This window comes from Solanum verrucosum, unplaced genomic scaffold, assembly GCF_900185275.1.
Source record: "Solanum verrucosum unplaced genomic scaffold, falcon-dt-bn FXZP01000060.1, whole genome shotgun sequence".
Lineage (NCBI taxonomy): Eukaryota > Viridiplantae > Streptophyta > Magnoliopsida > Solanales > Solanaceae > Solanum > Solanum verrucosum.
The window spans coordinates 5,378,957-5,623,322 of NW_026020129.1; the positions used below are offsets into that span (position 1 = coordinate 5,378,957).

The 244,366-nt window shown below is 33.0% G+C and overlaps 20 protein-coding genes and 1 long non-coding RNA gene across 27 annotated transcripts; 8 read left to right on the top strand and 13 right to left on the bottom strand.

Annotated features, from left to right (window-relative positions):
* The first annotated feature begins 5,004 nt into the window (after window positions 1-5,004).
* LOC125826908 (pentatricopeptide repeat-containing protein At5g46580, chloroplastic) lies at window positions 5,005-7,360 on the top strand. The gene has a single exon (XM_049506258.1). The coding sequence runs from the start codon at window positions 5,112-5,114 to the stop codon at window positions 7,245-7,247; it is 2,136 nt and encodes a 711-aa protein (XP_049362215.1). The 5' UTR covers window positions 5,005-5,111; the 3' UTR covers window positions 7,248-7,360.
* Window positions 7,361-7,408: 48 nt separating this feature from the next.
* Window positions 7,409-14,078, bottom strand: LOC125826906 (protein phosphatase 2C 29-like). The gene is made up of 4 exons (XM_049506256.1): window positions 11,953-14,078; window positions 9,823-9,936; window positions 9,225-9,489; window positions 7,409-8,071 (listed from the first exon to the last, which is right to left on the bottom strand). The coding sequence occupies exons 1-4, from the start codon at window positions 13,840-13,842 to the stop codon at window positions 7,947-7,949; spliced, it is 2,394 nt and encodes a 797-aa protein (XP_049362213.1). The 5' UTR covers window positions 13,843-14,078; the 3' UTR covers window positions 7,409-7,946.
* A 27,257-nt stretch (window positions 14,079-41,335) lies between these two features.
* Window positions 41,336-47,868, top strand: LOC125826913 (protein NRT1/ PTR FAMILY 7.3). The gene is made up of 5 exons (XM_049506264.1): window positions 41,336-41,362; window positions 41,667-41,781; window positions 45,856-46,073; window positions 46,236-46,783; window positions 46,868-47,868. The coding sequence occupies exons 1-5, from the start codon at window positions 41,336-41,338 to the stop codon at window positions 47,745-47,747; spliced, it is 1,788 nt and encodes a 595-aa protein (XP_049362221.1). The 3' UTR covers window positions 47,748-47,868.
* Window positions 47,869-48,262: 394 nt separating this feature from the next.
* On the bottom strand, window positions 48,263-56,318 carry LOC125826914 (pyruvate kinase isozyme G, chloroplastic). 3 transcript variants are annotated; one of them, XM_049506265.1, is made up of 12 exons: window positions 55,882-56,318; window positions 54,495-54,746; window positions 53,033-53,198; window positions 52,466-52,600; window positions 52,246-52,356; window positions 52,017-52,105; window positions 51,256-51,318; window positions 50,012-50,187; window positions 49,767-49,869; window positions 49,441-49,589; window positions 48,676-48,784; window positions 48,263-48,563 (listed from the first exon to the last, which is right to left on the bottom strand). In XM_049506265.1, exons 1-12 carry the CDS (start codon window positions 56,152-56,154, stop codon window positions 48,450-48,452), a joined length of 1,740 nt encoding a protein of 579 aa, XP_049362222.1. In that variant the 5' UTR covers window positions 56,155-56,318; the 3' UTR covers window positions 48,263-48,449. The 3 variants fall into 3 exon arrangements, with proteins under 3 accessions (XP_049362222.1, XP_049362224.1, XP_049362223.1); XM_049506267.1 differs by having other exon boundaries at window positions 55,894-56,161; XM_049506266.1 differs by having other exon boundaries at window positions 54,495-54,741; window positions 55,889-56,161.
* Window positions 56,319-65,148: 8,830 nt separating this feature from the next.
* LOC125826959 (ribose-phosphate pyrophosphokinase 1) lies at window positions 65,149-71,527 on the top strand. The gene is made up of 8 exons (XM_049506313.1): window positions 65,149-65,351; window positions 67,228-67,392; window positions 68,168-68,416; window positions 68,858-69,001; window positions 69,087-69,254; window positions 70,317-70,386; window positions 70,738-70,819; window positions 70,971-71,527. Exons 1-8 carry the CDS (start codon window positions 65,217-65,219, stop codon window positions 71,149-71,151), a joined length of 1,194 nt encoding a protein of 397 aa, XP_049362270.1. The 5' UTR covers window positions 65,149-65,216; the 3' UTR covers window positions 71,152-71,527.
* A 1,009-nt stretch (window positions 71,528-72,536) lies between these two features.
* LOC125826911 (type I inositol polyphosphate 5-phosphatase 2-like) lies at window positions 72,537-76,086 on the bottom strand. The gene is made up of 10 exons (XM_049506262.1): window positions 75,927-76,086; window positions 75,734-75,839; window positions 75,571-75,657; window positions 75,335-75,422; window positions 75,125-75,229; window positions 73,814-74,627; window positions 73,462-73,652; window positions 73,246-73,354; window positions 73,006-73,154; window positions 72,537-72,923 (listed from the first exon to the last, which is right to left on the bottom strand). The coding sequence occupies exons 1-10, from the start codon at window positions 75,963-75,965 to the stop codon at window positions 72,719-72,721; spliced, it is 1,893 nt and encodes a 630-aa protein (XP_049362219.1). The 5' UTR covers window positions 75,966-76,086; the 3' UTR covers window positions 72,537-72,718.
* An 18,289-nt stretch (window positions 76,087-94,375) lies between these two features.
* Window positions 94,376-100,804, bottom strand: LOC125826935 (tobamovirus multiplication protein 2A). Its single transcript, XM_049506287.1, has 6 exons — window positions 99,978-100,804; window positions 96,928-97,027; window positions 96,166-96,246; window positions 95,984-96,088; window positions 95,129-95,347; window positions 94,376-94,631 (listed from the first exon to the last, which is right to left on the bottom strand). Exons 1-6 carry the CDS (start codon window positions 100,217-100,219, stop codon window positions 94,524-94,526), a joined length of 855 nt encoding a protein of 284 aa, XP_049362244.1. The 5' UTR covers window positions 100,220-100,804; the 3' UTR covers window positions 94,376-94,523.
* A 7,477-nt stretch (window positions 100,805-108,281) lies between these two features.
* On the bottom strand, window positions 108,282-117,536 carry LOC125826916 (two-component response regulator-like APRR2). The gene is made up of 12 exons (XM_049506268.1): window positions 117,416-117,536; window positions 116,617-116,828; window positions 115,711-115,790; window positions 115,513-115,579; window positions 115,164-115,210; window positions 115,012-115,089; window positions 114,359-114,910; window positions 113,602-113,742; window positions 113,142-113,417; window positions 112,932-113,000; window positions 112,733-112,807; window positions 108,282-108,815 (listed from the first exon to the last, which is right to left on the bottom strand). Exons 2-12 carry the CDS (start codon window positions 116,744-116,746, stop codon window positions 108,648-108,650), a joined length of 1,683 nt encoding a protein of 560 aa, XP_049362225.1. The 5' UTR covers window positions 116,747-116,828; window positions 117,416-117,536; the 3' UTR covers window positions 108,282-108,647.
* Window positions 117,537-143,016: 25,480 nt separating this feature from the next.
* Window positions 143,017-151,150, bottom strand: LOC125826912 (probable methyltransferase PMT14). The gene is made up of 7 exons (XM_049506263.1): window positions 150,864-151,150; window positions 149,079-149,758; window positions 147,978-148,188; window positions 146,081-146,363; window positions 144,150-144,536; window positions 143,743-143,820; window positions 143,017-143,590 (listed from the first exon to the last, which is right to left on the bottom strand). The coding sequence occupies exons 2-7, from the start codon at window positions 149,727-149,729 to the stop codon at window positions 143,350-143,352; spliced, it is 1,851 nt and encodes a 616-aa protein (XP_049362220.1). The 5' UTR covers window positions 149,730-149,758; window positions 150,864-151,150; the 3' UTR covers window positions 143,017-143,349.
* A 2,439-nt stretch (window positions 151,151-153,589) lies between these two features.
* On the bottom strand, window positions 153,590-158,374 carry LOC125826925 (uncharacterized). The gene is made up of 9 exons (XM_049506278.1): window positions 158,059-158,374; window positions 157,063-157,190; window positions 156,894-156,965; window positions 156,578-156,723; window positions 156,368-156,482; window positions 156,209-156,289; window positions 154,778-154,915; window positions 154,505-154,592; window positions 153,590-153,953 (listed from the first exon to the last, which is right to left on the bottom strand). The coding sequence occupies exons 1-9, from the start codon at window positions 158,348-158,350 to the stop codon at window positions 153,820-153,822; spliced, it is 1,194 nt and encodes a 397-aa protein (XP_049362235.1). The 5' UTR covers window positions 158,351-158,374; the 3' UTR covers window positions 153,590-153,819.
* Window positions 158,375-162,351: 3,977 nt separating this feature from the next.
* On the top strand, window positions 162,352-165,320 carry LOC125826954 (vacuolar protein sorting-associated protein 55 homolog). Its single transcript, XM_049506308.1, has 5 exons — window positions 162,352-162,488; window positions 164,124-164,251; window positions 164,355-164,394; window positions 164,791-164,875; window positions 164,966-165,320. Exons 2-5 carry the CDS (start codon window positions 164,153-164,155, stop codon window positions 165,156-165,158), a joined length of 417 nt encoding a protein of 138 aa, XP_049362265.1. The 5' UTR covers window positions 162,352-162,488; window positions 164,124-164,152; the 3' UTR covers window positions 165,159-165,320.
* A 1,064-nt stretch (window positions 165,321-166,384) lies between these two features.
* Window positions 166,385-172,982, top strand: LOC125826917 (phosphoacetylglucosamine mutase). The gene is made up of 9 exons (XM_049506269.1): window positions 166,385-166,521; window positions 167,355-167,617; window positions 168,837-168,956; window positions 169,340-169,482; window positions 169,564-169,806; window positions 170,492-170,910; window positions 170,992-171,167; window positions 172,060-172,156; window positions 172,549-172,982. Exons 1-9 carry the CDS (start codon window positions 166,461-166,463, stop codon window positions 172,701-172,703), a joined length of 1,677 nt encoding a protein of 558 aa, XP_049362226.1. The 5' UTR covers window positions 166,385-166,460; the 3' UTR covers window positions 172,704-172,982.
* A 2,202-nt stretch (window positions 172,983-175,184) lies between these two features.
* On the bottom strand, window positions 175,185-175,704 carry LOC125826956 (uncharacterized). Its single transcript, XM_049506310.1, has one exon. It carries the CDS (start codon window positions 175,639-175,641, stop codon window positions 175,333-175,335), a length of 309 nt encoding a protein of 102 aa, XP_049362267.1. The 5' UTR covers window positions 175,642-175,704; the 3' UTR covers window positions 175,185-175,332.
* Window positions 175,705-179,339: 3,635 nt separating this feature from the next.
* On the bottom strand, window positions 179,340-180,592 carry LOC125826932 (transcription factor MAMYB). Its single transcript, XM_049506284.1, has one exon. It carries the CDS (start codon window positions 180,559-180,561, stop codon window positions 179,602-179,604), a length of 960 nt encoding a protein of 319 aa, XP_049362241.1. The 5' UTR covers window positions 180,562-180,592; the 3' UTR covers window positions 179,340-179,601.
* A 2,258-nt stretch (window positions 180,593-182,850) lies between these two features.
* On the bottom strand, window positions 182,851-183,486 carry LOC125826673 (uncharacterized). The gene has a single exon (XM_049506029.1). The coding sequence runs from the start codon at window positions 183,484-183,486 to the stop codon at window positions 182,851-182,853; it is 636 nt and encodes a 211-aa protein (XP_049361986.1).
* A 173-nt stretch (window positions 183,487-183,659) lies between these two features.
* Window positions 183,660-185,264, bottom strand: LOC125826674 (uncharacterized). The gene has a single exon (XM_049506030.1). The coding sequence runs from the start codon at window positions 185,262-185,264 to the stop codon at window positions 183,660-183,662; it is 1,605 nt and encodes a 534-aa protein (XP_049361987.1).
* A 924-nt stretch (window positions 185,265-186,188) lies between these two features.
* On the bottom strand, window positions 186,189-190,374 carry LOC125826950 (UMP-CMP kinase 3-like). The gene is made up of 8 exons (XM_049506300.1): window positions 190,282-190,374; window positions 190,107-190,175; window positions 188,867-188,921; window positions 187,595-187,712; window positions 187,200-187,356; window positions 187,019-187,099; window positions 186,711-186,818; window positions 186,189-186,373 (listed from the first exon to the last, which is right to left on the bottom strand). Exons 2-8 carry the CDS (start codon window positions 190,119-190,121, stop codon window positions 186,254-186,256), a joined length of 654 nt encoding a protein of 217 aa, XP_049362257.1. The 5' UTR covers window positions 190,122-190,175; window positions 190,282-190,374; the 3' UTR covers window positions 186,189-186,253.
* A 24,505-nt stretch (window positions 190,375-214,879) lies between these two features.
* Window positions 214,880-229,171, top strand: LOC125826904 (SUPPRESSOR OF ABI3-5). Of its 5 annotated transcripts, none has more exons than XM_049506253.1 (17): window positions 214,880-215,062; window positions 216,696-216,830; window positions 217,030-217,070; window positions 217,306-217,515; window positions 217,627-218,047; window positions 218,130-218,201; window positions 218,320-218,412; window positions 218,493-218,572; window positions 219,289-219,433; window positions 221,816-221,900; window positions 222,462-222,553; window positions 222,637-222,705; window positions 224,773-224,943; window positions 225,684-225,867; window positions 226,569-227,516; window positions 227,814-227,995; window positions 228,685-229,171. In XM_049506253.1, exons 2-17 carry the CDS (start codon window positions 216,783-216,785, stop codon window positions 228,862-228,864), a joined length of 3,021 nt encoding a protein of 1,006 aa, XP_049362210.1. In that variant the 5' UTR covers window positions 214,880-215,062; window positions 216,696-216,782; the 3' UTR covers window positions 228,865-229,171. The 5 variants fall into 5 exon arrangements, with proteins under 5 accessions (XP_049362210.1, XP_049362208.1, XP_049362209.1 ...); XM_049506254.1 differs by having other exon boundaries at window positions 214,969-215,062; window positions 217,330-217,515; XM_049506251.1 differs by having other exon boundaries at window positions 217,306-218,047.
* A 6,356-nt stretch (window positions 229,172-235,527) lies between these two features.
* Window positions 235,528-237,519, top strand: LOC125826910 (pentatricopeptide repeat-containing protein At3g29230-like). The gene has a single exon (XM_049506261.1). The coding sequence runs from the start codon at window positions 235,550-235,552 to the stop codon at window positions 237,467-237,469; it is 1,920 nt and encodes a 639-aa protein (XP_049362218.1). The 5' UTR covers window positions 235,528-235,549; the 3' UTR covers window positions 237,470-237,519.
* A 1,396-nt stretch (window positions 237,520-238,915) lies between these two features.
* LOC125826943 (expansin-like B1) lies at window positions 238,916-240,412 on the bottom strand. Its single transcript, XM_049506294.1, has 5 exons — window positions 240,151-240,412; window positions 239,934-240,040; window positions 239,646-239,827; window positions 239,325-239,457; window positions 238,916-239,152 (listed from the first exon to the last, which is right to left on the bottom strand). The coding sequence occupies exons 1-5, from the start codon at window positions 240,290-240,292 to the stop codon at window positions 238,949-238,951; spliced, it is 768 nt and encodes a 255-aa protein (XP_049362251.1). The 5' UTR covers window positions 240,293-240,412; the 3' UTR covers window positions 238,916-238,948.
* LOC125826960 (uncharacterized) lies at window positions 239,865-240,583 on the top strand. The gene is made up of 2 exons (XR_007442958.1): window positions 239,865-240,063; window positions 240,183-240,583. It is a non-coding gene; the product is annotated as an uncharacterized LOC125826960 (long non-coding RNA).
* Window positions 240,584-244,366: the final 3,783 nt, after the last annotated feature.

Consider the following 244,366-nt stretch of genomic DNA (forward strand, 5'->3'; position numbering starts at 1 on the left):
CAATAATTATGTAACCGACTAGTCTGTTAGTGATATTGTCCACTTTGGGCTTAAGCTCGCACGGCTTTAAAACGTGTCACTAATGGGTAAGACTTGCTTACTCCTGTTGGATATATAAGTAAGCAGGTCTTATCCACTAGTGACGAGTTTTAAAGTCGTGTGGATCTATACCCAAAGCAGATAATATCACTAGCAGATTGGATGATTTTATTCACATGCCTATCAATTTCCTTGTCGATGTTTGTCTCAATTCTCTTATAAGTCTACACCTTCTTTCGGCCATTTTGGATTTTTGTCTCATTTTCATGGTGGCAAATGGGAATTATTGTCTACAACCAACGGCTACTATTTCATTATTGGAAAAAATAAATTCCGCTGTCATTTTTGTGCTTAGCTAAAAGAAATTGGGTTGTTGGAATATTTTAAATTCCAATATGTGACACTATATTACTCTTTGATGATGTAGTGAATCCATATTATTAGTTGGTAAATTGGTAAATGCATATGATTAATTTAAAAGAGTCAAGCTAATAGATAATTAGGGTGTGTTTGATACGACGGAAAATGTTTTTCACGAAAAATAAGTGATTTTCTTATTATTAGTTTTTTATAAACAAGATATTATATTAATAACTAATATGCATCATTATATGGTAGAGGCATATCAGCTTGTCCGATGTTACAGTTTAGGGGAGGGGCGTTACTAGTATTATTATACTTATACAATATAGATTAGATACTGGCTGTTTTAGCCTAACAAAGCAAGAGTTTAATAATTGATTTTCTTACTCTTTTTTTTTCTTATTTTCACTAGCTAGAAATGTCATTTTTCGCATTTTAAAGAACTTATTTTTCTTGAAAATCATTTTCCACACAGTCTTAATAATAATAATAATAATAATAAAAAGTCATTTATATTATTGCTAAGTGATGAATAGAATGTCCCACATTGGTGAATGAATTGAAGTATGACGTCTTATAAGGCTCGGACAATTTTTCTATTTTTGAACTTTTTTTAGGATGTGACTTAGATTCAAGACGTAATTTCACATGGTATTAGAGTCGGACTTTCAAGATATCTGTAAGGTGGAAATAATATGTTTAATCCATGAATGTGCACGTACCAAGAAATCGGACAATTGCAAGGTGGAAATATGTCTGATCCGAAAATATGTCTGATCCATGAATGAAATATCCCACATTGATGAATGAATGAAATCCTGATCTTTTTACGAGGCTTGGTAATGTTTTTGGAGTCCGAAGCCAAAAGGGAAAAAAAATTGTCAAAAATTTCGAAAGGGCACATCAATTTATTTTTTTAACCAAAAGGGTAAAATCGCTCCTAAGGGAGCAATATCCTTCGGAGAAAATTAACTCCGTCTACTCCGTTAAAATAAACAAAAATCGCTGCCCCAACAGTGATTTTGTCGATTTTTATTTTTCTTTTTCTTTTAAAATTGATGCCTTTGCAACGAATTTGTCAAATTTGTTTATTTTTAAAAAAATCGCTGCCGGTGCAGCGATTTTGTCAAATTTTAATTATTTTTTTGAAATGGCTGCTTCAACAGCCTTTTTTAAAAAAAAATTAATATCGCTGCAATAGCAGCGATTCTCTTTTATTTTTTTATTTTTCGTTTTAATTTTTTTCCTAAACTTCTTTTTTTAAAGAAAGTTTAAAGACAAAACGCTTTGGAAAAATAAAAAATTTGGAAAAACTTTGGAATAAAACGAAGCTCAGCAGCTACTTAAAAAAAATATTGAAAAATTTAAAGAATTTTAAAGAAAATCGCTGCAATTGCAGCGACTTTAATTTAATTTTTTTATGTAAAAAAAAGAAAAAACGCGGCTCAAACAGCGATTTATTTTTTTTAAAAAAAAATTGACAAAATCGTTGCCGGTGCAGCTATGTCTTATTTTTTTTTAAAAATAATTGGCAAATTTGCTGCTATGGCAGCAATTTTATGAATTTTATTTTTTTTGACAAAATCGCTGTTATGGCAGCGATTTTAATATATTTTAACGTAATGAAGTAGACGGAGTTAATTTTCTCCGAAGGATATCGCTTCCTCAGGAGCGATTTTATCCTTTTGGTTAAAACAAACATTGATGTTCCCTTTTGGAATTTTTGACAAATATTTTTGCCCTTTTGGCTTCGGACTCAATGTTTTTGGATGTGAGTTATTCATAGTTATGAACATATACAAGTAATGTTCAAAAACTTTACCAAGTGGGTGGAGTGGTAATTATTCTTTTATTCTTAATTAGAAATCTCGAATTTGAGTCCCCATGGTCGAGAGTCGCTTTTGTAAGAGAGGGTTTTACCCATCAATATAGAACTTCTCAGCGCGAATTCAAATTTAATCGAACTCCAATACAAACATCGAACACCGAAATAAAAAAAAAATGTTTTAAAAGTTTACAAGTTAAATTGAAAGTTGTATTTCTGTTTCTAATCTAAAAGATCAACGTTCATTGAAAAATCATACCAACAATTAGTTTCTCTTTTTATCCCTATGATTTCAACTTGTGAAATTAGAGTTAGTCTAACTTTAATTATTAATGCCAAAGACTTAATTAGACCACTAATCTCCTACACGTCATCCTCCATGTAGGCCACCTATGTTTGCCTCCTGTCGCCAAGTCAGTCATCATTATACTATATTAAATTAATTAATGTGATTAGTCATAAGCACAATTTTGAGGTTGTGTCATGGAATTTTGAGAAAAATCAGAAAATACTAGAATTAATTAAGTAGATATGTCTAATGACAATTTGGTTTGTCCTTATATAGCCATCAGAATCAATAATCATGCTTATGCAAATCTTGACTAAAATGCCACCTTCTTTCGTTATATATTTAAGTAATTATTTAGTTTCTTTGAATTTGTATTTAGACGTGAGATTTTATTAATACTTACTACATATGTTTATGACTATAATGTTGGACTCTAAGCTCTTAGCTTTTTGCAAAATAACGACAAAGGCCATTTAAAATTTAAAAATAACTTGTTTTGTCAAACATTTTGAAAATAGAACTTAGTTACTACTATTATTTTCACTAAACCATTTCAAATTTTTTTTTCTAAAAAAAAATCTTTTGGTATTCGGAATCATATTGGAATTTTGATTAAATTTAGATCGTACACTGTAGCGCTCATTCGGAGGTAACGCTCCCAACAAGATTTTCTTCATACCCAAAGCTCAAACTCAAGACCGCTAATTAAGGGTAAGACAGTTTCACCACTACACCACAACCCATATCGGTACAAAACCATTTCAATTCAATGATTCTTGTTTCCATTTGATTTTCATTGTAATCATTCTGGATATATACTTCAAGTTTGACTAAAAAGTTATATAGATTCCAATCATCTGTCTAGGAAACTATGATCCAAGTCATAATACTAATGACAGAGTCATAATTTTCATCAAAGATACTCAAGAAAAATCATTATTACATATATAATTTTAGTTATATATGTACTATATAATTGTTTTTTGGAGAGAGGAGAATTTAAATGAACCTCTTGTGCCGCGCCTTCTGATATATTCACCCTGTGTAATAGATGATGTGGTTGTTAATTAAGTGTTAACTTTGAATGTAATTAGGGTTGTCAAATCAAGAGATCTCTAGCTCCCACCAATAATCGTAATATCATTTGAATTGACAACATTCTACCACATTCATTTAACTTTTTGTAGTTGCTTCCAATTAATACGATGACCTTTTTTTTTAGTGATCATGACTGATTAACTTTTTGTCCTTTATTAAGAAAATTTTACCATTGTTGACTCTTGATATCTGAATATTCATAATTTATATTAATTTAAAAATTAATAAATATAAAATTAATTAAATATCATTTTCACAAAATATATTAGAGAAAACTGTGACCGTAGAGATGGTTGGTAGCGGTGATTGTTTGATAAAAGTTGACTTTTGATACATTAGTTTCAAAAGTATTTCTTTCTTAAATTGAATGTTGAATCAAATACATCATATAAATTGAAACGGATGAAGTAATAAGTGGTCCGAAAACCGACCAACTACGCTACTTTTTACCAAAACAATAGGTCCTCAAAAGTAAAGCCCAATAAAAAAAACTACTGGCCCATTTACAAATTCACCTAACAGCCCATTTAGTATAAGAAATCCAATGTAGTAGTTCCAATTTTTATTCTTTATTTAAAAGATCCAATAGGGAAAAAACTTGCCCGCACCTGGTGTATACACCAAACTAATGCAATTTTCATTATTACATGATTTAATGAAGTAAAACACATATTAATTAATTATGGTTAAGTAAAATGAACTATAAATTTAAACGCATGCCATGCATGTACTGACTTGATGTATACACCCGGTGCAGGTAAGTTTTACCCATCCAATAGGGTTTTAGCCTTTTTAGAGATTTTACCAAGAATGAGAAAATAGTCTTTTAACTATATATTTATCGAATTTAGTCTTTTAACTATTCAAAATGTTATCAAGTTTGGTCCCTTAACTAAACATTTACCGTTTTTAGTTTCTTAACTGTACACTTACCGATTTTAGTTCTTTGAGCATTCAAAAACTTATCATGTTTGATTTTTGTCTATTTTTCATACAAATAGCTTAGGTTAATATTAATGGAACTCATGTCTCCGTAAAATTATATATTTAACCTATTTTTCTAATTGTTTCTCTCTTCTCTATTTTTTCTTCAAATTACTTTTATTAAAGAACCCTATCCTGATTTTATTCAATGGAGAATAAAATTAAGCATATTATTATCGCTAATGACATGAATATGGTATGTTCCCTTCTTTAGCGGTTAACGGTTCATAATCAATGTGGATTTTTTAGATTTTTCTTTATTTTTCATAGAAAAGAAAGTAAAGCCCAATAGAAAAACTACTTGGTCCATTTGCAAAATCACCTATCAGCCCATTTAGTATTAGAAATCCAAATTTTAATTTTCTTGAAAAGATCTAAGTAGGGTTTTAGCCCTTTTTAGGGGTTTTACCAAGACTCAACGAATCACTGAAAATCCAGATAAGGTGTCAAAACATCCACAAAATTTCTTATAGATGTATTTTCATTGAAGTTCCAAATCCAAACTCTTTGGCCATGGCTGCAAAATTCTCTACTGGTTTAGACATCCATTGCAGCATACCTTACACTTCAGACACAAAGCTTCTTTATGGTTCATCTTCTTCTTCCACCAAATCATCAAGATTGTCCCTGAAAAGATTCACTATTCTTTGCAATTCCACTTCAAAATCTCCAAAACCAAATCTTGATTTAGATTCTTCAAGAAAAAAACCCTCTCTTTCTGAACAACTAAAGCCACTTTCCAACACCATTCTTGATGACCCACCAAACCAAGCAAGAATTCTTTCTAAGCCAAAGTCAACTTGGGTAAACCCCACAAGGCCTAAACCTTCTGTTTTGTCTTTACAGAGGCAGAAAAGGTCTTCTTACTCTTACAATCCTCAAATTAGAGACCTTAAGAATTTTGCTAGGAGGTTAAGTGAGTCTCATTTCTCTGATGATGCTTTCTTGGCTGTTCTTGAAGATATCCCACATCCACCCACTAGAGATAATGCTTTGTTGGTGCTTAATAGTTTGAGGCCATGGCAAAAGACTATTTTTTTCTTCAATTGGATCAAGACTAGGAATTTGTTTCCTCTTGAAACTATCTTTTATAATGTTGCTATGAAGTCTTTGAGGTTTGGGAGGCAGTTTCAGCAGATTGAGGAATTAGCTTTTGAGATGATTGAAAGTGGGATTGAGCTGGATAACATTACTTATTCGACTATTATTACTTGTGCTAAAAGGTGTAATCTTTTTGATAAGGCAGTTGAGTGGTTTGAGAGGATGTATAAGACTGGTTTGATGCCTGATGAAGTTACTTATTCTGCTGTTTTGGATGTGTATGCTCAGTTGGGGAAGGTTGAGGAGGTGATGAGCTTGTATGAGAGAGGGAGGGCTAGTGGATGGACTCCAGACCCCGTTGCATTTGCTGTGTTGGCTAAAGTGTTTGGTGCAGCTGGGGATTATGATGGTATTAGGTTTGTGTTGCAAGAAATGAAGGCACTTGAAGTGCAGCCTAATTTGGTTGTGTATAATACATTGTTAGAGGCAATGGGTAAGGCTGGGAAGCCTGGTTTGGCAAGGAGTCTGTTTGAGGAAATGGTGGATTCAGGGCTTACCCCGGATGCGAAGACGTTAACAGCATTGATCAAGATTTATGGGAAGGCAAGGTGGGCTAGAGATGCTTTGGATCTTTGGGAAAGAATGAAGTCTAATGGATGGCCTATGGACTTCATTTTGTACAATACATTGTTGAGTATGTGTGCAGATCTTGGGTTGGAGGAAGAGGCCGAGACGTTGTTTCATGATATGAGGAAGTCGGATAATTGTAGACTTGATAGCTGGAGCTATACAGCAATGCTGAACATATATGGAAGCGTAGGAAATGCAGAGAAAGCTATGGCTTTGTTTGAGGAAATGTCTAGAGTAGGTATCGAGCTTAACGTTATGGGATGCACTTGTTTGGTTCAGTGCTTTGGTAGAGCACAGAGGATAGATGATTTGGTTAAGGTGTTTGAAGTCTCAGTACAAAGAGGAGTCAAGCCAGATGACAGACTTTGTGGATGCTTACTCTCAGTTGTGTCCTATTGCAAGGGCGACGATGCAGATAAGGTCCTTGCTTGTCTACAACAAGCTAACCCAAGATTGGTAACCTTTGTCAAGATGTTAGAAGATGAGAGCACTAGCTATGACATTGTGAAAGAAGAGTTCAGGTCCATACTGACTAATACATCAGATGATGCTAGAAGGCCCTTCTGTAATTGTCTAATTGATATATGCAGAAAGAGAAATCTCGCAGAGAGGGCTCACGAGCTTCTGTACTTGGGAACTGTATATGGACTATACCCAGGTTTACATACTAAGACACCAGAAGAATGGCGATTGAACGTACGAGCACTATCTGTTGGTGCAGCTCAAACTGCATTTGAAGAATGGATGAGAACACTAGCTAAGATTGTGCAGAGTGAAGAGCCCTTGCCTGAAGTGTTATCAGCAAACACAGGAGCTGGTACTCACAAGTTCTCACAGGGTTTGGCAAATGCCTTTGCTTCTCATGTGGAGAAGCTTGCTGCTCCTTTCAAACAGAGTGAGGAGAAGGCTGGTTTCTTCATCGCGACTCGTGAAGATGTAGTGTCATGGGTCCAATCAAAGGCAGCTGCAACTGCATAAATCATATTTTTTTTACTTAGGATTGTGCCTTTAATTAAACTTGATTGATCATTGATGTACTTTGGGTAAACTGAATAATTATGATAAAGTACTGAAGTTATATGCATAAAGATTTTCTTTTGCCAATGCCCCATTTGTAAGATGAACTTTTACACAAGGAGGATATAAACAACATTTCTCTCTTCTGTAAGTGGAAATCCACCTCCAAAATACATAGATTCTCTCGCCTAAAGCTCTGTAACTAAACCACCAACCTGATTACAAACATTTCTTTGGGCTCTAAAAAAGTAGAGATGAAGGGGGACAAAAAAAGAAGAAAAAAGAAAATGAACTTGAATGAATGAAAGTATCCTCTATGCAAAATCTAGAAAAGAAAATGAATAAAAAGATCCTGTTTCTTTCTTCTACATAAGTTCTCTACTTTCAGTGTAGCGAATGCGTTACACTGAGCCTTCCCCGATATGTAGCACTAGTTTAGGCTGTTTGTCAAGAGGATAAGCAGACCACTGTGCATATGTTGACTTCAAATGATCCTCAAAACTCCAATCCTGGTGATCCGGGGGAACCACCATGGCTCCTCAAGAAACTGGGAGATTACCCAGCTTCCCCACTTATCCCAAGATCTCAACTCGGGATCAAAACGGCAGCAGCATTACACATGGATATCATTGCTGCACAGATGCCACCAGTTGTAAAAACTCAGAGGTATTTCCCTGACGACTTCCAAATTCTTCCTTCAAGAGATATCACCATAACAGTAACATCATCATGGTACTTCCTGCGGTCTCCTTGAGGGATATCCAGCAATTCATGCAATTCCATTCCTGCAGACGAAATTAAATCTGCTTGAGAACAGGTATCTGGCATGTCATAACCAGAAAAAAAAAATCATATAGAAGGTCCACCATAAGATAACCATGAAACCAAGGTTCTCCGTATTTAAAATAGACTTTTTTTTATTGGTTATAAAATCCTACAAGTAGAATGAAGCTGCCAAGAATACTATTGTGAAAAACGGAGCCTAAGAAAAATATTAGTCTTCATATTCTAGTCATACACTCATACAAAGCTTAGATAAGCATGTCATTGATCGTGTCCCAGAAACCCAAGAGTGCACACAGTTGATATGTGAAAGATGACTAAGATCACAACCATAGCATGCCCATGAAAATAACTGCACTTAACCTACAACAATGCAACATATTCAAAACATGCATTTTTTTTAAAAAGACAAGGATGAAGGAAATTTCTAACAGAATGCTCCGTGAGCAGGGAGCATGCATTCTTTTTTATCCAAAAAAAAATGCAGAGGAGAAGAGAATTCTAAACAACTGCATAGCAAACACAGTCACAAAAGCCAATATAATACTCAAGCTTCTTAAATTTCCAAAAACAGCTAGACCATTCGCAGCAGAAGGAAAGGAAGGATAAAATCAATTAGTGTACTAATAACACAAAATCAAGAATATAGTTTACTTGATCCCTTGTAATCACTAACAATCAGTTTTAAAGAAGAAAAAATCAAACTCTTTTTTATAGCAAAAAAAGGCCCAACAACGCTTCCTTAAAACTCAAGAACTGAGTTGCAAACTTATCATTTTGAACACTTCAGAAAACGCAACCTAAAAGACCAGTACACAACTGCAAAAGTTGCAGAATGCAAGTGCAAAGGAAAAGGATAGAACTTCCCAGGCCTGAAATTGATTTATTTCTAACTATGCCTGGACTATTTAGCAGAAGTTATGAGTTTTGGCTTTTCTCCATGGGGTAAGGAGCAAAAATTGATGCAGCGAGTTGTCTATGAGAACCAAAAATTATGAGACTGCATTGGCAGATAAAATTCTCATAGCAAAAACTCCAGTGGCTCAGAAATATATAAACATCACGACCTCCAATGCATAGCAAGGTCGGAAAATTACCAAAACGAAAGGCTAGTTTACCTCTACCCCCAACAGGAAGACTAGACAGAAAACTTACCAGCTTTCCTGGCTGCACGGAACAAAAGCTCCTCAATCAGGTGTTGAGCAGGATCCCCATCTGGAAATTTCTCCATGAAATTCTCAACATGAGAGACCACCTCCTCATTGCTCAAGTCTTGGTATAAGCCATCAGAGGAGAGCACCAAAAACTGATCCCCTGGACAGAGTCTATGGTGGCGCAACGAAGGTGTACAAGAAACATAAGGAGCATTGCCAATGTACACATTCCGAAACATTTCTAGCAATACATCGTTGAATTTAGGCTGCACGAACATATATTCAAAATGTTAGGGGGACTAGCAACAAAAATGTTTTAAAATGTATGTAGCTCTTCAATTGTGCATCCAAAGAAGTACATCAAATATGCAACAAATCATTCAAGTCTCCACATTAAAATGCAGTCAAAAAATAGAAAGATATGTATCATACAGAACACAGGACAAATGAATGTAGTTGCACAAGATGGCAATATGTCAAAGAGGGAATTCTGTATCCAAGTTTAAGCAAAAATGAGACTTCAAACTGTGAAATTTGATGCAAAGGAGAAGATTTTGGGATTAGGTGCCAGAATGAAGAATGAGAAGTGAAAGACCAACCTGTTTGAGGAAGCCTGCACCAAAGGCACGAGTGACCTTCAAACGACCTTTTACCCGACCATTGACAATGCAATTGCTGTCATCTGGGTGCTCACTCTTAATTCTAATAACTTCCTGAAATTATCAGAGAAAGATATCAATTTAAGAACCAGTTCTTGTAAAAATATAAGAAGAACAACATATGCTATAAGCAATAGCAAGTAATATTATAGTAAACAGCATAAGAAGACTAGTTTCATCATTAATGTCTTGTAACCGTAAAATATACATAGCACAACAAAGTCGAACAAAAAACATACACATCATAGCAGGCAGGTAAAGGGAGAAGTCACCATACTCACTTTTAAATATATGTGAAGAATACTAGGAAAGATAGCCTGAAGAACCAGACTCTATAAAAGCAAACCATCTTGCTCCCTATCTGCAAACCTTGTATGCTGTATTAATAACTTAGCAGGATCAGCATGCAAGCCAACTTTCACGTGATTGCATCAACAGGTCTATTCATTTGTGTACACTGTACAACAGATGAGGACTTCCCAGGGGGTAACCCAGGGGGTAACCCATTCTAGTACTAATCTCGCTCAAGCACAACTATTGTACAACAGATGCTCTCTAATTAAGTCGCACAAACACATGCTGGTTTTCTTGAACAGGAGTTCTCCTTTTAGTCCTTTAGACTCTTTTTTAGTAGCTTTTAAGTTTTCATATTAGTTAATTTGTATTGTTCCACAAGTAGATCAGTAGAGATTCACCATAAAATTGTTCGTAAAACTTGAAGGTACATTCTGCAAACTGCTTCAATTCCAGATAAAGGAGTAATTTCTATAATGTAACAGTAAACCCTGAAGCAGAGCCCTTGTAGTTCACTATGGCCGTCCCTTAAGAGCTGCAGACACTAAAGCTAATTTACGCTGCTTTCAAGCCATCACAAATAATTCATTAAATTTGAAATAGTGGTTTATCTTCAGACTCGAAGGATAAAAAGTTGATTAAAAACCTAAATCCTAAACTATGCTCTCAATGTTATTGCTTAAATCAGCAGAAAGACATAGCCATACTGCTTTGAAGTAAATTGCCGGTAGTAGAGATTATATCAGTAAACGCACAAATGAAACTTGACCCAATTTGGAATTCGCAAGAGGGTATCTAGACTTCTTGTTCAGCATTTAACATGGTCAATGTACACATACTGGTTAATTTTCCAGCATCCCTAATCCTTTGTCTTCTTCCTAGTATGACAACTAGGCATTAGCTGGTCTCAAAATGCAAAGTACTGGCTTCTTTAACATCAATTTATTATCATTAGAATGACAAAAATAAAAAAGCAGCACATGAAAAGAAACCACCCTAGTTATGCAGGCAATTTAGACCAACTATAAGCATCAGATTAAAAAAGTTCCCCTACATTGACACCAAGCAAGTTGTTCTAGCCATATAAAACTGGACACTCATATTCACATAATCTAAGATCGCAGAAATAGTAGCTAGTAATGGTCATCTCAGAGTCAAGGTGATCTAAACTCCGATTGATGGTCACTGGATGTAATCTATAACAAGTGGTACAGCCAATATCTTTGAGATAAGTGACTGTAAATGTGGTTTATGATAACTAGTTCATTAAACAATCTGCTGAGTTGGTATGCTACAACTTCAAATTGATCATCACTTGATTCAGTTTATAACAAGTGGTATGGCTAATATCTTAGAGGCAAGTGGGATAGATGTGGTTTACAATAACTAATTCATTAAACAATCTGTTGAGGTGGTTAGCAGAAACTTTAATTGTACCTAATTGGAAAAGAAAAGTGAATAGCACTTGAAGAAGAAGTCAACAGAAGTCTTCATCAAATGGGTATACCAGCAAACCTTCCTAACATTTAAGAGTTGAATACACTTAGATCAAGAATTAGTGACCAACAAGATAACAATAAGGCAGACAGATGCATAATATATCTCTACAGTTGCAACAAACCAGCCTTCAAAGTTCCTATTTGGAAACATATCCAAGTGAAATTGTATCGCCACTACATTAAATCAACCAACTTTCTTCAAAAGACAACTGCACATTAAATCTCAGACATTTAATCAAGCATCATAAGTAACTGACAAGGGACCAAGGAACCTTACTTCTTCAATATTAGTGCTGTGATCAGTGGATAATTGCAATGCAGTCAGCTTCATACCCTGAACAGGTACCTCATTTGTCACCTTATTCTCCTCATTGCAGGCACTTGTTGTTTCTTCAACAATGCCCTCAACAGTCAACCCGCCATTACGTGGACCTTTGGATTCTGAAGTAGAACTAACCTCCTCAGGCTCATATTTTGCCACAATAGCACGACTATCTCCTACGTTCATTACATACACATCTTCATCTCTCATTAAAGCAACCAACAAACAAGACCCCATAAGTGCTAGCTCCGGATATCGATCAAGAACTCTATCAGTCATATCCAAGTACGCTAACTCAGTAACTTCAAGAGCCCTGGACATTGCCCTCAAAACCAACTCATGATCAACTGGACCCGTCTTTCGCCTCTTCTCATTTCTACTAGTCCTTTCCTCCTCAACTCTATTCTCCTCCTCAACTTTCTCCTTAGTTTCCAATCCAAATTTCCATGGGAATAATTTCTTACTCTCTTTGTGCTTACTTAACAATCCATGTTTCAATTTCGACAACAGCAACGACCTCCTATTCACTGCTGAACCAGCATTATTTACACTTAATGCATCGTCTACTGAAAATGCAAATCTATCTGAACCCGAAAGATCAAGCCCATCTTCTGGATCCTCTTCTGCTAAAAATTCCCACAATCTCCTCCTCCTAACTTCTATCTCCCCTGACTCAAAAGTCACCTTCTTTGACGGCCTTCTATCCACCTGCTGCAAATTCACCTCACTTTCACCTTCTTCTACTCCATCAACCCTGCTATTAGTTGCCCCCGGTACTATATTAGAATCAGGTATGCTAGAATTCGCAGCAATCACTTCGCTTTCTGAACTTGGATTTGCCCCTTCTGGATTACTAGTATCTTCACTATCCCAAAATAAACCCTCCAATTCTTTATACATAGCTTTGTATAGATTACTCATCAAAAACTCCGGGGCATCAGGGCCATTAAAACCATCATAAATTCCAACAAATAGCCATCCATGCTCTTCCGATACAACCACATGCACACGATCCTCCCCGGCTTTACCCAATGCCCATTGAACATTGGATTCGCTGCCCATATCCGAATCATGTGTACAGTCCCCGGCGGCCGGAATGTCCTTTCTGCCGCTGACAAAGTTTCTCACCGGTACTACCCACGGCCGTTTCTTCCCGGAGAAATTCCTGTAGAAGGCTTTTTTAATTCCCGAAATGCCCTTTTTCCTCCTCTTTTTAACATAAACTCCACCCAGTGGAGCAGAGAACGGAACCCGGTTACCTCCGCCGCCGCCGTCTGAACCGGCGGTAGCATCAAGCGGTCCAGATAGTGCCCCACGTTCGATCGGACCAGACATGAAAAAGGCCCTCTCCATTGGACCGGACGGTTCACCGCTAACTCCGCCTCGAGGTACCGGCTGAAGCGGCAAAGCACTAAACGACGACGTACTCTCGAAACCATTTACAACACTGCCCCTAACATTATTACCGCCATTAAAACCCACAAGACCACCACCAGCATCATTTCCAGTGGCATCATCGTAAAAATTGTCAAGTTGAAGGACAGTTCTGGGAGTAGAAGTGTTAGCACTGACAGAAGCTCCAGAAATGGCACGAAACCCAGTTTCCGATGGACCAAGCTGCCTCGACCTCAGAGGAGCTGGTTCATCAAACCGTAACGACTGAGAAGGTGAAACAAATCGATCTGAGTGAGTGGGAGATACAAACCTCGCAGATGACCTCACATAACAGAAGGAATGGCCGAGGGTTTCATCAAGCGGTTCACCGGCGGTGAAGATCACCTCCGTTTCACCCCGGTTCACCGCCGGGTTAAAACACGGAAACAGCTGCGAAAACCCTCCTCCCATCACATTCGATTCATTTCCCCTCCCCCCACCCCCGAAACTCTATACACACAAATTTATCAATATCTGTCAAGTGTTTCAAACTTTCACAACCGATATTCCAACCCCAGAAACCAAAAAGAAAAAATAAATCTAACCAGAAAAAAAAAAACCTGGGTTTTGTAGAACTAGCTAAAGGGTACAAGAATTGTTTAAGTTCTTCGGTTTTGGTTTTTGAAAGAGAGAGATATATAGTGAGAGAAAATGAGGTTTAGAGAGAGAAAGAAAGAGTAGAGTAGTTTTTTTTTTGTACTACTGTTTTTGCGGGCTGATGAAGTTAAAAAGGAATATAATTTGAAAAAAAAAGACCAAAAAAAGAAAAGAAGATGAAGACACCTATGTTTTGTTCACGGCCGAATCAGAATTTTCGTAACACTTTTATAGAAAAATATTGAACATGAACTTGACATAAATTATTAATTTCATCTTTGAATTATTGACATCCTTAAAAATAACTTTCTAGTTGATGAACTAAACTTAGATATATCTCACAAATTTTTGCAGGAGCATAAAAAATTTCATAAAAAATCGAGAAATTTTTTGAAAATTCTCCTAAATTTGGTGAGAATTTAGAAGTGATAAGGTTATCAATAGTTTAAGAATGAAATTAATAATTCATTTGCAAATTTAAAAATGTTTTCAATACTTTTCTCTACTCTATAATTATTTATCACGCTAATTTGAACAAACCTCTCGATCTTACCTAACTCCGCCTCGATGATCCTAGTAGACCAAAAAAATTAGAATAGAGGGCTATATTTTACGTTTTTTATTTTTTATTAGGAAAAAGTTAGAGGTGACCTGGCAAATGGAATCCACGTAGGCAGCCAGGTGGGAAATTTAAGGGGAAATGACGATAAGGGGTATGTGAAAATGGAAGAATAACGGATGTAGACAGGAGAAGGTGTGAGTTTAAAGAAAGGAGGAGTAGGGTCAAGGTGGGGAATTGAGGGACATTTATGGAGTGCTTTTGTCTTTATCGTTGTTTTTTGGGTGACTGAATCTGACTATTGGGTTTTCTTTTGTATTTTTTTGTTTTATAAAAATAATAAAATCCCAAAGGTCAAGTCCAAATTCATACTCTTTTTAGTCGATATCATCTATGTAAAATTAAACAATGAGTTGTACTCATACTCTTAATGACTATTTTACCCTTTTTAGATTTTTATTAATCATTTTTATCGTAGATTTTGGATTAAATTGTAAAAATTTGTCTCGGGATTTTTAAAATTTAATTAGAGAGTTTTTTTATATAAAATATAAATTTATGGTTATAAAAAAAAATGATGATTTATAAATCATTGAAACTAGTACTTTAATTAAAGATTACAAGTAATTCTTCAACTTTTAGAAATACGAGGAATATTACAAAATTAAGATAAAGAGAATTAATTATTCAAATACTACTAAAACAAATGTTTGCTTGGGGGTTTGTATAATATTGGGAAGTCCCACCAAGGACTTTAGGGAATAGTAGTCAAACAAACACACTTTAATTAATAATTTTATAGACCAACATATTTTTTATTTATTTTTATTTAAATAAATGAAAAGAAAAGGCAAAGTTTGCATGTGAAGGCGGGAAAAAAGGGTAATGAATTAGAAGAAATATTTTTTATTTTGTTTTGTTTTGTTTTAATCAAAAAAATAAAATAAAATGTGTGCAGAGAAAGTCAAATGAGTTTGTTGGTAGCAAGGAATTTCTTTAAGAGGGAAAAAGGACAAGGCAGCATCTTATTGTCACAAGCTCTGTGTGAACCAAAATTTTGTTAAATTTGGAAGCTAGTTACCCCTTTTATAAATTCATAAAAAAATTTTAAAAAAAAAAACTTTAGAAGACACAATTTTCGGACCTGTTTAATAATGAGAATTTTCAAAAAAAAAAATTACTTATTTGAATTTTAATATTTAGTTACAAAATATTCAAATATAATTTAAAGTTGGGTTTGAAATTTGAAAAATACTCAATATTTTGTTATCACTTTTTTTACCACTACCTTGTGGACAGGGGCGGACCCATGTGGCTTTCAAGGGTTCACCCGAACCCCCTCGGCAAAAAATTACATTGTATATATAAGGTAAATTTTTTGTATTTTTGTAGATACATATATATATATATATATATATATATTGAACCCTCTTAATAACAAGAAGAAATTGATGGTGCAGTGGCAAGTCCCTCTGGAATTAAGCTTCACGTCTCTTGTTTGAATCCCTCTGAAAGCGTTTTATTTTTTTTATTTTTTTGTTTCAATTTTTTTATTTATTTTAAATTTTCAGTTCTGTTTTTCAAGTTTTTTTATTTATTTTAAAAAACGTGCTAAAAGTGTGGTTTTAAACCCAAATGAATTTAAGGGTCCCATTTCTAAAGGCTTATTTACACATTTATACTTTTATTTTTCGAACTCCCTGAACGAAAATCCTGAGTCCGCCACTGCTTGTGGAGGTTGAGAGGTGTTTTCGAAAGACGATCAACTCAAGTGTAACAAACTCAAGTAAAAGAAGAAGAGAACAATGGAGAAAACATAAAAAAAAAAAAATAACAACAAAATAGTGTAATGATCGAAATGTAATAATAACATATGAGAAGAACTATAAGAACGCGACTAATTCTATGAAAGGTACTACCTCTACTACTATTTGAATTATTCTTTCAACAAATTATAAGTGTCAACTAATAAGATGGAGATTAAATAATTCATCAAGGATAAGTTAATGATATTTTCATATAAATAATAAAGTAAAATACAAATATTAAAGTATATTTATTGGACCAAAGTACACTAATTGAGTTTTTATGCCTTCCTAATTTTAGTCAATAGCATGCACAATGAAATCTACCTTAGTTAGATATAGACAATTTGGAAACGGCAAGGCCAAATTAATTAAAAAAAAGAAAAATGGAAGACTCTCTAAATTCCAAATTACTACTTGATTATTTCAACACGTCTTGCTTATTTTCAAACCATAAAATTAGGTTCTAATTGTTGATGAAAATTCGTCGAAATGTGTCTACAAGTGAGTAAACCACTTGGAGAAAACAATAAGTTTATACCTATGAAATTTGATATGAAATTTGGGCTAATTTAACCCTAAAAACTGATTTGAAGAAGGAAAGATTGTCCAATTTCATATATGGAAGCTCGTAGGTCCTTTCATCACCTATGTGGATTCATTCATCCCACCCCCACACACCCGACTTTGTCAGGTCCCAGGGTTAGGGTATGCACGTCTGGACAGTATTGTCTGATCCCCTTAAGGCATGGATAATTTACCTGAGGATCCAACATTGAGATGTTTGTGTAACATCTCACACCTAGATACGACTAGAAAGAGTTTAAAATCTGAAAATAATGATTTTTGGAAAGAATAAGGAAATCTGGAAAATTGTCTAAGTTAAGAAAGTGAGTTTTGGCCATTTTCAAACGGCCATAACTCCTAGCTCAGGATGATTTAGGAGCAGTTGTTGATATAGTTGGAAATCCCTTGGAGAGATCTTTCCAACGCCGCCGAGTTTGCGCGATTTCGACATCGTATGAGTGAGATATGCCTTTCAGAAGTTGGGTTGTTGGATTGAGGAAAGTCCCAATCCGGATTTAGGGAAGGGCAAAGTAGTCTTTTCTCTAATTTATTTCCTAATTCATCTTTAGGGATTTATTGGGGTAAAAACAGAACTTAATTCAGTTTTGAAAAATTAGAATACGCTTAGGGCATGGAGAAGAGAGAAAGAAAGAAAGAACGGGAGAAGAAGGCAAGAATTCACCAAGATCATCCAAGCTTGCGAGTGGAATTCGTCGAGGGTGATCCCTATTAAGGTATGTGAGATATTTTCGTGATGGGTTAGTTCACCCACACTTCTAACTTATTTATATTCAGAGAATGGTTGTTGATTGAATGAAAAGTTAGTGAGTTCTTGAAGAACTTTGTTGAAATTCGTTAAGTTCTTGTTGGTTGAGTTGTTGATGCTTGGGGGTAGAGTTGATTCATGTTTCCGGGCTGTTTTTTGAGTTAGATTAGTTGTGTATTAAGGGTACAATTGATCCTAAGTGTTTGGGGAAAGAACTAGGGAAGATTTGAGGATTTAGAGATGAAAACGGAGAAGAAAAATCGAGAAAATCGGGGCTAGGGCGCCGCGCCAGCCAGCGCGCCCAACAGACTTCTCTGAAGTTTGGGGCCTGGCACCCCGCGCCTCTCAGAGCGTCATGGACGCCAGTTCTCCCCATTTGTCCCCCACCTTTTAGTACTTGTTCCTTAACATGTATCTATGTTTCTAAGTTGATTCTAACACTCTAAGGTACATCTAAACATCATGAAATCATCCATAAACATGAGATCATGAGCCTTGAATCCATAATCCAATTCAAGGAAAGTTAAGATCAAAGTCAAAGAAGTTAAAAGTCAAGTCTAAAAGTTAAGAAACAAGTTAAAGCAAAGTTTCTTAAAGTTTTCAAGAGTCTTTATTAAACATTTTAACTTTGTTTTAAGGCTCAAGTTTCAAGTAAAGCAAAGAGTAAGAGTTGAGTTCATTTCTCAAAAGTTATTAGGGAACTATGTATTCCCAAAGAAGTTTATAAATGTTTTCACATTTGAGCAAAGAAAAGGGAACATCGATTCCAAAAGAGCCTTTGGGCTAAGCTTTAAGCAATTATCTCAAACTAAAGAAAGAGGTGTTTAAAACACATATGAGCTAAAGTATATTTTGGGAGTAGTATTGAGCACCGAATTGGGGATGCGAGTTCATATTAACTTAAATCTCCATAAGAACCATGTGGCCAACATGGGATTTAACGGGTCATACTTTTTAGATGATCACGTAAGTTAAGCTAGTAGATCCACTAAGTTAAGTAAGGTCATATATCAAGGCAAGGTATATGATGGTCCTTGGGTAACGTGAGGTAAAACGTTGTATCATCACTAGGGCTCATAGTGGTGGTTGTCGGTTAAAGAATCTCCCACTAAAGTTATATTACTTTTATATATAAGTAAAGTTGAGTTTATTATTACTTATCTTTAACGAACTAAGTTGTTTACACTGTTTTACAAGCTTTATATATATTGCATGTGTCTTATTGCTTTATATTGAGTTCAGTTATTCATGAGTTAAACAGAGCCAATGTAAGTGTTCCTTTGTACTCCTTTCAAGCTCAAGTTGTGGTTTAGCATGCCAACTCGCATACTCGTACATTCAATGTAATTATGCCAGTGGGCCTGCATCTTATTATGATGCAGACGTAGGTAACCAGGATCAGCATCCAACGCGCCGTTGATCCAGTTGAGCACTCCAGAGTCAGTGGTGAGCCTCCTTGCATTCCGGATGACTCTTTTATTTCGCTTTCCTAGTTTTCTTTATTAGGATGTTGTGGGTATGTCCCAACATCCATCTCAGTATTATAGAGGCGTCATGGACAGTCGGACAGATAGTTTTGAGTCTATTATCTATGTATTTGCAGATACTTTGTTTTGAGACGTAAGGTGTCATTTTGGCTAAGATGTTATCATTTAAACTATTACTTGAGTTTATGTTGTTGAGTTAAGTCTTCCGCTGAGTTAAGTAAGCCAGGCCAAGGGTTCGCTTGGGGCCAGCAATGGTCTTCGAGTGCCGGCCACGTCCAAGGTGTAAGCTCGGGGCATAACAGTTTGAATCTGACATCATGGTAAAGAAATGTAGTTTGGACATACTGCAATCCCAAAAGTTAGCGCAAGTAGAAAGAATTGTCAAAATCTTATTTTTTTTAAAACAAACCCAAAACCCCTTCCATCACCCATACACACACACATATATATGGGCCAATATATTTGGTTAGAGTGTCTAGCAATCTTTATTAAAAACAAAAAATTCTCAACAGAGATAAATACAAACAAAGGGTAGATCTTATCTTACCAATAAGGTAACAAACCTCTACTAATTAAGTATTTTATGATTAAGCGAAAAGAATTAGCTCCACGTTATTTTTATTAAGATTTGCTTCCCACACATTAATGTCTCATTAGTTATTTCGTAAAATATTACTCCCTCCGTCCCATTTTATATGTCACTTTTTACTTTGCACTTGCATTAAGAAATTATGTAACTTTACCCATCTACCCTTATTTAATGTTTTCTTAAGTCAACTTTATAATTAATGATGAATACATTTTCAAGATTAATTAACTACTCTATCAAGGGTATAATAGGCAAAATATGGTAATTTATGCATAAATTTTATAAAATGACAAGTATTGTGGTCCAGCTATTTATAGAAAAGGATGACATACAAAATGAGACGGAGGGAGTACTAATTAGCATCCTTTCCGTTTCTATTTATATGTCGTGTTGTCTTTATTAAAAATTGATGTTCCTTTATACTCCTTTCGTTCACTTTTACTTGTCACTTATTCTTAAAATAAATTTTCATTTTTACTTGTCACTTTTGACATATAAAAAAAAGACAATAATATTTTCCATGTTTTACCTCAGCATAAAATACTTATTCTCCAAATCATTTTTCAAGACATAACACTAAACTTCATTTAATAGGAATAGTTTGGTAAAATATTCATATCAATAATTGTTTTCTTAATGGGTGTGCCAAATCAAACAGTGACAAGTAAAAACATACTGAGGGAGTACTTATCATTTTTTTAAAATCAATGCATAAATGACACTATTATTCTTATTTTACCCTTGAAAGTATGTATTTAACCAATATAGAAAAATTAAGTAAATAATTCATGTCCATTAGTCATATTAATTAATCAAAATAAATTAATCTATGCCTATTGATTGAAAACTTGACTTTAAGAGAACAATAAATAAGGGTATAATAGTAACTTACTTAGTTCTTAAAGGACGAAAAATCTAAAATGATATGGCATATAAATATCAACAGAGAAAATATCAATTATTAGAATAATAATAAAATTAAAATGGGTATTCTTCGTTGAAGGGGTCTTATAAATTCTAGTTCTTTGCCATTAATACGCCAACAATTTTCTTCATTCTTTATATTTATATTATAAAAGAAAAGGTCAAAAAAATGATAAAATAATTATCACTTTTCCACAAAAAGGATATAGTCTCGTAGATGAGGTTGTTCTTTAGAGGTCTCGAGTTTGAGCAATATATATGAAAAAGGAAAATTGTGCATCCTTGATTGGAAATACTATCTTCCAAATTATGCATCCTTGAATTTCTATTAGTTCGATTTTAATACAGATATCGAACATCAAATGGAAGTATTATGACTTTTAAAGATTAGTTCATTATATCATGTTGGATAGTGCACGTACATTAGGAATATGAAAGATGATTTAATTGGGGTCCATAATGCATCTGTTGGTCAACGAACTGATGAAAAGAGTCTTAAATTTGTGGGGTCAATTTGACAAATAGTTTATCATTTTTTAATGTTGAATTGGTCCCCTTTTATTTTATTTTTTTAAGTTTGAAATAATCTCATCTTTGTCGGATTCTTTTTTATTTTTTCTTGATAATGTAACGTCACATTGTCAATTCAGAAATTAGACAAAGCTATGTCCTTTTTTTTTTCTCATTTCTTTTTGTCGTTAAATTGTTTTGTCTACCCTTCATTTAAATCAGTGTAGTGGTTTAAAATAAGTTGATACTTTAACGTCTCATATTATTTATCGTTTTTCTCTTTATACGATTTTTAAGAAAATAGTAATTAAAAGAAAAAATCGGTTAAACTACACTTAATTATGTTACAATAAAAAGTAATCTTATTTTAATGAGATGTTTGTAATATTCAAAAACAATTACTACTAAAGATAAAATAAAAAAATAATAATTGATTTTATCTTTAAACTTTTTAAATGATAAATAATTTGAGAAAAATATTTTTTAAAAAAAACATGATAGATAATTGAGTCAAATTGTTTTTAAAAAATTATGAGAGATAATTTAAAATAGCTATTTTTAAAAATTACGATCAATAATTTGTGACGTAGGGAGTATGATCCTCCTGTTATTAGTATATCCTTAATGATATGGAGATTGTTGTGCAATTATCAAGAAAAAGAATCGTTTGGTAATAAAATCCATTAGAATCTTTTGGTAGGTAGCTTATTAATAATTAATAGTTCCTATCCGTATTTATTTAAATCATAATTGTTGGATTTGGCTTTAGTTTAGATTTTATCAAGTCATTTTGGTGAAATTTTTTGTTTTTTTATTTAATTTTAGAATGAGGCTTACTGTTGAGTTGTGTTTGGTTTTCTAAAAATATTCTTGTTTTCTTGTGAACCAAATTCTTAAAACCGTACACACTATATATTAATATGGGTTATGGTGTAGTGATGTGATTATATCACTATAAAAAAGTGTGAATTACATGGGGATTTTCCTGTGAATTAGTATGAAAATCCGCGGGAAAATTATTTTCCTGCAGATTTTCATACTAATCCCCAGGAAAATCCTCATGTAATTCACCTTTTTTTTTATATATAGATATAGTGGATTGTTTTACCCATAATCAGAGATCTCGTCCCTCGAATGAGCCCTGTAATGTTCGATTAGAATTTAATCGGAGCTCCAATGTACTCCGAACACCTAACCTATATTGATTTGTCATTTCCTTTAAAAATAGTCACTAGGAGTTTATTTTACTCAATTCGCTCAATTTTTATCTTTTTAATAATATGTTGACGCATATATATATATATATATATTACTCTTTGAATATAGTAATTTTAATGTTTTGAAATTGCATTGAGAAATTATAGTTAATAATAAAGATAAATTAATTGATTTTATCTTTTGATTTTTTAAACTGGACAAGTAAAAACAAATAATTATTTACGTATAATGGATAAATAAAAGTAAACGAAGATAAAAGAAAATAATAAAGTTATCTTAATTTGCTAAAAAAATAATAATCTATTTTTTCGTATAAACTCAAGTAAAATTAAAATGGAGGAAGTATTTAGCTTTCCCATTTAAGGGATATAAAAAATAAATATAATATATATATTTACATCCACTCCTTTTACTAAGTATCTTAGTTGAACACTTTTACTTGCCATAAAATCACTTTAAAGCCTTAAATGCAAACTTAAGAGTAGGTAGTTTAGATTTGGTAAGTGGACTAAAAATAGAAATATCAAAGGGACAAGTGGCTAAATTAATGGACCTTCCTCACAAATAAAAAATAATCACCCTTAAATGTATACTAATGACATGTTGAAGGTATCACATAGAAAAAAAATTAGAGTTCTAACCATATGACTCAAGTGATGAAGGTCTTTCCTTCACACTTGATAATTACAAATTTCTACTTCTTTTGTCATACAAAATAAGATAATTATTTTTTTTCACGAGAAAAATATTCTTGTAAATGATTTATATTACCAAATTGCCTCTCATAAATTTAACTCATATACCTCTCAAATATTAATACAATTTGTTTATCCTCTTCCTTTTGCATTATATTATATTTTTATTAACTAATAAACTTAATATTTTAAATTTCAATTGAATAAAAATAAAGTTTAATTAAAAAATTCATTAAAAAAGGAGTACTTATTTAAAAAGCTATTTGGCAAAAATATTTTTCAATATTAGCAAATTTGAAAATCCTGACTTTATTCTCTCTTACCAACTATAAACATGTCTCATTTGTTGGCTATAAATGGATTAGGATCTTACAGAACATTTAAACTGTTCCATAAGATGCATTTTTTTGTCAAAAAGAAAAAAACCCAAAAAGCAATTAAGGAAAAATAAAAAGGCATTAAATTATATTCCACTATGTTGAAATAAATAGAGCTGACACCACTATTCACCAACTCATATATAGCACAGTGGCAGACCAAAGAATCTTAGAATCAAAGCTAGTGAGTTGACTTGCTAACTCAACAATAACTAATGAAATTATAAAATGGCAATATGTTTCTAAAAAAAATTATATTATATGATGGTAGTGCATCAATAAATCGTACTAGTATATTATATGATGTATGATGGTATTATATCAAGAACTTACTTTTTCGATATCAATTTAAATTAATCTAAGTTCAAAGTAGATATCAAACATTAATTTAAAAAAATATATCAAAAAATAGATAAATCATATATGACGTAAAGTTCTTGGATTTTGTACATCCAACAGAGTGTAGTATTTGGGGGAGGCATTATCTAATATGTGTATTTGTTTTATAAGTCTCTTTAGTCTTTTTATATTTGTTCTTTTTTATTTGGTGTCTGGTATCAAATTTGGGAGTCTGAATGATATGAATTCATTCAAAGTTATTCTATTCCTGGAGTTCAAACTCGAGTCCTCTTAATAAATATGAATGTGTAACTTATAGGCAACAACAAAAGTGATATTTAATGGCAATATTTTTCTCAATTGTAATATTAATTGTTGCGAAATCATTTAACAATATTGAATTAATTTCTTTGCATTCAGAGTCGTTAAAATATTTAGCGACATTTATATTAAGCACCGATTGACTAATTATAAATAACTATATTTATTATCGCCATTGAATACAACATAACGACAATTATATCATCACCACTAAAGCCTATAGTAATACTCCATCATAATTATATTTGGTGGTCTTATTATTAGGTTAAACACTAAGATGGGTGCTAAAGGCAACATATAAATAAACAAAAGAAACACTATAAACAATTAATTAAAACAAATCCTATTGTGGATCTAAAAGCTAAATTAACAATAGAAGTTGATAATGACTCCCAATTGTAATTTTCTCAAAATTAGAGCATTATGAAAATTTTACTTTCTTTAGACCTTTTTTCCCCTGCTTTTATGGGTAGTTTGACAATCTCTTATTTTAGTGTTTGAATTATTGCAAGTAGTTTTTAGTGTTCTTTTGGTACTAATAAAATAAAAAAATCAATACTATTTTTATATATTAAAATTTATTGGTTATTATATTGATGGACGACTATTTAATGTAGTTTTTCCTAATATTATTTCCTACATTACACTGTTCATCATGGCTACATGTTTGAGAAATGACTATTTCTGTTGCTATATACACATCGATCATTCGTAATTTTGATGATAAAATATCTTTATTTATAAAAAACACAATATTTTGATATACAATTGTTGTTAATAAGACCAAATTTGGCTAAACTTTTGATCTAATATTATCTTGTTGTTAGGAAATCAAATTCATTCTTGCCCTTGACGCTCGATAGAATCAACACCTTGCACATGATAATTATAATATTTATAGAATGAAGTTACAATTATTCAATTTAACTTTAATCCAAAAAATATAAAAGATAATCAACTATGGGATTAATACTAAACACACATTTCAATTTAAAATATTTAGGATAGATATAGTATTTTCTTTCCCCAATTTCAATATTTTTTGAGTTGGGAGACATTGATAGAGAACGTGGTTGACTATGGTTAGTAGTTAATTAAATTACGTGCCGTCAAAGAGTGGCAGTGCAACTACCACTGAAAACCTACACTCAAATTCATTACCTAATTTATTTATTTTAAAAAAACCTGTCATTTCAATTTGTATTTAAATATTCATCTCTGCATTGACATAAGAGAAGATATGAAGTTGTACCAGAGTTCTGATAGATTGGTATACACTCTTCTTTAATTAGATATCTCGAGTTCGAGTCCTTTTGACACGGTATCGGAGACCGAATAGGAAACAAAAAAAATAGATATGAAGTTGTGCCAACAAAACGTATCAAAAGATATGATGCAGTAAATGAGGTTGTGTTTCTTATCCTAAACCAATGTGAAAGATATGAAGTTGTGCTAACTACACGTACCAAAGGATATGATGCAGTAAATGATGTTGTGTATCTTATCTTAATAAGAGGTTTCGATCGATTTGAGTTTTAAATATAGAAAAATTGTTGATAAGGAACGCATTACCTCTCAAACAGGTTTTAGTAAATTCGAATTAATCGAACTCCAATATGATTACCGAATACTGAATAGAAAACTAATAAAAATCTACAAATGGCACAATTTCTATGTTCTTAATAATTTGTTCACGTACTTTGAACATTGCAGCTGTGCCAATTCTTTCTCTACACATTCACATTTCAACTTGGACATTGACTGCATTGCTGGTTCCCAATTTGGACTAACATATGTGAACACATACACATATTTTTTTCAAAATATTATCCAGCAAATAACTTAAATTAAAAATAATCGACAGATATATAATATGTGTATTATTTATGTATAAACTATGTATAATTGTGTTTAATTTGTGTATATCAGCTAGAAAAAATAAACAGTAAATTTGATCGACTATTTATAAATATCTCTTAGTTTAATTATTCAATGTTTCGAGCCCACTAATTTAAAGAAAAAAAGAAATCAAAGGTGAAAAAAATCCTAATGTTAGAAGAAAAAGAGACTAAATGAGAGTAGATTAGTTCAATTTAAGTTGAAAATATGTGTATATATGGTTCCATAAGGTCAACTACCTAATCAATTATCCAATTTGTATAATTTAGGTTTGTCTCAATTAAAGGAAAACTTTTCAACTTCTCCTATGTCCTTTAGAAAATGGGAAGACGAGAAATGGGGTTGTTAATTAATTGTTATATATAGTTTGTTTTGACTTTTGGATTAAATTTTTTTTGGATACAATTTAGTTGTGTTATCAAAGGAAATAATACATAGATTATTATAAAATGAAAATGAATAGGTCATTTTATTCAAAACTGTAATCGTAGCATTCCTTTTTTTTTTTTTTTTTCAGTTTACACATAGAAACACACTTTTTTAGGGATCAACAAAGTATTTTCATTGCTTAGCCTAATAAAGAAAGAGAAGTCTAATCTATAAATGCGAAGTATGTCATATAAGTCTCATCTTTTTAAGCTTTTAAATTAGACAATATATATACATAATCAAATAGTCTACCGAAAAAAAGAGAGCGAAATATATATTACTTATAAAAAGAAGAACGTACAAGATCTACCTTTGTCCTTTCAACTTCATAATTGCATGAAGAAAGAAACTTAAAATCTATATGGATTTTGAATTTGTATATGAAATGAAAGAAAGAGAATTTTAAAAGAATATATTTTTTTTTTTAAAAAAAAAGAATAAAAAAGGACTTTCCTCTTTACTTTTCAACTTCATAATTGCATGAAGAAAGAATCTTGAAATCAATATGGATTTTGAATTTGTCCATGAAGTTTCTTATGTCACTATCACTTTGAAAAACACACAAGTCCTTTCCATATTTAATTTCCTTAGTTTTTGCTATAATTTGAGTTATATATATATATATATATATATAAATATGTCTTACACAATTTTGAAAACTTATTCAAACACGCTCTTACCTCTTTTCTCAATCCTACCAACTTCTACTTTGATTATTGACAAAAATTTCTCACTATTGTTTATTTGGTGAGAATTAATGAACAAGACATATCCTTTGCCTTCCATACATGGGGTGGGAGTGGGGTAAAACGCTCCATAATAAAGACGATTTTGTACTCAGGCGACTGGAACCCAAGCTTTTTTGATTACGCATGAAAGAACATTAATGATTCCATCACAATCATTGTTGGTTCTTGTTGGATATTTTGTAATATATAGAGGTCTTAAATTGAACAAACACAGAACATGACTGTTATGAGAAATCATCTCTTAATTAGTTCTATAAATATAAGGACTTTCTAGAAGTAGCTGAAGAAAAATCTGCAAGTATATATCAGGGCTTTGTTGTATCCCGAAGATGATTGCTTGTATTTTCCCCAATATATAAACGTACAATATATCTTTATAAAAAAAGTGATTCTTCCTCCTCAAAATCATCTTTTCTTCCATTATACTTAATATTTTTTCTAATAGTATTTTGTGGATGTTGGTGGTGGCTTCCATTTGTTTATCTTTCTTTAACAACTGTGTTGTTGTAGTATTTTGATACACACACTAGTTTTGGAGATTTACAAGTTTCTTCGTGGGGACTTAAATTATCAGTAGTAAATTATCACAAAATAATTTATTTATTTTGTTTTTCACATCTTAAACATCCTCTTATAAGATGAAGATAATTTGTTTCTAATAAACCTAGTCATCAATGAAAATAATCATGTTGTTTCTCAAACATCTATATGGTGTGTTTATATTTTAAGTACAAGGTTTTAGAAGGCCAACTAAAGTATTAACGGGCTAATTAGCATTCTTTATGAATGGACCTGATCGAAAATCGAGCTGATATATAAAATACATGTCCCCTATTGTGAATGGGAACTTAGACTTTATAAATATTTGATATAGATTTTATGTATTGATCTAAGAGGAAAAAGATATTTGAGAAATGATGATTTTTTTTTTGACATTATATGTTTGTCTTGTATGTATTATAATATATTTGACTCATAGAAAATCCAACAAGAAAACTCATATATTGCTTTTAGCAAAGGGAAGGCAAAACTTTGACTTTGGAATATTTGTTATTCATGTTGACACAAGAAATATCCAAACATTTGTTACATCACTTTCTTTGAAAATGAAATTACCATATTTTACCCTATGCCCTCTTCCATACACTTGCAGGCCAAATTGCTTGTCTTTTGCTGTCTGTGTGGTCTGTTTCCTTTTGCTTTGCAGTAAGATATGGTCCAACTTAATGTCTAGGGCAGTTGTCCGAGTCAAAAAATTTAATAAGGGGATTGAAATGATTTACTAGAATATTACGCGTTAGATTCAAGAACGTGACATAGAGCAAGTTTTGAACAATCTTTGCTAGTACATTATAAACTTCTCTTATATTATACCAAAAATTTCAATAAGAGGATTGAAAGTATTTACTAGAATATTACGCCTTAGATTCAAGAACGTGACGTAGAGTAGTTTTGAATAATGTTTGCTAGTACATTAAAAACTTCTCTTATATTATACCAATTTTTTTAATAATTAATGGGATTGAAAAAAATTGCTAGAATATTACGCTTTAGATTCAAAAACATGATGTAGAACAAGTTGAATAATCTTTGCTAGTATATTAAAAACTTCTCTTATATTATACTAAAATTTTTAACAAGAGGATTGAAAATATTTACTATTTCCTCTGTCCCTAATTACTTGTCTATTTTTGAATTGACACACCTATTAAGAAAATAATTATTGACATAGTAATTTTACAATTTTACCTCTATTAATTATGAAGTTAAATGAATTAAAAGCTTAAAGATTTTCAAGAAGTTCTATCTTTTTCAAAGTAATTAATTGAGGGTATAATAGGTAAAAAAAATTGTCCTTTCTTGATTTGTCATAATGGACAAGTAATTAGAGACAACTAAAAAAGGAAAAGTGGACAAGTAATTAGGGACAAAATAGAATATTACACCTTTGGAAAAAAAAAAGGTCATAAAATTTGTTAGAAACCTAATATATTTGGTGTTTTGACTCCTCGTTCCAATTTTAACATTTAACTGGATTGGGCCCTTTTGCCACATTACTGCATATTGTGGCCCAGCAGGTAGTGTTTATGGTATGGTGAAACACAATTTAAAATGTGAAAATTTTATAAATGACAATTATTAGACTAATATTTTCAAGTTATAGCAGTAGAATATAGCTTTCAACACTATTGGCAATGGGGTCCGGGAGGCCCTCAAAAAAAGAAATAGAGCAAGAAAGAAAGAAAGGATCAAAACATCATGGGCCGCACACAAAAGAAGAGAGAGGATTGTAACAATAACAAATTTCAGGTTGTAACATTTTATTAAAAAAAAGATTTTTTAAGTAATTGTAAAAAATTGTTTTGAAAAAAATAAAAAAATAAAAAAGGAAAATAAATCGATTTTGAAGAAAAAAAAACGGAAATAGGTGTATTAATTAATTTATAAATAAAAAATGATATGCTATAACTCGCAATTAAAATGTTATAAGTAGTAATATTTAAAAAGTAGGTTTAAAACATGTAATATTGGCTCTTAAATATATATGTTGATTATAATTTCCAAGAAGTGCTACAATCATCTAAAAGAAGAAAAATAAATAAAAAGAATGGAGTCTGGTCAGTACATCAAAAATAATTTTTAGCGGCAATAGATTAATTGTTTTTTAGCGGCATTTAATTAGCACTCTTTGTAAATATCCCTAAAGCCAATAGCGAGTACTGATTCCAATAGCAATTAACTATTGCCGATAAAAACTTTATCACACTTTGTTAATATGTATATTTATTACTGCTAAAAGCTGTTTTTGTTGTAGTGATGGATACTGCATAATAGTCAGGAGACGAGATGAATATACATTTTTCTTTCACAATATGCATAAAAATCCAAAGCTGATTATGACCCCCTTTTTTATCTCAATCCAAATCGCAAGCAAATCTATTGTTGGGCTTTCTAGTTCTTGGGTCTCTTCATGGTTTAGCTATAGGTCCAATATGGACAGGCTCTGGGCTATCTATGTTCACAACATACTGCCCACCTCAACTATGAAGGGATAAAACTAGAGGAAATTATCTAAATACACATCTTATTTTATCATAATCTCTTAAATTTCTTACCATTTAAAAACATTTCAAAAATCTCCTCTCGCTGATACATTCCTATCCCCCTATCGGACACATCCTTCACCTATGTATCCGGATGTCTGCTGATATATTCAGAAGTCCAGTGATGTCTCCGGATATCCTATCCCCTCTCTAATACATTCCTCCCCTCTCAGATACATCCCTCACCTATGTATCTAGATGTCCAGTGATGTATCTAGAAGTCCGGTGATGTATCCGAAATTCATAAATTTTTAAGGGATTTTGTAATTTGAAAAAGAGTAGGGAAATAATGTAATTAACTCTTAACACTATGAGAGTTATGCAAATTATACTATAACTACACAAGCGTAAATAATGGTATCTTGTACATATTTTGACGATACCTTGTACATATTTCGACGATTGACTGCGTAAATAAATCAAACTTGAAAGTAAACTCATTAGTGCGAAGAGTGCGTTATAATTTGTGGCCGACTGCCTAGCTAATAATTGTATAGAGTCTGTTCCTTTGTTGCACCCACAGCCCAATATAATTTGTGTCCTAGTTAGAATTAGGAAGTTTGTGAATTTTCGTCGTAGTTTAGTATTTTATTTTATTTTTGGGTGTGTTTGATGACAGAATTAATATGATTTATAAGTTTGATAGTATATACTAGTTATTGGATAATCTTTTGAATAGATGATATAACTTTTTTCGAAGAAACTTAACAAGGATGATGATTAACAAAATCATTTGATCATAAGTAGGCTGATAAAATTGGTTTTAAAAAGAAAAAGCTACCTAATTAGACATACCATTAATTAAAAGTTTCCTACCATATATTGAGAAAAATAAACTTAGATACATGTATTTTTGCTACCAGATACACTAAAATAGGGAGAGAGGTGAGCAAGATGAGGAGGGAGGCAAGTGAGATTTTTGTTATGTATCACACATACATGTGAATCACACTAGATACACACTAGATACATGTGGTGTGATTCACATGTACGTATTTGGGATACCAGATACATAGGAGAGTGGCGAGTGATATGGGAAAAAGGCGAGGGAGACAAGCGAGATTTGTTATGCATCCCAGATACACGCGAATCCACTTGGATACAATATATCTAGAACAAATTTGACCCATGTATCCTGAGACACATGTATCTGATAAGATACGTAATATTGCAAACTAGAGTGTATCTAAGTAGTTAGCTCCTAAATTAGTAGAATTTATGTACATTTCCCTTTAAAAAATAAATAACCACCAAATTAAATCCGATCCATTAGATTTAGGTCGGATAATTGACTTTTTAAAAATGAATTAAATTTGAATATTATTGTTATTACCCACTAAAGAATGAATATTCAGATGAATAGTATGCATATCTATATTATCACTATCCAGGTGTATGTTATTTTCATGAATTCTTGACTGTAATATACCCATCAATAGACCTACTGCTGTACCGACAAAGTCAACCTAAAATATTTATTCATGTGTTTATAATATAAGTACATCCAGAAATCGGTCAGCCCTCATCCTCTTGGGATGTAACCTTACCTCCTCGTAACTCGTCCTATTGTACTCTAGACCACCTCAAGCCAAAAGAGTGGTCTAACCGCACTGATTGGATTGTTTTCCCCGTCTAAGAATCGGAAGCACACATTCTCTAATCCTACCAAATTCTCACTTTCACTTATTTGTAGTCATCGATCATTGATATATATATTCAATGTATAACAACTGTATATAATCAATATACACACAGATTAAAGCATAAGCGTGGGCAAATAATTCAGCACTCAATCCACTAATATTATGTTTAAGTTTTCTGATTGTACACGTGGAAATATATATATATATTATTGAAAATAATTGTGGTCCAAATCTCCTGAACGAATATGAATTTAAATGGATTATGCTTACTATTTTATAGTGCTTCACACGACTCATCATTTAATTCTTCTCTCTATCCCCAAAGATTGCATGTCAACATCATCTTATAAAAAGAAATATTTTAATATGTATATATATATATATAGTGTAAAATAATTTTATAGTTTGTTGTTATAACAGACTAACAAATGTATTCGTAAATTATACAAACTCACCTGCGCTTAAACTGTAAGTACAATCAGTAAATATGCAAACTATAGCTATGGAGCATAATTAAGTTTATTATAGTGGCTATTTGTGTAAATTTCCCTAAATATTATATCATTAAAAAGCTTATTTATAAATATTATTTGAAGATTTAATAATTTTTAAAAAAATACTTATATTAATAATGTACGAAACTTAAACTCTTTAAAGAAAGTTGAAATGCATAGATCGTTGTGTCATTATTATAAGTTATGTGACATGATCCACCAACAGAGCAAGTAGAAGAAGAAAAGGGAAATATTATGATAGTTAATGATTAATTCAAAGACTTTTTAAACTCTAATAAAATCCCTCCAAAAAAATAATAGAGTAAAGTGAGAAAAAAATAATGAAAATAGCAGTTTTTTTTCATGATAATTGGATCCTAATCAATTGTATTTTAATAGCTAGTGTAGCTTATTGTTGATTCAGACAGGTTCCTAATTTTAAATTCGGAAAATTCTAAAATATTGCTTCCTCATTTTTGAAAATAAATATTATTGTAAATATTCTTTACAAAAAATATATTCAAATACAATAATAAAAATATTTAAAATCTATGATTAAACGTTAGCTAATTATAGGATCATGAAGCAGAGCCAATGAATATAGTTAATACCAATATAAGTTATGGTGCAGTGATTAGACTGTTTCATCCTTAATCAAATGTCTCGAATTCGAGTCGGGCCTCCAACAAATGTGTCAACACAAGGACCATAATAAGGTACCTATGCCAGAAAAGTGAGGCCATATATATATATATATAATATACAAGTTGGTTCTAAGAATCAACAAAATGAGTGGTGAATATCCATCTGGTCCCATTATACACTACTTGTTTAACTTTTTGTATGATTTGGAAAATATTTTGAGAAATGAATAAAGAAAACATTTGTCACTAGAAGTAGGCAAAGGACTTCCCTTAGCACGATCGATCCAAGCTCATGACACGTATTATTTTTTTATTTTTTAGATTCAATATAGATTTTACGAAATTATCTTTTGAACTATGTTATTATCAAGCTCAGAAGCACAATAAACCTCTTTATTATTTTTTCTCATAATTCTGATATGAAATTCGCCTAATATATTAATTGCATTCCTATTTTTTGATAATTATGATAGTATTAAATAGAGCTAAAGTATTAAAATGGATAGATTATTTTCTTTTAGTTAGCCGACTCCCGAATTTGAACTGAAGATTGTCTTGTCACCCAATAATTATTTTCTTTCGTGTCCTAAATTGCTTGCGTATCTTAGTGTTGGAAAAAAAAACATGATGTTAACACACAATATATCGATGTGTCCAAATTTTCTTCTTTTAATTTCCCCCATATATAACATTTCTTGTTTTTTCCTATGTATAGCCCCACATACCAAAATGTTTGTTGATGGAGGTTTTTGTCGCTTAGTCAAATTCTCTAGTAAATTCTATAATAAATAGCTAAAATAATATCATCTCAAGAATTAACATTTATATGTAATTTAAAAAAAAACACATTATTGGGTAGGAAAAAGGACATGGGTGGGTAGTCAATAGTGAGTACTGGGGGTAGGGGTTTGGGGCATTGAGGGCAGGAATAGAGTTAGTAAGGGTTCAAAGATTTATTCGAACACCTTTTGATAAAAAGTTATGCTTGGTGAAAATTTTATTGTATGTATATTTAATAAAATATTGAATTTTCTTCGATTTCTTCATGTGTTTACTTTTTCATATTTTGACCTTCCTAATGAAAATTTTGGTTCCCGCTACTGATTAAGGGGTTGAGAAGAGACGATGAACCTAGAATGCATACTAATGGATCTTGTTTCCCTTACTTTAAGAAAGTCATTTTTCTGTTATTTTAAGATACTTGTGTTTTCTTAGAGAAAATAGTTTCCAAACATTTTAATCAACCAAACGTAAAAACTAAAAACATTTCTCATAACGCATTTTCCTCTTTCTTTTGAGCCAAATGTCTATTAGAAACAGTCTCTTTATCCTACAAATTATGTAGAGATAACGTCTGCATACAATCAACCATGTACCCTCCCTATATCTCATTTATTTAAATTATACTGAATATGTTATTTTTCGTAAAAACATATTCTCCGCCAAAATTGTTTCTTGTTGGGTCATCCTGAAGAGTTTCCTTTGTTTTTAAAAAATGCACTCAAAAAACTATAATAATGTATCCTGATTCACTGCTGTCGTCTAAATGAAAACTACTTGACCATTTAGGTGTGTTCGTTACTAAGGAAAATGTATTTTATGGAAAAGGTTTTTTAGGAAAATAAGTGGATATTTTTTTAATTTTTTTTATATTTGTATATAAACAAAAAATATTATCCTAAGAGAGTATATATAATTTAGACAAATATATGGGGAGGGTAGAGACGTGGGAGGACTGAAGATGGAAACTACAGGGGTAAAGATGAGGTGCATCGAAGGTTGTGAAGGAAAAAATCAATGTGGAATACCTCGTGAAACTTGTTGTGACATTTGAAAATCTAATGTCCCTAAAAGGTTTTAGCACTCTTTATTAATGTACATATTTATTATCGCTAGTTAAAAGTTGTTTTTGTTATAGTTATGTAGCCTTTTTTTTTTAAAAAAAAATTAAAGAAAAACATCAATATATCTGTAGGATTGATTTGTTTGGTAATAGTCATGTAGAGAATATCTATAAACTAGCTAGAACCAAAATATGTGAATTAATGTCAATCACCAAATTTCATATATTTGTACAATATATAGTAGTTTCTATGGCTAAGATAAGAAAGGCATCAATCTATGAGCAATTGGAATATTTAGAAGTAACAAAATGTTTATTGTGTGCATGGATGATGGATCCTAATATATATATATATATATATTCCTCCATGTAAAGGTAGAACAACTACAATCTCCAAACTTATATATGATGTAGATTAATTAATATTTCAAAATTTTGTAGGACCAAAGGACTGTTGGTAATAGATTTACGAGTCTTTCGTGTGAGGTATAAGGTATAAGATATAAAGTATAATAATTTCAGGATAAAATATAAGATTATCTTATCCTACGTTTGGTTGGAAGTATTAATTAGATATATAGTTTTTAAATTATTTATCCCATAATTTATACCACATAGTGAATAACTTATTCTGAAATAACTTGTTTCCGACCAAACGGCTGCTTATACTCATAAAAAAATTGTGTAAATTACTGATTTACCAGCATGGTTGGATAGTTGTTATGAAAAGTAGTATATTGTATGGTATATTGTTTTGAGGGATATATTATTTAGATAGATATCAAATAATTACATATTTTAAAAAAATAGACTCCAGTAAATTAATTTGCTTACATATGGTTCGAATAAAATTAGGTATCTGGACAATCAAAAGTGCAAGAGCTGAGTCAACACCAAATTTGATCTGAATATCATGATCTGATAACGATATTATGTAGTCACTATATATATGCTTACAATATTCCTTGTTTTTTTTCCTTTCGTCTGATATTCAATATTCGTATTAAAATTTAGTTAATTTAAATTTATTCTGCATAAAATTTATTTGAAGCAATCTCTTCTGATCAAAACAATTTCATAACTAAGGGTTGAAAGTCAAAACCAAAACGTTTAATTAAGAAACGAACAACTCTATTTGTGGTAGCACATTCTTTGATGGTTATAACTTATAATATTCCTTGGTCACATTATCGATACTATGGTATAAAATAAACTTTAATTTAAACACTATTTTTTTTGTGTGTAATTTCATTCTTTAAATTTGGCTCACTGCTTTTTTTAATACTTTTTTCATCCAGCTCTCATTTTTGTTCCCTTCACATTGCATGCATCTATGAGCTCTTGTTTGAATCACTTTAGTTTTCTTGTAATTTACATAATTAAACTTTTTTCATTTGATTAACTTTTTTAACACACTTCCTCAAGTATTTATTTATAGTTATATACTAAACGCATGAAAATATTATATACCTATAGTGGGTGACAGTGGAATTTTATTATGTTGATCATTTTTATTTGTTGAGAAATAATTATGTTTTGATAAGTTTTTTTTATAAATCAATTTGGACGATATATGTAGCTTAAACTGACTCAGATTTTTAAAGGGATAATTTGGATTAAGGAAACTTGATCTTGAAAATGATACTCTTGAACTTTTGACCCTCGTGCTTTCAAGGTCATTTACAAAATTTGTTGATTTTGAAATTTTATCCATGAAAAAAGCGAGATCAAAAGTTTAAGACCACCTACATTCAAGATCATTTTTGTAAATCACACTTTTGAATGAATGCCCAAAATAATCCGTCAATTATCTATGCTTAGCCCTTAGGCAAATGTGTCTAAATTTGGACGGACTATATTATATTTTCATCGGTTAATTTTGATGTTTTTATACATATATATCTAATGTATGCTGAACAATCAGAGGTGGAGTTTGTGGGTTCAAATTTTAGGACAAGAGAGAAAAATATTACAAAACATGCTTCCTAAAAAAGAAAAGAGAATTTTTTGTTGATAAAGGGGTTCGAACCAAAACACTAATGTGAAAAGCATTTTCACCAATCTTCCTTACCATTGAGTTATTAATCAATTTTGTTTAGGGTTCACAAGTTAATATACATATATATTTATTTAATTTTCTAATACAAATACATAATTTACGGAAAAGCTAGTGAGTTTGTCTGAATCCACAAACCCCACCTAGCTCCGCGCCTTCGTGGACAATCAACACCTTATATAAGCAAAAGATTCTTTATACGTACGATCGTGTTATGCCTAATTTCTAAGAATTTGGTTGAATTATTCATAAAAAACTATATATGATCGAAAATAAATTGTAACAGAAAAAAGAAGCAAGAAGAATTTCTAATATGCTAATTGATTGGCATCAAATTTTATTCCTTTGCATGGCTGTTGATACGCATAATCCACAAGAAAAGAACATCAAAAAAAATTATAGGAAATTATTCTTTTCATCAAACGCTTATTCATTAATTTAGGCAATTTCTTATTCTTCTTTTCCAATTTATTTACCAACCTAGTGAGATATATAAATTTGGGGATAATATATTATCTCTTCCACACTACAAATAGAGAATATATTGATTCATTGTAAATTTAAAGAATCATTTTGTGTTATGAAAAAAAGAACAATATGCCTTTGCCAAAGACTATTTCTTCTTGTTACGTACTATTTTTATCAGAAAAATCATTTTCCTCATTTTTAAGGAATTATTTTTCTTAGAAAAAAAATATTTTCCAAAATTTTTATTACCAATCAAATTAAAAAAAAATATTTGCAATCCAAGTCAAAAGGCTATATGAAAAATACAAACCAAACCTAAATGAATATTCCTCCTATGAACTAATACCTAACTCTCTTCCACCCTATGTAATTTTTTTAATCTCCTTAAGTGTGTTGAATAAAAGCCCTATAAATAAACTATTCTGCTTCAAAATTAAGAGTTTATTTGGATTGATTTTCCACTTATAACTTATAGAAGTTATAACTTAGAAATTTCAACTTATAACTTCTGAATTATTTATGTAATATTTTAACTTTAAATCATGTGTTTATAATTTTATTTTTTTTAGTTTATCCAAACACTTCAAAAATATTTAGAAATTATTTTAAATTAAAAACACTTAAAATAAGTCAATTCAAATAGTCTCTTAAACAAATATCCGCACACAACTTTAAGAAGAGTGACACCATCTTAAAGTCATCATATAGTGCAAGTAACGTGCAAGAAAAATGCACGTAAAGAGTGAGTTGTAAATTAATTTTGTTTTATTTTACTAACCATATTTCAAATTAACTTGAATTTTTAGATGATTTTTTTACAAATCAGAAAAAGAAAAAAAAAGTAGGGTCAATTTGATGAAAGGATCGACAAAATGAATTAGAGTTCTGTAATGTATGAGTGCCATTAATTTGGATTGTTTTTTTAGTTTCAATAACTAAGTATCAAAGCGAATACTTCAAAGAGATGACATGAGACTTAACTAAATGTTTTTACTTTGTGCATAGCTTTGAAGCACACAAAAAGAAGTCAATAAATTTTAGTGATCATAAATATTTAATTGATATTTGTTACATAAATAATCTTCAGATAAGTCCATGAAATTGTTGGACATGCGAACAAAATCCAACTTAGAAGGTGAAAAGAAAAGAATGTTATAAAGATACTTTTAATGATGCAAGATGTTTTACAAAAAATTATGCGAACTCAAACAATAGCGAACAATATAAACACCATACAATGTATGATCAACATGAAAAATTATCACCATCCAGTCACAAATTAATTGTTACATAAATAAGGATTCATCAATTTTGAAGTTGATTTGGATCAAATTGAAGTAAAAAAAAAAATGTGTTATAGAAATTTCTATACAAGAAATTATGATGATGGCCAGAAATTTTGACCTCAAACCTTAATAAATCACCAGGATTTCAGCTACAAATACTGAAAAGGTTCTAGCGATCACCATAACTTATGTTAAGACATGTCTTATCACTAAAATTATAATGATTAATCAAGATGCGTGATTAAAATTTTGAAGAATATCATAACTTATCGTAAAACCAGGTATTGTTCAATATCAAATAAAAAATCAGGACAATCCAATTAATTTTAGTGAATATCATGTTGTTGTTGTTGTTTTCAAGTGAAATGAAACCATCAGATTTTTAATTGGAATCTTATCCACCTCCAACATAATTGTTTGAAGATGCTGCAAATGTATCTAGAGAACTTAAGTCATTAATAATAGTTTGATTATTCCAAGAAAATATATACTTCAATTATCAATGGCTAGAATCAACTTCTTATTCTCTTTAACAAATTGAAGCTCTTTCAAGAAGATTTTTCGAATAATTTCAAAGAATAAAAATTATGTAGGTGCATAATTAGCTCTATTATATAAAGAATATATAACAACGATGTTATTTCGTATTTTATTTAGTATATGCAAAGATAATATTGTTCTTAAAAAATACCTTTTCATTCATCTAATGAATATTCCTATACTTTTTTAAGAAAAAAATTGTCTAGATAGATAGCTTCTTAGATAATCTAATCTGAAAAATCAAGATATAATTTAGCACTTAGTTCCTAATTTATCATTTATCATTAATTATAGTTATTTCTCCAAATTAAGCATTTCTAAATTGTTATATTTATGATATAATAAAATTATTTTTTATTTATTTTAAAAGTGTGTCAAGTCGATACTGAACAAGTAAAGATGGATGGGAATAAGTTTTATCTCGCGTAATAAGTCTAATTTCGCTCCAAATTACTCATTAGCCCGTTGAGTAATTTGTAAATATAGACCCTAAGCTATTTCACTCATTGCCTTAAAAATTCGATTAGTCTTTAATGAAATGTTCAAATTCTTTCATATAATTAGTGAAATGAAAACCAATTAACTTTTAAGATCTTAGATATAAATATTTAAGATCTTAAATATAATTAGTGAAATGAAAAACCAATAATTCAAAGCGTATAAAAGGAATAAGAAAACACTAATTATGCACATGATGCTTAATTATTTAAAATAAAGAGTCAATATTAAAGAATAGTCCACTTTTAAACTAAGATAGTTAAGTCTTTCAACAAATTAAAACATACTATTTTATTATTATTGAAATGAGTGAATATTTCATGTGTCAAAAAAAAGCAACCATTTGAAAGACAAGAGGGATATATATAGAAGGGGACCTCAAATATTAGGTGGCATGTATAGTATTTTTATTTTTGATATCATAGAGAAATCAAGCTCACTCCCCTCCCCACCCCAACCTCATCAAGTACCTTTCGTCAAAAAATTATACTACAAATAAAAAAATTATCAACTTGATTTCTCCACTATTCCTATCCCCACCTCACCTCTTTAATTAGGTCCTAAACAATTTTTTCGAAATGCGTTTAAATCCTATGCAATATAGGTTAAATATTTATATAATGAGACCACTTATTGATACTCCCTCTGTTTCACAAAGAATGACCTAGTTTGACTTGCCACAAAGTTTAAGAAAATAAATAAGACTTTTGAATCTTGTGGTCTTAAATTAAAGTTATGTCAAATGTATAAAAATGTCTTTTAATCTTATGGCCTTAAACATGCCACATGGAAAGTTGAAATCAAAATGTTACCAAAAAAAAGAAAGAGGTCATTCTTTTAATTTTGAAACAGACTAAAAAGGAAATGAGGTCATTCTTTTTGAAACGGAGAGAGTAGTACATAATTACAATTAATTTTTTTGATAAATAACTATCTAACATGTTAATTATTGCAAGTAAATTAAATTGGCCAGCGTATACATACAACATTGCAACTTAAATTTATAAAAAGAATGAATTACGTTTAACTCAACCTTAAAAGTTAGTTCAAAAGATAAAAGAATCCTAAAAGGGTTGATGCGGGACTCTTTACTTCCCTCAAGCCCAACTTGAGGCTAGACATCTAATGCATAGGCAATTTAATATAAAGAGTCCAACACCGAAAATGAAAATTGAAATAAATCATATTCTGATATCATACTATATCATAGTGAAATGTATGTATATGATCTCATCTAAAAACTTAAATTATAAAAAAATACCGAACACATTTTTTTTAGTTAATTATTAGCTATGTCTCTATGACTTGTTTTTCCACCACAAGTTAATCTCCACCGTTAGAGACAAATAAGTGCCTCAAACCTCTATAAATACAAATGTGTGTCACTCACTTTTATCCATACTCTCAACCAACTTACTTTCTCTCTTCATTTCCACTATCAAACATCTCCTCTTTCAACTTATATTCATTTTATTTATTTTGAGTTATCATCAATCAATGGCTTGCTTAGAACTCTCCAAAGAGGTATATAATATAATTTTTTTTTAAAATTTCTTGTAATGATTATTAATTAATTAGTTATAAAAATCATGAATTTAGCTCACTCTTCTTTAGTCTTAGTGCCAACCATTTACCTATATTGAGTTATAGAGAAAATCACACATCTTTATAATCTTCTCATGCAAAGGGAACACATTTTTTTAATTTTTTTTTCAAGAAAGTGAAAAGAGAATGATCTTTTAGTTATAGTATTTCTTCACTAAAAAAATGTATTTTTTTTATATTTTTATTTTTTTGTTGGAAATGAAATCTTGATGATCATAAATAGGTGAAGGTGAAAGGAGAAGAAGAAGAGTGTACTAATGATGGAACTGTTGATTTTTATGGAATGCCTGCAAACAGAGCAAAAACTGGAAAATGGCTAGCTGGAATTATGCTTCTATGTAAGTTTTTTTTTTAACACACAAAAAAAACATAATTTTTCCTTGAAAAAGGCAAAAAAGAAGAAGAAAAAGAACTGATATTACAATGTACTTATCTTTTCGTTTTTATACAGTATAGTTTTTTCCCCACATTAAAATAAGTGTTAAGATATGTCATAGTCTATATATGGTATTAAATTCTCTGACTTCATGACCGACTCTTTTTTCCCCTTTGGTGTGTGGAAAAGGTGGTTATGACATAAAAAAATATCTCTTTTTTTTAAAAAAAAAAAAATAAAAATAATACATTAGACTAATTTTTTTGGTTAGATTTTGCAGAAGAGTTTTACAAATTTGAACACTTGTTTTCACTAATTTTTACCTATCGAAAATAACTTTTTAAGGTACCATTTGCGTATATTCTATTTTTTTCACACTCCAACAATGAAATCATACCAAACAAAAATGCATGTCTAAACATAACGAATTCCAAGAATTTTTTTTTTCTTTCAAGTTTTCCTTGAATTTCCAACTTCTTTGTTTCTATTTTTTTTTCTTTTTCTATCTTTAGTCTTAAATAAAAGAAAAAGATGATAACTATGGGAAGTGGTGAGAATTGAGTAATAAATGAAGCCAGCTATCATATGAGGAAAATGCCAAAGAGTTATAAGAACAAAGACTAGTTTTACAAGCAAAATACTAAGGACATGTGTCAAAAAATATTTTCTTATATTGACAACTCTAATTATATACGTATATAAAATTTGTATGTATATAAAACTTTTGGGAGGGGGGGAGGTTGAGAGTTCAGAGAAGGTATGTACTTTGTGATAGGGTTTTTTTGGCAGTAATAGCAAAAATTCAGTAGAAAAAAACAAAGAGACAAAAGTGGAAGAGGTGGGGATGGGGTAAGGGGATGGCGGTGGTGACAAATTAAAAGCATGCAGTAATACAAAATACATTTTTGACACTAAAATATATTCATACAAATATGGGTGCCACGTAATATAATGAAAAAAAATGTTCTTGGTGGACCCCATAATTGATCTGGATTTTTGTTTATCCTTATTTTCTTTTTTATTGTGTTTCATTTTATAAGTAATTTTTTTTTCTGAAATATAATTTGTGTTTCATAATTACTAGAAACATGACTATTTAGGGATGGCGTATTAAATATTGAAATGTGTATCAATGAACATGAAGTGTTTTTATACCATTTTCTGATTGGTTGTTGGATTAGTATGTGGAAGGATGAGGTGTTAAAACTAAAATGTGTATCAATAATGAATATCGGTGTTCTTATAACATTTTCTCATTGGTTGTTGGACTAGTACGTAGAAGGATGGCGTGTTAAAAACTGAAAGACGTATTAATGAATATCGGTGTTCATCATTGTAACTTCTTTTGTTTGGTTATTGAACTAGTACATAGAAGGATAGCGTATTAAACATCGAAAAGCATATCAACAAATAGAAGTGTTCTTATAATTGGCGTTTAGTACGTAGAAAGATGACGTATTAGCGGTATAAAGATGTATCAATATTAATAAATATTGTATCATGTTTTGTGATAAATCATTGGTCTTATATAAATTGCCTTTTATTGAGAGTGTAGTGACAAGTTCGGAATGGAGAACTTTTACATGCTCTGATTATTTTTTTGGTACAAAAGGATAGTAATATATTATAACTTAGTATGCATCACTACAAGAGAGTGGCAGGGCATGGCTACTGCTAGTATACGGGAAGGAGGGTAGGGGTTGATTATAATATTTACTAATACTATTGAGCGATATACTTCTAACAAAGAGAGTTCTGACTTTGTCTGCTTCCAGGCAAACGAAGGAGGAATTACCCATAACAAAACGGAGTTTGTCATCCTTTAACTGCCTTGATTGGTCATTCTACTAGTGGGGAATAAGGAAAAAGTTTCGATGAATAGAGTATGGAAAGTGGTTTATATTCAACACTGAAAAGTCACTCGGCATGTCTTAATAATTAGGAGTAGGGGTGTAAAAAATCGAATTGAAAATCAAATCAAACCGCAAACTGAGTCAAACAGAGAAAAAAAACCCAACTAGTGGTTGGTTTGACTTGGTTTGGTATTGGAAATAAAAACCCGACTATATTTGGATTGATTTGGTTTTAATTAAAAAAAAACAACCCGAGACCAAACCAACCCGACATTATATATATAATTTTAAAATTTTATTTTATACATAAAAATATTTACTTTGATATAATTTTTAAATATTTCTTATACTTTTTCATAGTTTTTTTCTTTTTAATATATTATTTCAAGTTTGAAACTTAGAATTCTGAATGGTTAAATAAAGATTATAGTTCACAGATGTTGGCAATTATAATAAAGCTTAAATCAAAATCAGATTAATACTAATGCAAAAAGAAAATCAATTCAACACTAAGAATGACAATAATATTGAATATTTATTCTTTGATTTTACATTGGTTTAGACAATTCAAATACATAATCTAATTTAATTTCCTTTAATATTTAGTCATGTAACTAATACTTATTAAACTTATTTTAGCATGATTTCGTACTTTTAAATTATGATCATTTTCATTATGACTTGTTAATTTGCAATTGTTATTTTACATGATTTTATTATTATTATTTTTTTGTTGATTATTTTAGTATCATTACTCATCATATTTTGTGTTATTTTCTTAAGAAACACCTTAGATAGTTGTATTTTGGTAGGACTAAAGAAATATTTGAAGTACAAGTAAATTATATGTTTGTATGAACATTTTACCAGAAAAACCCGAAAAAATCCAAAAAAAACCCGAGGTTGAAAAATCCGAGTTTAATTGGTTTAGTTTGGTTTATAGATTTAAAAATCCGACACAAATGATTTGGTTTGATATTTGAAAAATCCGAACCAACTCGGCCATGTACACCCCTAATTAGGAGTACTTGAAAATAATTAATGATTAGAGTACTTCGCACGCCCAAAATTCGCAAAAAGGGCATAGTGTTGGCATATTTTGACATTAGGGCATATCATGTTGCCAAGTTGGCATTAGGGCATAGTGTTGGCAAGTATTGACATTTGAGTGCTTGCTTATGTACTTAAATTGATTTAAAAGGGGAAAAATAAAAGAGGAAACAAAATATTACTTCTTCGGTCCACTTTTACTTGTCAAATATACTAAAAATGGATGTCCATTTTTACTTGTTTAGATTGAAATATTATAATTTATCACTTAGTTCCTAAAAATGGATATCCTTGAAAAATCAAGATATAATTTATTTCTTAGCTCCTAATTTAACCCTTGTTACTAAATATAGACATTTCCCAAAAAACATTTGTATTTATTATATTCGAATAGTGATATAGTAAAATTGTCATTCAATTTTATGTTTCTTGAGAAAGGTGTCAAGTCAATACTGGATAAGTAAAATTGGATAGAGGGAGGTAGCCCCTTTTATTTCTTTCCACAAGTGAATGATTTAAATGTGGTAGGAATATCACTACCATATCAATGTCATGGTTAACTACTTTTTTAGGCGTACAATTATCACTAATATTAACTACTAATCTAAGAAAGTAAAGCCTATATATTGACAAGAAATTGATTGGAAGAGAGATAAATGAAATATTTGTTGTTACTTCCTAATTATCAAATTCAAACGTAGTACTATATCAAATAGTTTGCCACAATTTGTGGTTTATCTTACTTGAGAGGGTAAAGTTGAAAGTTCTCCACATTTTTACAAGTGTGTCTCGGTCTTGATCGATCGATTTACCTAGTTAACCATGCTAAATCGTGTGGATGTTACATTCCCCTAATTGTGTCTCAGGCTTGATCGATTGATTTACCTAGTTATAACCATGCTAAATCCCACTATTTTGGGGAACGTAACATCCACATGACAAAATGTACTAATTCAACTATCTCATAGACGACTCTGTCTTAACCTTGATTGATCAACTTAACTAGTTAGCCACTATGTAACACGGATAAAACCAAATCGATTGATTCAACTATCTCATGAACGAACGTTCTTTTCTTAATCGATTGAACAATAAAAGGATCACCTAACTTTCTAAATTCTATTTATATCCAGTGAATCAAGGTTTAGCTACTCTTGCGTTTTTTGGTGTTGGGGTGAATTTGGTGTTGTTCCTAACAAGAGTGCTGCAACAAAACAATGCTGAAGCTGCGAATAATGTGAGCATATGGACGGGCACTGTCTACATTTTCTCTCTTCTTGGCGCGTTTCTTAGTGACTCTTACTGGGGAAGATTCAAAAGTTGTGCCATTTTTCAAGTCATCTATGTAACGGTAAGTATCCAATTACTTGGACCCCACTTGAGGAATTACACTGGATATGTTGTTGTATTAGTAGTTATTATCGTTGCACAACATCATATCCAAATTCAATGATCTTGAATTCTTGGAAGTAATTAACTAGTAATTAATGCAATAATTATAACTTGTTAACAGGGATTGGTACTATTATCACTGACGACACAACGTTACTTACTCAAACCGGAAGGTTGTGGGGAACGAGAAACTCTATGTGGGGTGCATTCAAACATGGAGATCAGTCTATTCTATGTCTCTGTGTACATGATTGCTCTCGGATACGGAGGCTACCAACCTAACATTGCTACCTTTGGAGCTGATCAGTTCGATGCACGTGATCCTAGGGAGAAACAATCAAAACTAGCCTTCTTCAGCTACTTCTACCTATTCTTGAACCTTGGTTCGCTTTTCTCTAACACTGTTTTAGACTACTTTGAGGATGAAGGCAAGTGGGCTCTTGGTTTCTGGGCGTCTGCTGCGTCTGCCTTTGCTGGATTGGTTCTCTTTCTTGGAGGCACCGCGAAGTATAGACATTTCAGGTCTAGTGGCAATCCTATAATCAGGTTTTCTCAGGTTATAGTCGCTGCATCGAAGAAATGGAGTGTAGAGACACCAGAGAATGAAGACGAGTTATATGAAGGCGATGATGAGAGCGGTAGAAAAATGCTACATACTCATGGTTTCAGGTGAGTAACAAAACATTAATGTTCAAAGAACTTGTGTCTGTACTGTATTTAACCCGTTCTAATAAAAAGTTGTTTTAAACGTAGATTCTTGGATAGAGCGGCCCTGATGACATCCAAAGAACAGGACAATGAGAAGCAGAGTAATCGCAACCAATGGCGCCTCTGCCCTGTTTCACAAGTTGAAGAGGTTAAATGCATTTTGAGGCTGTTGCCAATTTGGCTATGTACTATAGTTTACTCGGTAGTGTTTACTCAAATGGCGTCAATCTTTGTTGAGCAAGGAGACGCCATGAAAACTACCATCGGAAACTTCAGGATTCCTGCTGCTAGTATGTCTACCTTTGACATCATGAGTGTAGCAGTTTTCATATTCCTGTATCGTCGAGTCCTTGATCCTATAGTCAAAAACATTAAAAAGATCAAGGGAGAGGGTCAAGGGATAACTCAACTTCAACGAATGGGTATCGGACTAGTCATAGCTGTGATGGCGATGCTTTCAGCAGCAATTGTGGAGTGCTACAGGCTCAAGTACGCGAAAAAAGAGTGTACACATTGTGAAGGCTCAAGCTCTCTGAGTATCTTTTGGCAGGTTCCTCAATACTCTTTGATAGGAGCTTCAGAAGTGTTCATGTACGTAGGACAACTGGAGTTTTTCAACGAGCAAGCACCGGATGGTCTCAAGAGCTTCGGAAGTGCATTGTGTATGACATCGATATCACTAGGAAACTACGTGAGTAGCTTACTCGTGAGCGTTGTGATGAAAATTTCTACAACTGATAACATGTCTGGATGGATCCCAAGTAACCTCAATGAAGGTCACTTAGACAGGTTTTACTTTCTTTTAGCTGGCTTGACAATCTTAGATTTAGTTGCTTTCATAGCCTGTGCCAAGTGGTATAAGGGTATAAAGCATGGTGGTGAAATGATTCAACAAGTAAAGGAAGAAGATAAATGTGAAGTTTAATGCAACTTTCTCATACTTTTTTAGGCATTTTTGCCACAACAAATAAACAAGAGGATGAACTATATCTCCTCAACTTTTGTACAGATTTACTTTTTAAGACAAGTTATCGTTATTCTACTTATGGTTTACAGTGCCTCTATCGAAGAAGAACAAGTCTAATACTCCAACCCTGGTTTTTGGGGATTCTATTTCGATATTCACCTGGAAACTCATATCTTTATATACGAAATCACCTTTTTTCCCCCCCAAAATTCCTTACCTTACCATCAAGAGAATGCAGCTTCTGGAATGGGAATAGACCCATGCACAGAGGAAGCTGTTTCCAAAAACCTTTAAATAGTTCTGTTTTGCTTTGCCTGTCATCAACAACAACACACGGGGTTCTATTTTGGCATTGTTTTGCTTTGCCAGTGATCGTGAGATAGTAATTGTTTTCTGATTTCTAATACACCATGACATATCCAAATGGAATTGTGACAATGATAAATTTTAAAATGATGCTAAATTAAGTTATCAAATCTTAAGCTTCCATTCTCAGATTTGCTAGAAAGTTCATACAAAAATGATACACAGATACATGTGTATCTCAAAATTGTAACTTTTAAGAAGATTTTTCCAATTTCATCAAATGCGGAACTGTATATAAGAAACTGTATCCTAGATGTCTACCACTCAACATGATTCGACCAAAGAATACGCATATTAACTTTGGACCTTACGGACTTGTATGTGGTGAGTAGAATGCCTACGCCAGATAGGTTGTGCTCCACTTTGGACAAGAGTGACATATTGCCCATCCTTCACCGAGCTTTTGTTCTACAGGATACACGAAACAATAGAATTAGCTGTGTTTGCATGGAGCATCCTCAATCTCAAACAAGAAATGCAGAGGGAAAAACACATTAAAAAGACAGGAGACGTCACTAACCACTAAAAGCTTGATAGCTCGGGAAAAGGTCTCCTCTGCATCTTCTGAAAACTCCATATATATAGGGACGACACCATGAAACAGAGCAAGACGCTGCTTCACCCTTTCACTGGCACAAAAGATAAATTCATGTCCTATGTCAATAAATACATACGTAAACACATCTTGATAGATAGATAAATAGAGAGAGATGGAGAGGCCACTTGCTAGAGGTGGCAACATTAGCTCATGAAAACATGACCCTGGCTATTGACCCGTCCATTTATTAGCTCAGCCCGTTTTAGCCAATCAATAAAATTGGATTGATGTGTATAGATCAAACTGACCCATGAGAAATCTTGTCAAAATATTTTCAAAGAGTCATTTTTTTTATTTGATATATTTTATATATAAACATAATAAAGAAAAAAAAATAGTTTTATTAGGTACTAAAAAACTATAAAAGAGAAACCAAAGAAACTAAAACTTAGTAAGAATTGGGGGTTTGGGTTATGATACACTTTCTAATTCAATTTAACCCAACCCATTTCTGTCCATATAACTTTTGGGCGGGTTATTGGCCCACTTATTAACTCAGCCCATTTTGACCTGCTCAAATTCAGTTCAACCTGGCCATTTCTTTATATAGCGTGAAAGAACTCAACACTTCACTTTAAAACACAGAGAAAATAGCTCAGCAGTGGAGCAGGTCAAGCGAAGTCCCTAAAGACTATAATTGTGACTAGAGAAAGACTAAACCATGACCCAATATATTAATTTACTTACTTGTTCGTGAAAGCAAATATTGTTGATGAAGGCCGATTATGACTTAAAATTATCGCCATGGACCCAGTTCTTGTGAAGACAATGATGGGAGTGCTAAGGGTATCAGCCATTGTGGAAGAGTGGAAGGCAAACATTTCACCCATATGGCCCTGCAAAATATATCAAACAGATGAGCATTTTGCGTAACAATAAAAGTTGAACGTGATTTCCTGGTTGGATAATACGGGAAATAAAAACAGATAAAGATCCAATAATATATATAACTCTTTTTGAGAGAAAGGTAAATTGAAACGTGAAGTTACATAGAATCCGTACACCACATATACCTTATGGGCGACAGATTGACTTGGAGAACTGGTACTGTTTTGTAGGCTTGACTCAGTCCTTAATGCAACAACATGCATCACGTGAACTGCCTTCAACGGGTACCTATGCATTTGTGGAAATAGATGGTTCATTATTTACAAATCAACTATTCCAGGTTACTAAATAACACACAATATAACAAACAAAAAACACAAAATAAAAGAGGATTCTAATTGAAATAGTTTGTGTCTAGAACAATACTTACTTCCCATGAGCGGTTTCCCCTGAAAGCATTACAGCATCAGCACCTTCACGTACTGCAATAGAAATGTCTGAGACTTCTGCCCTGGTTGGGGTTGGGTGATCTATCATGCTTTCAAGCATGTTTGTGGCTACTATAACAGGTTTTTGCATGCTCCGACACCTTCTAATAATGTCTTCCTGCAGATACATGTAATAGCAGTTTCTCAGTTCTGACTAAGTTCCTAAAGTAAGATACCAAAGGGTAAGGGGGTGAAGGAATTTCTCCAAGAGAAAAGATCATTGACGCCGGTGGCCAGAATGAATGCAGTTCAGTGGTCAATCCTGTTTCAGTAATTCTAGCACTTACTTTTATAGTGTTAATTAAGAGAATCAAATTGATTATGTTAATAGATAGAAACTTTGGCCTCCTAAACTAGTGAACGTTTCCCTGTTGGTTTATTCCAATTTACATCAGGAATGAGAGCAATCATTTCCTTGCGACAAAAAATCACGATAAGTAACTAATCTTTGACAAGAGTATGATAATACCACACAACATTCAGTTCAGAAAAGAGGTGTAAATGTAGTTTGAAAGTAAACCATGCTGAATGAAAGAAGAGAAAAAGAATATTGAAGAACAATAATTCTCCTATAATTGCAATGGGGTTTTATTGCTGCAGAGGTACCAGGGGGTCAAAAGGCTGAATGAACAGGACAGGTTTGTTTTGATGGGCACCACAGCTGTGTATATAACTGACACGGAGAAATAGTTCAAAGGTAACAGGAAACTCCAAGCTTAGTAGGTCGACTAACATACAGATTTTTCATATGCATCAGTGCTACGTTTCTCCTCCCAAACTACTAGGAGCATTTGATTCCAAATCTATGCAATTGAGTGATATTATAAAACATTCTTGTTCAGACTTCAGTTGCCACGGAAATATTTATAATTGTAAGCCTACTGATATTTTGAACATTCTGGTTAACTTGCGATGGGATTATAACAACAAAAACTTTTGTGAAAAATCAACAGTAATACCACATAAATATATTCAACGATTACTCGCCTCCCTTCTATGATTTTGTTATATTTTGTTCACCATATTGACCAAAGAGCACAGATTTAACCAAGATGATGTGATTCGTGATGGAACATAAGTTTTCTTTAGCAAGAGATGGTATTATAAAGATATAACCATCTCCGCACTTGATAACACCTATTAAAGGCTCATGAAATGAAGCTGTATGCCTAGGCATTGAGATTACCTGCAGCAGTGGGACTTCCTCGATTGGAAGCTCAGCTCCAAGATCACCACGGGCCACCATTGCCTATCAACAGTTGCATAACATAACTTAGAAAGATGTCCAAAAAGATGTTAAAATAATTGTTGTGGTCATTTAGAAGATCAAATCGATGTAGCATGAGTAACTTGGCTTAGATTGGCATTTTGATCTGCTAAATAAAACAACTAACTTCGCCAGTAGAATTGTCAATCAAAAGCTTTGACACACCACCCATTAATACAATCAGAGTTCTGGGAAAGCAACTAGAACTACACAAGAAGATTGACCAGCCCTTCTTCATAAGATACAACTATATTTCTACAGCAAAATTTCCTACTTCTATTAATAATTTCTACTGCAGCCAGAAATACTTCCAACACACATATACCAAGAAATAAGAAACGCAAATTAGAGATCAAATCCATTTTATTTTGCACCAACATTTTCACCTATGTTGCTCGAACTCTTCAAAAATGTTGACGGGTGCGTGTCAGATCCTCCAAAAATAGTGTATTTTTAAAGGATCCGACACGGGTGCGGCAACATTTTTGGAGAGTCCGAGCAACTTAGATTTTCACTGCATCATCCTTCACTCGATAAATAGAAGCAAGACAATAAAAATACTGATATCATTTTCGTTACGGAGCCTTACCCAACACACTCGGTCACACACTGACATAGGAAAAATAGCATGAGTACTGAAGTTAATTAAATAGGCAACATTTTAAACACACTGAACTAACCCCATCAGATGCAGTTAAGATCGAGTGGAGATTTGGGATGGAGTCTGCACTTTCAATCTTTACAATAACATGAATATCTGCATTACAACCTGCAAAGTAGCTCTTCCAAGTTCAGAAAAAAAGAAGAAGGAATGCAACTATGAAAGCCTTTGACAAGGTTACATCCCTACAAATAATAGGTAGGAGATCCTTATCCCAAAAAAAACATAATAGGTAGTAGAAACTTTACTTTTAAGGTAATCTTTCAATTCATGGACCACCTTTGCATCCTTCACAAAGGAAACAGCATAGAAGTCAACTTGATTGTCCACGCCAAACTTAATATCATCCCAGTCTTTCTCTGTATAAGTTACAAAAAAAGATCAAGCTAAAGTGTGGTCTTACCGTCTTAGTAAAAAATTAGTAAGTAAAATATTGTAGGGAGGTGGGGTTCCAGAAATTGAACAAACCTGTTATTGAAGGTAGGGTGGCACTTTTCCCTCTTACGTTTAGATGCCGTCTTGATTTCAGTTCTCCCCCATCAATAACTTCACATTTCACTACATCGCTGGTTTTTGACTTCACAACTAATGACATCATCCCACCTGAATGAACAAGAGTAGGTAATTGAGATTACGGGACAAAAAGGTTTTTTTCCCAAGAGACAAAAATAGAAAATCTGGATCCAAAGAGCACTCTAATTATTGATTTTTTTGCTTGAGATGCAACCCCATTCCAAAATAATCACAAAATGATATTTAATCTTTGCAAGAACAATTCACAATTCCAGTTTTGTGTGCTGCAATTAGTTAATAAACTAAGAAAACTTAATTACATAATACAATTCCAGAATTTCACAGGAACTGTTAGACAAGACAAGTGCCTCTCACGTTCAACCCAAAGGCCTTTTTTAAGTCCTCACGCACCGAAGCAAGTCCCAGATTTGTCTTTTAAAAACATGGTTTGTGCTATAGCAATGTTTCAGCTAAGGAAATAGTGTTTATCAAGAAAAAATGGATTAGTAGAAATTCAATTACCGTCAACGAGTAGCGTGTCACCCGACTCCACATCATTTATGAAATCGTCATAATTTACACTAACAGTGTCTTCTGTGCTGACTCCTCTTTTAATGGTAAAGTTGAATTCTTGACCCTCCTTAAGGAGTATGGGTTGTGGCACATCTCCACTTCTCACCTCAGGTCCCTGCAAGATATATCATAGGCAACATAAGAATATGACAGGAAGGGGCTCGTTAGCATAGTGTATAATTGTCCTATAACTTATATCTCATCTTAAAACACTAAATAAACAAGTTACTTTAACTATCACACTTGGGAAGTGGAAGACTACCGTGACAGGTTTCAGTCTTCATAATAGAACAAAGGTCAAGCATGACAAAGAAGACATGGTTATGCACATTGTAATTGGTAACTGGATAAATATCCAAAATGTATTAACTTGTCTATGGAACAACATGTGACATTAACAATTCTTTACAACTGAAGATGACAATCTAGCAACAGAAGATGGATCTCAATTTTCATTTCTTTTAGTCGATAGCTCAGTTCCAACACGATCTTCATATCAGTTGAAAAAAAAAACTAATTTGCCTCACCCATTTGCGAACTTGTGAATCCAAAACAAAATGAACAGTATAACAGCTTTTAAGTCCCACATACCCAAACTTACAAGTCTATTTCTTGATGATGCTAGTGATAAGTGGTAGCCACAAGAACAGGAACTGGACAGGATTTTCAGTGTTCACTCTGTTTACTTTGGTAAAACACAAAAAGAATACTAAGGAAATCAGTCACCCTGTCCATCAATCCTCGACATGCCAAACTGATCACTTGAAAAGCAGTTTTTACCATCTAGTCACCCTAAAGTTTAGTTTATAAGAGGAAGGAGCACAAGTCTTTGTTTGATAATATGGAAAGGATGGTTTGTCTATTCACCTAGATTACTTTACTACCACCACCACCCCAACCCTTCTCAAGTTGTTTCCAAGGATTAGCAAAATCGAAATAGTGAAATTCTTAGGTCATCTCAATGGGTTCAAAAGCCACCAAAGCTACATGTATTTGCTTATGATATTGACACTCCCAGCTGTGGTAAAAAGCAGGACAACTGAATCCCAAAAAATTTGCTAGACTCAAATAACCCACTCCAATCGAAAAAATATTAAGGCATATGCTATATTGATTTTGTTTTCTTTATAACATTGATGTACGGGCCAACTTGTGTGCACCTCGCTTTTTCCGCCGGGTGCCTGTTACTTCCCACCAACACAGGTATCAGAGTCAACTCTGCCTATCAAAGCTTAAACAGATGAGAAAAATCACCTAGTTTTTTTATGTCTGCTTAGATTTAAACCCTGGTTTTCAAGGCTTACACCCACTTAATTGACCACTAGGTCACACATCAGGTGCATAAAACTATGTGATCATATTTTAGACAAACACTAACATTTGCAACTAGGGAGCTAATAATAAGCATTACCTTAGTGTCCAACATTATTGCTATAACCTTGTTCTCAAATTGAGCATTGTATTCTTTAACAAGGTCAATTGTTTTCTGATGTGATGCATGGTCTCCGTGTGACATATTCATACGTGCCACGTTCATTCCAGCTTCTGCCAATTTCCAGATCATCTCCTTTGAGCTTGTAGAGGGACCAATTGTGCAAACTATCTTGGTTTTTCTTGGAGAGTTCAGATACACACTTTCCTTTCCCAGACTGTAAGGACTGGACTGAACCACAGAAGGGAGAAAATTACCATAAGTTGCTTTTAAGAAAAAGGACTCATTAGAATGTTCAAAATATGTGCTGTTTACAGGAAACAAATGGCTAAAAGGGAGAATTTTGATAATGAAAAATAATACATCAATATAAGTTTCTGTTTGCTCAAAATACATAACATCTATTAAATGTGAAAACTTTTGAATAGGCATGTGCAAAGTGTGCATTCAACTCTTTACTAGAAAGAGGCGGTTAGAATTTGTTTGCTCTTGTTTTCATATGTTCCTCGCCCTTCTCTGGGATATCCCAAGGCTGTTTATGTCTCTAGCATGACCACTTGATGAAATCTGGAGGGAAGTGGGGTAAATGGCCGATACTACTGGAAGGATTCCTCTTTGGATAATAGGTACTGTAACTGGTATTCTTGTAATCGGTTTAATAGGTAAAAATCACAAACATAAGACCACTGATAATGAATGAAAAGCATTTGCAATAGATAGGCTAACAGAGCTTACTAAAATAAGCATCAATTGCCAGAAAATCCAGATGTATTCACATCCTTCCATTTACTAAAACGTTTAGATTGAGTAATATACAGGGGATGCATTTTCTCAAGAATAAATGTCATTCTCGCCAATTAAATTTCATATACTTCCGCATGTAATGCACTTTGTTCAGACGGCAAGCCTTGAATCAAAGGCTCGCAAGATAAATATTGCATAGGAAGCAGAGCCAGGATTTTCACTTGAAAAGTAAACACACAACTAGCCCAAAAGAGTTCGACATCCGCTATATATATAAAAATAATTTTAACCATATATAAATAATATATTTTTTGGCCGATGAACCCCTGATCCTGTCCTGCACTGGCCGGGAAGCGCTTCATGCATAAATAAGGTCTTTTTAATTGCACTTTCTCTATGCAAAACTCAAACTTTAACAAATGAAAACGTAAAAACCACAGGTCATTATTCAATCTTTAATACGGAGCTGAAATAACAGGTAAATCAATAAACAGAAACAGGCAGATACATCAATAAATATATACTCCGTTCCAATTTATATAACAAAGTTGAAATGTCGAGATTCAAACTTTTAAAAAGGTTGAACATCAGTTACTGCGAAAAGGAAAGTGGATTGACTTACAGATGACGTAAGAGGTACATTGAAATTACTGTTATCATCATCATAACTAGCATGAACATTGTTACTAGCACCACGAATATGGTCAGGTGATTTAACAGCCACGGTTTGACTCAAACCGTTCACTCGTTTCCGGTGGAAACGCAAATCGGAGAAGAACAAATCACCGATGTTCTTCGCCGATGAAAGCCGATCCAACGAGGCGGCTGATTTAGCCGCCGCGTCGGATTTCAATGCGGTGTGTAGTCCTCCTGTATGCAAATTCAATGCCGCCATTAAAGTAGTAGTAAAGATGAAGAGTTGATAGCTACGAAGAACGAGAAGAAGAAGAAGAAGAAAAAATGGAGCAAGTGTTTTGTGTTTGTTTGTGGTGAAATGAGGGGAAAGAGACGTGAACACCAAAGAGAAGCGGCTCAGAGTAAATAGAGAGAGTTGTGACTAGGATTCATTTTCTACTTTCTCTGCCCTACTTAAACTGTATTACTCGTCCCCACCCCTTCTTCCATACACACCGCACGTTTGTTTCACACTCCCCCCTCATTATGGGGAAAAATGGTCCAATTTTGTTCATTTTCTTTTTTTTATATTTTCTCCGTTCACTTTTACTTATAAAACTCATATATTACATTAATCTAATTGTGAATCTTCAACAAATGTTTTGATTACTCCCTCCGTCCACAATTGTTTGACAGGTATACTAAAAATAAATGTCCAAGATTAATTGTCAATTTAAACAATCAAGAAATAATTAGTCACTTTTTTCCAATTCTGCCCTTAATGATTGTGTAGTTCAATTGAAAAGTTATGTGGACTTTTGGTATTCTTGATATAGTAGGGTTATATTAGTCAAATTACACCTTGTATTAAATTTTCCTTGAGGGATGTGTATGACCTTACCCTGACAAACAATTGTGGACAGAGGGAGTATTAGTTACGCTCAATTTTAAGAATTAAAAAAAAAATATAATTCTAAAAATAATATTTCCTTCATTTGAAAAAGAATGGTCTAATTTTCTTTTTAGTCCTGTTTTTTTAAAAAAAGATTCATTTTCTTTTTTGGCAACACTTTAACTTCAACTTTTCACGTGGCATGTTTAAGACCGCAAGATTAAAGGGTATTTTGATACATTTGACATAACTTTATTTAGAATAGCAAGATTAAAAAATCTTCTTTTTTTCTTAAATTCCGTTTCAAATTAAATTAGGTCATTTTTTTTAAATAGAGGGAGATATATAATGATTTTAAACATGTATGAGATCGATACAAACATAGTTAGGTCTACTAGATCGATGTAAACGAGATGTGTACTTGAAGAGTGGGTCCCAAATTGATTTTTTTTTTAATAGTACCATATATTATGATATTTAAGATTTTGTGGTTCGATAAAAACTATGTGACAATGACAAGTAGGATAACGACAATGAATGTGGGGGAGCATTGTTCAACAGACTCGCTAGGTTTGGCATGATTCCCATAAAATTTAGGAAAAAATTCAAGTTGGTTGTTGTATGAGATTATGATTTGATATTATTTATAATTTAAATTTTTTAAGTGATAGTTTTTCATATACATGAAAAATTTCAGAATTTTTTATTTTTATATAATTTTATCCAATAAGTAAAGTGTAGCACATAAATAAGATATCGAAATAGTCTAAGGCGTCATATTGACAAATTACACATCTCGATCGCTTTATGTTTGTGAGTACATACTTTAAAAAATAAATATTTTATAAAGATTCATGTCCCCAAATCGTAAGTCCAAACACATGCTAGATTTGGTTGAGAACAAGTTCTCTCGGAACCAGTCGAAATAACTTATTGCTTTCTCAAAAGGCCTGAGATATACACCATTGGACCATTGCACCAAATCAGTTTTTACATTTCAAAATTATCCAAACTGTCGGCCCATTTTTCAGATGCTGATCCAATTCCAAATTAGAATAGGCCCGGTCCATTTATATTTTCATTTCTATTTAAATGTGACTACGCCTAGTGAAATCCTTTACAATACACAGATGTACACACCAATTTATTACACTATGAAATGATAACTTTTCCCCCTTTTTTCTTCTCCCTTTTAGGGTTTTCTCAAATTCATATCGCCGCATGGATCTGCAATTTTGTAGATCTAACAGTTACTTGCTGAGCATAAGAGCTGAGAAAATTGCAGTGAATGTGCTTCAATTCCAAACCGAAGGCAAATATTATGTTAATTTCAGCTATTCTGCACCACCTGTTGGAATTGGAGCTAAAGATGAAGAGGTAATGGAATCTTTGAGAGATGGGAGTTTTAGTATTATTGAGATATGTGGTATGGAGGGAGTAGGAAAGAAAAGCGAGGAAGATTGTTCGATGATGTTGTTGTGTTAACAGTTACATAGAAATCAAATTTGAAAAAAATTCAGAATAAAATTCTGAATGCAACTACCTCAAATATTGATGCAAAGTCACATCGACTACGTGTGTTTGCAATATTTGTGAGTACGTTCAAGTTGAAACATTATCTGAAAAACAAGTTTGGATTCTTTTTTAGCAAAAAATTGATAATTCAATTGATCATCATTCTCTTCCTCGTATAGCAAAAGATGTTGCAGAGTAATGCAACGGTTTGGCTGGTTGCATGAATATTAAATTCATCACAAATTTCATAAGCAAGAAGCTATGAATTTTTGGAAAGTAAGGAAACCAGGTACCTCTTTTTGCTTTGTTCTTTGTTCGAGTAAAATAGTAATATTTGACAAGTTAGGTCATCTATTAGAAATTGAAAGATGGTTTCTTGTTATCGTTGTCGAAGTTTCACCTAACATTATATCATATGGGACAAACATGTTTCTGTGCTAAATCACATTGAGAACTTGAAGAGTTTTCAAAAAGAATTTATTACAACAATACAGTCACATGTCAATTGTTTCAAAAGATTATTGGTGAACTTATCATTTAGAAACTCTCAACATCAAAGATTATGTTGCAGAGAAGATAGGATAATTGACCAATCTAATATGTTGAGAATTTTGGAATGAGGAAAATTGACCAATCTAAGATGTTAGAGTTTTGGAATGAGGCAACAACAATATCAGGAGGGTCTTATCAAGACTAGTTTCATTGAAGGAACTATGTATTATGAAAGTAGAATTGGAATTCTAATCATAATTGACTACACCAACATCAATCAGATGTTTTGGAGATGTGATTCACAGTAACTTGGGCCTTTGTTCCAAGTTAACACGATACGCTTTAAAAGTAAACCAAGGTGTGTTTACCCTATGTCTTTGCCAATGAATACTTATGAAAGGAATATGGATCGCTCGATCATTGAGGCCACCTCATTGGGTGATTGGATCTCCCTCTTGTAGAGAAACCGTGAACGTCTACTTTCAAGTGGAAATGGCTCAAAGAATGTGCCACCTGAGTTGCTACTGGATGGATTTCAGTATTTGAAAGAATTGCATCTAGATGGTTGTGATTCCCTAATACATTTGTTGAAGATCCACTGTCAACAAAATATTATGTTCCCCAAACTCAACGGTTACGTGTAAATCATTGTGATAGTCTACAATATCTTTACTTGCCTGTCTTCAACTAGGAGTTTGTTGAAACTTGAAGACTTGAGAGTAGCTTGCCTTGATGACAAGGAAGATCATTTTTAATAGCTCTTCACTTCATGTTATCTTTGATATAGGATGAGATATTGTCCTGTTTTTTCTATTTGTCCGAGCCTGGAACAGATAGATCTCGTTGGGGCTGATAGCATAACTACTTAATGCTCTCACCAACTTCCGATAGACTACATCAACAAACTTGAAATATTGGAAGTAATCGAGTGTGGTAAACTGAGAAACTACAAAAATGAAGATGTCCGTTGATTGAAGAAGTGATCACGGAAGAGAACAACTAGGAGAAGAAATGACTACCAATCTCTTCTTCCAGGAACAAAAAGTTAGTGATGATGATGAATCTGAAGCTGGTGATGGTGGAAATAAGTAAATGTCTATTGTCTACAAATCCAAAACTAGCGGTTATTCCTCCCATGGTAGCTAGTCTCAGATGTTCTTCGAGTACACGAAATATATGATCCTTTTTCAAGGTATATATACAAATATACATAATTTGTTCCGCCTCTGTAATAATATCTAAGGAGAATAATGCAAATTATCCTTTCATTTTCTCATGTAAATTTTAATTCCTTTTGAAATTAACGTGTTCTACATTTCTATGCATTTTATGTAAAGATCTTAGCCAAAGGTTAAATAAAATAAAAAATATTTATAACGATTGATGATAGGGATGGACATGTGGGCTCCTTCTGTTTTAGTTCATGGGAATTTATTTAACCACGAATAGAGTTGTAAGAAAAATAATAACTTTGGGATTTGTAGTTTTAAATATGTCATAACATTTGTGTAACCATAAGAGTTACAAAATTTGGAGAAATAAAATCTTTTGTCTACTTACCATTTGAATTTGAATATAAGAAAGTGATCTTTCATTTTTCGGGTTTCTAAAAAAAATGAAGATCCCTTGTAAAAATTAGGACAAAAACGAATTTTCTTTGTGAAGGCCTAAAAAACTTTTTCTCTCGAAAATTTCTGAATTTTATATCATAAATATTAGAGAAATTAGAATCTCTCGAAAAGTAAAAAGTAAAAACTATAACGATCACGTTTTTTTAAAAGATATATTCTTTTTGTAAAATTTATGTTCAGTCAAACACCAACATATAAATTAAAAAGTGAGAGTACAAATTTTAGTCGTCTAAACTAGTTTTTTTTTTTTTTTTGGTTTGATAAATTAGACTCTCCAAAACGAACTAGCTTAGAAATAATCAAAGCATATTTCAAACAACTTGCACCTTTTAAATCCTTATAAAATAGTACTAATTAAAGTGTTTGCTCTTTATTATATATTATATATGATGATAAAGATGCAAATTGCAATGCAACTTGTAAGTAAAAAGTTACCCAAGACAAGAATTAGATTCTATTATTATTTTGATATATAAAGATGAATCCTTTACTCTATTTTATTTTATACATAAAAATATTTACATTGATATAATTTTAAAATATTTCTTATACTATTTCATAGTTTTAATCTTTTAATGTATTATTTCAAGTTTAAAACTTAGAATTCGGAATGGTCCAATAAAGATTATAGTTCATAGATGTTGATAATTATAATAAAACTTAAATCAAAATAAAATTAATACTAATGCAAAAAGAAAATCAATTCAACACTAAGAATGACAATAATATTAAATATTTGTTCTTCAGTTTTACATTGGTTTAGACAATTAAAATACATAATCTAATTTTAATTTTCCTTAAATATTTAGGAATGTAACTAATACTTATTAAACTTATTTTAGCATGATTTAGTACTTTTTAAATTATGATCATTTTCATTATGACTTTGCAATATTTATTTTATATGATGATTTCATTATTACTTTTTATTGAATATTTTAGGCGTCATCACACATCTCATATTTTGTGTTATTTTCTTAAGAAATACCTTAGATAATTGTATTTTGGTTGGACTAAAGAAATATTTGGAGCACAAGTTAATTATATGTTTGTACGCAAACTTTACCGAAAAATCCAAAAATCTGAAAAAATCAAAGGTATATTAGTTTGGTTTGATTTATAAATTTAAAAATTCGACACAATAGTTTGGTTTGGTATTTGAAAAACCCGAACCAACCCGAGGTTGAAAAACCCGAAAAAATCCGAATTTTATTAGTTAGGTTTGATTTATAAATTTAAATTTTTTACACATATGATTTGGTTTGATATTTGAAAAACCCAAACCAACCCGGTCATGTACACCCCTACATACAACAATAGATTTTGTATAATGATAGTAAAAATAGTGAAAGGGGAATGAAAAAGGTAAATATATAGAAATAATAATATGGGTTCATATAATTGTAAGAATATAAATAAGAAAACAAAATAGGTGTTCACCAAAAATATATACATGCAAATGCAACTTGTAAGTTAAAAGTTACCCAAGACGAGAATTAGATTCTATTATTATCTATATATAGAGATAAATCCTTTACTCTATTTTATTTTTTTAAAATCAAGAATCCAATATAAAGATAAATCATTCTCTCTATTTTATCATTTAAAAAGAAATCAAAGAATCCAATTCTTGAAAACAACATAATCGACTATTTACGAACATTATTCACCACATTTAGCTCTTTAAAAAAACCCCTTCATTATATTTTAAGACAAACATTTAGCAATCATAATATTAAAATGCGGTGTTTTAGGACCAAAAAACTCAAAAAACCGCAATTCAAGGAGGAGCTAAATTATACATCCAAAAATCTCCAAAAATTGGAATTTGAGAAGGAGAATGTTAAACGTCTTCTAAAGGAGTACGACAAAAATGGTGATAGAAAATTAAGCAAGAGAGAATTGATAGAAATCTTCTCATCATGGTTTAGTGGTTTCAAGCCTGCAATGAATGATCATACTTATATTAACGACGATGAATATTATGGTCTTGATGATGAGATTGATGCACTTGTTAAATATGCTACTAGTTGGGGTTAAACAATTACATAAATGTAAATTTCTCTGTTTAGTTTTTTTTTAGTGTTTATCTTTGGGTTACTTTTGGTGTATGTATAGAAATTTACTGGTTTAATTAGTTTAAATTTGTCTTATGTAGAATCAGTATGGTCTTTTTGCGCGGACCTTTGGTAAGTGGTACCTCTTCGTGAAAGAATTTAATTTGCCTTATGTAATATGATCTTATTAAGTTTTGTGAAATAAATGAAGTACGTACCAAAACTTTGTGTAGTTTAATTTTTTTTGATTTAATTTTTTCATCGTTTATCGATTATTTAATATCAAAAAGTAGAATGTCACATGATAATGATGTTATAACATTCAAATAAACAACTCTACTATATCAAAGACATCAAACAAGTAATTAAATCAAAATAGACTGGAAAATCGAAAATTTGAATTAAAAAATATTTGATACCACATAGTTCGTTGTTTGTCCTAAATGAATTCAACTCCCTCATTGTATTGAGGTGTTAAATTACTCCTTTTTTTCAACATAAAATGGATATACATATTGCAAGAGTAGCAGTACCTTAAATGTTTATGACTTCTTTGGATTTAAAGATAGTCTCAAATCACACAAAGACTCAATTTTTATTTGTAAGAAAATATATAGAAGTAGTTCAAAATAATTCGATGCAGAAACCAATGGTAAGCCTTTTTATTTATAGCCGAATTTTTTAGTTGAAATGGTGCGAAACAAGTGAGGTCTAAAGAAGATAGTATATACACAGATCTTATGAATTATGCTAATTTTGTATAATGCAAAATGTTTGACCATTTGAGAGATTTTATAATATTCAATAAGAGAATAAAAATAGTAAAATGGAAATGAAAATGGTAAATATAAAAATAATTATGTGGGTTCATGTAATTGCCAGAATAATAACGAGGCAACAAAGTAGGTATTCACGCTAAAAAAATGCTACAATTACCTAAAAATGAATCGAATTATCACAACGCTCCTCACATTAAATAAGGTAAAACGTTGTCTTCTTTACCTAAATTTTTTTTTCCGAATATAACCATATAATAGATTTTTTTTTAACTATGCACCAATGCTTTAATGACCTTATGATCGAGCCAGTCCTCCTTATGATCTAAACCATTTAACATTTATATGACTATAGAAAACTTCTCATTAATAATAAAATGAAAATTTTAAACTAAATTATTTTCAAATTTAGAAAGAGTCATTTTTTCTTTAAACGGACTAGAGAGATTTGTATAAATCAAAATAGAGTAGTATTTGATAGGTGTTTTTTCTCTATTTTCATTGTTCCTCACTTTTTAAATAGTTCTTGAAAATGTTACTGTAGTCCGACTTCTTTATAACATTAATCAAAGATAGACTTGAGATTATCTTCACATTGATAAAAGTGATGTCACACAATATCGTCTCGTTTAATTTTCTACTCTATAAATATAAATTAAATGACATAATTGTATAAAGCTCACTATGTGAATGAGTGATTTAGGCACCAATTTACGTATGTTGGGTTCCTAAAAGAACACCCTAACAAAATAATCGAATTCAAAAGAAACGTTTGTTAAATTTGTAATATATGATAGTAATTTTTTCAAGATGTATATAAATATATCAAACTTTTTCAAAATCATTTTTGAAATATTATAATTTTTTTTCATATGACATATACCTTATATCCAATCTAACAATATCATATAAAGCTCAATTAAATTTGAATTGTGTAATACAAAATTTATTTTAATGATAATGTTAAATATTTTGTTTTGACTTACTATAAATAGCAGCCGATCAACGACGAACTCCGTTAATCACAAGTCTCTATTTTAAGTTTTGAAAATAAAAGTTTTCAATTAAAAACATTATCATTAAAATAAATTTTGTATCACACAATTCAAATTTAATTGAGCTTTAATATTATTATTTATAGTCAAATAAAAAAAGAGAAATAGGTAGGAGTTCTAGCCTCTCGGAGCTGTGTAATGTGTACCTAGTTTTATTTTTATTTTGTGAGAATAGAGAAATAATTTCCAAAATACCATGGATTCAAATAAAACATAGTATTAAAATAATATGAAAGAAAATATAGTAAGTATTTTTTTAAAAATAAAATAACAATAACACGATAATCAAAACAAAAAAACCAAGAGCGAAAAAGAAACATAATACTTCCTCGATTTTAGTTATATCATCTGATTTTTTACTTGACACAAAATTTAAGAAAGTAAATAAATATTTTAAATCTTATGCTTTTAAATAAAAGTTACTTAAAATATATCAAAACATCGTTTAATTTTATGATTTAAAATATGTCACGATGAAAATTTGAAATTAAAATAATTAGTAAAATGAAAAAAGAAATATCCATTTTAAAATAAATTAAACAAAAAAGCTAGTAACTTAATTGAAATATTTTTTTTTAACTCTTATCTGAGAGCTCCCACCTTTTTGATTCCGTAGTGACTTAACTCGAAAGTAGATGTGATTACTATCTGAGCAACTTCCACTTGTCAAATAAATTGAAACAAAGGAGTGACTATTTTTTTTAAAAAAAGAAGATATAACAGTTCCTAAAATGGAAAAAAAAATAAAAAATGGAAAAAAATGTTTTCCTATTTTCCAGCTCATATTGAAATTGCTAGTATTTTTTTTTTTACCTAATAAACAAAATCCCAAAAGAGAACACACAAAACCAAAAAACAAAAAACCAAACACAAAATAAAGCAGCGCCATACAAAAAGGTGAAAACCTTCCAAATCCCCTCTTCAATGGCTTCTTCCTTGGTTTTGCCTTCTCCTTCTTCAGCTTCAACTTCTTATTCTACTCATCTATTTTCCTCTTCTCGCTCTTCTCTCACTCATAAAAGCTTCGTTCCCAAACGAATCCATCTTCGGACCTCTGTTGTAAGTCCTTTTACATGAATTGATTTTATTTTTTTTTTGGTTTTTTTTGGATGTAAAACAATGCGTCCTACCTATTTGATGAAAAGGGTCTCTGAAAAATTGATTCTTTATATTGATTGTGTAGTATATTGCTCAAATGGAATTGAATTTACAGAGAATTTATATGCTTTTAGGTTTCAGTTTTATGGTTAAAGGTTCCGTTTTGGTTGCTGAAAAGTGTGTGCTATGTTGCTTATGGACATTTGTTTGTTTTAGGCTTAATACATGGATAACCAATAAATTTCATTTAGACACTCGAGCTCTGCTGTAAGTCCTATTACATGAATTGATTTGGGTTTCATTTCTTTTTTTGTTTGATTTAAAACAATGTCTGCTACCTATTTGATGAAAAGGGTTTCTGAAAAATTGATTATTTATATTGATTTTGCGGTGTATTGTTCATATGGAATTGAATTTACATAGCATTTCTATGCTTTCATGTTTCAGTTTTATCTGTTGAAACTTTGTTAAAGGTGCAATATTGATTGCTGAAAAGTGTATTTTAAAAAAAAAAAAAATTAACTGAAAAGTGTATGCCATGCTGCTTATGGGTATTTGTATGTATTTGATTGTTTTAGGCTTACTTAATACATGTACAACCAATAAATTTCATTTAGATGCTCAAACTATGCTTGTTACAATTGAGCACTTGGACACATGTTCCTATTATGCCTTTGTTTTGTTATGATGCTCAAACTATTCTTTACGTTTCTATGTAGAAGCTTTTATTGAAAGCAAGTCATAAGAATCTAAGTGCTGAAAAACATAGTTAGTGCTAAAGCTGATTTAACTATAAACAGTTATGTGATTGGTTAAAACTTAAAAGTGATACATAAACTATTGATGTGTATGGTCAAAATTATAAATGCTTTTAAAGCTATATACAAATAATATAAATTAAAAAAGTGAATTTACAAGGAGAAAGATGAATGTAGAAGTGGAATGCCAAAGGAGTTAGGATTTGTATTGGGAAGAGTGTTTTGGGTATTTCAAAGTTATTAGGGATAAAATTGTACAAGTCTTGTCAAACCGAAGTGCTTAAAAGCTAAAGACATAAGTTGGGCTGCACATTGTATGGCTTTTTAATTGTTTTGGGTTATAAGCACTTTTGGATTTTCCCGAACATATAGATAAGTCAAAAGATGCTTACTGGGTTACTGGATTAGAAGAGGTGGAAGCTAGAGCCAGAAGAGATGGTAGAAAATCATTCCACATTGCATCTGGTGGACTGTGTGGAGAGAGAGAAATAGCAGATGTTTTGAAGATATATTCAATTCCATTCATAGAGTTAAATGGAATTGTATTGCATCTTTCTATTTTTGGTGTAAAGAAACAAATATAGAGGAATTAGAGCTTGTAGCTCTGTTAGGTTCTCTATAAGTCTTCCTTATTCTCTTCTTTTGTTCCTTTTTTGAAGGTCTCTTGCATATCCTTAATGCTGAGGAATACAACATTAGCAGTTTAAAAAAAAGGTGCTTATAAGTTGGTTTGACCAGCTTATATAAGTTAACCCAAACGCCCTCTCAGATATCTGTCTTAACGGGTCATAGTTATTCTTGTACTGTTAAGTGAAGGATAATTTGAAATAGATAAAAGTGATTAGAAAAATGGACTCATTTCATGAAATTTGCTAATTTAGAACAAATTAGGAAATTTAGTTTGACTTGATTAAAGCAAAGGGACCTGAGTTTGCTCTTCCTTTCTGAATTCACTGATATGAGTTGGAAGTTTGTTCAAGCTCCAACTTTGGTTGGTGAAAAATTTATGGTGCTTGCTTTTATATTATATTAGCTCTACAATTTTTTTCTTTATCTTATATCATTTGCTTGTGTATCAGAATTGTGAAATAAGTGAACCAGTGAATGGGAAGCCTCGCGTGCCAATCATCAATGATGGAACACTTCCAAAGTTCTTGCAAGCAAGTTGCCTGCAGAATTCAGTTAGTAGAAACAATAATAGGCTGAAGATATTCACTGGAACTGCAAATCCTTCGCTTTCTCAGGTACACCAGACGATTGCTAATGGAGTTATGTGTATATGCTGTGTTTTATTCAATGCTTTGTGATTTCAAAATTCAGTTTAGTATATCTTCCAATCATATTTGATTAAATGACAGTCAAGAGCTTCTTATTTGCCTTGAAATTCCCTTCCAGGATGTCATAGTTTTGTGCTTCCTCAATTTCAAAATAATAGTTCAGTGGTTTAAATTTGTTATCAACTAATTACTGAAATTGGACTAGCCTTACTAACAGGAAAAGAAAACAAGTCCTTGGGGGACTGCCTCCACTTGTACATTGTTCTTGACTATTCTAGCCTTCTCAAGGATATAGTTTCGGAACTTGGGATGGAGAATGGTTCGCTTTCAGTTTGAATGTTTAAGCTTTAAATTTCAGTCTCATCAATTATTCAGAATTTCTTCCATTTAAATATTGCATAAGAAGTGGGTATAGAATTTGATACACTTATATTCTTTCCTATGTTTCTGGTCTTACTTTCTAGAATCTAACTGGTTGAATACCTGATGAAGCATAGGAACGGAGAAAGATGGAAGATTTCTTTGTTTTCTCTCTTACTAGGAAAGAGACACAATTACAAATATATCTGAAATTTCCGTTACAAGAGTTCTTCATATTTTTGTTTTAGTAACTATTTACTTTTCTCCGCAATCTTCAAAATATAAGAATCATTGTTAGTTCTAGCCATGAAATCCATCTGACTTCTTTTAAGTTTATGCTATATCTCTCTTTACAACTGACACAGCATCTTTTTTCACTTAGGAAATTGCTTGGTACATGGGCTTTGAGCTGGGAAAGGTCAAGATCAAGCGCTTTGCTGATGGTGAGATTTATGTTCAGTTGCAAGAGAGTGTTCGAGGCTGTGATGTCTACTTGGTTCAATCTACATGTCCTCCGGCCAATGAAAACCTTATGGAGCTTCTGGTAATGATAGATGCATGTCGAAGGGCTTCTGCCAAGACAATTACTGCAGTTATTCCATACTTTGGATATGCCAGAGCTGATAGAAAGGCAAGTTAGATTCCGTTGCAAATTATATGCTTGCAAGCTTCAAGTTTTTGTTTCTTTGCCTCCTTTTGTTTGTTTCTGCTCCACTTTGAGGTGGGAATGGGTGTGGCATTGACCTCTGTATACCTGTATGATAATACTCAAAAAGTGATTTCAAAAGGAGGGTAGAGCCTAACCTGACATTTCTCTCTGCGCTTATGAAGTTATGAGTAGAAGTACTGTCACTATTTTCTTGCATCCTCTTCTGGTTGTTTAATATCTTAGTGTTCTTTACTATTGATTAGTGCAACGATTTGTCAGGAAGTCTCTCTTTGTGTCCTTTTTTACTACTTTCTTTTCATATGCATTGGGATTTTTTCAGTTGGCAATAAGGATTTACAAATGTGAAGACAATTTTTACATCATTTTATTACGTTCTAATAATTTTAAATTTTCTTTTTACAGACACAAGGTCGTGAATCCATTGGCGCCAAATTGGTTGCGAACCTTATAACTGAAGCAGGCGCGGATCGTGTTTTGGCTTGTGATCTGCACTCTGGGCAATCCATGGGTTACTTTGACATTCCAGTGGATCATGTGTACTGTCAGGTAATCTCTTCTGTACTGTTGAAAATGTCAAGTGTTGCCCATTTTGAATTGGAAAATAAGCAGTCTCCATTCTTTGCGTGCACAGCCTGTTGTCCTTGATTACCTTGCTAGCAAGAAAATTTCGTCTGATGATTTGGTAGTGGTCTCTCCTGATGTTGGCGGAGTTGCTAGAGCACGTGCCTTCGCAAAAAAGTTATCTGATGCACCTTTAGCCATTGTGGACAAAAGGCGGCACGGACATAATGTAGCTGAGGTAGATACAAAGCTAAACCTTGTTACTGCAGTTTATTGCATTGATATGCATTTTCGTTTTCTTCTTTTTCTTTTCTTCTCGTGGAAACAATGTCTGAGTTCTGGTCTCGCAATAGATTAGGTGAAGCTCTCCTTAAAAGTTCTATAAACTGTAGCAATGATTTGTCCTTGCAATTGTTTACCATTATTTAATGAGTGTACCCTATGCTTCAATTCCCCCACCCACCAACCCACTCACCCCCACCTCACCCATCCACTCACCCCCACCTCACCCTCTTCCTTTTTTTCCCCTTCTCTTTTGCATTTCCATGTTTTAAGGGGAATGGTGGAAGGTGAAAAGGTCCTTTGAGATCCTCCTGTCTGAAAGTGCTGTATAGGTTCAGGACTGTTTATTATGGCTTGCAACGGACTAGCAGTCTAAAGAAGTTCTTTTCTATAAAGTAGGCGCTATTTCTGTGTTCAATTCTCATAGTTTATAAGCATTCCTCCCCAGTCAAGTAACTTGTTACAAACTCTTTTTTTTGGTACAAGTAAATGTAATTCATAAATGAAGTACCGAGAAGATACTGTAAATGTATGAATTCTATGGACCTAACTCCTTTATGTGATGCTAAATATTGGCTAATACATCAAATAATTATTTTTCGTGGGTCACTGATTGTGTTGTGACATGCATCTATCTGCACTTCTTCTTTAGTCTACCTCAACATGATTTTGGTGCTTTTTGATATAATTTTCTCTATGTAGGGATCATCATCTTAATTATTCCTTTTAAGGGTAAGACTGTACAATAGACCTTTGTAGTCCAGCTTTTCCTCGGACCCTGCGCATAGTGGGAGCCTTAGTGCACCCGGCTGCCCTATAATTTGTTGCTTACATCTCTTGATTGAGCATCCCAAATAACAGAGGGGAAGACCCCTGATATGCTTGAATGCAAATGAAAAGATGTTATTAGCTATTATTATACTACATAAAGCATTAAACTGTGTGTGTGTTTCTTCTTGCAACATTTCTTTCAATGCATCCTATTTTTTCCCCGAGTCATTATTTTGTTGTGTTGCAGGTTATGAACCTGATAGGTGATGTTAAAGGAAAAGTTGCAGTTATGGTGGATGACATGATTGACACAGCAGGTTAGTTGGACGCATTAATCAAATAATAATGTCAATCCAAAACCTGGAAAAAAATGGTTTATTAGTCTTCATTCTTTTTAGCATGAGCACTAACTGAAGCAGTGAACTAAAAAAAAACTGTGGTGATCTGTTGAGTATCCTCTATCTCGAGTCGTTTGCCCGAAAACTTTTGGTTTTTATGTTCATCTTTTTTCCATTTCTGCATCTTCTTCAGATTAATTTTGTCTCAACTAGAACTTCCACTAGGATCACATGTGCAATGTGGAGTTCCTTTCGTTTTTGTTTGGCTTATTCTCTCTTTATGAGGCCTGGTTTGAAATTATGTGTTAACTTTATGCTTATGGGTCTTAGGGACTATTGCCAAAGGCGCAGCGCTATTGCATCAGGAGGGCGCACGTGAAGTTTATGCATGTTGTACTCATGCTGTTTTCAGGTAACATTTCTCATTTATTTGAGACATTATGCTGCATTAAGAAAATGGATCCACTTCAACACAATCTATCTTGTGTGAAATATTTTCTATTAAGCGTGTTGCTTAAATTGCCTTTATATTAACTTACTATTTGATATTCTTGTTTTGACAGCCCTCCTGCGATTGAGAGGTTGTCAAGTGGCCTTTTTCAAGAGGTCATCGTCACAAACACAATTCCTGCAATAGAAAAAAACTGTTTTCCACAGCTTACTGTTCTTTCAGTTGCAAATCTTCTCGGTGAAACAATTTGGCGAGTGCATGATGATTGTTCTGTTAGTAGCATTTTCCAGTAGGTAGGAGAGATACTAGCAACCCCACAGGTTACCGTGAGCACTTGTTTAGCTACTGTTTTTTTTTGTTCTTCAAATCATCTTACCTCATTTTGCTCTTCCATCAGTTGACACCTCCATTGGCATATGCATCTTTCCTTTACCTTAGAGGTGACTGACATGCAGAGTCAATATATTCTTCTCTCTTTTTTTCGCTCGTCTACATTAAGTCCTACATTTTTGTTGTTCTTAAGTTAGATAGTTGGAAGGATAGGACGATGGTAGGCCATGTGCTTATTTTTCAGTTAGGATTGATTCATGCTCTGAAATTTGAATCCTGAAAATGCTGCTGTGACATTATCCCTCATCTTTGCCAAAGATCGATATGAAGCTCCTGTCCGAGCCTCAGGCAGGTTGATATGAAACTCCTGTCCAAGCTTCAGTTCCTGCCTGAATTTTGACTCTTGCCACACCTATGGAGCTTTGTTTTATTATGGCATTTATTTGTTTGAGTAGAAACTGGTCCAGTGAGAACTATTGGAAGGACAGACAAATTGATTGTAATGTCCTGTGCCTGAATGTTTGTTCAGAACTTGTTATTTTGACAATGCATGGACGAGCAAGATAACAACCGTCCTCTATAACAATATTTTTGCTATAACGGCCAAGCTTTTTGGAACCAATTTTTCATGTTATGTCATATCATATGTTCTCCATAGCAACATTTTGCTATAACAATAAAAGAAACAAATATAAGCAAACAATGTTGTTATTAAAAGATGTTTGACTGTATATTTGTGTCGGTGCAATAAAAAGGACTTTAGAGATTGGCATAATACATAAACAAACACTCAACTTGGCCTCAACTGGCAAGTAAATACTCCAATTTTGCATATGCACATATACATTTCAACTTGTCACCATTGTGTCAGTTGAACACTCTAATGTACAAAATGATCATCTAGACATATCTACGGTGTATGTGGTACATCAATGTCGGGTGTCCATGGGACATAGTTGGGACGAGTTGAATGTCTATACGTGTACCTTGAAACTTGGATAACGAATCAGGAGATGACTTCTTGAACACTCGTAAATGGGAAGAGAGTTGTGCTCGCCGCGAGGCCAAGTTTGAGTATATGTTTATGTATTATGTTCCATGAGTTGATGAAGATTGAAAGAAATGCAATTAGTAATTTTATTCAATTGACCTCAAGTTACAAGCATAACACTTACTCTAAATGTAAAAAAACTTTGAAATTTCTACCTAGACATAATTTTACTAAAATATACAGTTGTTCCCTTCTATTCTAATGGGGTAATGTAAACAAACAAAGTAATACAATAAAAAGAGAAATTAGGAAAATCAATGTATGAACTAAATTCACACTAAGGGATACAAGCCTATGAAAAAATACATTATAGGATGTCCCAGATCAAAATCAAATACAAAGGAAAACTCACTTTGTACAAAACATTAGACACATTTTTCTTGTAGCCAGCTCTAGTATATGATATGTTCTTTTTTTGTTGCGAGTTGTATTCTGGCAACTCACCTAATGTTAGTTTTTATCTGCAGAAGTTTCATCTTTTAGTACTCTCCAATCTCTAGCAGAATGTCAGGATGTACTGAAGCACTTTTAACATTGAGAACTCTCTGTAGTTTTCTGTGGTCAAATATTTCCACTTCTACTGAGAACATTGAGCTTACAGGTCTATGATCTGATAGTTTTAACTCTGCGCGCTTGTAAAACAGCTGTTTTATACCTTTTCCTAACCATAGTATACGATCACACCTGCATAAACATGAAGAAAATACAGTTAAAATTTATGTCATGCTTCTCGCGATTCTTCTAGACTATCAAACTTGTTGCTTACCATGCTGGTGATCTCTTCTTTTCCCCTTCTCTCGTAATTTCTCCGTTGTATCTATCACTGTTGAATTCATACTTGTAAGTTGGTGCAAAGTTAACCAATCCTTCCTTCCAACCAGCAAAGACATGCCCATTTTGGAGTTCTTTGTGTAACTGCTCATGAGATGCAACACTAATTCGTTTAGTTTTCGTAGGAATTTATGCATAAAATGGAAACTTGAGACAAAGTTTAGTATTGACTTACTTGATCACTGTTGAGTAGTTCATCCCATTGCTTATTGGCAACAAGCTTCCGTACCTCAGCATCCGCCATACTGATTCGATAATTTAAGTCTCCAAACCAGAATATCTGACTGTAGATGTTGAAGTAAAGTTATATATATTGTTTGTAGTTACTGAATTAACATGTCTTAACGCGAAAAACTGAAATGGTTGTTGAGTTCACTGTAGAGGTACTTACTCATGAGATGGAATTGTTTGTGGTTCATCTGTATCTGTGTCAAATATGGACGTGAAATGAGTACGTCTCATGATTTCATTGACATCAGAGTTACGCCTTTGCTCTGCCCCTTCCTTTTGTCCGGATGACAAATGAGAACAAACAAAGCATAGCCGCGACTGATAAAGAGACATGCTCACAGAAACAGATCCCTGTAATGGCATGTCATCACTTCTAAGTCAGCTATTAGTGCTATAATTGGCTTATGGATCATTTACAAGTGTAGACAGATACATAAGGGGTCGGAGAAAGAGATAGGGGGAATCGAAAGCAGTAAGAGCCTGATTGTCTTAACTGAAAGAAGAAGCATTACCTTATTGCCCATGTATCCCATAAGTCCAATTCCAACAGCAGAGACTTGCAAGTTGTTTATATGCCTCCTCAATCTTCGACGTACCCAAACTGATACATATATACCAACCATCTGCTTGCTGACAATACGTACATACATTGGACGAGACTTCACTGTATGATCTAGAAGTGAATTTTCTTCTTTGACCTCTGGAAATTCATCAAACATGTCATTTTCCTCATCAAAAAATTGATCAGGGCCATCAGAAAGAGCATCAAGAACTACAGGTTCTTCTTTTTGATCCATTGACATCAATCCTAAGTTTCCTGAGCTTTGGTGCACCCTTTTTAACCCTCTACCGTCTAATCCTGTAGTGTCAAAAGCAAGAAGATTGTCTATGGTACCAAAACCAAATCTCGCGGTACTACTGAAGACTCTCCTCAACTTAAAATTAGAAGAAAGAACTTGAGATGTCGCATCCAGTGGACGTTCAGGCCAATCCAATCTACTGTCACAATCAATGCCATATATCCTCTTTAAATAGAGATTCTTTCCTAAGTTGATAGTATTGTTCTGGAAAATCAAAGCTGTATCGAGTGATGCCTCATCTTCCATTCTATCCAGCTCAGGAGCATCAACCGCATCCGCCATTATGTCATCAGCAGAAGAAGTCCTTAAAACTGGAGAAGGCGGAGCACTATAACTCTTGAGCTTAGTTTCAGGTTCCTCCGTCCTGTTTAATGTTCTTCGGATGATCGCCTCCCATTTCGGAACTGGCCTTCTATTTTCTGCTCCCAGTACATTTCCAGCATTCAGAGGGACCACCTCTTGGAATCTGTAAACAGCAGATACAAACTTTTAAGGTTGAACTCATTTATGTGTCTTCTAATTTTCAACAAACAACATGTTGCAGGTCATAAACAACTACATCATATAAACTCAATAGATTCAATAAATGGATCTTCGGCCTAACTCAACCCCAAAAGCTAGCTCGAGAGGTGAGTATTTTCCAGGTCACATATAAAGAGACCATCCACCCCGTAAGAGCCCGATGTTGGACTCTTCAACCCCACACACCCAAGACTAGACATCTGAAGCGTGGACAATTTTTTAATATGGAGGACCTAACATTAGGTAGCAAGAGGTAAGATGAGTTCTGGTCTGATATCATGTTAAAGAAATGAACATCGGGGCTAACTCAACCCCAAAAGCTAGCTCAAAGATGGGACTCTTCAACATGGATTTACTGCACAACGGATTTGACATGAGCTAAAACAAACAGGAAATCTGCTACAGTTCATTGGAAAGTTCCTAAAAGTATTTTATGCATACCCAAGAATATAGATATCTGCTGGTTCTTGCATACAAAGCCACTCATCAATATCTAGATCTTCATCAGGAAGTCTTCCTGCCACATTCCATGTACCAACTGTAACTCTGCAGAAAATCAAGGCTTATATAAATCTTCTAACTCTTCCAACCGGCCTTCAAGTCCGAAAAAAATCAAACCAAACCACCATGTAACTGATTGTAAAGACAAACCTCACTTCTTTCGTGTTAATATACTGAGCTCTCAAAGTTTCTGATTTCCCTCTCCTGTGTCTCGGTGTATACTCAACCGAACGCTTCCCTGATCAATTCAAAGTTCAACTAATCAAACATCATAATAAGAGTACTCAATCAGTATAAACAGGACACAAACTTAATGATCGAACTGATGAGTCTCAGTTTAATATATGAAAAGGAGTTGATGTTTTCATTGGAATTTTCATTAGCACCTGTAGTTTGAGTCTGGCATTCATTAAGCTTCCCCGGTTTTCGATGTCCATGATCTTCAACCATCCTTTCATCTTTGAGTGAGCAAGCTAGAAATTCACAACTAATCAATAACAAATATCATGAATCAATTTTTTTCATATATATATATGAAAATTTACATACCATCATCTTCGCTCTCCGTTTCGGTATCAGCTTCATCTTCACTAAAATCATACACCTTAGGTGGAATATTCAGCCATTTCTTCATCACAATGGATGGCCAAAAGGCCTACAACAAAACAACAGCTTAACGTTTGAAAAACTTATTAATATGAATACAATATATATACATAAAACAGAACATGTAAACACACACCTGAGATGATCTCTTTCCCCTTCTTGTTTTCATTTGCATAACACACAATCAAGAAAACAGAAAACAAAACAGAAACAGAAAAGAAGGGAGTAAATGTTTCAAGTGTTGGTGTGAGTTTAATATGTAATATATTTATGTATATAAGGGGGCAAGAAAAAAGGTTGTCAATTTGGTCAGACTTTTTTTAATACAAAAAAGATTCTAAGTAAGAACAAATGGAAAGGACAGAAGAACTATTGGCCAAAAAAAAACTTAACAGATATATGCTGTCCTCCAACTTGTATATCACAAAAAAAATAAAATTAAAAAAATCTTGAATGGTCCTAAAACTTGTCATTTTATTGAAAAAAAAAGGTTGATATTATTGTTAGACACAAATTAAAAGAAGTATAAAAATTCAATGAAGTCATTATCAATTACAAGAAATCTCAAGCACTAAAAGTTCAGTAATTAATGCTTGCACTCCTCAAAGGAAAACGGAGTCAGAATTTTTATTAAGGGGTTTAAAATATAAAAAAAAAATCTAAGAGGGTCAACATCTACTATATATACATAAAAAAAAATTAATTTTAATTATGTATAAACAGTATAATTTTCTGTTGAAAGAGGTTCGGATGAACTCTTGATCATGGATATAAGCCATTGACACCAAAAGTTAGGACAGATTTTTATGCTAATAAAATATTCCAAAATGCAAATCAGCTGCTTTAATCTTTATTTCATGGTTGTAACTACAAGACAAAATTAATTAAAAAATTCCAGAATGATACAGACCATATTAATGTGGAATATTTAAAAAGGATTAAGATCTAGTTTTTTTTATTTTAAAAAAAGGTAGTTAATCACTTTGTTTAATTAAGGGTTTATTAAAATTTACAGTTGAGTGATCAAGCTACAGGTATTGGCTTCTCATTGCACCTAGAGCCTAAGTTAGCTTGACCAACCAATCACAATTAGGCTGCCTACCCCTTCTTTCTCTCCCTAGGACCGGTTCCGTGGGTTCAATCTGATACGAAAAAATAATTTTAAAAATAGGTGGTCTTGAATTTTGACTCTGTTTATCTCATCGACTAAATGTCAAGTTTAATAAGTTTTGCTCCATAGGCAATACTTTGAACTATTGACATTGATGATTTGACCATAGAGTAAGCGGGATGAATAATTCAAGATCATCCAGTTTCAAGGTCTTCTTTAGGCATAATTTAAAAGGCAAAATAGCAGTAAGCATTCTCCACATTCAATCCTAAGGTTATGAATTTAATTCATCACAAAAATAAAAAAGATGAAAGCTTCTAGCAATGGCGAAATTAATTTTCTTTATTGAAGTGTCGAAATAATAAAAAAAAAGATATACACACCTAAAAAAAAATAAAAAAAATCAACCTATAATAAACATGATACACAAAAGTAAAATTTTAACCTTAGTAAGTAAGTAAACTATATAATTTTTTGACCAATAAATATTCACAAGTCTGTCATTTGACACTCTTTGGCATAAGGTATCTCCACCACTATTCCTAAAGAGTGGTAGAGAAAAGAAACTCAACAAATTGCTTTTTAACTAAAAAAAATGTACACATGCAAAAAAGAAAAAAAGAAAAGCAAAATGTATACATACAATGCAAGTGTTAATTTGGTACCATATTGTGGGATTGTGATTAATTCGCTATCGTATCACATAAGATTTATTAAAGGAAAAACTCAATTTGTTGAGATTCTTTTTCTTACTTTAGGCTCAAAATCGAGACCTTAAAATAATAAGGGAGGACCGACTACAAGAAAAGTAAAGTTTCGTTGACTCATCAATCAAGGTTATTTCCATTTAATCAGTAAAGGAAAAAAAAGAAAGCAAAGCTTAATTAGCGAAATTTATAAGCCCAAACGTTATCACACTCTTAGAATAGAGTCTCAACGTACCAGTGTATACCTAGTTCCATAGCTAGGCTAGTCACTAGCTAGAGAACGACCAACCTACTGAATTGAAGAATTTTTTATTCATTCCATCACAATCCTTGATTATTATTCATTGACTCTAGTTTCTGCAATAACTTTGCCCCAATGTAACCTTAACCACAACATATTATTTTTTAAAAAAATAATCAATTCTTTTTAAGTCAATTTGATTAAGTGAAGATGTGAGTGATAACGAACAAAACCTAAAAACGTGTAATTAAGAAAATGCAACTTGTAAAGAAAAGACACCGCCTGACTTGCACATAATATTAAGATTCCAAAAAACCCCACAACCAAAAAAAATATGTGGTCACCTTCTTATGAAAAATAAAATAAAATAAAAAACCAGATTAACAAAATTATAAGTCAATGCTTCATTACTAATTAAAAAAGTTAGCGTTCACATTGAATTAAACAGTTGTAAAGTTATAGGCCGGATGGTATATATATAAATACAAATAAACATATACAATATACAAGTTACATAAATATAAATATGGATAAAAGATTAGCATATGGTGGATGATAGCTATCTAATCACAACCCATAACCAAAGGGATTAATTAAATTTACAAGAAATGAAACATTAAATTAAGTTGTGGATCAACAAAATTATATAAGTTTAGTGATCATGAAGTGAACAAATTTATTTATTGTTTTAGCAAAAAAAAAAATAATGTTTCACTTATTTCCGGCTCTCTATAGTTTTAACAACCAAAAAAACAAAATAATGTTTGACTTATTTCCGGCTCTCTATAGTTTTAACAACCAAATCGTCTAAAGGAACCTGTTTTAGTGACCGTATGAGGAAGTTTTATTCATTAAAGTCAATTTCAAACTTTCGATAATCGCTTATCCTATGGTATATAGGTGAGCTTCAGATGAACTTCATTCAAAAATACCACCGCCCCAAGAGTCAAAAAGAAAATAAATATGCATAATAAGTCTTAGATCAATGAATAAACTGAAATGAATGAAGAGACATTTCTCACTCAACATGTTAAAATAGAAGACCAAAAAAAGACACTCATGACTACAACATGCTGTGAAAAAAGAATATTAGACGAACATTTTTCATCATATTTTCGAAACACACTTGAATATAGATATTACGAATGTTATCACATATATAACCAAATAATTTGTTATCTCACCAATCAAAACGATTTCTTAGTTACTTGATATCTATGGTGAATAAGAATATAAGAACTATCTAGAATAACACTTAGTTGAGACATGACAAGATATATATAACACAAGTCATAACTCATCATAATGTATAAAATAGTATATATAGAGTGGGACCAAAATAGAAGGCACTAATTACAAGAAACAAATGAAGAAATGATGTAATGGGTTGAAGGATATGGGTAGTGGGACAAAGTAAAGAGCACTAAATGTGGAGGTAATATATGTTGAATAATATCATAAAAAATAACAGTTGTCTTTGAAGGTGACTTTAGATTGAAGCCATGGAAAACTATTAAAAGTGGCTATAAAGGTAATAATAGTAATAGTCGTGGATAAGTAAAGATATTTTTTAATATGGGACCAAATAGGGCAAGTGTACGAAAGGAGTACCTTTCCTTTTAAGAACATGCTAGAAGGAATTGCGGAGCAAAAATTAGTTCATGAAAATTTGATTCGTTCAATTTATTTAAGTTTGATTTAGTCACTGACTTGCTATTTTCAAATTGAAAGTTAATTTCCTCGTCATCTAAACTAGACTCATTTCTTTTCTAGGAAGGTCCTTCTAAAATTATGTTTAGTGCCACTTTACTATTTTCTCGATCGGTAGTTGGGATTTCAAAATATTTTTTTTATTTGATATGTTTTATATATAGTTATAGTAAGAAAAAAAAATCATTTGGTACTGAAATAATTTTTAAAAATAAACAAAAAAAATAAAATCTTAATACCTAAGAATTGGGTGAACTAAGTTATAATTCATTATTAGTCCATTCCAACTCAATCAATTTAATCCAAGTAACTTTTAATGGGGTTAGAAGCGTTTTCAATATAATTCATATTTTGTATTTATTTGATGAGAAATACAAGTCTGTATTGTCCACTTTCTTCATCCCCTTATCAAAATAATTAAAAAGGAAGATGAGATTGTTTCTTATTTTCGCGCTTATATATTAGCGCAATCTATTTTAATCCAATCATTTGACCCCCTTATATTAAAACCCATTTATTTATTTATTACCTTAGATTTTTCTGCATAAAACTTCTGCTCTGAAATCTGAATTTTATCAGAATTGTTTAATGATTAATATGATGTTTTTTAATTAAACAAAAAAATATAGGCGCCGAAATCAGAAACTCATGTGTATTGTATTATTATTATTTTAATATAATTTTTAGAAACTAATGTTTTCTTGTGGTCGGTCTGTCCATTTTTATTTTTATTTTTGCTTTTGTTTTTTTGTTAGCATGATTGTAAATAAATTAGAATAATAATGTAAATCCTTTACTACCCACAATTCAGAAATTTCTTAATACTTCAATCATTAAAAATTCTTAAATTTTTGAAAAATATTATAATTTTAAAAGTAACATCAACTCAGTGATAATTAAGAATATAAAGATTGAATTCATCATGTTAAAATTTTGAAATTACCTCTAAATCATCTTCCATTTAAATTTATTTTAGACCAAGAATGAACAAAATAAAAATAAAAAATATTAGAAACTTTCTGTGTTTTCTGAAAAAAAACTAAAAAACAAATATTGTCCACATTGTTTAAGGGAAACCAATCATTTTTATATGCAATGTGAAGCAAGGATTTGCAATCTATATTCCAGAATATAAATTTAAAACATGGAGAAACAAGAGATTATAATTTATGACTTAATTTTTAATTTAATTATTAATTTTATAATTAATTATTTTTTAAATATGAAATTTATTATATTCAAAAGAGGAAATGATGATATAATACAATTATTATTATTATATTTTTATTTTTAAAAAAACGTATCAAATTAATATTAGACAACTAAAAATGAATGTAGGAATTATTAGTTTAGGCATAGGATACCTTATTAAGTAAAGTCTCTTCTTGAGGAGTTTGACCACAAACTTTTCTAGAAAAGTTTGCAAGCTTTTTGCTTGTTTCTATTTTATTTTTCTTAAAAGTTTCCAAAAAACAAGTTGGAAAAAAGCGTGTGGGAGCATTTATTTTTTGTACAAAGAATGTTCTTAAAAAATAAGAAAAACAAGTTCTATAAATTATATTTTTTATTAATTATTTATATTTCGTCCTTTAATATATATCATCTTCATCCTACCCACGTAGCACTATCCCCATCGTCCCATACACTCTAATACACTTACCCTCATTTCTCATATATTTATTTAAATTATATATAAATAATTTTAAGATAATATTTCTTACTTAACGATTTACATAAAATAAATGAAAATTCACTTTTTTAATAATAAAAAAAATCATAAAAAATATTTTCGTTCCTACCAAACACAAATATATTTAATTTGGTCATTTGTGCAGGATATTGAGGAGTATAGTACTATTGATAGGATGGATTGGAACTTCCTCAAATAGCAAAAATTATAAACAACACGGGAACAAAAAAGAATAGGCAAATGATTCATTCCTTTACAAATCTCCCGTTGGTTTCATTATCAAAAATAAATATTTTATTTTACTTATCCATTTTAGTAAATCAAAAAAATTGTTTTTTCTCAGTACTATTTTTATTATTAAATAACTATATAAAATAATAATAATCAAATTTAGAATCCAAAATATAATTTGGTAAAATACACCTTTAATTAAAAAAAGTTACGACATATGTCAAGTCAATATGAATCAAATAATACGAAACAAAGGGAGTATTAAAAATCTATTACTCATCAAACTTCTTCAAAAGAGAAGAAAAAAAGATCCAAAAAAGGTGTTCAAATGATGGAAAGCATGTAGGTGTTAGTCACAAAAGAGAGAAGTACGTGGACAATTTGATCTCAACATCATAACTTATAAGACCTAACAATGATTATAATTATAGTGGTTAGTGTGGATTAACATATAGCTGTCAGTATTAAGAAATACTACCACTAACACTATTTTTTTGGTTTTTCATTTTGTGTTTGATATCTACATTGGAGTCTGACTATACCCAGATTCACATTGAGAAGTTCCACATTGAAGATAAACACATTCTCTAACAAAGACAACTCTGGACCAAGGAAATTCGACCCCAACATATAAGCAATTAGTAGAAAATATGTGATAAAACTTCTTATTCAAAAGAGGTTCTCCATAAATATTTCCTATAAGGAATTCAAATGGAAATCATGTGTCTATTAATCATGAGGAAGCATAGTATATGAGGACAATTTGATCACAACAATGTAATTGTAATGGATTATGGTCTGGACGAATAAACATATATACCTGTCACTTCTAATAAATAAATAATATATATATAATAATAATTGGTTCTCTTCCGACTCTTGAATCTCTTTGAAATTCGATTAATTCAAATTTACGCTGAAAATTTTCAATTTGGGAGTGTTCTCAGTTCTCAAAGACGTGGCTTCATACACAAGCTTCGAATTCAAAATTTTGATCAAAGATGAAAGAATACAGATTACTATATCACAATTTTTGATAGTCTAACAATACAATAATTCTCTCGCCTACTTCGTCTTACCACCCCTCCCAATCACAAGTAGTTTCTATCACCTACCATTAACTGTTAATAATATAAGAGTATCATTAGCAATAAGGCTACTATTTAATTTTCACGTTTGATCTTAATCTGAGATTTTGGGTTCGAGCCCTGTATATGAAAGAGTTCTTGGTAGATAGCCCTTCCTCCCGAATGGGATCCAAAGCTGTGTGAATTCAAAATAGTCAGAAATTAATGTGGATATGGAATACCAAATGAAATATATATATATATATATATATATATATAGGAAACACTCTATTTCCTTACAGTGGGTAGGGTTGTTCAAAACCAATAATTTTGTTATTGGGTCAATGGTTCGGGTTAATGATTTATCGATTCGGGTCTCGATTTACTATAAACTTCTTATCGACTTATCGATTCGGGTCTCGGTTTGGCCATATTTCTAGCCGGGTGCCCCGATAAGAAGTTTAATAAATTACATTTATATCACTTAAGGCCTTAGGCACTTTTAGCCTTTAGGGTTTACACTTCAATCTTCAGACTCTTTACAGTGACTTTATAGTTGACACTCAAATTTCATAATAATATTCCAAAGTTGCGACATCACTCATTGATTCATTGTCACTGCTCCCACGCCGGCAAGTTATATTGAATATTATTCTCTAAGTGTCTTAATTGAGATTCAAATGGTTGATTCCCTTACTTTAAGTGTTTGTTTTTATCTTCTCATTACAGTGAGTGAGTATTGGACTAGAAAAATTCATCGGTGACTACTGACTACTGCGTACTGTTAATGAGTGATTAGTCCATTAGTAATTCTCAATGAAAATTATGTGAACTGTTAACGATTAACCTAATAACCGAACCGATAAATCGATATCTTAACGGTTCCATAATGATTTAGCATGATCACAAAAAGATAACCGATAAAATTCCAAAACCAAACTGACCGATACACAACCCTAACATAAACAAATATGCTAATTAATTATTATAGGATTCAATTTCTCTTCACCTGCTCCTATTTTTTATTTTATTTTATTTTCATTAGCTTTACAACTAAGATATTTTTCTTATCTTTTTGTTTTCTATTCTTCTTGATGTTTAAGTTAATTTTCTTTTTTCTCTATCCCTTTCAAAAATTTCCCCCACTTTATTTATTTAATACATTCAATTGGTTATTTCTCAGAATCGTAATTGACTTTGCTTGTTATTTTTTGTCATTATCAAAGTTTAAATTCTTTTGTTTTATTTAATTAATTTCATTTCCTTCTATTGATTTGGGGTACACTTGTCAAATCAAGCATCTTATAAGTCACAACTATTTTTCATCTGAGCGATTAAAATAACAAAAGATTCATCCATTAAATTAGTTGTTCTTAAAGTGATTATTAGCATGCTTTAATTCTAGTTAAATAATTTAATTAGAAACTAAAACTCTACTAATACAATTTAGAGGTCGATTTTCAACAACCTTATGTCATCAATCTAAAAGATATTATGTTAATCGATTACCTAATTACGCGTAATAGTAGACATTAAATTTTTAATTAAGACCTTTTCATCAATATCCATTGGTTTTGTAATAATTAATTAACCAAGGTACAGAACTAACAACTAAAGTGACAGGTGGCCTTTATTAATTAAAAAAAAATTGATACAAAGATTTTCACAGTATTCTAGACAAAATATTTAGGGGGAAAGGGGTTGGCCAAAAGGAAAAAGAAGGTACTAACATACGAGACATTCCAAATAGCTAGTAACGTGGCGGAGTCGAAAATTTTATTAAGAGTTCAAAATACGAAGAAGTAAATATACGAAGAATTGAAGGAGCCGAGATTGAACATCTACTATATATAGAGACAAGAGGTATTGCTCAAATGTTAAGCACCCTTCACCTCCCGTCCTGAAAAGGGTGAAGCCAAAATTTTCATTAAGGAGTTCAATATATAAAAAAGTAAACATATGAAGAAGTCGAGAGAATTCAAATATATATATATATATATATATTATTTTTTATTTTTTATTTTTTAAAATTATTTTCTTGCTAAAGGTGGTCGAATTCGGAAGAACCCCAGTACTCATGTAGTGCCCCTCTTATTGAGATTGTAAGTTCAAGTTATCAAGAAATCAAAATGGGTAAAAATTCCTAAAGAGAGATAAAACTAAACATATATGTAAAAAGAAATTGTCAAGGGGGTTCAGATGAATTACCTCAATGCTTAGATTTTTCTTTTTAGAAAGTTAAAAAAATAATAATTTAAATTTGAAGATTAATTTTAAAAAAGATGCTGGTTTATCAAGTTGACCCATTATTTCAAGTTTGAAAAAGAGCTTTTTTTTTTGGAGTTCTCAAATTTTCATTGACAATTTTAATTGTACTTTGTTTTTGTTAATGATTAGTGCAAGGCAGTCAATATTCTGCATAATTATATTTCCTGTGCATGCATGATATTTTAATTAATTAAGAGGTACATGGAATTATTAATTTAAATATTTTTATTTTTCACATTCATGCATCTGTTTACTTTTTGGCAAGGCAAATGACTACATGGAATGTTTACAAATAAAAAATCTATCATACTTTAGTAATCATAACTAAAATTGGAATATATAGTTTGGATTTGGTTTGTTCATTTTTCTGATTTTTATTGCCCAAATCTTCCTAGGGAACAAAGTGAATATATTATATATCACTTTTAGATATAGGTCTTTAATTTATTTGTTTATTTTGGTTCATTATTTAATTAACCATATATATGTTTCATTGTTAAAAGTGGAAAATATGTCTATATATTATACCCATACCGACTTTTCTACTACTAGATCTTCTTTTAGGACCAATCCTAATTGACAATTGGATATGTACATAAGATATTGTTTTATGAAACTCCCAACATATAATTACCTAATTTTGTCCACCACAACCAGCTCCTATTTGTCATGTTCTTGATAAATTGAAATTGCGCAATATATTATTTAATTAACTATCTCTAATACTTCTTCGGTTTGCCTTGACCTCTTTTGAAACTATCAATAGATCACAGCCTCTCACACCTCCCCACTGAAACATCTGATTATCTCTTCACATGTCCAAACCATCTGACTTTTACCTTCACCATTTGTCCTCCAACGAAGCACTCACACCTTGTCCCCGATTTTCTCATTTCTAATCCTATCTTTTTTTAATGTGTTCATACATCCATCACAATATCCTAATTTCTTCAACTATATATCAACTCCTGAACGACGAGAGTTCTTGACTGACTAACACTCTGTCTCATACAATATATATATATAAAAAAAAAATTTGGTCCAACTATCACTAGAGCTTGTCTTTAATTATTGGTGGCACTTTCTCATCACTCAACACTCGATATGTGAGTTTCCATTTCATCCACCTTAAATCAGTGCGATGAGTGACATTCTCGTCAATCTTTTTAATTTTTTGGATAAAAGACTCAAAATACTTCAAACTTTGCTTCCTCTTTTGGATGACATATTTATCTTTATCATCAAGCCTTATTTCTATATCTGCCTCATGCCTTACGCCACACAACTATCACTCCAAAAAGTTAAAGAGGATTCAACATCTATATATTAATAAAATTTGACTTTCGAAAACAAAAAGTGACAAATAAAATTAAACAGAGAGTAATTCCCCATTTGGTCTTTGTTTAGTTAGTCAATCTCACAATCAAAATATGCTTATAATACCATGATGACACTTACTAGATATGAGTAATTTGTTCAAATCCAATAAACTTTGCGTACGTGTTACAAAAATCCCCTAAATTAGTACCAAAAAATAATAATCAAAACCTAATAATAGAATGTTCACAGATATTTTCCTCTAGGTTTAGCAAACTTCCATTACTTAGGAAACATCACTTTCGATAAACTACCCAACTCTTAGTGTTCCGCGTTCGAATGAAACGTCTCATTTTCCTTTTTCCCCGTTGTTTCTCTCATTTTGTCCATTTCGAATATCCACCAAAATGACAAGAGTGACATAGCTGTTTCTCACATTGGACGATTTAATTTATCAACAAAAAAAAAAAAAAGGTTCCACTATAGTATATGATAATAATAATGTTGCTGGATTTCTGTCTATATTCTCCAGTATTTGTCAAACTGATAGTAATGGTAATATTCTTCGTGTAACCTGTCACATCAATTCTTCATTTCCGTTCTTTCTTTCTTTATACTGTTCTGCCTTAAAGATCTATCGAAAACAGTTTCTCTATCTCTAAAATAGTGATAAAGTTTGTATATACTTTACGCTATCTAAATTAATCCACTTTATGAGATTACACTGAATATGTTGTTATTATAACATGTCACGTCGATTCAAAAAGAAAAACGATTGGTATTCTTAAGTTACACGAATATTTCACAAATTGACATTTATTGGAACTGTATAAATATGGTATATATATACATCAACATCCGTCCTTTTGATTAATATACATAAAATGATAAAACAAGGTCCAAAAATGTACGATGCTTATGTGTCTCAATTCTTAGTATAATTCTTATATAACACTGTTCGAATTTTGAGAAATGAAATTTTAATTGTAATATGTCATGATGTTTATGTGATTATAAAATTATATCATTAAGATTAAAATTGAAGTCTAAAATTATTATTTTTTCTTAAATATAAAAATATATCATTTTTAACAATTTTATTTTTAAAAGGTGTCACTTTCACAATGAGAGAAAAATAATGTATAAATGTTAAATCACAATTTTATTATTTTTATACATCAATTTAATCAGCAACATGAAATTCTCAAATACTAATTGAAATTATGAAGGGGGGCATTTTTGTTTTGGATCTACAACAATAGGTTCAAAAGACGAAAAAATAATAATTTAAAAATGTTCACCAGAAACTGTTATCCAATTAATAAGTTAGGAACTTTTTAGATATAAGTAAAAAGTTAGTATTTCTTTGCGTTAAGATATCTATTATATAAATTTTCAATTTCAAGTGGAACAAAATTTTATTTCATTTTTGTTTTTCATCCAGTGTTTAGTATGCGCATTGAAGTCTGACTATTCTGGATTTGCACCGCAACGCTCCCTACCAAGGATTATTCCATACCCAGGACTCAAACCCAAGATAGGAGCAGCCTCATCCGTTGTATCACATCCCTCGATAACGGACAAGAAATAAGATAAATATGATCTAGAATTCTGGATATACAAAAATTAAAATAGTAATAACTGTAATTGATTTTTATTAATAAAAAATTACAGCTTTTAATTGTACTCATACATCAACTTAAATAGCCAAAACGAAACTCAAAACTCATGAGTACTAATTGAAATAAATCATAGTAATACTTTTTCGAATTAATTAACATTATAAAATTATCATCGTTCACATTTTGCCTCACATTCATCAAGAGTAGGATAGCATTCTTGAGCATGAGATATTACACAACAATATTGTCCTCCTGCACCAGGAATTTGGAGGCAGTGATCATATTTTATTTCTGGTTTAGCGCTCGTACTTTCATCACCTGCATTTCGTAAAATGGAGATATAAGAATACATATAATTTTATGTTTATACACTGATAATAATATAAAAATAATTTAATATGGACATACATTGATGAAGAGCCAAAAGGGAGAACAAAATAAAGCAAAGTAGCAAAATTGACTGAAGGGAGAATTTTGTGGAGGCCATTGAAAAATATATGATTTAATATTTTGCTTAAAAGTTTAAAGGTAGTGAAAAATACTTATGAATTTCTCTCAAATATATAGCCTTAAAAAAGTTCTTGATTTTGGTAACTAAGTTAAACTAATGATTAAAATTTGCCAAATTATAAAAGTAGTTGATTTATATAATTACTAAGTCAAGCTAATAATTAATTTACCAATTATTTACTAATGTATATATTAAAAAGATTATGCAAAAAAGAGTTGATATTATATTACCAATTTTTTTTTAAACTGATAAAAAAAAATTGGTACGTAATATCAACTCTTTTTCGCATATTCTTTTTTAATATACATACCAAATTAATTCTCAATATTGATTTTTCCTAATTATATATATATATATATATATGCAATTGGTTAGAGTTGTGTAGATATTAATAATATAAGGGTTAGTTATGAAAGAATTTATGCATTATTTTATGTATGTATCAGTTATTCATGTTTTAGTTATTCCACCTACTATCCTACATAAAATAATACATCTAATAACTTATATATATAGTCCTTCGGGATGGCTAAGTTGGTTTGGAGGGTGGTTATCCACACGGATGACCCGGGATCGATCACCCTCAATGCCTTCTGAGTCGAGCTTGTCGCATAGGGCTTGCCTAGTATGGTTTACATCCCATGTGTGGTTTGCAGGCTATTACACAGTGGGGGTTTACCCAGTGCGCACAAAGTGCTCACCCGAAGGGCAGAGGCTGTGACAGAGGTATAGCGGTTGCGGGTTATCCTGGGGTTCCAAAAAAAAAAACTTATATATGTTTAATTATGCGGATTTCTAAATTATAAACCAAACATTATACTAATTTTATACATTAATAATTTACTTCCTAATTAACTATTAAATATGATATTATTAATTATACAAAATTTAATACTTACCTAACTCGACCCTTACAAATTGATAGACAAAAAACGGTAGGACCAAAGAATCATTATTATGGATAGTGCATGGACATGAATAGTCTATTTTTATTAAAGAGATAAAAAATTTATTTAATTTGTCAAAAATATGAAATAACAATTACAGTATTAATTCTAATTACTCCTAAAATTGAATCAGCGTCTTAAAACTTATATATTTGAAAGAAAGCTCCTCCAACTCCAACTTCCAAGTATTGATAAATGCTCCTTCCGTCCAATATTAATTGTCAAAGTCATTAAAGAATATTTGACATTTTACAAAAATAAGATAAAATTAATTATTTTATTCAACTTTATCAATGAAGTATTCTTTAAATAAAATTAGTTTTAGAGGGTGTTTGGATTGACTTAAAAGTTGGTCAAACCTACTTTTAAGTCCGTTTTTTACTTCTGAAAGTGTTTGGCAAATATAAAAAATAACTTAAAATAAGTCAAAAATGACTTAAAATAAGTTGAGAAGTGTTTGGCAAGGTCAAGAATGACTTAAAATAAGTTTAAAATGACTTAAAATAAGTCAAAAATCAAAAGTAGGTCTCACCCTACTTTTTATTTTTTGATTTAAAAGTCATTTCAGTTTGACTTTTTATTTTTGACTTAAAAGCTTTCTTTTTAAGCCAATCCAAACGAGCCTTAATTAGTCTTATTCTCAAACAAAATGAGAGAAATAAAGATAAAATAGTAAAAAAAAAACACTTTTTATCTATGACTTGTTAACAAAGTTGTAAAAAAGAAATATGATTAATTAATATAAGATCGAGGCCGGAGTATTAAATAGGGAATTGGGTCAAATTTATTTATGTTTAGTTTGTTAGGTTAGACATCTTTTTGATTAATTTTACCGTGTCGTTAGAAAAAATAGTCATTAAAAAAATTCATGAAAATTTTAAATACGTTGAAATTAGCTCATTTCACATTGAAATTTAATTAATAGGAAAAAGTTAGAACTTATGTTTGATAGGCAAGTGGCAACATATCAGAGTTCTAATTATTGTCTATAAACCAGAACCTCTTATTAATTGTGTAGATTCACTCCCTTAAACGTTTGTTTTATGGTAAAAATTAGAACGTCTGCTTCAAGGCAAAATTTGTTAAGCATGGCCAAAAAATAAAGATCATTCAGATAAGGGTGCACATCGATCGGTTCGATTCAGCAGTTTAATTTATTGATTTTTTATTTTTGAATATGCTAAACCATAATCAAATCAATAAAATATTTCTTATCGATTTTTTATTCTTAACGATTCTATTTTCAATTTAAATGATAAGAAAATGCTCATATGATGATCATATATACATGATGTTCACAAAAATAGAAATAGAAGCAAGAATAGAAGTCTAACATAAATTTCTAAGTTGATCACTTTGTGTAATCGTATGAAGAAAGCAATAAGAATGAATTGAAATACTCAAAAGAGAAAGAGAAGATAAGAGAGGAGAGGAGCGAAAGAAGAAACATATTTAGAATCTTGTTAATTTCATTCTTTTTCAATACTACTAGAAGATTATGAGTCCAGTTTATATAGACCTACTAACTGGACTTAATTCTAACTAACTACAATAGTTTACCTAACTACACAATTAATTAACTAACTTTCAATAAGTTAGTTAACCTTGCAACTAACTTCTAACTATTCACACTATCCTTGAGACTTTAGGTTATTCCTTCAATACTTTGTTTAAAACATAGTTGTTCGAATTCATTCTAAAGACTCATGCAATAAATTGAGGAAACAACATTAATTTATTGTATGTCATTGTTACAATCAAAGCGAAAATTGAGAAGCGAGAAAGTAATACTAGTTTGTGTCTAGAAGAGAGAAGTTGTCGCAATAGAGAGAGGGAGGGGGGACTAGTTTGTATGGCTTACGGTCAAAAGTAGCAAATAGGATTGGCAAAATGTTAAAGGCGTTGTTATATAATAAAGAATAAAATAGTAATTTTGATACAATCGTATTGAGTTATCAATTAAATTTTCAATTTCAAATAGACAGAAAAAGAAAAAGTAAGATAAATTAATATGATCTAGATAAACAAAATTTAAAATAGTAATAACTGTAATTGAATTTTATAAAATAAAATAAAATAAAAATTACAGCTTTTTATTGTACTCATACATCAACTTAAATAGCCAATATAAAACTCAAACTCATGAGTACAAATTAAAATAAATCATAATATATTTTTTGGAATTAATTAACATTATTATTCTTCAAAAATTTACCTTAATGAGGACATTGTTCCTCACATTCAAAAAGAAAAGGATAGCATTGTCGAGGTCGAACTATTACACAACAATATTGTCCTCCTGCATCAGGAATTTGGAGGCAGGTACTAACTTTAATTTTTGGTTTAACGCTCGTATCTTCATCACCTGCATTTCGTAAAATGAAGATATAAGAATACATAGAATTTTATCTGATAATATAATATAAAAATAATTTAATATGAACATACATTGATGAAGAGCCAAAAGGGAGAACAAAATCAAGCAAAGTAGCAAAACTGATTGAAGGGAGAATTTTGTAGAGGCCATTGAAGAGTATATATATATGATTTAATGCTTAAAAGTTTAAAGGTAGTGAAAAATACTTATGAATTTCTCTCAAATATATAGCCTTAGAAAAGCTCTTCATTTTGGTAAGTAATGATTAAAATTTGCCAAATTATAAATGTAGTTAATTTTGATAATTACTAACTCAAACTAATGATTAATTTACGAAAAGAGTACTTGATTTTGATAATTAAGGCAAGCTAAATATTAATTGACCAATTATTTACTAATGTATTTATTAAAAAGATTATGCATAAAATTGGTATGTAATATCAACTCTTTTTTGCATATATTCTTTTTTAATATACATACCAAATTATTTTCTCAATATTGATTTTTCCTAATTTTAATAAATACATATTAAATAAGATTATGCACAAAAGAGATTCTTTTACATATCTTAGTGATGTAAACTCATTTATTTCACTTTGTAAATTACTCATTTGGCAATTTGTTATAATTATGCGGATATTTGTAATACAGAAATAGTTATGAAAATATTTATTTATTATTTTATGCAACTATAAAAAATAGTATATAGATCCTTTTACGGAAAATGGTTAAAATTGTCCCTGAACTATGCGAAATAGACCACTTATACCCTTCGTTACATTTTGGGATAAAAAATGCCCCCGCCGTTATCCTAATAGACCACAAATCCCCTCAAGAGTTAACACCCCAAACTTTTAGTGACGTGGCAAGCCAAGTGGGACTAATCCCTCCACCTAAGCGTTGCCAACTAGGATTCACTATAAAAGAACTAGACCTTTAGCGGCGACACAAGTCGCCACAAAATCCCAGAATATCGTCACTAAAGGTTTTAACTAATTTTTAACATTAAATTCTAATTTTGTGTTTTTTTCTTCATTATTTTTAAAAAACACAAATGATATCGATCAAGGAGGAGTTCAAAGACACTATATGTTTTATTTTTATTTCATATGTAAATGCATAAAATGTACAATGATGCATTATGTAGTAGGAGATTTGATTCGAGAAGTAATTTTGATGATTTTCGTAATAATATTGGATGTTTTTAATATTGATAGTGCATGTTATTTATTTTAGAAAATTAGGTTGCAACCGGAAATTAATTGTATACTAGGGAATGGTTGTGCATCCTTAGTCACCACTAAAAATCACTCATAACCTTTAATGGCAATATTTTGGGATTTTGTGGCGACTTTTATCGCCGCTAAAGGTTTAGTTCTAGTGAATCCAAGTTGGCAACACTTAGGTGGAGGGATTAGTCTCATGTGGTTTGCCATGTCACTAAAAATTTGGATAGTTAAATATTAAGGCAATTTGTGGTCTCTTGGGATAACGGCGGGGTATTTTTGATCCCAAAATATAGTTGAGGGTATAAGTGATCTATTTCGCATAATTCAAGGATGTTTTTGAACCTTATTCGATCCTTTTATAACTTATGCATGTATTAGTTATGTAAATTTCTAAATTACAAACTAAACACTATATTAATTATTTAACATTTTAATAGTAACACTCCTAAAATTGAATTCATGTCATAAAACCAATTTGAAAGAAAGCTCCTCCAAGGACGGATTAAATACTCCATCTGTCACATATTAATTGTTAAGGTTACTAAATATAATTGTCACTTTACAAAAGCAAGATAAAATTAATTATTTTTATCCCATTATATCCTTAATATTTTAAATGGTTTTGAAATGAAATTAACTTAGTCTTATTCTCAAACAAGGTGAGAGAAATAAAGATAAGAGTAGTAAAAATATTTTTTATGGCTTCGCAAGAAACTTCTAAAAGAAAAACGTGACAATTAATATTAGATCGATGGAGTATTAAATTGTTGTATTACATTTTTTGATTAACCTTACTGTGTCATAAAACTTTTGGATATTTATCCACTCATTTCACATTAGAACTTAGTTTTTCTTTTTCTTTTTTTTGTTTCCACCCAGTGTCCGGAGCCCACATCGAAGTTTGAACTAAATCCAGATCGCACACTGCAGGATCCATTCAGGGGTGGCACTCCCAACATGATGTTTTCCTATCAAGGGGTCGAATCCAAAACCTCTGGTTAATGGTGAAACGCTCCCACCAATGCACCACAAACCAATGTTGATACATTAGAACTTAGTTAATATCAAAGCCTAAGGCAAAGGCAAATATGAGACGATAAGCTAAAAATAAGAATATGTATGGACCAAAAATTAAGCAAAGAATAAAATTGAGTTATTGTAAATAGTAAGGAGCACATTTAGACATTGTTCCAACTAAAACATGAACAATCTAATCCCATAAGTGGGATATGGAGAGGGCTGTGTATACGAAGACTTTCATCCTACAAGGTAGAGAGTCTATTTCTAGTAAACGCTCGGCTCAAGTAGAAGAATCTTGGCTAAAATTCAAATGTAAAGTAAAACACAATTTCAACGGTATGACAATATTTTAGGAATAAACAAGAACATGAAAATATCCAAGATATAGGACAACTACTTCCCTCAAAAATTCATTTTCATCTTCTTTTACATGATTCTATCAAGGGTTCCACACACTTGTCACTAATCATAGTTTAAGTCTTCAAAGCATGGACATGAAGAGTAATCATCCTACAAAATGTACTGTTAACAATTAACAACAAGTGAAGATCCCGAAAACTGTGTTTTGTACATAAGACTCCACAAAGAGAAAAGGCTTACAGCAGACACAAATACTTCACACCAGACTAAATTACACAGACAAGCACAATCATCAGTCCTCCCAAATTTACACAAGACCATATCATCACATTATGGCACAACCCTTCCTTTCCTCTTGCGGCTGTGTGGCAGTTGGCGGATATCTGTTTGACTCCGATGGGTTGTAAGTAAACTCTGATGTGTCGAGTCCATACTGGGTTACAGCCATTCAAGAATTCAAGTCAGAAAAAAAAAACTTAATAGCCAGTACTATCAAACGGGAAAGAAGTTTCCCCACTCACAAATATTTAAGTGCACTTAAAAGAGTTACAAGTACATAGACGAGATAAAAACCAAAACAATCTACTGGCACAAACCACTGAAACAATAATCCGTATGCTGTCACACGGAAGTTCTTTAAAAACTCAAGGAAAGATGGTCAAAAAAAGTTCTGGCTGATGCAAAGAAAAGGTCTTGCTGTGATTGGATATTTTTATTAAAACTTAAGATAATAAAAAAAGCATCTCTGTGAAGTCCACGAAAAGGTCGAAACAAATAGAACACCAAAATAGGCACAGATTATAAAAACCATCATGATGAGTTCATAGTAACTGAAAAAGATAGTGCAGTTGGTAACGAGCAGTCAACCGAGAAGGTTAAACATCATGATCCACATCGACATGCAAGAAAATCAATCAACAGAGAGCAAACCTTTTCCCTCATACGTGTACTCCATGCATCATTTCTACTTGGACGATTATCAAGAGTAGCAGTAACAGGGACACCAGTTGCAGGATTTGCTGGTGTCCTATTGTTGATCAGTGGCTGTCGGATTTGTTGTCTGGGACCACCTATGTACTCATCATCACTATCATAGTCTGCTGGTCTGTTTGCTGCCCTTACCACGAGGGCCAATAAGAATATAAGAGCCTGCAACTCATGTAAACGGCCGAAACTGTGAGACTCAGAGAAGATTAAATCACAATTTTCAGCTCAAACAAAAATAAAAAATAAAAAGATTAAGACAAATCATTGAGACTCATATAACTAAACCCTACTAGTGTTATACTGGAACGGAAGGACAAAAAAAATATTCAGGTCACATGTTCTCTGCTGTATCCACAAATATAATCCTGAATATGGTCAAGCCAGCAGTCACCCCTGACTTTCACTAGGACCATGCCAACATCTCTAAGGTACAGTAAAAGGCCACAGCAGAGACATATATTGAACCAATAGGGATGAATAGACTATATTTACTACATTTTGCAGGAAAAATCAGCGAATATATAATGCAAGAGTATATTCACAACCACTCGAACTGTGGAGATAGACCTCTGAATAGGATCAATAGCTTGCAAGAAATCAGAAGTCATGACAGATAGCATAATAGAATTGAAGGTGAAAGAACATGGTGAACAACACCGAAAGCCCTGTTGCATGAACTTCGGTTTTTCACCCATAACCCAACAAGGTGTGATCACCAGAAAGTTCTCTTCCCCCCCCTCCCCCTTTTTTTTTTCCTTCTTGGGAACAAAAAACCATATATATCATTCTTAAGCTCACCTCGAATATAACAGCACCAAGGGCAACCCACTTAATAATCTTCCAGTGGTCATCCAGAAAATCATAGATCGTTTCAAAGTTGCCCGTTTTATCCCTTGGAATTTCCTGACAAAGGCTTTCATCACTTTTCTGACAACAAATGTATAGTTTGAAAGTGAAGTCGTGAGTGAGAAAACACTTACATCTTTCCAGCTTTTATCAAAGAATATAAAACCAGCAGCACCTAGCTCTACCAAGATCAACAAGAAAATCAACACGGAGTACTGTTCCAAGTTAAGGTGCCAAACATGCTTCATAGAAGACTGAGAAGAGAAATCAGATGAAAACTCTAGTAAATTGGATCTTCTAGAATTCCACAACGCCTATTAGAAATAGGGGTTCAGGAGAGTGTAGTGCAACAAGGCAGGAGGAGAAACTGAAAAATCAATTATTAGGAAATGTAATCCAATCCATCTCCCCCTGACATGACAGAGTCTGGATTAATCCCAATATAGTCCAAGACTCATCCAGGTAAGATTTCACAAATCTGACTGAAAATGTTCCTATTGATCCACATCATATGTTCCCCAACATCATAACGTCTATCACTTATACATATTGGCGAAAGAAGTATCTCTTCAAAAATATATTTGGTTTTCCCCAAATATATAATGGGAAAATTACATTCTACATCTACTAGGAGAAAATATTTACGTCACGTAGCCCATATTTTGAGCTCGTTACCTGGTTTTGCCCATATTTGTGTATAAACACCTTTCATACACTATTGTACACTTCTATACAAGGTTGATACATTAGGTATAATGCTCTCCCAGTCTCCCAGGTATAATGTTGTATAATATTATATGTCAGACTACATGGCATAATATTTTATGTGGGCTGTATATTTTTTAAAATTTCCCATATATAATTAATCATGAAGACTGAACAAATGATAAGGATACACAACTCAGGCAGCAACCGTTCCTTGTTGCCGCTCCAATGCAACCACAGCAAGATACAACTACAAGAACTGCTCCAATACCAATAAACAAATATATGAACCTGCGACATAACAAATGGGTCAATACTTCATTCCAATCCGACCAACTGAACATCAGAGCATGAAATTCAAACATGGAAAGACAGAACACCAAATATGAGTCATCCCTTCCAGAAAAACTTTATCCAAGCAATAAAAAGAAGAAGTCTTGTCATCCTATAATCTTTACAAATCATGTAGTCAAGTTCTGAGAATTCACACCCACTGACCACTCAAACTTTAAGACATATTATGACAAAAAAGTTGTTGTCTCTGTTTATAATTCAATAATGGACACACACAAACAGGTGCGGACCATATATAGTTCATTTTCCTCATTTATACTTCCATGCTTCTTTAGCTCTACACCTAGGAAACATCTAATTCAACCTTGGCATATACTTGCTTCAAAAAAAATAACCAATGCAAGTTTTCTCAAACTTATCAGCGAGAAAAGTAAAACAGAAAGAATTGGCTATCATTTTAAAAGGATTGCAGCACAACTGACCAATCCATCCTCCCAAATGAAAGAAACATTTAGGCCATCAATAATCCCAAAAGGGTCATGACTTGTTTTAAATAAATACTCATAACAAGAAAATATAGAAGTATTAATAAATTATAACTAAATATCGTTTCACATCCGTTTTCAGAATTAAATTTTGACAATTCATTATACGACTTCTTCAACATAGTTCAGTTTTATAGTTGCTCCTTAAATATAGAGGGCCATGTTACTTCATTGGGGGAAAAAGTCTCGATCATTTCCACAGAATGAACTTTAAATTCTCCAGCAGATAAAAAACAAAAATTCCCTACCCCAAAACTGCCACTTCATATGTTAATGATGTTAAATACTTGAACACGAGAATCACAGAAGCAGAGGAATCTATTTCCACTTTGTATACAGTAGAAAAAGAGCAAGCGGCATTAAGAGATTGTGAAAGGTTTGGTTAGATTGGGACCATGACTAAAATGGTTAGAAATGCATGTAAAGAGAGATGGGAGAAATACGAGCCAATCCCTTGTAATGGCAAGGAAAACGCAGCATGGATCATTATATCTATGGGATGAAGAAAGATGGAAATGGTGAGCCCAGAAGCAGCAGGGAGTGAGGCTAGTGGGTGAGGGATCAAAGAGGATGTAATAGAATGAATTGAACTCTCAGTATTTAACTGGTTGAAGACTACTTTGGGTATTCAGAGATTTTAACTCAATTAGTTCCCTAGGGAAAGAGATGGAATGTGATTCTTTATCTAGGGTAAAAGTTCTCGGAGCTTTTATTGATTATCTGTTGACTGATGATAAGTGCTCCAAATCAAGGAGTCAAAGTGAAGATCTAAACTAGACTAGTAGCTTCTTAGCATCCATCCCACAGGAAGAAATGACATTGCGCATAAATCAAAACCATCAGCCTAAACTTGCATCAGATCATTTGCCTTTCCTACAACAAAACTAAGAAGACTACAAGAACCTTTCAGAGTTTAGAATATGTGGTTGAAAACGACAGATTTTGGCAAATGGGTGAGACGGTGGTGCAGTAACCAGATTCACAGGAATCCGTAGTTCAACCATGTGAACAAACTAATAAGAAATCTGAAAGGGGGATCTTAGACAATGGAATCAGGAAGTATTTGGAAGGATAGAAAAGTCGAGATGACAGTTTTTTTTTTTAAAGTAACGAGATGTCGGAGTTGATGAACAATTGGAGGATAGAAAGAAGGGAAGGGGGTTGGAACTAGATGATCGCTATAAATGAGGAAACAGGAAATCAAGAGAGTTAGTTTTAACGGATATAGTGCAAGCAATTAGATAGAGACAAAAATCTAGGGTATACGTAGTTGAAGGAAGGGGATTGCGATACAAGTTCTCCCACTGCAGGTTATAGTGAAATAAGGGAGAAACTTCGTAGAAAAAACACAAAGTGGGAGAACCAGTTACAATTGAAAGGAAGGGAGTGAAAGACGCAATTATCTGTTGTAGAGGCCTCGACTGGGCAGGTTAGAATTAGCCAAACAGCAGAGAAGATGAAGGAATGGTTGAAAAGAAAAAACTCGAAAAAGGAATTGAAGTAAGCAGTTGAGAATTATACCTGAGATAAAGCACTAGGACCTAACAACTTAACTTTACCCTTATTTCAACAGTGTTTGGACAAACTTGTAGAGAAAATTCAGGCTTTTCATGAGACTGAAATCTTTGAGACCACCACCTCCTTTCATATAGCAACCATACCAAGAAGGATGGTGCAGCAAGTACTAAGGACTACAAACATATTAGTCCAGTGAGAAGCATACACTAGATTATTGTGAAGATAATTCTTAATTTAGTGGATGACATAGTGACCTCCAAGAACATGTTCGTGGAAAGCAAGTGAATTATGGACACAACACTTGTTTCATATGAAGTGTTGGGCTCTAGAAGAAAGGAAGGAGCTGCAGGAATTTTGTGCAAGTTACGATTAAAAATGATTACAATCATGTCAATTGAAACTTTTGGACTACAATGATACAAGATGTGTTTGGAAGAAAGAAAGAGGAAATGAAAGGGTTTCGTGTATCAATGGTGAAATACTTAGTATTGGTAAACAGGATTCTAACTGGTTTCTTTGCGGGCTCTAAAGAGTTGAAGGAAGGGATCCACTATCTCTCATACTATTCATATCGGCCATGGAAGCACTAAGCAAGATAAATGGATGGATGGAGCAGGCATGGCCACAAGGAAAATAAATTAGTAACACGAGTATCTAGTGTAAGTTGAAGTACAATAGATACCAATTAGCAAATACAGTTAGCAAATAACCTCTAAAGTCTCTAAATTTTTTGCCTTTATCCTTTTTAACTGTGACATTCCTCCAAAAAAACAAGAGCAAATACAGTCAGCGATACAACTTCACAATCATCTCAAAGACAACTTCAACAGAAGCGCACGAACAATCAAATAAGATAACTACTAAAGTGAAAAGGGTATTCATACCAAGGTTTTGGAAGTTTATCAAAGATGTTTCCAGCCAACGATACAGCCATCAGCATTGGACGACCAAACTCTATCATGTCACCACTCATAGGTGGTGCAACTGGGTAATCATCCCCAGAGTGTGAATGATTTTTGTACTCAACAAATAGATAAATGCCATACCCCACCATTGTCAAACCAACAAGGGTCAACAAAAAGTTCAAGAGCTTCAACAAGCACTCCCAAAACCCTTTGCACGCCATCCTCTACAGTTCCTTCAGCAAACCCTTTACAACAACAGCTCCTTCAAAACAATTTCAGCTAAATCATCAAATTTCCCAATTCCCTAAAATACCAGCATACACAAAACAACTCATCAATACTTCAGTTTATCCAAAACACATAAAAGACTCAAACTTTACCACAAAACAAACACAACCCCATATTTGCATAATCCATTCAATTGAGAAAAAATAATAATCAATAACATGAAAATATGAAAATTCTGATTATGGATGGATCTGAGAAAACAATTAAAAGGGGTTATTATTAACATGAAACTGAAACTATTGAAGCCAGAATCTTGAAATATAATCAACATATAAGATAGAAATGGAATTATCAATTGAGCTTATCCAAAAAAAATTAATTAAAAATTGGATAATGGGTCAAAAAATTACTTACAAGAAAGGCAGAATTAGCAGGAGATTTGAGATCGGAAATGGTGGAAGGTTCGAAGAAGATGAGAAGAGAGGTATATTTGGTTTGAGGAAGAGAAAAAGGAAAAAGGGTCGAGAAGGTTAGCTGGCTTGTCTGGTACCTCTGTTTTCGCTAAAATGGATTATGCTAGGGCACTCCTATTTTTGCTATATCAACCTCTTCTTTTTAATTTAGTCGGGTCAGTGATGGAATGATAAATATTCTTTTTTTCCTTTATTAAGTTGAGGTCTCGATTCTCAAGTTTTTATTTGGATGATTATTAGATATTGTCCCATAATATATTGTATTGTATTATGTTGTATTAATATTGTAGTGATAGCTACTCAAAAATAACTTAATTATGTTTCATAGTTATAGTTTACTAATTACGATTTGTAGCTACATGTTAAAGGAAGGAGAGATGCAAGCAAGATAGGGAGAGGGAGGAGAGAGTTGAGTGAGAGAGGGCAGAGAGTAATGGAGAGTGGAGAGAGACGAATTGTATATGTATATTTGTTGAATTGTATATGTATATCTGTCAAATAATTGTATATATGCAACTGGTATACATATGTATTTGTATATTTGGCGAGTGAGATTGGGAGAGGGAGGAGAGATGCGAGAGAGAGTGGAGAGAGGCGAAATATATATGTATATCTGTCAGATAATTGTATATATGTAATTGGTATACATATGTATTTGTATATTTGGCGAGCGAGATTGGGAGAGGGAGGAGAAAGGCAAGCGAGAGAAGGTAAATAGTGGAGAGAAGAAAGCGAGAGAGGTGTTGACACCCAATTTTGACCCTCCCCGATAATAATTAATTTCTGAGTTTCTTAATTTTCAAATGATTTAAAATAATTGGCTTTATAAAATTCAAAATATTTTTCAAGTTAGTTTTAAATGGTTTGTCACTTTTTATAATTTTTAAATAATATGTGTATACTTTTGAACTTTATAAATATTCAAAAATCGTCTCACAATATTTTGTTTAATTAAATATTTGGTTAGTTTGTTTAGTTATTTAATAGTTTACAATTTTGAGTTCATTAGTTAGTTTATAATTAAGTTAGTTATTATATAGTTATGTGTCTAATTAGTATATTTTATGAATATTCGAAAATTGTCTCAAAAAGATTTTAGCTTTATTTAAACATTTGATTATTTAGTCGTTTATATTGTTAAGTTAATTAGTTTATAATTAAGTTAATTATTTTATTTCGTTAAAATTAAAGAGCTCATGAATTAATTATATTAATCCGTACTTTTTGAACTCTAGCCGATCTTATTGTTACATCTTTAATCTTCAGTTGGTTTTAATTTAGATTGGTATGGCCAATTTAAAGTCAATTCTATCTTGATGAATTTTTAAAGACCAACTTTGGGCCAGATTCAGCCCCTTTCCAGCAACCCATTTCTCCTCAAACCCAATTCCTCAATTCCCTTTTTTTTCCAATTCATACGTACAGCAACTCCAAAATAATACAACATTCAATTACTCCCAGCCCACCCTTAATTAACCGACCCGACCCAGCCCATAAAACAAAAGAAAAACCCATTCATACAATACAATACATTTAACAGACCCATACACACATACAGTACCAGCCGACCCCACTCCCAGCGTCTTCCCCAAACTTGAGCAGAAACTCCAGACGCAAACCCAGCGAAACCATGACCCTGTACGCGCCCCATCTTCTCCAACGCGTGAGCGACGCGAGCAACGGCTCCAAGCGACGTCAACTTTCCGTCAAATACACGGAAAGCAATAGAGGCGTGAGCGAGCCAGTCCTAGTACACTGCTCATTTTGTCGTCTTCCTTATTTTCCCTCTGCAGCAACGCGATTCAGAGCAGCAGGGCGACGTGCTTTCGTCCTTGTGGCCTCGAGATAGAGCCACGTTGCTCGCCAAGGACACGGGAATCGATCCCAACCGTCCTTCTACCCTTTCCTCTTCCGGAAATGGCCAAATTTCGGAAAAAGGGTGTCTCCCCTTAATGGTGAAAGAAGTTTTTGGGTTTTAAAATTTTCGGATGGGCTTTGGACCCAGATTTTTCATTCACTTTCCCTCTGTTTTGCCCTAATTCCCCTGTTATATATACCCTCTGGTTGTTCACTGTAGGGGGGGGATTTTTGAAAAAAAAAAGGGGTAGGAAAAGGGTTGGATTTTTATTAGGCAAAATACTAAGGAGAGTTCGAGGAGAAATATTTTGAATATACAATACACCTCGAAAATAGAGGGACAATAGTTTCAGTTTTGGGTTCATTTTTTCTTTTCTGCCCAGATTCCTTAAATCATTGTTCGGGCTCAATTTGGGTGGTGGAAGCCCATCGCCTCCTGCTCGTTCGTCCCAGATTTGCTGCTCCGAAAGAGGTAAAATCTTTTCTAAGCTTTGTTCTGTTCAATTCCTAGTTACTCTATGTGTGCTGTTTTAGATATTCTTAATCATGTTTTGGTCATTACATGTTAACATTGTTTATATTAATGATAGAGATTTCCTTTGTTCTTTCTTGAGGTTTTGCTACTGTTGTTATTAAAATGCAATAGAGCTCTCAGTTTATTTCCCTGTTTTCCCATGAAGTTTCCCTCTGTGGTGTAAATGTTGACTATTTCTAATCTATATATCCATTTGTCTGCCTCTTATAACTGACTTCATGTCTGCTCGAAATGTATAATTTGCTTACGAGATTTCTTGTATGATCTTGGCCTCTTTGAGCAGGCCTCAAGTTTAGGACTGTGTTGAAATTTACATTAGCATAAGCTTTTGTTTGCCTGCTAGGATTAGTAGTTTTACCTTGTGGGATCATGTTGTTTCAACTGTTCATTTTTTTAAGCCGTGAAGGCTCAATCATTTCTAAAGGTTTAGCTTTTTTTCGTGTAATTAGTATTTGATACGGGACAATTCTTTTACTTCTTGAAAATGAATGCACCTGCTTGTATTCATAGATAGTTGTCCATCAAATATGCTATTTAGTTGCTAGTGTCTTGGTTTTATTTTATTTTGGTTTTGTTTTTTCCCAGTTAGCGCTAATAGATAGTTGGTTTGAATGTTAAGATTTTGTGAGAGCATTAATGTTATGATATTATTGCATTGCTTTTCCCTTATGTGTTTTAAAATACAATGACACCTTTTGTTAAAAAATAGGATTAAAGCATTGGTTCTTATCGAGTTTCGTTCTTATTTTTTATTAAGGAATGTCTAAATTTCATTTACCAAGTTTAGTAACTTCAAATGTGCTCTCTGTTATAATGAGTTTGAAATCTTTGGACAATTGCCTCATATGTTTTTTTTTTTTTAGAAAAAAATAAAAAATAAAATTGTATATGAGAAGTGCAAATCTATGTAGTGTGGAATACGTGTTTGTTTGTTAGCATGTGGTCATTAATTGATCATATTTAAATCATTATCAAGCGGCGATCTTGGGATGACACATTATTTTATCTATTGTTGGCTTTGTATATGTTTAATCTTAACTACATTATTAGTTGTTTAATGTCTTTTGAGTGTCACATGTACCGATTAGGGCCCATTTCTGTGATATGCCTTGTCTTCTATTTAGATTGTTTAAGTTAAAATGCAGTAGTATCTGAGCTTAATTTTCGTGACTCTTTCTTACATTAAATTAGTGGTTATTTACTTACTTGTTTTCATTTTGTTTCATGTGAAATTTGTCCGAGTTCACCATGAACTCCCATATTTTTCCTTGCATATCGAGAGAGCCATAAAGGCTCAAATGCCACCTCCATTGAGTCAGCCAATCGCTAAAGTCGATGAACAGGTCCCGGAGTTGAAAGGACACGCAATAATTTGGAGAATTGAAAATTGGGCCAATCTTAATTTCAGAAGATTGTATTTTGTTATTTTTTGGGCTTAAGCCCTTGTTATTTTAATTTCATCTTATTAGTATTTAGGACAGGTGGAAGACGGGCCTGAGGCCCAAAGAAATAACTTTTATGTTAGTTTAGGACAGGTGCAGATAACTCAAATGGGCCGGAGGCCCAAAACAAAAAATGGGCCCAAATACTGGTCCAGGCGGACAGAAACCAGATTTGGGTCCAACTCCCTTTCCCTCTTTATTTTATTATACTTGTGTACTTGTTAATATTTGCCGCTAACCTTAAGGTCGAAAAATTCAAATCCCCGCGAGACGTTCATTTTGACTTAACAATTTAACTAAACCGATCATCTCTTACAAAACTTAAGTATAAGTTTACAAAATATTTCGCTTAGATGAATATTTCTGCATATTATTTAAAATGGTCCTAACTAACAAATAGTTCAAATTTTGCAAGTTAAACTAAGTAAAAATTATTTTAGCCAAATAATTAATCGTCGGATAACCGCATTAGCGGATATTCTAGGTGCTTTAAAAACCTTCCTAGAATATTAATAGGAACCTCGAACTCCCTTAATAGTTTTCAATAGATTTACTGTTTTAGTCTTTTGAAAATAATAGTTTTCTTGATTTTTCTTAAAAATTAAGTGGCGACTCTAAAACCAGTCCAAAATATACTTTTTAAATAAAACAAGAGGCTAATTGTATTTGTATAACTGTCATATATATATATAAGCGACGTAATTACAACTAAAATTAAGTTGCGAGCCGTAATTAATTCAAACTATAACTATGTTAGCTAATTAACTAGTATATGTTTTCTTATCCGCATAATTTTCTCTTATTTTTATTTTAACGAATACAATGTTTGGAGAGATTGTATGATTTTCCGTTACATAATTTGAATGATAAATCACCCAAAAAAAAAAGGAGAGTAAAGAATAAAATAGAATTATTTTATGAAATAATAAGTAAAGAACACAATGAAATTTTTTTTAAGATAACCGATCACACCAAAATGAAACTTTTCCTTGTTACCTAACAATGAATTTAAATGATACGATACAATTAGATTTAAGTAACAATCAAAACAAACATAATATTTAAACTGACAATATAATCCAAAACAATGGTTTACAACTTACAAGTTACAATAAACCATCCGAACAAGGTGTAAGTTTATAGACATCTAATTATCTTTATTCTTTTTAAAAATTCTTTTCAGATTATGAATTTGTTATGTAAATAACATGACAAGAAAATGAATTTTGCAACACTTAACATATCTTTAATTTAAGACCACAAATTTAAAAATCTTATTTATTTTCTTAAATTTCTTAAATTGAAAAGTTTTTTTTTTTTTTTTTTTATTAGGTCTTTGTGAGTTGGCATTATTATTTGAATACCCCAATGGAAACTTTAAGCACCACTGAACATGACTCTATTATTAATAGTACTCAAGTCCTAGTCCTAGCAAATAAAAGTGCATTGACTTTAAGCATTCACTAGAACCTTTTTTTTAAAAAATAAACACCGCCCACTTAATCCTAATTTTATTTTTATTATACACTAATAAATAAAATAATGAAAATGATATATGTATTAGAATAGAAATTGTATCCCGTATTATAAATGTCATAGTTTACCATGACATATGGTTGAAAATACTATCAAAATAAAGAGAAAATATTATCGGCTAATACACGTATTATTTTTCCTAATATCTGGTATCAAATGACTCCTTAATTATATATTTTATTCAATATTATTCATATTTTAATATAAGAAATCAAACGATATAAAATAATATCAATATAATGAATTTCAACATTATTAATATATCTTTCTTTTTAGTAATAATATTTTTATAAATCCTATCAGACCGATTCGTAATTTTGAGAGTAATAATAATAGTAATACAATGTGAAAAGTGATAAAGCTAAAAAAAAAAGATAAGCTATCACCAATAAGGATTGTGGTGGAGAGATAAATACTCTGTCATCCTCAACTAAATGTCTCGAATTTGAGTTCTCTTAGGTGCGAAATCTCCTTTGTTAAAGAACATTTTACTCCTTAATATAAGACTTTCTAACGCGAATTTAAATTTATTTGGGCTCGAGAAAAAATTATCAACCGTTTGTAAAGCAGAGTGACAAGCTGTACACTACAAAAGAAGTGGGGTACGACACCCACCGCCCACCTTAATTTATGACCCTAATTTAATGGGCAACAAACAACATATAGAATGTAAACTGGTTCACTAAAAAAGATGGTTGTGTACTTAAACTTTATCATAATCTTGTGAACTCGGAGTGGCTATTTCTGAAAGACTTTCGATTCAAGTAAAATAATTCAAAGCAGTTTCATAAAGGAATCATACGAAATAACAATATATGAGGTATAGAGAGGATAAAATACACGCAAACCTTAAAACTATTTCATAGAGATAAAGATGTTGTTTTCGAAAGACCCTCGATCAATTATATGAAATAAATGTTGTTTAATTAAGAATAATTTAATGAAAATACTTCTTAGCTTTCTAAGAATGAGTAACTTCTTAAAAATCGAATGTGTGGAAACTAAAAACATCATATGAATCGTAGAGAGTAATTAATTACTACTAAGATCAAGCTAAAGGACCCCATTGGTAGGTCAAGATTATATAATGTTTTTGGCGGGGTGATAATTTTGAAATTAAAGTCAATAAAAAGATTGAATTTTTATTTTTTTATTTTATTTTATTTTATTTTTAAAAAAAAACATTCTCAATCATTGAATAATTCCGACCATGTTATGACAATTTTATCAATCTAGGCCAATAGTATATGTTTCTTACAAAATATATGATCAATTAATATATCTGCTTTATAGTGGACCTAGTAATTCACTTTTTTTTCTTAACTAGTGTTTGGCTCTCATCACTTGGCATATTCCACCACTTTCAAGAAACCATATCCACTAAAAAAAATGTCATTTCATGAAGAGTTTTGTTACTCTGTTTTAATTTGTTTGTCACATTTTGATTTGATACGATATTTAAAAATTGAATAAATTAATCTTGTTAGCTTATCAATTAAAGGTATAATAGATGTAGTTGGTAGTAGAAATTAGTCACAGTGAAGGTAATGACTGATAGTGAGGATAGAGGTGGAGGTGATGGTGATGATCGAAGAATGTATAATAATAGTTGATGGTGATGTTAGTTGTGATAAGCAGAGTTTGTTGGTAATAGGAGTTGACAATAGTGGTGGTGGAGGTGCGATAACTATAGAGACAGGGTGGTGGTGCCAATGAATTTAATTATAATAATGAGGAAAGTAAGTGTGGTAACAACTGACAGTAGTAGTTAGTAACTCTGGTGGTGGTTGTGATGATAAATATGATTGATGGTAAGATGACAGTAATAATGGTGGTAACAGTAGAGTGATGATGAATGTTATCCCCATAAGAACACCTCTTAATATTACTAAGACTCTGTTCTAGATCAATAGATCTTAATGATTAAGACATTTTTAGACCAATTAAGTGCTTAAATATTAATGAAAATAAATGCGCTTAATGACCTAATGTATAAATCATTCAAATTCAGACATTCATTAAGTGCAAACAAATGATGCCTAAATTCCTTTTCAATTATCATTTTGAAATTCAAGTTCACCTCAACTTTCAAATATCACGTTTTAACTTGTAGTAATTAGTTCGGCAAAGTCCAATAACTTAGACTCAAACCTTGTATTTGCATTGAAATTTTTATTATATATATATATATATATATATAAATAATCTATTTAAAACTCGATAAACAAAAAGAATTTGAATTTATAACCCATAAACTAAGGATGGTTTATTCATTATTTTCCAAAGAAATCAATGGAGCACACTCATCAGCCCAAACATCCAAATTTGGGCTAGAAAAAAAAGGGGAAAACCCATATTTGGATCCATTATTTACAACAACCCGATTTTGATCTTCGAGTCAATGCCATACATGTGGCAAACTCTGTGCCAATCATTTATTCATTCTTGAGACATCAGAACCCCCTCGGGTCGGGTTGGGTTATGTCATGGTGCATGGGTCCATCAAGTAATTGGAGATTATTATTTTTTGACATACACCACCTGTGGGACCTAGAAAAAAATAGATTGACTTTTCATCTCATCTTCGATAACGGGAGCCGTTGATTTGTGAAGGGATGATTGAGATCCCTCGTCTAGAAAGTTCGTCAAGAACGCCCTCCGTGGAAGGAGGTTTTAGGCCCAAAGGAAGTGGTAACCATGGTTTGGTTATTGCCTCCTTTATTACTTTATCAATCACCTCATCCGCCTGCACCACAAAATTACAACAAAAAAAACTTAAGAAAAAAAAAATCAATCTTAAAAATGTTTTAATTTTTATATTGGAAACGTAAACTTTTTTTTACACTATCAAGTTACTAGGAAATCAACAATCATATCATATATTATTATAAGTGGGAAGTTCCAACATTCAAAGTTGGATTACCATTTTGCCCCTCCACTAAATCAAAATAAAATTAATTAATTTATTAAATACTAATATTTTAATTACATAATGGTGGAATATGAAGTCCAACAACTACACTTCAATAATGAATGACTCTTCCAATTCAGTGACTCCTTGAATTTTGAAATCAAAATAAAATTTATGTATCATGATTCAATGTGCTCCATTAATTTGGTAGGTGAAAAGACAATCAAAATCACTGTAAATATCAGTAAATTGCTTCCTAGAACATCATATTCTTTTCTTTTCTTTTCTATCATCTACTGTTCTCTTTTCTTTTTCCTAGGTAATGATATAGATACATGTCGTCAAAAAACTAAGGAGAAGAACAGATAGCTTCATTTTGAAATTAAATAGAGAAGTTTTCTTACAATATAGTTCAAGTGTTAAACTTAGAAGTATAAGATTCAAGCGTTAAAATTAGAAGTATAAGATATGACTTAAATATTCCTTTAGATCTTTTTTATGTTAGCTTATGATTTTGAGTTTTTCTTTTCCATTTTGGAATTAAGGTATGCTTGTTCAAAATAAATTTGGTTTGCAACCCATATTTTTATGTAATTCTATATCATTTTGCATTGTTATGAAAAAAAAATTCTTTGTTTTTGTGTTATTATACTTTTAAGTGTTACTTAATTATCAAAACTTCTATCAATACATGATGAGTTTGATAATACTTGAATAGTTTATGCAATATGCTTTTGTTTAAATACAAGTAATTTAAATAAAAATTGCTAAAAGATTATTACTTTGAATGATAGATTTTGATTGTGTTACTTTGTCGTCTATCTAACATAGTGTTGCGAACACATACATATATTGTTCATTTTCACCCATTTTGTTCCATGTTTTATTTTTCTATAATTTATACAATATGAAATTTAACAATTTAATTTTCAAATAAAAATGAGAGTTACATTTACATTTATGCGACACTAAGTCTAATAGTTTTCTTAAACATAAGTATTATTTATTAATGGTAGCTTTTCGTAGTGTTATAATTCAAATTGTATGATGACAATTTTGCTTTTGGACATTTTGGTTGTTTCTTTATGTTATCCTGCGACACTCAATTGTTACTACTAAAGACTATTCCTCAAATTAAAATCATGTAAACAATATTATGAGAATGGAGTAATTAAGCTTCATTTTGTTTAGATTTTAGTAATATAAGTTAACAAGATTATTATTATTATTTTATTATCATTACTCATATATTTTTATAAGTGGGAACAAAAAAAGTTGAAAGTTGAAATATCAATATATCCCTATAAAATTGAGTTACTACAATAATGCCATTAAAAAAAGCTACTCTAAATTAAAATGTTATAAATATTTTTTTAATTATATTTAGATAGTAATTATATAATATTATAGTATACAACTATAGAAAACCCAAAAGTTGTAGTAAATACTATTCATACCATTAATAATAAATCAGTTAATAGTAAGAGACTATATACATTTAACCATATGTCATTAGTATATGAATAACTTGGATGTTTAGGCTTCTCCTTATAGATCGTGAAACATGTATTTTGAATTCTCATAGACTTAATAATGTGTATTTACTATTTCTTGAACTTTGTATCACTTCTTTAATACTCTCTATGTCCCTAATTACTTGTCCACTTTTGAATTGACACACCTATTAAAAAAATAATGATTTACATAGTGAGTTTACCATTTTACCCCTGCTAATTATGAAGTGGATGAATTAAAAACTTAAGAATTTCAAAAAGCTCTACATTTTTCAAAGTAATTAATTGAGGGTATAATAGGTAAGAAAAATTGTCCTTTCTTGATTTGTCAAAATTGACAAATAATTAGAGACAACTAAAAAAGGAAAAGTAGACAAGTAATTAGGGACAGAGGGAGTACTTTATTATGTTTATTTAATGTCAATCTTGAATTGCTTCATCTTCCAATCTTTATTGCAATATTAACTTTTGAAATGTCAATGTACATGTAATCAATCAAGGATTTATTTTCCTAATAAAATATACTCAACCTTTTCATTTATTTTCTCCATACACAGAGTTTAGAAGTTATAATTATGATTTGGCAGAATTGAGCTTTTGATGATTTAGTAGTGAACCAAGATGGGGATGTAATCCTGGTTGCCTAATAGATGCTGCTTCTTGAAAAGGTATTTAGTGTATGAAATGAAGTTTTTTGTTATTTTCTTGTTGCATCTTTTAACCAAAATAAAATTACATACTTTTGAATAAACCTAAAGATTATGTATCACATTCTAAAGATAATGGAGTTACTAGACATGTATACATGAGAATAGCATGGTTGCCTCGAATGTGGTGCATCATTATTTATATACTTGTGCCTTTTTTTTATTGGTTAAAAGCAAGTTAGTCCTATTTAGATGTTTTAATCATTTTTTTAATACTATAAGTATCAACGCTAATTCTATGTCAACAACTTCGATAGTGTTAGATGTTGTATTATCTTAATTAGTTTTACATAGTTCAACATTTCCTATTTCATGAACTACTCCCTCCGTTCTTTTGTAGTTGTTACTATTTTCCTTTTAATAGTCAAACGATTCAGATGTATTTTTCCATCATATTGATATGAAAAAAATTGCAATTTATAGTACTTTTCGTATAATTTTTGAATATCTAAATTCTTATTTCAAAATATCAAATTAGTGTAATCTAAATTAACTTTAGAAATTAGTCAAATTGACTCTCAAAAAATGTAATATGACAACTAAAAAAAGAAATAGTGGGAGTAATAACTAAAATTGTGTTAAAATTAGATGATATTGTTGTGTTTGACTAAACACATGCTTTGTAGAATAATACATTAAATTAGGCATGTACAAATTTTATAAAAATAACAGTTTTTGAAATCATGGATTTGAAGATATAAAATTAGACATGTACAAATTTTATGAAAATAATAGGGGATAAATGTGCAACGCACTCCCAAAGACTAGTAGCTTTAGAAAAGAGTGTACGGGGCGGGTTGATAATCTACTTATGATAAAATGGACCTTAGACCTAATCGAGCCTCGAAAGCTAACATGGTAAGGATTGTCCAAGACATGACTACAACCACTCCTTGAACCAATGTGAGATAATCTATAGTGACAACTAATTATACATAGTGGTTAAACAATATATTCTTTTTTCCCCCGCATTGTAGGTAATTTAGCCATCTATGGGATTACACCGAGTATGTTGTTATATCGTATGTAATTTAGATCCATTTTGGAGATGATTGGTAAAGTTTAGCCCAATACCTCCTTCATTACACACATGTAGTTTAAACACTATTATCAAAAGAGTTCTAGGCCAAGGGTGTGTTCGGTATGAAGGACAATGTTTTCCATGAAAAATGTTTCTAGGAGGATAAGTGGTTTCTTGTTTATTTTCTTATGTTCGGTACGTAAATAAAAAATACTATCCCAAAAGAATTTGTGTGTAATTTAGACAGATATTATGGAAGGGAATGGAGGCTACGAGGATGGGGTGGAAGATGAATTGTGTTGGAGAGAGGAGAAGAGTTAGGACACAATTGATGTGGAATGCTACTCGTGGAACTTGTATTCGTAGAGATAATTTTTTCCAAAAAATTTGACCAACCGAAAGGGAAAATGAAACTCAGTACATGTATATACATAAAGAACTTTGTTGATCTGAAATAGGATCTACAATATATGAAGATATCCATAACAATCCTAGTTGAGACAATCTTACCGGGTGAAGATCAAACGACTTCTCTAGCATGCTATATCTGTTATGCATTCCGTGGGGCCGATACACTCCAGCATTCTGCAGAATCCAACCCGACGTGCCATTAAGAACTCAATCCAAGAGAGCATTCACATAAAATAGCTCAAGAACATTGCTAAACAGAACATATATCTAATGGGCGCGATAATGCCAATGTATTCACCTGAGGATATGATGGATATGATCCAAACTGCGGTGACATGACAGGGGAGCCCCATGTATCAGCATGCAGCTGCATTATTAGAAAACATAAGTTTTTTAGGTATGGTATTTCTTAGACCTATAGTATCTTGTGAAATGTTTAACATAGGCATGTCACACGGTCAAACTCAGAAGGTAATTAATAGTTCTGCGAAGGACGAAAATTGTTTACCTCTGGACGAGGTGTCCAGTGCCAAGTCTCTGCAGGCTTCCATCCCGGATAGTAAGGTGAACCCCACACTTGTAAACCGTTCGGATAGCTTGCTGGTGGTACCCAAGCAGGATAAAATTGACCACCCGGGGCAACATGATTAGAATGATATGGTGGCAATGTCATGATAGGTTTATGAGGATAGTAACTTCTTTGTACTGAATCTATAGGTTGCGGATGAGGCCATCTTCTTTCTACTTCCTTTGGCAAAATTTGCCTTCGATGCATTCTGTATTTCTGCTTGGAAATCGAAAGTCAATACTATGGTTAAGCGGAAAGATATGTCAACTTCCAACTTTATTGTAGCACAACTGTTATACTACATCTCCTCGCAGGATATGTGGTCAAGATTTAGTACTATATTGTTTTCCGAAATGTTAGAACATTTATATTAAGATATGAAAGAGCAGAACTCACAAACCTGGAGATGGCTAGCTACGTTATGTCTTGTTAAGCCCTCTACTTTCATCAGGTCCAGTATTCGAGAAGGAATGGCTTGATCTATACCGAGTTGCTCTACTGCTTGAACAAACTTCTTGTGTAGTTCAGGTGTCCAATCTACCTGAATCCAAAGGAAAATATCAAACTTATTCCCCTGAAACATGTGATTCAAACTTCCGAGAATGCAGAATTATTTAACCTCCGGCCAGTCAACTATATTCAAGGCTGAAATGACCGACAACCATAGCTAACGTGCTATACTGATACCATATGTCAGATTCATACACTGTTTGAGAAGTTCAAACTTCGAGATAACAAAATGAGCTCCGTATTCATCTTATAAGCAAAATCCTGAAAGCTCCACTACAATTGATAAGTCATAGACAAAATGAAACTTGAAGAGGATGTTCAGTGATATCCATGAACTTCTCTAAGAACTTAACAGTTCATAAGGTTAAATTGAATAAAGCAAGATGAGAAAGATGCACGCAACGCCACATCTAATATCTGCATCTCATCCCTTTTTTTCTAGAAAGAAGAGATACATAACGAAAGATTACATGACTGATGAGCTAGAGCAGCAATCAAGAAGCTTGTTTTACGAATGCATGCAGAACTTATGCAACCAGTAAACAAAACATAATGACATTCTTGGACTAAAACATTATGGAACTTTGAACACATAATTACTGTCATTATTTGTCTACGAAAACGAGGAATCATTTCTTCCATCTTACCTTCATCTTCTTCTTATTGGATTTAGTCCCATTTGAACTATGGGGACCAGATGCTTTACTAGGTTCAGCAAAATGACTAATGCTTTTGTCAGGGCAGTCATTACTTTGTGAAGAGGTAGCAATATCTGTCTCCGTCTTTTGATCAGGAGATGAAACATTATCCTCTTTCAAAATAATCTCTCCTTGTTGCATAGTAGGACTTGTTTGGACATTATTCTCAGCAAGTGAATTGTTATAAGTAGTTTCGACGGATTTAGTGTCACCATCATGTTCCCCACTGTCTTGGTCAGTTGAGAAGATAGTATGATCATGGCAGTCACCATCATCGACTGACCGCACTCCTTGTTTCAATTGTGGGGTTGAGGGAGCAGGGTATTTATCACATCCCGATGACTGTTCGGTATTGCTTTCTGCTACTGCAGTGAGAGGTTCTGTTCCATTTGAACTTTTGTCATCGGCTTCACTCTTTGCTGGTTGTAACTGCAGCATTGAGAGGAGAGATTCTTTTACCGGCTCAAGTGATTTGGACACATCCTTTCTAGCATTGAATGCCTGTTGCAACCAAATAAGATCAGGATTTCCTTTTCATATAATAGGCAAGCATACTGATTTGAAAGAACATAAGCTGATCGACTGAAGTTTCGATTACAAACCTTGTGAACTACATGCTGCCATATATTTTTGAGTTTATCATCTGACAATGGTTTCTGAAGGAACTCAACTGCACCTAGCTGCAAAATATCGAACCACATTATTTACCAGAAGCAATTATCATCAAATGAAAATATGACCCCCAAGATCTCACCGCAATACACTTCATCATTGTACTAAGAGAATGAATATTTGATGTCACTGCACGAAGTAAACGAAGCTCTCTTAGACATGTTTAGCATTTAAAACATAGAAGACCACTAATGAAACTGTTCTAAACACAAACAAAGGGAATGAAAGAAAACCAAAGATCTAACTAGATAAAGCAAGGATTCATTCCCATCCAAACAAATTTGGAACACATGAATAAGTTCTTTAATACGTTACAAGTTCAAAGACTTAGAGATTCTAGCAATTCTAACTCCGCCAATATTATCATATCTGCTCAAACTAAGTTTAGTTGCAAATAACATCACTTATATTTTCGTAGGTTTAGCACTCACTTATAGTAGGTAGGTCTTTGGCACTTTCAAGAAATCGGAGAACCCCATCACTGTTGCCTGCACTTACCTGTGTCAATTAAGAGACAAATTCATCAACAGTTAGAATAACATTTCGGCCTGTGTTCACATTTTGTTGATCGACTACTGTTATAGCTGCAGAAAAAATGATGCCTAAGTTCCCAAAAATGAAACTAGTACCTCCACAATGGCAACATGAAAGCCCTCGGATTTGCTCAAGATTGCAGTCAAAGCTTCGCTCTCATTGCAGAACGAGTAGACTGCAATTACATGGTGTGTTATAACACGTGAATATGATAATGACCTTTCGTGAAGATTCACAAAATGAAATAAATTCAAGACCTCTACAAGTGTTACAACAAATTTGACCAAAAAAAACAAGCTAAGGACTGAGCAAAATGTCACCCCTAAGGCCCTAACCATATAATAAGTTTGAAGCTTCAAAAAAGCTACTTATATTCTGCTAGTCACATTACTTACAAAAGTGATTCAGAGCATTCAACAACTAGTAATTACCCCAAAATTTTGAAACACCATAAATACATACTTCCTTGTATCAATTTGTTCGTCTTCCTGTCCTTTTTAGTCCGTTTCAAAAAGAATATTTCTTTCCTTTTTTTTTGACAACTCTTTAATTTCAACTTTCTACATGGTATGTTTAAGGACATTTTGATACAATTCACATATCTTTAGTTTTAAACCACAAGATCCAAAAAACTTCTTTACTGTCTTAAACTCCGTATCAAGTTAACCAAACAAACAAATTGAAACAAGGAGTATAAACTTGCAAGAACCATAAAAAGAAAGTTAAAATTCTATACTGTTAGAGTATCTCTGCAGCACACCAGGAAAAGGTAAAAGTATGAATCTTGAATTACTTAAATGCTTTTCATCTTAAAATAGAACTATTTCCATTTAGTAGTAAATGTAAAGTTCTTTCCACATATAAGGAGAAATCAACAAAGAAACAGACCAAGCAATGCACAATTAACTTGCAAAAGTGAACTTCTGTACCAAAAGAAGTAACATAGAGGGTTAAACACCAGGTGCGAGTAAGTATTTTTCGACTTTGTTACAACTACTTACCTATGTAGTCCATTTTCTCAAGCCTTGATTTCATCTCAGCAGCAGAGTTGCTGTCTTCATCAAGAAGTAGGACTTTAAGCCCCTTTGGGAAATCATTCCAACCCAATAATTCATTCTCAATGCAAATCATTTCTAAAAAGGCATCCTTTTTAAGACATCCAAATTAGTCCCTCCAAAACATTCACTTTTTCATCAGTCATTAACTATTCAATCTGCACACCCAAAAATGAATTCCCCTCAGACATTAAAATAACAACAACATATTCAGTATAATCCCAAAAAATGAGGTCTGAAGAGTGTAGAATGTACGCAGAACTAAGATAGAACTAAGATAGAGAGGTTGTTTCCTATTTACATTAAAAAAATAAATCTTTAGAAAAAAATGTCACAGAATCAACAGAAAACCTAAAAAAAAAAAAAAGATCATCTTATTCTTTTTCCAACAAACCTTATAAAGCTTGAATCTTTAACATCATCTAACAAAAAAGGAAAGAGGTAAAGACTGTATTTTTACCTTTAAATAAGACAAAAAACATAAAAGCAACCAAAAAAAAAAAACAGAAAACCCCATGTGAGAGATCTTCAACATATTAACACCAAAAACACCAAATGTGAAAACACAAACATTACAATTTCAAGAAAACCTTAGTTTTCAAAATTAAGTGGAGAAAAAGCACAAGCAAGAAAGTTATTTTTTCTAGATGCATGAACATGTAAAGAAGAATCATAGTGATACATACAATGCATGTAAATTCAATAAGAAATAAGTATTACTATAGTATATATTTTATATGTATACCCTGTATCTCTTGGGAAATGAAGAAGACTTAGCTCATTTGTTCTTGTTTTTTTTCTTCTTCTTTTAAAGGGTCGTTTGTTGATTATAGTTAGGTGGGTCGAAAGAAACAAGATAAAAGGGAAGGGGGTCGGGTAGGGGTTTAGGGGAGACAATGAGACTGTTGAAACAGAGATAAACAGAATTCAAGAAGAGAGAGAGAGAGTGGTGCGGGGAGTTGAATGTGCTTTTTAACTTGACTTTATCTGATATTTAGATATGTTAATTTTAGTGTGCATAAGTGTAGATACATGTGTCCTACCTGATAATGTGTTTTCTATTTGGTGTCCTACGCGTGTTATGCCACGTAAGATGCATGTATCTACTTATTCAATTTTATACAAATATAAATGGCTATTTATACAAGCTCAAAATTGCAGTCTACAGGGCGTAGATATCAGCTCAAGTCAAATTAAATGAAATATTTACGCATTATGCTAATATGCATCAACTTTCGATATTACTTCCCACATCGTATTCTCTATTGAAGTCATTTTCGTTGTGTCCTGAATATTCTCATTTTTAATCATATTTATATTAACATAACCACATATCTATTATAATATTCTTATCTCTGTAATTTTCAATTTCTAAACGTGAGAGTTCTTGACTGACCAACGGTATTGAGTACTCTACCCATACATACAACATAGTTGGAAAGAATTTTTTCAAATGCCTACTTTTAGTTATTTTCTTTTACCTTTATAGAAAGTGAGATCATTATTTGCTAATCATCCTTACTTTTCTAATCATTCACTTTGTATAAGAATAATAGTACCTTACTCTTTAAATGATGTCACAAAAATAACCATCTTAAAATCTAAACAAAAGATTCATCCTTTTTTGCTACCTTTTCTCTCTATTTTTTCCACCTAATATAACTTTAAGATCATGATTAATCTAAATTTTAATAGAAAAAATTGCTATCAATTCATCTATAAAAAAATACTTAGTCTTTTGATAGATTGTGTTGCATTGTCCATCAGAATTTTTAAACTGATAGCATATTTATCGTCAAGCATCTCTCGAAAAAAGTACATACTATCTTTTATTGTATGTGTTCTTTATTATAATTTTCATTTTCAATATTTGAGATTTAATTTTTTTAATTAACGATTAACGATGAAAGAATCATATTTATCGCGTTTGACTTGGTGGTACCGTTTTTCTCGATAATGCAACGCAATCAACTTATACCATTATTTACCATCGAATCAAACTTTTGCATTTATTCTTTTTGCTTTTTATCATTTATGGAGAACATGATTTTCTTTTCTAAATCTCTTAAAACGACATATGTATAGAATTTTTATTTTTTAAAAAAAAAAAAACTTCTCATGGAGGGAAGGTAAAGTAGAAAAAAAAAGTGGTTGAATTCCTTTTCTAAAAGAAGAATGGATCTTATCCTCCATGCAGATTCCCTTCCCCCTCCTTGGTGCAGCCGCGTATAGTTTAGGGTGGTCAATCGAACAGTAAAAAAATTATATTATATATAAAGAAAATTACGAAATATATAAGTTAGAGATTATTTTATATATATATATATATATATATATATATTAATCTTGAACACCCTTAATGAAATTTTTGACTCTATTGAGAACTTATGATTATGGGAATTTTAAATCTAAAACATCTCAACAATTTTCTGAAATTTAAGCGGGAAGTGGAATTTCTGAAGAAATTTTAGAATATGTTGGGAAAAGTTATTTGAATAAGAAAAAAAAAACTTTTTAACAGCTATTGGTTGGATGGTTGTTACATATTGTATTGTATTATGATATTAGTTTAAATATAATATTTGTTTTAATTGTTATTTAAATTATTGTGACGGATTGTTAAATTCATCGTTATGTGATCGCATTGTTACCTTCTTTTTTTTTTCTAATCTTGTCTTTATTTGTTATCTGATAATCTTATTTTATTCTTTAATTTGTTCTACCTTTCTAGTTTCTATGATAACTGTACTTTGTATCCTACTTTTTTCGTAAGTTTTCTTTCAAAATTATTAGTATCTGACATATATAACGGCGAAAAACGATACGGTAACAACCATGTTATTAGTTTCACTCAAACTCACAGAAATAAACGTACAATATTCAAAAGCTAAAAGGCTCCAGTTTTCTTTTTAAATTAGTTCTCTATCACTTATGTTGTTAGCAAATCACAAGATATTATCTTCAATTTATCTATTAATTAATTCACTCATTTTTAATTTGAAATATACCAGTTACCAAATTAATTAACTCCTCATTTTCCCCTATAAATTTAAATAATATACATCGTTAACATAAAATATATATCTTTATATACCATCAAATCACATTTACCTGTTACACCGATATGACCTATCTTATTTTTGTTATTAAAATTCATGTATACGACTTGTGCTGATATGCAAAACTGGATAAGAATAGAAAATTAATTAATGAAAAAAATTATGGAATTCACGAGCTCACTATGACTGACACCTTTTTCTCACGTGAATTCTTTTACTCATTTCAGCATTAATCCAATTATTCTTTTTTTTTAAAAAAAATTAAATTTTCAATTTCACAAATGTACAATAAAATCTATATAACATAAAAAAGGTAATAAAAACATCGTCCTTTTTAAAAAAAATTGAATGCAAAAAAATAAATATTGGTGGCTCCTTATCATGAATGAGTCAGATGATGTTGTACGCAAAGTTAGCATTAATTTGCAGTGTCGATGTCATGTACAAGGTTTACGTGATCATATTATAAAAGATTATAAAATTATAATTTGTGGCAATTTTGATTAGTCGAGTTATAATCTTGCACTTGATTTATTATAAATTTAAGTTCTATTAACTTGAGATTTAAACGGAATTGAAATAGAAAATGATATTGTGTTTGGTTATAATTTTTTCCGAACAATTACTCCAAAATAAGAGAAAATGGACCCTTGATCAACAATTCGAAATACTAGGGCAGTTAGTTTGAACATCTGAATAGTGCACGGAAAAAAATGAGTCATTAGTAGAAATAATATTTTTGAGCCATTTTGCTAGTTGGAGGACATTTTAAAGCCAAACAACACATAACAACGAGGATATTTTTGAGTAAAAACATAATCAAGAGTATATTTCAGTTATTTTGAATAGTTCAAGTATATTTTTAGTTTTTTCCCCTACATAATTTAACGGTAAATTTGTTCTTTTTTTCCTTATAAAAATATCTCTATGTTTATGTCATTAGGAAATAAGGATATATTTAAGCCGATTTAAGTAGGAATATATTTAAAACCCAATTATTAGTGAAAGATAAATTTGAATCATTTCACAAAATGAGGCAAATTTGAATTTTTCTTTTCTCTTTTAAATAAATGAAAGTATATGGTTCAAATTAATATGCAATTATACATGGTGGAAGAATTCATCATATTATTCTACTTATTGCAAACATCCCTCGAGTTTGGTGGGGTCTAGCTAGTCCGTTTTAATTTGTTTGATTTATTTTGATTTGACATAGAATTTAAGAAAATTAAAAAAAATATATTATAGTCTTAAATTAAAGATAGGTCAAATTTTTATTTTGTGATCTTAAACATATCACGTGAAAAGTTAGAATTAAAGAGTTGCTAAAAAAATGAAAAAATTCATTCTTTTTTAAATAGACTAAAAAGTCAAACAACCTGAAACAAATCGGAAGAAATATCAAACTAGTAATTTATTTCCTATCAATTGAAGTCAATCTCCACTCTCACTTTTTCAAGGTTTGGGTGCGCACATAATATGATATAAATTAAAGATATGATTGCGTGAGGATAATATTTTATGTTGCTTTGTATATTTTTGAAAAAATTCGGACCACTCAAGATTAGATTGAGCTCCTCTTGAAAGGACCTTAAATAAAACCATGCAAGCAAATTAGCATGCATATCACATACGAAAGAAGAAAAAATTAAAGCTATTAATAGATTCAACCTAATTGAAAAATGGAAATTACCAACCTGAGTTATAATGCAATAATGAAACTGTTTCATCCTTGATCAAAAGTCTTGGCCTGTTCGAGCTGCAGGCTCCCTAATAGCAAGTGAGAAAAAAAAATAGAAATTAAGAAATCTATTACTTCTCTCTCTATATATATAGTTCATAAAAGTGATGTTTATTTGTGTGATTAAATCCTATACTTAATGTCACGACCCAAACCGTCGTGATTGGCACCCACACTAATCATCCGGTGGGAGAACAACTACTACAACCCAAACCAAGCAATCAATCTAAAAACTAAGGCATATAAGTCAAATACTAAGGAAAGAGAATAGAGTTTTCATAAACTATAACAAAAGTTCAACAATAACTAACAAATGCGGAAGAATTAACCTAGAACCTGAAAGTCAATGTACTAAAACTCTACAAACGACAAGTCTAAGAACAAGGGGTACAACTCCGAAACTAAACAACACCTTAAATAAAAAGTCTGAGTCCGAAAAGAGTAGACTTAAACAAGAAAGATCCATGGCAACCTAAAAGAACTGGCTCACCCTTGAATCCGGTCACGCTCATAGTCACCTAGTTGGGGTCTATCAATAGTTACCTGAAAATGCCATGTACTCAATAAAGAAAGAGCAAGTGCAGTATCAGTACACAACCACCGTGTACTGGTAGGATTATGCGGCTATCCCACTACGTGTAGCATATCAAACATATACAATATCATCAATAAATACGAACAATGAACAACTTCACGATTCTGACATATCACAGTTATAACAATTTAGAGCAACATACTGTCTTCCAATATCAATCATCATTAGATATGAACGAACTCATCACAAGTAGATGCACAACACAATTCAATGGTCCTCTCATGGAACCCAAACCCAAACAGTTAGCATGCCGGAACGTGGCAATCCGATTCAAGTTAGTTATGTCGAAACATGACAGCCGATCCCATGTTTATGTCGGAACGTGGCAATCGATCCCATAATTATGTCGAAACGTGGCAATCCGATCCAAGTTAGTTATGACGTGGCAACCGATCCCCTATTTATGCCGAAACGTGGCAACCGATCCCAGTTAGTGTGTCAGATCGTGACACCCGCCCATTCAACAAACCACAATCACAATCACAATGTATATTCTCACAATCACAATGTATATTCTCACAATCATACAACAAGAGGTGATTCGTGGCATACAATTATTCAATTATCCTCAATTACAACAAGTGTGATCAATAATGCAACATTCGCATACATACATGTATCATAATGAAACAAGAACAAACATACATCACGTAATCATAGAATCACAACCATCACCTACCTCGAATCCAAGCTTGAATCCCCTAAGGCACTTAAATCTTCTTTTTCCGGATTCTTTCCGCTTGTTCTAGGTCTACAAACAACAATTTATATGCAAGGATCAACAATCAAAGGTCTAATTATCCAGATTATAACAAACCCAATAACCCTAGACCAAACCCAAGATCCTAATACCCAATTTAGGGCTTTTTCCACTATAGAATCTATAACAAAATCCTCCCCCATCAATATTCACCCATTCTATTACGTTCTACGGATCGAAAAATGGATTCGGGGAGTGAAATGCTTACTTTTAGCCTCAAGAATGGTGAAAAATGAGTAGGAGTCGCCTGGGGGTGTTCCTTAGCTCTAAAAGTCGAAAAGTGCATAATGAGGTCGTTTAGGGGTTTATTAACGACTTTAATTCGTGTCGAACCTGCCACAACGGCCCCACCAAAGCGGCAAAACCTAGAGCCAAAGCGGCATTCTCGAGATAGAGAGTTATTTCAAGAATTCCAAAATTCTCATTTCACAACACACCTCTAACCCATGACGCTCAGTAAATACCCTTTACGCTAAGATCGATTCCGGGAGCTCTACTCGCCCGAATTCAATTCCTTAAAGTCGTACGGATTCCTTAATGAGTTATCTAACTACTCATGTAATCAAAATCATAAATGATTCACCCGATTGTTACCATATTTCCCTACAATTTAATGACTCCGATTTCGTCTAAATATGGATTAGGTTGGGAAAATCCAAGTTACTATGAAAAAGTTTCTGGCCCCAATTCTTTCTCCATTGGCTTTTCCATAACGACGGAAATCAGGTCGTTACAATAGATATTAATTTACCAATCACTTGTCCCCGGGTGATCAACTAGGAAAGACTGGCTAAAGTAAGGGTAGAGTAGTATCTGAATCGTCGAATTACTTGGGATACTTGTATCGCATGCCCTTCTTACCAAATCTCATTACCCCCTAAGGGTTTCACATCTCCAACCTCAAACCAACCAATTGAGTACCTACACATCCTTCCTTACAATGCCTCAATGAATTCATCTCAACACTCGAGTGATAAATATTGTTGTATGTAAACTTAACTAACAACAAAACGATTCCCAACAACCACCAAAGTTGATGTCCATTTTAATTTTAAAAATAATAATTGATGAACTACTAATTAAATCTTTAAGCTTAGAAGATTCTTGTATTATTGTAATTTGATTTTTCATTTTGAATCTTGTACTACATGAAATTTTATTAAGACTTTTCTCTGTTTTAATTTATGTGATATATTTTATTTGTCATGATTAAAATTATATGAATTTTGATTAATTTATTAAAATGTGCTTAATACTTTCATCGTTAACATAAAAAAACTACTTAATTATAATATCTTTAATGCTAAAGATTTATTGAATTAAATTCTGAGAAGTCGAAAGTATTACGTAAATTAGTTGAATAAAATTTTGAAAAGTAAAATATTATCACGTAAATTGAGTCGGTGTGAGTATTTGTGTAAGCATCAATATCACATAAACACACAAATTTCAAACTTGACCAGAATATTATCACGTAAATTAAGTTCTTTAATGAAACATGATGCAGCTTAGAGGATTCCTGTATTATTGTTTGATTTTTCATTTTGAATTTTGTACTACATGAAATTTTATCCAAACACCTCAACTCGATCAAAATAAGTATTTAGAAGAAAAACAAAATTACTGCCTTTGTAGGCATAGTTGAACTTGGTGCAAAAAAAGAAGAAGCATGTAGAGATCTTCCATATGTTAACAAGGAAAGAAATAAATAATTCAAAATTATAACAATTACCTTCTCGATTTTCAATTTTTGTGATATTTTTCACTTTTCATAATTAAAACTATGTAATTTTGATCAATTTATTAAAATGTGCTTCATATTTTCATCATATTAACATAAACAAAACTTAATTATAATATCTTTAACATTTTAGATTAGTTGAATCAAATTCTGAGAAGTAGAATGTATCACGTAAATTAGTTGAATAAAATTTTGAGAAGTAAAATATTATCACATAAATTGAGTCGACTTGAGTATTGTGTATGCATCACTATCACATAAACACACAAATTTCAAACTTGACCAAGAGTTGAGAGGGAGAGAGTGTAAAAAACATAGAAAGATGACAAATTAAACGGATAAAATATGGAAAAAAATCACAAGACGTACAGAACTAAACTTTAATCGATACATAAATTTATCTGGTCTCACCAAATAAGTTGTGTCCCTATTGATACTACGTGCCCCAATATCCATCATAAGTTTTTTCAAAATGTCTTTTTCCCACAAAATCATTTCCTTTTTGTGAAACTAAACACTATTCTTTTTAGGGAACTTTTTATTATATGCTGACAATTTTTGGAAGCATAGTCTTTGTTGTTATTATCCTACCATATATAGTACATGAATTAAACGTTTTGTGTCTAATAGAAATATGTTATTATGTTTTTAATTGTTAAATTCAAAAAAAAAATCTTAATTCAAGTGTCTCAATGAATTTACATATAAATTCAAAGAACGGTCTATATATTAAACCTTAAATACTAAACACTAGTAAATAGTATATCGTTATTTAGAATAAGATATAACAGAGAGCGCACCTAAAATTATAAATCTTTATATCAAGAAAATTTACATAAACTTCATCAGTTTAGGTGTAATTACTTAGATTAATTCTAATTTGTAATATTATTATTTTACCAGAATAAATAAACAATTACTTATTCTATTAAGTACGTTAAAACAAAGGAACTACAAGGACCATCATTGAGCTTTCAATTACCTTTGCCTTTTCTTTGTTTTGTGTGTGAAATAAAATTTATATTAAAGAACCAAATTTTGGAATATTCTACCGACAATTTGTCTTTCTTTTTAATAATATTTTTTAATGTTATATACAAATCTCCTGTATTATTTTTTAGTAAGCATTATACGTACATATTCAATTGAATTCTTAAATTTTGACCCAAATCGTAAATTTATGCATTAAAAGTTGTTAAAATTATAATGAATAATAGATATGAACCCTTAATTTTATATATACAACAAATTCAATGTTAAAAATCATAAATTAAATTCGTAAAATTTAAATTCAGAGTTCAATGATTTTATCCTAGTGATACATTTTTTAATTTTTTTAATTTAAAGTGGTAGTGGAAGCCCACATTTAAATCTCTGTCACCTTGTCTTTAATCTCATCTTGTCACTTAATTAAACAAATTAAAAGCAACTCAATCATTTTCAAGGATTTTGTCAAATAATTATATCCAATATTTAAATAATAATCACTCTCAAATCTACCTAGTTTGCTAATTAACATGGAGTACTATAATTATGGATTAATTAATTTACGTCTAAACCTCTATTTAATCCATATCTAGTGATTATTACTTGGTTAATAACTAATTTCGTGTTAATTATTGTGATTTGTGTGTATGATCAATAAGTGGCCACGTTAAAGTTTTTTGTACATAGGAATTAGATAGGGATTAAACACATTACAATAATTGAAAACTCATTGATCATTCACTAATCCAACGCGTGTATTCTTTGACTTGGAATTATTATTTTCGTGTGTTTGACCAAGCTTTTGAAAAGTCAATTTTTTTAACCAAAAGCTTTTCCCCCCCAAAGATTTGAAGTGTTTAATCGGAATTTAAAAGTATTTTTGAGCAATAACATAAGTAGTATATTTTTGTTGTTGGAGAGAAATTACAATTTCAATTTTTTTTCCAAGAACAAAGGCAAGAAAATATATGTCTTGTTCAAATATTTATATTTTCCTAACTATCTCAATTAATTTAACTCATATACCTCGAAAATATATATAATAATACTCGATTAATATTATAGCTACTGTTTAGGGAAATTTTAATTTGCAACTATAGTTTCGTCCAATCTTGTTAGTAGTCTGATTTGTATAATTCGTCTGATATGTATAATTCATTGATTTGTATAAATTCAGAATTCGTATAATTTGGTTCCTGATCGTATAAATTCAGAATTTTGTATGTGCTTACCCTAGTTATTTGTATACAATTTATGAAAAATTCATAATAAATTACTAATGTTTGTATATTGACAAGCGAAATATACAAACGTAGTTCTGAAAAATCCTTAAATGTATAAATACAAAATTTATATATACTTACCCTATTTGTTTATTCGCAAGCGAAATATACAAACTAATAGAAATATACAACCGCAACCTCCGTAGTAAACATAACTATAGCTATGGAGCGCAACTATTGAAACTATAGTTGTAGAGCCTTATTATGTCTATTATGTTTGCTATTTCTGAAATTTTCTCTTCTTTTTATTTGTCTATTTTGAAATTTACGCACGTCTTAAGAAATAATGATTAATATGAGTATTCTACCATGATATCCATATAAATTGATATACCGTCTTAGGTCTAATTAAAAAATAATTTAAGGATAAAAATAATTTTATAATATGTTAGTAAATGATATAAAGAGTCCCTCAACTATAGGAGTAGGTCTAAAATGGTCCCTGAACTATACACTTAACGGATTTAGTCCTTTAACTATTCAAAAATTTGTCAGCTTTGGTCCCTTAACTATACACTTACCGGTTTTAGTCCCTTAAGTATAAATTTACCGATTTTAGTCCTTTAAGTATTCACAAACTTATCAAGTTTGATCTTTGTCCATTTTTTTTAAAAAATTCAAATAGCTTTGGTTTTTAATACGCACCATCCTAAACTTTGATAGTTTTTGTTCGAGAAACTTATCATGCATCATGCTAATCAATGCAAATTTTATTTAATTTACTCAAATTTCTTTACGTAAAATATAATGAATAGATTAATAAAATTGATCTATTTTTAAAAAAAAAGTTTAAAAAATTGCAAATCTACCATTTTATAAATTACCATTTCTGAAAAATTAAACAAATTCCGTTCAATGAAATCACTAGAGTACAAACTTTGGATTTAACAGATAATAACTTTTATCTTTTTATAATAAAGTTTAACATATTCAAGTCATTAGTAACAATAATATGCTTCATTTTATCCTCCGTTGAATAAAATTATGACTTATATTTTCTTTCCTCGTGAATTTTATTTTAAATTGTTGAGGTTAAGGTTCTTCGCGTAAGGTTAATTTGAAGAAAAAGTAACGGAGAGAGAACCAACAGAAAAAGTTGCTAAAGGATTTAATTTCTCGAGGCATAGATTCTGTTAATATAAACTTAAGCTATTTGTATTAAAAAATGGACAAAGACCAAACTTGATAAGTTTTTGAATACTTAAAGGACTAAAATCGGTAAATTTATAGTTAAGGGACTAAAATCGATAAGTGTATAGTTAATGGATCAAAACTGACAAGTTTTTGAATAGTTGAAGGACTAAATCCGTTAAATATATAGTTCAGGGACCATTTTAGACCTACTCCTATAGTTGAGAGACTATTTATGTCATTTTCTCGTTAAAAATGAGTCAATTCAGTCAGATATTAATTATCAAATTAGATGAGTCACGAAAGATAAATATTTTCTATAATTGGTGTCTAATCATGTTTTAAGAGGTGGAACTGTGAGATGAGATGTTTAGTATATGGAGCATAAGTTTTATAGATTAGAAAAGTATCTTTAATTTTTATAATTTTCTTACAACTAAAAAATAAACAAAAGAAAATTCTTCAATAATTTGCGAATAAATTCAAATTAATCATCAATAATATAACTTTTTTTTAAAATATACTATTATTTAAAAAAGATAATAACACAAAAATTAATTAGTTGAGATAATCTTTAAATGAAGTTATTATCCATCTCATTATTGATTTCTACATCTACTAGCCTTATATTTTTAAAATAATAAAAATCAAATTTCACATTCTGAATGTCTACTAGCTTGCCTTTTATAAATCTACATTTTTTACTTGCGTCCCAAAAAATTTATAGTATGGTCCATTCTAAAAATCGTCCTAAAAAAACACCTTTGAAAACACCGATAATTATATATATTTAATCCTTATCTAGTGATTATTACTTGGTTAATAACTAATTTCGTGTTAATTATTGTGATTTGTGTGTATGATCAATAAGTGGCCACGTTAAAGTTTTTTGTACATAGGAATTAGATAGGGATTAAACACATTACAATAATTGAAAACTAATTGATCATTCACTAATCCAACGTGTGTGTTATTTGACTTGAAATTATTATTTTCGCGTGTTTGACCAAGCTTTTAAAAAGTCAATTTTTTTTAACCAAAAGCTTTTTCCCCCCAAAGATTTGAAGTGTTTAATCGGAATTTAAAAGTATTTTTGAGCAATAACATAAGTAGTATATTTTTGTTGTTGGAGAGAAATTACAATTTCAATTTTTTTTTCCAAGAACAAAGGCCAGAAAATATATATCTTGTTCAAATATTTATATTTTCCTAACTATCTCAATTAATTTAACTCATATACCTCGAAAATATATATAGTAATACTCGATTAATATTACAGCTACTGTTTAGGGAAATTTTAATTTGCAACTATAGTTTCGTCCAATCTTGCTAGTAGTCTGATTTGTATAATTCGTCTGATATGTATAATTCATTGATTTGTATAAATTCAGAATTCGTATAATTTGGTTCCTGATCGTATAAATTCAAAATTTTGTATATGCTTACCCTAGCTATTTGTATAAAATTTATGAAAAATTCATAATAAATTACTAATGTTTGTATATTGACAAGCGAAATATACAAACGTAGTTCTGGAAAATTCTTAAATGTATAAATACAAAATTTGTATATTCGCAAGCGAAATATACAAACTAATAGAAATATACAACCGCAACCTCCGTAGCAATCAAACTATATCTATGGAGCGCAATTATTGAAACTATAGTTGTAGAGCCTTATTATGTCTATTATGTTTGCTATTTCTGAAATTTTCTCTTCTTTTTATTTGTCTATTTTAAACTTTACGCACGTCTTAAGAAATAATGATTAATATGAGTATTCTACCATGATATCCATATAAATTGATATACCGTCTTAGGTCTAATTAAAAAATAATTTAAGGAATAAATAATTGATATTAAGGATTAAAAAAATTAAAAATAATAATTTTATAATATGTTAAAAATGTGTCAATTCAGTCAGAGATTAGTTATCAAATTAGATGAGTCACAAAATACAATATTTTCTATAATTGGTGTCTAATCATGTTTAAGGGGTGGAACTGTGAGATGAGATGTTTAGTAAATGGAGCATAAGTTTTATAGATTAAAAGAGTATCTTTAATTTTTATAATTTTCTTACAACTAAAAAATAAACAAAAGAAAATTCTTCAATAATTTGCGAATAAATTCAAATTAATCATCAATAATATAACTTTTTTTTAAAATATACTATTATTTAAAAAAGATAATAACACAAAAATTAATTAGCTGAGATAATCTTTAAATGAAGTTATTATCCATCTCATTATTGATTTCTACATCTACTAGCATTATATTTTTAAAATAATAAAAATCAAATTTCACATTCTGAATGTCTACTAGCTTGCCTTTTATAAATCTACATTTTTTACTTGCGTCCCAAAAAATTTATAATATGGTCCATTCTAAAAATCGTCCTAGAAAAACACCTTTGAAAACACCGATAATTATATATATGTATGCCAGAGAGGTTAACCCATTATTGAAAAGAATAGCAACATGGTTTTCTCAGTTAATTAATGGCATTCAAGTAATAATTGTACTTTTAAGACAATTATAATGCTGGAAAGTTTTCTGCAAAAAGGGGTTTGTGACAATGATATAATAAGTTTGGTGTCACCATTAATCTTAATAGAAATAATAAAATAAAATATAATATATATAATTAACCATTTTCTGGATTTGAATAAGATGTATAGTCACTCTTATTAATCAGTGATTAAAGTTGATTTATCGTCTTGAAAATCAATTAAATTGTTATTTGAGATAACATAATAAAAAAAGCAAATTAATTGGGCTCCTTTTTCTTCATTATCTTAACGAGCTCAATTAATCAAATTGAGTTGATCAAGTAATTATAGATTGGAGTATATTTCCTTTTAATTTCCTCACAATAGGTATCATATTGGAATCGTAAATATGAGTTACTTACGAATTTCTTCATATAGGCAAACTACATAAATTCCACTATTTTAGATCCTAATTATTAGGATTCACGATAGTTTGTAATATTACTTTTTATATCATATATTGGCCTTGAGATAAATATATCATTAATGGCGAGATACATATATTCAACGGATTTTAAAGGCGAGATAGATAAATTATCAATTTGAATTAAAGGATGTGTAACTTATTTCCTTAATTAAAGAATTAATTGATGACTAATTAACAATCAACGGAAGTACAAGGATTCTTGAATATCAACTCTAACAAGTTATTCTAAAATAACGAAATCATAAACCCAAGTAATTTTGTAATTGTTAACTTCATCTTCTTCATTATTTCCTTCCTTTGTATCTGAAAGTTTCGAGTTCCTACAGTAGCATCATGTGTGTCAGTGATGTGAAGTTTAGTGCGGATACAATTTTTTTACTTTATAATCATTCATCAATTTCAATAAAACGATCGAGATACATGTATCTATTAATTTCAAACAAACTACCGAGATACATCTCACATTTATATTCATATACTAGGTAATGTTGCCCGTGCTATGCACGGGCACGGGCCCAATAATATAAATGGTATGTTTTGGGGCTAATAACGGAGATTTTGAAGCGATTGTTTGCGTGGATAAAGGAATAAGTTTTTTTATCACAAACTTGTACTTTATTTGACGCTATTCAAGGCACAATAAGACTATCCACATACAACATTTTTGAAATATTTTATGTTGTCAATTATCATGATTTATAGTATTTTTACGATAGATTTACTTAAAGAATGAGTGGAAATTTTTGTATTTTTTTTCAAAACATATTTTATGTTGTCAATTATCATGATTTATAATATTTTTACGCATTTTTTAAATATAAAAAACCCAAAAAAAAATAAGACAAATAAATTAAAATGGACCCAATATATGTTATTTTTGTTGTCTCAATTTATGTCACACAAATAAAATTTGGAGAGTCATCCAAATTTTAATTTTTTTTTAAAAAAATGTTTTAAGTTATTAATTATTGTGATTTATAATATTTTGATGTAACTTTCAAATAACCAACATTACTGGTCACTTTGTCCTAATTTATGTGATATGGATAAAATTACAAAATTAACCCTTTTAAAATGTCTTTTAGATATTTTAAGTTGTAATTATTATTATTTATAATACTTTTTTGGTAATTTTAAAATGATATGTGTTATTTTTTCTGTCCTAATATATGTGAGCCTGAAAGAATTCTGAGAGTGAACCTATTTTATTATATAGCTTTTAAATATTTTAAATTGGTAATTATTGTAATTTTTAATGCTTTTTAAGTCATTTGTAAATGATATATGTTGCTTCCTATGTCCCATTTTATATAGTATAAATAAAATTCCCGAAACCAACTAAATTTTTAATATATTTTTTTAAAATATTTTAAATTATTAATTATTGCGATTTATAATATTAAAAAAAAAGTACAAAACTTGTATCAGCCTAAAAAATGACCACGATAATTCGAAGCCTACAGAAAGCAATATGGTTGTACGTAATTTTTAAATACTTATTATATATTACTCCACTTGTCTGAATATATGTAGCATTTATAAAATTTCAAGATGCAATCAAATGTTGTTAATTGTTAACATTTATAATACATTTTACGTAGTTTTCAATAATTTCACATTAAACAATACATATTACTACTTTTGTCTCATTTTATGTGACATTGATAGATTAATTTTAACAATCAGTCAATTTATTCTTTCTATTTTTTTAATAAATATTTTAAGTGGTCAAAATCACGATTTATTGTATTTTATACATCATTTTTAACGATAGATTAATTTCAAGAATTAATCGAATTTTTTTATATGTATTTATTTTTGAAATATTTTATGTTGTCAATTATCATGATTTATAGTATTTTTACGCAATTTTTAAATATAAAAAAAATTAAGACAAATAAATTAAAATGGACGCAATATATGTTATTTTGTTGTCTCAATTTATGTGACACAAATGAAATTTGAAGAGTCATCCAAATTTGCATTTTTTTTTTAAAATGTTCTAAGTTATTAATTATTGTGATTTATAATATTTTTATGTAATTTTCAAATAACTTACATTGCTGGTCACTTTGTCCTAATTTATGTGATATGGATAAACTTACAAAATTAACTCTTTTAAAATGTCTTTCAGATATTTTAAGTTGTTAATTATTCTTATTTATAATACTTTTTTGGTAATTTTGAAATGATATATGTTATTTTTTCTGTCATAATATATGTGACCCGGATAGAATTTTGAGAGTCAACCTATTTTATTATATATCTTTTAAATATTAAATATTTTAAGTCAGTTGTAAATGATTTATTATATTATATTATTATATATATATATATTATATTTATTTCTACTATATAATAAAAGGGGTTTTATTATGATATTATATATTATATAAACTCCCTTTTATTATATAGTAGAAAAATAAATATATATATTATATATATTATATAGTAGAAAAAATGATTTATTATATATATATATTATATTTATTTCTACTATATAATAAAAGGGGTTTTATTATGATATTATATATTATATAAACTCCTTTTTATTATATAGTAGAAAAATAAATATATATATTATATATATTATATAGTAGAAAAAATGATTTATTATATTATATATTATATAGGGAGTTTATGATGGGACACATAGAATGTCCCAATGATAAACTCCCTCTTATATAATAGTAGAATTACAATTACAAAATTAACCCTTTTAAAATGTCTTTAAGATATTTTAAGTTGTTAATTATTATTATTTATAATACTTTTTTGGTAATTTTAAAATGATATATGTTATTTTTTCTGTCTCAATATATGTGACCCGGATAGAATTTTAAGAGTGAACCTATTTTATTATATATCCTTTAAATATGAAATATTTTAAGTCATTTATAAATGATTTATTATATTATATTATTATATATTATATAAACTCCCTTATAGTAGAAAAATAAATATATATTATATAGTAGAAAAAATGATTTATTATATTATATATTATATATTATATAGGGAGTTTATGATTGGACATCACAATGTCCCATCATAAACTCCCTCTTATATAATAAGAGAATTAAATATTTTAAGTCAGTTGTAAATGATTTATTATATTATATTATTATATATTATATTATATTATATATATATTATATTTATTTCTACTATATAATAAAATGGGTTTTATTATGATATTATATATTATATAAACTCCCTTTTATTATATAGTAGAAAAATAAATATATATTATATATATTATATAGTAGAAAAAATGATTTATTATATTATATATTATATAGGGAGTTTATGATGGGACACATAGAATGTCCCATGATAAACTCCCTTTTATATAATAGTAGAATTACAATTACAAAATTAACCCTTTTAAAATGTCTTTAAGATATTTTAAGTTGTTAATTATTATTATTTATAATACTTTTTTGATAATTTTAAAATGATATATGTTATTTTTTCTGTCCCAATATATGTGACCCGGATATAATTTTAAGAGTGAACCTATTTTATTATATATCCTTTAAATATGAAATATTTTAAGTCATTTGTAAATGATTTATTATATTATATTATTATATATTATATAAACTCCCTTATAGTAGAAAAATAAATATATATTATATAGTAGAAAAAATGATTTATTATATTATATATTATATATTATATAGGGAGTTTATGGTTGGACATCACAATGTCCCATCATAAACTCCCTCTTATATAATAAGAGAATATTAATTTACAAATCCCCCAATTCACAAACAGTTGCAAAAACCCAATAGACATTGAAAATCAAATCATTGTTGTAATATGAAGCTTAGTGCGGTTATAAGCTTGGCGTAATTTGAAAAAGTTTATAAAATCAAAGTTTAGAGAAATGTGAACTCTATCTCAGATACATGAATGAGACGTAAAACCAAGATACATTAGAATAATAATAAAAAAAATAAAATTTACCTCTTTGTATACTTCTAATTATCAAGATTTAGTTTTAAAATTTGGGGCATGCAAACATGTATTGAGAGGATTAAGAGAGAGAGGGAGATGATAGACGTGTATGTCCGTTAGTATAAATAATATATATGCTCGAGTTATCGCTACACATTTCAAAATGTTATTTTTTTATTCCTTTTTAAACAAACACAATTTTATCCATCTTCCAAAAACACACCAAATGTTATTTTCAAAATGATATTAATTTCTCTATTGTGAGGATTCAGTAGTGGAAGCCCCACTATTTAAAAGATTTAAATCTTTGTCTCCATTTTTATAGAACTTTATATTTGGTCCATCACTTTCACCAAAAACATTTCAAATATCTTATCAACAACTAAACAATATAATATACACTGTACTATGCGCAAACTTATCAAACATGTATTTCTCTATTGATTTGATATAAATAATATATTAAGTGCAAATTCAATTGTTCTATGTAGTCATGATACTGTATATATACTTCTTTCATTTTTATTTATTTTACGTTATTCATTTAGTTCATTTGAATTTATTTTTTTTGTGTCTGATTAATTACTCCCTAACTTGATATAATTATAGTTAAATTACACTCAGTGACGAAGCCATATATATTTGAGGGGTGTAAATCAACACCTCTTTGACACTCTTTGCCTTCTATGCAATTTTATTTTTTCATATCAAAATTCTGATTCCACCACTACATAAAAGATTCCTATATTGTCGGTGTACGTTTGTAAATTAAATACTTGTAGGATCCAAGATTACCAACAAATAGAAAAGAACAATTTGTGTAGGGTTTATTGGTTTGGTTCGGGGTTGTTCAGTCGTATTCATTACCCAGGAGGGTAAAATTCATAAATAGTTACCTTTTAGTTTTTGTAATTAAAAATATAAAACTTTAAATTTTTATAGGTGAAATTTTAAGATATTGACAATGATTATTTATATATAAAATATATGACAAAAAATGATTAATGGACCCTATTTAGGGTTGTTCCCTTTTTTTTCTTAATTTATGTGATATAGTTTGACTAGAAAAAGGACACATATACCCCCGAATTATCGTAAATGGTATGCAAATACCCTTCGTCATACTTTTGGGACATTGGTGCCCTTGCCGTCCAAAAACTCGAAAGCCATTCATGGCTCGCTCCTGCTTTCCACAAAAATCCATTCATGGCTCGCTCAACAGGTTCACATTTATTACTGGAAAGTAAGAACATATTCATCACATAAGTTGGAATTGATTGAACTACTGTTTTGAGCAATACTTTTCGCCCTGCTCGCGAGAGACTAGTACACTTTCAACTGTTTATCTTTGCAATTACTCTATCATGAATATAAGCAAAGACTGATTTTTTGCTTCTTCCTACTACTGTCGGCAAGCCAAGATACTTTCCAGAAGCATTCACCTCCTTGACATGAAGGATATCCACAATCTCTTTTTTCACACTTTCATTTGTATTACGACTTATCAGATTTTTGAAAATTTACCTGTTTCTGCCTAATAGTTTCTGCCTCCTCCTTTGCTGCTTTAAAAACATATTATATGGAATGTATCTTCCTAGAATGTATTAAGTCTTAAGAAGTCATTAAGTCGGTTAGTTAGCTCATTAATTGAATAGTCAGTTAGTTAGTTATTAAAATCTGTTGTAACTAACTACACTGTAGAAAGCCAGCTAAGGCATCCTGTATAAATAGACATTCAATTGTCATTGTTAATAGATGAAATAAAATTCTCTTCTCTCTTTCGTTCAAAATGCTCTCAATTCAATTGTTCATCATCTGTGATTGATGAAAGTTAACAGAATGAATGCACTTTGGGCCTCAGAGATTATTAGATTCATACATCGTTTCATTCTATTCGCAATGACTTTACAAATGATTCTATCAACAACATTGCAAAGGGAGATAGGCCGTAAATCTGAAACAAATTCAAGTTGTTTATTTTTTGGGATTAACACAATATTAGTATTGTTACTTCCTGGCGCAAGTGAATTATTATTCAAACATTCCATAATGGCCTTAGAAACATCATATCCTACAGTACTCCAAAAATGTTGAAAGAAGCCTGGATTTAATCCATTCGGTCCGGGTGCTTTATCCGGGTGCATGCTAAAAACAACATGTTTGATCTCTTCAACTGTAAAATGGCGCTTCAAATCCTCGTTAATTTCATCTGAAACTTTCCTATCAACAATGTCAGTAATTACACTAAATGGACCTTGTTGTGTCTCGAACAGATTGTCGTAATAATTTACAATACGATCACTCAATCCATTCTCCTACTCAAACCAACTTCAAAACTATCCTTAAAATAAATGAATTCTTAAATAGTAGATTAAAACTTAGTGAACTATTTGTCAAATAAGTGAGACTCAACATGAATAAAATATTGATAAATAAAAAAATATGTCTTTTTTAGACTGACTAAAAAAATATGTTATAGAAATTAAATAGAGAAAGTATAAAATTTGATTTTGTATTGGAACCAAAAAAGCTGATCAAATTTAATTAACCGATAAAAATTAAAAATCAATTTAATTAGTTAAATTTTTATTTAATAAAATCAATTCAAATTGAACTACGAATACCTCTGACCAAGATTGTTATGGTATTTTGAGTAAGGGTCAAAAGAGTGAAATATCGACAGTATTAGTAACATGTGAGATGAGTCATGAAAGGACACATTTTTACTCGTATTGGTGTCTTCACTTAATAATGCATACAAAAGAAAAAGTTTGTGTTTTGGGGAGGGGGTTTTGGGGTGGGGGGGGAGAGAGGGTTTTTTTTTTTAGAAAAAAAAAACAAATTTCCACATTATTGTCTAGGATAACACATGATGGTGTTTCTCTGTTTGGCTACAATTATAGTTTTTTAACTATTAAAGGAATTTTTCTACTTCTTCTTTTCCTAGCTATTTGGGTTGTGAAAATGATATAACATATATATAGAATATCAAATCATTTCATACAAACATGGAAAAAAAAAATATAATTCTCTTCAATCATTTATAATCTATTTAATTATAAGGTACCCCAAACATAAATGAGAATTTGTTGCATTATGTAGAATTACTGAAATGGTATGTGCTTCACGCGGCTATATAAAATATTTACAAGATTATAATACGTAATATTTATATTTAGGCTAGTGTCGGATAGATAAAATAATTCAACTGTGATATTATACGTTTTTCGTCTTTTTTTAAACATATAAAATCGAATTTCTTTTTACATCTTTTTAAGTGCAAACTATCATATGTATATAGTGGAACAAAAAATTCGTCATGGTGAAGTAAATGAAATAAAAGGTAATATTTTGAAATAACAAAATATATTGTATTACGTTTGAAAATATTTTATATGTTTTAATTTACTCTGTCTTTTGTAGGAATACTAATTTTCTATACAAATTTTGATTTCGTAAAAAAAATTGATTTTTTTATTGTGTTTTTATTATTATATTTATTTATTATAATTTTTAAAAAACTAATTAAATATTTATCAGAATTATGAAAAATGATACATACAAAAGTTATGAATAATATTTAAGATTCGAAGTTACAAATAAGATGAAGAGACATGAATTATAAATCATTCAAATGTACAATTCTATTAGACATCAAATGCATAAATAATTACCCATTGATTTTATTTGTAAGGGGTGAAAAAACAAAAAATGAACAAAAAATATAATAATTGGTGATGACTGCATAAAACAACGAAGAATAGCGATGAAAATAGATTGTTACATACGTAAAAAAAATGGTATTATGAAATTCATATTATATTTTTCAATTAATTTTTTGCAAGTATAATAAAAATGAATCTCCTAATCATCATAAAATGAGATAATTATATTAATTGTGCTTCATAACAAAAAAAAAGTAGAATAGTAAATGACCAAATGATTTGCATGCATTGACAACAAATGTAGCTAAATTATTTATACAAACCAAAATTTAAAAAATTCTAGCAAAACTAGTGCAGTTACTAATACAAGTCAAAATAAAAAATAATATCTAATTATGCTTCATTTTTTTCCTTGTACCATTTTTCCTTGCAAGTAGATCCGCCATCATATTTTGCTTCATATGTCAAACTCTTCATCATATGCTACCAATTGAATAAAAAAATTATATGAATATATAAAATATATATACCAAGTAAAAACAATTATATCAAAAGAAAAAAATTTAAACTATATGTAATATATATGTATATTATTTTTCCAATAGTACTAACATTACTAAATAATAATCATCTCTTGAAATCTAACAAATATTATAAGCAAATTACATTATATTCCGAAAACTGACTATTAGAAAGAACAATTGCATACTGACAACACAATGTTCATTATTATAAAGGTTTTTTTGTTTATCATACTTGTTTGGTGAATGATAATACATACACAAATAAAATATTAAGAAAGTATGTCCAAGTACATAAAAATAAAAATAAACATTTGAGAATGAAATGTATCTTACCTTCTTGTACTTCTTTTTTTTGTTACATGTTAGTTAATTCACTAACAAATATGATGAAGAAGAGACAGGATAATCTTGAATGTGAATCTTTATGAAACTAAATATGAATTTATAGGCAAAATAGAGGAATACCATAAGACATCATAAACTTACAAATTTTAAGTTTGAAAGTTATGGACATAAAAATTATGAGAATTATGAATAATATTAAAAGTAAAAATTAAAGATGTGTAAGTCATGACTAATAACTCCTTGTGAATAAATTAAATAACAAAGAAAAAAATACTTAAATATAAAAAACTATTATCATTTTATGATTAGAAGTGAGGCAAACAAATAAAAAAAAAGAATGTAAAGAGTTTTTGTTGTAATTTACTTTGACAATACATTAATTAATTAAAATAAGAAAAAATGTCCAAAAAAAGAGAAAAAAGATAAATACAAATAGAGGTCATAGAGAGGTGCCACATCACCTTATTTATGTTTGCCTTTATTATATGTACATATATTTGAGTTTATTTAAGTTTTGTGTACACTTTACGTATCTTGTTTTTTCCCCTCTTAATGTAGGGGATAAACCTTAAAGTCACTAACAGTAAACATTGATTTCATGGCTAACACAATCAAATTGGTTGAGGAAAAGGACCTCTAGTGACCAAGCACTCCCACCTTCAAAAGTGTAGATCGAAAGAATTTCCAGGTTATATATTAAGGATACAACTGGAAGCATCCTTGACTTTGTTGTTCAAAGTAACAGCTTGCCAAGTGGGAGAATGAGGACCGTCGGATCGAGGGCATGAAAGCTATAACATAGAGTTGGAGGCCTTATTTCTGGGACATCCATTAATCGGTTTCATTCCGACAGTCGAGATGGTTAGCTTGGGCGCTAATGGTTTTTTAATTTTAAGTCACTTGTTGTTCAGTTACTACTGGAAAATAAAGAACAATATTTTAATCTGAGAGCTAAAAACAACAACTCACTAAATTAACTTAAATCTGAATTAAGATTCAGATCAAATCTTTACCAAAATAAAATTTCCATTCTAAGTTCATGAATTTCATTGTGCATCTTATTATATGGTTTATTAGCTAGTGAAATTGAAGTTTTCTTTTTTCAAATGATAGCATAATTGAAAAAATAGGCAAATGTCCTAATATGGGAATAATTAGATGGGGAAAATTGTATGGTTGTCTACCACTTAGAGTAGAAAAGATGAAACCTTTTTTGGCCAACATTAAATCTTAGCATAATGTGCAAAATAATACTTAGGTAAGAAAAAAGATAGTGATGAATCATAGTTTTGATTGATTATTTATTGATTTCTGTTACATCTTTTATTTGTTGGTTGGGTAGGTAGGTACAAAAGTACAGTGACATTAACATAGAACAGCACATAGTTTTGAGTTGTGATTATTGTTGTACTGCTTTATTTTACTCAAATTTTCCCACAAAAAGAAACTCACCAGTTGTTCTATTATTTTATTGCTCAGCATTTGAAATTTGTTGACTCGACTAATTTAACTTTGCTTGAATAGATCATTATTTCCAGGCCCTATATTAGGAAATTTCATTGGATATATTGTTGTTATTAGTGCTCGAGTAGGCCACTAAGGTAGTAGAGCGTCCCAACCAAAACGTTTTGTATTTCTAGAGTTCGAACTCAAAAGTTTTAGTAGGCATTTGGCCATAATATTTGAGAGCTTGATTTCAAATCAACGTTTATTTATAAAATCTGCATAAGTTTATATTTTATATAATAAAAAAATACTCATAATTTTAAATTTTATATATAAAAAAAAAACTCATATTCGACATGAAGAGAATGTCCAAACCATTTGGGAGGATTTTATCAAATAATAGCTAATTAGTACTATTATTGATTTATTGGACCAATGAATCTTTATAAATTTTTATATATTTAAAAGTTTGTAATAATATATAATCGCAAATATTTATTTATAAAAAAACATAAATATATATAATTTACTAATTCTACGCTTTAGAATATTTTAAGAGCAACTTTCACATATAGCAAACATTAAAAACATATTTGTATGTTATAGTTATAGTTTGCATAATTGCACTCCATAGCAAATTTTATGTTTGTTATGGAGCTTTTGATTTGTATAATTCGCTACAAACATCCTATTTTAAACAAATTATTCAGTTTTGTATAAATTCATTTATACATTGTAATTTGTATAATAAGATATGTATTTGTATAATTATAAGTGTATAGGACAAAAATATATGTATTTGTATTTGTATTTGTATATACACTTTTATCTCACTTTATACAAACAAAAACGTGTTTTATACTGAAATGTATAAAATAGCTAATTGTATATCGAATCAGATGGCAAAAAAAGGGGATGTTTTCTGCAAATTACATTAAAATAAACTATGAGTATAACATTTAATTTGAATTAATAGTTTGTTGTTTCATACAATTTTCCCAAACAACTTTCACATATAGTAAACATAAAAATCATATTTGTATGTTATAGCTATTGTTTGCATAATTGCGCTCCATAGCAAATTGTATATATTAACACCTTCTTTTAGTATTTCAAAAATCTTAATATTTTCAAATTCTAACTCTTTTTTCTACATTTCTTTTGCGATGCCTATTTTATTAATTTTACAATGCAAAACCACTTTTATGCTATGAAAATTTAATATTGTAAATGTGTTTCTCTAATCCTACATGTCAATTCATATTTTTCCTTAAAATCTAGTTCAAAGGATATAAACTTTTACATAGTATAACATATAAGAATAGTCTCGCTCTCTAGTCAATTAATTCATCTAATCTTTTGACTAGGAGAAACATGTGTCATAAGTGAACGATGGCATGTGTTTTCTAATCACTACAACGAGGCTGGTCCATCTTTTAGTGGACTAAACTGACCAGGAGAAACATGTGTTATAAGTGAACGATGACATGAGTTTTCTAATCACTACAACGAGGTTGGTCCATCTTTTAGTAGACTAAACTCAGGTACATAAACATATAAGAATAGTCTTGTTCTTCAAGTGGAAAATCCGCTAATTATACGACTAAGAGAAAACGTGGCATGTTAGAATTGAATATACGACTAAGAGAAAATGTGTCATGTTAGAATTGAATATACGACTAAGAGAAAATGTGTCATGTTAGAATCGAATAGTCAAACTTATTCTCTAATCACCACGATGAGGTTGGTCCCAAATTTAGTAGACTAAAGGGTGACAAAAGTTGGAACTACTTTTTTTAGTAAGCATCTGGAAATGGATAATAGAACGAATCAATTCTTTGGAAAAGACTACTACTTTTTTAGTTGGAAATCAAGCACAATAACAATATAACCAGTGTAGTCCTACAAAATAGTATCGGGGGAAAGTAAAGTATAAGCACACCTTACCTTACTCCTACCTAAGAGTCAGAGACTGTTTCCAATAGACCTCAACTTTAGAAAAAACAGTCCAAAAATAAGTAACAAAAGTGAAAACATAACAAAACATACTGAGCAGTAAAACAAAATAATACGATAGTCAAAACACAAGAATCAATGGAAAGCAGCAGAAATCGAAGGAGAAGAAAAGTTTAAATAAATTAAATTACCAAGATAAAAAAAAATTAGGGATTACAAATGTTCAAAATTCAACTTTGTAGCTAGTGGAAACAACTATTAAATTTGCTCCCAAACATACATATCACTCTAATGAACTCTTGCTTTGCTTCATTATTTGGAGAAAAAAGGTCTCCAAAAATCACACATCAAAGGAAAAAATAACTAAAATTGCTCTACATGAGAACTTGCACTATCTGTTGTATGCCATATTTGAGGAAAAAAACCTTCATATCTCTGCCTGGAAATCTTACCTTCCCACTTCAGAATTCTCAGGTTTCTCTATATACTCAAATATTGGCACGAATCAATTGTCGTTTGGCGTGCTTTGGTCTTCATCACCTTCAACAACATATTGTTTGACAGCAACAAAGATTTTCTCAGGCACCAAGGGTCCATCTTCATGATCTAATAATTTAGTGTCCCATCTCAGGCCCGCGGCGATTTTCCTAACCTTGTTCAAGACTTCAACTCCATCTCGAAGAATGACCGCACCTTCAGGACGCAGAACACGGTCCATTTCTAGGAGAATATCTTCAAATTCACACCTAATCCACAATCATATAGCTTTAAGTATCAGTATCGCTTTTTTTTAATCTTTTCTGTGCAATATATCCGACTAATAGATATAGCTATAGATCCCTCAATATATAAAATGAGAGCAAAGATCCAATTCTTTAAAGAGTTTAAGAACACTTACTTGTCCTGGTACAGAGTGAACAAGCGATTAGCATGAAGAAGGTCATACGTTCTCGGGTATGTAGAGAAGCCTTCACACCTGAATGGAGAAAAAATTCAAGATCTCGACTATTACCCGTGGAAAACAATAACAGAAGAATGACAACTGCCAAAACATGCATAATATCTCCAATATGAAACCTTAAATTTTCCTCAAACATGCAAATAACAGTAGCTCTTGGATGTTTCATTTGAATCTTCTCATTAGATGCTATAGCTGTTCAGTAAATAAAGGGAAGAAGGTTCTGGAATTCTTGGAAACAAGGGTAGGTGGATAGGCCCGCTGAAATCCCCAACTAAGTAAACTAGCAAAATGGTTTACAATTTGAAAAAAAATATAGTTGATAAGAAACCATTAGCGATACATACCAGTCATGGTATATGCCAATTAAGCCCCTCTCATATACGACACCAAGAGTGTTTTCAGCAATAGTTGGCACAACATTCATCACCCACAGTTTAGGAGAGTCTAGTGCTGCTGCAAATCCTCCAAGTCCGGCATTCATGTCCATTATGTTGTGGTATCTAGTGGTGCCAAGTAGGCTAATGCTCCTCTTGTAAGAAGTGACGTGTTTCTTCCAAAGCTTATTATCCTCTTGATAAGACTCAACTGTTACCCCAGGAACCATTTCATTGGCTATACGTGGGGGAACTGCAAAAAGCCTAGCAGGAAACTTCTTCAATTCTCCTCCAGCTACTTCATCAGAATTCTTGACATCGGGGTAGGGGGTTATGCATGCATCCATCTTCTTATACCTGAATCACCAATTTATACAAAGTGGAAAGATTAACACAAATTAACACTCGGATAATTGGATAACAATCTAGCTTTCAATATTTATGGTGATGACCCAAAGGACCCAAGGTAATGTTATAGTCATGAAACACAGGAAAAACCAAGTCACAGATAAGCATGAAATATTTTCTCCAACACTTGTCATAACTCGTGAGTGGCTCTCACCTTTTTCTTTTTTTGCAACCTGCATTCCATCTTATTCTCTAATTAACTCTGATTTAACACTTAAGTTAACAAGTGAAAGGAAAAGATCCACCGATAATTGTACATCTTTATTAATGTTGTTGGTTGAATACTATTACCTGAATTTTGTCAAAGCAGAAAGTCACATCAATGTTCATAGGGAGGCACTTACCCTTGAAAACATATATATAGCATAGTGATAAAGTGATTATTTGCTTGGTGAAAGACAAATTAAAAATCGTAAGACCTCTTATACTGGCTGGTCGTTTATCAACAGGCTACTTTTATGCAGTACCTCAACAGACATCAATATACTGACTTTCAAACAGGTCTTGTAAAATCTACAAAGCTAGAAGGATAAAAGGGCAGTACCTCAACAGACATCAATATACTGACTTTCAAACAGGTCTTGTAAAATCTACAAAGCTAGAAGGATAAAAGGGGTTTGCACAGTTGCTACAGAAACCAACTATTTCTCTATATCAACCTATTGTATATGTGAAGCATGGTCCCTGAAAACGTGCTTGAGTTAATACCTAAATAATCAGTGTTGCAAAGGTGCGCTTGAGCCCTGAAGCGAGGCTCAAAATGTGTTGAACAATTCACCTCGCTCAATGTGCGCTACAGTCCTCATCAAGGTTCTAAGGCATACTTTTCCTTGCCAATGAGCCGCTTCTGAAGACAAAGCTAGAAGGATAAAAGGGGTTTGCACAGTTGCTACAGAAACCAACTATTTCTCTATATCAACCTATTGTATATGTGAAGCATGGTCCCTGAAAACGTGCTTGAGTTAATACCTAAATAATCAGTGTTGCAAAGGTGCGCTTGAGCCCTGAAGCGAGGCTCAAAATGTGTTGAACAATTCACCTCGCTCAATGTGCGCTACAGTCCTCATCAAGGTTCTAAGGCATACTTTTCCTTGCCAATGAGCCGCTTCTGAAGACTAACCCCTCAGCAATTGATATTTCACTTTATCGTAAAAAAATAAATCAACTTCTTTGTTCATATATTTGTCATTCATGCTTATAACTATTAGTCTTGGCATAAATATATATTTGTATTTTTTTCTCCCTTTGTGCCTTTTTGCAATAAAGCTCACACCCAACAGACCTTAGAGCTTTTTTGCGCATTTTGCTTTTGATAACACTTATACATTGCATGAGTTGCACCTCTTGTGAGGAAACCACAATAAAACTAGAGACATTAACAGTTTGGACTCAGAAGCAACAAATTATCTTGTACCTTTCACAACAAAACACAGTGAAGATGGTCTCTGGAGTATAAATAAAAGTAATTTGACAAGTAGGCTCTAGTAACTCACCAGACATTATCAGCATCCTTTGTTTGACATATGTTGGCGGATGTTCTTCTGCATGATTTTCCATTTATGTTTTTCCTCCATATAGCTACATCACCTTTTTCGTATTTCTTCTCCCAGCAAAGAAGCTCAGCATACTCTTCAATCCTTCTTTGCTCGGCTCTACAATTCTCCTTGGTCCTGTTCCAGACTCTGTGATAGGTCTTCCAATTGAGTGGAGGACCAGACAGAATCCAGTATCCACCAGGTCTCAGAACTCGATCAACTTCCATCATGTACATGCCCTCTGCACATACAAGACAATTATCAGCAAGCTAGAAAATTCACCATTTAAAGTCAAAAGTCATCGCTGACAATTTTAATTTTCTTAGGATAAACTAAAAGTCTCACTACTTACAATTATTCTTGAGAAGAACTAATTTACAGCATCTAATTTTATTTATTGTACATGATTTCCAAAGGATCTTTCCTCTTACACATAGGAATTTACTGTTTTAATGGAATTCTATTATGCTATAGGCTCAACCAAAATCTCTGTCAAATTTTTTCCTTGTGAATTGATCTCCAGTACTCGGTATGCTATAGGCTCCGGATGGCACTTAAAGAACAATACAAAGGGCAAGTACAACACGAAAAACATTTAAGAAAGTGCGAAAGTTTTAGAAAGGTTCTTATCTATCACTAAATCTTGTACAGTATTTTTTTTTTTTGATGACAAGGGAAATCCACAGCGTAAAACCCCCGCTCCTTTGCAATAGCTCGCAAACCACATAGGAGAGGTAACCCGCACTAGGCAAGCCCGGTGCGACGAGCTAGACCCAGAAGGCAAACCCCTTGCTTTCGTTGGCAAGGGGTTTCGAACTTGAGACCTCCAACATGGAAGTCCCAAGCCCAAACCATTGGGCCACCCCGAAGGGTTCTTGTACAGTATTTATCAACAGTGATCCTCTTAAATGGTTAATTCCCCCTTTACAATTATGTACCAAAGCAGGTTGAAGTTATATAACATTTCCGCACTTTATCTGTAGCATATAGAAACCACAAATTTATTAATACGGACCAACGGATTTGACATCATTTCTGCAAAGAATGAAATATATTACACCAAACAATACCATCCAAAACATTGCAGCAACATCAAAACATCTCTTTATAAAAACCTCTTTTATTTTTGATGAAACCTCTCTTTATAAAAACTTAGCAGGCTAAGGCATTTCCTTTGAATAAATAAACAGTTCCATTAATATACACCAAGATGATGACACTATAGAGTTAGTAGACAAAGGCTTATCTTCCCTATGGCAATCAACGCATAGTTCATTACTTCCTCCCTCCTTCTCCCTCCCCGGATATCAGAATCTTAATGAAATTCTTTAGTAATTCCCTCAGCCTGTTTCCATCTCAAGGTTGACAGTTAACATTCTATTCTACTCAAGCTTACTCAGAGCAGTAACCAAATACCACAAAGATGCCACATGGATGAAGAACTCTACCTTCAAATATAACTCATAAAATCAAATAGTCAACAGGTTTTGGGAAGTAGATGTAAGTCAAAAGATATGCCACTAGCTCAAATATGTAATTAAAAAAAAAAAGGATATCCAAATGTTCACTGGTGACTGGATAATATTTTATCTAAATTGGAAAAGAATTGCAGTCCCTATTAAAGGTGACATAATATATTCAATATCAGAGTAGAAATGCCCATTATGGAGTCAAACATACTTCCAGAGTCATCAGCACCTATACTGTTGCCATTGTTTTCTTTTTTCCTGAAGTGTACTGTTTCCAAAAGGTTCTATAGATCTTAAATCCGTCTAACAGAATAGATTACAAGATCGAAAAATGGCCAACATCAGAAAATTCGGTAAGATTGTTAATTTATAGCTTGTGGATATACCTTTTGATGCCCAGGGAATCAGACACCGAGAACAATGAGACATGTCAAATGATCTTGATGGGTATGGAAGGCTTATGGAACCAAGAACTCCAATAACAGCAGGTACACCTCGCTCCAAAGCAAATTGCACTTGTGCTTCATGATTGTCCTTAGGTGCAAATGACATTGCCAGAATATTTCTCTTCAGCAAGTAAGCACCCCAGCTAGCAACCTTATCAACATGATGTGAATGCAACAAGTTGTCAGAATCCAAGAAAACAGACCACTATGCAAACGCATGATACTTAATGGAAAATTACAAGCACTACTGCCTTTTTCCTGTAGAATGTATTTAATTAAAATAAGAAGAAAAAAAAAAAGTGTGTGTGTGTGTGTTTGGGGGGGGGGGGGGGGGGGGGGTGTAACTCAACAACATCATGAGAAGAACTCACAGCTATTCCTGGCCATAATGTATTAAATCAATTGGAATAGTATCCTTCCGAGCAACTTATCAGGGAGAAAAAGTATTCTCACAGGAAGAAGCATTTAGACAGTCAATTCAATTACCGTAGTGATTAAAATATCCCATTCTCTTTCAATAGCATAACCATTATAAAAGCACTATTACAAGTACATGTGAACTACTCAAGTATTGATATGTTAATAGAGGTTTTTAAAGATGTGTTAGAGGGGCCTTAGAAAATGCAGTTTTGCTCATTCACAAAAACGTGTTTAACATGTTTGTGAAACTTGTTTAGACATGAATCAGGTAAATTCTCCCTTTTCCATATATAAAATGTAACTGCTGAGAATAATCAGCATCATGGAGATGGCTTTCTTAATAGAAGTAAATAGTAAAAAAAGAAGTTGTCGTTAGAGTGGAGATATCTGCAGCTACAACTGATACAATAGATAAAATATTGAATGACTCCACACACTAGAAGCATTCTAGTAATATATCCCAGTAGCTTCCCCTCTGTAGGAGTTATTGAGGATTCGGATACATGTTAACTTCCAAATTATACCTCAGAGTTTCTAGAACTCACACTTCTCCAGCTTGCCCCAGCTCGCTAGTAAAAATTCAAAAAAGGGAAAGGAGGAAAATAGAAAAAGAAAACATACCCCACAACCAGTGTCAAGAGCAGTTCGTATCATGCCACTTCCAATTGGAACCACGGAAGCAAGTTCATCAATATATGCATCTGCTCCTCTAGGGAACATTGTACCTCCTCCTGGAAATTTGAAAACGTTTCCCTGAAACTGTACCCAGTTCTGGACAGCCTTCTCCACTGTCAAGTGTTTGTAAGGAACATTAGCATAGTAGGCATAATCACGGCTTTTTGGCCATGGAAATGGAGTTGTGTATCCTTTGGGTGCTAGAATCAGACAACGAAGCTTTTCATCATCTGGAGGGCAATGCCTTTCTCTATATATCATATCTTCCCGTGGGAATTTCATAGCTCGGTCTTGTTCATGGCAGGGAGTATAGTCAGTGTATTTAGCTTCACATGATTTGAATCTTTTAGTTGTTAGTTCTGAAGTTTCAACCGTTTCCACATAATTATGGTGTGACTCAAAATCCAGAGTGGTTTGTGGAAAAACATTGCAGTCAGCAGTTTGCTCAGTCACTTGTAGTGCTAATTTATCTCCCTTTCCGGATCCACTTTTCTGCCAAATTCCTATTAGATAACAGAAACAGCAAAGACCAATTACAATTAATATAGAGATCGGTCTCCGTGTTCTGTTGATTGGTCCGTGATACTTGGATGCCATTATGTGCTCGCGGCAGCACCAGAAGTTCCCTGTAGCATAAAGAAATTAGAATCTCGAGCAATTGCCAGGATACAAAAGTTACTTTTCTTCTAAAAATAAGTTTCATATAAGCATCTCAAGCCAGGAAAACAGTAGCTTCATATCCACAAGGGCTCATGATAGAGGCAACTCATTGGTTCTTGACAGTAAAACAGTAACAGCTTAACTAAAATTCTCAAAGGATGCAGACACAGACAAACCTGATATAATCTAATTGCACAAATGGAGGAATTCATACTAGACATTCAATTTAATCTTTATATTAGAACATAAATGCCTCTTTAACTTCGTCGCTTTACTTCGTGAGCATGACAACAGTTTGGTGGGATGACTTCTCAGACTGAAGTCAGAGATCTCATCAAAGATCTTCAGAGAATAATACATTACCACGAAACCAACTTCTGATTGAAAACCAAAGAGCGCGAAAAAAAGGAAATTTACAAAAGATCTTTTGACAAAAACTAACAATTGAGGAGACAAAACAGTTAGTGCATCGAGTGATCAGCAGATACAAATAATTAACTAAGTTCTCTTATGTCTAAAATAAGAAATGACCAGTCACAGATCTTGGATAAGCATTGCTCTACAAAGTTAAAGAAAACAAAAAGGGTAGACAAAATGATCAACTAACAAAAACTCAGTGTCTTCATACTAGGACACAGATCTTCATTAACATGTCACTTACTTCATACAACAGTTTCCTTGGGATGAATATTCAGTCCAACATATCATCAAAGAAACTACATCACCCTAATTCTGACTACTCTTTGAAAACTAAAAAAAGAAATCAGAAAAAGAGCAAATCTAAAAACTTAAAAGATAACACAGAAAGTGCATCTAATAACTAACAGATTAACAAAATGAAAACAAGAACCACAAATACCTAATCTCACAGAAATAAACCCTTTTCAGACCAAATCACACCCATAAATCCACAAAATTCAAGAAAACAAATGGGTACACAAAAAAGATTAAAACTTTATCAAACACCCAAGAAACTGAAACAATAAACTTTAGATCAGCACTACACAAATCCCCAAAAAACCCTTGCAGCAAATCCCAAAATTGAAAAAGATCAAGACTTTAGCTGATTACCAAGTGAGAAATCTGAAGTGAAGGTTCCTCAGTCCTCACTAGACAAGTGAGAAATCTGAAACTAAGGGGTTTTTAACAGAAGAGAAGCACCCTCCACTTACTATGCTATAAATGCACTGCTTCTTGAAAAAGATAGAATTTTTTTTTAAAAAAAACAGTGGGGATGAATCAATTGAGTAGATCAGTAGAAGTAATAGTTAAAGATGAAAAATGGGTATTTGGCAATTTCACTTTTTTAGCAGTAAAAATGAAGAGATTCACCCGACAGACTCCCAACACCAGTAGAATTAAGAACGCGTTAGACTCTTGTTCTGTTTCTATTTTTGTACCTAGGAATTGAACTGTCAGCCAAGCGGATGATTACAAAGCGACCAAGTTCGTTTTTAAAATATTTACTATCTCTTCGTTTTAATTTATGTGATGTGATTTAATTTGATACAAAATTTAAGAAAAATAGATCTTTAGAACTTGCGGTATAAAATTAGTTAGATATTTGTGGAGCAGGTAGACATTTTAAAAATAAATTGTTATTAAATATAGAAATGTGTCTGATTTTTGAGACCTGGAAAGAAAAATGTGTTGTATGAATTGGGACGAAAGAAATATTATTTTTTAGAATAAGAAAAAACGAGATAGGAAAAATTTTAAGATTTTTATTTGAATTTTTTGTTCCTTTTTAAAGATTTGAACCATACAAGGCAAAATTGAATCATAAGTACAGTTTAAGGGTAGATTTACTAGATTTCGTCAAAATCACTAATATTTTAACATATATGAAATATTTGAAAGCTTTTTTAAAAATAAATAAATATAACAAGGTGGTAAGTAGATAATTTAAAAAGCAGAGAAATGAGACTTTTAAGTTGATTGAATTTTCTATTTTATTTGATTTTTCTAAAAAATTATTTTAAAATTGAGAATTTTTTTTTTCTTGTAACTATTCAATTAAAATAAAATATTGCAACTATAACATACACTTTATTTTATTAGGACAGGTAGCAGATCATTTTGGATTAAAAAATGGGTTACCTTATGTAATTTTTTATTTATTTATTTTTCCTTATGTAATTCCAATTTACTATTTAACGAGACAAAAATATATTCAAAATTAATTTTTAATAGACAATTAAATTATTTAATTTCGCATAGCTCAATAATAATCTTGATCATTTTTTGTATCTTCTATTCTCTTTTAAACACAAGAAATTGCTACCCTCATTTTCATTTTTTACCTTAGATAAAAAGAACTTTTGGTAAGTTAATTTTACTTTGGTAACACAATTATTTTACATATATTTATTTATTCAAGAGTGAAAATTAATTACTCAAGATACAAGATTCCACTATATATATATATATATATATATATATATTTTTATTTTTTTAAAAAAAAAAAGAGGTACGTATTGGCATATTAGTCTACATCGTACCAAATCTAATTTTTCAAAAGATCTACTAATTAATGCCCATTTTATTCATAAATAGGCTAACGTGATAGGAGCATTACAAAGAATTTAGATCCATCTGTTTTTAGATCTGTCAAAATTTTATTTATGTAATATATGACCGACAACAATTATATGTTTATCTCTAAAAATGGAATGTTAGATCCTATGCAGATAACTTTAATAATAACATGTTGATGCCTAATTTTTTTTAAAAAATGTTGATGCTTTACTACTAAATTAGGTAAAATTGTAATAAAAAATACAATCATAGATTTAAAAGTTATTTAAAATAGTTTTTTTTTTATATCTACGATACTATCATGATTCATGAATTTCAGTATTCTAATTTTTTGACTCAGCTTAAATTCGAAATTATGACACTAAGTTAAAAGCTAGCTGCTACATAGCTTTATTATTAATCTTATCTATTATTTTAATCCACCAGCTTTAAGCAACTATAAAGATATATCAAGATCAGTTCATTAATTGCATGTGTGTCAAAAATAATAATTCAATTTAGATGCAGCATAAAAGGACTCATGAAATTCTTACGGAAGTTTACTCCGTATATATAAGGTTAAAATTATTTTTTATATGTAAAATAGATATCAATTCTCTTGATTTCTTTGTATGTTTATTTTTTTTATATATATATTTTAATTTTTTTAATAAAAAGTCTGACTCCGCCACTACTCCACACAGATATTTAACCTAGGTGGAATAAGAGTTTTAAAAGAAACAAAACATAATAAAGGCACTTACTTATTATGGACCGTTGTTGGGGGGTAGATCTGAATGTGACATACTATCAAGTGTGCCATTACATAAATCACAGTCACATTCTGCCGACACTACTCCATTCCAAAAAGTCATTATTTTATCGACCGGAAGTCTCAAATTCCAAGTTTGAGCTTTAGGTATGAAAAAGAATTTGTTAGATGTGTTACCCCAGAAATGAGTCATGCAATGTGTGAATCTAAATTAGTAGGGCTTCAATGCAGATATCGAACACAACCTGATTTGACTCTAGAGTTCAATTATATTATAGAACTTTATGGAAGTAGAAATATTTGAGAAACAAAATAAATCAGAGGCCAAAGCATACAACATTTATTTTCATTCTCATGTCAAGTGGGGTTTAGCCCAATCTAAAACCACACTAATTATTGAGCTAGCTGGCAAAATTGTCCATCAAAGTCAAGGTCCATTATATGAAGTCTACGAAGAGAACCATCATAGTATCTAATCATAAATCAAACACAATGTGATACAGAAATGTGACAGAAATAAAGCACATTTAAAGGACCATGAAGCTTCCACATGAATTATGTTACTGACAAAATTCTTGTGTTTTCTGATGCAGACAGACTAATAATTAGATTTACAAGGCTAATTCCGAGATGTGTATCATGCACCTAAGCGCGACACTGGGAACTGCATTTTGCCAGATGAATGGTACTACTATACAACAATCTAAAAACACGCGGACAAGATTGTAGGATTAAAGCTCAGCATTTCACAGGCTCCTTGGCCTTCCATGGCCAGTTTTTTTGCTGAGGAGAGAGATCTGTATGTTGACCTGATGCTAGCCTGATTTCCTTGGCCTTCTTCCTCTTGCCCGAAGAGCTTAAAGAACCCTCAACTAGAAAAAAACAGAAAGACTAAAGTCCGTCAGTTTCCACTTTTGAGGTATTGAGAGCCAAAATTCTACAGGAAGACGTGCAGTTAAATTTTCTACAAAAACTTTAGAAGCAGAAAACATCGAAAAAGAAAAACAACAAAAAATTTTAGAAACCAATTAAACTTCACTTCACAGCATCACAAGTAGTGTACACAGTTCAGCCATGAAAAATATGTTTCTTAATAACTAATTCCAACTTTTAAACAGGAAAACAAGTGTCTCTGACAGACATACATAGGACTGTAGGAGAAAAAATTGCTAATATGTGTTTCAATCGACATGGACATTATCAACATGAAATTGTGTTAATTTTTGTTGAATGCAGAAAGTTTTAATGCAAATGATGATGTGTGGTGGTAAGACTCGAACCCAAGACCTTTGCATGTTTTGATACCATGATAAAGAAATGGATTTTACGCACTCAACCCCAAAACCTAACTCATGAGGTAGGATTCAATCAACAGCAACAGCTGTTTTAACTCAAGATGAAGGCAGAAAAATGTCTTCCATACCTTGCCACTCCCAGACCACCTTACATTCACCTTTGACCATCTTAGGATATCTCTCTAGACGAGAGTCTTCTTGAACCAGCTGCTCAACCTACAAAATATAGAGTAGTATTGTTGTAAAAGATAGAACCTTACACTATTTTCTTCTTTTTTCCCAATCAAGAACATTACACTAAAGCATTCCAACTAGGCATAGGTAAAGTATGAAGCATAGTACCATCCCTAAACCAAAAAAATGCAGGAGAAAAACCGCAAGAGAAGGGGGGACATGAGCACCTTTTTCCATAACATTGGATCTTTTCTTTCCTTGGGCGAAAGAAGATGATCACGTAACAGTGATGCCACCACCCAAGGTTCATGCTCGCCAGTCATACTTCTTGCACTCACTGCCTTCTCTTCAAGAACATCACAAGCCTATCATATCAAGAGAGATCAACAAATCCGAAAATCAACCCAACTGGCAAAAAATAAGACTAGTGACTTACATACTATGCAACTTGGGATGGACAGAATATTTTTTAAAAATTTATCAGTGTTGGTACTTTTTTTTTAAAAAAAAATTCTTCCTTTTCCTGATAAGCACTCTAGGTCCCTACCTAAGAGTATCCCCTCTGTCATAAATTCATTGTCTTGTTATGTTCGTGACGTCTACTTGATCAACTTCCATATAAAACTCAGAAGACCATTATATTATTTGAGGCCTAACCATCTGAGCTAGGGTGAACCATGAACCAGCTCAAAACTTGGGAATTTTGGGCGATCTAGAAAGAATGCATCCTAGGCTCAAGCTTAAAGAGACAAAATTAAGAGGTCTAAACCTAATACTGTAACTTAGTCTACTTGGTAAGAAGAAGTTGCTTTAAAAGAAGCATTATCATTCTTCTTTATTAATGTGTTCCCCAGACAACTTGACCACACATCAACTAATACCAGGAGATTGTCCAAATCACAAGCATAGGTAGTCAAGACAATCCAGCTTACATGGTTGGAGCAAATAGCCTAACACCAAGTACTTAGTTTGGTTTCAAACCTAGGATCTTCAATTGCTACACCCATGCCTCAACACAGGCCGATCATCCTTGGAGATGAAGCATTGTCATTTTATAACAATTATGAAAGAGTGCAGGTTCCTTAAATATTACACAGGCTCCTTTTATCCTCTAACTATCACATGAATCATGAGGAAATATAGATATTAATGCATATAACATCACAGCAGAACCGCAAACATGCTTAAATTAATGGAGAGGTAGATATATAGTTAGTAGTAGTGAAACTTCATCTACAAATTCATGTATGCATTATATTAACTCTACTAAGAGAATATTATTTAACTCTACTAGATTAAGAAAGCAATTTCCTTAAGTATCTACTTATTAAAGGTGTGACATTATTTGACTAAATTAATGGGCGTTGAGGTAAGCTTTGAAGTACTAAAGCAGAAGAAAAATAAAAGATGCTCAAAGGTGTAAGATGAGAGAACATTAAGAGGTCAGGCCTAATATTTACAACTGGCTGAGAGGCTTATAATTGTTGCCTAAGGCACATTTTCCCCTTAGCCGTTGAAGTGTTAGGTCTATTGACTCATTATATTTAAAGGAGGTGAATCCTAGCATATTCAAGCAGTATAACCAGTAATAAATTGACACTGAAAGTAAACAATGTCACAGAATAGATTTTCCAAGGAAAGAAAACGATGTTACAAACCTCATTATATATCTGTTCCGCTTTAACTGACAAGTAGTACCTCCGACGGAATTTTAACAATGTGAAAACGCATCCCAGGAGCTGTAAAACCCAATATTGTCAACAAGGTTTAGATGGTTATAATATAAGCTTTCAAAGGCTGCTCTTACTGTGGAGTACCAATGCACAAGCTGGAACCAATAACAAAGCATGCTCAAGAATCCACTGCTGGATGCGACAGGAAACTGGTGTATAATGCAGGACCAGCAAAGGTGGACACTTCAGCTCTTCAATTCTAGACAAAAGGTGAAAAAAACATTAATGAAAAAGAATATGATGTACTTTCATCTGCTTTCAATAAGTCACGGTTAATAAACCTGCAGAGCATACCCGTGATCATTCAGTCTTGTCTCTAAAACCTTGCGAAGTGCCTCCATTGCTCTTTTCATGGCATGAGCATAAACAGCCTCGCTCAATCCATACTCATCCATTATTTTAGATTCATTCACTTTTTCCCACAATTGGTTACCTTGAACCTAAAAGGCAAGCATCAAACTTAAGGGAAATGTTAGTGCAGTAGTTTTACCTATCCAAAAAGTAGCTTTATAATACAAACTCATTTGAGGATTTCTCTTCTTGAGTTTGGGCTGTTAAGTGTGTGCATGATTGAGAGAGAGAGAGTACACAAGATTCAAAAGAAACGCACCCAAACAGTGCCAGTGCCAGTGCATGAATATTGAGCATGTTCTTCACAAAGAAGACCTTCTACTAACTTTGACTGCATATATAATTACATTCTAGTGGTAAGCATTCAAAACCCAAAATTTAATCAACACTGAAATGTTAATAACCAAAACTAAGTAGGTGTGACTCACAAGCTTTTTAGCTGCTTCGTTTATATTTGAATCTTCAACACATAAGTTCCCAAGCCTCCGGTAGCCATGAGCACACTCTAATTTGCCTTCATGACATACTCCATTAAGTGGACAAGGCTCACAGAAGTCTATACCCAAGAGGAATCATTAAAACCCAACACAGCTATTGATATCAAAGAACAACGAAAAAGCTGGAAGTTATTTAAGATGCCAGCACTGTAGAACATAGTGTTCCACAGTTCAATTTCTAAAAATGAAGAGGATCACACGATTTTGAGATGTTCTGAGAACAAGAAAATGCAAACAGAAACACATATAAATAACATATAATAAACCACATCACTGATTAGGAATTCGCTACCAGTGTTCCACATAAAATTACTAAAGAAACTAACATCTAGCTGCATTCCCGTTGAACTAGAATACTAAACTTAACCTGAGGAATTTACCCTTCTATTACTAGTTACTACCCTGGTGCAGATACAAGACTACCGACAGATCCTCTAAACAGATATGCAGGATAGATATGCTCATAAATCATGAGCCAATTCCATCATTCTGAGTAATAAGCTTTTCAAAACTAGAGCAAGTCATGCACCAATCGAAAAACAGCCAGTCCAGTAATTGGTTTTTTCCCTGATTAAACTCTTATGAATTATGCTCCTCAATTTAAGAATTAGGTAAATTCGTGTCCCAAAAAGCAAATCGGGACTTAAAGATAATGAGTAGTTTTCTACCAAAAGCTTCCCCCCTTTCTTAGTCTCCAAACAATTGAATGTTCCTGGCACTACAACTTCCTTATTTAGCATATGGCATAAGAGAACATTAACATAATTGTAAAAAAATCAATATGACATCCAAAATTTATGAATAGTTTGATAAACTCAAATGGTTCAAAACTGTGAAAATTGTATAAGGAAGTACAGTAATTGTTAAAATCCAGCTTCAGCCTAAAATATTGAAGAAAAACACAAACTGTGAACAAGATGGACTAACCGGAGAGAGAATCGTCGAAATCGGAATTACTGTCGCAGAAAGGTTTAGGTTGGCTATTGAGATAGGTGAAAACATAGTTGCAGGAAAATGCGACGGTGGAGGCAACGACGACGACGGCGATGAACCTTGAAAACTCCGATTTAGAGGAAGGGAATAAATTTGAGGAAGGTTGTAAAGGAATACTTCTGGATGATGTAGAAGGACGAGAAGAAGAAGAGGAGGAAGTTTTGTTTTTGGTGGGTTTAGGGTTAGGGCTTCGAGAAGATGGTCGTGTTCGAGGACTGGAAGCCATTGATGAACACAATTCAAAGTTTGAACTTTAAAATATAATTAGTACATAATTTGAACTTTGCAATACATAATGTGTAGTTAGATTGCCCTTAAAAATAGTTTTTGCAGTCAAAGAGAGGTTATTAGGGAAAAGGTGAGAGTGGTCGTAGATTAAAAAAATAAATAAGTAAGACTAAGATAGTTTAAATATGCGATGGTGTAAAGAAGAAGTGTGTAGACAACCTAGTAAAAAGATATGAGAGTCGGGATGTTGGGGGAATGCGAAAGAGTAGAGGCAAATTGAAAAAGTATTGGAGAGATAATTAGACATGATAAGGCGTAATTTCATATTGTCTAAGACATGACTTTTAAATAGGAAAGAGTGAATGTCGTTTATTAAGGTAGAAGAGGTACATTGTTCTCTTGTGTAACAAAAGTTTGGGCTTATTAGTACCTTGGCGTAGTACTAGTCATACCTCCTTGTAAGTTTCGAACTTTTGATTATATGTTGTGTATTGTGTTTTGATTATTACACTATTTTATTGTAGACTTTAAAATGTGTTTTACTAATTATTATACTTTTTTTAGTTTAGTTTGATGAATTTGAGTCGAGGATCTTTTAAAAACAACTTTTTTATCTTTAAAAAATAATAAAAATGTCAACGTACACTTTAACTTTCTCAAATTCTACTTAGCGAGATTTCTCTAAATATGTTATTATAAATTCGATACACAACCATTAATTTCTTCACATAATAATAAAATTAATAAATGCCAAACATAGGTTAATCCAACAAAATGTTATCTACAAATTATATTAGAAGTCATTCCCAATTTTAAATAATATTTTAGAAGCAGTCTAATTTACTATTTATATTTTATTTTTGGTAATAGTAGATATTTTTTATATATATAACTTAGGTAGCGGTTACATTAGGAATATTATAATTTTCAAACTTGGCTAGATTAATACAAGATAATAAGGACACTTGTTTACTACTAGTGTGTCCTGTTAAATTTGCTGCTAGGGTTGTAGTTAACATACTAGGAGGAGAACAAAATATTACAAAGCTATTATTAGTACTAATAGTTCTTGCTTCATTTGCCAAGTGGTGGCCAACCCTATTTCCTTCTCGAAAATTATGGAGGATAGTTGGATTCTCCAGTTTCTTATGCCAATACCTGCAGGAAGAGATAAGAAGGTCATAAGATTATGTAGTAGTAAAGTAATTACCTCTATATAATCAGTTTCAATTGCCAGAGGAGTGAAGTTGTGAATATAAGCTAACTCTATGCCTAAAGCAAAGAGAAGAGTTCCATTGAAGTAGCATTAAAACTTTGATGTTGCTGATTGTAACCCATCTTCCAAATACCATTCTCATCTCTAATAATTCCTCATATACCTCATCTCAATGTTGCGGAGGAATCAAAATTGAGTTTGTAGTGATCCTCTGGAGGAGGCTGCCAACGTATTTGGATAGTGATTTTGTCGGAAATGGGAGGACCAGAGGAGTTAGTAGTATAAGTATATTCAATGGTGCGAGCTATAACAATCGAGATAGGTATTGGGTTGAAGGAGTTATGAAAAATACTATTGTTCCTATTTAACCAAATATGTCATATAGCAAAAAGGTAAAAGATATTCTAATGGAGAAGATGGTTTGTGAAAATATGATTGAGATTTTTCAGGGTTAGCAGCCAGTCCTCATTGATATCGGTAAAATTTGTCAAGGTTATGGGTACACCGATCTGATTTCAAAATTGTTGAGCAATAATACTATCCATAAACATATGTTTGGCCGTTTCAATCTGAGCTTTGCACATTCTTCAAATATTATTGGGGATGACTCGGAGTTTATGGAGATAGTAACTCGAGGGGATACGATCATGATAGCACAACCAAAAGAAGTATTTAATTTTAGTGCCAGATCAATTAGATATCTTTGACAGAATGTGGGTCTAGAAGTTTGTAAATGAAGGCAATGGAGAAATTGTCATTAGTGGTAAGGGACCAGATATGAGTGTCCTTATTAAGAGTGGAAAAGATAGGGACAGAGTGTATGGCGTTAAGGATAGAATTAGGGAATACGAAAGAGGAGTTATCAGTATTCCATTGATTATGTATGCGAAGGCCAGAGACTCTTGTGGTAAGGTCGGTGATATGGAGTGGTCCTTCAATGATAGTTCGGAAATTAGTGGTAGGAGGGATCCAATTATGGTGCCAGGCATTCGTGCGTTTCCCATTACCAATTAGCCATCGAACCCCTTTATTATAGTATTTCCAACCTAGCCATAAAAACGTGTTTGGCCAACAAAGCCAAAAGTAGATGTAAATTATTATTTAAAAGTCTTAAAAGTGTATAGTAGTAGTCACATTATTGTAAATTATTAGGTACAAGTTAGTAGAGAAAATTAGTCAACAAGTGTAGGGTAATATGCATGTGTATTATTAAAGTAGTATGGACAAGTGTAAAGTGTGGTAGATGGTTTTTTTCAGATAAAGGAGGTGTGAGCATAATTATTGCGGAAGTTATTACGATGGTACACACAATTGGCCCATTGGGATGTCGAATTAGTGTACATTCTCCATGCGAGCCCCGCAAGAGTTGCTTTATTTTTGGTAGATGCATTATGAAGACCTAATCCATCAAGGTGCTTAGGGGTGGTAATTACTTGCCAATTAAGATAATAAATCTTTTTCTTACGTTGGGAACTACCCCAAATGAAGTCCCTCTGATGGTCTGAAGGGTTTGTTGGGGAAGTTGGATGTATTGCATGGCATAATTTGGAATAGAGATCGGACTAAAGTGACTCTTCCTGCCATAGTGAAGAAATTGATTTTCCAGTCAACAAGTTTTTGCTTCATTTTATCTAGAATATAAAGAAAAGCTCTAGGCCTAGGAGCATTATTAAGGTAACGAAACCAAGATATTTGCCAAAGTTAGAGGAAAGGGAAATCCGAAGGTAGTGGTGAGTTAGGAAATGGTACTGGCCTTACACTTCGAGGAAGGTATGATTTTTTATTTTACTTTGTTGACATTTTGGCCTGAGAGTTGACAGAAGAGGTCAATACTCTTTGCCATGGAGTTGATAGAGGCTTTATTAGCTTTGCCATTAGAGTAAGATCATCCGCATAAAAGGGTTAATACCTCATATGGTCACTCAACTATCCACTTTTGCCTCAGAAAGTCACTCAACTTTTAATTTTCACTAAAAAATCACCATGTGAGTGACTTTCTGAGGAAAAACTGGATAGTTGAGTGACCATCTGAGGTATTAACCCTAATTAATATAGTTTGAGAGCATTTTCATACATAGAATAAAAATATAAGGGGAAGGGTCCCCCTGGCGAATAGCACTATTTATATTATTTGTTATCAATAGGTAACTACTTGTATGTATCAAACATATTCACATCCATATATTAACATTTTTTTTTAATTTCTTATTTAGTGTTTTCTATATTGTTACTATCAAGTTGATTTAAATTCACCCAATTTCTATTTTAATTTGACATTGTAACTCTCTGTTTTCATTATGAAATTATATATGTCATGATCCGTTGCTCAAAACGCTAATTCAAACTCTAAATTTTTAAGTGGAAGAAAAAATGATTATTGATCACCATAATTAATATATCAATATTTATCTTAATCTCAAGTTTTTATCTTTTTATCCATTTATTTATAGATTATCAAGAATGTTAACTCATGTAATATTTTTAATCTAATTTATTTTAATATTTTGAATTGCGACTATAATCACAATTACTTTTGCAATTCAAATAACTTATACAATGATGAAAAATGACAATATATTTACAAATTAGCAGCTCCGCGCACTTACCATTTAACAAAATGACAAGGAAATGGTAATTTCTTTAACTAACAATTGCTTTTGAGCAAAGAAAATAAATATTGTCATTTCGAATGGACTTTATAGTGGACTATTCGAATTTAATTGGGTTTCAAATAAATAAATAAAGTTTATTCTCTCACGGTATAAACAAAAAACACAGAAATCAAATAACCCTCAATTTTCTCAGCTTCTCCTACATCTTTGTCGCGATTCTCCGGCGAAAACTCCAGTTGAATCTTGGTCATCCAAGCGGCCGCCGGCGATCGGAATCTTAAACTATTCCGGAAGTTCATCGGTGATCGGTATCCCCAAATCTCATCATTTTGTATTTAAATTTACTGTAACTAATTAGCTCTATATTTTTCAGAATATATGTGATGCCTAATTATATTTGAATATTTATAGGAACTATTATGAACAGGACTAGAAGTTCTAGGGTTGAAATTGAGGGTTAGCTATAACTAATCTATTATGAACAGGACTAGAAGTCATTTTTCATTGGTTCACCGGGGTATGGGTTCTTTTACTATTTTCTTTGTTAGATTGCCTTAAATATGGTTGAATTCCTTGGGGAAAATGGAAGTAACCAGTGGAAAAGCTGAAATGGGTGAAAGCTAACCCGGATTTCACCATAATCAAAAATAAAAATAAACATGATGGATGAATCAAAAGTTCATCAAGCATCAATGTGGAAATATAGGATTAATGCATATATGAAGTGATTGAATTGAAAAGTTTAGTTCTCGCACTCGTTGATTTTAAAGTCTAGATAAAAGTTGAAATCTTTTTGAGGTTCTGACTTCTGAGGATTTGATATTAGAATAACAAGATCCTCTCGTTCTACTCTTTTGGTCTTTGGATGTCAAAGTAGGATCATGAGAGCCTAAAGTATATTTGACATTTTTGCATCTACATGTTAATGAAGTATGTCTAACTCTTGACTATATGCTAAATATAACGTAAGGAAATAGCTCACTATGCCTAAAATCTGAGTTAGATAGCATATGTACTCCAAGTCAAGTTTATTGTCGTCGCTGTCTAAATTATAGGGGCCCAACTCAAGTAGAAAAATAACGAGTAGGTTATGTACTAAATTTAAACTTTTACCTAGAATCAAAACCGAGGTTGTTCCTGACCCCCATGAAGTCCTTGGTAAATGGCAATGTGATGCTTTCAAGCATGTTGTTTGTGCTTGACTTCCAAACTGAGTGTGTTGAAAAAGAGAAGGAGATTCTCTGAGATGGTAAACTATATAACATTCTTGGATCTCCACTGATTCACTTAACTTATGCAGCAATATTAATTTATCATGGACAACCTGTCATATTTTAAAGAACTTCCCAACTTTCTGAAATGGTAGGTTACATTAATATGCGTGCTATTAAGAAGTCTGGAAAAAAACATCTTCATTTTTAGAGCATATAGAGAGAAATCATGTATTGCTTGCTCGTGTACACTCTTCTCTATTTAGCTCTCACTAATTAGTCTGTTGCAAAATAAACTACTTGTTATACTTATATCCCCTGTTTCCTTTCTTGAAATAAACCAGAACTACTTGTTATACCGTGTTTGATCATTTGCTGCTGATGCCTAGTCTGGTGATAAGCTTTTGATGTATTTATTGGCACTAAATTCTGTTCCAGTCCATTACAGAGTAGTATGCTTCCTAGTTCGCACTTTACTGAATCAACTTGTGGAGTTTTTGACTTTCTAGGAAACCTGGATAAGGCAACAGTAAAGACTGTGGTCATCAATAATAATTTATTATACACATCATATGGTCTGAAAATCCTTATTTTGAAACTGGCTTAATACACCTTTATTTTGCTTAGTTCTTTGTCCTATTGTTTCCGATTAATTGCTCAATTTATTTATTACACTCATCGTATGGCCTGGAAATCCTTATTTTGATACTGGGCTTTAAATCTGTACTGCAGCCATTCTGGTGTATGATTTGGGCAAGATAATGGCGGACATGCCAGGTTATTTCAGAACATGCTTTCACACAGGGAGGCTTGCGTGTTTGGCAATGTTAGTGTCTGGAGGGATTGTATTGCAAATACTGGTCCGCCCCATTGTCCTTTGATATCCTATGAATTATAGGAACTTTTTCTGTTTCTCGTTGTAATCATTTTTCCTGATTTGACTTTCCTTTTATGGTGTTGTAGGCATGTGCTTTGTATAATAACTGGTGGCCAATGTTGACAGGTGTGTTAAAAGCATAAATCTTGAATTAAATAGAAAATCATATCGTGTGTGCTCGATCATTTGTTTGCTCTTACTCCCAGTCACCCCCTTGTGCAAATTTAAACTAGATCGTTCATTTACTCTTACTTCCGGTCATCCCCTCATGCAAAATTAGAAACTCAGTGCTAATGTATGTATGCATAACAGGATTCAATTGTGTTAGAAAGACTTTTACTGGTCGTTAAGTTGGGTTGTGTATTACTATAACATAATTTTGTGCTTGGCTTGGAGACCATGAACGTTTAGAAGGCATAAGACGTGTTTTCTCATCTTGACAAATCTTTTGTTATATTTGAGATTGTCAGAAAGGCTGTATCTATCACGGATCCTGACTATTGTTGGTATTTATTGCTGTAGTTATAATGTATGTCACTCTGCCTATGCCTTTGATGTTCTTTGCCGGTTCAGATACTTCCAGTCTCTACACCGAATCTGGAAGCTGGTGAGCCTTGTTTTCTTATGCACATCATACTATGATACTTATTCTCAAGCATCAGGCCTCATATTTGATTTTAAACGACATGTATAACAGTTGGCTAAATGCAACTAAGTTCTTGACTGGAGCATCCACCGTTGGCAGCATAGCAATTCCGATCATCTTAAAACATGCTGGTGTAATTGGTTGGGGAGCCATGGCATTGGAGCTTTCATCCTTTTTCGTTTTTGTACTGTCCCTCTTGTGTTATCTTGGGATGAGTGAAGACGATGGCTACAGTAGGTTCTGAGATAGACGTTCTGCTTCCTGCTTTGTTTGTGTTCATCAGAATATCGAACTTCAACTTTGCAGACTCGATGACCATGCCTCTTGTTGTTATGTTTTGTAGATAGAAACATTGTTATCTGTAAATTCTTGGCTGTTATAAGTCAAACGTATCCCATGCGTGCTGCATTTGATGATTTATACTTCTTGCAGGATGAATCATTTTTATTGATTGAAATTTCAGTTGTGTAATTGGAGAATGAAAGAAATATCCCATTTGTGAGAAACATTTCATGATTGAACATAACTTATTGATGCTATAATCCAAGAAAATATAGTCCATTCTAGTAAACAATCTTAACAACATTTTGTTTTCGAAAAATTGAAAAGTTTTACCTCGGAGTCGTTTTGTATGAGTTCACGGTAGAGAAAGACTCGGCATTCTGGCTAGCCACCCGTTGGTGTAGTAAGTAGCGGGTTTAGCACGCCTCGCTTAAACAAATGATTCTGAAACAAACAAAAAGGTGTGATATCACTCATACTTACTTTTGGAGAGAAATCCTGGACATCTTAGACATCGAATCTTCGGTAGGACTCTTATTTGATAGGCAGAATTTGATTTCACTTACATCAGTGTGTGTGATATAAATACTAACATCACACGAAGGAAGTTTGACTAGGATAAATAAAAGTATCTCATGTGTTTATAACTTTCAATCAAGTAACGTCTACCTAAAATATATTTACAACTTTCAACTAATTTCCTTTTTTTCACTTTACCTGTTCATTATTTCAAAAATAGATTTTCACTTTTACCTATCACTTTTAATAAATGCAGAAAAGATGAAAAAAATAATTTATGTTTTACTTTAAGTATTAATTATTTATTCTCCAAATAGGGATATTATAGTAAAATAATTATATCAACCAACAAGGATTATGATTGAGTACTAAGTGCTCTTTCCTCGTTAATAAGAAGTCATGGGTTCAAGTTCCTCGAGATATGGAGTCGCCTATGCCAAATTCAAACGTGACAACTAAAATAAACCATCCTCTTTAAACAAACATCCTCTCCTTAATCAGATATCTCGATTCGACTTCAAACGTGACAACAAAAAATAAAGCATCCTCTTTAAACAAACTCCGTCTTTGATCAGACGTCTCGGTTGACTTCGCCAAATTCAAATGTGAGTAAACAAAGTACATAAATCACAAAATAGAAGGAGCAAATAAAAGAATAGCAAACTACTGTAGAAAGAAGTATAAACTCCATTGAAGACAGTGTGTTCTCTGGTTGGAGCTCAATTCATTTTCCAGAATCAAAAAGATGAACGAAAAGCAGCAATCACTTCTCCTCGAATCCGCCGCTCGTTTCCCTCCTCCCAAAGGTATTATTATAATGATTCATACAAAGAGATCTCCTTCAAAAACTCCAATATTATTATTCTCAATTTGACTTCGTTTTTTTTTTTAAATCATTAATTTTCGGTAAAAAGACAAATTATTTAGTATTGAAATGAAATGGGTCTGAACAAAGCAGAATGGATGCAGAAGATTTATATAATAAGCATTAGCTAATTTGGGATTGAGGCGTAAATGATTGATTGTTGACTGATTTTATATTGAATTTATGAACCAAATGGGACCAAGTGGGTGTAGAAATGCAAATGATTCATAAGAAAACAGACCCAACTAGTTTTGGATCCAGACGTAGTTGATTGATTGTTGATTGGTTTTCTTGGAAAATGTATGAGCTAAATGAGTCCAAGAGGGTGTAGAAATGCAAATGATGCATAAAAAACAGATCCAACTAGTTTGGATCGAGATGTAGTTGATTGATTGTTGATTTGTTTTCTTGGAACATGTATGAGCTAAATGAGTCCAAGAGGGTGTAGAAATGCAAATGATGCATAAAAAAACAGATCCAACTAGTTTTGGTTTGAGATGTAGTTGATTGATTGTTGATTGGTTTTCTTGTAAAATGTATCAGCTTAAATTAGTCCAAGTGGGTGTAGAAATGTAAATGATTCATAAAGGTACAGACCCAACTAGTTTTGAATCGAGATGTAGTTGATTGGTTTTCTTGGACAATGTATGAGCTAAATGAGTCCAAGTGGGTGTTGAAATGCAAATGATTCATAAAAGAACAGACCCAACTAGTTTTGGATCGAGATGTGGTTGATTGATTGTTGATTTGTTTTCTTGGAATATGTATGAACAGGAGTGAAGCTATCATACGGGACAGCTGGGTTTCGAGCTGATGCATCGTTATTGGAATCAACGGTGTTCAGAGTAGGGATATTGGCGGCGTTAAGGTCGTTGAAGACTGGATCAGTTATAGGTTTGATGATCACTGCATCCCACAATCAAGTATCAGACAATGGAGTCAAAGTGGCTGATCCAAGTGGTGGAATGTTGACTCAGGATTGGGAGCCTTTTGCTGATGCCATTGCTAATGCCCCTGATCCACATTCCCTCCTTCAGGTTCCAATGCCTTCTCTTTATTTTTTTAAACATACATACACCATGTTTGCAGACTTTCAAATTTTCGAAAACATGGAAAAGAAAAAACTACTATCATTTTTCTTATACACTTCTAATCATTCAAGTGGAAAAAATGTATGTTAATTCGATAAATCTGGATACTTTTGAAGATTTCTATGGTTATGAAATGGGCTGGAATAGAGCACAACGGGTACAAGTAGTTTGCAATTGAGGCATCGATTGAATGATTGTTCTATGGTTACTGTTATAGTATACTGTTTAGAAAAAGAGAATTACTTTACAAAATTAGGATGGCTGCTGCAAATAAGGCTAGTTAGAGGGATTGAGAGATATGGAAATTTTTTGGGTGAAAGTGTTGCTGGGAACGGAAAGAAGGGGAAATTTCAACTGAAAGAGAAGAAAGAGATAATAAAATGAAGTTAGAATCTTTCGAATAAATTCTTGATTAAACTAATGGACAGAAGAACCGTGTAGAGAAACTTTGACTTACTACAGGTGCAGTGCATCGAGAAGTTCAATACTTTCTTTATCGAGAAAATGTCCTTGCTTGTACTTCTCTTTTTTCAAGGTAGGGTTTGTGTTCAGTAAAGTATGTTGTCATTATATGGAAAAACTCGTGTTCTCTCAGCCCCTTAATGATCAGAATTTCACTATAATGGGCAGGCGATGGGGTGTATTAGTTCGATGGCTATTCTTTCGCCTCTTCTGATAATCTTTTTAAAGTCATAGCTAGCACATGCCACTTGAACAGAAGTAGAAGAACAGAAACCAGAGAACAAGTATTCAAAGAAGAGTATAACTGACAAGTATGAAACAAATGTAGGACATTTCTTGTTATTGGTTTTTGTAATTTTTCTATTGGTTGAACTTCCCATAATTAGTATTGAGAAGGTGGAAAGGGGGTTCCTTTTTCTAGATTAGTGGAAGTTCAACATTATTATAATGTGATTCTGGACCGTTGCTATTGATTGAGACTCCAATATGTAGTTATAGTTGCACTGCATGAGTGAGTTACTTTTGTGCTTATAATGATTTTTAGTGATGATGATAAAGTAGTTTGACATTCGCAGAAGCTAATAAAAATTTGATGTTATCTTCTCTGTTTTGCACTTCTTCCTGTAGTCCATTGCGTCAAGTAATGGAATAGTATTCTGTCAATTAGCTAGGTTCTGATTCATAATATCTTGTCTGGAAACAGCTAATAATTGAATTTGCAAAGAAAGAAGATATTGGCTTTGAAGGAAGACAGACAGCAGAGGTGTTATTAGGAAGAGACACAAGGCCTAGTGGAGAGGCTCTCCTTGACGCTGCCAAGCAAGTATGTCTTTTGTGTAGCTTACATGGGCTTTCTTCACTTTTCTTTAGTCATATGTCTATCTGCTTTACTGCAGTTAAATTCAGGTGGAACACAGACTGCTATAGGCTCTGGCCTCGTGCATCCTCAGTTATTTTCTTATTAATTTTATCTGGTGGCTGGCAAGATGATTCTCTAGAAAACTTTTTTGTCTAATTCCATTGTCTAGGTTAGGTTTGATATTTCTCCTCCTTTTTTTCCTTGTCTTTTAAGGATTATGCCTCCTGTTGGCCTTCCATTTTATGCATAAACTTGCAGAATACAACTGCCAAAAGAGCTTTTAGTTAGGTAGAACAATGTGATTTGCAATTCAGTTGTATTTATCAGTACTCAATGTCAATTGAAAGGGAATCACTTCAATTGTTGGAGCAATTGGAACTGACATGGGAGTAGTTACAACACCACAACTGCATTGGATGGTTCGAGCAACAAATAGAAGCATGGAGGCATCTGAATCTAGTTATTTTCATCAACTTTCAAGCTCTTTCAGGTCAGTTTGAGTCGATAGTTTCTTGAAGCCTTTAAATTTAGTTGAGATACATTTTGATAGAAATGCTACCGACTTCTTTAGGTGTTTGATGGATTTGAAGCCTGAGGGAATCAGGAAAAATGGTGATGATAATGCATTGGTGGTGGACGGGGCAGATGGTGTTGGTGGTGAAAAGCTTGAACATTTCAAGAAGATGTTGACTGGGTTGTGCATTGAAGTTCGTAACCGGGGAGATGGTATGCTTAATGAAGCTGTTGGTGCTGACTACGTGCAAAAAGAGAAGGTTGCTCCACGTGGATTTGGTCCTGCCGAGGCTGGCTTAAGGTGACACATCTTGTTATTCTTTTATAGAATAGCTTTGTTGAACAATGTCTAATCACAGTGTTTGGCTATTTAGTGAGTTTAGTTCTGTTTAACTGTAACATGATAGTCACTAATTTAATTTTCATTTGGATGGAAGTTTAGTAATATGAACCTATTAAACCTAACCTAGAAAAAGAGAATAGTGTGGACCTACTATGTAGATATAAACCAGAAAGAGGAAATCTGAATACATCCTATGTGATTTCTCCCACTGGTGAGTGGTGATGATGACTTGGTTTAACTTGTTTTCATCATATGGATTTGTTAAGATCCTTTTTATACCTATGTTGTTGCACTTCTGTTGTCTTCCTTTGCCTTACTTATGATGCTATATTTGCATAGGAGTTACTAACCTGGTAGGGCCTCTTAGATTGCACTCTGTTTCGATGGAAATTTGATCAATACTATCGTATTTCTTGCTAATTTACTGTAGCAATTGTTTCCAAGAAACATAACTTTTAGGAAGATCTTCATTAAGAAGATGCTTTATCTATTACTCATATCTAGTCACAGTGGATACAGGCTATGGTTAGCATCATCTATTGATATGGTAATCTTACTGTTTCTCCAATAGTTGTTAAAAGTCCTCATTTTCCATAGTGAAGAGAAGTGGAAATTGATTACTTCAATGCTCCTAGTGGTTCAGGTGTGCCAGTTTGGACGGGGATGCTGATCGGCTAGTCTATTTTTCAGTTATATTGAATGAAAGCAACAAGATTGAACTCGTTGATGGGGACAAAATATTGTCTTTGTTTGCCTTATTTATCAAGGAGCAACTAAGTATTTTGAACGACGGTGAAAGCAAAAAAGATAATGACTCTTACCAAGCACATTTAGGTGTTGTACAGACAGCTTATGCGAACGGAGCATCAACTGATTACCTTAAAGAGATGGGTCTAGAAGTTGTGCTTACTCCAACAGGAGTCAAATACTTGCATGAAAAAGCTGCTGAATTTGATATTGGCATATATTTTGAGGCGAATGGGCATGGAACTATCTTGTTTTCAGAAGCTTATCTGTGCCGGCTGGAGTCTACTCACAAGACACTTTTATCAACATCAGAAGGTCTGACACAATCTCCTTTGTTACTGTGATGGCCCTTAACTACCTATATCTAAACACCTATTTTATCTGTACTTATTTTAGGTTCAGCAAAACAGAAGGCTGCTTCAAGACTTTTGGCTGTCAGTCAGTTGATTAATCAGGCCGTGGGAGATGCTTTAAGTGGACTTCTTCTAGTGGAGGTTATCTTGCAATACATGGGATGGTCCATATGTAGATGGAATGAGCTTTATCATGATCTACCTAGCAGACAATTAAAGGTCAGATTCTTCTACCTCTGAATTCAGTTACAAGACTTCAACTCCATCATTAGGGACTTTAGTTTAACTGTTTTAATTACGTTGATATTTTGATTGCTGTTGTTCCTATTTCCTATTGGCATAGACTTAGAAATTCGCTGTTGTTCTCTGTTGACTAGCATGATGGGGCAGTAGTACTGATTACTAATTAGCGTGTGACGAACTGCCCATAAACAAACACTGGGATTCCAATGTTGATGAGACTTCTGTGTCAGAAATTTAGTTGTGTAGTGTAACATATTGATTTTGTTTTAGCTTCAAGTATAGTTTTCTCTTCGCTCATGTCCCTTGTTCAGATCTGAAAGAGTGAGGTATGCACAAGACATGTGAATTCTTTGAAAACAGTTACAGAATTACCCTCATTTTGTTCAAGGCTAATGGATGGAACCCCATATGTTTCATTTTCTAAATAGACATAGAAAGTCATTTATGCAATAAATGAGTAAACAGTCAAGTCACTGTTTTATCTATCATCTACTTGGGCTAAATTAAAAGCTAAGGAGAGAGTGAAGAAAGAAGGATAAAATACAAAACTAATAACTAAAAAGAAGGGTAGAACACAGAAATTCAGCTAATCCGGTAGCTCAAGTGCATTACGTCACAAGCAGAATTAAATAAACCAATAGACACAGGTTAGGCTGTGAGAAGGTGGTGATGTCTCAAAACTACAAAGTTTCTCTTTTTTCCTCTCGTTCCTCATCAATTCATAATTGTCGGGAGGGACTCAGGGTGGGACATGCACTATCCGTTGAATGTGAGCTTGAATGGGTCTGTTTGTAGGTAGTTCATCTTATTATAAGGATATTTCACTTTGAAGATAAGTGCTTCAATTCCAGGATCCCCGTATTTTCAGGTAAAGGTTGGCGACAGAACTGCAGTTGTCACAGCTAATGCAGAGACTGTGGCTGTTCAGCCTGTTGGTATTCAAGAAGCCATTAATGCTGAAATAGGTAATTCACATCAACTTTCTTATCATGGTGAATTTACAAATTTGTGATTAGTTTTTGTTCTAATAGAAGGAGATGTAAGTGTGTCTCTCCCTTGCTTCCCCCTCGTGGTTGTAGCAGGAATTCTTAGCTTCTATGTTTTCCAGTAGCACAAAATTCATGTTGCAGCCTCCATTAACAAATGTTGAACTTCAATATTCAGCCAAGAAAAGTTAAAAGGAACCCACAGCTTGTCTAGCTGCTTATTTCTTATGGCCCCCTATATGTACATTGCATTGACTTATCATGCGTTACAAGTGTCTTATCTTGATCAAATATGTCAATATGTGCAAATTTTTGTCGTTGAATGCTCTCTAATTAGCTATTAAACCCTTTCTTAATTTTTTTTGATCCAGCAAAGTATCCCCGAGGACGATGTTTTATTAGACCATCTGGGACAGAGGATGTTGTAAGAGTATATGCTGAAGCAACCACCCAGGATGCTGCAGATGCACTAGCCTCTTCAGTTGCAAGACTTGTGGATCAGTATCTTGGTTCTGGCACTGCTTGATTAAACTCACTAACAAAATCGTACTCAGAATTTTGATAATTTTAACAGATAAAATACTGAACTATATGATAAAAGATCATCGTTTTCTATCTGTTTTGGGTGTTAGTGGGATGCGTTTATGGTCCTCGACCTCCCTCTTGTAGAATTGTTGAAAAATAATTGGAAACATATTGTAGTTAATAATTATATACTTTAGCATTTTCTGTAAACTACTTTTGATAATTGCATCTCCATTTTTATGTATGTTGCTCAAACTTTGTATTTCCATTTTCCATTTCTCTGACCTGATCAATTCTGAATTCTTCCCTTGAAGATTTTGTTTGGTTGATTGAAGTTTGAACATAGTGTTCCTCTGTTTCAATTCATGTGGCATAATTTGACTCTAAATCATTTTTTTAAAAGGGAAATTTCTTAGAGTTATGGTCTTAAACATGTCATAATATTTGTGTGGCTATAAAAACTTAGAATGAAAAAGTTTCTAAATATTATAGTGTCATTCTTTTCGAAACGGACTAATAAGGAAATAATATTACATAAAATGATACGAAGGGAGTACCTAATATGGAACTTGAATTGACAACATGGACCATGATGATTCAAAAGCTTGAAATCATTGATTCAAGTCAATCGTCTAGTTCACCTTAAGCTTAAAGAATGCAAAGTTACCACATCAAGTCAATCATTGTCACATATCGAGAAGATTCATATTTCTCGAGTGTCCGAGTTTATTTATGACACGAAACAACTTGCAATATAGGTCTAGCACATCGATACATTCGAGAAAACTCAAGAGGTGCAGTAGCTGTTATTTCCATAACACCTTGTAACATTTGCAATGTGACTCTACCTACTACCAAGACAAATAATAACTTATAAACATCCATTCAGACTATAAAGATATCAGCATTAAGTTAGAGGAGGCCTTCCCACAGTAAGCACTAATTTCTCAATTATACAACACAAAAATTCCATATTGCATTATGCGATTTTATAATTTTTTGTTATAAACATCCATTCAGACTATAAAGTTACCAACAGTAAGCACTAATTTCTCAAAACACACAGTTAAAGGAGGCCTTCCCAGGCCAATGGTGTCCAAAAAGCACCAATCTTGAATTATATCGATAGTGCATCTATAAAGTACACCCACAAATGAAACTACAAATCATGTGTTTTCAGATTAGTTGTTTCAATTTTATCAGATGTGAAACGATATTCGCCCCTTCATAGTGGAGCTGTCTTGGATAACCTATTTCTTACCAGTCAATCTTCTAAGGAGAGGAGAAGATTAATGAACATTTGTACCCACATGGTTCTGAAGTCATTAAAGTTGAATCTTTTATAGTAACACACCAATAACCAAAGCGTTCAAGCATATGAAAACACAGGAAATCAATGAGATATAGCAAGTTATTCGCCAGACTCAAACTTTACAGTAAAAAGAACCACTTGGGAAACCATGACAACCTTGGAAAGCCTCAATTACGTTGCAAAACACAATTTTTAAGAGTATTTTGTAGAGTTATTAATCACGTTTACAACAGAAAAATTGCAAAACACTCAAGACTCATATCACATGAAAAAGTCTCTTCGGACTTCACAAACTTTAAGCAACCCCAACTCAAAAGAAGGCTCACCATGGAAAATATTCAAATGGCCAAGAGAAACTGTAAACTTATAAGAATACATAAACATAGAGCACATTTGCACTTGACTGCACCACATTTCTTCGTCTAACCATCAGAAGAAACTTTGCCATACATGTTGAAACAATACAAACAGTAAGGAAGAGGAAAAGAACCACATGAAATACATATCCTTCTGTTTTCAGATTAGAAAGCTCTCTTGTTTATTGATTCTTAAGAACTCAACCGACCCTTCCCCTTCGAATCAAACTAACAAAGAAAGGAATCCCGTTGAGTTCTTACCCTTTCATGTTAACAAATCAATTCATTCAATTACTATAGGGATGAATCCAATCAGGAAAATTAACCCTAAAAGAAAAACCTATTAAACCAATCACAGAGTTCTCACAGAAACTGTCCATTGAAATTTCTTGGAAGATACAGTGCCATAAAATTGTAACTAGTTAGCTTTTGTCTTCTCCTTCAGCTTCTTCCTAGTCATATGACCATAGCTAACATTCCCCTAAGCTGTGCCTCAATTACAACACCATACCCATATAGTCGGGAGTCTAGGGAGTGTAGAGTGTACGTAGTCCTTACCCTTACCTCAAAGGTAGAGAGGTTGTTTCCAATAGACCCTCGGCTTTCGGCTTTCAACCATGATCCATGCCTCCGATTAACCGACATATATCAACTAACCATCAATCCCTAACTAATTGGGATGGGCTACATAAATCATGCTCTAAAAGAAAAGCTCTTAAGGGAAACAAAACTCAGAATAGCAGCCACACAAACTTAAAAACGAAAATATAAAAATGCATCCAAAAGCTATAATCAAGAACATGAAATCAATAAATTACCCAACTAAATTAGGGTTTTTTCATTACGCCATGTTCAGTAAATTACACTAAATTCAGCAAAAACAGAACCTTTTTTTTCAACTAAAAAACTCAGAATCACAAATCTTCCTCACGAATTCCATACAAGCTCTTTCCTTACCCCAATCAGAAAACCACTCGAAATTGGGGAGCATCAGACCCACTCGCCGGCAAAAGCTCCCAACGGCAAGGCTCGAGCTCGTCAGAAACAGGACAATATCCGGCAAGTGTGACCTTATCAACAGAAGCAGCCACCGACCCAAATTCGAAAACGGTTATGTCGGTCGGCGGCGGGTTGGGCCTTGAAACCTCAACAGCTCCGTTCATGCCGGGAACCCCCGGCTTGTCGGAAGAGATTTGGGTTTTCGGGTCGGGTTTGTGGGTTGTTTTAGGGGTTTCATTTTTGTCGCCTTTCCACCATGACAGAATCCCCATGGCTATTCGCTGCTTACACACTGTAGTGCGGATAATCGGATTTCTTCGATATTTATATTGTGACACCCCTCGATAGTTTTTATGTTTAGTGCTTTCACGCAATAATTTAAGGCTTGTAAAATCAAACTCAATCTATTTAATTTATTCAGTAATTTTTTATGAGTTGGATAGTAATTTGTTTGTTGGGTTGATATCATTTGTTGAATCGACGGATTAAATGCTTGATAATCTAATGATTAAGTCGAGACAATATAATTATCGGATGAAAATTAATATCGAATATGACGTAATGTTTTTTAAAGAGGTGAACAAAATTACACCTTCCAACTTTAAGATACCATAATGAAAATTTCACAATTCTACAAGCTATAATTTTTGTTTAGATAATTACTATTTCATTAATGATTGAGAAATTTAACTCTTTAATTTAGTAGTAAAAGCGAACTAGTACATATTATGTGAGTTAAACTTATGTCCCATATTAATTAGCTGAAAGCACTCTACATATAATATATATATTATATGTGTGTGTGTGTGTGTGAGATTTAAGCTTATGATTTACCGAAAGCGCACTACATGATAGGTAAGTTAATGATTTGATTGATCACTTACACTTTAAAAGTATTAATTTTTATTATCTTAAAATGCATAATTAAAAGGGCAAATTACAGAAATCACATACTTTTAAGATAAAATTACAATTTATCCCTTAAAAGTTCATAATTATAGGAATCCCTCATTTTCGCGCATTAGATTAGTGTATCAGCGCTTATATTATTGTATCTCGCGCATCAGATTAATGTATCAGCGTTTATATTATTGTATCTCACGCATGTATCAGCACTTATATAGCTCTGATACATTAATCTGATGCGCGAGATACAATAATATAAGCGTTGATACATTAATATGATGCGCGAGATACAATAATATAAGCGCTGATACATTAATCTGATGCGCGAAAAATGAGGAATTTTGGAGATTTGTAAAACTTATAGTGGATAATGGTAATAAGTAAACTAAAATGTGGGATTTCTGTAATTTTTCCTAATTAAAATTAGACTTCTTGAAATCGTCTTAGTTGTCTTGACTTTTTAAAATTTTGGTACACTTGAGATAATTTTCAATTTTTGAAACATCATCTTACGCGGATTGCAATTGATAAAATTTGATAGTATTGAATACTCAAAAGTTATGTTACATAGAATGAAATATTTTCGCTTTACAATATCACAAAATAGCAATTACTCGTTATATTTATCATAATCACATGACGCATCACTCTTATTATGAAGAGTATATGAAAATATGTAATAGATTTAAATTGAAATCTATGATTGATTTCGTCGAACAATTAAGTTTATGTACTTAAGCATGCAAGATCATTATTCAATCAAGGACATGTTATAGTTGGCAAAAATAGGAGTAATATATAAAGCAAATATTGTAAAAATTCTCACCTCAAAGTCTAGTAGCCTATAACTAATATCGATGAATTGAAAATGTTTTTTGTTGCTATACTGAGTTGTTCTATTTTTATAAATCTAAAAATTGATTTGATACGATACGATTCGATCCGATCGGTCCAATCGACTTTTTAAAAACCATTGTCACCTCCTATCCATAAGGTTTAGATGCTGCTACATCCCCTTTAAATAAACCTTCTTTCTTCACTAGGATAAATATCCACATTTTCTCCTTCCCCTTCCTCAAGATCAGCAAACGACTAGATTCTCCAAACAACTAATCAAATGCTCCACTTATGAGCTACAAAATAGAAACGACATTGCCTTTAGTCTATTGGAAACAACCTCTCTACCCCCACAAGGTAGGTGGAAGGTCTACGTGCATCTTATCCTCCCTAAACTCCACTTATGGGACTACGTTGGGAATGTTATTGTATTCCTGGTAGTTGTAGTAACCAGGAGGAACTGCATATGCAACAGGGAGCTAGGTTGCTGGTTGCAGCCTGCAGGCAAAGTACAATAGCCCATGGAAGAAGTGGGTCAAAAGAGGGAAGAAGGACATTGAGAACAGGCAAGGGAAAACATGCTCTTGCTTATACATCTAAAGTTATACGCGTGGTAGACAGGAGCAGGATGATCTCAAACTAACCTAAAAGGTAGTTCGAAGCAATTTTATCTGCTGAGTTCTTGTCGCTTAGTTTTTATGGAGAATCAATTTTCATTATCTTTTGATGAGTTCTTCAAAATCACTCACTTCCATTGTTGATTCTCTTTCAGTTCATTGCAGACAGCTAACAGAAAGCATAGCATTGGTTCTTATTGGCAGCTAATTACGATCAAGTTAAGGGATGCAATGACTAAGGATGTTAGGGTTCAACAGGATGATCTCCAGTCTCCAGATAAAAAGGTAGTCAAAGCAGCAGTTGTCACTGTGTTTTTATGGAGCATCATTTTTCATCAACTTTATGGATATGTATTTCTAAACATGAGATTTTTAAAGTCCTTTTCAAACCTTTAGAGTCATGAACTGAATCATTACTCAGTCAATGTATGCGAAAACATTTATACTGGAAATAGAGATTAATCGCTTTAAAACAGAGAATTGCTAAAAGCTTCTCTATATTTAAAGGAGGGATAGCTGTTTCATTCTACATGTACTAAATTCTATTGAGCAGAGAAAAGAGTTAGAGAAGGAATGCAGATCAAAACAGAAGCTAGAATGTTGGTGCAACGCACATATATATAGCCAATGGAAGACGGGTGACCCTGGTTCGGGGGTCAGAGGGGAAGAAAGGAAATTGAGAACGGATTTTACCAGCAAACACTACTAATTGTGCTTTATTAAGGGATGCAATGCCTACATCTAAAATAAGAGGAATGCTAGGACTTTTGAGCAAAGGTTCAACATGACGGTTTCTTTCAATGTCGGAGACCATGCCAGCTTGAACACACCATAACTAATCTATGACAGCCTGAAGCAACCCACAAGCATATTCAGGTCAACTCTCCCTAACTATGGTGGCATAGACGGCTCCACTGGGTGTAGTAGTTGGGAGACAAATGACTCAAACCTAAGGTCTTCAGGTCGTTACACACAAAACCTCAATTACTCAGTCAGCCCCTTGGTTACAAAGTTCAACAAGATCATCTATAGCTAGCCTAATCAGGTAGCACAAGCAATTTTATCTCCTATGGATGCTTGAGTTTTTCATACAGACCATTACCAAAAATAAAAAATAAAAAATTACCATACAGACTATCATTTTTACCAACTTTTGATAAAATGTCTATGTATTCATTTGATAAGGAGTGACAGCCTATGCATTCTTGTTATCAAGTTAATCTTGTGGCCGGTAGATCAATAGCCAAGTTAATATATCCACTAAATAGCTCCAATCTTCCTTTTGAGTTTTGCCTCAAAATCCTGCTGCTAGAGCTAATCAAGAAAGTTAAAATTACACTTATTTTCTGCATCAAGCTGAGTCGCCTACTATCCTATACCGCATAATGATTACACAGCGGACTTAATTCTAGCAAGTAGCAAGGAAAAAAAAATTAAAAGAGTGAAATTGTAACATTTAACAATTTGAATCATCAAAGCATTTTGATTCCAACCATCACAAAGTGTCAAGTTCAAAGATTTGACATTAAACATCAAGGGATTATCTTTAGCGAACTGCAACTCAAAATTTGGAAGGCAAATTCCATGCTTAGCATACGCCATAAGCACTGTGAGCTCAATCTCCACAAAGTGGAAATGCATTTATTCATATAAATCATTGTCAGGTTACAGATTTCATAGAACATAACTTTAAAACTTTTTAACTGAATAACTGGTCACCTTACAATTTCTTCCTCAACAAATCACAATGTCAATTAATGAAGTAGTGATTTCGAACAAATAAATAAGTATTGTATATGGTAAAATATGTTACCTCCTCAACATAGCTGAAAATTTTCCTATGAGATTTGAATCAATAACTGATCTTTATGCCTAAGCTTCAGCATTAGCAGACTTAGAGCTTCTAAAATCCTTCTTCAACTCAGCCATTCTTTTCATACAAGCTGCTTTATTCTTCCCAGGCACAGCAGCTGCTATTTTCTCCCACCTCATTGCCACCTCCTTTGGAAATGTCTTCAATGCATTAAGCAAAGCTAAATCCTCCCCACTACTCCATCCACTCTCTACCGCATTTTTCGCCTCCACATTCTCGAAATCAGCTTCATTTCCACCCTCAGATCTCTTATCAACTGTTTTCCTGTCCTTCAAAAACCTCTGATAGGAATCCCCATCACTCATTTTCTTCTCACCCAATTCTTTAGATTTCTTAATCACACTTTCCACTCTGTATCTCCCGTTAAATCCATCTGCTATCGCCTCCCACCGCCCCGGTTTCCCCACCGGATGCTTCCCCATCATCTTCCTCAACAACTCTTCATCCCCTTCATTCCACACACCATCCCCCACTTTTTTCTCCAGATTCGCAACCGACCCATTACTATTCTTCGAATTTGCCACCGACCCATTAGTTTTCTCCGGCTTTAGATCATAATGGGTAGCTAACACAGGCTCAAAGTCAACGTTTTTCTTGGTGGGTCTGTTAGATCTTCTGTTTGATTTTTTCGTATCGGGTTCGGTATCAGAAAGATCATCTTTAGGCGGGTCTTGAATGGGTTCTCCGAGTCCGACCCGGATGTCACCACCTGTGACGGAAGAAGGAGCAAAAGGTCCGACAAGGAGGGAAAGAGAGATCCATAAGAAGATGGATCCGAAGGGTTCAAAAGAGAAATAGAGGATCGAAAGAGCAAAGAAAAGAACAGAAAGAGAGATGGAGATGATGATTCCGGGTCGGTATAGAGACCGGGTTTGGGTTTCCGGATCGGAATTGGATTGCTGTAGTGGCTTTGATTGGAAGAGAAATCTGGGTTTGGCGTCTTCATCTAAGAACTCCATTGACAAACGAAACGTCAGTCGCCTGATGTTTACTTTTACTTATTTTACAAAAGTTATACTATGTGTAAAATTGAGAAAATGCAAAAAATGATCCTTTATGTTTGTAGTAAGTTAAAAGTGATCCTTTAATAGGCCAAAGAAGTATCGGGAGATAGGGAGAGTGATTGCTTAAGACATGATACATCTTCAGCTTATCGAGGATGTGACCTTAGATAACAAGTTATGGAGGTTGCGTGTTAGGGTAGAAGGTTAGTAGATAGATGGTTGTTCTTGTTTTTCGAGTGTTATTGTCATTGTAGTAGTTCTTATTTTTGAAACCTGTCATTGTTTGTTGTTAATTGTGTTTTAATTATCGCACTATTTTATTGTTCTTGTTCCTTTCTCGTAGGTTTTGCATTGTTTTCCTTGTTGGTTGTTATGTTTCCAACACTATTTTCTTCTTCTTTTTACTTGAATTTTACTTGAATTTGATGTTATTGAGTCGATGGTCTTTCGAAAACAATCTATGTAGCTCGACGAGGTAATGATAAGGTATGTCCATACTCTACCCTTTTTGAATCGTGCTTATGGAATTTCACACCGAGTATATTGTCGTTGTGGTTAAATTTACCAAACGGAGTATTTTTATTTTTTTTACTAATATTTAACAAACTCTAATTGTTATTTAGTGAGATGTGAAGAAGCATAAATTGCAGGCGCAACCCCCAAAATTAAGCAATAACAAATTTCTTCCCCGTATCTTTTCTTTTGACGAAACATTTTCTCCACCAACTTTTTGACTTGACACATTGGGTACTAAAGCTGGTGAATTTCTAGCACTTTTAGTACTAGTAAGAATATTGCAACAAATTGGAGAAATGATTATCAATATTAGCAAGGCAATTGCTGTATAATTAGGAGTTGAAATCCTTGTTGCCATGGCAAAAGTTGTGTTAATTATTTGCCTAGAGAGTACTTAACCACTTAATTATAAGCTCTAATGATATGATTTGTGTACTAATTAAAATGTCCTAAGCAAAGGTTTATATAGTGTTAGGAGAGAGCCTTAATAATTCAAGAATAAAAAATTGAAGGGCCAGAATTGTTTTCTTGTGTTTATTTTTTGCAGTTTATAAAGGTATAAGTATTAATCAAGGATTAGAGATTTAATATTTTGGAGAGTGAAGCCAAAATATAAAGACAGGTAATTGAAGATCAATAAATTGGCAAGCCGGATCATGGCATCTTAATTAATTGCTATATATAATCAGAGGCGAATGTAGAGTATCAGTGCTAATAGGTTTATTTAACGTCAATATTTTCAACGTGAAACATAAATTTATTTGTAAAAACTCATGAAATTTATAACAAAAAAATAAATATGAATCCATAAAATTTAAATCTTGAATCTGTCTTTGCCTATCATAATCTCATCAGAACCTTCCCTATACAATTTCAATTAACACTGAATATTCTCTTCATATAATACGATCAAAAAACAAAAACAAAATTTGACTTGGTATTCATTTGCTTATAGTTATTTGAAACATTTGTCACATTATTTGTTAGTAGCTACTTTTGTTTTAAGTTTTTGAATGTCTTGACATTTTCTCTTATAAAGAAAGTGGCATTCAATTCAACTTGCACATACATCGACTATTGTATCAAATATTTACAACAATCTTAATTTACACTAATACACTAGTGCACAAGATACCATAGAAAGGTAAAACTATCACGTATTATCAAATATTTGCAACAACCTTTACACTAATACGCTAATGCACGAGATACTATCACATAGACATTCATTTTAAAACGAACGAACTACAACATAGTAGATTACCAAGTCAAGTTGGAAACCTTTTGGTGTTTTGAGGAACAGATGTACATGAAAATAATTTTCAATAATAATGTCATTTGGAATTTTCAACAGAAATCACAAAGTGATAGCTAACACATTATATAATACTACTTAAATTCATAACACATTATTATGCCTTGCATTTCATACATTAACAAGAAACATGATAGATAACATACGATACAGAGCAGTGGCGGAGCCAGGATTTTCGCCAAGGGTGTTCATACTTTAGGACAAGTAAAAAAATAAACCTTGCTAGTCAAATTATAAAGATTGGCTTCAAAATAGTCATACCTCAATATCAAATTAACCAACTATCCAAAATGAAAATTCTTAAAACAGAAACTTACAAAATATCAATGAATAAACTAAGGAAGATGAAGTAGGACAAATATATTGACGGATAGTTTCATATACACCAAAATATGTAAATTGTAAAGTGGTAACTACAATTGCACTCGACGACACTTCATCTCTTGAAATGTTTTCATAATACACTCATTAGAAACATCTTTAAATACTTTTTTCTCTACATAAGGTACTATGCAACCATCTAAGAATTCATCATCCATTCGATTTCGCAAGTCATTCTTGATAATCTTCATTGCCGAAAAAGCTCTTTCAACTGTAGCAGTGGCAACAGGTAGAAGCAAAGCAAACTTCACTAAAAGAAATACGAGAGAATAGGTTAAATGCTTCTTTGTCTCAACCAACTTTCTTGAAAGTTCTCCAAGTCCACCCAAATTGGAGAACCTTTCATCAATATCACGAACATCAATAATGTAATTAACAAGTTGATTCTCAAGAGCTCTCATGTTGGACCCATCAAAATCATCAGGATATAATTCAGCCATTCTCATTATCTTCCTTATGTCAAAACTAGAAAATGAATCAATTGGATTCAAGCAAGATACTCCATTAAGCAAATCACTTGTCACCTCATTGAAACGATCATTAAGTTCTTGTAGTTGCCAATCAATGATTTTATAAAACACATTCACACGATAATGATGCAAAGTAGTACAAATAACTACTTTACGTCGTGATCTCCCAGAATTAGCATATGGATAATGAAATGTCATGCTTGATACAAAATGTTTCTACCTTTTCTTTAAGTGAATCCCATCCAATATTTTTTTTAAAGAGAGGATCCCATTCATTATCTCTTAAAGCTTGCAACCTTCTCTTTGCTACCTTTACAAGAATCATGGCATTTGCAATGTCTTGCTCCTTTTTTTGTAATGAAACATTAAGATCATTTGTGATTCCTAAAACATCTGTCATCAAATGCAACAAGAAAATATCCAAACATTTGACAACTTCTGAGAAATCCCGATGCGCTTGCTCTTTCTTCCAAAGTACTTGCATTTTCAACAAGAGTATCAAGTACATCAACAATAGAGTCAAAGCTACTAATAAAGTTTCCAAATGACTTGTAGTGAGATCCCCAACGAGTATCACCGGCTTTAACAAGACCAAGTTCTTGATTCAACCCTCTACCCGTTTCTAGTTCACCCATATCCAATGCCATTTGGAGATGCTTTTTTTGAGATTCTCGAAAATTATCCACGCGTTTAAAAGAAGCTCCCAACACATTCAAAATATTTGAAATTAATAATACAAGTTCACCTACTTGAACACACTTTTTAGAAACCGCAACAAGAGTCAATTGAAGTTGATGAGCAAAACAATGAACAGAATGAGCCGATCTACTTTCTTGTCTAATCAACGTTTTAAGACCACCTAGCTCACCTTGCATATTACTTGCCCCATCGTAACATTGCCCACGTACATTAGATAAAGTCAAAGAATGGTGAGCAAGTACATCTACAATTGCTTTCTTTAGAGATAAAGCACTAGTATCTTTAATGTGAACAAGTCCAATAAATGCCTCCATCACAAACCCCATTTTGTCAACATATCTAAGACAAATAGCCATTTGCTCTTTGCGTGACACATCTCTAGATTCATCAACCAATAAAGCAAAGTAGTCACTATTTATATCCTCTATTATTGCCTTAACTGTTTCAATCTTACACGCAGTCACAATATCTTTTTGGATGTCATGAGAAGTCATTTTATTATTTTTTGGAGCTTTTTCTAACACAAAAGGTTTAATTGCATCACATCTAGCAGCTAACCAAGAAAGAACTTCAAGAAAATTACCCTTGTTCAATGACGATTCACTCTCGTCATGACCACGGAATGCAAAACCTTGATCCAAGAGAAGTCTTACCACATCGATTGAAGTGTTTAACCGAATTCGATATTCATGCTTACTTTTATCATCCAACTTGTAAAATGCGGCTTGAATGGATTGTTGTTCTCGCATGAGATCTTCACACTTTCTTTTGGATTGATTATGAACGCTATTTGGTAGACCAATATGTGTAGCAAAGCTATCTTTTCTATGCCAATTTGTAAATCCCTTAGTCGAAAATACATTACCACCACCTTGATTAATGTTTTCTCCTTGAAACAAATAACAAGGTAAACAATAAGCAGCATCCGCACTAATACTGTATTCCAACCAATCACGATATTCATCAAACCATGTATAAACAAAACGACGTGGTGTTCCAAAAGAATTAGTTTGAGGAAACTGATGATTTTGAGGTTGACAAGGACCTTTAATGATATATGCCCTCCTTATCTCATCACGAAGGTTTGGATGATAATTCAAAATTGGAGTTCTTTCAGCCGGATCAGCCTTTAAATCATTTACATCAAATTCTTGTCTTTGGGAAGAGTGAGATGATATTTCTATTTGGTTGACATTTTCATCTCGGCGTAGTTGATTTTGATTTTGAGGCGCCAAACTTGTTTTGGGTACTCTAAAAAAATATTTCTCCAAACTCATTGAACACCAAACTGAAATAGTAGTCAAGTTCAAGTATACCAAACTTATTAAAAAGCATCCACAATACACCAAATAGTTGATCGATACTCAAATAAATAAAGTAGCTTTTAACATAAAAACTAAGATATTCAAGTCTTTCAACACATGATTAGAAAAAACTAAACTAAAGGAAAAAAAGAATTAAGAAATACCTTTTCACACTTCAATGGCGGTTGAGGAAGAAATATACAATGATTAAAGCTTCCAATTTCTTAAAACTTGCAAATATGTATGAAAGTTGAGAAGAGAGAAAGGTAAGAGTAAAGTTGTAAAGGGTTTTTGGGAGAAGAAGAAGTCAAAAAACTAAAAGGAAAAGACAACTATGAATTTATTTTTTTTTAAAATTAAGAAAAGTAAAAAATAGACCTTTTATTTCCTTTTGTTTTTCTTAACTTATAAAAGGTAACTTTTGTACTTTTTCTTAAGAGAAAAACGGAACAGATATTAAATAAATGAATTGTTCAAGCCTGGGATCGAACCCAGACTGAATTTTGCCTTTTCTAAGAGAACAAATGGAATAATGATAAAATTTAAAGAAAACGCCAACGCTTGGGCTCGAACCCGGGACGCTGAGGCCTCTTTGCACAACCTTAACCGCTGGGCTGTCAACCTTTATTGTGTCAAGGTTGTGCAACAGTTAGTATATATCTAAAAAATTCGATATTTAGTATATATACCCGTAAAAATTTTCCGACGAAGGTTGTTCATCTGACCACCCTCGCCATGTCATAGCTCCGCCCCTGATACAGAGTTTAACTTATATACATTTACGATATAGTTTTTTACACAATAAAATCCCCAGGAGGACGACTATTGGCCTTTAGCCGTCAATAATAAGAGGATATGACTTATTGCAACAAGTTCAAGCACACGAATTGTATCTATAAGTTAAATCTCGCGCATTTATAAATATATTTGTAAATGATCAAGTGTTGAAGACACTCATTCATTCAAAGTATCAAGCATTTGCACTTGTGTCTGCTTGGTGGCACCTTGTTATAATCTTTTCCTTGTGAGAAAATGACTTTGATGGATTCAAAAACCTCATCAACAGATTTTCCAGCATCAACCTGATATGTTCAGACACAAGGAAGCAGTTATTACTAAAATAACGGGTGGATGTATCCAGGATTTAAACTATACGAGTTCAATTCTTAGCATTGAACTATTGTATTTTAAGGATTTATGAGTTCACAAGTACTATGTGTTACAAATTTACAATTACATATAAATTTATGCTCTGCATTGAGTCGAAAGTATTGGGTTCAGATGAACTCGGTGTTGCAATGTTGCACCCACCTCTGACTAAAATCATTCCATCTTATACAGATTCAATATCTAAAACATTTTATACTACGTCCATCACCCTACTCAACAATAGAAGAAGATTATAAATTTATGATTTACCTTCCTGATTTTCCCCTTTGATTCATAGTATTCAATTGTAGGGAGAGTTGACTCCATAAAAACTTTAAATCGCTTCCTTATTGTCTCGACGTTATCATCCTCTCTTCCCTGCATAGTTACTCCAAATTAAGTATAAAAAAAATCCTTGATATAAGTGCTAAATCGATGTATCTTAATACTATGTTCCTCGACCCATCAAAAAATTTGTCAGGTGCATGTTGGATCCTCCAAAAGTCGTGCATTTTTGGAGGGTCCGACACGGGCGGGGCAGCATTTTGGAGAGCCCGAGAAACATAGGCTAAATATACCTCATTTCTTGATAGCAAGCGCTTCTCCATTTCGTCTTGTGGACAATCTAGATAAAGGACAAACTCAGGCTCCATTTTTGTCTACAAAGAAATCCCAAACGATAGTTATTTCAAATTATACAAGCAAAATCAGTGTGCTACTGACTTGCATTAGAAACAATTGAATAATAAACTAACTTACAAGATCCTCAAATGCTTTAACATTCTCTTCATTCCGGGGGAAGCCGTCGATTAGGAATTTGTCACTATTGATTCCCTGCATGGCTTGTTGAAGAAGCCTCACTGTTACATCCGACGGAACAAGCTTTCCCTCCTTCATAATTTTCTGAATCATAGAGCTGAAATAAACCGAACGAAAGAAATAAAGACAGTGTTGTGACATACAAAATTCTTACTTAACAGAACTGGAAGCCTACAAAGTGGATATTATGATCTTATTCCAAGTAACACCATAGAGAATTTCTTCGATGAAACAAAAGCATTGTATATACTCTAGGAGCATATCAGTTTACATACTAGGGTAACAACTACGGATTTATTGAGAATTAAAACGGTTATTGAATATCGTAACATTACCCAGTTTCAGAACCAGAACTGATTTCTTGACGTAGAATCTCGCCAACGCTAAGATGAGTGTATCCAAATTGTTGTGCTATTCTTTTGCATTGTGTTCCTTTACCACTCCCCGGACCACCTGTAACATGAATCATCACAACATGAAAATAAGGAAGGAGGAAGTTATGTTTCTAAAAATAATAGAGATAAAAAGATCTGCAATATCACATGCTATAAGCCACAAGAAAAAGAATCCATAACACTTATGTGACAATGACCCTTGTGAATTGTGATCTTATTAAGTACTCCTTATGCTTGGGGATGTACATATTAGCTACCATTGTATTAACGACTTACAAGGTTGATCATGAAAAGGCGTAAAGCACACTGAAGCAAGTTCAAAAGAAGGTTTAGAACGAGACTTGCATCTATTAAAAAGTTCTTCAAGAACTTAGTTTCTAGCTTGTTCAACCAATACACCGTCAAAAGCCATTGTCTTAGTCGACCACTGTTCATCATTGACATCTCGTATAGCTGATCAAGTGCTTGAATAAACCTTTAACGCGCTTAAGCATGTCTATGATCACGCATACAACTAAAGTACTGAGATGCAAAACCACACTAGTCCTGCCTCTGTTATTCATTATGAGTTTTTATAGCACATTGCTATCTGTAGCCCTCAAGTTCAGTATACTACCCCCGACGTTTGAAATAACACAAACTTGCTTTATATTTAACTTTGATATAACTATAACTAGTGACTAGAGTGAACCTCCATTATTTCCGAATGTCAATTCTACCCTCACGATCTAAACTAAGATCATTTGACAACCATCAACGAACAATGTTTCTTGTTTCATTTGAACAAAACTGGATGTGGAAATTGGCTAAACTGATCATAAAGTCATGCTGTTTACAGAAAGCATATTATCAGAAGTTACACACACTCAACTTTTAAATTCAGCTTTCATTTTAACACCTATTAGATGAAGTTATGAGAACAAAAAGGTAAAGAAAAAACACAGCAAAATGTTGTTCTTTTCCTTCCTTTATGCTGGTGGTCGGATATGCAAGGCATGGAAGCCGCAGAAAAAGTATGTCACTTCCAATTTTTATCACCTTCCACCGTTACCAAATAAGATATTATGTACAAACACCAGATAAAACTAGATACATTTTTCATGATAAAAAAGGAACACAAGATGCAGTTTTAATTTCATCTAAAGAGATACAAAATGCAGTAGACGTAATTACAACAGGCAGTGCAAGTAAAGGAATTACAGACGTCCCAACCTATAACAAAAACAATTTTGACCTTCTTCTGCTTTGCTGAGCCTCTATCATCTTCCTGCAAAAACAAGTTACCAATCAGATGATCACGAAACAGTATTAAATGGTTTAATTAAAAAAAGAGGAAAATTACCAGCCCGAGACAATATTAGCTTAATTGGCAAGACTAATAAAATAAATATCACATCGACATTAGAATGATATGTCTGTATTATACAAAGCCAGGACTGTTACTAAACAAACTTTGAATATCTGAGCTGGAAAGGTCATGTTGAATGAGACTACGAACGAGGACATGCCTTACTGTGAAGAGTTCATCTGCACTCAGCAGCGAGTATGGCATAGCATGTGAAAAATTATCACTAGAATTTATACGGGAAGCCCCCTGAAATTAGATTTCCTGAGGGATCCCAAAGTATGCTTCGCCTTCAGTATATGAATTAACTTTTGTTTGTAAGATTACCAGTACGAATTGTATACTTGGTCACAAGCCTCAAATGTTGTTGACTTCAGTAGTGAAACAATTCAATTCTAGTTTATGAAACATTCTCGTTGTTTACAAAATTAGCTTCTTCTTTTTTTGCAAATCTCTAATCAGAAAACAATGGGAATTCATAATTCCATGTTATACAATATCAATTAGGATGATGTGCTGTACATGCTTCATGATCCCAAAGGAAAAGCAAACCTTCACAAGCATGTTACCAATTAAGAAAGACTGGTAAAAATAAAATTAAGATGAGATGAATAACTATAAAAAAGGGCAGCCCAGTTCACGAAGCATCCTGCATTCACGCAGGCTCCAGAAGGGCCACACATAAGGGGTGCAACATAGACAGCCTAGTTTGACACAATTATGAGTGGCTGATCCGAAAGTATGTTTCACCGGTTCAAACTGCCTTTCAGTAATATTTCTTGACTTCAATCAAAATGTTTCCTGACTTCAATACTGAAATCATTTTAGCTTGCAACATGTTTCTCTTTATAAACCAAAATAATTTTTCTTTCAAATCTCTAATCCAAAACCAAAGAGAATTCATCAATCTGTGTTGTACCAAATCAATTACGTTGATAAACAGTACACTTCATGATCCCAACCTTCACAAGCATATTAAACCAATTACTTGAAGGACAATGAAGACAGACTTGAATAAATAAAATTAAGACAAGACGGATAACTATAACGGAGTCAAAATCAGAAATTCCAATGATAATTGGGAAAACACCAAAGATTCTTTCTCACCTTGTGTAAATCCATCTTGGATTGCCCACACAAAGAATATGTTTAGTTAGTCAATGTTCCTGCAGTTCCCTTGTTCACAAAAAGAAAAACAATAATGATTTGAAAACTTCCTGCTAGAAAATTTTATCATACTGAAGACTTTTGAATTCAGGGGCGGAGTTACAGTGCTACTTACTGGTTCAGCACTACAACTGTACTATAACCAATTAACTTTAGCCCAGACCTTGTATTTGTGTCAAAAATCCACTTAATATGTAGTCCCTCTGTCTCAAACTACCTGTCAACTTATCTGTAGTGATTGTTAAAAATATTTGTCTCAGATTATTTGTCATTTTAAAAGTTTAAAGAAAAAACTAATTATTTCCCCCATTTTATTCTCAATAGTAATTATTCTTGAAAACTACAAACACCTCATTTGAGTAGTAGAATTTTGACTAATGAGTTGTTTATAGTTTTCAAGAATAATTACCATTGAGAATATAATGGGGGAAATAATTAGTTGTCTTAAACTTCTATAATGTTTAAAAATAAAGGATGGATAAAATAGTCAAAAACCAGTTCTAATCAATGTTTCCTTCATATGTTATAAAAGAGAAACACGACAGATAATTTGAGATAGAGGGAGTATAAATAATTTATTCAAAATCCAACAATTTACCTTTTTTTATAATTCCGAAGTCATATACTCAAAATTCTAGCTCCGATTCTACTCAAATTCACTAACAATTCCACAGGCTAAAGACATCATACAGAATACAGATCATATCAATTGCTCAATCATCTATCTATGACTAGGCAGACAGCATAATATATATATATACAGAACATTTTATTTCCAAGAACAACAAAATTCCCCCTTTTTTCAACTCCTATCAAAATTTCCAAGAACTTTCCCTTCACAAAACAACAAAGTTCACAACTTTATCTTAAAGAATGAAAAAAAGCAAGCAAACTGAGAAAGGAAAGTACCTAACTTGGACAATACTGCAATTTTTTTCTTAGAAAGTTGCAGAAGTAGAACCGAACATATATATTATGATGTTTTAGATAAAGAAAGACCCAATAGAATGGGAATAATTCTCAGTTTCTTATGTTACAAGTGACAGTTTTGGGGATTTGGTCTCTTTGAATCCAATGAAAACGAACCTTTTTGTATTTGCTTGTCGAGAAAAAACAAGAAGAGAAATGAATTTGTTTTGGGTGGGGAATATGGAAAGTTCTAGTTAATAGCTATGACTTTTTATTCTAACAAGTAACAGGTATGATTCTACTACGCAAGTCTGACGTGATCAGCTCGATCCAGAAGATAATTTTTTTTTATTTTCGCAAGCCCAATATAAGAAAATTCGAACTTGAGACCTTTAACATGGAAGTCTTAAGTCCAAATTACTGGATCCCTCTGAAGGGTAGGGATGATTCCTTTTTAAAGTTGAAAATTATTTTATTGTAATGAGAAGTCACTATAGCCACATAAATATTATATAATTATAGTATCGAAAATCTTATATTCCATTTTATAATTTTTTTTAACACCATAATTTTTTTTTAAAAATAATGATTTGTCTGAATTATTAAATATCCAAAATTATAATATATTTTGTACTAAGATTCTAATAACTAGTCTGATAACAAAACTATCCATCAGAATTTACGGTGACTCATCAAAAAATATATATACTAAATACTAGTGATCTGACTTATACTTATAGCAAGACAAGTTTTTTTTAGTGATTTGTCACGTTCTTAGTCTTTGTATTTGACAATTCGCTCAAGTAAACCTTTTTCTTATTTATTGTTTGGAAGATTGATTGGAAAATTTTACAAATAGATGTCTCTCTATTTATATTATTTACTTGAGGCTAATATGTAAATAATTATTGTTAAACAAGTTTCTACATATTTATAAATAAGTCCCCTTTCTAGAATATTTGAAGGATCTTCTATGAAAATTAACAGAACTTTGAGGTATTCTAAGGAAATTCTCCATATATCTAGTGAACCTTCCACTATGAACTAGCATTCTTCCTATGTAAGCACTTCATGTGGGCAATCTTGTGTCATGTGGCACTTACGTGATGCTTATGTGGCGTGACATGATGGGTCGTCACAGATCGCTCTTGAAATTGAATTTCAATTTTTTATGTGAAATATGTTTTTATGCAACTTTTTAAATTATGATCAAAACTTTTAAATAATGGTGTGTAGATTTCCCATTTAAAATAAATAAAAAATATATATTATTTAATTGCATGGTTTGTTTTTTAAATGGATTAGTCATCGTTTTTATTAATTAAATAAATTATTTTTTGCCATTCAAAATCAAACTTATGCAGGACATAACTTAGGAGATATTATGGTGTAAAAATAAAAACTTATACCTCATGAAAAAATTATCTCTCTTCCCCTGTCTTCTTGTTACGTGATTGATACTAAATAGTTACTAAAGTACCACTAGTTAAAGCATAATTACACCATACACGTGTATCTATATGTAACGACTCGCAACATGGTAGGATGAACTAGAGCTTCATTGTGTGGGTTAGTGTACCCTTAAGTGAATGTCTAGGTTGTTTTAGACCTTAATTGAACAAGGAAGAAGTCTAGGGTGCAAGTAAGGACATATGTTAGCAAGAAGGAGTGAAAGAAACCTTGTTCTTTGAGGGGCCTTTTGGCGATGGGACGTCATGATCGCCCAAAGGGTTGGGCGAGTCGTCCTTGTGCCTTATGATCGCCTAGTGGGTTGTCCAATTTGGCCTAGATTCTGGAGCAAAGGGCGAGCTAAGTCGCAGCTCGCCAACCAGATTGGTGGATCGCCCTTTAGCTCCCTAGATCGCCTAGTAGACTGCCCAAATTCCAAGCTCACTGGAATATTGGGTGAGCCAAGGGTGCATTCGGCGAGTTACCTAGTGCAAAGGGCGAGCCCAAGGGTCCAAAGGGTGAGCTCAAGTGGGCAAGGGGCATAATTTTAAGTTAAAATGTTTTAGGTTCTTAGTTCTTTACCAAAGTTGACCCTACATTATTCTATTCATTTCCTAGCAACTATATAAGCATATTAGACCTAAGTTTATGTCACGACCCAAGCCTAGGGCCTAGGCGTGACCGGCGAATGGGGAACCCGAAGGAACCCCAAACAAGCCTCATAGCATATTATTACACATCCTTGGTCGCGGAAACAATTAAAATGACCATAAGCGATAAGCATAATCAAGGGGAAGTCGGGACTAAGAGAGCAAGAGAAAAAGAGAATGATACATAAATACCATAGATGAGTCAAGCTCAAGCATAATACACAACTTGTCTAACACCAACTCTAAACATGGTTACTTAGCGGGGGCCAAGATAAACTACCGGGCTCACCCTCATAGTCAACACATAACTAAAAAGGAAAAGTCTTATACATACCAAGAGATCATAAGCAACGTCCCCAGAATGTAGGACTCACCAATAACCTCGATAGAAAATCGTATTAGCCACGCGGATGAGGATGGTCAAGCGATGCTCCGGTCACTACATGGTGACATCATGTAGGCATAGAGTATGCATTAGTACGTTTGAATGTACTAAGTATATGAGATGCAATGCAATGCAACAATAGATGGACATCGTAGGCAAAATGCATAATCATACCCGATAAATAGCATATTAATGAGATGATATGTATAATGATGCTTACATAAAAATCATATTTAGTGGGGCGTAGTACATGTGTGACGAGTGACCATCAATATAGTATTTCCAAGGCCAACCACCCCCTTGGAGAGGCGAAAGAGGTACAAACCCCTCAATGTGGTTACCTGGGCCTACCACCCCCCGAGCTAGGGACCAAGGTACAAACCCCTCGATATGGTTATACGGGCCTACTACCCCCTGTACTAGGCAACCAAGGTACCAACCCCTCGATACGGTTACCCGGGCCTACAACCCCCCCGAGCTAGGCTTGGTCGACTCACAACACTTATAAAGAGAAAATCATATACATGTGTCCATTTCATCATCATTTCAGTAATTATATAACAATCTGACTCATAGGACGTACATTAGGCCTTCCATTTCCTAAGAATTCTATAAATGGGCATTTTATCAAACACATGGTGGGCTACTGTTCATGTAAATAAAATCATGTATTTCAAGAGTACTAAGTCCAACCAATTTCAAGATCCATATAAATCAGCCCACCAACAACATACATATATATATATATATCAACCTTCATAATTTGATCGTGGAAGCATGAAAATCATAAACATCACATAATAATTCCATTTCATGATAATATGCAAAATAGACCATAATAGGGTGTGTAGTAGTAATTTCATACTTCAAGAGTTCATAAATAACCATAAGAACCCATAAACTTGAAGTAGAAATAGAGGATAAATGGTTGGACTTGTGGAAAGGAAGGTTTCCACAATCAAACCCACATACCTCAACTTTGGGAAATCCTTGATGAAGATTGGAATGGAGAATTGAAGCTTGAGATTGAGTCTTGAATTCGGAATTAGAGCTTGAGATGTTTGAATTTGGTTGAGGATCTTGGTGGAATTTTGGAGAGGGCTTAGAGAGTGTTTTTGAAGTTAAAAAATGATTAAGTATGAGACATATCCCCTTTTTATAAAAAACGTCCCCAACACTTAGCCTAAAAAAAAAAATAGCTCACTGGAAATTGCAAATCTGCACAGACAAGTTTTACGAAAATGGTCATAACTCCCTCATCCTAACTCGGAATGAGGTGAAACCAAGTGTGTTGGAAAACTAACTCAAAGAGCTTTAATTTAATAGGTTGTGGCTCTTCTAGTTCCTTGTGTGCTAAGAGATATGCCCCTTTAAAGTTGACCCTCTAAATCGCATTTTTTGTGATTTTCGAATTTTGATACGGTTGCTCTAAAATTCGGGTTAGACCCATCCCCCACTCAATTTGACCCCATGAATAAGAATATGAAGTCGAATTTCCGAAATCATGCATAGATTTTGAGATATATGGAAATTACAATTATAGGTGTTTCCGAAGCACACTTTCGGGCATTTTTGGGGTCGTTTCAATATCTCCCTCTTGGGAACATTCGTCCCCGAATGTTAAAGAAACGTACATGAGAGACACAAACATGACAATTTCAGCCCACATAAGGATGCAACAATGCACTTACACCTTATTTCAAAAACCTCAACATAGTTGTAAAACCACAATGAACTTGTCATCTTAAACATGAATGTATGTAATGACATGGGGGCTAAACTTATGACCTGAGATTTTATAAAGGTCTTAGATCAATACCTTAGGCTTGAGTGGAGTGGAAAAGATAAGGATATCGCCTTTGCATGTCCGTTTTGGCCTCCCAAGTAGCACTTTCAACTTGTTGATTTCTCCAAAGGACTTTAACGGAAGCCACATCTTTGTTTCTCAACCTCTTCACTTGTCTATCTAAAATCTGGATTGGAACCTCTTCATAGGTCAAATTATCTTTAACAACACCCACAACATCAAGAGGCACAATGGCATTCGGATCCCCCACACACTTCCTCAACATAGACACATGAAATACCGGATGAACCAAATCCATTTCGCTAGGCAATTCCAACTCATAAGCTACCTTGCCAATTCTCCTCATCACCTTATAAGGATCCACGTATCTTGGGCTCAACTTGCCCTTCTTACCAAAACGAACCACACCCTTCATGGGTGACACCTTCAAATAGACCCAATCACCAACTTGGAATTCAAGAGCCCTTCTCCTCACATCGACATAGGACTTTTGGCGACTTTGGGCCATCTTCAACCTTTCTCTAATCATCCTAACCTTCTCAAGAGCCTCCATAACTAGATTTGGTCCTAACAAGGCCACCTCACCAACCTCAAACCACCCAACCGGTGATCTACAACGCCTCCCATAAAGAGCCTCAAAAGGAGCCATACCGATGCTAGAATGATAGCTATTGTTATAGGCAAACTCAATCAATGGAAGATGATCATCCCAACTACCCTTAAGCTCCAATACACAAGCCCTAAGCATATCCTCAAGTGTTTGGATAGTCCTTTCGGCTTGTCCATCTGTTTGCGGGTGAAAGACCGTAGTAAGCTTAACTCTCGTACCTAGACCCCTTTGAAAGGACTTCCAAAAGTGTGAAGTAAATTGAGTACCACGGTCCGATATGATGGATAGAGGAATCCCATGCAACCTTACCAAGTCATGAATATATAACCTTGCATAATCTTCCGCCACATATGTTGTCTTTACCGGTAGATAATGAGCCGATTTTGTCATTCTATCAACCACCACCCAAATAGAATCAAAACCTTTTCTAGTCTTGGGTAAACCAACTACAAAATCCATATTAATTTCTTCCCACTTACAAGTAGGAATCTCTATGTCTTGGGTTAGACCACCCGACCTTTGATGTTCGGCCTTGACTTGTTGACAACTATGACAACCGGAGACGAATTTGGCAATGTCTTTCTTCATGCCTCCCCACCAATACACATCCCTCAAATCTCTATACATTTTGGTGGAACCGGGGTGGATGGAGTAGGAAGAATTATGAGCCTCCTCAAGAATTTTCTTCCTCAAACCATCAACACAAGACACACACAACCTACCTTGGTACCTAAGGGCACCATCTCCCCCTTGGGAGAAAACTTCCACCTTGCCCTCTTTCACCAAGGCCTTTAATTCTAACAAGGAAGAGTCAAGATCTTGTTTTGCTATCACCTCATCAACTAAGGAAGACCTAGCACCATCAACAACGACCACACCACCATTACCAACCTCTTCCAACCTAACCCCCAACCTAGCCAACCGATGCACCTCCCTAGCCATTTCCCTATCACCAATATCAATATGAGCTAGGCTACCCATAGACACCCTACTCAAAGCATCCGCCACCACATTACCTTTACCGGGATGATAATACACACTCATACATAATCTTTAAGAAATTCTAGCCATCTTCTTTGTCTCAAGTTGAGATCTTTTTGGGTGAAGACATATTGGAGGCTCTTATGATCGGTGAACACATCAACATGTACCCCATACAAGTAATGACGCCAAATCTTTAAAGCAAACACCACCGCGGCTAATTCAAGATCATGTGTAGGATAGTTCTTTTCATGCACTTTGAGTTGTCTAGAAGCATAGGCTATCACCTTACCATTTTGCATTAGGTCACAACCCAAGCCAACTCTAGAAACATCACAATACACAACAAATCCCTCAAGCCCATCCGGTAGTGACAATATAGGAGCGGATACAAGTTTATCTTTCAAGGCTTGAAAACTCCTTTCGCACTCGTCGGTCCACTCAAACTTAGCCTTCTTTTGTGTCAACTTAGTCATGGGAGAAGCAATAGAAGAAAACCCATTCACAAATCTCCGGTAGTAACCCGTTAAGCCCAAGAAGCTCCTAATATTCGACGGGGTCAATGGCCTAGGCCAATTTCTAATCACATCGGTCTTTTTAGGGTCCACCTTAATACCATCCCCCGACACCACATGACCTAGGAAGGCAACCTCCCTCAACCAAAATTCAAACTTTTCATACTTGGCATACAACTTCTCATCTCTCAATCTTTGCAACACAACCCTCAAGTGACCCATATGTTCTTCCTCGCTATGCGAATAGATTAAAATATCATCAATAAAGACCACAACAAAAGAATCAAGGTAGGGTTTAAAGACCCTATTAATTAGGTTCATGAAGATAGCCGGTGCATTGGTCAACCTAAAGGACATGACCACAAATTCATAATGCCCATACCTAGTTCGAAAGGCTGTCTTGGGAATGTCACACTCCCTCACCTCCACTTGATGATACCCAGACCGAAGATCAATCTTAGAGAAGTGGCTAGTCCCTTGCAATTGGTCGAACAAGTCATCAATTCTAGGAAGAGGATATTTATTCTTAACGGTGACCCTATTGAGTTGCAGGTAATCAATATACATTCTAAGGGACCCATATTTCTTCTTCACAAACAACACTGGTGCACCAAATGGTGATTGGTTAGGCCTAATAAAACCCTTCTCCAATAAGTCCCTCAATTGTTCCTTCAACTCCTTTAACTCCGCCGGGGCCATATGGTAAGGGGGAATAAAAATGGGTTAAGTATCGGGGAGGAGGTCCATGCCAAAATCTATTTCCCTTTTGGGAGGAACACCGAGAAGGTCATTAGGAAAGACATCAACGAATTCATTTACGACTGGAACTGACTCTATAAGAAGTGTTTTAGACTCCACATCCCTAACCCTCACAAGGTGATAGAGACACCCCTTAGAGATCAACTTACGGGCTTTAATGCAAGAGATGAACCTACCCTTGACTACCACATTTTGGCTCTCCCACTCAAGAATGGGTTCACTTGGGAATTGGGAATTGGAACTTGACCCTACGGGTTCTACAATCAATGGAAGCATAGTATACATGCAACCAATCCATCCCAAGAACAATATCAAAATCGACCATGTTCAACTCAACAAGATCACAAGGCAATATTTTATGCAAGATGCAAATAGGACAATTTCTATAGACCTTCCTAGCAACAATATATGCACCAATAGGAATAGACACCTTATATGACTCACGCAACAAGTCGGGCTCAACATGAAACTTTTTGGCAACAAAGGGGGTGACAAAAGAAAGAGAGGCACCCGAATCAATTAATGCATATACATCAAAGTCAAAGATTTTCAACATATCGGTAACGACATTGGGGACTTCATCGACCCCTTGCCTCCCATGCAAAGCATAAAATCGATTGTGCCTTGGGGCACCATCTTATCGGCCCCCTCTCCCCAAAGGAACCGCATTGGCACCTTGTGGATGGACCTCCTTACCCTTGTTACGATTTCGAGGATAATCCATTGCCTTGTGCCCCATTTCCCCACAACTGTAGCAATCACCGGTATTTCTCAAGCACGGGCCACCATGGCCCTTACCACACTTCTGACATACATCAATAGGACCCATACCACCAACACTTTGGGACCTTGGAACGTCATTGGCAAACCCCGTATGGGGAGCATGAGAAGACCCTTGGCCTTGATGAAACTGGTCTCCCCTTCGACTTTGGAACTTGCCCTCAAAACGGGCCCTCTCGGTCTCATGACCCCTCCTCCTCCATTTATTCGGCATAGACCATCAAGTGGGACAAGTCCATGTCACTAATCAACATTGCGGACCGGCATTCTTCACTCACTAGGTCGGACACACCCATCACGAATTTGTTCGTTCTAGACCGTGAGTCGGCAACCAAGTGTGGAGCATATCTTGAAAGTTGGTTAAACCTGAGGGCATACTCCCTCACACTCATAGACCCTTGTTTTTAAATTCATGAACTCCACTAATTTGGCTTCCCTAAGCTCAAGAGAAAAGAATCGATTAAGGAAAGCCGTTTTGAACTCTTCCCAAGGCACCACATAGTTTGCCCCCTTCTCTTCCTTCCATTGGTTGTACCATATTTGGGCCACTCCTTTTAGTTGGTAGGCCGCCAACTCCGCCTTATTTTCTGACCTCACGCCCATGATAGCTAATATCTTGTAGATTTCATCAATGAACTCTTGAGGGTCTTCATCTAACTTAGACCCATAAAATTTCGGGGGATTCATCCGCAGGAAGTCTCTCACCCGAGATGCCGGGGTAGGAGCCTGAGGGGCTTAGGCCCCGTGGTTGGCTTGATTAGCCATAGCTTGTGCAAATAAAGTAAAGACATCCCGAAGATCCCCATTGGTCGGTTGTTCATCGGGTGCGCGGGCTCGTCTTCCTCTTGTATTAGGCATGAGCTAGCATAGCAAAGAACAACCGTTAGGGAAGAACTTAATTCAACTCTACAGCACGACTTAGAACATGGAGAAGGGAAACATTTCCTAAAACGTCTCATAGCCTCATACTCATAGTTGTGGTGCACAACACAATCATGAATCAGACTCTAATCAACGCGGTGTGTTGGATTCCGAGGATCTATCAACCTAGTGCTCTGATACCAAGTTGTCACGACCCAAGCCTAGGGCCTAGGCGTGACCGGCGAATGGGGAACCCAAAGGAACCCCAAATAAGCCTCATAGCATATCATTACACATCCTTGGTCGCGGAAACAATTAAAATAACCATAAGCGATAAATATAATCAAGGGAAAGTCGGGACTAAGGGAGCAAGAGAAAAAGAGAATGATACATAAATACCATAGATGAGTCAAGCTCAAGCATAATACACAACTTGTCTAACACCACCTCTAAACATGGTTACTTAGCGGGGGCCAAGACAAACTAACGGGCTCACCCTCATAGTCAACACATAACAAAAAAGAAAAAGTCTTATACATAGCAATAGATCATAAGCAACGTCCCCAGAATGTAGGACTCACCAATAACCTCGATAGAAAATCATATTAGCCACGCGGAGGAGAATGGTTAAGCGTTGCTCCGGTCCCTACATGGTGGCATCATGTAGGCATAGAGTATGCATTAGTACGTTTGAATGTACTAAGTATATGAGATGCAATGTAATGCAACAATAGATGGACATCGTAGGCAAAATGCATAATCATACCCGATAGATACCATATTAATGAGATGATATGTATAATGATGCTTACATAAAAATCATATTTAGTGGGGCGTAGTACATGTGTGGCGAGTGACCATCAATATAGTATTTCCAAGGCCAACCATCCCCTTGGAGAGGCGAAAGAGGTATAAACCCCTCAATGTGGTTACCCGGGCCTACCACCCCCCGAGCTAGGGACCAAGGTACAAACCCCTCGATATAGTTATACGGGCCTACTACCCCACGTACTAGGCAACCAAGGTACCAACCCCTCGATACGGTTACCCGGGCCTACAACCCCCCCGAGCTAGGTTTGGTCGATTCACAACACTTATATAGAGAAAATCATATACATGTGTCCATTTCATCATCATTTCAGTAATTATATAACAATCTGACTCATAGGACGTACATTAGGCCTTCCATTTCCTAAGAATTCTATAAATGGGAATTTTATCAAACACATGGTAGGCTACTGTTCATGTAAATAAAATCATGTATTTCAAGAGTACTAAGTCCAACCAATTTCAAGATCCATATAAATCAGCCCACCAACAATATACATATATATATATATATATATCAACCTTCATAATTTGATCGTGGAAGCATGAAAATCATAAACATCACATAATAATTCCATTTCATGATAATATGCAAAATAAACCATAATAGGGTGTGTAGTAGTAATTTCATAATTCAAGAGTTCATAAATAACCATAAGAACCCATAAACTTGAAGTAGAAATAGAGGATAAATGGTTGGACTTGTGGAAAGAAAGGTTTCCACAATCAAACCCACATACCTCAACTTTGGGAAATCCTTGATGAAGATTGGAATGGAGAATTGAAGCTTGAGATTGAGTCTTGAATTCGGAATTAGAGTTTGAGATGTTTGAATTTGGTTGAGGATCTAGGTGGAATTTTGGAGAGGGCTTAGAGAGTGTTTTTGAAGTTAAAAAATGACTAAGTATGGGACATATCCCCTTCTTATAAAAAAACGTCCCTAACACTTAGCCTAAAAAAAAAATAGCTCACTGGAAATTGCAAATCTGCACAGACAAGTTTTACGAAAATGGTCCTAACTCCCTCATCATAAATCGAAATGAGTTGAAACCAAGTGCGTTGGAAAACTAACTCAAAGAGCTTTAATTTAATAGGTTGTGGCCCTTCCAGTTCCTTGTGTGCTAAGAGATATGCCCCTTTAAAGTTGACCCTCTAAATCGCATTTTTTGCGATTTTCAAATTTCGATACGGTTGCTCTAAAATTCGGGTTAGACCCATCTCCCACTCAATTTGACCCCATGAATAAGAATATGAAGTCGAATTTACGAAATCATGCATAGATTTTGAGATATATGGAAATTACAATTATAGTTGTTTCTGAAGCACATTTTCGGGCATTTTTGGGGTCGTTTCAGTTTATCTCATTTAAATCATTCTCCCTAGAATCAAAAGAAAACCCAACTTCATCCCCTCCATTGAATATTTCTCTCTCTAGAAAACCTCATTTGAAGAAGAAGATAGAGCTTGAAGTTTGGGTTAAGAACAAGGTTCATTGTTGAGAGCTTGTGCTAGGGCTTTGATTAAAGGTATGTGAAGCTTAATCATCCATGGGTTCTTCCACCCGTGGATCCCCCCTAGTTTCCCCCAAATTGAGAAGAAAACCCCAATATAAGCTAGGGTTTCTTCCAAAGTGTGGATAGAGTTTGAGTATGATTCCAAAAGGTTGGATAGTACTCAATTATGATTGATTTAGCATTATTGTATGATATTATGATGATTTCTATGGTAACCATAGTCTAAATTGATGAATGCGATATTTATGGGTTTATGCCATTAGAGGCCAAATTGAAGGTTCATGAGTAATCTTCCTAAACAAATGTCTTGAGTAGTAATTGATCAAAGTTAGGGTCATATAATCATGAATTGAACTAGACCTAATTGAATAGGATTGATCTTGGCTTTTAATGTTGAAATTGAACCTTTATGATGAATTGTGGCTAGAATCACATAGTAAAGAAGAATGTGATTGAGTGCCTTGAAATCTAGGTTCATAAGATGATTCCATGTTATAGAGTTGTTAAGAGTGAAGATTCCTAGTTATGAATGTTGAAGGCTAGTATGATTGACTATAGATGTTAAGGCTTTGAGAGTAAAGTCTAAGTGAAAATAGAGTCTAATAGGTACAATTATGGTGAAAGGCTTATACTCACCTAACTTACCTTATGAATGCTTGATAGATGAAAGTGATAGAATTACTTGAACATGGATGGATTGTCAAGGACATCCTTCCATGAGAGATGAGTGTTGAGCAAGGCTTAACAAGTAAACCTTGGGGTGTATGTTTGGCTCCAAGTGGATATTGACAATGAGATTGAGTGTCACACAAGATAGGGTCCGGACTCCAAGAAGAAAGGAGAGCCACACCTAGTTGATGTGAGGACTATCCAAGTAAAAGGGGAACTCTTACGTAGTAGAGTGTGGGTTTTCCCAAAGTTAGGTCTCATGAGATGGAAACCTTCACATAGTTGAGTTAAGGTTCTTAGTAGCAATCTCTATATCCTATGAACTAATACATGCTTGAGAAGTATCTCATACTGTTCTAAAGTATATATGAACTAAGATGTGCTTAATGAAGTACCTCATAGTGTTCTAAAGTTAAGAGAGGAACTACGTTCCAAACCTAGAAGTGTTAGTATGAGGACCTAAAGGTAGTACTAACATGTATAGTGTTATGGGGTGCTATGCATGCATTTCACAAGTATGACTTAGGGTCACTAAAGAGGAGTCTTGAGATAGGTTTGGGCTAGAGTTGCCTTTCCTAGTTATAGTTGACTAAAGGTGAAAGATCTCATTAGTTATGAGAGTTAAGCTAATAATGAGGCCAAAGTAGGGTGAATATGACTAGGATGACTTCAAGGCTATGCTTAATGTGAAGGGTAGTATGGGATGTCTTTCATACATTGCACAAGTGTGTCTTGGGGTTACTTAGAAGTATAGTACCCTTATGGCATAGAGAATCTTAATAGTTTACTATGTACATAGATTATAATTAAGATGACATGAAGACCTAAGTCTTGAATGTGAAGGTGGACTATAATGACCAAAAAGAAGTACTTAGCTTAGATGGTAGTATGTGATGCTATCATTGCATTGCACAAGTATACTTGGAGGTGGCTTGTGAAGTAGTTCTCTTGTAATGTGAAGGACTTAAGGTCGAAGTATGTAACCATTAAAGTCTAAGTAAAGACTATGCCATGAACATGATGTATCTCCTATGCTCATTAAATATATCTTATGTTGAATTATGTTTATATGATGCTTGTGTTGATAATTATTTTATGGCTATGTTGATTGTGTTATGATCATGTTATTATCTCTTATGCTTATGCCTTATGTTGACTAACCATTTGAGATGCTTTTATGATGTTGTGTTAACTTTCATACTTGGTACATTTTGTACTAACGCATATTGCCTACATTCTAATCAAATGTAGGGTGTTGGAGATTGAGTTGCTTTGGAAGCTAGGTTTCTAAGGCGTTTGAAGACTTGAAGAATTGGTGAGTCCTCATAGTTTCGAGGACAAACCCAATATGTTTCTTTATGTCATTTCCTATGTTTTAGGCTTATTATGGGCTGCGTCCCAAGACTTTTATTTCCGTTATTCATAAATGGATTGAGACATAGACTTAGTAAAGACTTCCGCTTTTATGAATGCTTTTCGATTGTTTGTTTAAATAAAGTTTTTAAATTTCCCATATTTTCTATGATCTTATGTTATGACTATGCTAAGGGCTTATATGTGACCCCTTTGGGGTCAAGTATGCCATGTTACGTCTAGAGGGTAGAATGAGAAATTGATGGCATTACCTAGACATGTTTGTGATAGTGTTTATTGACAACATCTTGATCTACTCTAAAAGTGAATGAGAGCATATGGATCATTTGAGGATCATGTTACAAATCCTTAAAGACCACAAATTATATGTTAAGTTTAGTAAATGTGAGTTTTGGCTTAAGTCGGTTGCTTTTCTCGGTCACATTGTATCAGGTATGGGTATTGAGGTAGATTCGAAGAAGACGGAGGCGGTCAAAGGTTGGCCTAGACCTCTAACTCCTACCGATATTAGGAGCTTTTTGGGATTAGCCGGCTACTATATGAGGTTTGTCGAGGGTTTCTCCTTTATTGCATCTCCATTGACAAGCTTAACTCAAAAGAAAGCGAGGTTTGTGTGGTCGGAGGCTTGTGAGAAGAGCTTCCAAGAATTGAAGGATAGGCTTACGTCCGCTCCGGTGTTGACTTTACCGGAGGGTAATACTGGATTTATAATGTATTGTGATGTTTCCCGAGTAGGTTTGGGGTGTGTCCTCATCCAACATAGGAAAGTAATCGCCTATGCTTCAAGGCAACTCAAGGTAAATGAAAAGAATTACCCAACTCGTGATCTCGAATTAGCAAAGTGGTGTTTGCTTTGAAAATTTAGAGGCACTATCTTTATGGTGTCCATGTAGATGTTCACCGACCACAAAGTCTTCAATATGTGTTTAGCCAAAAAGAGTTGAATCTACGACAAAGAAGGTGGTTAGAGTTGTTGAAGGACTATGACATGAATGTTCTTTACCACCCCGGCAAAGCCAATGTAGTTGCGGACTCCCTAAGTAGATTTTCTATGGGTAATGTGGCTCATGTCGAAGACGAGAAAAAGGAATTGGTTCGTGATGTGCATAGGTTGGCCCGGTTAGGTAAAGGGCGATCCCAAGGGTCCAAAGGGCGAGCTCAAGCGGGCAAGACACAAAAATTCGTATTTTAAGTGAGGGTCTTTAATTAATCTCTCCAAAACTTTACCAAGACTTTCCCACTCCTTTCCTAACAAGTATATATGTTTATTAGACCTAAGTTTACCTCATTTAAGTCGTTTAACCTAGAATCAAAAGAAAAACCCATCTTCATCATCTCTATAGAAGATTTTTCTCTCTAAGAAGAACCTCCATTGAAGAAGAAGATAAAGTTTGAAGCTTGGGTCAAGATCAAAGTCCATTGTTGAGAGCTTGCTTTAGGGATTTGATTAAAGGTATGTTTAGCTTTTCATATATGGGTTCTTCCACCCATAGAGTCCTCTAGAAAGCCCCAAGTTTTGTGAAGAAGAACCCCAATCTAAGTTAGGGTTACTTCCAATGTATGAGTTTTAGGTGGGTATGATTCCAAAGTGTTGGATACTACTCATATATGATTATTGTAGTGTTGATTCATGATATTATGAAGAATTTATGTGAATTCCTTGTCTAACCCTAATTTTCTAAGTATGTGGATTTAAATCTTTTGATGAGAAATTGATGGCACTATCTAGACATATTTGTGATAGTGTTTATTGACGACATATTGATCTACTCTAAAAGTGAATGAGAGCATATGGATCATTTGAGGATCGTATTGCAAATCCTTAAAGACCACCAATTATATGCTAAGTTTAGTAAATGTGAGTTTTGGCTTAAGTCGATTGCTTTCCTTGGTCACATTGTGTCGAATATGGGTATTGAGGTAGATCCGAATAAGACGGAGGCGGTCAAAGGTTGGCCTAGAGCTCTAACTCCTACTAATATTAGGAGCTTTTTGGGATTAGACGGCTACTATAGGAGGTTTGTCGAGGTTTTCTCATCTATTGCATCATCATTGACGACCTTAACTCAAAAGAAAGCGAGGTTTGTGTGGTCGGAGGCTTGTGAGAAGAGCTTCTAAGAATTGAAAGATATGCTTACGTCTACTCCGGTGTTGACTTTATCGGAGGGTAATGACGGATTTGTAGTGTATTGTGATGCTTCCCGAATAGGTTTGAGGTGTGTCCTCATGCAACATGGGAAAGTAATCGCATATGCTTTAAGAAAACTCAAGGTACATGAAAAAAATTACCCAACTCATGATCTCGAATTAGCAACTGTGATGTTTTCTCTGAAAATTTGGAGGCACTATCGTTATGGTGTCCATGTAGATGTGTTTACCGACCACAAGAGTCTTCAATATGTGTTTAGGCAAAAAGAGTTGAATCTACGACAAAGAAGGTGGTTAGAATTGTTGAAGGACTATGACTGTCACGACCCGGGAGCACCCCCAAGTCGTAACAAGGCGTACTCGACCCCGAAGGGGTCTTATACAAGCCACATAGCCATTCATTGCATTCAATAATGAAAATAGTGCGGAATAATAAAAAAAACTTATTTACATCCACACATTTAAACTTCTTAAAACAACTTAAAAAAACACACAGCGGAAGTCTAAGTCTCACGTGGCCATCTTAGATACAGTCGCAAAACATAAGTAGGGACACGGCCCTTTACAATCAAAAGAAGTCTATTACATGAACAAAAGAACTTAAAAGTCTTGTCCTCGAATCCATGAGGACATACCAAGTCTTGGAGGAAAGCAATCCAACACTTCAAACTAGCTAGGAGGGATCACTTGCCGGAACCTACACTTATAGTAAAAATATGAAGAATATGGGTTAGTACACAAAATGTACTAAGTATGATGACCATGCAAAACATGCTTAAAAAGGGACATTTTAGTTAGAAACCATGCATTATGCCACCTTTTTGAAATATCATGAACAATAGCATAAAAGACATACAAGACAAGCATAACATCAAGTAAGTCATAATATCACCTTTAAACAATATCAACATGAAAACTTTTACCTTGGACCTTCACCTCAAGAAACCCTTATGCTATACCTCGTGCAATGTATGGATGACGTCCCATACCACCATCCATACTAAGGCACCACATTTAGGTCACTTAAAGTAACTTATCATTCCTTTCTTTCACCTTTGCACAATATTCATACATAAAAGGAAAATAATTCGTAATATAACCCAAGTATAACATGCATAACATATTAAGCATTTAAGAGCCAACATTCTTTAATAACCTCATTTAGGGTACATTCATGTCACAGTCATTAGGATTTAGAGAAACTCACTATGACCCTCTCCAAGCCTACTCGTGCAATGTATAGGTAGCATCCCATACTACTACCTACACTTTGTAGAACCTGTCAAGAAACCATAATGAAATCTCACATGATGGGAAGTAAGCGTTTAACCGACATAGACCATGAGAGCTTGTCATGGAATCCGGTGTCATGAATCCCCACACCGAAAAGAGGTGGTCTACTTGCCTAAGGAAGACCGGTATATATATAGCTTAATGGATCCACTAGCTTTCTATGCGGGCACATAGTTTATGGGATAAGGTAGACGATCATTGAAACTCATGCCTAACTGTCGGGGGAGTTTCCATCTAACCAAATCCGCTCGGTGCTTAGCCTACATTCCCATAGAATAGTTCATTACTTTGACATCATCACACATGAAAGGGTGCCATAAGCCTACCGATTCAAGGTACATTTAGGAAAGCTCATTAACTCCTCTTGAAAGGGTGCCATGGGCCTACCGATTCAAGTCTCATCATTAACCTTTATGGAAAGGTGCCATAGGCCTACCGAATCCAAGGTTCATTACTTATCATTAATGGAAGGGTGTCATAAGCCTACCGATCCAAGGTTCATTATAAGCATGTGTGGAAGGGTGCCATTAGCCTACCGATCCAAGGATTCAACAATCAACAATATAATCATTTATACAAGAAAAGGATGCATAAGCCCTACCAATTCAAGGTATACTTTACATTGAAGAATCCTTCATATTCTATCATCAACATTCATGAGTGTCAAATTGAGAAATAATCTTTCAATAGTAACACATTTACATTCATAACATGATCACATTATCTTCATTGAACTCTCATTCATACAATGTCATGATAACACTTCAATTTCTTATACTATGCCTTCAAGGCCATGGTCACAATGTAACAAACAAGTAAACAATTCTAAGTCAACATTAGCTCCTCATGTCTTGCCTTTAAGGCCATGGTCACAATACATTCCATAATTAAACACCTCCACCATAAGTGGATCAAACCAAGCAAGAACAATTTTATCCCTAATATGAGATTAAGCCAACTTACCATCCTCCAAAGCCATAATAACCATTACTCAATTCCCAACAATTCTATCACCACAAGGTGATTCGCCCATAAGTTGCCCATAAGGCCACAATCCTCAATTCATCCATATACCAACAATTCATCAACATTAAATCATAGGCATTAAACCCACTTCATAAGCAAATTCAAGTCTTTTAATGAAAACATGGGTTCTTGAAGAAGTTTCATATAAAATCATCTTAAAATCATAAATACAACTTCAATTCACCAATATAATGACTTTGAAAACATTTTACCCATGAACCCATAACTAGAATAGAAAATAGAAGTTTTGTTCTTTGAAAACTTTTGAAACCCTTTTTAATGGACTCCTTGAAGGAAAGATAATCAAGGATCAAGGGTCACCATACCTTTGCTATGATTCCCCAAGAAAATTGATGAAGAAAGCCTTGAATCCAAGCCCTAGCTCCAAGTTCTTCTTCTTCTTAATGGAGGATTGTAGAGAGGGAAATGTTTTAGGGATTGGAATTGAATTAATGGTATCTAGGAAATAATATATGCCCTTTGGAAAAAAATTCGTCCAACACTTAGAAAAAAAAAAGGGGCGGGTGAACAGTAATGAACAGTAAAAATAGCTACTGGAATTTGCATTTTCTGCCGGACAGACTTTACAAAAATGGGCATAACTTCTTCGTCCGAACTCCGAATGAGGTGAAACGAAGTGCGTTAGGTAGCTAACTCAAAGGGTTTTCCATGGATATATTATTGGCCACCCAAATAATTTGTGTGCTAGGAGATATGACCCTCCAAAGTAGACCCTCGAAAAAGGCTTCACTTGGAAATTTTGGATTTTGATACGGTTGCTCTAAAATTTGGGTTAGACCCATTTCCCACTCAATTTGACCCCCTAAACAAGAATATGAAGTCGGATTTTCGAAAAACGAAACGGATCTTTTAATATACAGCTAAACAAGTTTCCGGTAACTTCCGAAGCACATTTTTAAGAACTTTTTGGGTCAAATTCAAATATAATCATTTCATTAAGTTCTCGACTCCAAACTCACATGTGAGGCTCTAGTTTCACTCTATCATTTTCCGAGTCGTTACAATGACATAAATGTTCTTTACCACCCCGGCAAAGCCAATGTAGTTGCGGACTCCCTAAGTAGATTTTCTATGGGTAGTGTGGCTCATGTTGAAAATGAGAAGAAGGAATTGGTTCGTGATGTGCATAGGTTGGCCCGGTTAGGCGTCCAACTAGTGGATTCCACCAAGGGTGGGTTCATAGTCCATCATAGTTCTGCATCGTCCTTAGTGGTTGATGTAAAGTCTAAGCAACGCTTTGATCCTATTTTGATGGAATTGAAAGAATCGGTTCTCAACAAGTCTGTTGAGGCTTTCTCCCAAGGGGGAGATGGGGTGCTTAGGTACCAAGGTTGGCTATGTGTTCCGGATGTTGATGGCTTAAGAGAGAAAATTTTGTATGAGGCCCATGGTTTGCGATATTCTATTCATCTGGGAGCCACCAAGATGTACTGTGATCTATGGGAAGTCTATTGGTGGAATGGTATGAAGAAGGATATAATGGGATTTGTGGCCAAATGTCTGAATTGTCAACTAGTTAAGGCCGAACACCTAAAACCGGAGGCTTGTCCCATGACATAAATATTCCCACTTAAAAGTGGGAGGATGTCAACATGGACTTTGTTGTGGGTTTGCCTCGTACTCGAAGGCAACATAATTTTATTTGGGTCATTATAGATAGGATGACCAAATCAGCCCATTTCCTTCCCGTTAAGACTTCTTTTACGACGGAAGATTATGCCAAGTTGTACATCAAGGAAATAGTGAGGTTGCATGAAGTTCCTTTATCGATTATTTCGGATTGGGGTACTCAATTTACTTCACATTTTTTGAGGGCTTTCTAACAAGGGCTTGATACTAATGTTAAGTTTAGTACCCTTTTTCACCCTCAAACGGATGGTCAAGCGGAACGCACCATTCAGACTTTAGAGGACATGTTGAGGGCATATGTTATAGATTTCAAGGGTAATTGGGATGACCATCTATCGTTGATAGAATTTTCCTACAATAATAGTTACCACTCAAGTATTTCCATGGCACCGTTTGAAGCGTTGTACGGTAGAAGATGTAGATCTATGATTGGGTGGTTTGAAGTAGGTGAAGTTGACCTACTTGGTCCCGAGATAGTCCATGAGCATTGACGTAACATGGCGTACTTGACCTCAAATGGGTCGCATTTTTACATTCGAAGACGAATGTTCCCAATGGGGAGATAATGTTACACCCCGAAAAATGTTAGGATGAACTAGATTCTCATGGTGTGGGTTAGAGTAACCTTAAGGCAACGACTAGGCTATCTTAGAGCTTAAATGGCTAAGGAAAGAGTCTAGGGTGAAGTTTAGGACCCTAAACTACCTAAGAAAAATCAAGGGAAAACAATAGCTACCTTAAGTCCATTCGGCGATGGGCAGTAGCTTCGCCCATGATCTTTGGCGATGCGCCAAATGACTCTTCTCGCCTAGTGGACAGCCATCCCTCAAGTCCAAGCTGTTGGAACAAAGGGCAGAATGGGTGGAGGATCTCCCAATAGGTTGGCGATTCGCCCATGGTCCCTCCCCATCGCCTAGTGAGCTGCCCATTTAGGGAGCTCACTATAACTTTGGGCAGAACCAAAGTGTATTAGGCGTGTCACCTAAGTGCCTTGGCGAGCCAAGGTGTGCCAAAGGGCAGACTGCAGCGTGAAATAGGTAATGTTGGGAGTTTACTGAAGAGTTTTTTAGTAAGTCTTTCCTAAACTTAAACCAATACTTTCTACTCTTTTCCTACTAAATATAAATACTTTTTAGAGTCAAATTCTCCTTTTCTAACCACTCTTAAAAGAAATAAAAGAAGACCCAAACCTTTGCAATAATTCTCTCTCTAGAAGTTCCTCCATTGAAGAACCCCAAGAACTTGAAGATTAGGGCTCAAGCTCCAAGGTTCTAACTCCAATTCGTGGGCAAGGCTTTGATTAAGGTATGGGGACCTTCATTCATGGAATTTGTTTCTCCATGAAGCCCTTAAAACTCTAATTTCGAAATTGGTATATTGTTCAAAAACTAGGGTTTCTATTCTAACCATGAGTTCTTCTTAAAAACGATTTCATCTTGTTAATTTTATTATACTATGGATGAATTGATGTTTAATGGCGATTTTTATTGTAAAACTCCCCTAGAACCCATGTATACCCCATGACCCTAATTTCAAGCATTTTGATGGGTGTATTGATGCAAGATGATTTACTATAAATTGCTCTTATATGAATTTAGTTATTGAATCTTGTTCTATTCATGCCTATTGTAGTATCTTTAGGTGTAATTCTGAAACATGACTCATGAATCTTTGAAAGGGGCATATTGATAGGGTTTGTACATATGAATGAAAGATATGTATAAACTATTGATTCATTAATAAAGTAATCTCCTATGACTAATGTGTAAAGTTGGTATTGTTGAAAGGTAGTTCTTCCCTTACCCTTACACTTGAGATTATATGTATTGTCTAGTATGATAATATTGTTGTTGTTGGGTTGTTGCAAGAAAAATTACACACATATGCACACTTCATGCATAAGACATGATTATGATGTAAGCAAATGGTGTTAATTGAAAGTATAGTTCTTATATGCACCTTTACACATTGTTATGTATGAATTGTACATAAACCATGGTAATCCTATTGTGTTGATTGAAAGTCCATTCTCATGAGAACACATGATCTTGGTGTGAAAGTTATCCTCACATACTAATTATGATTCTAGAAGTTGAAAGTACATTCTCACTTTAATGAATCAATGAGCTATTTTATGAATTGTATTGAACGAAGGATAGAGTATTCCTTCACACATGCAAATACAATTCAAAGACTAATGACGTATAATTTGGGAAATATTGCTTAACACTGAATGGATATGGATAATAAGGTAAAGGCCCTCCCACCAATGCAATGTCGAGGGTCATCCACAAGGGAACTTATGAGATGGAATCCCCTCCGCCAATGCAATAGGGCGGGTTTCTAGAAGCAATCTCCATATCCTAGAACTATATGCCAACATAGGACCTTAGCTAGTGAATCCACCTTATAGCTAGACATTTTAGTTCTACCTTAGATAAGTAGAACACCTTTCTCAGTGTGGGGTTACATGACACCGAATTCCATGTAGCTTACATGGTCTATGTCGGTTGAGGCTACTTTACCCTAATAATGAAGATAATGAATGAGACACATAACATGTTATAACTTCTTGGTAAACTTGCTTAGTAGGAGTGGGGGTATGAGATTTCACTCCCACATTGCACAAGTGGGTTTAGTAAGGTGTTGTAGGGTGGTTCTTTTACTTTATGTTGAGATTCAATGTATGCATGCATATTTAATGGTTAGTTGATGTTAATGACTTTCCTTATGTTCAAAGTATTATGCATGACTAATTCCTTATTTATGATAAATGATATTAATGAGGTTTGAAGATGTTGTACGTGACCAAGGTAACTTCAATGGGGCATTTAGTAAGATAGGTATTATGGGATGCCAATTGTACATTGCACAAGTGCTTCTTAGGGGTTGCTAAGGTGTTGTTATTATGTTATAATGGTTATGAATGTGATTGTGGCTTGTGTTGTACATTGGATATACATGTTGGTTTCTAAACTCAATAAATGTATTCTTTTCACTAAAGTGTCTGTTTTTATCATGTTTAAGGATTTTATGCATGTTTTCATACTTAGTACATATTATGTGCTAACCCCTTTTCTCCCTTCTACTAAATAAGTGTAGGTTCCGGCTAGGTTATTACACTCTCGTTTGAAGAAGACTTGGATTTCTATCTCCAAGCAGTTGGTGAGTCCTCAAGTTCGAGGACGGGATCTCTTATTTTCTTAGTCATGTCGTATTTCGTATATTGAGACTTCTATTGATGTATAAGGGCTACGTCCCAAAACTTGTATTTTTTGGTTTACATGGTGTAAGAGATAAAAGTCTAGATTCCTATAATTTTCGTATATGAAATATGAAGTTGAACTTCGATTGTAAAAGTTTTAAATTTTTCACATTATTTCTATGTCTTATGTCATGATGATGCTATATGGCTTGTATGAGACCCCTTCAGGGTCAAGTACGCCATGTTATGGCTTGGGGATGCTCTCGGGTCATGACAAACGTGATATCATATACATATCTGATAACTATATATTCATTTTCGTTTCTTAAAGTATGTATCTATGCATACATATATTGATTGTGTCATAAATTTGATACAAGATATATGTATTTATGTACAAATACACTAGATACATCATACATACACTAGATATATCAATGACTTCTCAGAACCAAAATGTAATTATTCCTAGATACAGTTGATTCATCAATATATTTTATGTTGGATATATGAAACTGATACTATATATATTAAATGAAAATGATATACACATACACTTGATACATTAATGTATATTTGATATTGAATATACAAATACATGAAATTGTGAAGCACAAACATAGAGAAGTAGAGGGACGTGGGTATAAAAGAGGTGAGAAAGAGAATAAAACAAGTGGGATATAATATATCTAAAGGCAAATATACTGTATTTAGAGACAAATACAATATATCAAAATGAAATTCAAATAAAATACATAATTATTGAAAATATTGATGTGTTAAACAATCAACACCTATTGTAACGTGTTTTATAAAAGTTGCAAAGAATAAAGGGAAAATTACATGTATAAACAAACATATAGTAGTTAATTACTTAACATAACTATAGTTTGTCTTAATTACAATTCGTGACCTACTTTTAGCTATAATTACGCGACTCAACTTTTTAGTTTTGTATAATTCGCACATTTTAATAATTCAGAATTTGTATAACTTTTATATAATGTAATTTTTGTATAATATAATTTATATAACTATGTACACTACAGATGTTTGTAATTGTATAAATTTATTATTTTGAGTTTATACAAAAATAACTGAATTATACAAATATATCCGCGAATTATGCAAATCTGCGAATTATACAAACTCGCGAATTATACAAACGAGACATCTTAAACTGTAGCTACAGCCTGTACATATACAAACTATAGTTATGCAATATAATTAAGTTTATTATAGTGACTATTTGCGAACGTTACCGAGAATAAAAACATTTTTGTGGACTTAAATATTGGGCCTTGTGGGAGACCCGAATACACCTGCAATGCCGGACCCAATTTCACGTTAAAGCATAATTTTGTTCTTACTGTCGAGTTTCACATTTGGACCGAACAGCTTTTTCCATCGGCGGCGAAAGCTTTGCTCCATTAGCATCTCAATCTCCGGCGAATTATCGGCGATCGTATTTAAAAACTGAGTTGTAAGATCTCCTCCATCTCCCGTCCTCTCTATATTGATTCTCACCTCTATGTCTTTCCCCAAAATAAAACCCTAATCCCTCTCCTAAAAAAATGTCAATGGTAACTGTTGTGAATTGTTTTTCGATGTTTATTGTTTTTTTATTTTGATTTATCACTGTATTAATTAAGCCTCACATCCAAATTTATTGTTTTTTTGGGTGATTTTTACAAGTTAATTGTAGTTTAATGTGTTTGTTTTGAGCTTCAAAGTTAATGGAAACTAGTTTTATAGGTTTTAGTACCCTATTTTGAATTGACATAATCAACTTTTGGATTGAAAGCAACAAAGCAAAAGAAAAAAAAGCAATCTTTTTGATTACCAAGGTCATTATTCAAGGATATCTTCACCAAGGTCGAGCTCGTTGCACTGGGCTTGCCTAGTGTGGGCTACCTCTCCTATGTGGTTTGCGAGCTATTGCATAGGAGCGGGGTTTTACCCTGTGTGCACCCAAAGGGTAGCGGCTGCGGGTTTTCTTGTCATCAAAAAAATAAAATATCTTCAACATTTTTCATCTTGATTTGGTTTCAATTTTTATCAGCGTTGTTGCAATTGATATTAATTTGTAGTTTTCTGATATGGGAGATTGAAATGTTTGTATAGAGTAATGGTCCATATTCACTGGTTTGTGCCACTAAATTTGTTTGTTTCTTTTGGACCTCACCCTTTCTGCTCATTTTACTTCTTAACTCTTGTGTTCCTCTTAGCATAACCCGAGCATAGATGCGAGTTTGCACCTGTTTTATCATCTAGATTGAATGCTGAAACAACATCGAAGTTGCAAAGAAAGCGGTGTAGAATAGTGATGTGCAATCAACAATTTTAATGTTCTCTTACACTATAATAGAACTTTTATTTTTTAATATGAACAACTACCTCCATGGATCACTGCCTTGACTCTACCTTATATGCTATGGTCAGACGGGGTATATGTGGAGATGCTGACATATATACATGTTTCCATCTATATCCATGAGGACTTATAGTCAAGACGAAGCATTAGGTTATTCCTTGTCCTTCCAGCATGCTGGTGCATAAGCATGCTATTCTCATATTAGACTAAGTATGCTTTGAAGATAGAGTTACCACTTTGGGGTCTCCACATATCAATTTTTACATTAACTGCTGAGCTTATAATTGATATTGTTGGAGCACAGCAGGATCTGTATTTTGAAATATCGTATATTTTGTAGATTTTTCTAATTGACTGGTGTATAGTGGTTTGACCCATATAAATGCACATCAACAGCGACTTTTCACAGATGGGCATTACTTTCTTTGTGCTTCTGTTGCTAGTAATTTTTTGATGTGGTGGTGTCCTTTGTAGTGAAATTATCATGTGACTTTCTAATTTTGAACAACCAAAAACCATTATCTTTCTCCTAGAGATTAGTAGGCACTTCAGGTTCAGATGTTATTCAGTAACATTATATCTGATGATTCCTACATGGAGATCTTAGTTGTACATTACAATGTTTCAAGAGTTGTTCTGGGAAGATTTTGATTTTGAGGAGTCCAGTAAAGGGGAGGCCAAATCATGACGATTGTTTCCTGGTTCATGATGGCTTGACTATCTGTTTGTGCATGCATTACAGGAAAGCCTTACAGTCATCTTGCAGCTGATACTTCAAAAAAGAACATCAAGAGTTCTGCAGGAATAACACCAGTGGCTCTTGCAAGAGATGGATCCTGGTCGATATGGCCCCCATCAAGGATGGGAAAATAACAGCGTAATTGTGGTTCCTTTCTTAATCACATAATGGATGATATACAAGAAACTAGGGTCTTGTGATTGTCCAAAACTTTTTCCGGCATCTCTTAAAGAACAATGAATGAAAGCCATGGGAGAGTGAGGATGTGGAATGGTTTGCCTAAACTTCCATCCATGATTTTAACTTGCTGACACAACTTATTCTCTTGAATCCACAGGCTTTGGAGGGTTATAGAGGAGTTCACGAGCCAGATTTCCGGTGAGTGTTATCATTTTTCACCAAAAGGGTAATCAAATTGTTTGATGGTAAATTTATTTCCCTGAGATTTTAAATAATATTTTACTTGTCACCTTGATAGCATGAAAACATTTAACAGATATATTCTAAATCTATTAATGTACTCAGCTTATTATGCTGGTACTTGAAGTTTCATTTCTTCCATTATTTCTTTGCCTTTTTTCCTATTTGCCTTTGCCTCATAGTTTTCTGGCAGGGCTGGTGGTTCTTTTGATGATAGGAGGTTTCTAGACGATAGATTTTCAAGGGATGGTGTTTATCCCCGGGGTGCCTATCACCGTGATATACTGGAAGGAGAGCACTACCGTCATCCACCAGCAGCAGTTGGACACTGGCCTCAGACAAGGGGAAGAAGTTATGAAGAAGTGTACCCTGTGGAGAGGGATTCCAGGAGGCATGAGAAGCCGTACGTTGATTCATATCATGAAATTCGTGAAGCTGATAAGTATCATGAGATTAACACATCCAGAGATGGTTATCACAGTTTTGACAACTACCCTGATGCTGGATTTGACAGGCCTGCTAGGTACGGGGGACGGGAGCATGATGACCCCTATGATGATCATGACTACAAACATCGTATGGCTCACCCCAACAGAGAGGATAGCCGTGAAAGAGACTATGAGTACAGTAGATATAGTTATGACTCAGACTATGAACGAGGCAGTAGGAGAGATGGTAATTGGAGACGACGTGAATCCCACGAGCGTGAACGTGACAAAGAATCGAGTCGTGAGAGGGATCCGAGTCCATATAGAAGGCATGAGCATTCACGTTCACGTTCTCGAGGTCATGATGATCGCCTGAGGTCAAGATCTCCTCGAAGTCGAAGTCATAGTCGCAGTCACAGAGAGGACAGTTATGATGATGGCCGATACGATAGAAGTGAGAGACGAAGAGATCGTGATGATAAAAGATACCATGAAAATTATTCTGTGGTATGTTTCCTGTTTCTTATGTTGCACTTCCCATTTGCTTTTATGTTTGGAGGGGCTCATGGCTTCTGTTATTTTAATGCAGGCTCCTTCAGCGACTGTTGTTGTCAAAGGCCTTTCACAAAAAACTACTGAAGAAGATTTGTATCAAATCCTTGTACTCGCTACTACTCTCTCGTTCTCGCTCAATTTCCCACATGCTACTTGTCGCCCACCCAATTTAGCTGTATTTGTGCTCATCAAATTTGTCCCATTGCTATGTTTTTTTTCTTTAGGCTGAGTGGGGTCCCCTACGCCATGTTCGTGTGATCAAAGAACGAAATTCTGGCATTTCTCGTGGATTTGCTTTTATTGATTTCCCTTCCGTGGTATGAAAAATTAATTATATGCAAATGCTGCATTTTCCATTTTATTATAGCACATAATTGAATTTAGCCCTGTGAAATAGGATGCGGCCCAAGCAATGATGGACAAACTTGGGGATGAGGGTCTAGTTGTGGATGGGAGGAAGCTTTTTTTTGAGTATAGGTAAATATAATTTTGTTGCATTCGAGGGCACTAATTAGTTATCTTCGTTATCATCGTCAATTTATGTTTTGCGAGATTTTCTGTGATGCCAAGGTGTAATGCACCAATTGTCTACTTTCTCTTGCACATGTAGCGTCAATTGAGTCAATTTATTTATGCTTTCTTGAACCATCATTTCTTTGTTGATAGGACCACTCTATTTTACCTTTAGACTACTAGTTTTTTTTTTTTTTTTTGTGCTTTCTCACTGCATGCATCTCTGGCATTTCCTTTCATGGTATATCTGTCATAGGCCGCCCTCCATTTTGCTTTTTTTTTCCATAGAATTTTGTCTGTCTGGAGACTAGGGAAGGAAAGGGAGTAAGAGAGAACAGAAAAAATGTTTCTCTTCCTTTGTGAAAGTAAGAGAAAGTAAAGAAGAGGAAGATATATCCACTGGGCCCCGTTCAACTTCTCCTGAATTTTCTTTATACTTTTTCCCTGATCAATCAGGACTGTAATTAATATTTCTTCAACTTTTTTTTTGAAACTGGTAAATGTATTAATATTTCTTCAACTTAGCTTCCTCTGTTATTTTCTGCAATTTCTGTTTTTGTAGTAGTAGAGGTACCATGTATTGCGCCAGTTTTAAATATAATTATTGGCATTTCTGCTTAATATGAATAGATAGCACTCCAAAGTTTTAACTAACTGAACTTTTCTTTGTTGCTTGGCAGTAGCAAGCCAACTGGAGGGCCTGGTGGTCTAGACAGTGCTTCAAGATCTAACCATGGTCACCACCGGAGCATGACTGTTCCATCTGATTGGATGTGTACCATCTGTGGATGCGTGAATTTTGCACGGCGGACATCTTGCTTTCAGGTTCTTATTTGTTACCCCATATTTATAGTAATGTACCTTGCTATTTGATAATCTATGTTAATAAAAGCCCTTCATTACCTTCAAGTTCTATTTTATGAGGGGAAGAAGATAAGTTATTATTTATGAAACAAGTAAAACATTAGTTTTGTAACTTGCTACGACTTTGGTCGAATTCACAATTATCCAAACACGCACACAATTCAGCACTCAGACTCAAAGGACTCTCAAAGAGTAAATAGAATAAGTTGGTTACTTTTCATCTTTATTATTTTTCCTGTCCCCTAAATGATTGTAACTTTATAATTTTTTCACTGTATGTGGTCAATTATAGCTATTTTTTGGTAACTTAATTTGTATTAATCACCAAGCATCAACAGTACAATACCATAGTTAGGGGGTGTTTGGTTTGGCTTTTTGAAGTAGCTAAAAGCTAAAAATCAGTACTTTTTTGGCCTAAAAGTAGGTGCTTAAAAACACTTCTTATAGTAATGTACCTTGCTATTTGATAATCTATGTTAATAAAAGCCCTTCATTACCTTCAAGTTCTATTTTATGAGGGGAAGAAGATAAGTTATTATTTATGAAACAAGTAAAACATTAGTTTTGTAACTTGCTACGACTTTGGTCGAATTCACAATTATCCAAACACGCACACAATTCAGCACTCAGACTCAAAGGACTCTCAAAGAGTAAATAGAATAAGTTGGTTACTTTTCATCTTTATTATTTTTCCTGTCCCCTAAATGATTGTAACTTTATAATTTTTTCACTGTATGTGGTCAATTATAGCTATTTTTTGGTAACTTAATTTGTATTAATCACCAAGCATCAACAGTACAATACCATAGTTAGGGGGTGTTTGGTTTGGCTTTTTGAAGTAGCTAAAAGCTAAAAATCAGTACTTTTTTGGCCTAAAAGTAGGTGCTTAAAAACACTTCTTATAGTAATGTACCTTGCTATTTGATAATCTATGTTAATAAAAGCCCTTCATTACCTTCAAGTTCTATTTTATGAGGGGAAGAAGATAAGTTATTATTTATGAAACAAGTAAAACATTAGTTTTGTAACTTGCTACGACTTTGGTCGAATTCACAATTATCCAAACACGCACACAATTCAGCACTCAGACTCAAAGGACTCTCAAAGAGTAAATAGAATAAGTTGGTTACTTTTCATCTTTATTATTTTTCCTGTCCCCTAAATGATTGTAACTTTATAATTTTTTCACTGTATGTGGTCAATTATAGCTATTTTTTGGTAACTTAATTTGTATTAATCACCAAGCATCAACAGTACAATACCATAGTTAGGGGGTGTTTGGTTTGGCTTTTTGAAGTAGCTAAAAGCTAAAAATCAGTACTTTTTTGGCCTAAAAGTAGGTGCTTAAAAACACTTCTTATAGTAATGTACCTTGCTATTTGATAATCTATGTTAATAAAAGCCCTTCATTACCTTCAAGTTCTATTTTATGAGGGGAAGAAGATAAGTTATTATTTATGAAACAAGTAAAACATTAGTTTTGTAACTTGCTACGACTTTGGTCGAATTCACAATTATCCAAACACGCACACAATTCAGCACTCAGACTCAAAGGACTCTCAAAGAGTAAATAGAATAAGTTGGTTACTTTTCATCTTTATTATTTTTCCTGTCCCCTAAATGATTGTAACTTTATAATTTTTTCACTGTATGTGGTCAATTATAGCTATTTTTTGGTAACTTAATTTGTATTAATCACCAAGCATCAACAGTACAATACCATAGTTAGGGGGTGTTTGGTTTGGCTTTTTGAAGTAGCTAAAAGCTAAAAATCAGTACTTTTTTGGCCTAAAAGTAGGTGCTTAAAAACACTTCTTATCTTTCCCAAACGCCTTCAAAAAATAAAAAAGAGCTTAAAAGCTACTTAAAATAAGCCAATAACACCCTCTTAGTGCAACATCAATTATAGTTATGTTTTTAAGAAACAGGATTTACACTTCGTTGGCAAAAATTGTTGCATCACTGCCCCTGTCCGTTTGTGTTTATACATAATTCATGAAGATGTCCATTTATGTTATTTTTTATTTTATCGACTCAAGATGGACTACATTTGTTAGTAATATGGTCTAATTAACAGATGCAAATTTATCTTGTATGCATAGCTTGTAGAGAGAGAGTTGGAGTTAAGAATGCTGTAATTTGTGTTCAAAATAATAACAGCCTTCTTTGGTAGTTTTGTTCTTGTTTTATTTACACCAATCAGACAGTTTTTTATCTGCAGTCTGAGGAATATCCTGTCTGGGTTGTTTGTAGATACATAAAATAGTTCTAATGCACACAAATTTCTCTGTGACTTGATCTTGTGATTGCCACGAGTGATCTTTTTTCTCCTCTTTGGAACAGTGTAATGAGCCACGAACAGATGATGCTCCTCCAGCAGATATGGCATCATCCAACTCTAGCTCTCTAGGGAGGAGAGGCGAAGCAGGTAACTTATATATGCTATGTTAGCTTTTATCTAGGGTCTATTTGGAACATCCAAGTATGGAATAGATTGGATCTGACTTGGTTTAAGTAATTTATATCCAGCATAAACTAATCTGCTTTTGGTCCTTTTTCTTAAAATGTAAGTCACATAGGATTTCGACTAATCTTGGTTTGGCATGTTACTAGTTATTTGGATTTTATATTATTACCACCTTTATACCTGTTGCTCTTCTCATTTCTCTTTCCTCTGTATTTTTTTTCCATTCCAAAAAAAATATATGTAGGGAAGAGAAATATGTTATTACATTTGGGTAAGGAGAACCAAAAATATGATTTCAGCACTACAAAATTTTAGGCCTTTTTCTTTGGACCAAATCCGACTTATGGCCATTGTGGGATAATCTTGATTCCAAAAATAACGATCAGGTTCTTGCCAAACTAGGATTTTAAAATAAAACTGGAGTTGCTTTTCCCTCTTAATTCAGATCAAGGGAGTCCCAATTCCCCAAATGGGGAGCTTAATTAGCACATTTGGAGTGATTATAATTTGATACATTGTCAGGTCCCACACATGTCTTGGTTGTCCGTGGATTAGATGAAAATGCGGACGAGGAGATGCTTCGTTATGAATTTTCCAAACATGCTCCTATTAAGGTGAATTTTTTTCCTGCCATCTTTGCTGTTCAGGTGTGTTCCTGGCTCCTTATTGAGCTATCTAACAACTTTAATATGTGCAGGATCTTCGTCTTGTCAGAGACAAGTTCACTCATGTCTCAAGGGGATTTGCTTTTGTGCACTTCTATTCGGTGCGTGTAGTTTTGGTTGTTATTGAAGAAATTAAATATTCATCTATGGAACATAATATCACTAGGAGTAGGCATTCTTCTTTTTGGTCGCCATGGGAAAGTTTATATGAATATCTATTTTGAGAAGTTCGTGTAAAGTACTTTTTGTGTAGATCATTTTGGTGATTAGGAAGATAAATGCCAATTTTTTTGGGAGAAGACAAATTACCGCCTAAACTTGTTATGTTACTTGTCCCGGAAAATAACTTGCACACCTTAAAGCAATACTAAGACCCCAATAAAATGACTCAACTAGATTCAGTCCGGGCTGGGCTTTGTGAACTTACATGCACGGACACACGTCACTTGTATTTTTATTTTTTTTAGTTTTCTCCTTTTTCTTATAACCCCTCCTTCCCCTGCGTCTCTGTCATGTCTTCATTTATACAAATGCCACATCACTCATCCAAGCTTCCTTTTTTCCCCTGTTCTGTCTATTTTCCATCTAAACAAACCCAAACCCATCCACCTACCACCGTTACTTCCTTTTTTCTCTGTCACCTTTTCACTGTGGTGACCTTTCCTCCTTTAAGAGCTTCCGTATGTGCCTCATATATCCTCCATTGAATACACTGGGTAAAATGATCCATACTCTTTTTTCCCCTCCCTTGCTAAGGCTAAGGTGGTGTCAACCAAAGGGGCATTTCTTTTTTCTAAATATGCTGGGAAAATGCAGTTTATTTTAAGAGGAAGTTGGGTGTGTGATGACCACAAAAAGAGTTCTGAAATGCTTAAGCGAACAGCAAACACAAAAATGATGGAAAATCCAGTCATGCCACCGTCGATATCTGCCGCTCCTCTGATGGTGATAATCTTTCATAGGCGAGATTGACAGCACATTTAATGCTGTAGGAAATTGCGCATAATCTGATTCTGATGAATGACACTCTCATCAGTAGTGTTTTGTAATGAAGTATCATGGTGGACAAAAGTGTATGCTTCTGATGAGAAAATAACAGTGCAAAGCGTAAGCAAGACCATGGGAAACTCTATCTTGATCTTTAGTTATAGAGGGTAAGCAAAACATGGCAAGAGAGAAGAGAGAAGCAGCCACTTGTACTTTTATTTTGTTTCTTTTTTTCAGTGTTCCTAAGATGCTAATGGACTTTTTATGTTAAGACTTTCGAAAAGTCTTGAGTACAATTTATGTAGTGAAACTAGGAAGAATTGGCGGTTGCTTGGACTGGCATTTTTGTGGAAAAATAGGAGCTAATTGATGGATATGTTGAACAGGTGGTTGGTGTGAGAGAATAGTGTGATTGGGTGTAAAAGAAAGAACAGTAAAATACATAAAAGCACTTAATGTTTCCACGTGCAAGTAAGGAAAAAGAAAAATACGCATTGGCCGAAAAAAGTTCTTCTAACCTGTCTTAAATGTTCTTCACGCATCTATAAAAGGAGGTGACAACTTAGGGGGTGGTTGTAGTATCACTTTGAACAAGAGGAGCAAGGGGAACAAAGTTTAGGTGTGAATCTTGGGCTAAGTTTAGGGAGTTATTACGTATTTTCCCAATTTTTTCCGTATTTTTTATGTGCAAGGTTTTCATTCACAAAAGGGAACAACCTACTAGGTTGTTTCATGTTTCTCATCATGTTGTATTTTGTGATTGTCATGTATAATGTTTTGCTATTTTGTGCATTGCTTAGAGGCTTGCGGTATTAGGATATTTAGAGCCCGTTTGGATTGGCTTAAAAAAGTAGCTTTTAAGTCAAAAATAAAAAGTCATTTCAGACTTTTAAGTTTAAAAAAAAATGTAGGGGGAGACCTACTTTTGGTTTCTGACTTATTTTAAGTCATTTTTTATCTTGCCAAACACTTCGTAACTTATTTTAAGTTATTTTTTATATTTGCCGAACACTTCCAAAACTGACTTAAAAGTAGGTCTGACCAACTTTTAAGCCAATCCAAACGGGCTCTTAGTCTTTCTTTGTTAATGAGTAAATTTGATGAAGTGGGTACTAGGAACTTTACTCCTTTGCTGGGGTAAAAAATGTTTATCTTAATTGTGCTATTTTCATGTGATTCAGGTGGAGGAAGCTACTAAAGCTCTTGAAGCAACAAATGGGACAACTTTAGAGAAGAATGGGCAGCTTCTTAGAGTTGCGTATGCAAAAAGTATCCTAGGACCAGGATCTGGTGCTTCTCAGGCTAGCAGCCTTGCTGCTGCTGCTATTGAAGCAGCAACTTTTTCTCAACAGGTTTCTTCCCCTTCAACTTGGCTATAGCTTTTTTCTTTGTAATAATCTTGAGAGCAGGTTCCCATAGATACCTTTGTAGGATGGAGATAATATGTTTCTTTATAATGGTTAGATGGAGATAATCTTGATCAAGTAATTTGTGTTTGAAGGGGTGAATGCATTTCATATATACTTGTTTCGTAGCGCAAGCTGATTAAATCACATCTAATGCGACTGATCAGAGTGTATCATTCAAATAAATTAAGATATCCCACCATTTCCCAAATTTATAAGTGTCGTTCATCCATTGCTCAAATGCATTGTATTCGTGTTTTTGGTACTTTCTCCATATCAGTAAATTTGCTGTGCTTCTACTTAATTTCGTCCAGTAAGACAATGGGCTGTGCTTACTCCTTGGTGTGGCTGGGTGGGATATATTTTGGAACATATGGAAGTAAAAGCTGCCTACTCTTGTTTTATCCTTATATTCAACGGTTCCTGTTTTTAGTTTGTTCTCTTCAGCAGCAAGGTGGGGGTGAGACAGGGAACTGTTGCTACAAAGAAAGAGCTTTGAGTGTCCTAGGCGTTGTGTAGTATGCAGCTTGTGTTTACATTGGTTGGATGTAGACAGCTGGTCATCTTTTAATATTGGACTGTAAAATGTTGATGCTTTAATTGATGCATGTGGCACATTTATAATTGTCTGAGACATGAAGGTCAAGTGACATGTATGTCTAATTATTCCTCCTCCATGCTTTTAGTATGATGCTGTTGGATGGGCACCAAAAGAGTATAATCCTGATGATAAACTGTCCACTGGTGGACAAGAGCACAGTGGAGAAGTTGCTGGTCAAAATTCTGCTCCACAATCAGGATTTGTCTGGGATGAAGCATCTGGCTATTATTATGATGCGACTTCTGGTTTCTATTATGATGGAAATACAGGTTTATTTTCATTTTATGCTAAAGCATCATCCACTTTGTATTGTATGTAGACCGGGTTTGGTTAAGCAAACTTCATTAGCTTATGATATTTAACTAAAATGAAATGGTAGACACTTGGTCAGCTCACTTTTTGTGCCTTTTGGGTGCCATGGGCTTCTATCACAGTCTTAAGTGATATTTCACAGGTCCATTTAGTAGATAAATTGCAGATCTTGATGTCCATCAAGTCGACTCCTGAGAATGTAAAAAGTTTTGGTTTTCACGCACCTAAATTCAACTAATTTTTAGAGTAAAATTCGTCCTCCCTCAATTTCAACTTTCAAGTACTCTTTTTCAACTAACACTTTTTTTTTTTTTACCTTTAACCAAATATTGTTGAAACACCTTGTTTTTTGAGGGTGTGCTAGGTTTGATTCTTTCAAAAGGATTGTGTTCCATTGGGTAGTCTTGTTGAGCCGATTTTTATGTGATGTATTGCTGCAATTATATTAATAATATTCAGAGCTATCTTTCTATTTCTGCTTCATCTTTCATTGATTCTCGCTATTCTCAAGTTAGAATATGTCTTGGGGGCTGAATTATGTATTAAGATAAACCCTTGTACGTCCAACATTACCAGTTTCAAAAAAAAGATAAACCCTCGTACGTAGTTACAGGAGTAGGTAAAAGATGACACTATCACAATTACTGTTGTTATGCAGGGTTGTATTATGACGGTAACAATGGAATCTGGTATACTTATGATCAGAAGACTCAGCAATATTTACCCTGCACAAATCAGAATGAAAACAAACCAGCAGCAGGACAAACTGAAACTGCCAAGTCATCTGATGGCTCAAACACTAAGAAAGTCGTTATATCTGCACCAGCTTCTACAATAGCTGGTGAGAAGGCTGCCTCACTGCCAGATGCTATTCAGGCTGCTGCCTCTGCAGCAATAGCTGCTGAAAAGAAAGAGAAGGAGAAGGCAAAAGAGATAAAACTTGCATCAAAAAGCAGCATCCTTGCGAATAAGAAGAAAATGAGTAATGTATTGTCAATGTGGAAGCAAAGAAGTCATGAAGGTCAATCCCCCCGTGTGGCTCTTGAAGACAGCCAGACAGTGGGTGAAGACAGATCTAACTCAGCAGGTCCAGCTGTAAAGACTAAGTTAAAAGCTGAGCCTTTGACAGCTAGAGAGAATCCTACCGCCAGCTCAGTACTTGTAGGAAGCTCAACTTTTCAATCTGTGAGTTCCGAGACTCAGGATAGGCCTAGGTCTCATACTAACAGCTCTGGGGGTACACTGAAGGGCGTCATAAGAGGTTCTGGTTTAGGAGTGGTGAAATCGGATACTCTATATACAGGATCATCTGGAAGTGCATCCACGTCACACACCATGCCACCAACCTCAGGTCCATCTTCATTAGTAAATGCAGATGCCTCTGCAGCACCCTTTAGGACAGATGCATCGGCATTGGGTTCTTATACACCCCCAGTACCAGCTGGTAGTAAAAGAAGGTTCTCAGAGATGCCATCACTGCCTCCTCCATCTATTAAGGAACAGTCTCAGGCTACAACTGCATACCGAGACCGTGCTGCTGAGCGGAGGAGCTTATATGGTTCATCTTCAGCTTTTGGAGATGATGCATCAGAACATGGAGATTCAAGTAAGATTTTATAGAACATTTTGAGCTAAAGCCACTTGTTTTGAAGTCTTCTCAGCTTTGTATCTCTTCTCTCTCCCTCTCTTCTCCTGGTTTTGAATGCATTATGGGTTTTGTAAGTGTGTATCTTTGTTGCTATTATAGGATGTAATTCCGTAGTCGAAAACTTTTCCGTAGACCAAGACCTTGCTTAGTTGGAAAACTTCAAAAAATGAAGATTCCAATGGTGGTTGCTAGATTTGTTTGGATTTGTATTAACTTGTTAGAAAATTTGTTTTCTATTATTGCTTGGGCTTCAAGATCGGGACTCAACATTCAGAAGAGGTGTTTTTGATCCAACTCCTTTCCCCCCTGGTGTTGGAGGTGGACGTAGTGCAGAAGCGAATAGTCAGAGCTTTGAGGTTATCACGGCTGACCGGGCTATAGACGAGAGTAATGTGGGAAATCGTATGCTTCGCAACATGGGATGGCAAGAGGGCTTGGTATCATTTCTTACCCTAAAACTCTCAAAGACTTCATTTCTATATTATTATCACGGGACAATGTTGTCAATAAGCTTTTATAATCACAATAACAATAGCTACAGCTATATCCCAATCAAGTTTAGTCTGCTTGGCTTTATGGATCCAGAATGTCATGTTGCTCCATTTAAGATCATCTCACTCCAATATTATGTAATATATAATTTACAAATACAACAAAAGACACCAGAAGTTCTCTACGAGCCTATATATCTCTTACAAGGCCAAGATTATCCTAGAATACATGCTAACATGTCTAAGAGCCTATAGTAAACATGCTAACATATCTAAAACTTAAGCTAATTCTAATTTATTTTTTTAAAAAAAATAATCTAAAACGTGGCCCAACAAACATATAGATATATTTCTTCCCTTGTGCCCTATATAGATCCCAACTAATAAGCTTATATTGGTTTTACTGACTTTTAAAAAAGGTTATATTGAATGCATCAGTCTGATCCTGCTGAATTTTGTTTATCATGGTTTACAACGTTTATTTCTCAAAAAGATGGGGGGACATTTTGGTTGTCCTTGTATAAGTTCGTGATTCCCAGGCTGTAAAGTGGCAATTTGGAATTCTTTCTCGTAACGTGAAGCCTGACTGTATTTTGGGGTTTTCTTTTTGGTGTCTTTTATTGTTATGAATTCAGGGATTGGGGAAGGATGGAAGTGGTATGGTAGAGCCAGTCCAAGCTCAAAGCACTGGACATAGAGCCGGACTGGGAAGTCAGTCCAAGAAGGTGGACCCAACCCTTGAAGCACAGTCCGGTGACAGTTACAAGACTCTCATTCAAAAAAAGGCTATTGCTAGATTCAGAGAGATGTCATAAATGGAGAAGAAATGTATAACAACCATGCCAGGATTGGGACTGGAGATGGCGGTTAGAAATGTTTCCGTCTAGGGTAGTTAGGTGTTTTGTTGATTTCTTTTTTAGTTTCCCATTGTGCCGTTGGATTCAAAAACTATTCGAAAATGTGATGGATGAGACTTCATACTTCTTTCTGCACTTGACCTGCATCTGACGAATGTTTAGGAGTCTGGATGTCTCGCTTGTGTACCTGTTTTGCAATGTAAAAAAGTTATCTTCATTGTGACTGTTGTTATAAGCTATTCTGGTTTGTTGAATATCGATATTTTAAAAGTAATCCTGCTTCGATTGCCTGGCCGTTGTTAAATAATCTCATCTGTCTGGTTCCATAAAGTAGAACATTGGGTGATTTTTCAAGGCCTCGTCACAGAACTCAAGCGTGATTTTTCAATTTTTAGCAGATGCTATTGTAGTTTTTGTGGAGGCCAAATATGTTGATGGTACCTTAAAGTTATATCAATAATTAGTAATTAGTAATTAGTAATTAGTATTCAGATAAGTTATCTCTACTGAAAATGATTTAGTTAAAAATATTCTTGAGTTCCCTTCCTCAGACTCTGTGCATAGAGGGAACTTTAGTCTGCCGAATTGTTCTCTCATTAATGAGGTTCCTCACGACTTAAGAGATGGCATAAATTTCTAAAAATTCTTTATCATTTGAATTAATTACAAAAATCTCCTTTTTCCTTCTCTTTCTTTAAGGGCCCGTTTGGCCATGCGATATGATATCATGATATGAAATTGAAGGTTTGTTTGGACATGCGATATGGAAATTTTGTGTTGAATATTTTCTCCTAAACATAAAAATCTCATAAGTTGTAAAATTATTAAAATAGCCCCAATTGTTTATTCAATCTTATCAAACAAACAAAAAATTATAAAATCACATAATAAATTATTACAAAGTTATTTGTTCTCCACTTAAGTAATTGTTTCATCTAACTTTAATTTAATAAAAAAAAATGAACATAAATTGTAGTGTACTAGTCTTTAATATAATCCTCCCACATAGTACGGACAATTTCCTCACGTTGAACTTGCATTTCTCGATCATGTGATCGAGAAGACGAACCAACATTGGTACTTTGAGCCATTTGTTGGTCAATATCCTCCGCAACTATATCTTCATGTTCATAGACCATAAATATTTCATCACTACTTTGGTATTCTCGCAAATAATTATGTAACACTGCACAAGCTATGACAATTTTCACTTGTGTATCAATATCATAATGGTTCATGCCTTGTTTCAGTATTCTAAATCTATTTTTCCAAGCTTCAAAAGTCCGTTCAATCACATTGCGCAGAGATGAATGTCTATAATTAAATAGTTCTTTGGCATTTTGAGGCTCTCTCACTTCCTCGGTAATCTTGCAAATGATAGCATAGTCCTTTGTATGGAGCTAAAAATCCTTTTGTGTTTCGGAAACCAACATCAACAACACAATATTTATCTACCAAAAAAACATTTTATAAAGAATTACTAAAAGCATATGTGACGTAAATGAGACAGCTTTGTGTAAATAAATAATATTTATTCTAAGGATGTAATTTAAAGTTACCATGTAGCGGAAATGGAAATTGTGACGTTGGTTCAACAAGTGCATTCTCAAGTACTTTACTATCATGTGCAGTACCTTTCCAACCAGCAGCAACAAAGGTAAATCACATAACAAAATCACAAGCACATAAGACATTTTGTGATGTTCTTCCTTTGCGATTACGATATGCTTGTTGCACCGCTTTAGGAACCTCCCCTTCTATATATGTTCCATCAATCGCACCAACAGAATCCTACCAAATAAAAAATACATCAATATTAGTTAGTGAACATAAAATAAATTGGAAGCATTATAGAATGCACTTCATAAAAATAATGTTTGTAAGAGTAATAAAAATAGTGCTTCCAAGACAATGCAAAGTCATAAAATAAATATTATCTCTTTAAACAAAGTTGATAGGAAATATGTAATTAAATACTAATAACTTACACATAAAATATAAATGCTCACTTATTAAGGCCATAAAATAAATTTATTAATGTGATTGGAATTCTACCTTAAACCAAGGCCAAAATTGAGTATTATGTCGAATTTTGGAATGTACACCAGTCATATTTTTTGGTTGTATAAATGTTGGCGTCATCTTGCTAATTGCCTCGGTAACTATTTTAACATAGCGGTTAATTGTTTCAAGTGAATGTTGAAAAGTTTCACAATCGTGAGGTGTGAGTTAAAGTGACTATATGTTGGTGAGAATAATAAATTTTATGTCGGTGAGAATAATAAATTTTTAAAAGTAATGATGTGATTATAAATTTATTTACATATGAAAAAATGGTTAGTAGATATAAATGTGGGGTTGTTTTAACAAAATATAAACTCATGGATCAATTATTGTATTAAAATATCTCAGATCATGATATGGAATCACCATATAATTCCATATCATGGTTTTTGGAGAATATGGTATCACCTTTCATGATATTCCAAACAAAATATAAACTCATGGATCAATTATTGTATTAAAATATCTCAAATCATGATATGGAATCACCATATAATTCCATATCATGGTTTTTGGAGAATATGGTATCACCTTTCATGATATGGAATCAACGTAAAATCGCATGTCCAAACGCTGATTCCATATCACGATACCATATCGTGATATGGTATCACATGGCCAAACGCCTACTTAATATCCAGATACATCATTCCACTTCCATGACAATTTTGTTTGTGTATAGTGTATTTGATACAAATGTTATTGTTGATACATAATTCTGATTATTTCAAACCTAAATCAGTATGAATCTGGTTTATAGTTATGTACCACTTATGTATCATTTGCTATGTCTCGGACAAAAGAGTAATGTATTCGCGAGTTTTAAAATTTTTGGGATTATTATAATTTGAGAAACTTTTCAAATATGATATTATTGCTCTCTCTCCCATTTTATGTGAGGTAGTTTGACTCACGGTGTTTAAGAAAGAAAGGAAAACTTTTAAAACTTGTGGTCCAAAATGAATGATAGAAATTTGTGTGACTATAAATCATTTTATTAAGTATTGACATTTTAAATTTAAATTGTTACTTAATATATAAATGTATCATTCTTTTTTAGACAAACTAAAAAATAAAATAAGTCACATAAATTGAGACAAAGAGAGTATAATTTAAGAACCTTTTGAAATAGGATATAATTAGCGCCTGAATTATTGAAGTTAGGTGTACTTTTCTATATATTAGAAAGGACAGTTTCAACATGTTAGTTTTTTGGCATTAAATTAAAGTTTGGAGATATTAAAGTCTTTAAAATAAATTGCAAGATAAGCTTGCTTTAAAATGTTGTAACTTTTGCATTGTTATTTGAACCTAAGTAAGAACTCTTAAAAAGATCCTCCTTTTTCTATTTAATTACAAACTATGCCCTGCCAATGGTGAATATGATGGGTCGCACTTTTTATTTGCCATAGATGTTAGTATTAAAGTATTAGAAAAATTTTTGCAAGATAAACTTGCTTCAAAAAGTTGTATTTCTTGCTTTGTTTTTCGTACCTCAGCAAGAGCTTTAAGAAAAGTCCAATTTTTTTTATTTAATTACAAATCCTGCCCTGTTATTGAAGAATATGATGAACCTCACTTTTCTATTTGCCATAAGTATCATAAGATGTTGGTCTTGGTCCATTTCCGTTTTTACCCTCTTCCATTTGCCATAAATTTCATAGATATTTACTCTGTTTTTATTTATTTTTCAAATATTTTTAACAAATCAAGAAAGAATTCTTTTTCTCCTATTATACCCTCAATTTATTAACATTGAGTTAATATTTTTGAAAAATGTAGCGAGTAAATATGTTTAAGACTCTATCAATTACAACAAGAGTAAAATGATAAACTCATTATACCAATCATTATTTTCTTAAGAGGTGTGTCAAGTCAAAATTTGACAATTCAAAAGGGTCGGAGGGAGTACATACTTCATCCGCTTTTTACTTGTCAATTATTTAAAAATATTTTTTTATTTTTATTGTCAATTTTTCACATATTAAGAATAAATTATTTTAAAAAATTATATTATATTTTTAGTATTAATTATTTAACCTATAGATTATTATTTTTAATGAATCTATAAGTCTAAATATGACAAGTAAAAATGAGCTGACATAACATATAATGAGAAGCGATTGTAGAAAGGATAAATAATGAGAAGAATCAATTATAGGAATCAAGGAAAATGTTATCCTTTTATTGGCTGGGATTTTTCTCGAAAATCAATTCATATCCACTAATAATAATTAATAAAGTAAATAGTAAATGTTATCTTTAATTTGACTCTTATAATAATAAAATAATATTTTACTTGTTTATTTTAATAAATTAAGAAAATTAATTTTTTTGCCTGACTTTATCATTACCGTTAAATAATTCTATAAAATACTAATAGTCATGTTAAACTCCTAGGTAATTGAGAATCTAAAATTAAATTAATTCGTAGAGTATGCACGTTTTATTTATTTTTATCCTAATTGTTATTTTAACAAAAATATTTCTATATTAATAATTGGGCCTGTGTTGCGATGGGCGGTTTGCCCCTAATTTTAAAATATGGGTATTATGGTCATTTGCCCCTATCAAACTGATCTGTAATCACAGGCTACATACGTGTCTTATATCTACTTTGGAGTAGACACGTAGCAATACTTTGACTTTAACTTAAATAGTATGTCTCCCTCTTCTTGGTGGTATCTCTTCTTCTCTGTTTAGGAAAAGAAAGAGCAAGCACTTATGTAGTGGTGTTGTTGTATCAGATAAATTTATTATGTTGTATCATTAATTCAGTTTTTTGTTATCCTTTTTAGTTATTCGGTTAGATGTTTAGGTTTTGCTTTGAGATTTCTCTTCATCCTCCGTAAATTTTAATGGAAGAAAGAAGACCCAATTTGATTATACTCATTCTAGGTAATTAGATTAATTTACTAGATTTGTAGGTTTTGCTATGGACTATAGGAAGTGGGACTTTGTTCGATCCATAAATTTTGAGGAAAGAGTTGAATTTGCAGATGAAGTTTGGCTTGATTTTTTGTTGTGTGAGAGAAAAAATTAAAATAAAGAAATGCTCATCAAGGCTAGTTCTTTGTTGAGCTGGTGGATTCAAATGATTTTTTTGGTCAAAATTAGACAAGTGTTGTTTAATAAAGTACAGTATGAAAGAGATTTTGGAGGTGTCATAGTATGTGATTCATCGTATTTCACGTATAAAATTTAGTATTTTCTTCATTTAGGAAAGAAAAACTTTTGAAATTTGTAGTTCAATGTGAGTCATAGATATTTGTGGCTAAAAATCATTCCATAAGAATAAAATAAACATATTAAAGTTAAATTGTGGCTAAATAAAAAAATGTGGCATTTTTTGTATAAGGAAAGTAAATCTAGGACAAAGGGAGTATTAGTTTATGTTAGAAATCCATTTATATGTTGAATATGGTAACCTTTTCTAACTTCATTCTTTCTAATTAGAACCAATAACTAAACAAAATTCATTGACTTTGGAGTAGACACCACCAAGTCAATTTGTGAAATCTTTCTAACTTCAATACCATCTCAATTAAAAGGATAGTTGTTCACTCTTCTTTCCCCTTCCTTACATATATGTATGTCGATCATTTATAAGTTTGGAGAATAATCACAAAAGGATGTGTGCCTATGTTTTTCTTTTGTTGTAAATTTGGGAATAAAAGTGGTCACAACTCTATTCATTTTGATTATTAATCATTTCAAGTGATTGTAATTCACTTTAATCTCATCTTCTTTATGTAGCGGGTCTCAATTTTATGGTTAAGAATCTCAAACTTGAAAATATATCAGATTTTGTAAATTTATGTAAATAAGACGCACAAAATATTTTGTAAAACTTATGTAAATAAGACGTGCAAAATTATTTTGTAAACTTGGATCCCCTAGATAAATACTATCAAATAATTAATATATGTTTATTATTATGGATCACATCAATCTAGCTTAAACAATTTTTCTAATAGGCATAATACATATATTGGACCCTAAACTTGGCTTCAAATTTCAACTTTGACCTCCAACTTTCATAGTGCACAAACAAGCACTTTAACTATCCAACCTTTTAATAAATAAACACGCGATTTTTGGAGCAAAGAGCGTGAAATGCAAACGCTTCCACGTGTATTAGTGAGCCACTCAATGACTGCCAACTAATTAAACACTTTACACGTCCATTTTAGAACTAAAAAAAATAAAAAATTAATTAAGGGTAGAGTTGTCATTTCAGCATTTTTTTTACTGTTGTGTGCCTCAAAAATTACTTCTAACTCGCGCAAAATGCGTGCACATCACGCGTTTTGCCAGGTAAGACACGCGTGTTTATTTATTAAAATGTTGGATAGTTAAAGTGTCTATTTGTGCACTTTGAAAGTTGTAGGTCAAAGTTAAAATTTGAAGTCAAGTTTAAGGTCCAATATATGTATTATGCCTTTCTAATAATACATAAAAGTTAGACTTGTATTTGAACCAAACGACCCTAAAGGCTACAACTAGGACTTCTGTATTTCCTAAATTCAACAAGGACTGCATATTTCTTCAGGTTCTGTAATATTCGCGGGGAGTAAAAATGGCGGTTAGATTCAAACATTCGAAGCAGTCTCTCTCCCTTTCTTCAGAATACGTTAACAAGTTCATCAAAACCCAAATTAACCTTTCAAAACCCACTCCAAAACTCTGGTCTGATCATGATGATGCTAAATCTTTTGACCCATACAACAATGGTGTACATAGTACATTGACATTGAGCCACCCCATTTTGCGAATTTTAGATTCTTGCACCCCGAAATTGAGACAATTTAATCAAGTACATGCCCAGCTCATTGTTTCAGGTATCTTTCAACACCCTTTAGCTGCAGGTCGAGTTATGATGAAACTTTGCTCTTCACAATCCACTTTTTCTCATGCTGTAAAGATTTTTGAGAATCTTGAATACCCAGATGCTTTTATTTGTAATACAGTTATGAAATGTTATGTGAATTTCGATGACCCGGAAAAGGGTTTGGTGTTTTACTCTGATCAGATGGTTAAAAATGGGATCTTTCAGAATCATTATACGTTTCCTATATTGGTTAAGGCTTGTGCTGATTTGGGTAGGGTAAGAGAAGGGGAAATGGTTCATGCCCATGTAGTGAAATGTGGGTTTGAGTTGGATTTGTATACTAGGAATGTTTTGATTCATATGTATTCAGTGTGTTGTCGGATTCATGATGCAAGGAAGGTGTTTGATTTAAGTTCTGACTCAGATTTGGTGACTTGGAACACAATGATTGACGGGTACGTGAAAAATGGAGAAGTGAATCTTGCGCGTTATGTTTTTGATGTAATGCCTGAAAGGGATGTTTTTAGCTGGAATTCCATGTTATCTGGATATGTGGGGATCGGAGATATGGAGGCTGCAAAGTTGCTGTTCCAGGAGATGCCTTCGAGGGATACTGTTTCGTGGAATTGTTTGCTTGATGGATATTCTAGGACTGGAAATGTAGTAGCTGCCGGTGCTCTGTTTGAGCAGATGGATTATCGGAATGTAGTTTCTTGGACTACTTTAATGGCTCTTTATGTGCGGTTGAAGGACTATACGGGATGTTTGGGATTGTTTGATATAATGATGCAAGGAAGAGATATTCAGCCAAATGAGGCTATCCTCATGAGTGTTTTGACTGCTTGTGCACATTTAGGGAGACTTGATCGAGGAAAGTGGATACATTCATATATAAGATACAGTGGGAAGGTTAAGCCTGACATGTTGCTTTCGACTGCCCTATTGACAATGTATGCTAAGTGCGGTGAGATGGAGTTGGCGAAAGAGGTATTTGCTGAGATGCCAGAAAAAAGTGTCGTCTCGTGGAACTCTATGATCATGGGTTATGGAACTCACGGGCATGGCGAGGAAGCACTTGAAACATTCTTGGAGATGGAAAAAAGTGGAGTGAGGCCTAATGGTGCTACGTTCATTTGTGTTTTAAGTGCGTGTACTCATTCAGGGATGGTATTAGAGGGATGGTGGTATTTTGATGTGATGACTAGAGTTTATAGAATAGAGCCTAAAGTTGAGCACTACGGCTGCATGATTGATCTTCTTGGGCGGGCTGGTTTGATGAGAGATTCTGAAGACCTCATTAAGAATATGCCTATGGACTCCGGGCCCGCATTATGGGGAGCTTTGCTTTCAGCTTGCAAGACCCACTCAAATCTGGAACTTGGTGAGATCGTCGCCAAGAGATTAATTGAGAGGGATCCAGAGGATATCGGATCCTATGTGCTTCTTTCCAACATATATGCTGCACAAGAGAGATGGGATGACGTGGAGAAGGTAAGAAAAATAATGGTTGTAAACGGAATTAGGAAGGAAGCAGGATCTAGCCTAGTCCAATTTGCAAACTCGGACATGTGGTGTTTTCCAGAAAATGTTTCAGTACACAAGAGAATGATGATGTCTTCCATGTTGAGTGAGATGGGAGCTCAGATCAAATGTCAGATGGAAACGTGATGGAATGGAGGAACTTGAATATAATGGAATCCTTTGGAGAAGCAACAACAGGGACATAAATGCCAAAAGAGATATAGTGAATTGAGGACATCAAACTCGCAGAGCATAACTGCAACAGCTTTTGAGCTAAGATTACATTTCTTTGCATATTCTGGTACAGCAGAAAATCCGGCATAGTGCAGCAAGTCTATTATGCTTGTTTTACCGTCTACAACCGACCTGCAACTTTGTGGTGGGACGATGACTGACAATTGGAATAGAGAGTGAACATCTTCGATGTGGAATTTTTGAAAGATTAGATTTTTAAATTGGCTGAGATATCCTCAGGTTGAAGAAAAAGCCACTAGTGGATAACTTAAGATCATCACTTATTGCAGTGAAATCTCAAAGTTGGCAGGAAAGGCATCTGAATAAGCTGAGTACTCCAAAATCTCCTACTTCGGTTTCTTTTATACATAATATATCTGAAGATTCTTCAGGTTGAGATAGCTTATGGATTCTAATAACATAGCTGTCTTCCATTGTATCTGTAACTATCAGAGTTTTCCGCCTTTGTCTGTAACAACCACAGCTCTATAGTATGCTTACAGTTAACTTCTTTGCCTCGTCTTGGTTACTTGTGTTTTGTTATCAGCTAAGAGGTTCTCATGACTAGAGTCTTGTGACCAGGATTAGTGTTCCATTTGTAGAGGTTAATTGGGGTGGCTGTATTCAGCATGTGCTTTGAAACACTGTGCAGAAATTTGTAGTTTAATCTAATGCAAGCAATAGTTTAAGTTGAATGATCAGATTTGTAATCTAATTGAAGAACTTTAGTTTACACATGAAATAATGTACTGTAGCAGTTAAACATAAACATATTTTGATTTAGTGCTCCCACTGTACCATTTATGTGAGATTCTTTCCTTTTTAGTCCGTTCCAAAAAAAAGTCACCTTTCTATATATAGAAACAGTTAACTCTAAACTTCCAATTCTATGCTTAACATCATAGTTTTATAGCCACAGAAATGTCATGGCACAGTTTAGACCCCAAGGTCCAAAAGGTTTCCTTTCGTCTTTGTCTCTGTTGCCATTCAAACACTTCACATAAAAATGAAACAGAGGGAATAATTACATGCGATGCAGAATTTAGGACTTTAAGGAATGCCTGTGTACCGATTGAATTTGATTTGGTGGATGCGGTTCAGGAAGATGATGGGCTCAAGGTGTGATTACCTGAGGTGGGGCAAAACCCATGCACAACTTAAATAATAGATGTAGACAAGGTCTGTATTCTTACATTCCGGTCATGAATCAATATGAAAAACTGTTTTAAAGCATAAACTTTATTTGTTGAAAATACATAATTGAGTCAGGATATTTTTTGTTGATTATATTTACTAGCCCGTAAAGAACAATAACTACCGCAGAGTAACAATATCAAAGAGACAATAAGCTTTTATAGTAAAATTTAATCAAATAGCAACAGTCCTTTGTGTTTATGCATCTGCTTGTATTCCTGAGTCGTATGTGTCACCAGCTTTCCAGTTTTCAGGTATATTATTGACAGGAACAACCCATGTCTCATCTTCGTCATCAACACTCAATAGCATTCTGATTTGCAGAGGTCCCCTTGGAGGTGAAGTAGTAGTCCACACTGCTCCACGTGTCCTGTCCAACAGCTTACATACAAAATTTTGTGTCTGCATATTGAAAGAAGATGGTATTCAAAACATTGAAACATAGGAAAAAATGGATGAAGTAGTCTTAACTTCTCCTATTGTTATTTCTTTATCGACTGTATGTAGAAACTTTTGCTGTGTGGATTCTGAAAGATGAAACAGCTGTTAGGTTCTTGCAAGCTAGCAGTTATACCTCACATAGTTGCACAGCTGTAATATCCTTTTTGCCTTGTTGATACCATATCACAAAAGCCAAGTAATGAGGATTGTCGCTGCTCTCTTCAATCTTGATTGTAATATTTTTGTCCGGGTAGGTGCATGAGACCCTGTTCGATGGAGAAAGAGGAATAGATATGTGAATCTCCCTTTTAACAGAAGAGAAATTGGCAAATTGCTTATTGGTACCTTATGCTGTACTCGATTAATTGATATCCAATGATCCATGTTTGCTTATATACTTTGAATATTTACAGGCCTAGCTATAAACTAACTTCAACTGGGAGATACATCTTACCTTCTGTATTCTATATCCACCACACCAAGTGGCAATATAGAAGCAGCAGCATCTGTTGTCTGAGCCATGCGAGCAAAGGCTCGCTGACTTAGAATAAAGTCTGTGCGATCACCTGCACCTTGGTCTGTTACAACTACAGTCACTCCTTTATCAGAACAGTAGTTACTGTCGGTGCACCTCACCTAGAAAAACAAGGTAAAGTCCAGAATGACATCTTATACGTGAAAATTTTGGCTAGTTATTATCTATTTATTGACTACATAATTTTTCTTCCTTTTTATTCATTACCTGGTAGCATGCACCACATCCTAGACCATTTCGATAGAGTTCTGATGCTGCTGAGACATCTCCGCCATTGATTGTTGCTCCAAAAGTACCAAATCCACAACTCCCAGCTGCATGCAACCAAACAGAAGAGGTTATTCTACGAGAAAACTTTAAACTCTCTACATTTTATGCACATGTTAATATGTTATTTGTCAACTATGCATGTCAAGAATCTCACTTTCTGTTCCTTTTTCTTCTGAATTTGGATAGTGGGCTGCACGAGAACGAGTGAAACAATCCGGGCATGTTTGAGAGTTCCCCAGAGTTTGCATGAAGATAAAAGATGCTACAAAGACAGAGAGAACTTGAAGAGGAGCCATTTGGATTAAAGATCACAAGAAAGGGTAATTAAGCAAAAGAGAACAAGTTGATGTTGCAGGGAACTGAAATGGCGTTCGAGTATTTATAGTGAACTGAAAGCAGCAAATAAGCCCCCACATTGGTAAAACTTAACTATGACTTTTGACATTCTGTTCAACTTCAATTTTGAATGCAGGGAATTCTGGCTTTACTTTCCCAAGCAACCTTTTTGGACCTTGCATCACTTGTTTTTAGATAATATAGGGAGTCACTTTCTCACTTTATTAGGTGAATATTTTGTTCTTCTTTAATCTCTTAGTTCAATGTGTTCCTTGCCAACCTTCAACTGCTCAGTTTAGTTTTTGTGTTACTATTCCCTAATCCTTCCGTCCTAATTTAAGTGATGGTTTTTGACTGGGCCCGGAATTTAAGAATGAAAGAAAGACTTTTGAAACTTGTGGTCTAAATCAAGTCTTACATATTGCGGGTTACCTCTCCTGTGTGGTTTGCGAGCTATTGCGTAGGAGCGGAGGTTTTACCCTGCGGGTTTCCCTTGTCATCAAAAAAAAAAAACAAGTCGTACATATTTGTGTGTTCATAAATCATCTCATTAAGGGTAAAATGAAAATTTTAAAGTTAAATATTTACTAAATACAGAAAGTTGCATTCTTTTTGGGACTAACTAAAAAAAGAAAAAGAAAGAGTATCACATAAAACTTAACTAGTGATGAAGAATTACTAATTACTCCTTCCGTTCTAATTTATGTGTCACCATTTGACCGAGAGTGGAGTTTAAGAAGAAAAGAAAAAAGATCTTTGAAACTTGTGGTCTAGAACAAACTTTAGACATTTGTGTGATTATAAATTATTGGGAAAAAGGACAAATATACCCCCAAACTATCGTAAATGGTATGCAGATACCCTATGTCATACTTTTGGGACATTGGTGCCCCTGCCATCAAAAAACTAGAGCATATATGCCCTTCACTCTAACGGAAGACTAAATAGGGACACGTGGCGCAATCTTATCTGTCGGTCCAATATTTAATAAATGTTGGGTTTGTGGATAAGATTATGACACGTGTATGTCTGTTAGTATAAAGGGTATATATGCTGACGGCAGGGGCACCAATGTCCCAAAAGTATGACGGAGGGTATCTGCATACCATTTACGATAGTTCAGGGGTATATTTGTCCTTCTTCCCTAGATTATTTAATTCAGGGTAAAATGAAAATTTGAAGTTTATGTTGTTCATAAATATAAAAAGTGACATTTTTTTGTGACAAATTAAGGGAAAGTGTGTAAAAAAATCGGAATAGAGTTGGTAGTTATTTCTTCTTCCTTCATGACATGGCCTCTTTCTTGATAAGAATAACCTTGAAACTAATATCTTAGTGGTCTGAACCAACTTGTGTGATACTGACTCCTCCATCTGCCCCTTCCACTGCTTCCTAAACTTACTCACACTCGGTGTTTACACGAAGCTACATTAATTTACCATAGTTTAGTGATTAAATTGAGGTGAGACCGTCATATTTATCAACTATGGTTAAGTGAATAAGTGATAAAAGTGCATGTAACGATACATGTTATGCATTCATTGAGTTGATGAAAACACCAAGTGTAAGTAAGTATTTTCCGGTTTGATATGGATGTATGAAGAATATATGAACAACAGATATAGCTTTTGACTTTGCAGGACAAATTTCATTAGGAATTTGCTTGTTGTAGAAGTAAAATTGGGGACAAGTTAGGTGCTTTTGCACAATAGAATCTAAGGTCCTACTAACGGTTTGCTTGAAAATTCCAAAAGATGTGTTTAAAAGTCACAAAGAATAGAAAAAAGGAAGGAATCTGAATAGCTTGCTAGTTGCCAAATTTGGGTAAAGAACAGAAGAATATCAATGAAGTTGAACCTAGGCGTAACTGGTAAAGTTACTGTCACGTGACCAAGAGGTCATGAGTTTGAGTTGTGGAAACAATTTCTTGTAGAAATGCTGCCTACAATAGACCCTTATGGTTCAGTCCTTTCCCATACCCCACGCATAACGGAAGCTTAGTACACTAGGCTGCCCTTTTGGTTGCTAGTTGTCAAATATGGCTAAAGAAAACAACATTAGCTATTGACTAAGAAGTTTAATTGGCACTTTCAAAGGCTATAATCATTTGGATATTAAATGAGTACTTCTTTTATTAACTTGTGAAATCCCCACCATCCATCAACATATGGCTCTAAACTTGCGGTGGATAATGACACCACTCCTCATGTGCCTAACCTACGCGTCATTACACTTTTATCACTAAACGAAAGCCCTGGGTTGTAGCTTACTATATGGTCATAAGCTCAAGAATTTCATCAAGAATATTGATAAGAGCCCAGAGACGTACCTAGGAGGGGGTCACCGGGTTCACGTGAATCCATGCTCCCCTCCTAAATCATACTCCCTCCGTCCCTTTTTAGTTGTCCACTTTAGAAATGGCAAACAGATTAAGGCAACAATGATTAGCACAGTGAAGTTACAATTTTACCCTTATGACAACTTTTCACTTCAAAATTACAACCACTTATTTGAATTAAAGTGAAATAAATTGGAGGGAAACAATATACACTTTTACAATTTTCAAGAAGTGTAAATAAGGGTATAATAGGAAAAAATTTGTTGTTCTTTCTTGATTTGTCAAAATGGACAACTAAATAGGGACAACTAAAAAGGGAAATATGGACAAGTAAATAGGGACGGAGGGAGTATATAGTACTGTCATATTTTTTTAAAAATATTTAAATATAGATATGTGAACCCATAGTTGAAGTATCATACCGTGCGATTATGATTGGGTGCACATTTCTAAGTGAGATTAGAAATTTGAATCTTTTATATCTAGTTTTATTTTCCTATCTAAAATTGGGTAACACAAATGGTTTGGATAGGTAAAAATAATTTTAGACCTATAATTTTTAATTTTTAATTATATTTAGTGATAAGAATCTAAATGTTAAACTAATCAAATTTATATCTTAGATCCACATTTTCGTAATAGTATACCCATCATCTCAAAATCCTGGATACAGAGTCATATGTCCAGGGAGCAAGTACTTGTAACAACACATCATCTATGACATGAAACCCACTGAAGGATTTTGACCCTACAATGTCTGCTACTACTCTATTATTCTTGAACCTTGACAAGTTCATTTCACAACATTCTGCTTTGGATATAAATCACCCCACTTGAAGGGTCTCAATGTACCACTATAAATTTGTAACTGGTTGTCTTGTTCACTTGGATTTGACCTCTTGATACATGAACTTAGTGCTAATTGCCCCAACTTCAAGATAATATTTTCGTTGAGGGAATTCAAAATATAAAGAAATGAACAACTGAAAAGATCAACGAGATTCAATATATGTAAATTAACAATGATTAATTACTCTTTGCTATAATTTATCTTTGTTACATTTTCTCAGTAATGAGAAACAATTTGAAAGAATCGAGTTGACTAGAACTACTAGGTTTAATGCCTTTTTTATTGAATTGAAACGTGTTCATTCATTTTGACTGTTTTAGCGAATTTTCTCATACTAATTTCTACTCTACCTTCTCGAAGTTCATTCTTCGGAGAACTCCTTTTAAATAATTTTGATTGATGCTTTCCAATCTATTTCCTTTATGATTTCATTCTAAATCATATAAAGACAATTCCTATTTGGGCAAGTATTTTACCATTAAGAAGCAATCATCTCTTGTATATATTTATCTATATATATAATATAATTTTTCGTTGAAGAAATTGAGTGACCTTTGATATCATGTTAGGGTTCTAATCGGTCTAAATTTTTGCTCCATAAAGCCCATGCAAGGCGAAACACTTCCTAGAAGAATTTTTTTCATACTTAGAATTCGAAACATTTGATTAAGGATGAAAGGATCTTATCCATCTTATTACAAGCTTTATTGATTTCATTAAAGAATGTAATGGAATCGTTAATCGTTATGATCAATCGTTTTTTTTTATTATTAATGACCTTATATTTGAATCCGAAAAATCAATTTCACTATTAATAGTTGTTGGGATTGAGATTACTTCTTTCTC

Coding starts and splice junctions, on each gene's coding strand:
- LOC125826908 (XM_049506258.1), top strand. CDS start 5,112: ATGGCTGCAAAATTCTCTACTGGTTTAGACATCCATTGCAGCATACCT.
- LOC125826906 (XM_049506256.1), bottom strand. CDS start 13,842: ATGGGAGGAGGGTTTTCGCAGCTGTTTCCGTGTTTTAACCCGGCGGTG. Junction 9,490..9,822: donor GTGCAGGCTTCCTCAAACAG/GTTGGTCTTTCA, acceptor ATGTTCGTGCAG/CCTAAATTCAACGATGTATT. Junction 8,072..9,224: donor CCGTGCAGCCAGGAAAGCTG/GTAAGTTTTCTG, acceptor TTTCGTCTGCAG/GAATGGAATTGCATGAATTG.
- LOC125826913 (XM_049506264.1), top strand. CDS start 41,336: ATGGCTTGCTTAGAACTCTCCAAAGAG. Junction 41,363..41,666: donor GCTTAGAACTCTCCAAAGAG/GTATATAATATA, acceptor GATCATAAATAG/GTGAAGGTGAAAGGAGAAGA. Junction 46,074..46,235: donor TTCAAGTCATCTATGTAACG/GTAAGTATCCAA, acceptor ACTTGTTAACAG/GGATTGGTACTATTATCACT.
- LOC125826914 (XM_049506265.1), bottom strand. CDS start 56,154: ATGGCGGCATTGAATTTGCATACAGGAGGACTACACACCGCATTGAAA. Junction 52,357..52,465: donor CACCCTACCTTCAATAACAG/GTTTGTTCAATT, acceptor TAACTTATACAG/AGAAAGACTGGGATGATATT. Junction 49,590..49,766: donor GTCAATCTGTCGCCCATAAG/GTATATGTGGTG, acceptor TATATTTTGCAG/GGCCATATGGGTGAAATGTT.
- LOC125826959 (XM_049506313.1), top strand. CDS start 65,217: ATGGCTTCTTCCTTGGTTTTGCCTTCTCCTTCTTCAGCTTCAACTTCT. Junction 67,393..68,167: donor CAAATCCTTCGCTTTCTCAG/GTACACCAGACG, acceptor TTTTTCACTTAG/GAAATTGCTTGGTACATGGG. Junction 69,255..70,316: donor ACGGACATAATGTAGCTGAG/GTAGATACAAAG, acceptor GTTGTGTTGCAG/GTTATGAACCTGATAGGTGA.
- LOC125826911 (XM_049506262.1), bottom strand. CDS start 75,965: ATGCAAATGAAAACAAGAAGGGGAAAGAGATCATCTCAG. Junction 75,840..75,926: donor GGGGAAAGAGATCATCTCAG/GTGTGTGTTTAC, acceptor GTTTTGTTGTAG/GCCTTTTGGCCATCCATTGT. Junction 75,658..75,733: donor AACGGAGAGCGAAGATGATG/GTATGTAAATTT, acceptor GTGAATTTCTAG/CTTGCTCACTCAAAGATGAA.
- LOC125826935 (XM_049506287.1), bottom strand. CDS start 100,219: ATGGCGTGCAAAGGGTTTTGGGAGTGCTTGTTGAAGCTCTTGAACTTT. Junction 96,089..96,165: donor TTGATAAAAGCTGGAAAGAT/GTAAGTGTTTTC, acceptor AGCCTTTGTCAG/GAAATTCCAAGGGATAAAAC. Junction 95,348..95,983: donor TTGGTGCTGTTATATTCGAG/GTGAGCTTAAGA, acceptor CATGAGTTGCAG/GCTCTTATATTCTTATTGGC.
- LOC125826916 (XM_049506268.1), bottom strand. CDS start 116,746: ATGATTTGCATTGAGAATGAATTATTGGGTTGGAATGATTTCCCAAAG. Junction 115,580..115,710: donor TTCATGTTGCCATTGTGGAG/GTACTAGTTTCA, acceptor TAATTGACACAG/GTAAGTGCAGGCAACAGTGA. Junction 115,211..115,512: donor CAAAGACCTACCTACTATAA/GTGAGTGCTAAA, acceptor TACTTCGTGCAG/TGACATCAAATATTCATTCT.
- LOC125826912 (XM_049506263.1), bottom strand. CDS start 149,729: ATGGCATCCAAGTATCACGGACCAATCAACAGAACACGGAGACCGATC. Junction 146,364..147,977: donor GATTCCCTGGGCATCAAAAG/GTATATCCACAA, acceptor TTGTATGTGCAG/AGGGCATGTACATGATGGAA. Junction 144,537..146,080: donor AAGGATGCTGATAATGTCTG/GTGAGTTACTAG, acceptor TTGGTGATTCAG/GTATAAGAAGATGGATGCAT.
- LOC125826925 (XM_049506278.1), bottom strand. CDS start 158,350: ATGGCTTCCAGTCCTCGAACACGACCATCTTCTCGAAGCCCTAACCCT. Junction 156,483..156,577: donor ACAAGACTGAATGATCACGG/GTATGCTCTGCA, acceptor CCTTTTGTCTAG/AATTGAAGAGCTGAAGTGTC. Junction 153,954..154,504: donor GGTGGTCTGGGAGTGGCAAG/GTATGGAAGACA, acceptor GTTTTTTTCTAG/TTGAGGGTTCTTTAAGCTCT.
- LOC125826954 (XM_049506308.1), top strand. CDS start 164,153: ATGGCGGACATGCCAGGTTATTTCAGAACATGCTTTCACACAGGGAGG. Junction 164,252..164,354: donor GGATTGTATTGCAAATACTG/GTCCGCCCCATT, acceptor ATGGTGTTGTAG/GCATGTGCTTTGTATAATAA. Junction 164,395..164,790: donor CTGGTGGCCAATGTTGACAG/GTGTGTTAAAAG, acceptor TTATTGCTGTAG/TTATAATGTATGTCACTCTG.
- LOC125826917 (XM_049506269.1), top strand. CDS start 166,461: ATGAACGAAAAGCAGCAATCACTTCTCCTCGAATCCGCCGCTCGTTTC. Junction 167,618..168,836: donor ATCCACATTCCCTCCTTCAG/GTTCCAATGCCT, acceptor GTCTGGAAACAG/CTAATAATTGAATTTGCAAA. Junction 169,483..169,563: donor CAACTTTCAAGCTCTTTCAG/GTCAGTTTGAGT, acceptor CGACTTCTTTAG/GTGTTTGATGGATTTGAAGC.
- LOC125826956 (XM_049506310.1), bottom strand. CDS start 175,641: ATGGGGATTCTGTCATGGTGGAAAGGCGACAAAAATGAAACCCCTAAA.
- LOC125826932 (XM_049506284.1), bottom strand. CDS start 180,561: ATGGAGTTCTTAGATGAAGACGCCAAACCCAGATTTCTCTTCCAATCA.
- LOC125826673 (XM_049506029.1), bottom strand. CDS start 183,486: ATGACATTTCATTATCCATATGCTAATTCTGGGAGATCACGACGTAAA.
- LOC125826674 (XM_049506030.1), bottom strand. CDS start 185,264: ATGAGTTTGGAGAAATATTTTTTTAGAGTACCCAAAACAAGTTTGGCG.
- LOC125826950 (XM_049506300.1), bottom strand. Junction 187,100..187,199: donor TTAAAGCATTTGAGGATCTT/GTAAGTTAGTTT, acceptor ATTTCTTTGTAG/ACAAAAATGGAGCCTGAGTT. Junction 186,374..186,710: donor CAAAGGGGAAAATCAGGAAG/GTAAATCATAAA, acceptor TGAACATATCAG/GTTGATGCTGGAAAATCTGT.
- LOC125826904 (XM_049506251.1), top strand. CDS start 216,783: ATGGATCCTGGTCGATATGGCCCCCATCAAGGATGGGAAAATAACAGC. Junction 221,901..222,461: donor AGGGAGGAGAGGCGAAGCAG/GTAACTTATATA, acceptor ATACATTGTCAG/GTCCCACACATGTCTTGGTT. Junction 222,554..222,636: donor CCAAACATGCTCCTATTAAG/GTGAATTTTTTT, acceptor TAATATGTGCAG/GATCTTCGTCTTGTCAGAGA.
- LOC125826910 (XM_049506261.1), top strand. CDS start 235,550: ATGGCGGTTAGATTCAAACATTCGAAGCAGTCTCTCTCCCTTTCTTCA.
- LOC125826943 (XM_049506294.1), bottom strand. CDS start 240,292: ATGGCTCCTCTTCAAGTTCTCTCTGTCTTTGTAGCATCTTTTATCTTC. Junction 239,828..239,933: donor GATGTGGTGCATGCTACCAG/GTAATGAATAAA, acceptor TTGTTTTTCTAG/GTGAGGTGCACCGACAGTAA. Junction 239,458..239,645: donor GTGGATATAGAATACAGAAG/GTAAGATGTATC, acceptor TCCATCGAACAG/GGTCTCATGCACCTACCCGG.